The sequence below is a fragment of the Trichosurus vulpecula genome, chromosome 1 (genome assembly GCF_011100635.1).
Source record: "Trichosurus vulpecula isolate mTriVul1 chromosome 1, mTriVul1.pri, whole genome shotgun sequence".
Taxonomy (NCBI): Eukaryota; Metazoa; Chordata; class Mammalia; order Diprotodontia; family Phalangeridae; genus Trichosurus; species Trichosurus vulpecula.
In genome coordinates this window covers 66693213-66937005 of record NC_050573.1, presented here as the reverse complement: position 1 = coordinate 66937005, position 243793 = coordinate 66693213, and the positions used below count along the sequence as shown (strand labels likewise).

The 243793-nt window shown below is 38.1% G+C and overlaps 2 protein-coding genes and 1 pseudogene across 5 annotated transcripts; 1 reads left to right on the top strand and 2 right to left on the bottom strand.

Moving 5' to 3' along the window:
• The first annotated feature begins 820 nt into the window (after positions 1 to 820).
• Positions 821 to 228254, top strand: GATAD2A (GATA zinc finger domain containing 2A). Of its 4 annotated transcripts, none has more exons than XM_036738790.1 (12): positions 821 to 1330; positions 85313 to 85400; positions 145499 to 145770; positions 197792 to 197921; positions 204348 to 204479; positions 206745 to 206834; positions 207846 to 207977; positions 215080 to 215247; positions 216122 to 216401; positions 222702 to 222991; positions 224882 to 225071; positions 227138 to 228254. In XM_036738790.1, the coding sequence occupies exons 3-12, from the start codon at positions 145508 to 145510 to the stop codon at positions 227266 to 227268; spliced, it is 1806 nt and encodes a 601-aa protein (XP_036594685.1). In that variant the 5' UTR covers positions 821 to 1330; positions 85313 to 85400; positions 145499 to 145507; the 3' UTR covers positions 227269 to 228254. The 4 variants fall into 4 exon arrangements, with proteins under 4 accessions (XP_036594685.1, XP_036594692.1, XP_036594702.1 ...); XM_036738797.1 differs by lacking the exon at positions 821 to 1330 and adding an exon at positions 22765 to 22938; XM_036738807.1 differs by lacking the exon at positions 821 to 1330 and adding an exon at positions 22765 to 22943.
• On the bottom strand, positions 133177 to 133780 carry LOC118831470 (annotated as a pseudogene).
• On the bottom strand, positions 184843 to 185116 carry LOC118831463 (non-histone chromosomal protein HMG-17-like). Its single transcript, XM_036738827.1, has one exon. The coding sequence runs from the start codon at positions 185113 to 185115 to the stop codon at positions 184843 to 184845; it is 273 nt and encodes a 90-aa protein (XP_036594722.1). The 5' UTR covers position 185116.
• Positions 228255 to 243793: the final 15539 nt, after the last annotated feature.

Sequence of the window (243793 nt, the reverse complement as noted above, 5' to 3'; positions counted from 1 at the left end):
GAGGACAAGGCCCTGGGCTGGGGAGGAGGTAGTGAGGACAAGACCTTGGGCTGGAGAGGGAGCAGGAGATATGAACCAGAGGGTCAAGTGGGCACAAAACCCTGGGCAGCGCTGGACGAGTTAGGCTCAGGGACGTGCCCAAAGGGTCGGTGAAAAGTCTTGGGATCTTCTGGGCCTAAGACTGCGGAGACGCCAAGCCTCCCGGCTTCCCTACTGGCCCTCCTCAACCCCGGCAGCCTGGGCTCGGCCCAGCCGGCGCCAACCACCACCCCGCGCGCGCGCCCCGCCCCCCCCTCCGCCGGCACCGCCCGCCCCTCCCCCCACACCCACCCGCGCGGCTCCCAGTCCACACCGCTCTCGCCTCCTCCGGGTGCATTGTGGGTGGGGCGCCCCTGCTGAGCACTGTAGGGAACCCCCTTTGCCCCGGCCGACCGGCCGCCCTCAAGGGTCGAAGGGAGCTCAGCTTCGGAGATTGACGCTACATTCTTGGCTCCGCCCCTTCGGCGACTGAAATCTCTCGCATCCGCACAGCGTCGACTGGGTAGGCATTCTCTTCTGACTGACGATTGGCTCGGTTGCCCGCCCGTCACGCGTCGGGCTTGCCGGCTCTCGCCCCTTGGGCCTGCATGGCCGCTGGCGCGATCAGTCGGGCCAGTCGGGCTCGCTTCTCATTGGCCGCTGCGTACTGTCGATCTTGGGTAGGTTCCGCACTCTTTGGGCGTAGGTCTCATCAATTGGGCAAACACCTCATTCTCATTGGTGCCTTGTCTTGCCATTCAGGCAGACGTACCGAAACCCGGAAGTAAGGGAGGTGAAATCTGCCTAGCAACCGGGGAAGCCGGGCTGGGAAGCGGGTAATTTCAGTGTGAGGAGAAACCCGGAGTCCCGCGGAGGTGCCAGCCTCAAACCTCACCCCCTCCCCACCCCCCGCCCCACCTGCCTTCCGACCCTCGCCTCTACAGCTGTTTCCAGTCGCTAACGTTCCCCACTAGGGACAGTTGCTTTTACCGCGCTCCTTCGTCTCCCCCCTCAGCACCCCCGCCCTGTCCCTCAGCACCCCTCAGCCTTACTGTCCGGAGCGCGCGCCCCCGCCGCGGGAGGGGGGAGTGGTGGACGACACGGGGACGGCGGCGGCGCGCAGCGCGTGGCGTCCCCGAAGCGCGCCCCCGACTTCAGCCCCACACACCCCGCACGACACACGCTCCGTCCGCCGCCGCTGCCGCCACCTGAAGGAGCCGCTGGGACCGTCCCGCCCTCCTGGGTGTTAGCCCGAGGCCGCTGCTGCCCTTCGGAGCCGCGGCGGAGGCTCCGAGACAACTTTGGATGGTCGGTGAGTGACTTGGCTTGTCCACCCGTGGGGGGCCCGGGCGGAATTCCCTCGCTTTGAGCCTCCTGCCCGTTCTGGTCGCCCTGAGGGACTGCGCTCGGGCCGGGCCGGGCCAAGGGGAGGGGGGAGGGGATGGTTCGGGCCGGGACGGAACTGAAGGCCTCCCATCCCCCCCACACCCGCGCCCCGGGAACGTGCCCAGGCTCGCCCGCTCCCCTCCCCCCCCCCCCCCCCCGGCCATGCCCCCCACGCCCTGTCCCCCGGGGCGCCGGGCCAGTCGGGCGGGGCGGGGCTGGGCGGGTCCTCGCCCCTCCCCTGCTCTCCCTGCCGAGGGGGAGGTGGATCCCGGCAGGCTGTGGGGGCTGCGGGGCAGGTGCGCCGGGGTGGGGGGGGGTTATTAGAGGGCTGCCCCCTTCCTAAGAGGATACAGCCGCCCCCTCCCCGTAGGGTTCGGCTCCCCCTCCCCTGAGGCGCCGGCTGCCTGCCCGCTGCCAGCCTCCTGTCCCCGGGAGTTCCAGATCTCAGGCCAGGGGCGCCGCGACAACTTTTGTTTTCTCTGCCGGACTCTGAGGCTATTTCCAGGATGGAGTTTTAAAGCCCTCCCGGGAAGGTAGGAAAAGGGTTCTCTCTTCTGAAGAGAAACTCTATTCCCTTTGCAGCCACCTTAGTGTGGGGCATCTACTAGCAAAAGGACTGCGTGGCTAATCCTGTTTCAAAACCCTCAGTTGGCTGCGCTAGACCATTGTCTCTTCATTATCACATTGTTAAGCCACCAGATCGGCTGACCTCTAGAGTCCCTGTCTATTACGAGGCGGCACCCCCCCCCTTTTGCATATTGGAAGCCCCTTCATACTCTTTTGAAGTGACACTCCTGGTCGTGCTTTGCCAGTTCCACTCACTCTGCCCTTCTCGGAGACAATTCACTCCCTAGTCCCCATCTCATTGACAGCTCTCTCTTTGGGTAATGGGGGAAGGGGAGGGGATTCTTAATATTTACAGGCCGGACCCGAACTATTGGCTCCCCTAGGCTAGAAAGCCAGAGGATACTATTGATTAGCAGTATCACTTTTTTGTAAGAACTTAACTTTGAGAGGCTCCTTAAAGGGAGGTCTTTAAGTTGGTTTTACAAATTTGTATGTACTTTTATAAAAAGTGCCCACCGAGGATTCCAAGTTCAATCCAGGTGCCAATTTTATCTGGTTTGTTAAATGCAAAGTTCTACTGAACACAAGTGGATGAATGCCGGCTTTGAGAGATGGTCCAAAGGACAGGAATGAAGTCAATTTGAAACCCGAGTAACTTGTAACCTTTTCCTGTCCACATGCAAATGTGTCTGCCACAACCTGTAGGAAAAAGTTTTCCTTAAGAAAGAGTCTAACTTACATAGATTGAACTTTGTTTTAGTTGTGCTTTTAATAACTTCTGACTCTAAACCTGTGAGAATATCAATTCACTTTACTGTTTGAAGGCCACATGCCTCCTGTTAGTTTCCATATAGGTTTTGCTTAATTTAAGTTCTTTGTGAGGGTTCTCAGCAGACTATAATTTGAGTTCTAAATCTGTCAGTAAGCTGTATGGACACAAGTTTCAACTCGAGCTATTTTCTCCTATGTAAAAGTACCCTAAGAGTTACCTAGGATCTCTTGGTCTTGGTTTAGTCAAGTTCAGGCAGGATGCTGCATGCTAACTGCTTGCACCTCTACTGCCTCTTAATGGCCAATCTCAAGCTGGTACTACCTTGGAGGAAGAAGGTTTTCTGATATCAGGAAATATCGGGGGAAACCTTAGAACCAACAGTGGTCAGGTTGATGAACAGAAGTTTCCCAAGAGGAGAAAAAAAAAAACGGACAACAAAGGAGATCAGGGTTCAGGCCTAGGCTTGAAATTTTGCCAGGTCTTAGTGTGCCTAAAGGGGGAAAAGCTTTTTGGTATGTCTCTTGCAAAACCCGCTGCCCTTCTGAATATTGAAGCAGTGCTCTTCTGTGTTCTGATGCCAGATATGAGGCAGATCTAGTAGGTGGCCTTGCATTTGCACTTGTGTGTCCTTTGTTTTTTCTACCTATAAAGTGGGAATAATGTGTTTTGTAAAGTATCTGTAATATTGAAAAGTGTGAGGGCAGCTATTTTAATATAGCACAACTATGGCTAGCTCTGGGCAGAAGGGACAGCCATATTGATGAATATGAGGAGTGGTGGGAGGAAAACAGATCCTACCTAATGTTAAAGTCACATGCTTATTTTGGGACTGCTTGAGTAACTTTTTGGGAGCAGCTGCAATAGTGGTCCACTCTCACACACTTTAGAATATAGAATGAGAAGTTTTTCATGGTAATGAATTAGCTTTTAGGACCAAGTATTGTGAGAGTAATGTACAAAAACATTTGATGCAATACAATAATGGTACTTTGAGAGGTTGATCATGGCTTAATACCACATGGGAGATTAGAATTCATATTGAACTCTCTAGTTTGGGAAGGCTGGAGAAAGCAAACTCCTCTCCTTAGGGGCCTAGGAAAGGAGTGAGATACCACGATTTTTCATTTGAGTGCCTTGTCTGATGATTAGTATAAAACAAAATCCCAGGGGAGCCCAAATCAAGGCCCTCAACTGTGGCTTTGGGTTGAGGGCAGAAATGGTGCTGTTGTTGATGACAAAGGAACTTTTCAAAAGGAGAGAATCTTGTAGATGGTCCTAGTATGCACCTCCCCTGATTTCCAATGTTATTCTCTTTCCTCCCTCCCCTTTATAAAGTTTGGAGATGAATTCTGTTTGGATATTGTAAATTTTTAAAATGACGTTAGGTGTTTAGATTAGGGTGGTAAATATGAACTTTTTGGAAATTCCTATCAGTCTTTTTAGAGACAAAGTTACTTCTTTACGTAGGAATAGGAGTATTTCAATTCTTAGAACATAAAAGCTAAAGTAAACTATCTTAAAAGGAGTGTTGCACTTTGAGATTGGCATTGGTAGTACGTGCCTCAGAGTTCACTCTGAGATGTGGTGCCAATACAAAGTTGTTGTATCCAACAGGAAGTTTAAAATTTTTTCTATTTTAATTGAAGCAGTAAAGAGTCTTGGATTGTTGGAAATGATATTGATCTGTATATTTAGGTATATTTATTAGATGATAATGATGCATGGCTACCAAGGGGTGGGCAGCCCTAAAAGGCATATGAGACCAAACACTTCCCAGTACCTAACCGTGGACTGATAAAACTGTTGATTTATATTACCAAAATAGTTAGGGAAGTGGAAGAGTTCCTTCCTGTTGGATACAACATTGGTGATGTTAAAATCCCTCAGGATCTAGATGATAAGAAATGAGCTGATCTTGTATAGAACTGTGAAATAGCTACTGTTCATAATTTGGACAAACAGCACCAAAATGATTAGATGTTTTCTTCCACTATGTTTCAGCTTTAAATGTTGGTTTTCTTCATGGCAGCAGGGTATAGTGGATAGAATTCTGGACATTGAATCAGAAAGACTTATGTTCAAATCCTACCTCTGAGCATCTGTAGAACTTTGGGCAAGTTATTTAAACTCCTTGAATCTCAGTTTTCCCATCTGTAAAATGGAAATAATAATACCTCTACCTACTTCATAGGATTGTTGTGAGGTTATTAATAAAATGCTGTGTGTAAAATGCAGTGCAAACTTTAAAACTTCATACACATATGGGTTAATATTATCAAGTAACGCCTTTGACTTTTTTTTTTTTGGCCTGCTAAATCTGGCCTTTTTGGGGTTCACTAATTCATCAGGCTTTTGTAAGTGCCCACTGTGTGACAGACACTGTGCTAGGTGCTGAATCCTTGGCACGAAGAAAAAAATTAAAAAACCCCTGTCCTTCAAGAGCTTAAATTCTGCTAGGGGAGAAACAACATGTACAAAGAAAATTAAATACAAAATGTGCACCAAGTATTTTCCAGGAATGAATACTCTTGATTAGGAGAAATCAGAATAAACTTCTTTTAGAATTTCACTTGAGTTGATCTTTGAAGAAAGTTAAGAATTCTGTAAGGTAAAGGTGAGGAGGCCATATTCAGGTATGGGTGACAGCTTGAGCAAAGGCAAGAGAGTAAAAATTAGCAGAACAATAAGCAGGAGATTTTGACTGGAATATAGAGTGTAAAAGGGATAGATTTAAAGTTTGGAAAAGTTAGCCTGGAGTCAAGATGTGAAAATCTTTAAAAGCCAAGCGGCAAGAGGGAGCTACTGGAGCTTATTGAACAGGCAACTGACATAGTTAGATCTATGCTTTAGGAATATCACTTAGGCAGCTGTGTGGGGAGTGGATGGGAGCGACAAGTTAGGAAGGACAATTAGAAGGTTAATTGAGTAGTCCCCGTGAGTGGAAATCAGGGCATAAAGTAGGGTGGTGGTCATATAATTATTAATTCGTCAAGTATTTTTTAAACACTTGATCTTTGTAAGGGCACTGTACTCAGGAAGGGCACTGTACATTGGAGACAGATACAACAATTAAATAAATATCCATCCCTGCCTTTATGGAGTTTATCCACAGATAACTATAGTAGTTAACCTACTGCGTGCCATATAGTTCCAAATGGGAAAGACTGTTACTGGCAAACCTTTTCTATTTGTTATCTCCTATTAAAAGCTGAGATTCTTGAGAGCAAGGGACTGTTTAGTTGCTTATTTGATTTTTTGGGTATCCCCTGGACTTAACATAGTGATTTGTATACAGTAAGCCCTTAATAAATGTTTTTTCGTTCATTTATTTACTACAGGTATTCAGTTCAGATGCATTTTAGTCTAAAATTCCTTCTTAAAGATAGTAATATATTTAAAAATCTCTGGCATTTCTTCAGTGCTTCTTAGGTTGAGCAAAAAGATATATAAAAAGCTTTTCAACTTTCTGTTTGTAAATTTGGCAAATACGATATTAAATCCAGGAACCTTGCTGGTCATCATCCTGAAGGAAGTAGCAACAAGTAAGCTGTAGTTGGTTTAATAGCTTATATTGGCAAATTGTCACTAATATGGGAAGGTATATTAAGGCTCAACTCTACAGTTGTAGAACCATCTTTGCAGGATTTCCTCTGTGTGTGTGTGTGTGTCTGTCTGTCTGTCTGTCTGTCTGTCTTCATCTTAACTTTTAATAGTAAAAGTTGTTGTACATAGTTGTTGGGGGAACTGTATACAAGTTGTATACTTGTACTGTATACAAGGCTGACTAAAAGTCTTTAGTTTGACCAATAATCAAATACAGTCTTTTAGTTTGCTATACATATAAGGGTAAATTGGTGAAGAAGCTGGGAATGGTGGGGGGGTGGGAGGGAGGATATTGTAGAAATTACTCTTGAAATCTGCATAACTCCCCTTCTGCTCCCTTACTTTTTTGCTGATAATTGAGGGATGTAGAAAGAGGAAGTTTTCCATTGTTGTACCAAACCTGTACCATTAATTATTCTCATTTTTTGATGGCTTTGTTATTCTTGCTATGTTGCTGCTGAACACTGAAGGACAATAGTCACAAAGTCATGCTGATGGGGTCCACTAAAAATTTGTGTTATACATTCTCAATTGGTCCCTCACTGACACATGCTTGTGGTTTTATTCTTCCTTGAGATAAATTCTCTTTTAAAAATGAAACTTTTTTTTTCAATCAAGAAGTTATTTTTTTCACTGTCCCATCTTTCCTCTCTCTCATTGGAGAAAAAAAGAGAAAAACAAAACCCTTGTAACATACTCATTGTCAAGCAAAACAAATTTGACCATGTTTAAAAATGTTTCATCTTGAGTCCATCACCTTTCTGTCAGGAGATATGGGAGGTACTATGCTTCATCATCTGTCCTTTGAAATCGTGGTTGATAACTGCATTGTTCAAAGTTCCTAAGTCTTTCAAAGTTATCTGCCTTTACTTATTGTTGTATAAATTGTTTTCTGGTTTTGATCACTTAAATCAGTTCATACAAATCTTTGTGCGATTCTCTGAACCCATCCCTTTGTTATTTCTTTGTTATTGTGTTCATGTATCATATATAATTGGTTTAGTCATTCCCTAATTGATGGATACCCTCAGTGTCCAGTTTTTTGCCACTATACAAATAACTGCTATAAATATTTTATCCCTTATTTTTGATCACATTCTGCACATTGGCTTTCTTAAACATTTTCTCAAGTCACTTATGTTACCACTTCCCTCTCCCTTCTCCACGGAAGACCTTATCTTATACTTAAATTAAAAAAAAAATTGAGGCTATCTGTCCTGAGGGCACCCTCATTTCCAAACATAACTATGCTTACCATCATTCCCCATCATCTTCTCCTTTGTTCTAGTCTTAAAGGATGAGGTAAGCACTTCTCATCAACATTAATTCCTCGGTGCCTTTGCCTTTATTTGTACTATTTGATTGCATCCCTTCCTTTCTCTTTAAGAAGCTTGCTTCTTTGTCATCCTCCTTCTTTACCTAATTTCCAGTTGCCTTCAAATGTGCCTAGATCCCTTCAGCCTTCAACTGACCCTGCCATATTGTCCTTTATTTCTCTTCTTCTTTTGTAGCCAGATTCCTAGAAATAGATGCTTGCACTTACTTTCTCCACTTTGTGTTTTCACTCATTTTTCAATCCTTCATATCTGACTTTTGGTATTATCACTCAACTGAAATTGCTGTATCCAAAGTTGCAAATCTTCTCTCTTCAAATCTGTTGTCCTCTTCCTTCTTGATTGCTCTGCAGTGTTTGATACTACTGACCACCTCTTTCTGAGTATTCTTTATTTCCTGGGTTTTTGTAATGCTACTACCTGTCTGGTCAGTTCTTTTCAATATCTGTTGCAGGATTGTCCATGCCTCATTCCCTGTAAATGGATATACTCCAAGTCTGTGTCCTGGCTCCCCCCCTTTTTTCTTTTTTCTACACTTTCAGTGATCTCTAATTTAGTTTCCATTAGTTCAGCTGTCATTTTCCAACTGTTCGACAGCAGATGACTCCTTAATCTACACATCTCACCTTTATCTCTCCTGAGCTTCAGTCCCACTTCTCTCACTACTTCCTGGATGTCCCATGCATTTCAAACTCACCATGCCCAAAACAGAATTCATCTTTCCCTTAAACTAACCCCTTTTCCAAACTTCTCTGTTTTTGAAGGGCATCACCATTCTTCTAGTTACCTTAGATTTTTAGCCTAGGAGTCATTCTAAACTTTTCACTTTGACTCACCATTCATTCTAATCAGTTGCCAAATATAGATGAGTTCTCTTTAGTATTTCTCACATAGGTTCCCTTTTGTCCACTTAGACTAAGTTCAGGCCCTCATCTCTTCTTGCCTGGACTATTGTAGAAGACTCCTAATTTGTTTCCCCACATCTGACTTTTCTTTTTAAAAATTTATCTTTCACACAGCTTCCAAATTGGTATTTCCAAAGCAAAATGTAGTTTTGACCATGTCACCCCTCCTGCTCGAGAATCTTCTTTGATGCCTTTAAGATAAAATGTAGGTTCCTCTCTTTGGCATTTAAAGACCTTCACATTCAGCCTCCAGACTATCTTTTCAGGCTGATTACATGTTACTCCCACTCACATACTCTACACTCTCCCCAAACTAGCCTGCTTGTTGTTTCTAATATGTGACATTCTATTGCCCACCTCCCTGCCATCATGTCTGGAATATTCTTCTTTCTACCTTTCGCATCTCAACACCTGCCTTCCTTCAGGGTGCCCAGCCAAGATCACCTCCTTAAGAAACTTTTTCTGATTCCCCCAGTTGTTTTGTCTCTCACCATCCCCTTTCACTTGTATTGCCATCACTGAGTATATCTTTTCTGTGCCTTCTTTATTTGTCTGTGAGCATGTTGTATTTCCCTAGTAGAATAGAAGTCTCTGAGAGCAGAGACTGTCTTACTATTGTATTTGTAGAACCCAGCATAATGCCATATACATGTTAGGTGCTTAATTAATGCTTTTTGATTGACTGAAGGGGCTGTGTGTATGTGATGTGTCTTTGTACTTGCCAACACTATTACTTCATTTGCTCTGTTTGATACTTGCATGGATTGCTGCTATTTCATTGCTGTATCAACTGGGAACAGCTCTATCTAGTGTTTTTCCCATGCCCTATGATTGACAATTTTGGTGGCATCAGTTAATAGTACTCACAGAATTCATTGCTTTCTGACTGTCTGCAACTCAGGCACTTGCATAATAACTGTACACACAAATATTGGTACTAAACGCAGAGGTTTCCTACTCTGAAGGGTTATATGAAGTTATCATAAAGATCCTTTTGAGGTCTTGATGTTCCAGGAACTTCACAGTGTTGAAAACTGTGCTTTGAAAAGATATACTTAAGAAGATTATGTAATAGATAATGTACTGAAGTGAACTAATCTGAGGAAGACTGCCCTAGGAGAATCCTACAGATTGCTGATGAAAACATTGAGAAGTCTTACTTAGAGGAAATATTGTCAGTATATATTATTGGAATCATAGAGATCTTCCAGTCTAACACTTTCATTTATAGATGAGGAAATTTGAGGCTCACAGACTTGCCCAGGTACATATCTAGAAGTCATTAAGCCAAGACTAAAACACTAGTCTTCTGACTGGTTATTTGCAGCCAAATCAAAGTTAGAGGGTGTCATAAAAATTAGCAAAGTCAGCTTTCCTGAACATTTTCAAGTAAGATTGGCTGTTATTAAGAGGGAATAGTAAAAAAGTGAACCCTGTTGATAGATAGTTTGCCATGTGAGAAAGTGTAGTGGCTATGTTCTATGATGGTTTATTCTCCAAACATAAGATCAGTGACATCTGCTAATCTACAGGTTGGCACATTAGTTGGCATTACCCCAAATTATTTATTATTAAATAAGGCAGATACCCAATACCAATAATGATAATTGATCTTTGGTGCTTTAAAGTTTGATATATAGAGCTTTTATACATTACTTAATTGCACCTCACAACAACCCTGTGAAGTAGATACTAAGGGTATTATTATTCCCATTTTACAAACTAGGATACCAAGGCTCAGAAGTTAAATGATTTGCTCATGGTCACACAGCTAGTTGAATGTATAGATGTGATTTAGGCCCAAGTAGGTTTTTCTGACACCGTAGCCACTATGTTATGTTGCCTCTTACAAGACCCTCAAATGGAGTTAGGTACCATCAATGAAGTAATGCCTGAAATGAGCTCTGAACTTGGAAGCAGGAAGACCTGAATTTGAAACTCACTTCAGACACTTACTAGCTGTGTGACTCTGAATAAGTTACCTAATGTCTCTATCTCTGGTTTTGCATTTTTAAATGGGTTGGAAGAATCGAATGAAATAAAATATAATACCTTACAAATCTTAAAATGCCATATCAATATTAGCTATCACTATTGTATTTGAGTAGAGAAGAATTGTGGATGAAAGACACATAACTTAAGACTAACCATTAAAACACCTCCTATGTGCTTGTAGTTTGTGTTAGGTGATAAGGACACAAAGATGAAAAAAATGACACTCCGTTGTTCTTGTTGTGTACCCTGTGGAGGGACAAAGGTAAGTATAAAGCAAGGAAGATTTTGATCAAGGCAAAGGAGAGATACAAAGTGCTCTTTAGCTGGGGGTAAGGGGAGAAAGCAAAGGAGGGGGGTGGTGATGGAATATCAGGGAAGGTTTCACAGAGGAGAATTGAGCCCGAGGAAAGAAAGTTTTGACCAGCAGAGCTAAGGAAGGGTGTGTATTCTAGGCATGGGAAGCGGGAGGTGGGAGACAGTATGTCAAGTTAGGGGAACAGCAAAGAGTAATCCAGTTTGATGGTAATACAGCGTATGTGAGAGTGGAGTGATATGAAGTAAGACTAGAAAGGTACACGGGAACCAGACTACCAGGTTGCAGTAGAGAGGTCAGACATATATGTGTGTGTGTATATATATATATGTATATATAGGGGTGATTACTTTGGTAACAGGGTAAAGGATGAACTGGAGAAAGGGAGAGACTGAAGTCAGAGAAATCAGTTAGCAGGCTGTTATAAAAGTCTAAGTGATTGATGATGAGGGTCTGTAGTGTTTTGGCAGTGATGACAGAGAGAATAATCAGGGATGTGTCTGAGGTTTCTCGTTTGTGTAATTAGAAAGATGATGGGCTCCCCAAGAGAAATAGGGAAGTTTGCTAGAGGTGCTGGTTTAGGGGAATGATAAGTTCAGTTTTGGATATTCTGAGTTTAAGGTTCCAGGAGATGGGACAGCAGGCATTTGGTGAAGTGGGACTAGAATTAAAAAGAGAAATGAGGCTCGGATAGACAGATTTAGGAGTTACCTGCACAGAGATAATAATTGAACCCATGGGTACTAATGAGGTCATGAAGGAGTGAATACTTATGGTGAAAAGGGCAATTGGGGATACCTCCTTTTTGAGGATGGGAAACAGAACATGATCCAGCAAAGAAGATATGAAAAAGGGACTGGTCAAACAGGAGAGAGCAGTGTCACAGAACCTGGGAGAGTGTACAAGAGGAGGGAGGTAGTCAGCAGTGACAAAATTTGTGAAACAGTTAAATAAGATTCAGTACTGAGAAAAGGCCATTTGGACAGAGTCAGTAGTCAGATCGCAAAGAGTTGAGAATTGCATGAGAAAGAAGTGAAGGAGTGGACTTAGCCAGTAGGATGATTTTTTTTTTTCCTAGAGGTCTGGCTCTGGAAAGGGAGAGGAAATACAAGGTAAAAACTTGGGGTCTAAAGGGTGAAGTGAAGGTTTTTTAAGAGTTGAAAAGATCTGGGCATAAACTAATAGATTTAGAGCTGGAAAAGACCTCAGGGGCTGTCTAGTTCAACTCTGTTAGGGGGGCTTAGGGAGGTAAAGTGATTTGCTTCACTTCTAACAAAGTCGGTGGCAGAGTTTGGATATGGACCTCCATGCATTTCTTTGGACTATACCATGTTGCTTCTCAAGCCCAGGAAGCTACCAATAGGAGACGAAAGATTAAAGAGGGCAGGAAGGAGAAAATGACTGGGCAAGATTCCACAGGAAGTGGTTTGGAGAATACAAACAAGGGGACTAGTTAGAGGAGTTGCATTTGGCAAGGAGATAGGCCACCACCTTCCTCAAAAACTGAAGCAAAGGGGGCAGCTAGGTGGCGCAGTAGAGTAGAGCATTGACCCTGAAGTCAAGAGGACCTGAGTTCAAATGTGACCTCAGACACTACACATGTACTAGCTATGTGACCTTGGGCAAGTCACTTAACCTCAATTGCCCTGCCTTCCCCCCTCTTAAAAAAAAAAAACTGAAGCAAAGGAGTAGAGAATAGGAGATGATGGTAGAAATATTTTGAGCTGTGGCAGAGAGAGAGCTCAAAAAAGATGGTCAAATTTCCCCAGAGAAGTAGGTAGTGAGGTTTCCTGCTGACTGGAGTGGAAAAGGAGTTGATATAAGGTGCTTGAGATGTTGAGAATTCAGTCTCAAGATGCAGTATCTCAGGTAGAGAATCTAAGCTGAGTGCTATGTCCCGTGAAGAGTTGTAATCATACATTTGTAGTGGGCCCAGTCTGCACAGTTAAGTGATTTATTCCAGTTTGGGTTCAGCCCCACAACACTTAGGTCTAAGGAAGGTAGATGGTGGAGATAACCCAGGGTTTGGGTTTAGCCAGGCATGAATGGTGATATACAAGGGTAGCAGACAAGTACATAGTTGAACTGAATAATTATAGGGTTGCCTCTCTTTGTATATTTTCAGTCCTCCTACCCTGAGCTCCAGCCTAGAGTCTCCAACTGTCTATAGAATATTCCACTTGGTTATCCCATAGTCATCCTAAACTTACTTGTCCAAAACCAAACTTGTCTTTTCCCCAAACCCTCCTCTCTTCTTAACGTCCCTTTCTCTGTCAAGGGCACCACTATCCTTCCAGTCACCCTGATTCACAACTTAGGAGTTACCCTTGACATTCTCACTCATACTTCATATCAGATCAGTTCTCAAGTGTAACTGATTTTACCTCCACACAATCTTTTTGCATCTTCCTCTTCTTTCTGCTCAAATAGCCACCATCCTGGTTCAGTCAATCAGTAAGCACTTACCATGTGGCAAACACTGTGCTAAGCACTGGAGCTGCAAAGAAAAGTAGAAAACTGTCCATGCCCTCATTACCTCTTCCTAGGCTATTGCAGTAATCTTAAGAGATTATTGGTCTCCATTCATCCATCCTCTCCCTTTTCCAATTCCATCTTCCACACAGCTGCCAACACAATATTCCTAAAGCACATTTCTGACCATGTCACTCCCCTACTTAAGGAGCTTCAGTGGCTTCCTATTGCCTTTAGGATAAAATACACAAACTCCTCTGGCATTTAAAGGCCATCATAGTCGAGTTTCTGCTTATATTTCCAGGCTGATTACAGGTTATTCCCCCTGAGGCATAATATATTCTAGCCAAACTGGCCTACTTGCTGTTCCTGCATATAACATTCCATCTCCTTCCTCCATGCCTTCTGTCATTGATATCTGGAGAGAGTATTAAACTTGGAATAAGGAATATCTGGGTACAAGTTCTTATTCAAGCACTTATTAATTAGCAGTGTGATCCTTGGCAAGTCACTTAACCTCTCCATGCCTCAGTGTTCTCATTTGCAAAATGATAGGGATTGGATTTGACTGCTTTCAAAGTTACTTCCAGCTCTAAATCTATGATCCTTTGATCCTATGATCTCTGTATCTTGAAACTCCAGACTCCTTTCCCAGCTTAGTTTAGGCACTATCTTTGTAAGTAGGCCTTTGCTAACTTTTCCCTACCCCCTTTCCAATTGCTGTGTATTTACTTTATAAGTCCTTTGTATTTACTTACTTCTGAAATATTGTATCTTTTTAGTAAGATGTAAACTCTTTGAGGGCTGGGACTGTGTTTCTTTTATGTTGATAATCTTAAGTGCTTATTGATCTGTTGAATTGCAAGGGAATATACAGCATTGAAATAGCTACCCATAGGTTCACAGGATCATAGATTTACAGTTGGAACAGGACCTCAAAGGTCATTAAGTCCAACTCCCTTATTTTATAGCTGAAGAAACTGAGACCCAGAGAGGTTAAATGACTTGCTCAGCACCCCACAGCTAAACTATTAAGTGTATGGGTCAGGATTTGAACTAGAGTATCCCTTACTCCCAAGTTCATCAATTTGTCCATTACACTATGCTGCTGCAGCACTACAAAGGTAAAGAAGTTATGCCAGAATTTAGGGGATGGATTCTGAAAACAGGGAAGAGATTGAGGGATTAGAGATCATGTTGAGGGCAAAATAAAAGTACAGGCTTTGGGAAAGTAGAAGCATAGGTTCTGGTGGTGGTAGTAGGGGAGGATTTCAGAATTAGAGGGCTTCTAGGAGAAGCAGTATCAGTTGATGGTGAGTTCTAAGGTGTGACCAATCCTGTTATTAATGTCAGTATTGAGGATTCAGGGAATGGGATGGAACAAGCCATGTTCAGAGTAATTGAGGAAGGAGGGGAAAGTACCTTGGATCTGTGTATAACAGTGACAAGTGTGATATTTGATGGCATAAAGTTTATAGAAGTGGAGGTTGTTGAGTAGTGGCAGAGCAAAGATCTTCTGGACATAGCATAGGGGAGCAAGAAGTATGTTAGTTCCTGGCTTTGAGAGTCAGGCCCTTGAGAGAAAGAAAGCTGGAAGGAGTACAAATGATACATAAATACTGGCAGTTCCTCTGAACTGAGTTCTGTCTGAAGGGTTCTTCATTTGAACAGAATTCGCTAAGACTATTATACTTCAAAACTTCCTTATTTCTTAATTGCATTTTTTTTAAGCTCCAGGCTTTTTTAAGATACCTTATGGAAAGAGGACTTTTGACCTAAATTTGCAATAGAGTAAGATTTCAAACTCCTCCCAAAGCAGTTTTTCTTCAGTAGGACATGGATCTTATTAATTAATCCATCCAAATGAAAGAAAGTATTGCTATAGATTTGGGTTTTAGGTCCATATGTGCCATTAATTTGCATTGTGATGTTGGGCAAATCATAACCTGTGTAGGGTCTCAGTTTATTTCTGTAAAATGAGGACATTAAATTAGATGTTTTCTACGAAGTCTAAGATCATATGTAACTTACTCCCCAGTTGATTTTTAAAGTTCCTTATGACTTCTGTTGAGGCAGGTATAGAAAGAACACTGTATTTTGAATCAAAAGATCCCAGTTTAGGTATTGGTTTCGCCATCTATTATTTGTGTGACTTTGGACATATTTAATCTCTCTGAGACTCAATTTCTGTTCCTTTAAAATGGGAATAATTACTTACCTCAAAGGCTACGCTATTGGAAGGATCAAATAAAATTATAAATAAATCTTTGTGTGTGTGTTTATGTGTAGATACACCTATACACACACACACATAAACTTTTCACTGCTTCTAAAGAATTATATAAATGTCAGCTAGGTGTGGTGCCATTGCTCTAATAATGCCTCAATCAGTTATTTGATCACATCATAGAGGTGATTTTGGGCCCTGGATATATCTGGTGGTAGAACGCATAGTTTGGCAGGTCTTACCAAGCTGGAAAAGCTTCTAGTGTGGACTTTATGACAGACTGTAGATCTGTCATCTGAGGATCAGCTTAGCTAAATTCAGAGCAGCTCATCACTACTAGAAGGTAGGTCAATAGGTAATTCAATTTTCTTAGTCACAGAACCTATGAAAAACCCTCCATTAAGATGTGGAGGGATTGTGATCAGTACCTATAGCAAGATGCTGAATATGGATCCTAAATTTGAAAGCAAGATATTTTTTAAAAATGAAGTAAGGAAATCCAGGGAAGAAAGAGAATAAGATGCTATCTGGAAGCCTTTCCCCTTCTTTCCTGCGCCCGTTTCTTTCAGCTGCTGTATAGGTGAAGAAATTGCCATTTGCTTCATCCACATTTGTAGCTAAAAAAGTTCAGGGAGTCCGGGAAAGGGAAGGTTGTATGTCATCAGTCTTTAAAAACAGGAACTTTTGTTTATGTCTATTAGCACACTTTTAAAGATGGAGCTCACATTGCTTCTGGTAAAGTTTAAATATCTTTCTGATTTTATGCAAGAGGACTAAAGATCAAATATACTAAGAAAGGTATTTTCCTTGGCAAAATTTTTGGGTTTTATTTTTAAATTCCTTAGTACCTAGAAAACATGGCTCAAGGACTAAATTTTCAGAGACTTAATATGATCTGAATGTAGGTAGGTGGTTTTGCCACAGATGTAGACACAAAGGAGATGTTCTTTGCCAAATAATGACACATGCAGATGAAGACAGTGGGAGATATACTTCCTGTTCACTACAATGGTTTTAAGCAGTTTCTATTTAACTCTTTTGGTATACTATTTGTATTTACAGGAGGGTATCATAAAGGAGGGTCCTTCTAGCCTGTTCTTAAATCCAAAGTGAGTCTTAGCTGGAAGATTTCTTCAAATATTAAGTATATAGAAGACCTGCATTTGAAAACAGAATTATATATTCAGAACAGTATAGTTAAAGATATTACTGTTGGAATGGTGAACTGTGTCCAGAAAAGACACTCTTGTGGAGTGTAGTTAAATGTCATTAGCACTACAAAGAAACAGACAGATATTTGCTGTTTTTTGAAATTCAGTTTTCTCTCTCCCTTCCCACCAGAACCTCCATATTCCTTCCTTTGTGTAAGAATGGCATAGTTTTTAGTGACATTAACTTGGCTTGTTGTAACATAGTGGAAGAATTTTATTTCCTTCTAGTACTATGCTAGTACTTAAATAATTTTTAGACCATGGTCACTGGAAAAAAAGGTAAAAGTTATACTTAAGTAATTTCATTTGTTTTTTCTCTTTCTCATCCACTCGGCCTTCTAATTCTATTTTTCTTTCGCTAGATGTATATATAAAACAGTCTTCTCCTTGGATTATAGTGGTAGTACTCCTCTGTACCTAGATATAACTACTATGCAGTACTCCTTAGACTTCAGTAAAGAGTGGTCAAATTTGCCCAAGCTGCAGCAAAACTCCTGTGTGTTGCAGGAACCAGATTAAAATGTAATTGGGAAATGTTCAGCAAAATTTTTAAAAATACAGTACAGCATAGATAATGTTAATTTGTGGTTTTCTAAGTCAATATGTGGGCCACAGGGATTTGTTTCTATTTGAGTTTGACATCACTGCTTTAGAAGATTAATATATAGTATGGAAAATGTTAAGGGCTGTTTGTTAATGATAATTTGATGTGGTGGTTTTTTAAAAAATCATAGGTTTGCCAATAGGTCAGTAGAATTGGGAAAAAACAAGAACAACAACAAAAACCCAACAAAGGTTTTTTGCTTGTCTTAGGAGGCTAACAGAATGAATGATAGGGTCATGAGATCATAAAGTTTAGAACTAAAAGAGATGATAAAAGTCCTTGTTTTAAGTCCATCATTTTAGAGATGTGGAAACTGAGTCCCAGAGAGGTTTTCTGAGATTACACAAACAGTAAGCAGTAGATCTAGGGCTTCTGACTCCAAATTAAGTTCTCCTTCAGTTATATAGTGCACTACCTTCTTTAGATCATTCCTGGCCAGTTATTCATGAATATTATGACTTACTTCTCAGAATATCAGTTAGAAAGCCTCCTTTTAAACATCGATAATCTGAGGATTTAATCCGATATTTAGGGTTGATGGAGACCTACCATAGCTTGAGCTCAGTGGAAAGAGACTTAAAAGAATTCATTTCAACAAACATTTTTTCAGTTATTACCTATGTGTTAACCTCTGAGGATGCAAAGACAAAAGCAAGTCTAGTCTGGTGCCTTCAAGCTTACATTTTATTTGAGTAAGAGTCTTAACATTGAGGGTTTCCTCTGTATCATATGTATCAGAATTAGGTCATAAGTGGTAGAACAATTTTAAATATTTGTAAAATAGATCAACTAGTGTGTTGTTATCAATACAAATATTAAGAGGGCTCCCAAATATTAATTGAGTAATTTGTTCTTTGGAATTAGGGAAAGGTCTCAATTCAGGAAGCATTTGAAAAAAACATGGCACTAGCTATAGTAGTCACTTTGATTAGAAAATCTTCACCTTCAGAATCTGGTTGCATCATATTTCATAATCATCAGAATTGGAAGTATTTGCTGTTTAAGTCTAAGTCAGTTAAAAACAGGGACTCAGTAGTGAAACCACTCCCTGCCAGATACTAAGTAACTATTTTACCTGAACATTAGGAATCTTAAACATTTCTGATCTTTTTATCAGCTTCACATCTGCTTATTATTGGTTTGCCTAGCTTTCCCTCTGCCCCGCCCCGCCCCCCCCCCCCCCCCCCCCCCCCCCCCCCCCCCCCCCCGTTACAAAAAAACAAGCCTTAAAACAACTGTCTCATCTCCCAAACTGGATTGTGTGCATGCTTGTGTGTGTGTGTGTGTGTGTGTGTGTGTGTGTGTGTGTGTGTGTGTGGCAGTTCCCTCTGGAGTAGCCCATCTATTGCCAATCCATGCACCAGTCCATAGGGGTGTGTTGTTAATATAGTGCAGCTGCTGCCTTTCTCTGTAGAACATTGTCACCTTAGTGACACTCCTAAGGTTTGCCAGCTTAGACTCAGGAATCCTTACATCTATCTCAAGTTCAGGGTTTCCCATCTGACCACATTTTGCTCTGTTTGTATTTAATTAAGTTGGCATTAATCAAGGCCCAGGTGAGGAACAGTGAGGTAATATTTTGCTTGCATTGCTGTAACATACATCATCTGATTAACAATTTGGAGTGTTAAACAGATTTGGAAACAAACACAGTGTTAAGGATTCAAAAAGCAGAGAATTATAGTGACAACTGCAAGATACTTTCTTTTAACTTAAGTTTCTAAGTTTTTAAGTTAAAAGAACTCCTTGTATTTTTTTTTCTCAAACCACATGTGTTTGAGAAAGTAAGAATTTTTTGTGACCTGCTTGTAGTATCAATTGAAATGGACAAATCTAGGTTGGGAGGATGGGAGTGTGGATGGTGGGGGTGGTGTCACTGCTGTATTTTGTATCATCTTTTAGCTTGTGGAATGCCTCTTTTTCCCCACAGAGCTCAGTTTGTTACTGTATTAAGTATTTGTTGGGGGGCAATTATGAGATTATTATAAACTGCTGATTGTTCACAGAGCCCAAAACTTTATCAAAATTGACTTTCTTGAACTTCCTGATGAAGGAGCTGTATTGTAGAAAAGTGATCTTATTTATGAATGAAGCTGTCTGTGGATCCTAGTGCATTAGATCTTAAGGAGAATTATGTATTTTAATGTTGGCAAGCATGGGAAAAATTACTATCTTTCTGATAAGCCAGAACATGATTTGATTTGGCCTTGGCTTTGGGTACCTCCTTGAAATATTGTTGCTACAAACCATGTTGGATATTCTTTCCTGTCCCTTTATCCTCTTTCCCCTTCCAGAAAGGCTTTCAGAAGACCCTGTTCATACTATTAAAAATATCTTTCACTCAAAACTGTACTCAGAAAAGAAAACCCTTTTTTACAATAGGGGGGGAGGGGTGAAGGGTGAAGGACAGACATATTGGCTCTTGTCAATTATAGTTTAAACTTCCTTCTTTCTAGAGAGGCAATGTGGTATAGAGTACTAAAGTTAGAATCGGAGGATATGCTTTTGAATCCCAACTCTTACACATAGAACAATAATTCGTATTTTTAACAACGATGTGTGCAAGTAGATAGTGCACATATTTCCATTTGGCATGTGAGAACCCTGAGGCATAGCAAAGCTAAGTGATTTGTTTAGGGTCATTCAGCTTTTAGCTGAAATTTGAATTTAGGTCTCCTAACTCCAATAGTAGTGCTTTTTCTGCTATGTAGTATGCTGTACTCCCACCTCCTAGTTCAATGACCTTGAGCAAATCATTGAATTTCTCTGTTTCTCAATTATTTCCTCTATAAAATGTGCATAATACTTTAACTTTTAATCTACCTCATAGAATATTATAGGAAAAGCATAGCATAAAACTTAAAATGCTATAGAAGTGGAAATTGTCATTGTTGTTGGACCATACAGACAAAAATGTATGTAGGTTGCTTGCTTGGGATTAGTGTTGTGTTGAGTTTTTTTTTTCCTCTTTTCTTCCAAGATGCCATGTTGCTCACCCCAGGGCCGATTGAGAGGTAACTGGAGAGGGAGGGCAGGAATTCCCCAAGGTATTTGGAGGGTGGGCCTTAGGATTTCTTTTCTTAGGTTTCTCATCTTTGTTCTAAAAATCCTTATTTTAGTTGATTTTTACCCCCTAGCTCTGTATTTTCTTTAAATGGGGGAAGGGAGAGGTATTGCACTTATGGCACAGCATATCAGACTAGCAGGAAGCTCCTGAGAGTTTGGGGATCTATATTGAAGAGGGTGGCTAGGATAATGGAGGAGACCATGGAGACCATGTTCTGTGTAGATCAAGTGACTGATGATCTAGCTTGGATAAGAATGGGGGGGGGGGACGGAAAGAAGACTCTATAGCTATCTTCATGTAGTTGGAAAGGGTTGTCTAGGAGCAAGGGATTAGATTTTTTTTTTCCGAGGCCTGAAGACACAGCTAAGAGGCAGTGGATGGAAGCTGTAAATTTCAACAACCTCTCAACATTCAGAGTTATCTAAAAGTGGAATGGTTTGACCTGTACAGGCAGTGGGCTGGCTCCCTTTCACTAGAGATCTTCTAGTAGAGGTTGGTAATAACCTGATTGACATTGTAGAGGTCATTCGTTTTTATAGGATTAGATAAAACTTTGAGGACCCCTCCAAATCTTGAGATGCTATAATTTCTAATATGGATAAACTTCAAACCACAGAATTTGAGACCTGGAAGGTATTTTAGAAATAATCTAGTTCAACCTCCCCCTCACCCCAATTTTATAATGAAGAAACGGATGTGAAATGACATATATACCTAAGATCACAACAAATGGGAGAGGTGGAACTCCAGCTGAGGATGCTAGGGCAGAATTTGTCAAGCCTGGGGTTCTTTCCTTGATACTGCTCTATCTTAAACTTTCTTTTAGTAAGCTTTGTTTTCTGTGATTTCATCACAACTCAGGAATATCATAGAATATTAGATGTAGAAGGGACCCCAGAGGCCTTGCAAATAAAGTACTTATTAAGTATTATTATTATTGAAGTATTAAGCTCTTAGTGCCTTCCAGGCACTGCAGTTTATTGCAGAAAATTAATCTTATCTTTTGAAAAAGGTTTTATTTCTATATTGTGCACTTGTGCAAAAGAGTTGGATCTCACCAGTATGCTGGGGAAAGCTGGCTGCTTAGATAAGCCCTAGGAAAGTTGCCCTAGGCAATATAAGTTAAGTGACTTGGGGAGTGGGACAGAGGAGAGGTCACATACTATCCACTACTTCGAGTTGACTTGTTGTTTGTCCTTCCTGTGACATCAGGAAGGTGATGCCATGACTTGCAAGTGAATTGGATTTAAGTGAGACAGAGCTGTACAAAGTCACCAGCCTCACTTTCTCCTCCAGAGCCATCTGGGTCCAGTGGCCAGATATAGATCAGGACGACTGGAGATGGCCCCCTGTTGACTTTTATTTCAGTATTGTAAATGATAATTCTATTTCTTAGTAAGTAGGTTGTTCTTTTAAAAATGAAGAACTATATTCTGTAAATGTGAAATAGGTATTTCAGGATGCTTCAGTTTGCAGGAAAACCATTTATTAAGCAAATATTTATTAAACTACCTCTATATAGTGAGCTCTGGAGGTGGGATGGGGAGAGAGAGAAATAATTGACCTGGCCTTGCTCACATGTAGCTTACAATATTTTGCCCCATGGGAGCAGGGACCATATTTTATGTAAGCTTTGAATTCCCTGTGTCCATCTCAACACATCTAAGCTTATTAAATGTTTGCTGCTGCTATCAATATGTCTAAAAATGTATTCTAGTTCTGTGGAATTAGTTAAAACCGCAAGTAATAGTAACGTTGCCATCATTCATCAATGCTATTTCTCACACATTTGGGGCAGAGATTTTACTTTAAAACATTTCCCCTCAAAAACACAACAGCAACAAAAAAATAAAAGTACCGTGCAGCGTGGCGCCATAGCGTGAATTCTGGGTGCCCCCAATGAAGGGGATCTAAAGAGATCTCATAAAGTTCCTTCTCCATCTTGCTATGGGCTTTCTAATTCCTTGTGTCTTACCTACTGGTAATTTCTTTGAACTCACCTCTTGGAGTCGGGAGCGAGGATAGCTCCTTGGTATCCTGCAGAGACACGTTAAAGGGTGGGGGGGGATTGTGGGAGGTAGAGTGAGGTGGGGGTGGAAGAGCCGCCCACTGCTGGAAGCTGCTTGTCCTGACCGCATGCTCCTAGGCGCAGCGCTTTTCCTGGTCTGGCCTTGGTGTTTTGCCTTTAAGAGCTCCCCTGTGTTTTGGGGGTAGTAATGGACTGTGTGTGCTGACCCTGGTGCGCATGTTCAGGGTAGTGACGCCGCGGCTCCATGTGTAAGAAGCGCATTATTTGGCAACCCGAGGAGCGGCGGAGAAGAGGATTAGAGGGATCCCCGCCTGAGGGAAAGTTGGGGGTGGTAGTGGTGGCTGGGGGAAAGCCGAAGAACGTACCCGTTAAGAAAAAAAAAAGAATCCAAACCGCCCAAACCTGTCTTGAGGTGCATTTTAGTGTCTTCGTAGGGTAAGGTCCGAATTAAAACTTACAATTCTTTTTTGGGGGTGGTGGTGGTGAGAGGGGCGTGGTGGTGGGGTACAGTGAGTTGTGGGGGGGGGGAGAAGTGTAGAAGTTACTAGAGAAATGTATTGGAATTGATGTATTCTGCCCCCTCCCCCTCCCATGTAGGAAACTGAAAGTACCTATAATAAACCGGTTAACCGGGGCTATCTCTAGACTGAGAAAAGTCTTGAATTAAGCTTGCAACACAACAATATTAGTTGGGGATGGTGTTTTTTCTTTCTTTCTTCCTCTTCTGGAAAATAACTTGTTTCCAAGTTTTGCTGGGGTAGTAGGGGTGGGCGGAGGTAGGGTCGTAAAAAAAAAAAAAAGAATCAAGGAGTTAATTTCTGTGAGCTTCTTCCGCTTTACGTGAAGTCTCCCCCCCCCCCCCTCCCGCTTCCCCCCATGTTTAACAGCAGATTCACCCTGGAAGGGACGAAAGTTTTGGGGGAAATTGTATCTTGTGTAGGGTGGATGCAAACGGGAAAAGCAGGATGGGGAACAACTATTAATTGTTTCTGAAAGTTATTAAGGGCTTTTAATCTTTCCTGTTGCCTGCTTCCTCCTTTTCCTCCATCACACGCGTTTCACTCTTCCTCCTAGGCTAGGGAGGAGATAGTGCTTGAGTTGGATGTAGGGAAAAGCCGATAGTATTACGTTGAAAGGCGCGACTTTAAAATGGTCAAATTGAGCTCTGGCGCTTTGAAAAAGAGGTGCCCTTTAGGGGATCTTGTTTGGGAGTGTGGTGGCCGGTCTTGTTGGATACTTTTCAGGTCTCGTATTTTGGGGAATAGCCATTCTCTGCTTTCTCTCAGTTTGTGGGTGTGGAGCACAGCAGCAGGAGCCCAGGGTTTCTGGTGGCTTTACTCAGGGGTGGGGGTGGGGGTGGGGTTGGGGGTAATGGACATATTTGTGTGTGTGTCTCTTTTGGTTGAGCCCCAGTCGTGGCACTTAACCCGGCTGTGGCAGCCAGACCGAATCTCCTGTCAGAATAAGAGTCCCCCCTCAAAGACATTCGTCTATTTTCCTATATATTCTCTCTCTCTCTCTCTCTCTCTCTCTCTCTCTCTCTCCCCCTCCCCTCCCCCACTCTTTCTCACTCTTCCTCCTTCCCTCTTCCTCCCCCCTCCCCCTCTTTCTCTTTTTACCTCCTCTCCTTTTTTTTCTCTCTTCTCTTTTATCCTCCTTTCTCTCCCTTCTTCTCTTCCTTCTCCCTTTCTCTCCCTCCCTCTCTTCCACTCTCTTCCTTCTCCCCTTATCGCCCTCATTTCTCCCCCCGCTCCCTGCTGTGTCTCTCTCTTCCGTCTCTCCCTTCCCTTCTCTCCTTCCCCCTTCTCTCCCTCTCCCTTAAACTTCCTTACGTTTTCTATGCCAGTTTTCGGGGTTCTCCCCCTTCATTCTGATCTTCATTGATTTTTCCCTTTACCTGTAATGGGTCAGCAGCTGTGACTAGACCATTCTCACCCAGCAGCAGCTTGGCTTTTTAAGGGATTATTTTTGAGAATTTTGAGTTAGTCATTTCATCCCTTAAAGGAAGGGAAAGGACCTTAGTATTGACACTTTTGAAAATGCCGAGGTTTGGTAAATGGTTTTCTTTAAGTAATTTTTTGAGGTGTTATTTTACATTAGCACCATGGAAAGTTTTTCTGAAGGATTTTAGGAATCTTGGATTTTGTTAAAGCTTGTGGTCCAGTACAAAATAGGATAAGGACGATCTCTTATCCTATGAGCCAAATTTGGCCTTTTTAGATCAAAGTGTGAGTTACTTGAGGATTTTAGATTTTATTTTATTTTTTCCTCAGCTCCCTAAGGTCCCCCCACCTCCACCCCCCAGGATTTTATTTCCATTCCCTTGCTGAGTGCTGATTCATACAGTGACACCTTCTGGTAGTGATAGGCATGAGGAGACTGATATATCCTATATATGACTTTTGATCTTAGAATATCATAGCTGGAGGAGGAACCTTAAAACAGTATGAGAGCTTTTTTTTTTAATTCTCTCAGTTTAAAGATCAAGTAGATATGGAGAAGTGAAATGAATTGGCCAAGGATACATAGTGTCGGGGTCTGAAGTAGAACTGCTGTGACCAGTGGACTATTTATTAGAGCTTTTTAATTGCTGATTCTACAGTCTTCCAGACTAGTCTCTTTCCAGTCCAGAGGACTTTTTTTTTTTAGTTGTTACCTTTAAAAAACAAAACAAAACTTAGCTACAAAGCAATATATTTATTGTCACTTACCAATTGGGATCATTTGTAGGTTAAGAAGAGAACGAGTTGTTAGACTTTGTAACAGGTTTATTGAGAGATTGTAGAACATCCTTCAGAGATGCACGAAATTGAACAAACATAAATGAGCGCTTCCTATGTAGAGGCACCTTTTCTTCCAAAATCAAGGTTTTAGTTATTGTTTTGTCGCTGATTCACAAAGGGATAATATTGCTGTTGGTTTTTTTTTTTTTTTTTGTAATAAGCAGCATGTGATAATTGAAAATGCTGCTCGATTTATTATTGTTATTATTGGCTGACATAGTGTTTAAAGGCTTTCAGAATGCTTTTATATACGTTGTGATTTGCTCCTTTTAACATCCCTTTGAATACCTATAGGTATTATCTCCATTTTGCAGATTAAAAAACTGAATTTCAGAAAAGTTAAATGAATTGTCCATAGCTGGTGTTGGAGGTTTTTTGTCCTCAGATTTTCTGACTTCAAGTTTAGCACTATAATGAGGTGCTTGTATCCTCCCAAATTTATCTAGCACAAATATCTCCTATTTGTTGTATATCTACAGTACCTTCTTTCTTTTCTTTAAAGAAATATTTAACTTTTATTTCTGTCTTTGGTTTTATGTCATTTTTAAGTAGACCCTTAAGAGACCTTATTTTAATAGACCCTTCCCTTTCTACTTATGGAATAATCACTTGTTTAAAAAAAAAAGCCATTCAGTAAAGCTAACCAACACATAAACCAAGTCTAACAGTATTAGCAATGTTTCATATCCTTGGGCATCCAACTTTGCCAAAAAGGAAGGTACAACTTCTCATCTCTCTTCTGGAGCCAAATTTGGTCATTATAAGTACATAAAATTCAGTTTAGTATCTTTCAAAGATGTAGTGTGTACTGATGGACTAACTGTCCAGGTGCATATTATAATATGGGCAATAATCCATTCTTCACTTTGTTTTTCAAGTGTGGATGTCTAAGCCTGTTTCTTGAAAGACCCCGGGGTTTGATGTTCTCAGGCTGACTGCAGAAGAATCAAAACTGCGGGTGACCCAAAGGGCAATGGAAAGACAATTTGGTGGGTATAAGATTGCAGCATATTAGCAGGATGATTTTGCTAGAGAAATGTCATGAGACATCATAAAGAATATATGTGATCAGAAAATGAGGTAGCTGTGTTGCCTCTTGAGAGATCGAGATTGAATATATATGGATCTGCTTCACAGACATATGTGGAATTAAAACAAAATACTAAAAACCCAGACAGTAGCCTCTAATCTATTGGTAAGATCCTTTGTAGAAAGACTTAAACAAGAATATGATAGCCTGGGAAAACATGGATGGGTGGTGGCTCATGGGTTCACTAAAATATTAAAGTATGTTGCAAGGAATTACGCAAAAGATGGAAAATGATGGACATTCTGTTATAGGTGATATGGCTGGGATGGGATAATTTAAGGGAATAAGATGTACACAAAAGTGTAGTGTAGGATAGAGTGTGATTAAAGATCCAGACAAAATGATATAAAAACTTTTTTAAAGAAAGAGATCTCTTATAGCTATAATCATGAAAGCTTTATGGAGGTAGTGGCCCCTTAAGGCCGTGAAGGAAGTGAGGGAACTTGAATATGCCAAGTTATGAAATATGAGTATTTTAGGTATGGAAAATGGTTTGTCTAGATACTCATAGGAAAATCTAGTATAATAATAGTAATAGTAATACTTAAAATAGTAGATTTAGAGCTGGAATGAAATCACATTAATAACTGGTTGATCAGTTTGTTTGGAATATAGAACATGTGAAGAAGAAGAATAGTGTTGAAATAATGCTGGAAAGGTAGATAGAAAAGTGGAAGTTGAGAGCCTTCAGGGGCTTGCCTAAGGGAGATGGGACATCAACTAGGAAGCTACTGAAATGGTTAAGGAGAATAACAATTGAGAAAGAGCCATTGGATTTGGAAATTAGAACAGATTATTGGTGACTTTGGAGAGACTAGTTTCAGTGAAGAGATAGGTACGGATGCCGGATTGCAGAGGTTTGAATAAATGAGTGGTAGGTAAGGGGATACAGTGAATCAGTAGGAATGTACACCACTATTTTTAAAATTTAGATCATGAAGAGATATAGGCAGATAGCTTGAAGGGGATGAGAGGGATGAGGAGAGCATTTTTTTTAGAGGTGGAGGCAGGAAGACATGTCTTTGTAAATAGAAGGAATGGAAATAGGAGAGATGGGGAGAATGAAGATATCAAAGAATTAGAAGGAAGAAATGAGTAATGAAGCAAAATTCGTAAAGAGCTGGGAGGGGATGGGATCCAAGTGTATATAAAAGGAGGAGTTAACCTTGGCAAAGGTAGAGGACCCTCCTTGCTTTAAAGACCTAAGGGAGTTCAGGAAGAAAGTGGTTCACGACTTAGAGGTTTTAAGTGTGGGGGAGAGGAAGAGAGATTTCAGGGAGCTCATATCTCAGCAAAGTAGGTGAGATCATCAGCAGAAGGGAGGTGGAGCTGGGGAAAGAAGATAAGGTTAGAAAGGACTGAGCCTTAAAAATAGACTCTAAGCCCATCTCTTTGGGGAAAGCTTTGCTGCATTTCTGCCCAGAGGCAGGGGGATGTACTAAATGACAAGTAATGTTCCATTTCAGCCTTGTGAGTCTATAATTTTTATAATGGCACAAGATTACTCAACTGGCTCTTCATGAGATAATTTTTCAGAAAAGCAGTACTTGGGAACTTTATAATCTGTCTGTAGGCAGTGTGGTGTGGCATGTGATCTATAATAATAATAGCTAATATTTATATGGCTCTTTAAGATTTGCAAAGCACTTTTTTACATATGTTAACTCATTTGAGTTAACTCATTTTACAAGCAACCTCTGAGGTAGGTGGTATTATTATTACAATTTTATGGAGGAGACTAAGGCAGACAGAGGTTAAGCGACTTGCCAGGGTCACCACTAGTAAGTGTTTGATATGGAATGTGGACTTGGGTCTTCTTGGCTCTGTGTCTAGGACTCTATCCATTTCGACACCTAGTACATAGAATGCAGGACTTGGAGACAGAAAAGATATTGGTGGTAAGACTCACTGATTTCACTTAGTGAATTCAGTGGGATGCTTTCGTAGCTTTATACAACCGTGGAGCAGTCATTTATCCTGTCTGATCTTCCATTTTCTCCTCTACAAAATGGGATTAAGATCTGTAGCATCTTGATGGCCTGGAAAGAACTGAGAACTTGGAATTAGACGTAAGGACAAAGAAACAACAGTTGGCCTTGTAGCCAGAAAGAGAGTTGAAATGACATCAGAGAATAGTCAGATAAAGGAATTTTAGAGTTCATGAACATAAAGATGGAACACTTTTGGGTGATGGCAAGATCCTCTGTGTGTAGTTGAAGTGTGGTGGAAGAGGAGGTAAATGAGTAATTCAGGAACTGGGAAATTTGAGTATTTTAGAGATTATCAATATGTATAATAAAGCCCCTTGTATGAGGGTAAGAGATGGGAAGAGAAAGAGAGCCAGGTACTCAACTAATTGAGGAAAGATAGAAGCGTCCTAGAGGGCAGTAGATAACAGTGACCAGAATTTTGTTTGGTTGGTAGATCTAGATTGTGTGAATGAATCTCAAAGAGAAGATTTTAGTGAGTGATGGTAGTAGAGTAAGCTTGGGGAGCAAGGAGTATTCCACTTCCCCCACCATGACCAGGGCGTAGGAGTGAAGTATGATGGGTGCTGAAACAGGCTAGATAAGTTGTTTAATCAGGAGAGAGCCAGATCTCAGTGAATACAAGAAGATGGAGGCATCAAAAAAGGAAAAGGTGTAAAAATGAAAGCTAGTTTGTTACCTCTTGGAGCAAACATTACTCTGAAGGAGTGGAGAGCTTTAGAGTGAGACCCTGGTGGGGATAGGTTGAAGTGGATGGGAATAAGAGAGTAATCAATGGGAGACCCAGAACAGTATTTGAAAGTGGCAACCAGAGGTTCAGAATCATGGGAATTGGGGACGTATACTAGAGTAGTAGTATGTTAATCATTGAGGAGTGAGTTCAGATAGGTTATCATTGTTCAAAAGGGTTCAGCCTCAAAGTGGAGTTGTCCCACTGTATCAGGCAACTCTGTGTAGCTGGAAACATGGGAGTGGAGGTAAGGTGGAGTTGTATGAGGTCAGAGAGGGTTCCGGGAACACAATGGAATTGATGCTTAGGGAAGTTCTTTTGAGCATGTTCAGGTAAGACAACTGTTGTTCAATGGCCTTCCCAGGATCATAAAGCCAGTATGTGTCAGAGGCTACATTTGAACCCAGCTGTCCTGCTTCGAGGCCAGCTTTCTGTATACTATGCCTCTCTCATATATGTATGCATGTGTATATGTGTGTTTACATATGTTCATATATACATATGTTTATGTGTATTTGTTAAAGCAATAGAGAAAATAACAATGCAGATTAAATTTAAAAGTGTGGCTTGGGGGAAAAAACCCATAACATCATCTTTGTAAGGTGGTTGTGAGGCTCAAATGTGATGATGTATATAAAGTGCTTTGTAAATAAATCTTAGTGATATATCAAGAACAAATAGTTCTCCATTGTGAAAATTGCAATTATTGCCTTTCCTCCTCCCTGAAGTTGAAAGATTTGCTGCAATTTTACCAGTATACTATCCTCCACCTCTATACTCCACTCCCAAACCCAATAACAAATTCAGATAACATGAAAAAACTCAAACTGCTGATTGAACTGGAATTCCCTTTTATCTTGAAAGTGGAATGCACAAGTGAAGAATTCTTGAGTTACACATTCCTGATTTGTTCAGCTGGTTACTTATTCTATTCTGTCCCTTGTACTTATAAAAAGGGATCACAATGCCTTTAAAAAAAAGTCATAATTTATATTCGGTATCACTTAGCCAATCTTAAAATATTTATCATGATATAAGAAGCCTGAAAGAATTTTATCTCTATTATATACTAAAATGTTTTTTCACCTATTAAATATTGGTACTGGATTGAGAATCAGAAGGCTTTGATAAGGATTCTGGTTCCAGCACTAACTTGCATTGTGACCTTGATGGTAGTTTCCTTGTTTATAAAAGCATCTGCTCTATAACAGGCATAGTATATATTCCTTATTATATCCTGATGCTTTTGGACAATGTGCAGTGTTCACTGCAGCTCACATAAGTACACGATGAATGTTTGTTGAATGAGTAAGTCAAGGTGGTCCAGACTCTTCCAGAGCTAGCATTCTATTATATATATAAATATTGTGTGCCATTTGTTTAGTTAGGTTTTTAACTATCATTGTAATATTTATTAGAGTTGTTTCAGATTGATAACTCTTATGGTAATTAGGCCTTTAAAACAGTTGTCTCAATGCCCTTACCCAATTAATTGTTAGTGAATTCTCATTTAGAACTTCTTATTCTGTAGCAATGTCGTGGTCCTTGTTTGACTAAAGACATTACTCTCAGAAATTGAAGCTGTACATACTACTTGAGTCATTATAAAACTTCTTGCCTTTTATCTTGGAGTAAAATTCACTCAGCAGTATTTATTAAGCACTGTGCTGTGTTCTGGGGGTGATAGTGAGTATACACAAAAACAACAACTAAAAATACTATTAAGAAATTCATTCTGATTGAGAAAGGGGAAAAAACATTCACACAAATGAAAATTGTGATAAGTTCCTAAGAGAACTCCAAAATCTTTTTGGGCTGAGAATCAAGGCTTAGAGGGGTAGGAATCAGGAAAAGCTTGACTTCTTGGAGAGCTGACATTTGAACTGAACCTTGAAGGATTAGTAAGATCTTAACAGTTTTACAATGGATAAGGTGAGAAGGGCATTCTAGGAGTAGGGCAGCATATGAGAGAGAAACAGAATCAGTTCTGGGGATTGTGAGTAGGTAATTTGTCTTCAGCATACAGTGTAAGGTATGAAGGGCCTTGAACTATTTATTTGGTAGGGAGGGGGAAGCTGTTGGAGGTGTCTGAGCAATAGAGTAGTGGATTATTTTTGACAAAAAGTAAATTTTAGTCCCCCTTTTCACCCTAACTTCAGTTTAAAACCATCAACCAACATAGAAGTTTCATTCTAAAATTCACAAGCAAAGGCGATTGAAATTTTTTATTAAAATATTGCCTTTGACAAAGTTAAAGGTTGTACTTAATTCTATTTCAAGAAGCTGTTAAAAAAGAGGAAGAAGTTTGAATTAATTTGAATATTTGAAAGTACTCCATTTGAGCTTTATGCCTGACTTCCTTTTATAAAAGAGTGCCATTCTTGTGTCATCAGATGGAATATAGGCAAGGTTTTAATAAGCAAAAAAAAATTTTTTCTGTTGGAAAAACAATCCGGTATCATGTTTTTTCTCCTTGCTTCTGCTTGTAACAGTTAGGGGAGAAATATTGTGGAACAAGGAGCTAGTACCATATTTTTAGTATAATCAGCCTATATGCTCTTTTACTAATTCGCTATTTGTTGTAACAGGAAAGGGTGTCTTGAATTGTCTTAGGAGTAGGCTTAAGTACAGTCTTGTATTAATGTCTCTGTCAGCTGCCTAAATGCTTTCTCTTGTTTTATTTGTTAATCATATAATATTTAATCTATGATGAACTTAAAGGTAGAACAGCAATATATTCAGAGTAGCTAGATTAAAAATGATCCAGTGTGTACTGAAATGGTGGTATGGAAGAAGAAATATGATGCACTTTCTACAAAAATTATTGTTGGGCATTATATCACTGCTTTAGTGGACCCAATCCATAGTTCTCACCAGCTGTGGTGATAGAAGACTACTAAAAAGAAGGGTGGACTGGTTTCTTATAAATTTTTCAAACCATGTTTATATGACCTATTCCTTTTGAAGATGTAGGTTGGTGATTTCCCTACCTTACCACTTCATCCCTCTACTGTGGAAGAAATTAGAAATAACTAGAAAGAAATGTGGATTTCAGTACGTTTTTTTTTCCTAAGGTGCTTCCATTTTCAGGGTACTGTGCCTAAGGTGCTGGGGTAAAAAAAGAAAAAAATAATCTAGGTCCTCAGTAAGCCTATGTTCTACTGGAATTCATGAACCACATTAAACTCATTGCAGATGTGTGCAGTGGAAGAAAAATCCAGTTGTTGATTTAGCTATTATTTTACTGTCTATTATAAATATATCTAGCATGCCTATTTCTAGGCTCACATAGCTTACGTCACTTGCTCAGGGTCACATAACTTATGGGAAGACTGAATTAGAAGCTAGGTCTAGGACCTAGGCTTTCTAGGTCCTTGGGTGTGGTCTTTTGACTGAGTCCAAGTTTTACAGAACAAATCTTTTTATTAAGGCAGTTTGTTCTCTGAAGTTTGGACTCAGTCAAAGGGCCTTGAGGCCTTAGGTTCCCCACCCTTGGTCTAGGCTGATTCCTAAATCAGTGCTTTCTGTTACAAGGGAGGATGTCCAACATGGAGGTAGGAGGTAAGTCCCTTAATATCTTAGTGAGCTTCAGCTTCTTCATCCATAAAGTGGGGTGTTAAAATACTTGTCCTACCTACTTTACCCTCTTGACCTCTCCATGGACTAAACCACTCAGAACTCATCCAACCTGCTTTGACTGCTCACATGGCTTGGGTGAGATAGGAGTCACCAACTTGATTTCTTCCCAGTGAGATAGAGGGGCCATCAAACCTTAACATCTGCCCTGTATCCTAAGATCCTTCATCTTTACCATCTGCCTTGCCTCCAGGACCTGATGATGATGATGATGATGATAACGTTTATGTAGTTCTCAAAGTTTAAAAAGTACTTCACAAAAATTATCTCACAACAACGCTGGGAGGTAGATGTTGTTATCATCTTCATTCCTGCCCACCTCCATGCCCCTACCCTTTTCCCTATCATATAACCCAGGGCTTCTTAAACTTTTTTCCACTTGAGACCCCTTCAGCACCTCTTAAACTGTGTGTTGCGACCCCATATGGGGTCAGGACACCTTATGTGGCCTGAGGACCCCTGAGCCTCGATACCGTCCTGCATTTTTAAGGGCTTCTGGGACCTTTCTGTATCCTTTGTAGTTTATTTTATGTGTTGTTTCCCCAAATTAGATTGTGAAGTTTCTTGAGAGCAGAAACTAGCTTGATTTTTTTCTTTGTATCCCAGTGCTTAAAGGACTTAATAAATGCTTTTTCATTCATTCACTGGATGGCTGTGAGGAAAGAGCTTTGTGAACCTTAAAGAGATAGAACAATGTGATCTGCTAATTACTATGTGAATAGCAGCAGTTACAGTATTAAATTCAAAGAGCTTACAATCAAACCAAGACATTAACATACCTGAAATAGTGAAGTTGTGAAGTTTTATGATTTTGTGATTAAATGCCAAAGTGACTGTTTCCGTAATCAGGACATTTATCATCCTAAGGATGATAGAGGCCTAGAGATCCTGACCTCTATGTGAGAAAAAGGAAGATGAGAAGTCAGCAAATATCCTCAAGACAGCTTCATATACCCTTGGCTCTCAGACTGCCTACCCTCTATGGTTGCAGCAGGCATCTTTTGGAGAGTAGGCTATGTACCTAGAGTGAGTAGTGAATAAGAACAGCATCTCATTTTAACATTATGGGTGGGACAGAGTAAGTCACACAGAATGAACAAGCATGGGTGGGTTATAATTTGTATCCCAAGTATTCTATTTTTCTCTCCAAACTTCCCCGTTGTTGTCAAGGGTACTATCATCTTTCTAATCACCCAAGTTTTTGCAGCTTCTTTGACTCCTCATTTTCTCTCACCTACATCCACATAACCAGTCATTGTCAAATCTTGTTGATTCTGCTTCCACATCTTACAGAATAACAGTATGAGAGTTGGAAGCGTCCATCTAGCCTTTTTTTTTTTTATTTGGAGGGGGAAAGGCAGCACAATTGGGATTAAGTGACTTGCCCAAGGTCACTCAGCTAGCAAGTGTGTCAAGTGTCTGAGGCCAGATTTGAACTCAGGTCCTCCTGATTCCAGGGCTGGTCCTCTACTCACTGTGCCACCTAGCTGCCTCTCCATCTAGTCTTAACCTCTTCACCAAAATAATCTCTATTTTAACATACGGAAAAAGTAGTTATCCATGTGTCTCACATGTCTTCTATCTGTATTCACACAGGTAACCCCTAGGTGGTATGCCCTGGTTCAGGCTCTGATCATTTTTTACCTGGCCTGATTGATAATTTATTTTTTTGCTTCAAGTCTCTAGAATTCCGTTCTATCTTCCACACAGCTGCCAGAGTGATTTTTGCCGAGAATGGAGTGATTTTTGCAAAGAACAGTTTTCCACCATCGCGCTCACCTACTCATTGTCTCCTTTTTGACTCCAGCATCAAGTACTATTTCATCTTTATCTCATCCTTTTAAATTTGTTTTTTTGCCCAAACTTTGTAATGAACATAATCATTAGTGGTGGTGTTCAGTTGTTTCAGTCATGTCCAAATCTTTGTGACCCCATTTTTGGGGTTTTCTTTGCAGAGATACTGGGGTGGCTTGCTGCAGATGAGGAACTGAGACAAATAGGATTAAGAGACTTGCCCAGGGTTGTGCAGCTAGTAAGTGTCTGAGGGTCAGATTTGGACTCAGGAAGATGGGTTTTTCTGACTTCAGGCCTGGCACTCTATCCACTTTGCCACCTAGCTTCCCTTAGTGGAGTCATGTATGATCATTTATAAATAATACAGGGTGTTCTAAAACTTAGTGCAGTTTTAAGCTTCTAAAGCTTAAAATTGCATTAAGACTACACATTTTGAAGGTGCATGATTTTCAAAAAAACTTAGAAACCACTGTTAGAGACTGTCAGGGCTGGAGAGGTGGGGAGATCAATGTGGACTGAATATTTGGCGAAAGTGGAATTTGACATGCACTGTGAAAGACAAATAAGTGGAAAAGAGGAGGGCATTTTTCCAGGTGGAGAGTTCAAACCCAGCTTTATATAGTTATTAGTTGACCCTTGGCAAGTCACTTAGCTTCTGTTTGCCTCAGTTTCTTCATCTGGTTGTTGAGAGGATCAAATGAAATAATTGTAAAGTGATTAACACAGTGCCTGGCACATAGTAAGAACTATATACATATTAACTATTATTAAGGTGGAGGAGGTAGGAATGAGTATGTAGTGTTTCTTTGGGATAATGAGGAAATATGCCCTTCTGTGAAGACTTTAAGTGTATTTGTTTTGAGGAATATTGGGGGCAGATGGTATAAGGCAGTGTAATGGCAAGTAAAGTGGGACTTTTTGTCCTCTTTTGTTTTGGAGAGCTTCTCAACACTAAGACAATCAAGTGCCTTTGAGTCTTGCCTTTGATTGAATCAAGTCTTGGACCACCTGCTTGAGTCACAAGAAAGCCTAAGTCACGTGAGTTTGAGTCACGTGGTTGTGACGGCCTCTGACCCTGAAGAAATGTGTATATATACTCTGAGGTTAGCATTTTGCTTGGGGCTCACTCATTGGAACAGCGTTCCTGTGATTTGGCCAGAGGAGACTCTGGGTAGCCATTAAGGAGCCCCTGGCTTTGAAAAGTCAGATGTTGGTGCTTCTCTCTCTGGTAACTATGTATTATTGCTGTGGACAGATGGTTAGAAGCCCTGTCTGCTGATTTGTGTTATTTCCTCTGTTTATATAATTTCTGCTTGCAATTTCTGTTTGTGTTTTCTCTGAAGTTCAGGGTGCTAACTTTTTCCCCTGAACTAAGTGAATGATATATGTATTTTTAATTAAAGTGAGATTGTAAACCCCTTAAAGTTGCTGTCCTTAGAAAAGCAGATCAAAGAACCTGTCTGTGCTGGTAGCCCTCCTGTGTCCTGGTGTTGCTGGTCTTACACAGCCACAGTAGTGGGAAGTAGCATTGTTGTTACAGGCAAAACTGTGGAGAGCCTTAGATGCTGAAGAGTTTGGATTTTATCTTGTAGAACTTTGAAAATTTTTAAGCAGGGCAAGTGATGGCCAAGTAGTATTTTAGGAACATTAATGTGGAGGTAGGATAGACTAGAGAGAAGGAGGAGAGTCAAGTCACTAAGTTTATTAAGCACCATTCGAAAGGCACAGAGTTAAGCTCTGGGGCTACAAAAAAGGCAAAAAACAGTTCCTGCTCTCAAGGAGAGCTTAATGAGTCTTAAATGATTGAGAGACCATGCAAACAGCTCTGGTACAAACAAGGTATACAGGAAAAATTGGAGAAAATCAATAAAAGGAAGTATTAATTTAGTTGGCAAATCCAGTGGCCTTTAGTCAATTCTCATTCTGTTCAACTTCTTTGCAGCTTTACACTGTTGATCATTGATACTGTCCTCCTTGATACTCTTCTTTTTTCTAGTTTTTCTATACACCACTCTCTTCTGGTGTATACTTTTCCTTTTTTTCCAGTCTTTGCTTCCTCTAAATGTAGATGTCCTTCAGAATCCTGTTGTGGTCCCTTTTCTCTTCTCCATAATCAGCTCCCTTCAATTCAGTTACCATCTCTGTGCTGAAGATTCTCAAATCTGCCTGTTCTGCTTCACCCTTTCTGCTGACCTCCAGCCTCACCTCTCCAGTTGCCTTTTAGACATCTTAAACTAAATGTCTAATTGACATCTTACACTCAACTTTTCCAAAGCAGAACTCATTGTTCTGTCACTATCCCTGTGGCTGCAGAAGTCAGCACCATTTTCCTAGTCCCTCTCTCAGGCTTGAAACCTAGGAGTCATCTTGGACTTCTCACTATCTCTAACCCACCCCCCCCATGTCCAAGATTGTTGCCAAATCCTGCCCATTCCACCTCAACATATATGCCCCTTTTCCACTGCCACCTGCATGGTCTAGTGCAGGCCCTCATCACCTCATGCCAGGATTATTGTAATAGCTTGCAAGTGAATCTGCCTTCCCTCAAGTCTCTTCTCTACTCCAAAGTGATTTTCCTAAAGTGCAGGTCAGACTGGCTCACTCCTCTACTCTATAAACTCTAGTGGTTTCCTGTCACCTCCAGGATCAAACACAAAATGTTGTGTTCGGCATTCAAAGCCCTTCATACTTCATAACTTAGCGCCCTTTTGTCTTTCCAGTCTTTATAACGTTTCACCTCCATCTCTCCACTCCTGGCACTCTCTGGCTGTCCCTTATCCCCTGGAACACTCACCCCGCCTCCTCCATTCTATCTACTGTTCTCCCTGGATTCTTTTAAGTCCCAACTAAGATCCCATCATTTTACTGGAAACCTTTTCCAATCCCTCTTAGTTTACTCTTCTGTTAGTTATTTCCTGTTTATCCTGTATATGGGTTTCTTTGTATAGATTTATTTACATATTGCCTCTCCCATTTGGTTGTGAGCTCTGTCTTGTGGGAAACTATCTTTTGCCTCTTTTTGTACCCCCATCTTATACTAGCCCTTATCTTATATTCATTCTACTTCCTCTTATTAAATGAAACCTGACTTTTCCCTAGAGATTCCACTTTTCTATCATCTCTAATGCTGGTTTGTTCTTTTTTCCATTCTTTACTTCTTTGTGCCTCTAGGTGAATTCTCTGTGATTGCTCTTCACTGTTACTTCCAAACTCTTTGTTTCACCACTTCAACCACTCAGCAACCTCTTGAAGTTTATGCCATCTCAGCTATGCCACCCTTCCCTCATTCTTTGTCTCTGTCACCTGCCCTTTCCTGATGGAATACTCCTACCTTTTTACCTGAATCATGTACTTCTGTGTTACCACTTCTGTATTCAGAGACTTCAGTATTTAAATTCATGCCTCTTGTAACACCCTGTCTTCACAATTTCTTCAACTTTCAATCTCTTGGATGGAAGTTACATAAAATAGTAGTTACCTTGATGTTAGGAAAACTTGTTAGAGCTGTCCACCAGTGGAAGTTTTTGAGATAAAGTTGGTTGACCACTAGGTATTGACTATAGAAGTAATTCTTGACCAGGTGCCTGTTAGACTAATGGCTTCTGATGTCAGGAACACTAATCTTTCTTCCTCTGAAATGCTTTAATTTTGTTTTGATATATACTCCTATTCTACTTCTTCCCTGGTGCTGCTAGCCCCTGCACCCTCCCTTTACTCCCTAGAGTTTTTAAAAAAATTTTTTTTTTCCAATTACTTGTAAAAACAGTTTTAACATTTTTTTTTTAATTTTTGAGATCCAAATTCTCTCTCAACCTTCCTTCCCTACTTCATCATTGAGAAGGCAAGCAATTTGATGTAGGTTACATATGTGCAGTAATGCAAAACATTTTCATATTAGTCATGCTGTGAAAGAAAATGCAGGTTCCCATCCCCCCCCCCCAAAAAAAAACCCTAAAGAAACAAACCAAAAAACAACCCAAGAAAAAAAGAAAGTAAAAAAGTGCTACACTCAGACTCCATTAGTTCTTTCTCTGGAGGTGGATAGTATTTTTTATCACAAGTTCTTCAGAATTGTCTTGGGTCATTGTATTGCTGAGAATAACTAAGTCTTTCACAGTTGATCATCATACAGTATTGCCATTTATGTGTACAATGCTCTCCTGGTTCTGCTCACGTCACTTCTCATCATCAGTTCATGTAAGTCTTCCCAGGTTTTTCTGAAAGCATCTTGCTCATATTTTTTTTTTGTTTTTGTTTTTTGGCAGGGCAGTTGGGGTTAAGTGACTTGCCTAAGGTCACACAGCTAGTACATGTGTCAAGTATCTGAAGCTGGATTTTAACTCTGGTCCTCCTGACTCCAGGACTGGTGCTCTAGTCACTGCGCCACCTAGCTGCTTCCTCTGCTCATAATTTCTTACAGAACAATAGTATTCCATCACAGTCATATACCACAACTTGGTCAGCCATTCCCCAGTTCATGGACATGCCCTCAATTTCCAATTCTTTGCTGCCATAAAAAGAGCTGCTATAAATATTTTTGAACATATAATTCCTTTTTTTATAATCTCTTTGGGCTGCAGACCTAGTAGTGATATTGCTTAGGCAAAGGGAATACGCAGCTTTATAGTCCTTTGGGCATAGTTCCAAGTTGCTTTCCAGAATGGTTGGATCAGATTACAACTCTACCAGCCATCCTTTAGTGTCCCTGTTTTTCCACATCCTCTCTGACATTTGCCAATTTCCTTTTCTGTCATATTAGCCAATCTGATAGGTATGAGATGTTATCTCAGAATTATTTAAATTTGCATTTCTCTAATCAATAGTGATTTAGTTTTTTTTCAAATGACTATAGATAGCTTTGATTTCTTTGTCTGAAATGGACTGTTCATATTCTTTGACCATTTATCAATTGGGAAATGACTTGTATTCTTATGAATTTTACTCAGTTCTTTATATAGTTGAGAAATGAGACCTTTATCAGAGAAACTTGCTATGAAATTTTCCCTCCATTTTTCTGTTTTCCTTCTAATCTTGGCTGCATTGATTTTGTTTGCACAAACCCTTTTTGATTTAATGTAGTCAAAATAATCCATTTTATATCACATAATGGTCTTGGTTTCTTACTTAGCTATAAATTCTGTCCTTATTCATAGATCCGACAGTTAAAACATTTCATGCTCCCCTAATTTGCTTATGGTATAACTTTTTATGTCTAAATCATATACCTTTTTTGATCTTATCTTGGTATGCGGTGTGAGATGTTGTTGGTCTATACCTAGTTTCCAGTTTTTCCAGCAATTTTTGTCAGATAGTGAGTTCTTGTTCCAAAAGCTTGGATTTTTGTGTTTATCAAACGTTAGATTATCGTGGTCTTTACTACTGTGTTTTGTTTATGCAGTCTATTCTACCGATCTACCACTCTGTTTCTTGGCCAGTACCAGATTGTTTTGATGATTACTGCTTTGTAATATAGTTTGAGATCTGGTATGGCAAAAGTACCTTCCTCTGCATTTTTTTTTTCATTAATTCCCTTGATAGTCTTACAGATGAATTTTGTTATTTTTTTTTCTAGCTCTATAAAATAGTATTTTCGTAGTTCGGTATGGCATTGAATAAGTAAATTTAGGTATAATTGTAGTTTTTATTATATTGGCTGAGCTTACCCATAAACAATTGACATTTTTCCAGTTCAGATCTGACTTTATGTGAAAAGATTTGATCTAGGTTTTTCTGAAGTCATCCGATTTATCTCTTTTAATCAGGTCTGTTTTTGCTTTTTCTTTATCTGAGATCATGATTGTTTTTGTTATTGTTTTGTTGATCAGTCTCATGTGATTCTTGGTAACCCCATGGACCATAGCATTTGAGGCCTTTCTATCCTCCACTACTTGAAAGCCATGATCAAAAGAAGAGCCTAGACATCATCTTTCATTGTCAGGGAGAACCACCCTGATATCCTAGAACCAGAGAGCAAAAGAGAACTTGAAAGAATCCACTGATCACCTATTGAAAGAAATTCCAAAATGAAAACTCCTTATTTTCTTCAGTGAACTTTTGTACCTCCTTTTCCGTTTGACTAATTCTGCTTTTTAAGAAGTTCTTTTCTTCAGTGAATTTTTGTACATCTTTTACCATTTGGCCTATTCTGTTTTTTAAGGTGGTGTTTTTTTCAGTAATTTTTTTTGTACCTCTTTTACCAAGCTATTGACTCTTTTTTCATGGGTTGCTTGTGTCACTCTCATTTCTTCTCCCATTTTTTCCTTCTACCCGTCTTTATTAAAATTTTTTTTGAACTCTTCCAGAAGTTCTTTTTAATCCTGAGACATAGTCATATTTTCCTTTGAGATTTTTCATGTAGGTGCTTTGGTTTCATTGGCTTCTGAGTTTGTGTTTTAATCTTCCCTGTCACCATAATAATTTTCTATGGTCAGGTTCTTTTCTGTTGTTGTTTGTTCATTTTCCAAGCCTATTTCTTGACTTTTAACTTTATGTTAAAATTGGTCTCTGGTCTTTTGGTGGAAAGGACATTATCCCAAGCTTCAGATTTCTCTTGCTGCTGCTCTCAGAACTAGTTGATGTGGGGGGATGGTGAGGGTACGGGAGGGTGTCTCTAAGGTTTCAGTTCTTCCAAAGTGGTATGATATAAGGAGAGGTGCTCTCTTTCCCTATGCTCTGGTCTGTGAGACAGCACAAGCACTCTTCTCCACCTTGGAATTATGATCAGGGTCCCTGCCCTTGCTAGTGCTTTTTCTTTCCCTGGACCACGTATGTGCAGTGCAACAAAGTCCTGCACACAGTGCCAGCAAAGGGTCCCCTGTAATCGTTTTCTTACCAGTTGTCCAACCCCCTTACTATCTGTGGGTTGACAGTTTCCACTGTTCCTGATTCATTCTTTCCTTAGGCCTGCTGCTGCCTTTCCTTGGCCTGCTGCACTGAACTATGGTTAACTCACTCCACTGAGACAGACCTTTCCTGTTAACCTCTTTTGTCTTGGGCTGGAAAATTGTTTCACCCTGACCTTTTGTTGGTTCTCCTGCTCCTAAATTTGTTTTGAGGTGTTATTTTCAAATTATTTGGAGGGGAATTTGGGAGACTGCAGGTGGGTCCCTGCTTTTACTCTGCCATTTTCCCTAGACATTTTGTTTGAAATTGTATCACCTACAAAATCCTGACTTCAGATTCTCCTCCTCTACAGGCAAAATTTCCTTTCTTTCATCTTTCACATTCCATTAGTTCTTCCGTATCTGCTCTCATCTTCAGTCTTTTGAGGCTTTCCTATTCCTCCAGTCATTCCTCCCCATTCTGTTCTTGTATTGCTTTCTATAAAACCTTGACCACTGCCCATAGCCACTTCAGTAATACTGCTTCCTTCACGTTTGAATCCCTTGGTTCTTTGATTCTTCTCTAAGTTTTCTAATCATGGTGTTAGTTGTTGTTCCACTACTATTTCTAAGCTGAATGAAATCGTGAATTCATATTGATTTGAAATTTTTTGATATGTACCCTCATTTGGACCCTCAGTCTTACTCTCTAATCTTTTAAATCATCTTTACATGACTTGAACATTCTCTGCGTTTCTTTTGTTCATGAGTCCTCAACACCACAACAATCCAGTAACATTTATTAAGTACCTACTTTGTGCTAGACACAAGTCAAAATCATAAATAAAATGGTCCCTATCCTCAAGGAGCTTATAGCCTGTCTGGGGAGACATACTTATATAACACATATATAAAATTAATTAAAGGTAACCTTGTATGGGAAGGCAGTAATATATACCTGAGCTGAGTCTTGAAAGAAGCACTTTTAACTCATACTCCCAACTCACTGATCAGTGCTGGGTGTTGTAATACTCCTTGCTCCCCATTGTCACTTCCAGGATCATCTTCTGCCACCACTCAGTAACCTTTTTCCTGGGAGATTCACTCAGTTCATACCTATCACTCTGGTAGCTTTTATTTACTAACCTCCAGGTCATTCTTCTTCTTTCTTCAATGAGTTCAGTGGCTGGCTCTCTTTACTCTCTAATTACTGCCCTCACTCTCAGTACTGCACTCTGCTTTTTTGATTGGAGTGTCGAGTCATCAACTCCAAACCTCCATTCAAACAGAGAGCTTAGCTCAGATACCTCATTTCTTAGTGGACTCCACTGCTTTGAGACTTCTCTGACTGACTTCTCTACCATACTTTTAAAGTGGGAACCTTCTCCTGCTCCTTCCACCTTTGCTTTTCAGTTTACCTTTGTGTGTTGTCTTCCTCCATTAGATTATGAGCTCCTTGAGGACAGTGACTCTCTGTGCTTTTTGTATCCTCAGTGCTTAGCACAGTGCCTGGCACATACTAGATGTTTATTGACTGCCAGACTTCATTCTAAGAGATTTCAACACATAACATTAATACTTCCTCACATGTGCAAAACTCCCAGTTCTTCAACTTATTAATTTCCCATGATCCACTTCTTCAATCCAACTTAGCTGTACACAGGTAGTCATTATAAACTCTGAAATTCCTTTGTCTGATCACAGTCCCTTGTAACCTCAAACTCTCTTCTTGGTCAGTTCCAATCCCTTCACCTCTCAGTTTTTTCCCAGGACTTTATACCTGTACTCATTATTCTTGCCTCCCTTTTCTATTTTGAACTACTGTTGAACCAGTTTAACTTTACTCTCAAATTCTTTGTCCATTTATTCTGTCATCAGTCTTCCCCTAACAAACCCTCAGCCATGGATTATTCCCACCATCTATTGTCTTCTGTCTTACTCAAGTGCTATTGAATGAAGCCGGAGAAAAATCACAAAACCGTCCTGACTAGATCCATCACAAATTGATCCTCTATAATTTCAACTGGGCCTTCGCTGCTGCAATGCAAGGCAGTCTTTCTACACCTCATTAGTAGACTCATTATCCCACTCAACAAAATGGCTTTTCCAAATCTTTTCATCCCTCCTCAAACCTTCCATTGCTTCTCTCCCCCCTCCCCACAACTGAAAACCTTGTCTTATATTTCACCAAATGTCTTTCATCTCCAGCCGTCTATTGGATATTGACCTGTTCGGTCTCATAAACATCTTAAAACTCAGCATGTCCAAAAACAGAACTTGTTATTTTTCCCTCTAGGTCCTCCCTGTTTTTCCTAACTCTACCATTACTGTAGAAGGCACTACCATCCTCCCAGTCACGAGGAGTCACCTGGGTGTCCTCCTTGGCTCTTCACTCTTAACCCACCTTTCCAATACATTGTCAAGTCCTGTCAATTCATCCTTCATAAAGCATTCTCATAAGTTCCCTATTCTCTTATCTGATGCTGCCACTGACATGGTATAGGCCCTCATCAGTTCTCATCCTTGCAATAGACTTCTAATTGTTCTCCCTGTTTAGTCTCTCCCTACTACAGTCCATCCTTGACTCAGTTGCTGAATTGATTTTTTTCCACTCATGTGCGCACAACCACCCTCCCCCCCATGCTCAGTAAACTCCAGTAGCTCTCTATAACTTCCAAGATCAAATATGAAATGCTCTGTTTGGCAAAACTCTTTTTATCTTTGTCCCCCACTGTTCCAGTTTTCTGACACCTGGCTGCCCTGCCATCTCCTAGGTATTCTGTGATCCAATGACTCTGGCCTTTTTGTTCTTCCTTGCAAAAGAAACTTCATTTCCTAACTTGAGGCATTTTCATTTGCCGTCCCATGCCTATAATAATCTCTCTCCTCATTTCTACTCCCTGGTTTTCTTGGCTTCCTTCAAATCCCAGTTAAAATCTGACCTTTTGCAATAAGCCTTTCCTGATCCATCTTCTTTTTTTTTTTTTTTAAGATTTTTTATTTTTAATTTACAACACTTAGTTCCACATGTTTTTGAGTTCCAAATTTTCTTCCTTCCCTCCCCTCCCCCGTCCCCCCCAAGACGACATGGAATCCGATACATGTTGTACGTATACCTTCTCATTAAACTTATTTACACAATAGTCAAGTTGTAAAGAGGAATTACGACCAATAGAATGAATCATGAGAAAGAAGAAACAAAACCAAAAAATAAGAGGGAAAAAAAAGAGTGCAAATAGTTTGCCTCAGTCTGCATCCAGACTCCATAGTTCTTTCTCTGGATGTAGATAGCTCTTTCCATTATGAGTCCTTTGGAGCTGTCTTTGAACCTTGTATTGCTGAGAAGAGCCAAGTCTATCGAAGTTAGTCATCACAGAAGCAATATGTCTGTGGTTGTGTAAAATGGTCTCCTGGTTGTGTTCCCCTCAGTCAGCATCATATCATGTAGGTCTTTCCAGGTTATTATGAAGTCCGTATCTTCCCTATTTCCTGTAGCACAATAGTATTTTATTACATTCATATATCACAACTTGTTTAGCCATTCCCCAATTGATGGGCATCCCCTTGATTTCCAATCTGAGCTATTAAAGAAAGAGCTGTTAAAAGGTATTTTTGTACATATGATCATTTTTGTCTTTCTTTGATTTTTTTTGGAGGGGGGTTTATGGACCTAGTACTGGAATAGCTGAATCAAAGGTATGTTCTGTTTAGTTAACTCTACAGATGTAAGTCCAAATTGCTTTCCAGAATTGCTGGACCTAATTCACAACTACCCCAGTGGCTATTTTCCCACAGACCTACCAACATTTTTTTTTCCCTCTTTTGTTATCTTTGCCAGTCTTCTGTTTTCTGGACCAGCTACTGTCTTCTTTCATTTCATGGATGAATGTGTCCCATTTATATTTACAGTTGTCATCATTAATTGTGTATTTTCCTCCATCTGTTTCTCATACTTGACTTTCATGTTTGTATTTCAAAGTTTCTGCTTAACTTTGGTCTTTTCATCAGGAATGCTCGGAAGTTGTCTCATTTCATTAAATGTCCATTTATTCTCCTGTAGGATTATACTTAGTTTTACTGGATAAATTATTCTTGATTGTAAGCCTGTATCCTTTTGCCTCATGGAATATTGTATTTGAAACTCTCTACTCCTTTTTGGTGATGGCCACTAAATTTATGTGATCTTGACTCTAGCACCTTGGTACTTGAATTGATTTTTTCTGGTTGCTTGCAGTATTTTTTTTCTTTTGCTTAGAACCTCTGGTAATGTTCCATTGGCTATAAATATTCCCGGGAGTTTTCATTTTAGAGTTTTAGAAGGTGACCAGTGGATTCCCTCTGCATCTACTTTACTTTCTAGTTCTAAGACATCTGAGCATTTTCATAATTTCTTGAAATATAATGTCTAGGCTTTTTTGGAGGGGGTGGCGGGAGGAGAGTATGACCTTCACATAGTCCAGCAAGTTTAAAATTATTTTTATTTGAGTTACACAAGTTACAGGAGAGAGCTTTGTCATGGAAAGAGAGAAGTATCAAGCAGAAGAAGGTGAACAACAGTGTTAAAGACTTTCTTACAACAATTGGGCTAGCAGCTGTTGTGGGGGTGAAAGACCAACAGAAGCCTAACGAGCACTCCCAGCACAAGTTCTTTTGATCTGCTTTACTAAGGAAAGCAATGTTAAGGGGTTAACAATCTCACTTTAATCCAACATATACATATACAATCCTGAACTCACTTAGTTCAGGAGGAAAAGCCAGCAACCTGAACTTCAGAGTAAATACAAACAAGTTACAAACATACACAATACAAACAGACCAGAACACAATTCATAGTTACCAAGAAACCATCAACACCTGAGTTGATGAGCCGGGAGGCTCTTAGAGAGGCTGCCCAGAGTCCCATTCCAACACTCCTCCAGGAGTGAAAGCCTCAACCAAGTAGCTCTGTTCTCTCCTTTTATACAGTCTTTGGACTTCATCTGAGCTACCAGAACTTAGATTCCTACTATTGACTCTGGTCTTAGGAACTCCCCTTAGGGCCCTGCAGGCTTCACACCCACATAGGCTAAGCCAGTAGTAAATATGAGTTTGGGCCTGGGGTTTTGCACCTAGTAAGGCTCAATCAAAGACACTTTAATTAATTTAGCATTATAAAACTGTGAAAAGTCCCAACTTAATTAATATTACAGACTTGCAGAGAGGTCTAGATGTATGAGGATTGGAAAAAGGCCATTCAATTTAGCAATTAAGAGGAATAGTAGTAGATGCTTTATACATGCTTATTTATTATCAATCAGGAGGAAGTAAGGTAGAGAACATTCAGGAAGAAGCAACAAAAGAAGCCAGAGGTGAGACTTGACTGGAACATGGCTTGTCATAAAGAATCTTTAGAATAGCAAGAGAACTTAGTAGTTTATATAGCCTAAACTATAACTGCACAAGAATCTGTTCTACAGTATACCCAACAAAGGGTCATCCAGGCTTCTGTTGAATAGTTTCACTGACAGAAAATTCGCTATCTCCTAAGGAAGGTTTTTTTACTTTGAAATTTTTCATTTTATATAAAGCCTAATTTTTCTTCTTTGTAGTTTGTTTCTTGTTCTTACCTCTGATGCCACCTAAGCAGGACAGGTCTAATATTTCTTCCATTTGACTGCCCTTAAATACTTGAAGATAGATCAGGTCATCTCAGGCTCAACATGCATAAAACTCATTGTCTTTCCCCCAAAGTCATGTCCCTCTTTTGAGCTTCTCTATGACTGTCAAGGCTGTAACTATACTCTCATCATTCTGGGTTCTCAGCATCAGTTTAACCCTTGAATCCTCTCTCCAATTCACCCCAGTTATTGCCAGATGTCTAGTCACTTGCCAAATCTTGTCCTTTCTATCTTTGCAATATCACCTCTCACATAGACACCCCTCTAATTCAAGCCTTTATTACCTCTCACTTGGACTATTGTAGCAATGCCTTATTTGATATTCCTTAACTCAAACCTTTTCATTCCAATCCATCCTTCATACAACTGCTGAAGAACTGATTTTTTTTTTTATAGCACTTGTCCATGTTCCTCTAGAGTTCGATAAATTTTAGTGGCTCCTTATTACTATTATTACTTAACAACCTTGTCCCCTTCCTACCATTCCAGACTTTTTATATATTAACCCCCCCCCCCCCCCGACCCCATGCACACTTTGATTTAGCTATACTGCACTGTTTGCTATTCATATATATGGTGCTTGATGCTTTTGTACTCCTTGCCAGCCAGGCACGCCTTTCTTATCTTTGCCTTTCAGAATCCCTGAAGAACCTGGATCTTTTTAACATGAAATGCTACTTGACCATCTTGTACATTTGAAGTTGATATTTTTTTAACCATTCAATTTTAATTTAATTTTTCATTTTTTATTTTCATGAAGCATAGATTTTTAACATTTGGTTTAAAAAAATTTTTGATTTCATGTTCTTTCCTTCCCCTCTCTCTCTCTCTCCCCTCTTCATCCTCATTGAGAAGGCAAACAATTTGATACAGATAAAATATATACATGCAAAACATTTCCACATTAGCCTTGTTACAAAAGAAAATGTGGGCCAAAAAAGCCAAGAATAATAAAGTAAAAAAGTATGCTTCAATTTGTATTCAGATTCTTATCATTTCTTTCTCTGGAGATGGATAGCATTTTTGTATGTCTTTCAAAATTGTCTTGGATCATTGTATTGCTGAGAATAGCTAAGTCATTCACAGTTGATCATCATATAATATTGCTATTACTATGTACAATGCTCTCCTGGTTCTGCTCACTTCACTTTGCATCATCAGTTCATGTAAGTCTTCCCAGGTTTTTCTGAAAGCATCCTGCTCATAATTTCTTACAGCACAGTAGATATCGCAATCATATACCACAACTTGATCAGCCATTCCCCAGTTCATGGACATGCCTTCAATTTCCACCATAAAAAGAGCTGCTATAAATATTTTTGAACATATAATTCCTTTTTTTTTTTTAAATCTCTTTGGGCTGCAGACCTAGCAGTGATATTGCTTGGCTAAAAGGAATACACAACTTTATAGCCCTTTGGGCATAGTTCCAAATTGCTCTCCAGAATGGCTTGATGAGTTCACAACTCCACCAGCAATGTAACAGTCTTTCAATTTTCCAACATCCTCTCCAGCATTTATCTTTTTCCTGTTTTGTCATTTTAGCCAATCTCACAGGATAGAAGTGATACCTAAGAGTTGTTTTGATTTGCATTTCTCTAATCAGTAGTGATTTCGAGCATTTTTTCATATGCCTATAGATATCTTTAATTTCCTCTTCTAAAAACTGCCTGTTAATATCCACAAATTCTCCTTATCCATAAATCTGAGAGTTAAGACATTCCATGCTCCTCTAATTTGCTTATGGTATCAACCTTTATGTTTAAATTGTGTACCCATTTTGACATTATCTTGGTATACAGTGTGAGATGTTGGTCTGTACCTAATTTCTGCCAAACTGCTTTCCAGTTTTTCCAGCAATTTTTGCCAGATAGTGAGTTCTTGTCCCCAAATTTTGGATCTTTTGGGCTTGCCAAACACTAGGTTACTGTGGTCATTTGCTCCTGGGTATTGTGTCCCTAATCCACCACCCTATTTCTTAGCCAGTATCAGATTGCTTTGTTAAGTTGATTTTTTTGAACCTACATTGTATCCCTGTCATCTTATTACATTTGGCCCAATATTCTATTCTGTCATGGTTTTAATTCAACAAATATTTATTAAGACCCTATTATGTCTGAGGCAGTGTGCTAGGTTCACTTTGTTTCTTGGCTCTATTTTCTACTGTATTAGTTAATCTCAGTTTTGTCATCTTCCAGTTGCTGACTAGACCCTTATCCAAGTCATGGATAAAAATGTTAAACAGTATTGTATGCTAGTGTGTACACCATTGATGTCTTCACAATATACCAGTTGAGCATCCCTGGAAGATGTGGCTAGAATTATGTGTATATATATATATATATACTCAGAGAAGTGAGCATTAAGATTGGCTTTGTTTTTTACTTAGGCCAACTGCCAGCTACAAAAGTAATTCAAGTTCTTTTTCATTAAACCCCATTACTTGACTGTTAGGGGTTCACAAATGTCAGTCAGCAGTCTAGTAGGTTGATATTCACCCTGGTGGAAACAACTGAGCATTTTATGTATGTTTACATAATGTTGAGCTATATGGATTAGATAATTGCATATATATTCAGTGGAATGTTTCCTAAGAAACTACAGTTATTCATGTAGGAAATGTTAGCCTTTTAAATACTTTTTAGCTTCAGGAAAACATTGAAACTTAGGGCCTTCCTGTATGACTGACATTGTTTCATGGCCTTGGATGTCTTCTGGAGTGTGTGTATGTGTGTGTGTGTGGGGGGGGGGGGTGCAACTAGGTCAGAGCACCGGCCCTGGAATCAGGAGGACCTGAGTTCAAATCCAGCCTCAGACACTTGATACACTTACTGGCTGTGTGACCTTGGGCAAGTCGCTTAACCCCAATTGCCCTGCCTTCCTCTTTCAAAAAAAAAAAAAGAGTGAGGGAATATGTGTATGCGTGTGTGTGTGTGTGTGTGTGTGTGTGTGTGTGTGTGTGAGAGAGAGAGAGAGAGAGAGAGAGAATATGACATCATAAAATCTTTTTGGGATTTAAAGAAATCAAATCTCCTTGGGTTGGGAATGAAACAGATTTGGTTTTACACGTGGAGTCCTTGCTTACAAATAGATTCATTTGTAAATGGATTGTTTGAAGCTTTGCAGTTGAAAACAATAGAGAAGTTAGGAAGATTTGGAAAAGAGGTAATTCATTCAGTTTTAGACATGTTGAGTTTAATTGTTGTAAGATATCTATGGGATATCCAGTTTGAGACAGGTCAGAAGAGAGGTTAGGGCTTGATATGTATCTGGAAATCATTAATATAGGGAGGATAATTGGATCCTTGGGAGCTAATGAGCTCACCAATTGAGATAGTAAAGGGGGAGCAGAGAAGAGGGCTCAGGACAGTATGGATAAGATATCTACATTACTCTAGCCTCTCAATTCTAAATGGACTCATTTAGACTATGTTCAAGTATACTCGGATGAAAGTATGTTTCTATTGGAACTATTTACTAAAATCAGTCTTGACAAAACACAAATAATGAAAAGATTGTTTTTTGAGCTTTAAGGAAAGGAAAGCATTATGTGATCATCAAGAAAAAGGCAATCCACAGTATGCTTATGTCCTTTTTTGACAAGTTAATAGTTTGGTAGATCATAGATGCATTGGAACAATTACTTGGATTTCAATAAGTCATTAAAAAAAGTGTCTCAAGATATCCTTTTGGATGATATAGATATATGGGCTGGATAGACAGTTACTTATCTTTTCCAGTTTTAAAAACTTAATTTGAAAATAAATGTTTTTTCAGACTCTCCCAAGATAATATTTGAATTTATCGATTTGAGAAATTGTATGCTAAAAGACTGAATTCAATAACACTTTTAAATTAATTGGTATTTTATTAATCACAAATGTCTCCTAAAATTGAAAAACAGTAAAAATTACCACTTATATTTTTGTCTCATCCAAATTAAGTAATATATATTTGTGAGAAATATTACTTATGTGGAAGCTGTATTTGTTTCTTTATGGATTCCAGGACCCTCTGTAAAAATTCCCATTTTTGTGGATCTGTGGTCCATAGGTTGGGAGCCATTTGGGATAGTGTAGATTGAGAACTGAAAGGGCAGTTGAATCCAAGGGTGGTGAGTAATGAGTTGATCTCAGTCCGGAGAGAAATTTCTTCTTGAGTGCTACACATCTGTACTTCAGGCCTGTTCTGTTTAACATGCTGTATAGTTACTTGGATAAAAGTCTATATGGCATGCTTGTCATTTGCAGGCTGGGAAGGATGGTTTCTATGTTTGCTATTATTCAGTATCAGAAAGGTCCTGAGCAGGCTAGAATATTGCGATCAATCTAATAAGATGGTCAATGGCTATGTTAAACTTCTGCTCTCACTAGGCTTCAGTGTCCCTGTGATAGTAGTATAGTACATTCCTTTTTCTGTCTCCTGTGATGTTATGGTTGTCTTTGTGTTAACTAAAATTACTGCTTGACTGTCAGTAAGTGAAAGCATCATTAGCTAAGAGTATTGTTGTGCTAACTGCACAAGCATTCTTTATCTCCCCAGAGCCCACAAGTTGCTAGGCTAGTCATTTGTTCTAGATCTTACGTTGCCACCCTTGGTGGATCATCTTTAGGGTCAAATATAGTTAGATGGTGGAGGCTGCCCGGGGGCACTACACAATTTTAGCTGGGTGTGACTGGTAATCAGCGTTTTTTCAGAATTCAGAAATCAAGAAATGTGGGCAGGGAGAAACCCTGTCATTTATTTCCATTTAACTACAGCCTCTCACAGCACGAGACAACACGGAATAGGATGAACAGAAATCTTTTCTAGGAATTCTGCATATGTACTAGATGATAAAGAAAGCCTTAGACATTTCACCAGGTATAACATGAGTCTGCCCATCTTTTTTTTTCTTGTGAGATGTTACCATTTACATTTTTTCTAATCCGAGTTAAGGAAACAAAATGGATGTCAAGATGATACAAAGACACTAAGTTTATGTTGCTGCAATTGTTTATAATTTAAAGTTGTTGAAGTTCTTTTACTCTACATTTGGACGTATTTGTATACAACAAGAACTGAAGGGAAGCTCTTTATTTCTTATTTCCTTTTTGCTTTCCTTTAAAAAACAAAAAAAGCTTTCCACTTTTCCCCTCTACCATCAAGGAAAAATTATTGTTGAAAATAGTTTTAAAATGGCAACATAGTTAATGATTAGTTAAATAATCCTGCCATGTCAATTTAAAGGTGGCTGCCCTTGGTTAGTTGACTGGAGAAAATGTAAATTCTCCTGTTTCATGGAATTGTGAAATATTTTAGTTTCTTAGAGCTATTTTTTGGCTAAATTAATCTGCCAGTTAGTCTGATTTCTCTATGTAGTAATGGAGGTAGACATTTATTTGCCTTTTTGTAGTCTTTGTTATATAGTAGTAAACATCTAGGTTTATTTTATGCTAATGTCAGCATTTTACTTTGAGGACATGGTTGGTTCATTAGTTTATCCCCCATTAGTTTTCCTTTGTTCACTTTAATAGAAACTGCTCACGTCTAATAGGGCTTTAAGGTATTTACAACATGTTAAGTGTTGGAATCTAGATTTGAATTTAGGTCTTTTGACTGCAAGTGTAATATTCTTTTAACTATGTTAGCTGATTTTAGTCTTTTTGTTTTGATGGTGATTTAATGATTTGCTTTCCTCACCTTATGAGATAAATAATACTTGTGTGATTGCCTGACCAAAATCTAAAATGGAAAGGATCCTTTATTAGGGCTTAATCCTTCAAAAGTAAGTTGTAAAGTTTTTTCCAATTTCCATTTACCCCAGACACTTAGTTCATTTTTTTGAGTAGATGATTTGTGGTTTTTCAGAGAATTTTCTCCCATTTTTAAATGTAAACCTGTACCTATATTCCAGAACGAAGAATTTGGGAGATACATCAGTATTTTGATTTGCTTCCCCCCAGGCAAGAAAAACAACTTTGCTAAACAGAAAAAGCTGTAAGACCATTTCCTAACTGATTATAAGACTCTGTTATTAAGGAAATGACTTTTATATAAGAAAAGTGTAAAAATAGTTTGTTTCCTGTTCTAGGAAAGTATAATAATTTCCGCACTGTGCTATTTTCTTATGGTAGAAGTGAAGTCTTTTATACACATGCTTTAATATTTTTTTCAGGTTTTTATAATTAGAATGGTGGATGGCAACTCCTGTTTGGCTAAGTATTATTAGAAGTGCCTGTTTCTAATTTTGAAGTCACAATCCATATACATACTGACATAGCACATGTATGTTTGAAGATGATGCAATCTTAGTACTTGGGGCCTGGCACTAACTCTATGTAGGCAAAATCCTAGACAATAAGGTTTTTTTCCTTTTTTTTTTTTTTTCTATTCAAGAGTAGCCAACCAAATGTTGATTTGGGTGCTTTGAGCATGCTTGATCTTCTGAATTGACCTGCAAAGAAACACACTCCATTTTGTGCTGAGTTAGTGCTCAGTCTGGGTTTACTCAGTGTTCATTTTCCATGCAGCATCTGTGGGATCTATTGTCATATTTGCTCTGGTCTCTTCAGCTTTTCAAATTGTTGATCAATGCAGTCAGACCATGTTACATCCCTGGCTTTATGTCATCAGTAACAGATTATTACGTAAAATGTCAAATAAAGAACTTTGTCAGAAATTCAAGTGTTGATTACAAGTATTTATTTGGGCAATATTGGTTGTACAAGAGTTCTTAATGTGGGTTCCGTGAATTTGTTTTTTAAAAAGTATTTTGACAACTATATTTCTATGTAATTGGTTTCCTAGATTTCTTTATCATTGGTTTCCTTTGTAATCCTCTTTTATTTTATATATTTAAAAACATTTTTCTGATTCAGGAGTCCATAGGTTTTCAGACTGCCAAAGCATTTCAAACACAAAAAAGGTTAAGAACCATTAAATATAGAATAATAGGATTATCATTATTATTAATATTATTTTTAATCTTTGAATCTTTAAAAAATAGCTTTATTAATTATCTTTTTCTTTCATAATCAAAATTATTCCCTTCCCCTCCCAGAGAGTCATCCTATATAACAAAGAGTGGTTTTTTAAGGAAGAAAAAAAATTCATCACAACTAAACATTGCATTGAAAAACCTGAAAACACATACAATGTGGAATAGCTGGGGACCTGCCATCTCCAGGAAGGGGTGGGTTGGGGGTGTCGTCTCATATCTCTTCATTGGGAGCCTGTTTGATCTTTATAATTTTGTTACATTTACAATTGGTATGTAGTTCTTTCCATTTCCATTGTTGTAGTTAGAATTCATATTTGTTTTCTTATCTCTGCTTCCTTCATTCTGTCAGTTCATGTAGATTTTCTGTGCTTCTCTATATTCATCACATACATAATTTATTTTTTTAATTAATTTATTTTTAGTTTACAACATTCAGTTCCACAAGCTTTTCAGTTCCAACCCCCCCCCCCCCCCGCCCTGATGGCATGCAATCTGATATAGGCTCTACATATACCTTCACATTAAACATATTTTCACATTAGTCTGTTGTAAAGAAGAATTATAACCAATGGAATGAACCATGAGAAAGAAGAAACAAAACAAAAAAAGAGCACAGATATTTTGCTTCAGTCTGCATTCAGACTCTGTAATTCTTTATCAGGATTCGGATAGTTTTTTCCAACATGAGTCTTTTGGAATTTTCTTAGAACCTTGCATTGCTGAAAGGAGCCAAGTCTATCAAGTCATCACAGATACAGTGTGTCTGTAATTGTGCACAATGTTCTTCTGGTTCTGTTCCCCTTACTCAGCATCAGTTCCTGTAAGTCTTTCCAGGTTATTCTGAAGTCCATCTGCTCATTTTTTTTGTTATTAATTTTTTTTTAGTTTACAACACTCAGTTCCACAAGTTATTGAGTTCCAGATCTTCTCCCCTTTCCCTCCCCCAAGATGGCATGTAATCTGATATAGGTTTTACATATACCTTCATATTAAACTTCTTTTCCCAATAATCAAATTGTAAAGAAGAATTATAACCAATGAAATGAACCATGAGAAAGATGTAACGAAACCAAAAATTGAAGCAAACTATTCTCTTTTTTTTTTTTCAATCTGCATTCAGATTACATAATCCTTTCTCTGGATGTGGATATCCTTTTTCATCATGAGTCTTTGGGAGCTGTCTTATAACGTTGCATTATTGAGAAGAGCCAAATCTATCAAAGTTAGTCATCACAGAAGTAATGTGTCTGTGGTTGTGTACCATGTTCTCCTGGTTCTGCTCCCTTAACTCATCATCAGATCATATAAGACTCTCCAGGTTCTTATGAAGTCCATCTGCTCCTCATTTCTTGTAGCACAGTAGTATTCCATTACATTCATATATCACAATTTGTTTAGCCTTTCCCCATTTGATGGGCATCTCTTTGATTTCCAATTCTTTGCCACCACAAAAAGGGCTGCTATAAATATTTTTGTACATACGGGTCCTTTTCCCCCTTGTATGATCTCTTTGGGTTGCAGCCCTGGAAGTGGTATTGCTGGGTCAAAGGGTATGCACATTTTTATAGCCCTTTGGGCATAGTTCCAAATTTCTCTCTGGAATGGTTGGATCAGTTCTCAGTTCTGCCAACAATGCAGTAGTATTGCATTTTTCCCATATCTGCTCTAGCTTTTATCATTTTCCTGTTTTGACATGTTAGCCAATCTGACAGGAGAGATGTGGTACCTGAGAGTTGTTTTGATTTCCATTTCTCTAATCAGTAGTGATTTAGAGCATTTTTTCATATGCCTTTAGATATCTTTAATTTCTTCCTCTGAAAACTGCCTGTTCATATCCTTTGACCAATTCTCAATTGGGGAATGACTTGTATTCTTACAAATTTGACTCAGTTCTCTGTATTTTAGAAATGGGGCCTTTATCAGAGACACTAATTGTAAAAATTCTTTCCCAGTTTTTTGCTTTGCTCCTAATCTTGGTTGCATTGGCTTTGTTTGTACAAAAACTTTTTAACTTAATGTAATCAAAATTAACCATTTTGCATTTCGTAATGCTCTCTATCTCTTGTTTGGTCATAAATTCTTCCTTTCTCCATAAAGCTGACAGGCAAACTATTCCTCACTCTCCCAGACTGCTTATAGTATCTGCCTTTTCCAGTTTTCCCAGCAGTTTTTGTCAAATAGTGAGTTCTTATCGAAGAAGCTGGTGTCTTTGGGCTTATCAAACAGTAGATTACAATAGTCATTGACTACTGTGTCTTGTGTACCTAACCTATTCCACTGATCCCACCACTCTATTTCTAAGTAGTTTTGATGATTGCTGCTTTATAATACAGTTTAAGCTCTGGTATGGCTTGGCCACCTTCCCTAGCATTTTTTTTCATTAATTCTCTTGATGTTCTGGACCTTTTGTTCTTCCAGATGAATTTTGTTAATATTTTTTCTAGCTCTACAAAATAATTTTTTGGTAGTTTGACACACAATGTCTTTCAGAACAGCAATATTCCATTCATGTACTTGAAATTTTTTTTAGCTATTCTCCAGTTCATGGGTGCTTATTTTGTTTCTCAGCTATCACAAGAAAGTGCTGCTGTGATTATTTCGGTGTATTTGAGGTATTTTTATGGATGGCTTTCTTGGGATATGAGCCCAGTAATGGAGTCTCTGGTTCAAGGAGTTTGGACATTTTGTCACCTTATTTGCATAATACTAAGTTGCTTTCTAGAGTGGTTGTACTGTTTCACAGCTTCATCAACAATGTATTCCTGTGCTTATCTTTTCATAATCTCTCCAACATGGACTATTGCCAATTTTTGTTGTTTTTGAGAATTTGTGGAAGGGGAGTGTGAAACCTCAGGGTTGCTTTGATTTTTAGTTCTCTTATTAGTGATTCGGAGTATTCTTTCATATGGGTTTTTATACTTTACAATTCTTTGGAGAACTGCTTGCTTGTATCTTAACCAATTATCTACTGAGGAATGGCTATTAGTAATATACATATATGATGTGTGTATGTTTATGTGTGCGCGCGTGTGTGTGTGTGTGTGTGTGTGTGTAGGTGTGTAGAGAGAGAGTTGATATATCTTGGATAACAAACCCTTATCAGAGAAATTTGATATAAAGACCCTTATTCCCATTCAACCACTTCCCTTCTTATCTAAATGCATTAATGTTGCCTGCAGAAACTTTTCAGTTTGAAGTAATCAAAATTATCTATTTTATCTTTTGTAATTACTCCATCTCTTATTTGATTAAAAATACATATCCTACCCATAGCTGTGAGAGGTATGCAGTCTGTTTATCTTATAATTTTTCTATGCCATGATCTTTAATATTTAGATTGTGGATCCATTTAGAATGTATTGTAGATATAGTGGAAGGTGTTGATCTAGTTTTTCCCAAAGTTTTTTCTTTTAAATCAAATAAGGAATTTTTTCCTAGGTGATTTGTTTTACACTTTATCAAACATTATTGTTTCAAATTCTTCCTTGTGCTTATTTGCTATTTTATTGATTTGGCTTTCTACCCTCTTCTTTTTAATCAGTTTAGCTAAAAGTTTAACAATTTTATTAATCTTTCAAAGAAAGAAGATTTGACCCATTCCTTACCTAGAATTTACAAGTCTCCTTTTGGATCTATTGCTTTTATTTGTGATCCCTGAACCGATTACTACTTTTATTGCATTTTATTTTGTTGTCGTAAAAGGATATATTACATTTGTTTGCAATATCTATTTGCTTTTAGTACGTGGTCAGTTTTTGTAAAAGTGGCTGTGCTGAGGAATATATACATTCTCTTGTAGTCCCATTTAGAATATACCATAAGTCTTTTTAATTTCTAGTTTCTTCAAGAATTTGTTCAGTTCCATATTTTCCCTTTTGTTTATCTTTTTGTTAGACATATACAGAACTGAGATAGACTGTTGACACCTCCTGTCACTCTCTGTGTCCTATAGCCAAGATAATGTTTCCTTTATGAATTTGGATGCTATGGAACTTGGAGTGTTCAGTTTGTTACTGATAGTGATCTGTTGTCTATGGTTCCTTTCAGCAAAATGTTTCCTTGCTTTTGTTTTTTTTTAATATGTTTCTTGTAAACAATAGATTATAGAGTTTTGTTTTCTTACTCAATCTTACCATTCTTCTTTGTTTTACATTTACATTTACATTCACATTTAAAGTTATGAGAAGTATATTTATATATTCCTCAAATCTGTCTTTAATGTTCATGGTTTTTTCAAGTTAGGATTTTTTTTTTTGCCCTCTTCTGTAAACACAATACTGTATTGTTCACACAGTCCTTTAGTTATTTTACCTTAATCTTTTTTAATGTGATCCTGTTCCCACTGGTTCTTCTCTTCATCTCTGTTACCCTCCTTGTTTGTTACGCCTTTCCTTTTGAGGTTTTGCTTATTAGTTCCCTTTTCTTTACAGCTTTTATCTAGTTATATACTTTCCCTCCCTTTTTTCCTCTGTCAAGTAGATTCCCCTATCCTCTCCTCTTAAACTAACACAACAGTATTAGTTTTTAAAATTCCATTTTCTGTGCGTCCCTTTCCAAAAAAAGATTTCTTTCACTATCTTCATTATCCGTCCTCTCTTTCTTTGTACTCTAGACCCTTTTTTTCTTATTCATGATCCCTATAATCATCTAGTCTCTCTCTGTTCTCTGTATTCTTCATGCAGTCAAAACTTTCAAGGTATTCATTCTAGGTTCTCCAGCTTTTGCCACTGCCTTGTAGAGCTTGCCTCACTCCCAGAACAATGCCATTTATTTTGTTGCTTTCTTGAGGACACTACCCTGTGGTCTCCCCTCCTCCACCATGTCCTCAATTATGAAACCCACCAATGAGGTATGCCGGTGGTTCCCTAACTTATTTGGCCTACCACCCCCTTTTCAAAAAAAATTACTCAGTGCCCCCCTGGAAATCTACTTTCTGGTTTTTTTTTATTTTTGAAATTTGCATCATTTAAAAATATATAAAATCTTCTTTTTTTAAAAAAAAAGATTCATCTTAAATTTAATAATTTATTGTGAATTTGTGTTTTTTTCCTGCATTGAAATTTTGATTACCCAATATTGCATCATGTAACCTTAAAGTATCCTTTTGTAAACAAGTCATTACATGCACATATTCCTGCTGATGCACACTGGCTCACCTGCCAACACTGGCTTGTTAAGACCTTTTGGTGGACTTGACCACTGATAGTTATAACTTGCATTTTGTATGTTTATTATGAAAATAATGTAATTACTATCACTTTAATTCTGTTACACAACAGATGAAACATGTATGAATGGTTTTTCAAAATTTTCTTCTCTTATGCTTCTATTGGTTCCTTATTGTTATTCAGTGCCCCCCGATTGCACTTGAAGCTACTACCCCCCCCATCCCATTCATTCAAGCACCCCCTGGGGATGGTATTGCCCACTTTGGGAACCCCTGAATACCCTCTCCTATACTCTTCCCCCATTTGTCTCAAATTCTCTTCCTAGGTCTGTACTCTCAGGAGTGCCAACTGCCTGACCCTGCGGATCTGAGAGGAGTAGATTTTTCAGGCACTAAATTCCTCAGATCACCCTGAGCACAGGGTCTCCATTTTTCTTCATACAACATTTCTCTTTACCCATACATAGGAGCATTCATCAGTGGAACCCTCTCCCACCACCAAAGCAAAGCCTCCTTCCTTTCCGTCACTTTTTAATCATTGCCTCTCCTTTCCTTTTCTCCCCCCTTCCCCTTTTAGGCACTTCTTTTTCTGAGACTATAGGGGTCACCTTCCCCTCATTAGTGTCGCTTGATATGATCCTGGCTCATTCCATTCCTCTGCTTCATATCTCCACCCCCTGTGCCTGTCCCACCCCCTTCATGTATTCTCCCTTGCTGTAATGTATTGATTTACCTGGTTTCTCCAGGTTATGTCTGTAATGCCCCAGTCTGACTTCTTCATTGTTTTTTCTACTGAACTTTTCTGTGCATCAGTTCATGTAAATCTTTACAGGCTATCTTGCTTTTCATTTCTTACACCACATTAATATTCCATTACAATCATACACCACAGCTTGTTTAGCCATTCTGCAATTAATGGGCATTCTTTTGATTTCCAATTCCTAGCCACCACAAAAAGAGCTACTGTAGATATTTTTGTACAGATAAGCCCTTTTCCCTTTTTTTGTATGTCTTTGGCATGTAGACCTAACAATGATATTGCTGGATCAGAGGATATACACAATGCATAGTTCCAAATTGCCCTCCAGAATGGTTGGATAAGTTCACAACTCCAACCAGTAGTGCATTAGTATCCCAGTTTTCCCATATCTCCTCTAACATCCAACATTTTCTGTATTAGCTACTCTGATAGGTGTGAGGTGTTACCTCAGAGTTGTTTATAATTTGTATTTCTCTGATCTGTAGTGATTTAGAGCATTTTTTCATATGACTATAGATGGCTTTGATTTATTTACTGGAAAACTTCCTGTTCATATCCTTTAACCATTTATCAATTGGGGAATGACTTGTATTTTTATAAATTTGACTCAGTTCTCTATATATTTGAGAAATGAGGTCCTGAATGCTATTTATGAGCCAAAGTCCTATTACTCAGTGCTGGCAGAGCCACATTGATTAATGATAAGGACCTGGAGAGATGGACTGAACATTTCCACAGCATTCTCAGCCAGACCATCATCAACCAATGCTGAAGCTACTGACTATTTACCTCAGGTTGAAATCAGTCCCTCTCTAGCTAAACTCCCAACTGAAGGAGAGGTTTGAATGCCATTAGGCTCCTTTCCTGTGGCAAAGCACCTGGTGCTGATTCTGTTCCAGCTGAGATTTACAAAGCAGGGTGTCCAGTGCTCGTACAAGAGCTGACTGAAATTTTCCAGGTTATAAGGCAAGAGGAGGTTATGGAGTTCAATGATGCCTCCATTGTTCATCTCTAGAAAAGAAAGAGAAATTGGTTGTCCTGATGATAATCATATGGGTCTTTCTCTCTCTCTCTGTCTCTCTCTCTTTCAATCGTTGCTGGCAAGATTCTTACTAGAGTCCTCTTTAATAGGCTAATCCTTCACCTGGAAGATGGTCATCTACCTGAGAGCCAGTGTGGCTTCAGAAAGGGCCAAGGAATGGTTGATAATGGTTTTTGCTGCTGACAAATCTAGGTGAAATGCCAGGAACAGGAGTCTGTACACGATATACATCGATCTGACCAAAACTTTTGATACTGTCAGTTGTCAGGGCCTGTCAAAAGTCATGGCAGAATTTGGTTGCCAGAGTTCATCAGTATTGTATATCAGTTCCACAATGGCATCCTTCCATGGGTTCTAGATAGTGGACAATACTCTCACACTTTCCCAGTCACCAGTGGCATGAAGCAGGGTTGTGTGCTTGCTCCCATGCTTTTTAACATGATGTTTAATGAGGATGAAAATGTCATCAAGCTCAGCTACCGCACTGACAGTAAATTATTTAACTTGAAAAAGGATACAAGCCAAAACTAACATGGAGAGAGAGTTTGTGTTCTACTTCTTGTTCTCAGATGATTGTGCGCTCATTGCGGCCTCTGAGGGCGAGATGCAAGAGTATGGATTCATTCTCTGCTGCTTCTGCTAATTTTGACCTGACAATACCAAGAAAACAGATGTTCTCCATCAGCCACCACCACACCATCCATACGTGGAACTATCAGTTACAGCAAATGGAGAGATTTTGAATTCTGTGGCTAAATTCACTTACCTTGGCAGTATGCTTTGCGGGGATGTACACATCGAGTATGAGGTTGATACATGCATTGCCAGAGCTAGCTCACTGTTTGGGAGGCTCTGAAGCAAAGTGTGTGAGAAAGAGGTATTAGACTAACTACCAAACTGAAGTCTACCGAACTGTTGTGCTGCCCTCTTTGTTGTATGCCTCTGAAACCTGGACAATATACCAGAACCCATGCTCGGAACCTCAGTCGCTTCCATTTGAGTTGTCAGAGGAAGATTCTGAAGATCACCTGGTAAGATAAAGTGAGGTCCTTTCTTGAGTTAAACTGCCAAGCATTCAACCTCTACTTCACATTACAGCTCTGATGGGTTGGTCATGTTGTTTGAATGCCAAATGTACATTTGCCTAAAAGCCTATTTTTTGGAGAATTCAGCCAAAGCAAGCACTCAGAAATGATAGGACACTCTCAGGATCTCTCTGAAGAACTTTGGTATCATTTGTGAGACATGGGAGACACTGATACAGGACCCTCCCAGCATGGCATGCCCATTTCAAGGAAGGCACTTTGCTCTGAACAAAGCAGAGTTGTAGTAGCTCAAAAGGAACAGGAGATGTGAAAATTTAGAAACATCTCCACTCCAAATGTTACTATGGATTATTTGTGCCTGACCTGTGGTAGATCCTTCTGAGCTTGTATTGGTCTGATCAGCCACAATTGGACACACTGTACCTTGACCCCAGTGTAGTGATGTCATTTTGGTCCTCTTTGATCACAACAAAGGACAACAGCTATTATCTAGCCCTCATTTCTTTGTCCCCTCCATCCGTAATAATAATCATAATCATAATCATAATAGTAGCTTTGCTAAAATTTAGGTCAACTATATCTTAGGTCTCCTCTGATCTACCAGTGTGAGAAACTTTAAAAAATGTCATTGCATGGCTTGTTGTTCTTCATGAAACCATGCAATTCCTTTGTAGATTGTTTTATAAATAGACATCACAGAATTTTTCCAGAAGTCAAAGTCACTGGTATAGTCTTCAACCTTTCCTTTTTAAAAATTAAAACAATTTCTCTTCTTCAATCTAGGAGTATGTTCCTTTTCTCTATGATCTTTGTTTTTCTTTATTAACAAGATTTCAAATTTACTAATTTTGACTTCCCTACACTAGCTAAACTTTTTTTTAAAAAAGCTTTTTTTCTTCTGAACTTGACAAATACCAAGAAGCATGAGCCATCTTCATACAGAAAGAACAAAAAGGGAATTGTACACACTGTCAAATCTCTACTTGTATACTTTTTTTCCAGCTATATTTTAAATGTACTGTGGTAGTTCCAACAATGAGTGTTTCTCTGTGCCATCTTCTGAACTTCCTTTTGCTTTCTCTTGTATATTTTAAAATATTTCATTGACATTTTTTCTGGCATCATTATCATTACTCTGCCATCCTCTGTGTAACTTTCTCCCCAACTCCTCCCCCTCTGTTTCTTTTTTTTAAATTTATTTATTTAACATATTTAGTTTTCAGCATTGATTTTCACAAGAGTTTGAATTACAAATTTTCTCCCCATTTCTACCCTCTCCCCCACTCCAAGATGGTGTATATTCTGGTTTCCCTGTTCCCCAGTCAGCCCTCCCTTCTGTCATCCCACTCCCCTCCCATCCCCTTTTCCCTTCCTTTTCTTGTAGGGCAAGATAAATTTCTACGCCCCATTGCCTGTGTATCTTATTTTCTAGTTGCATGCAAAAACTTTTTTTTTTGTTGATTTTGAACATCTGTTTTTAAAACTTTGAGTTCCAAATTCTCTCCCCTCTTCCCTTCCCACCCACCCTCCCTAAGAAGTCAAGAAATTCAACATAGGCCACATGTGTATCATTATGTATAACCCTTCCACAATACTCATGTTGTGTAAGACTAACTATATTTTGCTCCTTCCCAACCCATCTCCCTTTATTGAATTTTCTTCCTTGACCCTGTCCCCTTTCGAAAGTGTTTGTTTTTGATTACCTCCACCCCCATCAGCCCTCCCCTCAATCATCCCCCCCCCCTTTTTTTATCTTCTTCCCCCTTTTTTTCCTGTGGGGTAAGATACCCAATTGAGTATGCATGGTATTCCCTCCTCAAACCAAATTTGATGAGAGCAAGATTCACTCATTCGCCCCTCACCTGCCCTCTCCCCTCCTCCCACAGAACTGCTTCCTCTTGCCACCTTTATGCAAGATAATTTACCCCATTCTCTCCCTCCCTATCTCCCTCTCTCAATATATTCCTCTCTCATCCCTTAATTTGATTTTATTTCTTTTAGATATCTTCCCTTCATCTTCAACTCACCCTGTGTCTGCTCTCTGTCTCTCTTTCTCTTTATATATATATACACACATACATATATACATACATACACATTCACTTATATATATGTATATATTTATATATACACAAACATATATATATGCTTATTCCCTTCAGCTACCCTAATACTGAGGTCTCATGAATCATACATGTCATCTTTCCATGTAGGAATGTAAATAAAACAGTTCAACTTTAGTAAGTCCCTTGCAATTTCTTTTTCTTGTTCTTTTTCTTGATTACCTTTTCATGCTTCTCTTGATTCTTGTGTTTGAAAGTCAAATTTTCTATTCAGCTCTGATCTTTTCACTGAGAAAGCTTGAAAGTCCTCTATTTTATTGAAAATCCTTATTTTGCCTTGGAGCATGATACTCAGTTTTGCTGGGTAGGTGATTCTTGGTTTTAATCCTAGCTCCATTGACCTCCAGAATATCGTATTCCAAGCCCTTCAATCTCTTAATGTAGAAGCTGCCAGATCTTGTGTTATTCTGATTGTGTTTCCACAATACTCAAATTGTTTCTTTCTGGCTGCTTGCACTATTTTCTCCTTGATCTGGGAGCTCTGGAATTTGGCGACAATATTCCTAGGAGATTTCTTCTTGGGATCTCTTTGAGGAGGCGATCGATGGATTCTTTCAATTTCTATTTTGCCCTGTGGCTCTAGAATATCAGGGCAGTTCTCCTTGATAATTTCTTGAAAGATGATATCTAGGCTCTTTTTTTGATCATGGCTTTCAGGTAGTCCAATAATTTTTAAATTATCTCTCCTGGATCTGTTTTCCAGGTCAGTGGTTTTTCCAGTGAGATATTTCACATTGTCTTCCACTTTTTCATTCCTTTGGTTCTGTTTTGTAATATCTTGATTTCTCATCAAGTCACTAGCTTCCACTTGCTCCAATCTAATTTTTAAGGTAGTATTTTCTTTGGTGGTCTTTTAGACCTCCTTTTCCATTTGGCTAATTCTGCGTTTCAAGGCATTCTCCTCATTGGCTTTTTGGAGCTCTTTTGCCATTTGAGTTAATCTATTTTTTAAGGTGTTGTTTTCTTCAGTGTATTTTCCAGTTTTTTGGGGGTCTCCTTTAGCAAGTCATTGACTTGTTTTTCATGGTTTTCTCGCATCCTTCTCATTTCTCTTCCCAATTTTTCCTCTACTTCTCTAACTTGCTTTTCCAAATCTTTTTTGAGCTCTTCCATGGCCTGGGACCAGTTCATGTTGTTCTTGGAGGCTTTTGGTGTAGGCTCTTGCACTTTGTTGACTTCTTTAGGCTGTATGTTCTGGTCTTCTTTGTCAGCAAAGAAAGAATCCAAAGTCTGAGACTGAATCGGGGTGCGTTTTCGCTGCCTGGCCATATTCCCAACCAACTAACTCGACCCTTGAGTTTTTCAGCGGGGTATGACTGCTTGTAGACTAAAGAATTCTATGTTCCACGTTTAGGGATGTGCCAGCTCTGCCACACCAGCACTCCTCCTTCTCCAAGAACCCCCAGCTTGGACTGGGCTTAGATCTTCAGCAGGCTGTGCACTCCTGCTCTGATCTGCCACTTAATTCCTCCCACCAGGTGATCCTGGGGCCCTAAGCAACTTCAGCTGTAGCTGCCCCATCTCCACTGCCCCGGGGACGGTGGCCGAACTCCGAACTTCCATTCTCACAGCTTTTCCCACTAACCTTCTCCGCTGTCTTTGGTGTTTGTGGGTTGAGAAGTCTGGTAACTGCTGCAGCTCACTGATTCAGGGCGCTAGGGCCCGCTCTGCCTGGCTCCTGGTCTGGTTGGTCCGGGCCGCTCACACTGGGCTCTGCTCCACTCCACTCCCAGCTCCGTGTGGGATGGACCTCACCCAGAGACTATCCAGGCTGTCCTGGGCTGGAGCCCTGCTTCCCTCTGCTGTTTTGTGGGTTCTGCAGTTGTAGAATTGGTTCAGAGCCATTTTTTATAGGTTTTTGGAGGGACTCGGTGGGGAGCTCACGCTAGTCCGTGCTTTCCAGCTGCCATCTTGGCTTGACTCCTCCCCCTCTGTTTCAACAATCCGGCTAGCAGCTGTTGTGGGAGGTGAAAGACCAACACAAGCCCAACAACAACAGTGCTAGCAGAACGCTGCAAAAGCATAGGTTCTTTTGATCTGCTTTAGTAAGGAAAGCAATGTTAAGGGGTTGACAAGCTTGCTTTAATTCAGCATACAAATATCATTCACTTAGTTCAGGGGAAAAAACCAGCACCATGAACTTCAGAGCAAAATCCGAAGTGCAAACATCAACAGACAGACCTTGTCTGATTCAAATCCCAATACATAGTTACCAGAGTTTAACAGAGTCTCAGCATCTGGGTTTAGAAGCTGGAGGGCTCTTAGCTACAGCTGCCTGGAATCTCCACACGCCACCAAGAGTGAGAGCCCTGCGCAAATGGCTCTGTCTTCTCTTCTTAAAACATTTCAGACGTGATCAAACGTCATCTGAATGAGCAGAACTTAGGCTCCTGTGATTGACTCTGGAGTTAGCACTTCCTCTCGGTTAGCCCCACCTTGGGCGCCTGTCTTAGTTACCAATCCACATCCACATAGGTTTTACACCTAATGGGGGTTTGGGCCTGGGGCTTAGCACCTAGTAAGACTCAATGAAATACACTGAATTACTCAAAAGAAACAAAAGCCAAACTCTTCAAGGGCACTTGGTTGAACTAAGTGCTAAGAGCCCATTTTGCTTCCCAACACACCCACCCCCAAAGCTCTTGGATATTAGGAAAACGTTATACAGATTTATAGTAACCTATGTACTTAATATATGCATTTTCCCAAGCTAACCACATAATTTTTTAACATATCTCAGAGCCAGTGGGAATTATTATCATTTTATAGCTATTATATTTTTAAGTTGAGCATTTTGAAGAAGAATAGATAACGGAACATTTCAAATGAGGATTGAGCCAAAATGTTGAGATTTGATTTTGAGAAATGTTTTGCTGGCATTAGATTTTGTTTCAGTAGCAAGAATAATTTTAGTCATTAAAATGAGTTCAACATTGGAATTCTGAAGTAAGAGAAGATGGCTTGAATATAAAGAAAAATGAAAGGAGAATGATGGTAACAGAAGAAATCAGAATCAAGGGAAGATTCTTGAAGAATAGGAGAGAGTCTTCAGCACCCCAAAATCAGTTTGAAGTGTTAGAGTATAAGATGGAATTCAAATGTAACAAAAAAAAATAAATATGAAAAGAGCATAAGATGAAATGTGAAACTTAGAAATAGCAGGAAAGGCCAAAATGTAAATGGAGAAATAAAGTGATTTTATATGAGGTGTTGCCATTCCCTTTGTTAAACAAGATTCATAGTATTAAGTAGTGATCATTGCAGATTTTATGTAGAAAACTAATAATGATATCTGAGACTTAGCTTTTTTTTAAAGTTGGTAGAGAAGGGATGATAATTTTTGTTTGGCAAGGGGAAAGAAAAGGAAAAGCATTGACAAGAAATTCTCATTCTTTCAAGAAGTATGACTTGATTCATGATCTGGACATCATAAGTTAAAAGTTAAGATGAAAATATCTGAAGTGGTAACAAAAAACATGTGAATGGAGTATAGGCAACATTTATGTGGCTACAGTTGCATTACGTGAGAATGTTTGAGGTCTTGTTATAAGCTGGAATTCAGGACATTATTTTGTTAGGTAATACTGTTGACACATGTCTATCTTCAGATCTGTTTCTGTATCACTTAGGACAATTTCATAATGCTCCGGTTTTCTCTGCTCCATAGTGTTATAAAGACTTAATTGGATTAATCCTGCCTTTGACACTGATAGCTGTGTGACTATTGACAAGTTACTTAATTAAACTTATTTTGGCCATAGTTTTCTAATTTGTTGAATTCTCCCTTTCAGCTCTAAATCTATGATGCTTTATTTTTCATCTCCTTAGAGATTAAATGAATAACATAGTTTAAGATGACATGAAAACTTGGAAAATATGTATTTAGCCTGTCTCCAACTTGGTGATCAAGTTATATGAAAGCATGTGACTTTAGTGAGTTCAGCTAAATATTTTGAGACAGTACCTAGAAGTAGAAAAATATCTTTAAGCTAGAATTAGTACTTTTAAGATCTGTTTAGCTATAAGGGAGAGGAAATAAAATGCTTGTTGTTTGGTTTCATCTTAGAATATCTTATCTCGCCTCTCCTTAGCAATTCCAGTCTTGAAAAGGTAGAGTAGGCCTGCACAACATATGGCCTGAGGGCTGCTTACAGCCTGCCAAAGGATTTTGGGTGGCCCACCAAAAAATAGAGAGAATGTAAAAGAAAGTAAAGATGTAATGACTATTTTGTTCATGCTTGGCTTAACCTGAGTTCCACTGTGCACTCTCTCCTGTTTGTCACGTGACCCACAGCAACCATAGTCTCTCTCTAGTCTGAGGGTAATGAGAATCTTATCTTTTCATTGTGTTTTGGGTTGTTACTAAATGTAGATAGTAAGAAAACTTGAAAAACATATTAAATCTTGTACTGCTGAGCAAAGTAATTTCTTTAATATTAAAGTTATATCATGATAAAAATCTTAAGTAATAAGTGTAATTAGTTGATATTGATTGAAATTTCCTTTTTTTAAAAAAATGGTTTATTTGCAGAATAGTTTAATCATTAATTACACCTTTATTTGGAAAGTGAGCTACTGAAAACCTATTCCTCTGTCATCCCCCCCCCCCCTTTAAAAAATAGTACTATTCCGTTCACAAAGTACTTTCATTAATTTGTTTGCTTGTAACAGTCATCTAGGGCAGCTAGGTAGATCAGTAGATAAGAGTGCTGGGCCTGGACTCAGGAAGCCCTGTGTTCAAATTTGGCCTCAGACATTTATTTAGCTGAGTGACCCCAGGCAAGTCCACTTAACCTTTGTTTGCCTTAATCCACTGGAGAAGGAAATGGCAAACAACTCCAGTTTCTTTGCCAAGAAAACTCCACGGATAGTATGGTCCATAGGATCACAGAGAATTGGACATGGCTGAAGGACTGAACAAAAATAACCTTCTTAAGTACATAGAGTAGGGATTATTATCTCTATTTTACAGATGAGGAAGCAAAGTAGAAAGGTAAAGCAATTTTGTGAAGGTGTAAGAGCATGGGATTTGGACATAAGTGTTATTATCAACTTGATGGTGTTTTCCCCTCTGCTATCCCCTGTGGTTTAAAAAAAAAAAGTACATATATATATATATATATGTATGTAGACAAGTAAGTAGCAAAAGGCATTTCACTTTGTAGACTAATCGTTTTTTTTCTACTGTCCAGATTGAGAATTCATGCTTTCCCTTCAGTAATATGTTACTTCCGTAACTAAAATGTCCATTTTACCAAAAGATTCCACTGCTGGCATGTGTGTGAAATAGCAGGCAGAAAGATCTCATATGTTTCAACATATTAAGAATATCACTTTTTATAATATTAAAGAATTAGAAAAAGAATAATTGCCCATTGATTTGGGAACATTTAAATAAGTTGTGGTATATATTGAAATATTACTGGGCTGTAAGAAACAGCAAAGCATAGGAATACTTGCATAAACTCATGCAGAGTGAAGTAAGCAGAACCAGGAAAACAGTATTAATAATGATTACAGCAAAGTAGATGGCAAGAACAGAAAAATGAAACAGAATGACATGTAATTAGAATGACTAAGTTTAGCCCTAGCAAGAGATGAGAAAATGAACCTTCTTTATTTTCAGATTTGGGCAATGGCAGGTGCAGAACAATACTATCCCGAACTTGATTATTGTCTTGGTTAGTTTTACTGAAAATTTTTTTCCTTTTTATCGTTTCATACAAGGATTTGCTTATTGGTTAGAGGAGGTAGAGATATAATCAGAAATGAAGATGTTATAAAAACTGAAGCTATCACTAAAAACTAAAAATGTTTAAAGAGTGATTACTTCTGGTCTTTTGAAAGCCTTTGTAACAACATAAAATGCAGGTAGTGCAACATGAGTATCCTCTAAGGTATTGGAGTTCTTTGAGACAGTGTCAGCACTCTTATTTTTTCTATAATCAGTTAAAAGGAGAGCTGAGCCTCACAGAAGAGCAGATTGGGAAAAGTGGGTGGGTGCCTTTTTTTGGGGGGGGGGGTGAGCAAGCCAACAAAGGGATTTCATCTGCCCAAATCAAAGTGGCTAGATTTTCATGGTGTACTATGGTGATTGACTGTATGTTTGTTATACTCATAAGATAGCCACTGGCATCTTTTTCTGATACCTTATTGTGATGGGAAAGTGATCCTGGCCTCTCAAAAACCATGCAAGTAAGAATGTAAACTGGCAGGCCAGGCCCTTCCAAGCTGGAAAGGTTTTGAATATGGACTTGGCAATGGACTGTTGTAGAAGACTAGCCAAACTAATTGGGAGGAAGTTTCTAAAAATACAGGCTATTGTGATCAGAAATTTCACCATCATATGATAATTTTTTTGAACATGGCAATTCATGATGGTAGTTCTCTCTTTTTGTTTTCCTTTTCTCCTTTCTTCTCTTTCTTCTTCCCCTTCCTTCCTCTTCTCCCACTTTCTCCTTTCACTCCCTCCTTCCATCCCTTCCTAAAACAAACTGGAGTGGCTTTGGAGGGACATTTAATGGAGCTCTATTGTATTGTAATAATATGTTTTTAGAGGATCAGCCGCTAAGTTATTATTTATAGATGGTCTGAAAATTCTAATTTTTACTTAGTACCTACTCTCTGCCCTATATACCATTTTGTCTCCTTCGTCGAACATAAATGATGGCCATTTTACTTTATTTTATGAATTGTAGTCAAAATTCATCCGTAAGTGCTGGTGATGAGGTCAGTATTTAATTGTGTTGGTCCTTAGAAAGTAGGCATAGCCTGTTTCTGTGATTGTACTTTGCAGCATAAAAAAACCTTTGAGAACATATGCAGCGCTGGCTTAGCCTTTGAGAATACCACTCATGATGAAGTATTAGATGTTTTAAACTCAACATGTACATCTTCCAAATACTCAATTTTTCCTAACTTCGCAATTATTGTTGAGATCCAAGCAACCTTGTCATCCACAACTCCTTAATCTCTTGCGCGCCCCCCCCCCCCCCCCAATATCCAATCATTTCCCAAGTTCTATGGATTCTACCTTCCCAGCATCTCTAGAAGACACATCCTTTTCTTCTGACAACCCACTGGTGCAGTTCCTCCTCACCTTGCACCTGTCTATATATTGCAGTAGTCTGCTAGTGGTTCTGTCTGCCTCAAGTCTCTCCTCAGTTCAGTCCATCCTCTCAGCTGTTACATTGATCTTCCTAAAGTACAAGTCTGACAGGTCTCACTTCTCTACTCTTTGATTTACTCATCTCTTTGGTTTTTGTTGATCTACTCTTCTCTTTTTTTAAAGCAAGTATTCAAATAGTTTTGCTGATTGTTGCTTTGTAATATAGTTTAAGGGCAGTAAATATTATTCTCCTTTTCCTTTTTTTATTTCCCTCGATAGTTATAGATAATTTTTTTTCCTTCAAATACATTTTGTTATTTTTATCTCTGTAAAGATATTGGTAGTTTAATTGATATAGCCCTAAATCTATAATTTAGTTCTTTCAAATAACATCTCATTTTTCAGAAAGCAGAGCATTGTTTCTTTTTTTTTTTTTGAGGTGGGAAGGCAGGGCAATTGGAGTTAAGTGACTTGCCCAATGTCACACAGCTAGTGTGTCAGGTGTCTGAGGCCAAATTTGAACTCAGGTCTTCCTGACTCCAGGGCCAGCACTCTACTCACTTTGCTACCTAGCTGCCCCTAGAGTATTTCTTAAGCCCTTTAAACTTCTCCAGCCGGGAGAGCATGTTATATTTTATATGCATGTAGTGATTACTTAACTTTGAAAGGAACATAAATGCAGCATAATCTTCTCCAAATTCCTGAAATGTTGCCCTGTCCATCATACTGTAAAAAAAAAAAAAAAAGTTTTTATTGATGCCGTTTGCTTTAGCATTGCTGTGTCAGAAACTGTGCTAAAAGTATTTTTTAAAAATAGGTTCAGCAAAACCAACTAATACATTGATCCTATCTGACAGCACATGAAACATTATATATTCCTACCTCCCCTACTTCTATAAAAAGGGGAGAAATGGATTAAAAAAATCTTTTCTGTGAGCCTGCTCATTATAATTTCACAATGTTCAGTTTTATTTTGTTATTTTTAACTTTCATATTACTGTGGTCCTTATTTATATTTTCCTGGTTCTGCTAATGTACTTCTCCATCAGTTCATATCACAGATCTTCAAGGAAATGGTTGGTGAACTTCTAGAAAAGGAAATGGTAAAAATGCTCGGGGATCACTTATTAGGAACTGGTCATTTCAGACTAATCTCATTTTCTTTTTTGACAGGATTACAAAACTAGCAGATTAAGGGGACAATGTGAATATAGTATACCTAGATTTTTTTGAACAACAGAAAAAGAGGTTTATATGTGAATATGTAAGTTTCTATTATATACAGTTGGTTTTTGAAAAATGTTTTAAATTCACTGTATTCCCCAAACTGCTTTACTTACCCCTTTCCTTTTGAACTTTCATCTCTTTTTACAAAAATAAAATTAAATTTTATTTTCAGATCGGCATTCTCTTCCTCCCTCCTCCCCATCCCTCATTTGAGAAAATAAGAAAAATAGACCTTTGTTACAAACACGTGTAGTTTAAGCAACACATACTCCCACATCGTCCCTGTTAAAAAAAAAATCTCAATCTGTACTCTTAGTTCATCACCTCTCTTTTAGTTTGGTAGCATGTTTCATCTTGAGTGCTAAGAGTTTCTAAATCTTTCAAAGTTGTGTGTATTTATAGTATTAGTGTTATTGTATAAATTTTTCTGGTTCTGTTCACTTCGGTCTTCGTCAGTTCATGCAAGTCTACTCAGTTTTTTCCAAAACTATACCCTTCATTATTTCTTGCAGCACAATAGTATTCCATCACATTCTTATAACAGAACTTGTTCACTTCTCCTTGAATGAGCACTCTCCCTCAGTTTCCAATTTGCCACCATGAAAAGAGTGACTGTAGATATTTTTGTACATATGGATTCTTTTCCTCTTCCTTTTTCTCTCTGGTGTATAGACCTAGGAATGATACTGCTGTTTGTCTAGATTTTTAGCAAAACTTTTAGTAAAATATCTTCTCCAATTCTTGTGGAGAGGATTGAGAGAGATGGAATAAATGATAATAAAGTTAGATGGATTCAGAACTAGTTGATGATAAAATGTCAGTATCTCAGGGGGTCTCTAGTGGGATATCCTAGAGATCTGTGATTGGATCTGTGCTTTAATGTGACTTGGAGAAAGGTCTAGATAACATACTTATCAGATTTTCATGACACTAAGCTGAGAGTAGTTGCTAATATAATGAATGACAGAATCAGGATCCAAAAGAATTTTGACAGGCAAGAATATTTGACCAAATCTAATAAGACAAAATTCATTAGGGATGATGGGTTCAAAAAAATCTTCTTCATAGTTACAAGATAGTAAAGCATGATTAGACAGCAGTTTGTCTGAAAATGTTCTGAGGGTTTACTATAGTAGACTGCAGGGTTAATGTGAGTATGCAGTATAGTATGGCAGCCACTCCTTAGCATAGTGCCTGGCACATTGTAAGTGCTTCATAAACATTTGACTGACTGATTGACTTTATCAGATTTCCTCTGCTATACTATGTTTAGTTCTGGATGCCACGGTTTAGGAAGAACATTGATAATAAGCTGAAGATACTCTGAGGAGGACAACTGCGGTAGTGAAGCCTGGGAGTCCATGTCAGATGATGGTCTCTTGAAAGAACTAGACATATTTAGCCTAGAGAAGATTAAAGAGAAGGGGCCATGATAGCTGTCTTCAAGCATATGGAAAGCTGTCGTGGAGATGGTAAGACTTTTTCTGCTTTCCGATAGGGAAGAACCAGGAGCAGTGACTTAGGCTTTGAATGAGGAAACACCTCTAACAATTAGAGTTGTCTAAAAAGTGGAGTTGGTTGCCTCAAGAAATAGTCCTTGAAGGTTAATAGAGACTGGATGTTCAATTGTTGAATATGTTGTAGTTGGAATTCCTTTTATGTATGGATTAGCCTAGGTAGCTGCTGAAGTCCTTTTAAAATATCAGTTCGTGGTTTATTTAGTATTTGGATTAGTATGACACTTGGAGAATTAACCGCATTGTAAATATGTAGGGACAGCTAGGTGGCACAGTAGATAAGAGTGCCTGCCCTGGTGTTGGAAAGACTCATCTTCCTGAGTTTAAATCTGGCCTCAGACACTTAATAGCTGTGTGATCCTGGGCAAGTCACTTAACCTGTTTACTTCGGTTTCCTTATCTGTCAAATGAGCTGGAGAAGAAAATGGCAAACCACTGGAGTTATCCTTTCCAGGAAAACCCTAAATGAGATCATGGAGAGTTGAACACAACTGAAATAAGACTGAACCTGTTAATAGATCTTTTTACATCATATAGAAATTTAGAACTACTGATATGTGTATGTGTTTGTATGTAGATATACATATGTGCATGTCTTACATATATATTTATATATATACATATATATACACACATATTCACATAGAAAAGTCTCTGGGAACATTATATATGCTTAGAGATGTGATATTGTGCTTATGTCATATCCAGTGCTAATGCAGAAAGCACAAATGTCCATTAGAAAAGAGTTATTGTATGGTGTTTTTTATTGTATGGAGCCAGAAATTTTTTAATTAAAATAAGCAGAGAGATTCCTTTGAACAGAAGGGCAACTGGAAGACAGGCAATGATCCCTAAGGTACTGAATCTTTTTAACACCAACCAGTTAATGACCACCATATAAGACAAGTAACATCCAGCATCAGTATGCATAAAAAAATGTTTAATAAACGGAAGGAACCACTTTACCAGATTGCTAATTCCTAACTTTAGGAAGAGATTTGAATATGTTCATAGATTTTATATCTCAACTTTATAGTAGCTATTGAATCACTATTCAGATAAGGAATTTGACTTTCTTGAAAAGTGCTTCATATATAATCCCTTAACTATGGTCATATTTTCTGGCTAAAAATGTGGCAGACTATTAAAAGGCTTTAATATTACAGTTCCCTTTGGATTCCCCAAATTGTATGTACACACTCTTCTTAAAACAAGTTTCCTCTGCAGGAGCCAGGTTTATCTTCCTGACTTCTGAAATGCCATTTTGTCCTAAGACAGAAGTGATACTGAGGAACATTTCATCCTTTATTCCATGTAGACCCTTAGTGATGGTAGAAATTTGGTGTGTCCTCTTAAGATTTTTCATTATAAATTTGTCATCTTTGCCACACATATAAGCCTAGCAAGTTAGAGGCCTTTAGCTTGATCTGAGCAACTAGCTGATCAAGCACTTTCAACCACCTATTCATGAACATCTTTCTCATAATATGAATTTGCATTAGTCCCTGAGTCAGGCTGAATTCAGAGAGGCACCTCTATCAGTCATTCACTCAATAAGCATTTATTAAGTGTTCACTATGTACCAGGCACTGTGCTAAACACTAGGAATACAAAGAGAGGCACAAGACAGTCTCTGTCCTTGAGAATCTCTCAGTCTCATGGAATGAAGATTTTGACACTTTTCCACATAGCCACACTATAATTTCTATGTTCCTCAAGGACTTAACTATGATAGTTTGAACGGTAGATACCATGTCTTTCCATTGTTATGTAATCAAATTGAGCAGAAACCATATTATGCAACTACTTTCAATAACGTCGTTTTTGGGAACATCAACTTCCAAGCCATGTATGTCAAAATATCCATTAGTTATAAAATGGTAAGCATCTTGCAATTAGTGCTGTATTTGAGAATATTGGGAAGGATTAATTTGTTGATAATCCCATCATAGTGGTCCAAAATAAGATTACTTTCTCCTGATCTCTCCCATCATTCCTATTGTGACAAAAATCAATTTCAGGTTTGTTTTTTTTTTTGACATGTTATAGCCTTTTCCTAGAGGTGATATTTGCTGTTCAAAAGAAGGGGTAGGGGTAGGGGTAGGGAAGAGACACCGATATCTTCCCAGTCACCTGGCCCAGAAACCTCAGTGTTAACTGCACATATTCAGTCTATTGCCAAATTTTGATGTTTCTGCCATCACACATCTCTTGTGTATTTCTATTACCCCACTTCGGACCATCATCATGACTGACCTGGCCTATTACAATAGCCTTCAAATTCAGCTTCTTACATCAAGTCTCTCCTGGTTCCAGTCCATCCTCCACTCAGTTGCCAAAGTAATTTTTTTTTTCTAAAGGATAGGATTCACCATGTCACCCTCTTACTCAGGAAACTTCAGTGGTTCTCTGTTATCTCCTGTATCTTATTGGTCCAGTCTCCTTACACTTTACTCTTGTTCGCAAACACTGCCATCCAGCTATACTTGCCTGTTAAACCTGCATACTTGATTTTTACATTGTTCCTGTCTTTCTTTCATTCCTGGAACACTCTCTCTAATCTTCTATGTCTCTTAGCTTCCCTGGCTAGTTTTCTGTACTCAATTCAAATCCTGCTTTTTGCAGGGGGCTTTTCCAGCTTAGGTATCTTCTCTTTAATGTGCTCCTTGAGGGCAAGGACTTACTAATTTTTTTTTCTTGTATTTCCATAGTTTAGCAGTATACTTGGCTCTTAGTAAGAGTTTAATAAATGCTTGCTGATGGATAATTGGCTGTTTCGTCCCCCATTCTTTGAATGCATTCTTTTACCTCTGCCTTTCTTCTGGGCTCACTTCAGGTTGCATTCTCTTCTGCCTGCTTGAATCCATTTTCACAGTACCTTCCTTGTATTTGCTTATCTTATATTTCTCCTGTAGAATGTAGCTCCTGGCTTGTTTGGGTTAATTTTATTTTTTGTTTTTTGTATCCCACATGGGGCCTTTCAGCTAGTATGTACTTAATGTATATTGACTGGAGTTTCTTTGTTCATTAATTTAATTCACTTAATTATAATACAAAATAATGTAGAATATCTTTGTGTCTTGTCTTCCTGCTAGTATGTTAGTTCCTTCAGGATTACTACCTGTGTCTTTAACTTGGTATCTCTGATACTCTGAGGGCACTTAAGATACTACATAAGTATTATAATAAAAATATAAATAAAAAGCACTTAGCACATTAGGTGCTATATAAATGCTTATCCCCTTCCCTTCCCTGATACCTAGCACAGTGCTCTGGACTCAGTGCTTAATAAATCTTTGTTGAATTTCTTTTGGGTTGGAAGTCCCCTATAGAAAAGAAATCAGACTTCATGTCTTTGGCCTGGGGAGACTCAACAGATTGAAATTATGTGGGAAACATTTCAGTGATCATGTCTTAGGAAGATTTTTCTGACAGTTTGAGTCGTCCACCAGTAGGAAGCTCACTATGACACTAAAGATTTATTACTTCTCAGAGAGGGACAAAACGGAATTGATGGCCTTTCAGTCCCCCTTTCAGTTCTGTTTTATGATCTTGTATTTTACAGGGGTTTGTTTCATCTATTGTGTAGAGAGGGTTGCAGTTTAATATTTGGCTCTTTAGCATTCTTGGAAGGAACTTACACTCAGTGACAAGATAGGTCAACAAGTTTTTATTTGCTGCTAGTTGTCTTACATTGTGCATTATAATGTTAGACATACCAAAAAAAATTAAACTGATTCCTGCCCTCTTATACTATTATAATAGTGATAGATCTGCCTATTCCAAGTTATTGTTATCATTTGGGTGGGGTCTATAGAGTTATTTATTGTGAACAATGGCTTTTTTACACAACTGTCCACAATTTTTGCTTCATCTCTCACTTTGCAAGTTATTTTGCTAAAAAGTATTTCTCACCATCCACAAACCGTGAATTGCATGTGAATCTGTTTAAAAATAAAATCTTCCTATCAGAACAAACTTCTGACAGTCATGGGTGAAGAAATGAGAACATAAGTGATACTGGAACTAATGTAAATTCCAGGTAAATATCATGAATCCAGGTGGATTTCTTTGCCTGAATGCATATCCAACTCATTCCGTATTCCCTGAATGTTTTTCAGACCATCACTTTCTTAGTTTGTTTATATTAAAATATTTATTTAAAGCCACAGGTTCTTAACTTGGTATGCATAAGTCAAAGGGTCCATGAACTTGGATGGGGGAAAAATGACCTTTATTCAAATGTAATTGGTTTCCTTTGTAATTCTTTATATTTTACTTTCTACATTTAAAAACAGTATTCTGAGGAGTCCATAGGCTTCACCAGACTATTGAAGAGGGCCATGATACAAGGACAGTTAAGAATTCCTGATATTGGCGAATTGCTAGACTTATGTATTCTGTGCTGTATACGAATCAGAAGACCTAGGTTTTGTTTCTACTTCTGTCACTTTTTAGCAATGTGGATTTAGAAATTCACACTGAACATTGGTTTCCTTAGAGAATATGATGTACGCCTGTGAACCAGAGTTCTCTGATTAAATAGAATTATAGAATTTCAGATTATGTGGTCCATACTTGAGGATGGTTTACTTATCTCCTCAAATACCCTAGTCTCTCATTTCATCAGCATTCTCAACATCTTTATCTACTTCAACTGCTAGCAGAGATACTTATACCCTTGATCTCGTAATTACCCATAAATAAGTTTCAAAAGCCCTTCACAACCTGATTCCAAACAACCGTTCCAAGTTTATTATGCACTGCTCCTCTTTATACATTCTAAAGTGCAGCTAAACGGACTTTCTTGTTGTACCTCATGCATAACATACTTCTCTATCCTGTGTTTTTGCCTGGGCTTTCCCCTGCATCTAGAATGTACTCTCATTGCTATCGCTTAGTATTCCTGTTTTCCTTCAGAGAACAGCCTAAGCATCACCACATCCTATACAAGGCTTTTCCAGCACCTTGTCTTCCCTTGTATTTTATTTTGCATATTCTTTGTATGTGTACATGTTATCTCCCTTTGTAGAATAAGTCCCCGGAAGACAGGTTTTCATTTTTTTTTCCTTTCTACCCTTTGAGTACTAAATGATAATTGAAAGCATGGGAGTAGATTATCTAGAGAAAACAAAGTAGTGGAAAAAAGGTGGCTAGGACAGAGCCAGAGAAGAAAGCCACTTGTTAATTATAGTAGTATTCAGTAAAAAATTGATAAGACCCAGTAGTATGAAATTTTTTGTTCATCACAAAATCCTGTCCTGCTCCCTCTCAGCTTCTTTCCTTTTAAATCTATTTCCTTTTCTAATTCAATTTTATTTTCATTTTTGAATTCTCTCCTTCCCTCTTCATTCACCCCCTGCCCATTGAGAAAGCAAGAAAAACAAAACCCTTTTCAAACCTATATTTCATTCTCATTTAGACCTCCATTGTTGCTACCTTCTCTGTTTTCCCAGGCTATCAAATCTACTCAGGTCTCCTTTTCTTCCCCTTGTGGTGTTTCCTTATCATATTACCATTCATGCCTCAATAAACCCCACCCTGATTTACCCCTATTATGTGCCTTTTCTGCCGTTACATTTGTATTCCCTATATTGAGTCCACTACAAATATATATTATCTGACCTAAGATGGGCCCTCAATGTTGCTTGACTCTTGTGTTCTTCTATATAATTGGTTATCACATTCCTAGATTGGGCTGTACTTAATCTTTCCTTTTCACCTTGACTCCTCTATATGTCCTCTCTCTCCTTTCTGCCAGCAAAGGAACTCTTTTTCATACTCTCCTGCCTTCAAAAAACAACCCAAACAAACCCCAAATCATTGGCTGGTAGCTTCCCCCCTTTCTTGTTCTCCACCTCAAAACCCTTCCACAGCGTAACCGTTCCTTTCTCATTTGCTCTGGTATTTGATGAAGAGGTGACTCTTTTTGCCTATGCCAACTATGCTTGTCTTGGCTGTCCCTGTTTCCTCCAGAAGCTTGCCCTTTCAGTCATCTCCTTTATCATCTTGAATATCTCGTTATCTGCTTTTTATTTCCCTGTTAGCATAAACAAACTTAGGTCTTCCTCATTCTTTAAAAACAAACCAAAAAAAGCCCTTAATTGACCCTATCATATATCTTTCCCTTCTTTCATAGCCATATTCCTCGAAGGGAATACCTAGACTTAACTTCCTCACCTCCTATACACTATTCAGTTTCCTGTTGGACCACTGCACCACTCCCCTTTTTTCTTCAGGGTTACCAGCCATCTCCTAATTGCTAAAACCTGATAGTCCCTGTGCGCCGCCCCCCCCCCCACCCCCATCTCACCCTTCTTAACTTCTCCATGGCTTTTTACAAATGTCAGTGATCCTAACCCTGATACAACTCTGTCCTTCAAATGCTACTTTGGATTACTATTGTTTCTTAATTTACTTTGTTGAACCATGATTCATATCATGCCCACTTAACTGTTGGTTTGGAACTCCATGCCTCTGTCCTGGGCCACTGTTTCCCTTTACCTGCTTTCTCTGGGTGATCACCTTTAATGCTTTAAATTATCATTTAGTACTCAAATCTAAATATTTAGCCCTGGTATATCTCCCAGACTCTGCTTGAGGTGGTGTAGTGGTTAGAGTGTCAGTCCTGGAATCAGTAAAACCTGAGTTCAAGTCTGGCCTCATACCCTTTCTAGCTATGTTACCCTGCGAAAGTCATTTAATTTCTCTTTGCCTCAGTTTCCTTATCTGTAAAATGAAGATAATGATAGTACCTATCTCCTGGGGCTGTTGTAAGGATCAAATGAGAGATAATAATTCTTAACATAGTGTCTGACACATAATAAGTGCTGTATAAATATTTTCTATTATTATGTCGCCTACTGCCTGCTGGACGTTGTTCTCTAAATGTTCCATAGGCACCTCAAATTTGTTGTTTCCAAAAACAGAACTTTTCATCTTTTCCCTGCGTCTACCCCTTCACTGAATTTGCCTGTTACTGTTTAGGGTTTCACCATTTTTTAGTCATCCAGGCATATCGATATACTGGCATCCTCAATTCTTTACTCATCCTTTCCATAATGTTTTAGTAGTTGCTAAGTTTTGTTGACACTCCTTGTTATGCATAAGTTACTACCTCTCTATTCACACAGCTCTCTCTGAGTCTTTCCAACTTCTAGAGTCTTCCCCTCTGAGATGACCTGTATGTTTGTCACATATGTATCTCGTATGTATGTAAGTGATTTACCTGTTGTCTCCTTTCTTAAAATATGAATTCCTTCCTAGCAGGGGCTGTTTTGGGCTTCATTTGGATACAAAATACTTAAAACATTCTTGTTGATTTGATTTGACATTGCTGAGAGAGAGAGAGAGGGACAGAGACAGAGAGAGACACAGAGACGAGAGAGAGAGAGAGAACGAAAATGAGAATGAATCCCAGTAAGATGAGGCAAAAAGAAAAAGCTTATCTATCAGAGTCCTGTGTGGTTCCAGGGGTGGAGCCCAGGTTTATCTTCCTGAGGACCTCTCTCCTAGACCAGGAGTGGGGAACCTGCAGCCTGGAGGCCACATGTAGCCCTCTCAGTGTGGCCCTTTGACTTAATCCAGGCTTCACAGAACAAATTCCCTTAATAAAAGTATTTGTTCTGTAAAATTTGGACTCAGTCAAAAGGCTGCACCCAAGAACCTAGAAGACAACAGGTTCCCTGTCCTAGACTATTGCAGTGATCTTCTTGGTCTCTCCCCTCTCCAATTTATCATCAACACTACTGCCAAAATAATCCTCCTGAAGTAGAGTTCTATCCATGTCATTTCCTTGATCAAGGATCAGTAGCTCTCTATTGCTTGTAGGATAAAACAATATCAATAAACGTTTACTTTTTACTGTGTTAAAATTTCTTCTCTTTGATTCAATATTATCATCTCCCACTACCATCAGTCAGCAAGCATTTATTAAGCAATTATGTACTTGCTAGGTTGTGAAGTGGGCTCAGCACTGGACTCTGCTGTAGACGCTCTTCTGCTGAGTGCTGTGGTCTGCTTCAGTTTTCTCATGTAAATGGGGTAATAGTAACACCAGGTTGTTGTGGGGATAACATTTGAAAAGCACTTTGTAAAACTTAAAGCATTATATAAATGCTAGCTACTATTATTACTATCATCATCATCATTATTATGTCACTTTGCTAAAATTTGAGGATATGAACAAAAAGCAAAACTATTCTAAATAGAGTTCACGTTCTAATAGAGAACACCAACAACGAGGTGTATATAAGAGAAATATAGAGTAGAAACAGAGTAATCTTAGAAGGGAAGGAACTAGCAACTAGGAGATGGTGAAGGAGGAAAAGCCTTGTGGAATTTGAGCTGAGTCTTGAAGAAAGCCAAGGTTCTCGAGGGCTGGTGACGAAGAGCATCCCAGGCATGGTAGATGGAGTGCCCTCTGTGAGAAACAGTGTAAGTAGGTCAGTCAGTATGGCAGAATTGTAGAGTTCAGGATAGATGGAGAAGGCTGAAAGATAGGAAGAAATACAGATCTTTAAGTATCAAATAGGAGTTTATATTTGATTGTGAAGGTAATAGGTATCTAGCTAATGGAATTTATTGAGTAGGTTGGTGACATGGTCACCCCTGCTCTCTGGAAAACCATTTTGGTGGTTTTGTGGAGGATGAATTAGAATAGGGAGAGATTGTGAGGCATGAAGATTAGTTAGAAATCCAAGTGAGAGGTGCTGAGGACCTGAACTAGGGAGATGAATGTGAGTAGAAATAAGGGGATTCATTCAAGAATTGTTGTGTAGATGGAAGTTAAAGGATTTGGCCATTGATGATAGGATATGTGAGATGAGTGAGTGTGAGGAGCTGTGGACTGCACCTGGGTTTGATTTTGAGTGACCTGGAGAGTAATAATAGGGAAGGGATGAGTTTTAGGGAAAAGACGATGAGATTTGTTTTAGACAAGCTGGGTTTGACATGCCAGTAGGTCATCAAGGTTGACATTTCCAATAGATAGTTGATGATGTGGGATTGGAACTTAAGAGGGGGACTAAAGCTAGAGAGAGAGAGAGAGAGAGAGAGAGAGTGTGTGTGTGTGTGTGTGTGTTTGTATGTATCTGGGAGTCATTTGCATGGAGATGGTAATTAAACTTATGGGGAGCTGATGAGGTCACCAAAAGAGAGTCTATATGTGAAGAGAAAACAGCAGAGTCCAGTGACATGTATAGTTTATGGGAGTAAAGTAGTAAAGTGGATGAAAATTCAGCACAGGCAACTTGAGAAAGAGGAGTCAGGTAGGAATAGAAACAAAATCAAGAGTGAGCAATGTCAGGAAAACTTAAGAGGACAAAATATCCAAGAGGAGAAGGTGGTTAACAGTGTCATGCTTCATAGAGTTGAAGAAGGATTGAGGGTGGTGGAAAGGCTATTAGATTTGGCTTTTTAGAAATCATTGCTAACTTTGCAAAGAGCAGTATCAGATGAATGAGACTGGCAGCTATATTGTAGATGGTTTAGAAGAGAATGACAGGAGAGGAATGGAGTATAGTACTTAAGGGAAGGAAAGATAGAGAAGGATAGCTAACAGGGATGGTGGGTTCTACTGAAGAATATTCAAATTTGAGAGAGACTTTGATATGCTTGCAAATAGTGAGGGAGGAAACATAAAGTATTGAAGGATGAATGGTTGGAGGTTCTTGGGGTGATTATGAAGTATAAGTTTCAGATTAATGAGGTTTAGAGAGAGGTGGGAAGGGTAAGATTATTTTCAGATAAAGGAATTTCCAAGTACTTGAAGGGCAAATTGGAACATTTGTGGGTGATGGTGGCAAGATGAATGCTTCTTTTCTCACTTCTGCCTTAGAACCCTTAGCTCTTTAAGGCTTAAACTTTAAGTCTTAAGCCTGTTAAGGCTTAACTCAGGTACCATCTCCTATGGGAAGATTTTCCTGACAATACCCCACTTGATTTGTTAGTACCTTTTTTTCTCCTCGTGTTGTATTTATGTATGTATTTGTTTTCCCAACCCATAGCACTGTGTGTTGCAGAGTATAAGGGGTTCATAGTAAACCTTTTCATTTATTTATCTTTTTAAATGTTCTTAATGTTTTAACTGATCCCTAAAAGAATATAAGCTCCTTGAGGGTAGGAGCTGGCACCCCCCTCCCCTCCACTGCCCTACCCCCCTCCCCCCAGTCTGTTTTTCTAGGGTCTGTCACAGAGCTTTATACATATTAGAAATGTAATAAATACTTATTGAGTAGAATTAAATCAACCCAAGTTTGACCTTTAAATAATAATTCACATGAAAACACTGTAAGAAGTCAAAGTAAATTTTGTCTTTAAATGTCTTTAAAAGATGATACTTTTAGATTCATTTAATTTCTAAAGTTATTGGTGAAGATTATTCCCCTTTATGACTGTATTTCAAAGCCAGTATTCATAAAATTATATTGTTTTTAATGTGAGAGGAAAAAAAATGATTTTTTCCTGGTTTCTGCTTGTTAGGCTGCCCTGAAGCTTTCGTGAAATTTTAACTGAATTTTTGGTGTTTGTCCTAATCATTTATTTTTCCTAAGTGAGTATATAGAATAGTGGTCTGAGAATATCACATTTGGATAGAACCTTAGAGAATATTGAGACAGAGTAGTATAATGAGTATTATTGTTATTATTATTATTGAATACAAGTCCCCTGCTTCAAGTCCTCTGCTTAATAGATCTGGAAACCCAGGCCCAGAGAGGATAAGTGACTTGCCTCAGATCACATCTGAAGTTAATTCAGAAACAGGGACCAGTAGCGTTTTCTACCAAACTGTACTTCTGAACCTCATTATAGTCTCCCACCAACTCTGAAATTTGTAGCTGTTTATAGTCCCCTTCTGCCCCTGCAGTCTTCTGTTGGAGAGAGTGCAGGGTAGGTGTGGGAGAGTTCCTCTTAGGTCTTCCATTTTAAGGAGGAGTCCAAGGCAGCCATTTCATCATTTCCCAGATGGTCACTCTTGGTTTAAATCATGTTGCTCCCTTCCCCTTCCCCCAGTTTTCTTTTATATTGTGAGCTCCTTGAGGGCGAGTGCTGTCTTTTATTTGCCCTTTTTTGGTATCCCCAGCACTTAGAACACTGTTTGGCACATAGTAGGTACTTAATAAATGTTTATTGACTATTGACTATTGACTAGACTTCTAGTCTGCTCTTTCTAAGCAGTAGAATTTCATTGTCTACTATGTATTTATAATAGATATAAGCAAAGGATTGTTCAAATTTATGTATAAGGTCAGCAAATGACAGATTGTGATTAGGATTTAAAATTACCAATGATCTTTGCATTAAATTCAGTGATTCTCCTTTTTTTCTTTCACTTTAGGTTCCAGGACAGACCAAAGTTACCTTCTTATTTACATTTCATCTATGGCCAACTGATGTAGCCAAGGGTTACTGCACACAGAAGTCAGGTAACTGCTTGAAATCAGCCTGGTAGTAGTTCCTTAATTTTTAGTTATGACTATTTGTAATTTTACCATCTATTATTGTCCTGAAAAACAGGAGACTTAGTATCACAGAAGGGCATTGGTCACACTTAGTGATTTGATTGTGTTATTTTTATTGTATTGTTAAGTAATAAATTTTCTTGTGCATAGTATGTATTGTTCTACTTTGTGAGAATTAATAATTTTTTGTTATAGTTTGTTAGGTTGACCTGAAGATAGTGGAAAGATCATTAACATAAAGGTCAAAACATTTAGGTTCTAGTCACACTCTACCTTATAGTAATATATTTATTCAAGAAAGGAAAAAAAAATATCCAAGAAGAAAAGGTAGTTAATAGTGTCATACTTCATAGAATTGAAGGATTGAAGATGTATTAATATAAAAGTGGAATGGCCTGCCTTAGGACATAGAGAGTTCATCCCAACCCCCTTGTTTGCAGTCTTTAAGAAAAGCTTAGGTGACCACTATGTTACAGTGGACTTCTTGTTCAGATTGGATTTAGATTGGGGATTCACAGATGTGTGATTTGTGAACTTAGGAAAAAAAAAGTTGGTAATTATTTTAATATAATGGGTTTCTTTTGTAATCCTTTATATTTTATTTTATGCATTTAAAAACATTGTATGAAGTGATCCATGTTACAAAAAAAATTAAGAATTTCTAATTGTGTGGTGTCTAAAGTCACTTCCAACTTGGTGATTCTGTTATTTACTAGTCATATGTTTTGGGGATATTTTTAACATTCTCTTCAAAATTTTTTTTATTATGAATTTGACAGACATCAACAATTATGCCCATTTCTATGGACAAAGAAGAATAGAAAAAAAAGAGTGTATATGATGCCATGAATTTCTTTTTGCTATTTTTAAATGTTTCATTGATTTTTCTTTTCTTTTTAAAAAATGTTACTCTCATAACTCCTTTATTTGCCCCTGAATAAATCCCCTCTTTCTTTATGGAAAAAAAAAAAGAAAACTCTCTTGTGAAAAATAAGTATGGTCAAGCAAAAGCAATCTGCACGTTAGCTATATCTGAAAATGTACGTTTCATTCTATACATTTAGTCTGTCACTTCTCTGCCAAGAAATGAGGAACATGAATTATTGTTTTGTCTTCTGGAGTGATGGTTAGTGTGCATCCTCTTAATTCTGGTCTTTCACTGTTACTGTTGTTTACAATGCTATAATCATTGTATAAATTGGTTCTGCTTACTTCACATCACATCAGAAACCTTCCAAGGTTTCTATAAAATTCATCCTATCCTTTTTATCATTTCTTATGGGGTGATAACATTCCATTATATTCAGCTAAGGGGTGCAGTGGATAGAGCACTGGACCGAGAAGCAAGAAGACCTGAGTTCAAAAATGACCTCACACACTTACTGGCTGGACAAGTTACTTAAGCTCTGTTTGCCCCAGCTTCCTTAGCCAGAGAATGGGGATAATAATAGCACCTACCTTTCAGGATTGTCATGAAGATAAAATGAGATAATATTCCTAAGGGCCTTGCAAACTCAAAAGTGCCATGTAAGTGCAGTTATTTTTGTTGTTTTTAATATATGCCATAGTTTGCTTTTCCATGCCTCACTTCATAGGGTCACCTTTTTGTTTCTATTTCTTTGCTAATATGATAAAGTGCTGCTACACATATTTTTGTACTTACAAGTACTTTTCCTCTTTCTTGGATCTTGTTGGGATATATGTTTAGTATTGTTCTGTCAAAGGTTATAAGCAGTTTAGTGACTTTTGAATTATAATCTCAAATTTCTTTTCAGAATAGTTGGACTAGTTAAGACTAATCCTTTCCTTAATACACTCTATCTCATTGTCCTTTCTCCCCTTTTTCTCCTGTTCACCTGTTGAATGACATATTTCTGTATGTGTGTGCACATGCATGAGCTTTTGACCAGTTCAGGTGACAGTGAAATTCAATTGTTGTCTGTGTGACGAGGCAGCTAAATGGATCCGTGGATAGAGTGTTGGACCTGGAGTCAGGAAGACCTGAGTTCAAATCTAGCCCCAGTCATTTACTAGCTGTGTAACCATGGGCAAGTCACTTAACTTCTGTTTGCCTTAACCCGCTTTAGAAGTAAATGGCAAACTACTCTAGTTTCTTTACCAAGAAAACTCCATGGACAGTATTGGTGTCCTGTGGTCCCACAGGGTCATGAAGAATAGGACATAACTGAGCAACCAAACAACAGAATTTTCCTCAACCCTTACTCCTTGTCTGTATAGATTTTTACTTATATATTGTATGAATGTATGAGATTATTTCCACCCATCCTTTCTCTCCTGCTGCGCCCTTCCCCAGCCCAAGTGTATTCTTTTTACCTTCCCTTTCCATTCTTCTTTCAGAATCGTCTCAGAGCCTTTCTCACCTTCTGTGACTCTTGATGATGATTAAATTTAGACTGCTAAGTCATGTGCTATCCTGACTTTGGTTCTTGAATTTTTTCTTTCTGGCTGCTTTCAGTACACTATTTTCTTTGACCTAGGAAGTTCAGAATTTTGGCTTATAATATTTCTGGGAGTTTCTGTTTTGGGATGTCATTGGATTTTTTTTCTATTTCTTCTTTACCCTCTGGTTCCAAGAGATCTAGACAGTTTTCATTTATCTTTCTTAAAACATGATGTCTATGACTTTCAGGTAGTCAGTGATTCTTAAATTTTTTTCTGCTTGATCTTTTTTCAGGTCAGTTTTTGTTATGAGATATCATACACTTTCTTTTTTTTTGTCTTGATTTTGTTTTAATATTTCTTGCTGTATAATAGAGTCATTAGCGATTCTGTTTTAATTTTTAGTGATTTTTTTTCCCTTGGTAAGGTTTTGTACCTTTTCTGCTAAGCTGTGTTGTTATTGTTCTGTTTAATTTTGATAGTCCCAGCAAGCACATTTTGTTAGCATGAATAGATTGAAATAGACATGCCAATTTACACTCCCAGAGACACTTGAAAATTTAAGTGTAAGAATGAAAGAACATTTCATTGAAATGATGCTTGCCATACTTTATGTATTGTCTGCTCACAACATCATTCAACTTCCTTTACTCCTCAGGAAGTGTCTCTTTAACTTCAGCCTACACCCCTTTGATAGTCTTAAGTCCACTGAGATCTTCTCAGCCATTTCTACTAAGTTCATTTTGAAAATCAGTTTATTGTTTCTCTTATCATTTTTTGAAACTGTGACCCGATTTTTCTTTCAGTGATAGCCTAGTTTCTCGAAAGTTTGTTTTGGACAATGACGGGACTTGTCAGCATCCAATTTGGTAAAGAACTGTGTCATTCTCTTAAGTAAGTGCTGCTGAGGCTTCTGTGAAGAACCTGGGGTTCCAAGTAACTGTTCTACGGCATGTGGTTGGGACACCCAGCTTGGAAGAAGCTGATCCCATTAGTGGCTCACAAAGAAAGACCAATCTGTGGATCTGGGGGGGGGCCCTGAAGTGTCAATTAATCAATCACTATTTATTAAGAGCTTACTTTGTGCCAGGCACTATGCTAAGCACTAGAGATATAAAAAGAGTCAAAGACAGTCCTTGCTTTCAAGAAACTCACAATCTAACAGGGGAGATGACACACAAACAAATATATACAAAACAAGCTATGTTTTAATAAGTAGGAATTTTAATATTTAATAGGAATTTATTAAAATAGAGAAAGCACTGGAATTAAGAAAAGTTAGGGAAGGCTTTTTGTAGAAAGTGGAATTTTAGTTGGGACTTAAAGAAACCAAGGAAGTGTCATGTAGGATAGCCAGAGAAAATGCCCAAAAGTTAAGAGATGGGATGTCTTTGTGGGAAGACCAGGAGATCATAGTCCCTGGATGGAAGAGTATGTTTTGAGGAGTAAGGCGCAAGAACAGTGGAAAGGCAGGAGGGGGCTACATTATGAAAGACTCTGAATGCCAAACAAAGCATTTCATTTCATATTTGGTCCTGGAGGCAATAGGTAGTCATTGGAGTTTACCGACAAGGTTGGGGCAGGGGACAACATGATCGGCTTTGCATTTTAGGAGAATCATTTTAGTGGCTGTATTGAAGATGGATTGGAGTGGAGATGGACTTGAGGCAGACAGACATACTAGCAGACTATTTCAATAGTCCAGGTGTGTGGTGGTGAGGGCCTGTAGTAGAGTGATGGCAGTGTCAGAGGAGAGAAGGGGTCTCTATCAGATGTTGCAGAGGTGAAATAACACAAGCCTTGGCAATAGATTGAATATGCAGTATGAGAGGATATCAAGGAGTGTAAGATTACTCCTAGGTTTTAAGCCTGAGGAGGATGGCATTGCCCTCTACCCTAATAAGAAAGGTAAAAGGAAGGGAAGATTTATGGCTAAAGATTCCGAGTTCCATTTCGGACATATTGAGTTTAAGATATCTACTGGACAGTCCATTATGTCTGAAAGGCAGTGGAGATATGAGATTAGAAGTCAGCAGAAACTTTGGGGCTGTTTGAGATTTGAGAATCACTGCATAGAGATGATAATTAAATCCACGGGAGCTTATGCCTTCACTAAATGAAGCCATATAGAAGGTGAAGAGATGAACGATATTAACTGGTAAGAAGTCCAGATTTGCTTGAAGGAGCTTAGAAAATCCACCTGGGAAATCTGATTAAAATAGACATACCAATTTACGCTCCCAGAGAGACATTTGAAAATTTAAGTGTAAGAATGAAAGAACATTTCATTGAATGATGCTTGCCATACTTTATATATTGGCTGCTCACAACATCATTCAGCTTCCTTTACTCTTCAGAATTGTCTCTTCAACTTCAGCCTATACCCCTTTGATAATTTTAAGTCCACTGAGATCTTCTTATCCATTTTTACTAAGTTCTGAAGAAGCTTGAAGCTTCTTTGTACCTTTCTTAAATATCTTAGCGTACCATCTATCTTTTTTTTTCTGGTGTTATAATTCTTGATACTGGATTCTTGATTGGAATTTTATGCAGCAGGAATAAAGAAGCAAAATCAATTTTCTTACGAAGTGTGAAGTATGCTTTTTCTTTCTAGTTATAATATTCCTTGCACATGTCACTGGGTTGGTTTCATGACAATTATTTAGCCACCATTTCAGTATTTACTATTCCCTATCAAACATCAACTGGTTCTGCATGGATTTCTTTCCTTATAAGTAGTCCATATATGATGGAGTGCTACCTATCTTGTTTAATAATAAACACTCACAATTATTATGCCAGAATACTGTTGCTAAGACAAATTAGAGATTTTGAGATTATTTTCAATCTAGTGAGCGATTTTTTTTTTTTTGGCAAAGTATCCCTTAGGATTTCTTCAATACTATGAAAGTACATGATCCCTGCAATAAGCTGATGGAAGAACTTATGAGCATCTTATCTTATTCAGGTATACCTACATCAGGCTCTGTTTGGTCAAAGAGTTTTACTCTACTACAGTACTCTAAATACTGATACTGAATATTACCTTTTATCTGATGACATAGCTTAACATTTTATTGATGTAAATGTCTTTGTGAATGTTTTCTGGACAATCTATGGCACACTTCACGTCTGTGGTATTCATTGCAACTGCTTCTTTCAGCCTCTTCACAGAAAATTGATTTTTTCTGCCAAAATCCACCTCACAAATGCCAATAACCAAACTAGCTACTTCATGGGGCTTTCAGGGTAGCTGATGGGCTTGGGCCTCTCTCGGTTGGCTTTATCCCACTGTAGCGAGAGATGGCCTTGCTGAGCTCCTGCCAATCTTCTATGAATCTTTTAATTCTTCCGTAGCTCTTACCCTCCCTTCCACCCACCCAATTTTTTTTTTTTTAGTGTTCTCATTTGGTTTTTAAAATAATTTTTTCGTTTTTCAGTTTTGCTTGTCCCCAAACTAGGTTTTATTTTGAAGCTTTGCTTATGGATGCTTTCTAGTCATTCTTTCTGGTTTTCATCTTGAGTGCATCATCACTGTGATAGCTTTTTCTGCTGGGATTCTTTTTTTTTTTTTTTTTTTTTTTATTGCTCATTCTTCAAGCCTATATCCTGAATTTGGAATTTATGTTAGGCCCAGGCTCTGTACACTTCTGTGGAAAAAGTTTGGGCTAGTTTCTTGGGGTATTTAGTGTTGTATTATTCCAGGATCTCAAAGACATGTTAGGCTAGGGACCTGCAATTTTTCAGTTGTCCTAAAGTGGTTTGATCCTGGGCAACTAATTGCTGCCCCTTTGATGTGAGTTCTGTAAGTTCCTAATCTAGATTTGGGTCTGAGCAAACAGACCTGTGGACTTGCGAAGTTTGGGCTTTCAATAGATTACTGCTGGTCTTAGCCCTTATCAGCCTGCTGGAAAACTGCTGGTTTAGTGACAGAACTATAGGTTTTTCTTTGGTCCGGGATTCTTGCCCTGGTTATTTTTCTGCAGGCTTTAGACTGTGCTGGAAGCTGGGGCTGAAACCCTGCTCTGCCCCTAGGATCAGAGCCACATAGCTGCTACTTGCTTTTGAACTTCGCTCTTGCTTGGTACACAGCCTAGGGCCGGGCCCATAGACCTTTCTCATTGTCAAACACCACTCTCCACCCCCCACCATCCCATCCTCAGTCTCCTTGGATCCATGACTTGGAACTGAGTAGTGAGCAACAGTTTTGCCATTTGGCACTGATTTTTGCATCTTGTCTAAGTTTAGGCCCCTCTCTCCTGGTTTTGGGACTTCTTCTTGACCTGGTATATAGCTTCTCCCTGTGTTGGAATGCTCTATAGAATCCCTCTCTCTCCAGACATTTTTGTTTCTTTGTGCCCACCTGAGCTAGAAAATGACTCACTTGTGATTTTTTTCTTGGAATTCCTGATCAAGTTTCAGTCTGGTGTATTTTTTTGAGTTTTGTTTGTAAAGGGTAAAGCTCAGCTGTACTTCTTCCTGCTACTCTGCAGTTTTGCTTCTAAGGCCAAAGACTTTTTATACCTCAGTTTTGAGTTTGTTTAGAGCATTGTGTCATGTGATGTGAGATGCTTGTCAAAACCGAATATCTGCCATACTGTATGCCAATTTTCCCAACCGATTTTACTGAAGAGGGGGTCCTTACCATGGTGTTTGGATTTATCGAAAACTGTGCTATTATGTTCAGTTGCCTCTGGTTCTTGTGTACCTACTCTTTTACACTTACCAGTTTATGCTTTTTTTTAATCCATTTATTATTATTTTTATCCAGCATCAGTTGTTACGATGAGTATTGCTTTCTAGTAAAGTTTGAGATTTGGTATTGTTAGACCCCCCTTCTTCTCACTCTCTTTTCACTATTTGTTTTTTTAATCTTGACTTTTCCCTCCAGATTAATTTTATTTTTTTCTAATTTTATGAAGTAATAACTCTTGCGTAGTTTAGCATAGCATTAAATCTGTAAATTAGTATTATTGTCATTTTTATTATATTGACATAGCTCAACCATGAAAAATTGCTATATTTCTAATTGTTTAAGCCTGACTTTTTCTGTAAAGAATGTTTTGTAGCTGTATTTAATATTTTTTGGTATGTCTTGGTATTTGGACTCTCAGACCTGTTCTTTAATATTTTTAAAATTAATTTCTATTCTGCTCTTAAAAATAAGCAAATAAAATGTATATTTTCAAGCACATGAGTTAAACTGTAGCTTTCAAAGCTTCCCCACTTGCTTATGTTTCTTTCCTTGCTTCTAAACTTTTTTGTTATTTTTTTCTCTGTACTTAAAAAAAAGATTCCTCAATAACCCTTTTTTCTATATGATTTCTCCTTCCCCATTAACTCCCACATAAAGAATAAGAAAGCGCTTGTTATAAATATGCACAGCCAAGAGGGGAAAAAATTCATGTTGGTTGTGTCCAAAAATGTAGTATGTCTTATTATGCATTTTGAGGCATACATCACTTTTCTGTCAAGAGATGTGTGGTATGTAGTCTTGTAGTTATGGTTCATTATTGCATTAATGAGAGTTTTCAAGGCTTTCAAAGTTATTTTTCTTTATTATGTAATTGCTTTTGTATAAATTGTTCTACTATTTGTGTTCACTTATTTCTGCATCAGTTCACACAAGTCTTCCTAGGTTTCTCTGAAACTCTGCATGTCATTTCTTATGGTGCAGTAATATTCCATTATAAACACATACCACAATTTTTTTAGCCATTCCCCAATTGTTGGTCACCCCATTAATTTCCAGTTAGTCAACCTTTATTAAGTGCCTACTATGTGCTATACACTTCTAAGTTCTGGGGATACAAGGAAATATAAAAACAGTTCCTGCAAGCAAGGACTTCACAATCTACAACAAGAACTTATAAACAAATGAAACCTTCTCTCTTTCTTTAATCTCCTTGGGGTATAAGCTAGCTAGTTAGCAAAAACATTTATCATATTAAAGTACTTACAAAGCACAGGTACTGTGCTAAACACAGTACACAAATTCATAGTCACACGTCCAAGAAAATAAACCCAACAGTCTAAGCCCTCAAAGATCTTATATTCTAATGGTGGAAGAAAAAACATAAAATGGAGCTGAAAAGAGAGGTGGAAAGGGGAGTGAGAACCTGTACAAGCCTAAGGTAGAAAAGAAATCTGGAAAATTAGGAACTGTGCCAAGTTAAAAATGTGCACAACTGTCATAAGTACTTCGGAAGAACTCATCAATTAGGGGAAGATGCCGCAAAGATGGAGATATTTCCAACATGAGAAGTTCCCTCAGTTGAGGTGGAAAAGTATTTTAACAAGTCAGAAGCTGAGCCTGGATCAAAGGTTATACACAATTTAGTGACTTTTGAAGCATTGTTTCAAGTTGTTGTCCAGAATGACTGGACCAGTGGTCAGTTCCACCAATAATATATTAGAATGCCTGTTTTCCCTCAGCTGGCCAACTATTGTTATTTTCTTTATCATGTGATGTTTTCTAATCTAATAGTTTGAGATGAAATATCAGTCTCTTTAGTTAATGATTTGGAGCATTTTTTCGTGTTTATTGATAGTTTGGATTTCTTCCTTTGAAAGCTACCAATGTAGACGTTTGAACAATTTATCTGTTGAGGAATGGTTCTTAATCTTGTATATCTAAATGAATTTCTGACATTTTGGATAGAAACTTGAGAAACTTGCTGCAAAGATTTTTTTTTCCTAGTTAACCATTTATGCCTTCAAATATTGACTCCATTGGTTTTGTGTAAAATATTTTAAATTTTATATCATCAAAATAGTCTATTTTGTCTTACACAACTTATCACTTCTTTCATCCACAAACTCTTCTTTTAATAGATCTAAAAGGGAATTTCTTCCTTGTTCTTCTAATTTATTTATGATATCCTCCTTTATGTGTGAAAGTTTTTTCTTCACTTGCAGCTTGCCTTGGCATATGATACAGAATGTTGGACTATATTAATTCGCTTTCTGTTTTTCCTTTCAGTTTTTGAATCATGTGAATTCTTACCCCAGTAGCTGGCATCTTTAGGTTTGTCTGATTGTAACCTGTTGTAATTCCAGTTCTGTCTATGCCTTGGAACACCTGAAGCTGTTTTTCATGCTTACTATCACTTTTAGTCCCTCAATAGGGTAGACCCTCGGTTCTTTCCCCGACCATTAGTCTTAAACTGGTTACACTCTCTTTTCTTCCCCATTTTAACTCCTTGGTGAACTAGTTCACCTCTATTCTGCCCTCTTTTCTCAAGTTCCTTAACTCTTTATATCCTCTCAACTATTCTTCCCATGAGAAAATCCTCATTCTTGGATTACTCCCACTTCTGCTGCTGAGATATATTGTATGTATGTTACTTTACAAATCTTAAAGCTATCTAAATGTTAGTTGCTTCTACCTGCTGTTGAATGGAGTTGGAGAATATAATGAACTGTGCAGACTAGGCTTATTACGAATTTATGCTACATTGTTTCATCTGGGCCTTCATTGCTGCAAAGCTATGTTTTTATATTTATAAAAAGTATGCTTTTTATACTTTTATGTATACTTACATATTTATAGCGAATATAGATTCACTTTACCACTCGCCACAGCCTTTTCCATTCCTTTTCTTCATCCTCAAATCTTCCATGGCTCTTCTTCCCATTACCCTGTCAGTTGGTTTTAGTTTTGCTTTGTAATTCAGTAGAACAAATAAGGCCATTTGCTAAGAGTAACTTCTCTCCTAATCTCACATAGATGCAATGCCCAATATTTTCTCTTTTACTCTGTCTAATTGAAGCAGACATAGTTCTTGTCCGGGCAAAGCCCTCCAGTGCACAAGTGTATCCTGTTTTTCCTTTTCCAGTGTATTGCTTCTTCTGTCATCCCTCTTCTCTCACTAATCCTTAATCTCTTTTTGTCTTCTGGTTATTTTCCCCACTGTCTACAAACACGCTCATGTCTCTCTCACCTTCAAAAAAAAACCTATTCATTCTGTTTGTCCTTATTAGCCATTGCCCCAAACTCTCCTCCCTAAGTGTTTCATTATTATAGAAGCTGCTTGCTTTTGGTTTAAGTTAGATATTATTTACCATATTAAGGAACATTGATTTGTACCTGTGCTTTTTAACAAATATTTGTATTTTATTTTGAATTTAATAAACATCCAGAAAAGGACATTTTTACATATACAGAGTAGATTATATGTGAAATCTATTGCATATATGATTTGCATTTTAAAATACCACATAATAATTATGCATGTTTCTGTATGCAGAGTCTGGTGTGGGTGGCTGTGGTAACGTTCTTTCTTATTATCTGTTGACTTTTGGCTAGCACACTCCTGAGGTAGAAGGATATGGTAGTTTCTCATTGTTTTTTTCTGTCGTTTTTTGGATTTGTGTGTTTTTTTCAGGTTTTTCCTGGAGTTATGAGGGACCTAGGTTGTCTCTGCCTCTATTCAGGCATCCATCTAAGGTGGAACTCTGTACTGTTTTTGTTCCTTAACCACTTCTTTTATCATTTCCTACGGCACAATAGTATTCTTGTTCAGCCAGTACTGCTTTTTTCATTGTTCTTAACATGAAGTCAGAAGTTCTGTTTTTGGTCAGTCTTGTTCTGCATTTGTGTAATTAATACGGTCTATCATTTTTGTAGTTTTTTTAAATATTGAACTAACTTGGTATGGTTCCAATCTGGTCTTAATATCTTGTTAATTGTTATTTGCTAATTTTTACTTAATTATTTCACATAATACTGCTTTATGGTTTTGTTTTCCTTTCTCATGTTTTGTGTCTTGTGGCCTTTCTCTCTGGGCTCACAGTCTTCATGTCCATTTTTTTTTGGAGGGGGGAAGGCAAGGCAATTGGAGTTAAGTGACTTGCTCAAGGTCACACAGCTAGTAAGTGTGTCAAGTGTCTGAGGCAGGATTTGAACTCAGGTTCTCCTGACTCCAAGGCCAGTGCTCTACTTACTGTGCTACCTAGCTGCCCCTACTTCTTCATGTTCATTTACTTGGGATTGGGCTGGCTTTTCTCATGTAATCCATTTAACTATTGTTGATTTTTGTCATTTTGTAGTTCTGGATTTACTAGAGATGCTTACTTCTGACTTGTTATTAGTATTTCATCTAGAGGTTTTTTTTTTTTTCTTTTCTTTATACGAGGGTATTTTTGGAGAGCTGGGTTTCTCTACAATTTTTTACCTTGTCATCAGATTATCTTGACACCTGTGGGTCCAGATAGTGGTTGATCAGGGATAGCCATATATTCTTCACTAAGTCACTTAACATGTTAAACTTCAGTTTTCTCATCTGTAAAATGAGGGCATTGGATTAGTTGATTTTCAAGATAGACGTATATGGGATAGATCATAATGCACTTAGATGGATTCACACCTATTTGAATGACTAGATCTAAAGTCAAAAGCATTCAGGCTATGTCATCTTGTAGGGATTGCCCAAGGGATTTGTCCTTTCCCTGTTGCTTATTATTTGTATCATGAGGTGTAGTTGCCATGCTTTGCAGACAAGATCCAGAAAAGGAGTGTTAAGACTGATTTCTGCATCAGGATTCAAAAAATCTTGACTTGTTAGATTTGATGGCCTAAATCTAGTAAGATGAAATTTAATTTAGTTAAATGGAAAATCCTAATGTGGGTTCAAAAAATAAGTCTTGTAAGTAAGTGTATGTTGGAAGGAGGCATAGCCGGATGGCAATAGTGGAGGTTTTCTAGAAGAAATTATTTTTCTCATGTCTGTTGTGGAGGTGATTCTTAATGTCCCTAGCTGTCATAATCCTTAAATTAATATATTTCCATTTCTGTATTCTTTTACTTTTTCGTAATTACCTGATAGCCACTTTTTACTCTCTAAACCATATGGCTAGCAATTTTAGTTTGTAAGAATTGGTTTCTGTTCATTATATCTGCTCTCTTTAATAAAGGTGGATTTTTCAACTGTTCACTAGATGGGAAAGTACCAGTCTATGTAGGATGAGTGTTTAATTAGTGGAGCTATCCTTTACATTAGTATGAGGGGAAAAAAAACCATGTCTATGTCTGTCTTTTGATCCCATTTCCATGACTTCACAGTTTTTATTTACATTGTTGAAAAGCTTTCAGTGCCCTTTTTTACTTAAACATTCCTCATTGTCTCTGAATTGACAGTTGTTGGTACTTAATGATAGCTAGTAGTTATTGCCTTAAAATAACCATATAGAAGTATGCTTGCCCCTTTCTCCCATACAGTTTTTTGTTACTTTTACAGAAGCATTGTGGCATAATGGCTAGAGCTGCCCTTGAAACCATGAAGACCTGGGTTTAAATCCTGCCTCTGACATCTACTGGGCAAGTCACTTAATCTCTCAGAGACTATATCAAGTGTCAAAGAAGATGTGGACCTGCATTGGTAGAGGCAGTTTCGTCATCCAATAACAGTTTCCTCTTTCTACCAATGTCCAAGTAACTATTCCTATCGTACAGCCATAAATAGAGGTTATTTTGGGAATCCACTTTTTTAAAGCCTCCTCAGGGGTCTTGGCCAAATCCCTAGTTTGGGTCACCACTGTCATATTTCATTGGAACCAGGCAGCCTTACCAAGAAGATACTGGCTGTGCTGATTTCCCCCACTTATTTTAGAATGAGAATTTTATAACATAGTTTGACTTAAGCTCTTAGAATTTTTTTAACTGAAAGAAACTTTTAACCACCTAATCCACTACACCTCATTTTCAGATGAAGAAATTGACCTGTAGTATACCTGTTATTAGGGTAGGCTAGAGACTGAAACACCTGATTGCTTAACAGTTCATCTCATAGGATAGGAGAATTAGAGAGATCATGGAATCCAGCCCTACTTCATTTTGCAAATTTCTCACCTGGCTATTCTTCTGGATTTTATCTTATCTCTGTCACCTTTTTATGTTGTCACTCCTTGAGAATAGGGAGTTTATTTTGCCTTTTTTGGTATCCCCAGCACTTACAACAGTGTCTACACTTAGTCGGTATTTAATAAGTGCTTATTGTCTTTAAGGAATACAAGAATTGGGGAAAGAACCTTCCCTTAAAAGTTGATTGTCAGTGTGAGAATAAATCAACATAGATCAAGGAATATAGTGGAAAGAATACTGGTTTTAGAAGAACTATAGGGCCATATATCTAGAACTGGAACAGATTTCAGAGGCCACTGAGCCCAGCTCTATCATTGTTACAAAGGAAGAAACTGAGACTTAATTTGTGACTTGCTTAAGACCACTCAGTAAAGTGTCGGAGATGGCTTTTGAACCCAGGCCCTCTTACTTCAGTGCCAGAGTTCTTTCTGCTGTACTAGGCTGCCTGATTGTGCACTAGCTCTATGACTATGAGCCATATCATATTTCTGTGATACCAATTTTTAAATTTTATTTAATTATTTAGTGGTGTCAGGTAGGTTATATTTGTGTGGTAAATGTTAATATCAGCAGTTTGGAGTTCATGTAACTGCTTGTGTTTTGTAGTTTGAGAAAAATATCTACAGATTTTTTTTTTAACATACTATATAAAAGCAGCAGAAAAGAATCTCTGAGAATCTCTGTAATGCCAGAAATTGAAGTGCTAGGTATGAGTGCTGGATGTCTGACCCTGGGCAAGTTACCTAATCTCTGTCTTCTAAAGTTCCTTCATTTTGGGAATAATACTAGTACCTCCAATTCAAAGATGGTTGTGAGGAAAAAAATGAGATAAAATTTGTATAGTATTTTGCAAACTATATAAATGCTTACTCTAATTATTATTTTTGTTAGTGGGTTTTTCCTTGTTTAGCAGGAGTACAGGGTAACTGTGTTCATCTAGTTATATCCAGCAGAGTCATTCCCTCCACTTTTTGTGTGCCTTGTAGATGCCTTTTGTTTTAAAATAGCACTCTTATTTTAATATTATATTATATAATGTTAATATATTAATATATTCTCCAGCCCCCCCCTCCCCATTTTTCCCTTTGAATGAAAGTGTTCAAAAAGCGAAAAAAGTATTCAGAGATGATCAGTTGACATGTTTGTTAATAGCGTATGCAACATTCCACTTAAGTGGTCCTTCTCTATTAAAGGAAAGAAGTAAATTTTTTCAACTTTACTTCAGGGCTAAACTTGGTTATTATAATTATACAGTGTTTAGTTTGTTTTTATTCTTTATATTTATAGCAGTAATGATACTGTTTTCGTGGATCTGCTTACTTAATTCAGCATCAATTCATATGTCTTCCCATGTTTCTTAGAATTCTTTCTATTCATCATTTCCTACAGCACCGTAATGTACCATTGCATAGGCTCACCATAACTTGTTTAGTCATTCCCCAGTTGATACTGAGCCCCCTTTGTAGCTAGAGTTAATGGCAGCTGATCTTTTTCCATAACTTTGGTCTTCAGGTAGTCCAAGAGCCCAGAATCAAAATAAAAGAGAAAGAAAAGGTGGCAGAGTAGATTCTTCTCCACCCTACCCCCTTTATCCCCTGCATGGTTTATGTCTTCCCCATAGCTCCAAACTCATACTTTTATGCACAGTCCTAATTTCTGTGCCACATTAAATCATATTGTATACCATAGGTTGTTGACTTGAGTGATGCTATTTCAGCTTCAAGTTTCAAAGCTTAAGGGAAAATATATCAACTTTCCTAAACTTTATAGGACATTGGACTTGGAAGGTACCCTTAAAACAAAACGTTGAATCGGTAACATTTTCTCTTTCCTTATTCTTGACCTCTGCAGCATTTTGGACTTTGCCAGTCAGTTAACATTCGTTTTGTACTATGTGCCAGGCATTGGGGATGTTGGGGATACAAAGAAAAGTACTGTACTAAGTACAGGGTAGGGCACTGGCTTATAGACAAACCAAACAAGTCTCTTTCCTCAAAGTACTCATTTCTAATATGTGAAACAACATGCAAATGACTATAAGATATATACATGGAGGATGGGGGAAACAACATGAAAAAAATATGTACCCATACAGGATAAGTTGGAGATAATCAGTGGAGAGGAAGGGACTAGGGAAGGGACTTATTTAAGAGGACCAGGAAAGGTTTCTCTTAAAAAGTAAAATTTTAGCTGGGACTTGACAGAAGCCACCAGGAAGTGGAAATGAGGAGTGAGATAATTTTACTCATTGGTGGGGGAGAGAGGGGTTTAGTCTATGAAATGCCCAGGGTTGGGAGGCTGATACTTCTCAACCATATTCTCCTTCTTATTCTCCTTCACAGTTTTAACATCTATTTTCTTTTTTCTTAGCAACTACCCTTTTTAATCCCACCTCCCCTTGTCTTTAGTTTTATTCCTTCCTCTGAATACTTTTTGTTTACTTATTTGTAAATGCCTCATTCCCCCAGTACATTGTAAATTCCTTGACAGTTGTTAGTTTTTGTCTACTCTCATTGCCCATATTGTACTTAAGTAGACCCAAAAGTGAAAATGTCACTAGGATCTTAGGACATAGTGTCAGAACTAGAAGGGACCTTAGAACCTAGAGTATCTTAGCTCAAATGTCAGTCAGTAAACATTACCACGTGGTCTGGTCCAGGCACTGTGCTAAGCACTGGGGATACAAAGAAAGGCAAAAGGCAGTCCTTTTCTCTCAAGGAGCTCACAGTCTAATGGGGGAGATGATATGCAAACAACCATGTACAGACAAGTTACATATAGGATAAATTGGAAATAATCAACAGAGGGAAGTCTCTAGCACTAAGGGGGATTGTGAAAGGCTTCCTATAATTTTAGATTACAAAACTTAAAATGTCAGAATGAGAGAAACCTTAGGGCATAGATGTACAGGTAAATACCTTGTCCCACATTTTGTAGAAAAGGAAACTGAACCTAGAGAAATTAAGCAACATGTCCAAGGTATCACATATGGCAGAAGCATGACCTGAATAGAACCAGTGAGTCTTCTCAGCCAAATCCATCTACTTATATACCTACAGAACAGACACATAACTCTCACTTTCTTCCTCATCTGTCTTCTTAAAATATTAATATGGAATTTGGCAACAAGTTGATGCCCTGACAAGTAGTTTGGGTTTTGTGGTTTCTTCTCAAGTCCCAACTTTTATTGGTTACCATCTTTTTAGAGGCCAAAATTTAGGGAAAATAAATGATAATATTATGCTAAAATGAGCAGTCAGCCTCAGGGCTTTCATCTGTGAAATAAAAGGGTTAAGTTACAGGATAATTGTGAGAAAATCTAAGGGGTGGGGTGGGGTGGTGGTGGTGTAAAGAGATCTGTGTTATTGGTATCAATACTTTGTATTGGCTGGTGGACTAAACTAGGAAGTGAGTCATAGCATGAGAACAGGCATCATTTCCTAGGCAAGGAACTGAAGGTCACAGGTGGTTGGTTTTTATCATTTTCAGAGTTAAGGGATTCCAGAAGACAGGCTGATTTGGCAAATGAACAATTGATTAATGAGAATGGTGTCTTCTTACTCTAAATCTAGTGCAGAAAGAGACCTGTTTTTTTTCCCCCAACACAGTCAGTGTAGTATTTTGTTTGTTTGACTTTGCTAATTGGTTCAAGGAAGGGATTCTATTGGGGGATGGGGAAGGGATTGGTTGGTAGTTATAATGAAAAAAAGGAAGAAAGAAAAAAGCATCAAGAAAATATTTGAAAATAAACAATATAGAAGAAAATTCAGAAGGGGCCATTTTACTTATTGGGGTAAAAAACTCTGCATAACGAAATTTCAGTTTCATATAGTGACATCTTATGTAGAGTTTGGACTACATGGCCTCTTAGGTTCATTCATCTCTGAGATTGTGTCATTTTGCATTGTCCAAAAAGCACTAGACTTAGAATATGGAAGATAGACTATTTAGAACTATCTGTGACCTTGGACTAATTAATCCCTGCTAAGTTAACTCATTTGTAAAGTGGATGTACTTACTATTTCAAGTAGGTATTATTTGGGTCAAATGAGACAATGCAGGTAAGCCTGTGCAAATGTGGGCTATCATATTATCCTTGGTTGCACCTGTTTGACTTTCAGATTATCACTTCTAACGAATTGGGTTTTGAGGGCCATTTGGTAATTTCTTCTGTTGTTGCTTGAGGTCCTTAGGCTTCACTCTGGCCCAAGCTCTGTCCTGGGATCTTTCTTTTGGATATTCTCTGGTTGTCCCAAGAGGACCACTGTTCTGCCTCGGTTCTTGTTTATTTTTGCTTCTCTTTGTTGACCCTGAAGTGCTATTTTGTTTTGTTTGGGGAGGAAATCTGCAGAACTTAGAATTTTCTGACCTACTCTGCCATCTTCTCAGAATCCACTCCTAATCTTTTTAATTGACTAGGTAAAAGAGGCTATTCTCTGCCTCATTTCTTATCTAGCTTTAATCATTGAATGGGTGTTGCCTCAGTCAAATAGACCTGTTAGAGACCTTAGCTTAAGAAGTCCAATGTCTCCTGCTGCATGCAGTTGTCCTCATCCCAATCTTGCTACTGGCCCCAGATCTCTCTAGAGGAGAGAGTGAGGCTGGTCACTTTGCACAGCCCTCCCTCACTTAAATCTAATCTAGTTGCCTGTCATGACATCACCTCCCTGATGTCATGGTCCTCTTGGAGAATAAAGGACAAACAAATACAACATGTTGTTGCATTAAAAAAAAAAACTTGCTGTCTTTTCAGATTAAATATTGTATCGTTCAGACTTTTAAGGGGTCATTTTACAAAGCAAGTTTAGGAGGAATAGAATTTCCAAATCTCAAATTATATTATTTAAAAAATAAAATTTTTATTGATATCTTTTGCTTTTGCATTGCTTATGCTTACCATTGGATCTTTCCCTCTCCCCTCTCTCAGAGAGCCATTCCCTTACAACCAAAAATTAAAAGGAGGAAGAAAAACAATTAAAATACCAAAAATTGACATGCATTTTTTCACACCTATATATGTCCCCTTACCTCTGTAAGGAAGGGGACAGAGACACCTTCTCATACCTCTTCTGTTGGGTCAAAAGTGGTTATTAATAGTTTTTCATGGATGAACTTTATAGCTGCTGTGGGAGGACTAGAAAGCATTCTGGCAGAAATTAGGGTTAGATCAGCATCTTATACCAAATGTCACAGTAAACTTAAAACAAATGCGTGACCTTAATATTAAAAGGTCATACCACAAGCAATTTAGAAGACAACCTATCAGTTACCTTAAATACTTGTGTCCAGGTAGAAGATTCTAATCAAAGAGAAGGTAGTGGTGGTCATAGAAGATTAAATAGATAATTTTGATTGCATGAAACTTAAAAGATTTTTCACAGACAAGATAGTGCAGTTTGAGTAAGAAGAATGTCAAGTGGAAAAAAACAAATCTTGGCATCAAATAGCTCCAAGGGTCTGCTGTCTAAGAAATATAGGGAATTAACACAAATATACAAAATTAACACAATTAACACAAATATTCAAGGTAAAGAGCCATTCCCCAGTGAGTAAGTGGTGAAAGGATTGAACAAAACAGCCACCAAAAGAATTGCAAACTGTCAAAACTACAAGAGAGAATGTTGCATATCACTAATAATAGAATTACAACTCAGAGCAATTCTGAGGCTTTGCATCACGTCCAAGAAATAGTTGGTGTTGGAGGGGTTTTAGAAAACAGACACTCTAATCAGGAGCTGTGAATTAATCCCGAAATGTTCACACCCTTTGATTCAGAAATCTGCATTGCCAGGGATGTGTCACAAGGAGAGGTCATAGTGCCCTGTATACAATGTTGTTGGTTTTTCTTTTTACTTAATTTTTATTGATATCTTTTGTTAACAGCTCCTACATGTCTTAATATATCCCTCTCTCCTCTAACCAACAAGCATACTTTCCTAATACATACAAATATATATATATATATTTGTTCTTGTTTAGTTGTTTTCAGTTGTATCCAACTCTTCATAACCCCCTTTGGAGTTTTCATGGCAAAGATACTGGAGTGGTTTGCTGTTTCCTTCTCTAGCTCATTTGACAAATAAAGAAACAGAGGCAGGCTGGGTTAAGTTACTTGCCTAAGGCCACACAGCTACTAAGTGTCTGAGGCTGGAATTGAATTTTGAAGCAGGAGTCTTCCTGACTTCAGGCCCAACACTCTATCCACTATGCCCAAAATATACATAGCATTTATTTAAAAAACAATAGTAACAACAAACATTTTATTTTGATTTTATTTTCAGCTCTCAATTTTCTCCCTTCTACCTACTTCCTCTCTACCACAACACCTCCCCTCCCAGCCCCCCCCCCTTTTTTTTTTAGAAAATAAGAAAAAGAAAACCTGTTGAAACCTGTGTAGTCAAGCAGAATAAATTCCCTCATCGGCCAATTTGTGGTACCCCTCCCCACCTTCCACAGTCTGGGTCTGTACTCTTAGTTCATCACATTGTATTGATCAGAGTTTCTCAGTCTTTTCAAGTTGTTTGTGTTTATGGTATTGCAGTTATCATGTAAATTACTATTATGCTCACCTTATCCTGCATAATCCATAAAAGTCTCCCTAGATTTCTCTGAAATTGTCCCGTTTATCTCTTCTTACAACATGGTATTCTCTCACAAATATATCATAGCTTGTTCAGTCATTCCTCGGTTGATGGACATCTCAATTCCCAATTCTTTGGCACCATGAGAGAACTACCTTAAATATTTCTGTACATAAGGGTCTTTTCCCTCCTTCTCTGATCTCTTTGGTATATAGATAGACCTAGTAGGGGTATCCCTGGATCAAAGAATATGCACAGTTTAATAGCTTTTTGGGCATAGTTCCAAATTGCTTTCCAGAATGGCTGGACAACTTCACAGTTCCACCAAGAATATATTAATGTTCTTGTTTTCCCACAATCTCTTCAGCATTTGTCATTTTCTTTTTTTTTTTACAGTCAACTTAGCTAGTCTGATAGATGTGATGGTACCTTGGAGTTGCTTTAATTTTCATTTCTGTAATTATTAGTGATTTAGAACATTTTTTTCTTAGGGCTATTGACTGCTTGAATTTCTTTGAAAAAACTTTTCATATCCTTTAATCATTTATCAATTGGAGGATAGCTCTTAACTCTTACAAACTTGAATCAGTTTCCAGTATGTATTAAAAATAAAACCCTTCATCAGAGAAACTTGCTGCAAAGATCCCCCTCGCCCATTTTCTTCTTCCCTTACAATTCTAGCTGCATTCATTTTGTGCAAAAACTTAAGTTTATGTAATCAAAATTGTCCATTTTATCTTGTATGGCGATAGATCCAACAGTTAATTTCTTCCATGTTTCTCTTCTTTGTTTGTGATATCACCCTTTATGTCACAGAACAATGTTTGTAGTAGCAAAAAAACTGCAAATGAAATATATAGCTATTGTTTGGGGTTAAGGACTTAAACTAGTAGCGACACAAAAATGTAATAACAGTGTTACTGTTTGTAAGAAACTATCACAATGAAGATTTAACAAAAACATGGGAACACAAATTGACTGCACATTGAAGTGAGCACAAAGAAGGAAATAATGTACACAATAACTACAATAAAAATAGAAAAAAATGAAACTAAGTGGTTTGCCTTTATAATGACCAAGCTTGTCCCCAGAGAAATATTAATTAATTGAACCTTCTATCTTCTTTGCAGAGGTTGGGAACCATGGATGTATAATACTGCATATACTCTCAGACTCATTTGAAATACTCATTAGTTTTTCTGTGTTTGTCTTCGTTCCTTCCTTCCTTCCATCTGTCTTTCCTTCTGTCCTTCTTTCCTTCCCGTCAGTCAAAGTGTCTACTGTGTTCAGGCACTTATGAGAGTTTGCTAGTTGGGTAGGGAAGGGAGGTATATTTTGGGAAATGCAGTGATGTAAGTCTGAGCTGGTTCTGGTATTGATCAGAGTTCTGATATCTTTTAATGTTGTTTTCCTTTACATTATGGTCATTGTGTAAATTGTTCTCTTCATTTTGCTCAGTTTTCCTGCATCAATTCTCATCAGTCAACAAGTGTTTATTGAGGGCCTATTAGGTGCCAGGCATTTTTAGGTAGCTCTTAATTGATTTTGCTGCAACTTCCACTCATTGTAGTGAAAGAGTTAAAGAAACTGTGAGTATAGATAGTTTAAGAGCCATCAGTTTTGATCTAGAAGTCTCTAAAGGTGATAGCAGAGAAAGGAATAATGAAGATAGTCACATACCAAGAGAGACATAAAGAGTATGTGTCAGGCAGCAGGTAGGGGAGTGGCCAGAATATTAGTGGATGACAGGGCGAAGAATGTGAGAGGGGAAAATAGTCAGAAGGCGTGAACTATAACCAAGAGTTGTTGGGTAGTTCAAGTGGCAGAACCTTTTTTTTCCAGAGAGGCAAAGATCTTTTTGAAGATCTTTGAAGATCATTTCAGCTATCTAAGATGAGTAATAGATAAATACAAAGTGTACCTTTTTAATCTGAATGCTCCTTAGTGCTAACCTTCTCTTTCTAAAGATTTGCATCTCCGCTATTATTAAGAACAAGAGATCTTGACACTTAATCACTCATTCATTTATTATGTATTGACAAATCACTTGCTTTCACATCATTTATCCAAAGACCTTAGTATTTTCTGAATATTTTTGGAAGCTTTTCTTTCAGTTTAATTAACCAAGTATTAAGTGCTAGCTGTATTCAGAACATCTTGTTGGGCACTAGGGGAAACACAAAAGTGTTAGATAAGAGCTTGTTCTGTCCTAGTGGGCTTTACCTTCTTATAGGAGAGTAAGGCAAGATTAATAGATAATTGCAATGCAAGATGACAATAAGACATTAGAGAGGTACAAAACAAAGTTTTTTAAAACTTTCACATATTCCCCTTTTAGACATTGTTTAGATATTGCCCTCATTTTCTGAATTTAGTGTTATAGGTTACAGTGGAAGAAAGTACAGCAGTAGTGCAAAGTTAGCCTGTTTATTTCATTACATATAATTTTAGTGTTAACTCCTTGGGCTGCTATTGGTGGTTAAACAGCCCTGACATCTTAATTAAATCAAATTAGAGATACCTTTATTAGTTCTCCTCTCCCCCAACACCCTTCAAGATGCATTGTAAACTACAGTGTTTGCAGTCAACAAAACATGCCAAATGCTGTTATTTTTTCATGAAGATAATGTTGCCCATTTCCAAAGGTTTTATGAATTTAATTCCTGATCCTCAATCTCATAGCTAGCCATGTGGAACCAAGATCCCCATGATCACTTCTTGTGCTTTCTATTTGAGCAGCAAAACGTGAGATTCTTTGGGCAAATACTATTGAACTGAATTGTAAATTAAGAATCCTCCCCCAAAATCATATTTCTTAACCCGAAATCTAGATTTTTAAAAATTGGAGGAAAAGTGTGATTTGGGTGTAATAACCACTGACCTCTTTTCTTAAGATTATAGAGTGTTGACTTGTAAGCTCCAGGAGGGCTTCTCAGTCCCCCTTAGGTTATTCAAAACTTTCTTTTCTTCCTCAAGCTTCCTACACACCATCCTATACCTCAATTAGCTGAACCTCATCTCACCTCTTACTTTGCTGAGAAAATTGAGATCTTCCTTGAGCTCTAGCTTCCTTTCTTCCATTCATGATATCATCTCCCACATTCTATTCTTTTACTCTACTCTCTGCATTTCTTGCTATGGCCAACTTGTTATTTGTCCTTGATCCCATCTGCTCCCAGCTTCTACTCAAGATTGTCCTATCCATAATTTTTCTACCCGTCTCCTTTTTTTAAAAAAAAAAATTGTTTTCAGTTAGCAAGCATTTATTTTCCCCTCCCCCAGTTTAAAAGGGGAAAAACATTGTAACAAGTATTCATAGTCGAGCAAGAACATACCATGTATATTTCATTCTCTATAAAGGTGAATAGCATAGCTCTAAATCACTGCTTTGGAATCATGATTGATTGGTTATTGCCTTGGTAAGAGTTCTTAAGTATCATTATTGTTTGTCTTTACAATGCTGTTTATATATAAATTGTTTTGGTTCTACCTGCTTAACTCTTCAGTTCGTATAAATTTTCCCTGGTTTCTCTGAACCCATCCTGTTTGTCAATTGTCATGGCAAAATAATATTGCATTATATTCACATACTTTATTTAGCTATTCCCCAATTGATAGGTGCTTTCTCACGTAACATATCTCATTATTCCCCACTTCCACTGACACTCCTCAATCTCCTCAGTCCCCTTTTTTTCGGAGCTTCTTTTTTACTCTTTAGGACAGTGGTGTCAGACTTGAATAGAAACAGTTCTTTACAGGCTGCATATTGACTTAGAATTAACATTATCTGTGTTTTACTGTATTTTTATTTACTTAAACATTTTCCAGTTATAGTTTATTCTGGTTCAGGCTACACTCAAGAGTTTTGCTACGGCAAGTTTGACCTTGCTTCTCTGGTATGCCACCATTCTTGTCAGTAAGGTCTGTCAAGGAATCAAGGTGGCATCCTTGACTTGTCACTCTCACCCCACATATCCATTTTATCGTAAAATTTTGTCATTTCTCTTTTCACAAGATCTCTCATATGCATCCCTTTCTCTCCACTCATAAAACCGCAACCCTACTTCATCATTCGTTAAATATTTATTAAGTGCTTTCTGTGTGCTAGGCATTGTGACAAATTCTGGTGTTACAAAGAAAGACAGAAACATTCTCTGCTCTCAAGGAGCTCACATTGTAATGGGAGAGATATCATATAAACAACAAGGTATATATAAGATATATACATTGTAAATGGAAAGGTGATTTCAGAGGGCAGGTACCAGTATTAGGGAGGGACCAGTAAAGATCTCTTTTAGAAGGTGGAATTTAAACTGAATATTCAAGGAAGATAGGAGGGTAGAGGTAAGGAGAGAGTGAATTCCAGATATGAGGGGTGGCTAGTGCAAAGGCACTCCAACTGGAAATGGAGTGTTATACATATGAAAGAAAGGCCTGTTTGGCTGGACAAAGAACATGAGGGGGAAGTAATGTGCGGAAAGACAGTTTGGGGCCAGGTTGGATGGAACTTTAAAAAGCTAAACAGAGTAGTTTATATTTTACTCTAGGGGCAGAAGGAAGCTACTGGAGTTGGTTGAGTAAGGGAGTCACATGATCATAAGTGTAGACACTTAAGGAAAATTACTTTTACAGTAAGTGTAGGATAAACTGGAGTAGACAGAGACTTGAAGGAAAGAGACCAATTTAGGAGTTTGTTGCATTAGCCTAGGGGAGAAGTGAAAAGGGCCTGAACTGAGGGGATAGGCTATGTAAGCAGGATATGTACTGGATAAATTGGAGAAAATATCAGGGAAAAGGAACTAAGATTGAGGAGGATTGGGAAATGCTTCTTGCAAAAGGTGGGATTTTAACTGATATTTGAAGGAAGCCAGGGATGTTGAGATGAGGGGGTAAAGAGTTTAAGATACGAGACCAGTCAGTAAAGAGTTGGGGAAATGAAATAATGTATGTGGATGACAAGGAGACCAGTGTCATTGGATCTTAGAATCAGATGGTGAATGTAGTGTCAGAAGATTGAAAAAGGTAGGAAGGGGCCAAGTTATGAAGGTTTTTAAAATCTGAAGAGGAGATTTTGTATTTGATGCTGGAAGTGATAGGGAGCCATCTAAGTTTATCAAATAGAGTGATGACATGGTCATACCTGTGCTTAAGGAAGATCAGTGTAACAGCTGAATAGAAGGTGGATTGAAAAGGGGAGAGACTTGAAGTAGGGAGACTAAAGAGAAGGTTATTGTAATAGTCAGACTTGAGGTAACGAAGGATTGTTCTAGGGTAGTGTCAGTGTCAGAGGAGAAAAGGGGGGCATATACAAGAGATGTTGCAAAGGTACAAATGATAGTACTTGGCAGTTGATTGGATATGGGGTTGAGAACAAAGAGTTGAGAGCCTGGTGACTGTGAGGATGATGGTGCTCTTGATAGTAATAGGGAAGTTAGAAAGAGGGGAAGGTTTTGGTGGAAAAATGAGTTTCGTTTTGGACATGATGATTTTTTCTTTAGTATTTTTATTTTTCCCCAGTTACATGTAAAAACAATTTTTAACATCTGTTTTTAAAACTTTGAGTTCCAAATTACCTCCCTTTCTCCCTCCCCACCCCTCCTCATTGAGAAGGCAAGCAGTTCGATGTAAGTTATACGTGTGTAGTAATATAAAAAAGACAAAAATAAAAAAACTCAAGAGAAATAGTTTTTTTTTTTTAAAGTATGCTTCAATCTGTATTCAGACACCATCAGTTCTTTCTCTGGGGATGCGGGTAGCATTTTTCATTATAAGTCCTTCAGAGTTGTCTTGGATTTTTCTATTGCTGAGAAGAGCTAAGTCATTCACAGCTGATCATCTGACAATATTGCTGTTACTTTGTACACAATACATTTCGCTTTGCATCAACCTATGCAAGTCTTTTCAGGTTTTTTTGAGAGTATCCTGCTCATCATTTCTTATAGTACGATAGTATTCCATCGTAATCACAGACCACAACTTGTTAAGCCATTTCCCAATTGATGGGCATCCCCCCCAAGTTCTAATTCTTTGCCCCCAGAAAAGGGCTGCTAGAAATGTTTTTATATAGGTCCTTTTCCTTTTTGTTTTTAATGTCTTTTGGGATACAGACGTAGTAGTGGTATTGGTAGGTCAAAGGATATGCATGAGTTTATAGCCCTTTGGGCATAGCTCCAAATTGCTATTACAGAATGGTTGAATCGGTTCACAACTCCATCAATAGTACATTAATGTCTCATTTTTCCCACATCCCCTCTAACATTTGTCATAAATCTTTTCTGTCCTATTAGCCAATCTAAAAGATATAAGGTAGTTGATTTGTATTTCTCCAGTCAATAGTGAGTTAATTTTTTATATGGCTGTATATAACTTTGACTACTTCATCATATCTTTTGATCATTAATCAATTGGGGAATGGCTCTAATTTTTTTAAAAATTTGACTCAGTTCTCTATATGTTTAAGAAATGACGCCTTTATCAGAGAACCTTGCTTCAAATTTTTTTTTTCCACACTATGGCTAACTATTGCCATCCTATCTCCTCCCCATTTATTCTATCCTCTTTCCTTTCACCCTGTCACTTTTAATGTTTTGCTTCTGACTACCCTTTCCCCCAGTCAGCCCTTTCTTCTATCACAACACTCCCCCTCTCCCCCATCATCACCTACCTCTCCTGTAGTGTAAGATAGATTTCTATGCCCAATTGAATGTGTATGTTATTCCCTCTTCAAACCAATTGTAATATCAATTAAGTTGGAACTTTCTTACTGTTTTAAAATGATTAAGTGTCTTTGAGTCTTACTAGGTGCTAAGCCCCAGGCCCAGACCCCAATTAGGTGCTAAACCTGTGTGGGTGTGAATTGGTAACCAAGGTGGGGCCCCAGGTGGGGCCAGCTAAGGGAGGCCTGATTAGATCTTTGATCCTGAGTTTGCCCCAAACCCCTAATTACTAGGTGCTAAGCCTATGTGGGTGTGAAGCGTCCTAAGGGGAGGTGCTTACTCCAGAGCCAATCATAGGAGCCTAAGTTCTGGTCACTCAGGTGACATTTGATGACATCTGAAACTGTATAAAAAAAGGAAGACAGAGCCATTTGCTCAGGGCTCTCACTCTTGGTGGTGCACTGATGTGGAGACTCCGGGCAGCTGTAGTTAAGAGCCCCCCAGCTTGCCAGATGTCCGGACTTGGTTTTCTTGGTAACTATGAATTGTATTTGGTCTTTTTGTAATTTGTATTTGCTGTGAAGTTCAGGGTGCTGGCTTTTTCCCCTGAACTAAGTGAATGATATTTGTATGCTGGATTAAAATAAGCTTGTTAACCCCTTAACGTTGCTTTCCTTAGTAAAGCAGATCAAAAGAACCTATGCTGGTAGCGTTCTTGTTGTTGGGCTTGTGTTGCTTTCTCACCCCCAGAACAGCTGCTAGCCGGATTGTTGAAATACCAGTTCTGATAAGAGTAAGGTTCACTTACTCCCTCTCACCTCCACACTCTTCCCCTCCACTATAAAAGTTTTTCTTGCCTCTTTTATGTGAGATAATTTATCCCATTCTACATCTCCCTTTCTCTTTCTCCCAATACATTCCTCTCACACCCCTTAATTTTATTTTTTAAATATAATCCCTTCATATTAATATATGACTTAATATAACTGAAGAAATAACTGAAGAAAATTCCCTTTCTGATTTACCTTTTTATGCTTCTCCAGTCTTATATTTGAAAATCACATTTTCTTTTCATCAAGAATGCTTGAAAGTCCTTTATCTCATTGAACATTTATTTTTCCCCCTGAAGGATTATACTTGCTGGGTAGGTGATTCTTGGTTGTAATCCTAGCTTCTTTGCCATCTAGAATATCATATTCCAAGCCCTGTGATACTTTAATGTAGAAGCTGCTAAATCTTGTGTTATCCTGATCGTGTTTCCACAGTACTTGAATTATTTCTTTCTGGCTGTTTGCAATATTTCCTCCTTGACCTGGTGACTCTGGAATTTGGCTATGATATTCCTGGGAGTTTTCATTTTGAGATCTTTTTGAGGAGGTGATCAGTGGATTCTTTCAATTTCTATTTTGCCCTCTGACCCTAGAATATTGGGGCCCTTTTACATCATAATTTCTTGAAAGGTGATGTCTAGGCTCTTTTTTTGGTTATGACTTTCAAGTAGTATGATTATTTTAAAATTATCTCTCTTGGATCTATTTTCCAGGTCAGTTGTTTTTCCAATGAGATATTTCGCATTGTCTTCTATTTTTTCATTCTTTTGGTTTTGTTTTATTGTTTCTTGATTTCTCATAAAGTCATTGGCTCCATTCGCTCCATTCTGTTTTTTTTTTCAAATCGGAAGAAAATGTTCAAAAATTTAAGAACACAGTTTACTTGGTCAAGAATTCTATTTGACAAGAAATACAGGTAAAACTGAAAACCATTTTGACAAAAAGTTAAATCCAAATATTGCACATTATACCAAAAAAATTACAAATTGATATTTGAATTAAGTATAAACAATTACATCTGAAAAAAATGAAGGAAATAGTGAAAGTGTACTCATAACTATATATCTGAGAAAAAGTCTTAACCAAACCAGGGATAGAAAAGAATGCAAAAGATAAAATATATCATTTTAAAATTGAAAAGCATTTATGTGAACAAAATATGCAACCAAAATAATGAAGGCAATTTTTTTGTTTGGGGAAAAATAATTTGCATCAAATATCTCTGTTATGGTCCTGATAATAAATAGTAGGAATTATTAGAATACATGACTAAGATCTATCCAGCAATGAATAAACGATAAAGGGATAGAATTTATTTTCAAAATAGTTTCAAATTATTAACAACATAGAAAAGATTACTCAAAATCACTCTTAATAAAGGAAATTCAAATTAAAAAAAAAAAACAATCAGGTTTCACCTCCTATCCAGAAGGCTGGCAAAGAGGAAAACTAATAGAACTAGTCAATATTGGAATGACTGTGGAAAAGAAAGGCATATCAACACATTATTAGTGGAACTTTGAATTGACCACATTCTGCATAGCAGTTTGGAATTAAGCAAAATATATTTTGAAAAATTAAGAGTTAACCAAAATGTCCATAACTTCCTTTGGTTAAAAGATCCCAGTACTAGGCATATACTCCAAGGAGGATAAAGACAGAAATAAAAGACTCATGTATAGCAAATATTTGTAACTGTGTGCGCGCGCGCAAGTATTATCAAGGATACAGAAAGAAAGCATTAATTGAGGAATGACTAAATAAATTTTTATACAGTTAGGTAATGTAATATTACTACACAATATCAAATGACTAATAGAAATCAAAGAAATCTGGTAAAACTTAAATGAATTAATTAAAAAGAGAAAAATGAACCTAGAAAAAAATATACACATACATATTACAATTAAAGTAGAAAGAAAAAATAGTAAAACAAAATGGCCATTTGGCTTAAATAATATTACATTCAAAAGGGATAAATGTAAAGCCTTGAGCTAAGAGGAAAAAATGAATTTTACAAGTATGTGATGGGGGAAGCCCAGTTAGGAGTTATTCTGAAAAAATTCTGAAGGTTTTAACAGGCTGCAAGCTCCATATGAGTCAACAGCATAATGTTGTAATGAAAAAAGCTAATGTCTCAATTACATATCCCAGCAGCCCTCTGCCACACAAAATCAGCAGAGTTCTAGTGTTCCATCATGTCTATTTCCTGGCTAGATACCATTTCTCTAACTGTTCCTTCTATGATATGATCTTATTACCTTTCACCAGTTTGATTTTCCTTTAATTAGAATACTTTCCATGTAATCAATGTCTTTACTAAACATGTAGTGTCCAGAACTGACAGAACATGGTAAATGGGGTCTGTCCATGGCAGGGCATAGCAGGACTAACACCTCCTTTTTTTTAGGTATCGTGCCAGTTTTGCTTTTTAAGGCATCTTTCTCCTTATTGGCTTTTTGGACCCCTTTTACCATTTGGCATAGTCTGTTTTTTAAGATGTTACTTTCTTCATTATTTTTTGTTTCCTTTACCAGACTGTTGACTCTGTTTTTTCATTATTTTCTTGCATCACTCTCACTTCTGCTTAGTTTTTCCCCTTCCTCTCTTACTTGATTTTCAAAATCCTTTTTGAGCTCTCCTATGGCCTGAGACCAATTTATATTTTTCTTGATGGCTTTGGATGTAGGAATTTTGACTTTATTGTCTCCTTATGAGTGTGTGTTTTGATCTTCCTTGTCACCATATTTTTTTTCCTATTGTTTGCTCATTTTCCCAGCCTATTACTTGACTTTTAACTTTCTGTTAAGGTAGGCTCTGCTTCCAGATGGAGGTGTACTGTCCCAAGCTTCAGGGGTTTTGTGCAGCTGTTTTCAGAGATACTTTTAGGGATCTGTAAGTTTTCAGTTCTTCCAAGGTGGTATGATCTAAGGACAGGTGTGTTTACTACTCTCCTGACCTGTGCTCTGGTCTGTGAGCAACCACAAGCACACTTTTCTGCCCTGGAACTGTGAGGAGGGTTCCTCCTTCACTGTGGCCACAAACTCTGCTGTGCTAGTGTTCCTCCTCACTCTGGGACTGTGACCTGCATCCAACAATGGGCAAAGCAACAGAGAGTCCTCCCTCAGTGCTAGTAAAAAGACCCTAGTAATTACCTTCTGACCAGTTGTTCGAACCCCTTACGGTCTGTGGGTTGAGAGCTCTGGAACCAACTGTTGCTACTACTGTTTCAGTGTCTCCCAAGGCCTGCTCCTGGTTTGCTGGGGCTGGGGCTGTGCTGGCTTGGCCTGTACTGGATTCTCCTCCACTCCCAGCCAAGTGTGACAAACCCTTCCTGCAGACCTTCCAAGTTGTCTTTGGTGTTTGAGAAGTCTGGAAACTGCCTCTGCTGCCACTCATTCAGTCGCCCTGAGGCCTGCTTTGAGTTTGCTAGGGCTTGGGCTGTGCTTGGACTGCACTCAGACTGTGTTCCTCTCTCATCTTGGTGAAGCAGACCTTTCCTTCTAACCTTCCAAGTTGTCTTGGGCTGTGAAAATTTGTTTTACTTCATCGTTTTGTGGGTTCTGCTGCTCTAGAATTTTTTAAGGGTCGTTTTTTAAAGGTATTTGAAGGGGTTTTGGGGAGAGCTCAGGAAGGTCTCTGCCTTTACTCTGCCATCTTGGCTGCTCCCCTTTTAAGTATGGACATGTTGATTTTGGAGATATCCATTAGGCAATTGGAAATGCAAAATTAAGGTCTGGAAAGAGACACTATTTGAATACATGGAAATTGATGAGATGTCCAAGTAAAGTTGTATAGAGGGAGAAGAGGATGGGGCCTAAGACAAAGCTTTGGGGAATATCTATAGTTGGCATGCATCAACCTGAATAAAAATACAGCAAAGGAGACTAAAAAGGAGTGGTCAGAGAACCAAAGTAGTAGGCGAGCCAAGAGTTGAACTTTGTCAAAACCTAGAAGGAGAGATTATCAAGGAAAAGGAGGTGATTGACAGTGTCAGAGGCTTACAGAGAGGTCAAAAAGGATGAGAATTGAAAAAAGGCCATTAGAAGTGGCAAATAAGAAATTATTGGTAGCTCTGGAGAGAGAGAGCAGTTTTGATTGAATAATGAATCAGGGAACCAGGCTACAGGAAGTAAATTAAAGAAGAGAGTGAGAAAAAAGGAAGTGAAGACACCAGTTGTAGATAGCCGCCTTAAGGCATATGACCATGGCATCCGAGGAAGTAACAGCAAATATATAGAGAGTGTAGAAGATAGCCTAAGATCGAACCTTGGGGGAGCAATCGGAGTGGGGGATGTAATTTGGACAATGAGGCAGCAAAAGACACTGATAAGGAAGCAATAGTTTTTTAAGTAGAAATCTGAATGTATCACTCCGCTACTTAAAAAATTCCATTGGCTTCCCATTGCCTCTTGAGTTAAATGCTGACAATTCTGTAAAGTTTTTACAATACTTCGAAACTTTGCTCCCAACATATTTTTGAATCCTCCATTCTCCTCCTTTCCTCCCCTGTGCCATATACCCAAACTTGCCTCATATAAAACACTCCATCTCCCTTTTCTCCCTTTTCACTGGCCATCCCCCATACTTAGAACAAGCTTCCTCCTTTCCTTCCCCTTGTGGAATCCCTCTCTTCCTTGAAAACACAGCTCAAGAAAACCTATAGGAAGCTTTTCCTGATCCCACTAGGTGCTAGGTACATGTTCTGACTCTCTCTAACGATTTTATATTTAACTACTAACTTGGATGTATTTATATTTATTCTGTGTGTATGCACATGTTTACCCATTAACGTGTAAGTTCCTTGTGAGTAATGATTGTTTGATCTTTGCTGTTTGTATGCCTATTGCCTAGCATATTGTAGATGTTGACTAAATACTTGTTAAACTCTAAGGGAGTTTAGAGACTAGAGAGCATCTAGTTCAACCCTTTCACTCTACAGAGAAGGAAACTAAGGCCAAGAATTTAAATGTGTATTTTAATACAAAGAGCTCTGTATTAGAAGACCTTGATCTCAATTTCAGCCCAGCCTGCTATTGACTCTTTATGTGAGTTCTTGCAAATTATTTCACCTGCCCTGACACTCAGTTATTTTTTTTGTTAGGTTTCATTGATGCTTCTTTGGTTACAATTAATCAAAATTTATTAATTACCAACTGTGATTTTTAGCTAGGTGGCACAGTGGGTAGAGTGCTAGGTTCGAAGTCAGGAAGACATAAGTTTAAATGTAACATCAAACCTTTCCTACCTGTGTAAGTAACCTGGACGAGTCACTTAACCTTCATCTCTAGTTTCCTCATTTGTAAAATGGGGGTGATAATGGTACCTAACTCTCTGGGTTGTTCTCAGGATAAAATGAGATACTTGTAAAGCATTCTGCAAACCTTAAGGCACTGAATAAATGCTGCCTGTTATTTTTATTAGCTATTATTGTGTACCAGGCTCTGGGGATACAAAGCAAAAACATTCTGTGCCCTCCAGGGTGTTTTCCCAATATTCACTCTCCTAACCACCTCCCCCTTATAACAAAGCAAAATAGGTGAAAACAACTGACAGAGACCCAATTATAAATGTATGAAACATTGGACGTCCATAAGTACCATTAATCCTCCCTCATCCAGTGAAGGGAGGAGGTATGTTTTATCATCTGTTCTCTAGGACCGTTATAGGACTTAGTTTTCTCATGTGTAAAGTGAAGGGTTGGAGTGGGGTGGGGGTTGGTTTAGATAGACCTATTCTTTACAGATAATAGCTAATTCCTTTCAGTTATCACAGTTCCTGTGATAAAGTGAATTGCCAGAGACTACTCAGCTAGAAAATAGGAGTTGAAATTCAAAAGTAGTTTGAAACCAAATCCTTTGCTATTTTCACTGTATCACACTGCCTTTCAGGGGTACTGCAAAGTCTAGTGTCATTAATATAAATGACCAGAAGTCTGTGATTGTATATTCTCACTTCTTACTCACTTTTCCCCCTTGCTATCAGGAAAGCCCATGGAAGGCAGAAAAAAATGTAAAGTTTTCATTAACATTTAATGTGGAAATAGTACATGATCTAATTAAAGGACTTTACCCCTTTTCAGCACTTGTAATTAGTAGTATGAAGTATTTAAATACTACGGAGCCTAACCGAGGTTGTGATTTCTTCTTTGTAGACTGATCAGACTGTCTGGGAAGTGTTGATTCCCCCAGCAGACTGGTGAACAGATTTCTGACTGAGGAAGTACAGAACACAAAGTGTTAAAGGCTGCCATTTTGTTATGTAACACTCTTAATGGACATATCACTGAATGGCATCAAAATGGCAGTTCTTAACCCTTTATAAGACACCTTACCTAAGAGTCAAGGAAACACAGCTTGGAAGAGTGCTCTTAAGAAGATGACAGACAGACCAGCAGTGTGCTAGTTAACATTTTACTCAAGCAGCCCTGCTGTCTGCTAGCCATTCTTCCATTTCACTTTTCCTAAGAGAAAAAAGTTGAGCCAGTTTTTCCTAAACTAATTTAAATTTTCTCCTGCTAATTTTTCTGATAAAGTCAGCTTAATTTTTGTGACACAGGGCATCTTTTTTGGGGGGTGGGGAGGAATTACCTTTATTATGGCAAGGCTGCAATGTAGCCAAAATGGGCTGCTTTTAAAGGTATCCAGAAGAGGTTTGCATGTTATTTTCTAAATCTTCCTAGATAGATCCTTTGGAAAGATTCAGTTTTTTGTCCCAGAATGTGCTTTGTGTGCAGAAGTTGGTAGTTCCCAAATTTCTTTTTAGGAAACAAAACAAAAACCAGATGGAAAAATAAATATGTGGTCAGTTTGGGTGCTGAGAACATTAGCCAGAAATGACAGCACAACATCTGGGTATTCTGTTACTTTTAGCCTAATATAATTAGGACCCAGCAGTTACAGTACTCACTGCAACATAAGAAACTCTAACCTAGTTGGAATATTACATCCTTACTTGCACTTGCAGAATGGTATATTTTTTTGCTTTTTAAGATATGTAAGCTTTGAAGAGAGACCATGTTAGAGAGAAAATTAAACTGCTAGTTCAGAGTTCTGTTGTATGCTTCCAGTTTGGCAGTTTAAAAATTGTTTTAAATAATCTTAAATTTTTCCCTTGTAAATTTTCTTGCATTTATATAGGACAAGGGTAATGTAGTAATTTTTTCTGCTATTGTCACCCACATGCTAGGATAAATGACTGGAACCCATTTTGACATACTAGTTACGATAATTGAGGCACACTGTGTTGCTACAGATCTCAGTTTCCTCATCAGTAAAATGGGGATTACAGGATTTAGACCTGGAAATATAGAACTTTAGAGATCATAGTCTAATCCCTTTATTTTACATTATAGTAAATTAAGCCCCCAAATTAGTTGTAATTTGGCCAAGGTTGTTGTCCTTCAATAAACATTTAGTAAGCACCGTCCATTTCTTAGCTCTGGTTATTTTTCTGGTTCTTAGCTCTGGTTATTTTTCTGGTTATCTCCCATTCTTGAAATACTCTTCCTCATCTCTGCTTCCTGGCTTCCCTGGTGTCCTTTAAGTCCCAACTAAAATCGTGTCTTCTACAGAATGCCTTTTCCACCCCTCTTAAAGTATCTACTATTTTACTACAGTATCTTCCTTCTGTTAATTATTTCATGTTTATTCTTTATGTAGTTTGCTTTGTATGTATTTGTTTACATGTTGTTTACCCCATTAGGGGGTTGTAAGCTCCTTAAGGGCAAGGACTGTCTTTTGTCTCTTTTTTGTTTCCAAAGCATTTAGCACAGTGCCTGGCACATAGTAGGACATAATAGATGTTGATTGATTGATCATTAAGAGGTTCTGTATTAAATTTCTTTTTGTTAGATTTGTTCCAATGATCTAGCCTGACAAGGCTATACTTTTTTGAAATCTATCATCTAGCGTTTTAGATATTCCTCTCAATTTTGTGTCACTGCTAAATTTGATAAGTATATTATGTAAGAAACCTTTATCCAAGTCATTAAAAAAACCTGTTAGAGGACAGGGTTATGCAGAAATCTTGGGGCAATTCACTGAAAATCTAGGTTTAAGGGGATGTTGAACCACTAATGACTATTTGGCTTTGGCTCTTGCCATTGAAACAGTACTTATCTACTTATCTATACAATTGAATGACTCATGTTATCTAGCAGAAAATTACTAAAACATTTGATAATCAGTATCCGTTTATTAACTGTCTACTCTCTATTAGGTATTGTGCTAGACACCAGGGATACAAAGACAAAAATGAAACAGCCCTTGCCTTTAAGGAGCTTCTCATTTTATGGGAAATGTACACATAATTATACTCATGAAACTGTGATCTCATTGTTCATAGATGAAATTTTATTCTGGACCTTATTTTTCTCTCAGAGAAGAAACTGGTTGTTGAGGTGATAAAGGAGAAGAAAATTGGGCATGCAATCTAGATTTTGGGACCATAGATTTTGGTAGGTTTGGAGGAAACATGCAGAATCCCATGGACTAAAATCCTTTAGGAGAGTTAACGTAGGAGGAATGGGAGATGCTCCAGAATGAACTTCTGAAGATACAAAGGGAAACATTTCCAACAAGGAGGAAAAATGGGATCTGTTTAAAGAGACTGATGTGAATGCACAGGGAACTCACCAACCAACTCAAATTTTGAAAAGGAAATATATAAAAGATGAAGGTAAAAAGTGTAAAACAGTCTTTTAAAAAAATTACGTAATATCAGGGATGCTAAAGCTTGGGATTAGTTGAGTCTGACAAGATAATGTAAGGACTGGAACAGCTAGATGGCACAGTGAGTAGAGCATTGGCCCTGGAGTCAGAAGGACCTGAGTTCAAATTTGGCCTCAGGCACTTGACACACTTGCTGTGTGACCTTGGGCAAGTCACTTAACCCCAATTGCCCTGCCTCCCCCCCTCCAAAAAAAAAAAAGAAGAAGAAACGCTAAGGACCAAAAAAAAAGTTGTTTTTTTTTTTTTTTAATTAAGATTATATTAAGAGGAAAGGGAGGGCCAAAGAAAGGATTAGAATCCTTACTTGGAGTGGTGTAATGATGCTGTCTGACAACAGAAGTGAAGGCAGAACTGATCAATTTTTATTTTGTTTGTGTTTTCTCTGCAAGGGAGAATGACCTTAATACTGGCAATGAAATAATAAAACCGCGTTATAGGGAGTTAGTTGGTAACCCAAAATAAGAGAGCACTTAGCTGACCTTGATGAGTTCAAGTTACCTGACCCAGATAACTACATCCTCCATTCCAAAAAGAATTCGCAAATGTGTTTGCAGAGCTCCTGTTCATGATATTTAAAAGATGATGGAAAATGGGAAAGGTATTACAAAATTGGAGAAGAGGAAATGTCCAAATTTTTAAAAAAGGCAACAGGACAGAATCTGCAAACTATAGGCCAGTGAACTTGATTTTAATTCTTGGGAAAATTGCTGATAGGCTTATTAAAGAAGGGCTGGCAAATACCTAGCAAAGGAAGCATAAACATTAGCATGGCCTGATTAAGAACAAGTCATGCTAGACTAACCTCATTTTTCCTTGCTTGATAGGGTTACTAAACTAGTAGATGAAGGCAGTGGTATGGATATAGTTTCCTCAGATTTTAGCAAAACTTTTGGTAAAGTGTCTCATACTACTCGTGTGGATAAGATAGAAATGGATTAGATAAAAATACAATTGGCTGGGTGGCCTGACTCAGAATTAGCTGTTAATGGTTGGATGTGAACCAGGCAAGTGGCTTCCAGTATATTACCCCAGGATCTGTGCTTGTTTCTGGTGATTTCCCTTTGGATTTTCCTTCAGAATTTCGTGCTTCAGATTTTCCCATTCTTTTTTGGCTGACTTTTCCCCAAAGAAATTTAGTCCATGGGATCTCATCTGTCTTTCTTCTTTTCCTTTTGAAAATCTGCTCTCCTGACCTTTAGGGTTTGTGTCAAACTATTCCTGTTTTCTTATCACAAAATCTGAGGTGGAGTGATCACTGTTTGTTAGAATTCATATCTTTTCTATCTAGCAAGCAATTGCTCCTAGTTAGAATTAGAGGGTAGGATTTTTCATTTCCCCCTCCCCCATGATTCTTCTGCATTTTGAAGGATAAAATTATCATTAAGGCAACCCAAAATATACTCCAGAAAATGTTGAGATAATTGATATTTTTCAGCACTTCTGTAATGGTGTGCAGATTACTTAGATAAAGCAAAATTACATTTTTGACATAGATAATAAACGCTAAAACTTTTTGCATCTTTCTACATTTTAATATGTTCTATAGTATTCCTGAAATCTTTTCACCATCATCCCCAGTTTTCTCTTTCTCTTGCTCTGTCCTCTTTTCCTGCATCTTGCCCTTTTAGTCGTATCCTCCCAATTTATATTTTTAATCTTTTTTTTATACATTCCCTACTTTCCCACTACTGACAGACATGTCCATTAGGAATGCATATACTTTTTGAGGAAGCCCATTGTTCCCATTTTTTAACAGTTCTGGTTGTCCTTAGAAGTAGGGTGGTATAGTGGAAAGAACACTAGACTTGGATTCAGGAGACTCCAATACAAAATCTGGCTACTGTACTTAATTAACTAAAATTGAGACATTACATGGCACTGTGTAGAGAGAATGCATAATAAACTATAAGGCTCTTTCTGAATGTGAGTTGGTGGTTATTATTATTATTTATGTTGAACCTAAATCTGTTTTATAATTCTGTCTTTTCTCTTAATTCTGTCCTGAACTATAGGACAGCTCAATTACACAGAATAAGGCTAATGCTTCTTCTCTATGATGACCCTTCAAATATTGGAATAAAAGGATCATGTCCTTTTGTCCCAAAGCCCATGTCATCAAATCTTTCAGAGTTCTCATCTGTAAACTTTATTCGTCTTTTCTTTAAGGGGACTGGGAAATGTTACCAACACTAAGATTCTAATGTTCTAATGAAGTTCAGACATTAATATAAAATGTAGCTCTGACATTCTCTGATTCCAAATATTTCTTTGAGGGAACCTATGTCAGAAAAAGAAGTGAAAGAACCTTTTCTGTATCACCTAGTCAATTAATGAAGAAATGATAGGCCCAAGGAATCCTATATAGATCATGCTACCATGATCTATATATAGCACCTTTGCCCGCACCCCCCCCCAAGCTATCTCTCTCTCTCTCTCTATAGAATTATATATAGCACATAGCTGCATATAGCGGAAACATGAGAATTAACTGAAGAAAACAAAATTCAAAACCAGGTTGCCTGGAAAATTCATTGGATTACCAAAAGTGTAGTGCCTCTAGACTTGTTCTCTCTTGCAAATTTAAGCTGTTAAGGCTTACTAGTATCATCCTTATCTGTTGATATTTTACAGTATAATTCCATTTTCTTGGGTCACTATCCCTCCTAAGCCCCGTTAGTCAAAGGAAGGCTCAGAGGTATGAAATTTGCCCATTTTCTGTCCCTGTTTTATTCACTCATGTTCATTTTTAATCCCTTTTCTTTCAGTCACACTTTATATTCATTCATCACTTTCATGCTGACATTTCCTATTCCATGTATTCATTCAGCAGATACTTGAGTGCATGCTATGTACCAGGTAGTTTACAATCTAGAGATGAGACATGTATCTATGTACCTATATTGTGAATCAATATAACTTCGTTAGATTTCTTGATTATTGATACCAAATTAGGCACAAAACTGAGAAATATGCAATCAACAGGCATTTTATTATGTACTTATTATTTGTTATTGTACTAGGCTCTGGGAATACAAGGGAAGCAATCCTTGACCTTAAGTAGTTTAGTTCTGATGGGAGAGACAGCATTTACATACATAAGTATATTGAAAAACATAAGGAAATGCAAGGGGTTACCTTGGTTTGAAGTAGGGGTTTGGGAAAAGGATATTAGCTGAGAGGACAAGCAAAGGCCTCATAGACTCTGGTTTGTAAGCTGAATTTTAAAAGAGAGCAGAGATTCCAAGATTCAGGAGGTAGAAGGGGGAAAACATTGTAGGCTTCCCAGACCAAGGCATGGAGAGAGGAGGTGAAGTGTCATATGTGAGAAAGGCCAAACTAGTTGAAATACTGAGTGCAGGAAACAGGTTGGGATGGGGAGATAGTACCATATTAAAAGACCAGAAAGATAGATTAGGGCCAGGTTATGAAAGGCTTTAAATGCCCAGCAGAGGACCTTATATTTGATCTTAAAGGTTTTTTGTTATTTCTGTGGAGAGTGTTCAGCATCAAGTTTAAATATAAGAGACAGGTCCTATTTGCAGGTGACATTATGTTGACTGTGTGAAGCCCTGGGGCATTACCGACTCTCCTGAAAGAAATTAGCAATGAATAAATGAATACAAACCACTGTTTACCAAAGTCTTTAAAAGAATCAAACTTGGAGAACCCCAAGCGACTAGTGGAGAGATGTATGGTAGTATAAAAATATTGTCTGAGAGACAGATGACAAAACAAGAGGACAGATCAACATGCAAGAAGATTGATAGCAAGTAGACAGGCTTTGTGCCACTTTGGTACCTATGCATTATTAAGAGACTTATACATGAAGACACTCCCCCTCTCCCCATTAGAGGATGTTAACAGGATTTCTCCAAGATGAAAAGGAGTGGATGGAGTCTACTTCTTGCAAGTTTTCTGTTTTGTATTTAAAACCCTTCGTAGTCTGGCTCCAGCCTATCTTTCCGGTTTGTTGTGCATTTCCCTTCATATATTCTATGTTCTAGCTAGCTGGTCAGCTGAGTTGCTTCTCAAAAAACAGCCCTCTATCTCCTTGACTTGAGCCTTTGTTGTAAGCTGACAGCCCTGCCTTCTTTCTCACTGTATACCTCTTGGAGTGCCTACCTTCCTTCAGGGCTCTGCTTCAGTGCAGTGTCCTGTATTTCTCTCCCCTGCCCCCAGTCACTTTGTATTTATTTATCTTTGAACCTCCTGTGTTTCCCTAAGATTCAAGCTCCTTTAGGGGCAAGGATAGTCCTGAATTTGTTTTTGTGTTTCCACCACTTAGCGTAGTGCCTAATACATGAGTAGTGCTCAATGCATTCTTGACTACACTGATGGTTGAAGTAGCCACATCAATGAGATTAGAAAGCCAATGAATATTGAAGTAAGAACCAGTGCAAAATAAGTGTTTCATGAGAGGTACAAAAAGTGTTAGGTTAAAGGGAGGTGAGAAGATCCTGAAAGTCTTCAGGCAGTAGGCAAGAGACATTAGAGCTGTAAGAATTTAATATGATAGCATTCTCAGGATCCCTGTTATATCCTTTTAGATTAAACTAGTCTACTTTTTGCTCACCCCTGTGATCTTGGGCAAGGGTACTTTATTTAAAAAAAAAAATTAAAGTTGGAAGGCACTTCAGAAGTCAAGTCTAACATTTCTAAAAAGCAGTTTCCTCTATAATATGTATCCCTGACAAGTAGCTTCTTTTCTCATCAGCTATACTGCTTTTGGAATTCTCCATCATACCTTTCTTCCTCAGGAAACTCATCACTGGGAAATCTTATTATCCTGCAAGATTCAATCTACCTGGTACTTACATCTCATCAGTACCCTCCGCCCTTCCAATTTTGACCTTCTGGCTAGTAGGCAGGGCCTTGAGATTCATGGCCTCTATTTAAGAAAGGGACTTGACACGATCTTCTCTCCATTTTCCATCAAATACAATACTTTAGGATTTCTCTATCCTTTCGCTGTTGTAACCCCAAGTTGGATACATCTCCTACTCCTTCCTGACTCCCGTACCCCCACTTTTCAACTTCCCTTTTGTGTGTTGTCTTCTTCCTTAGATTGTAGGCTCCTTGAGGGCCTTTTTTGGGCGATAGGGTTAAACTTGTATTTTCATCACTAGAGTCTGCACAGTGTCTGGCAGGGTGGTAAGCATTTAATTCATGTTTGTGGACTGACTGATTATTGATTGAAGTAAAAGTTCAGCAGCTTGTAATTTGCCACTTATTCCCCTCCACCTTTTTTTTTTATTTTTATTTATTTATTTATTTGCAAAATTTGACATTTTTCCTTTAGTTTTGCAACACCTATCAGCCTTTTCACAGTCTTTCAAGTATGCTATCATACAATATCCTCCAGATATTCCCAGTCACTGGATGTAATCCTTCCAGGCTTGGTAATTTAAATTAACTGATAGCAGTTAGGATCTTACCTTTTTCTTATTTATCCTGGGATTCAATTTGTTGAACACTGTTTTTCTGAGTCTTTGAAGGTTAGTGACCTTAGAACAGAAAATAGAAGTGAATTGAAGGTTGAATATTTCCATCTAATCTGAGCATCTGCTTTCTATGCCTTCTTTTGATTTTCCTCTTATCTTCAACATAGGTTTTTTTTTTTTAATGCTCTTTGTTTTGTCATCTTTTGACATCATTAGCTTCCATCCAACTTTACTGTGTAGGGACATGTAGCCTTCGAGGTCCTTGGGTGTGGCCTTTTGACTGAGTCTAAGTTTTTTCTGTGAAGTTTGGATTCAGCCAAAGGACTGAACTTGATGACCTAGAGGGCTACATGTGGCCTTGAGGTCGCAGGGTTCCCACCCCTGGTATAGGTATATGCCCTCTTTTATCCATTATCCTTCATTTTCCTTTGTTTCCATAAGATTCTAGGTTTAGAATTGGGATTTTCTCCATAAAGATACTGGAGCAGTTTGCTATTTCCCTCTCCAGCTCATTTGAAACTGAGGTAAACAGGGTTGTATGCCCAAGGTCACATAGCTAGCCAGATTTGAGCTCAGGAAGATGAGTCTTCCTGACTCCAAGCCAAGTGCTTTACCCACTATACCACTTAGCTACCCAAATTACAGATAATCTTGTCTAACCCTTCCAACTACAAAGGAGGACTAGAGAGGTAAAATGACTTGCTCAGGATTAACTCCACTGTCTTATCTCTGTTGATTATCTCCTATTTAACTGCATATGCCTTGCTTTGGATATATTTGCTTGCATGTTGTCTCCCCCATTAGACTGTAAGCTCCTTGAGGTCAGGGACTGTCTTTTTCTTCTTTATGTATTCTCAATGCTTAGCACAGTGACTGGCACATAACAATCACTTAATAAATGTTTATTGAATTGGATGTCAAATAAATAGTAAGTAGCCAAACTAGAGACTAGAACCAACCTTCTGACTTAAAATCCTATGCTCTTTCCCTTATAACAGCAGTTCTCAAACTTTTTGGTCTTAGGACCTTTTTACATTCTTCAGAAATTATTGAGCTTTTAATTATGAGTTATAGCTATTTATTTTTACTGATAAAAAACAGCATTACATGATAACAGTTTTTATGGAAAATAACTTCCAAAACAAAAAATTTGTTGGAAGAATTGTATTGTTTACTTTTTTTTACAAAATCTCTTTAATATTTGATTTCAGCTAGATTTTCATCTGCTTCTGCATTCAATCTGCAGCAGTCTCTTACTCTGGCTGAAATATATGAAGAAAATCCATCCTCACACACATGTAGATGGAAAAGGGTAGAGATATTTTAATAAACCAATAATCCCTTAGTATTATGAAAATGCCTTGTGGGCCCTTTGAACCTGGGGCTGCCCAGGGCTCACAAACTTTGAGAGAACTGCTGTACTACACCATGCTATTTTTATGTATGTCTTTTCTCCCTCATGTTTTAATTCATCAGTGAATTTCCTATGTCTCTCTATACCCAATTTGGTCTGTTTTCTTCCTTAAGAGAATCATTTGCATTTTTGTTGTTGGATTTCTTTTTTAAAGCTTCTGTCTCTTGATTTCCCTCATTGAGTTTTTTAGGTTCGTAATATTGTACCTCTTAGAGGTTCCATTTCCTCATCAGAAAAATGAGATTCAATTCAGTAAGCATTTGTGGCCTGTTCTGTGAAGGTTTTGTTCTAAGTTGGAAATACAAAAGCAAATATTAAATGGTCATGGCTTTCTAATAGTGTATTGAGGGTGAGAAGGATGTAATTATAAATAAGGTAAGTAAATACAAAGTAGATACAAAGTAATTTGCAAAGGGGAGAACACAATACTCACTGTGGGGAGGAAGAGGAATCTTGAAAGTTCTGTAGGAATTGCTTGAGCTGATCTTTAAAGTGAGGTAGGGATTCTGAGAGGCAGGGCTGAGGAGGGAGAACATCTGGTACAACCTGTGCAAAGATATTCACAATAAGACCTCGTTGACTGGAACAGAGTGTATAAGAAGTGGCAATGTAAAATAAATCTAGAAAGATAGGTTATAGAGTATAAAAGATGATCCCAAAGGCCTCTTCCTAGCTCTAAATTCTGTGATCACATCCATCTTCTCAAATACCATAGTACTTCTACTATATCAACCCTACCCATTGAGAAAAATGGTAAAATCATGAGTGTGGATAACATCATAATTGAAGTTGTTCAACAAATACTAGAATACTAAAAGTAGCAATTTCTACTTGAACTACAGCAATTTATTTTGAGTTGAACTCAGTTATGTATCCTAAAAATAAATGGAATTTTTACTTTGGAGAATAATGAACTTAAAGAACTTGTTACACCAAAGATAGTTTAGGCTGAAAATATAAATACATAAAAAAAACTTTAGATAAAGCATTTAGACAACAATAAGAAATTAGTACGGGATTTTGGTTTACATTTTACAGTGCTTGAGTTACTGTCATGAAGTACTTTCTGAAAGAAGCATACTCACTTCGTAAATTTGATAGTTAGTAGTTTTAAATAAAAGTGTATGGAATGTATATTTTGAAACTTAATATTTAAGTATTTCAACCTGTTGGTTTTAGTACCTTCAGATCTCAAAATCAGAAGCAAGAATGAATGCTAAGGATAGGAAGCCAAAATTCAACATTTTTCTATTTATTTACATTATATGTAGATATATACTGGGTCTCCCTGTCTTGCCTAGGCTGGAAGTACAGAGGCCACTCGTGGTTCAACCCCACTGAAATACTGATCTATGGCAGAGAAACTTTGTCCTGCTCAATTTCTGACTTGAGTCTTTTTGCCCGCCTTTTAGGAAACCTGGTACATTGCCCTGCATACTTATTCCCCATCTCCCCTAACTATATTTGTGCCATACATAAGGCTTCAGTCCTATTGCAGCTCAGAACTAATGAACTCACATGATCTACTAATCTCAGCCTCCTTAGTAGCAGGCACTATAGGTGTTTGCACAACACCCTGTAAGCACTCTTTATGTTGCTGATTACTGAGGATATACTAATATATTGAAAATTTTTCTTTATACTTACAGCTTTGCTATTATCTGAAGTAAGAGGAAAGAGGTGGAAAAGAATACTCAGTGAGCAGCTAAATACCTCTTTTTCAACAGGCGACTACCAAGCATAACTGCTTTCCCTTTGAAGTGCTAAGGGAAGTCAAAATCTGGGCAGGTCCTTGTTGATTTTGTTCTTACTCTTTAGTGGTGAACAGTATAATTATGACAAGAAAAGTGACAGTGAGCACATGGGCTTGGGGGACAGGAGAAAATGACTAGTCTATGTAGAGCAGAAGGTAATATTAATATTGGGTAGTCATGAGACATGTTAGGACCTCATTTGAGGGCCAAGAGTTTGGGTTCAAACTGATACCTTTTCTTAATTTAAAAAAAATACATGCTTTTAATATTTTAATATTGATATTTCTTTTCATATCTAATAATGTTAATGACTCATTTCTATAGTCCTTCAGCTTTGCAGTTAACAAAACTTTCTTGACAACAGCCTTGTGAAGTAGATAAGGTAGTGTATGTCTTTTTCTCACTTTACAGTTGAAGAATGTGAACCTCAAAGAAGTGATTCCTTGAGCTTCTACTCCTTAAACTAACTTGTATTTGGTGTGTCTGTGTCTGTTATTTTCTTCAATGTAATTCACCAAAGGTGTAAAGGCTGTTTGTTTCACTTTTTTCTTTGCCTCAGCCCCTAGCAGTATATGTGACATATAATAAGCACTTAATAAAATGGTTGTTGATCTGTGGATTTGCCCAAGAACAAGTATCTAGTAAATGTTAGAGCCAGGTTTTGAATCAAGGGTGTTCAGGCTTTGGACCTAGTGTTTTTTCCATTGTGACATTTTGTTAACTCCTTACTGAATTTTTTTTTTTAAACAAGGTTCATCATAGTCCTTTAGCTCTAAGATTTGGTACCTACAATATAAGACCCAGATAGATACCTTTCTTAGCTTTTTTTTTTTGCAGGGGGGAGAGAGGAAAGGCAGCATGTTGCCATAAGGCACTAGTTGTCATACTCCTGTTGATACTTAAATCAGATCACTGGGTATCTACAAAGGATTTTCAAAAGATCCTCTTTTGAAGACAGTCTTAAGCCTGTCTGACTAGGCCAGAGCAAAGTTCACTTCAAATCAACAAATATTCATTAAGCACCTAAGTGGGAAACACTTGTGCCTAGACACTAAATGATGCAAAGACAAAACAGCAAAAACAGGTTCTGCTTTCAAAAGCAAACATGTTCTCTTGGTAAGCTTATACTGAAGTAAATATATACCAAATATGAGAGAGAGACAGATATAGGCAGAGAGAAATTGAAGGTATCAGAAAAGGCTTTATGTAGGAGCTGGTACCTGAGTTGGGATTGGATCAATCCAAAAGATATCATGCATTGAAGGTAAAGGGGAGAGTACATTCTAGACATGTCAAGTCAACTTGCATAAGAATGAAATACAGCCACGAAAGTCATCATAAACTATCTAGTTCTATAAGGTAAAGTCTTCCTTCAGTTGTCCTTATTGTCTAGTCATTATTTTGCTATCTTTAATTTAAAAACAAATTCCCTCAATTATGGAGCATCTCCCCCCCCCTTCTATGGGGGATGGGGGTGGGGTGGGGATAGGTTGTGACTTGATGAGAAGGGCCGTTGTATTGTAAACATAGTAAAACAAAACATTTTTAAAAAATTTAAATTTTATTTTTACTTTGATATCTTTAGATACATGGGTTATGGACAGAGTCAGTAAGAGTCCAACTCTGTCAGCAGAGTTCAAAACACATAATAAATTGCTTATATATAGGGGCTATGATTTCTTGAATTTCTGTAATACTTTAAAATGCAAATATTTATAGCAGCAACACTGATAGTAAACTCCTTTAATATGGATTTTAAAGTCGTCTCTAAAGTTGACCAGGCAACATTATCTGTATCTTTTTTCTTGCTACCTGGGGAGACAAGAAATGGAAAGTAAACTTATTCCAGAATTCCATCCAGGGTTGGGTCTTTCTGTTCCTTGATTTCATGAAATTGTGTTTAACTCTGCATTCTACCTCTATCAGTGATGAAGTGGAAACATTTTAATGTCAGTTTAAATTGAAACATGTATACTCATTGCCTTCTGTAAATACTAAATAGTAACTGTTTCTCTTTTGGCCAGGAACTGAGTCTTCCCCTCCCAGGTGGATTTCTTCCTTCTCCTCCCCTCCCCACACATGCTGAATGGGTCTCCTGAATGTTTGCTTCTTAGACAGCTGTTAATTGGATATCTATTTAGTGAAATGCATACTTAATAGGAGCCTGCTTTCTTAATTTACATCCTTATTATGTATTACTTTCAAGATCTTAATTACAAAAAGGCCAGTACATTCAGGATTTCAATTTGCATGGGAAAAAAAAGTACAATCAGCATTTTTTTTATGGGTGCTAAATTTAATAGCAACCCTAAAAGACAACTTCTTTTTTTTTTTTATTCTAGTTTGCAATGCGTGGCTTAGGGCCTTTATAAAAATAGTATAAATTTGTTTGAATTTACCACTAATGGTTTCCTATTGGGGGGAAAAAGTTATTGCAAATGCTCTTTCCCAGACTGATGATTTTGATTTAAGTATAAACAGTTTTGTGACAATCGTAGTCTTACTTTATTTGTAGACCTTGTGAAGAATTTTCAACCTCAGTCAAAATGAGCATCTTAATAAATGTATGAAATAGATTTCTCTTGGTAATCAAATAGTAAAGTCCACAACAAACCTACAAGCTGCCTTCTGCCCAACAGAAGGCTAACAACACTACAGACTTAAGGGAGGAGCAAAGAGCCTGGCTTTGGTAGCAATATATCCAAATTCTTTTTAAAAATTGTACAGTAAATTAAAATAGCAACAGATAAACTAAAATGTTCCCAACAAAAAGTTGACTGTGCTGAGAAAAAAAGGGTCAGTACCATATATATGACCAAATTTTTTTATTTAACTAAATTTTTATTTCATGCATAAGCATGATGGATTTCCCCAGTTTATTTGACTTTGGCAATTTAAAAAATAAAACAAAAGGAAAAAAAAACACAAGCAGCCTTGTATAGAACAATGAAATGCCAAGGATAAGAGTAGTCTACAGTTTTACTGTAGGATTAAATATATATTTAAAGGCCTCCCACCTTTTGGCTACATCAATCATAACTTCAGGATTAAATACAAACACATTTTTAAAATCACTCCTTTACTTTTCCAAGATCCTCGATGCTGTCATCATCCACCTCTGGCCACTTCTCCTGAATACATCAATAATGTCATCTGTAAAGTCTCCCTGAATGATGATTTCTTTTTCCCCTGTAACTGAGGCTCCACAAGAGAATTTCTGAGCAAAAAACCTTTGTGCTTCTTTAATTAATGTCAGTCTTGAAAGTTGCAAGGCCACACACTCTCATCACATATATCTTGTTTGCTCTAGGAATTTTGGCTATCATAACCTTTTGTGGAACTGTCTTCTTTTTTTTTGTTTTATCTGACCTCTTCCACCTTTTTTTGCTTTTTCTTCTCCTCCTCTTCTCTTACTGTTCCTGGGCCTCCCCTAATTCCAGGTTCTTGTTTAGGTGAATTTTCTACAATGAGTTTTGCAGACTCATTTGGAAAATTCTTCTCTAACCACTGTCTTTGTTTAGCAACATCAGGCATATATTCACAGTACTCTGTTGGTAATGCACAGACTCCACAGTAAAGGAGCCAAAATGGGCAATCTGTGTCTAGCTTGGTGTTGCTCTTCAAGTCTCCATTGCATCCAGGGGCAGTGGACTCAGGAAAGTCTGTAGCCATCTCACAAACCCGTGCCCTCAAACAGCCCTTGCTGCCTCAGGCCACATAAGCAACACATGCGGCTCCTGCTCCCAGCCCCGAAGCACTATCTATCCTGTGATTCCGGCCCCTACAACCCTTACTCATAAAAGAAAGTCTTTCTACCTCAAGTCCTGTGTAATTCTGAGCCTATCCATGAGGAATATTCATCTGTCATCTTCTTAAAGACCTCACTACTTCCTGGTGTATCCTATTCCATTGTTGAGTAGTCTTTATCATGAAGTCTTATCCTTTTCTCCTTTCTATTCTTCAGAGAGTCATTAAACAAGAATTTATTAAGTACTTGCTTTGTATTAGATACTCTGATGAGTACTGAGGAAACAACTAAAGTAAAAATTAGTCTCTCTCTTCAAGAAACTCATGTTCTAATGGGAAAGACAACATGTAGATAATTAAATAGATACAAGATAGAGATAGATAGGAGCATCTAGGTGGATCCAGAATTCTGGCCTGGAAGCAAGAAGACTCTTCTTCCTTAGTTCAAATCTGGCCTTAGACACTTACTAGCTATGTGACCCGTGGCAAGTCACTTAGCCCTGTTTGCCTCAGTTTCCTCATCTGTAAAATGAACTAGAGAAGGAAATGGCAAACCACTCCAGTATGTTTGCCAAAAGAAAACCCCAAAAATGGAGTCATGAAGAGTCAGCCACAACTCTAACAATGAAAACGATATAAGAAGAGAAGGTTCTCATGGGAAGTTGGTAGGGTACAGAAAACTCCTCCTGTAAAAGGTGGAAATTGAACTGAGTGACAAAGGAAACCAGGAGGTAGAGGTCAGGATGGAGGGCATTTAGGACATTCCAAGAATGGAATAAAGCTAGTAAAAAGTAATGAATTGGGGAGAAAAGAGTGTCATGTTTGAGAAATAGCAAGTGAGCTTCTGTAGTTAGATTACAGAACATATGAAGAAGAGTTAAATATAAAAAGATGAGAAAGGTAGGAAGGGACCAGATTATGAAAAGCTTAGAAGACTTTATGTTTGATCCTGGAAGCAATAGGAAACCATTGAATTTTGAGTGTATAATGGGGGTGGGGGAGACACAGTCAGATGTACCTTTTTAGTTTTGGAAGCTGAGTGAAAGATAGGGTAGAATGGGGAGAAATTTGAGGCAAGGGAATGATTTAGAAAATTCTTGCAACACCACATAAATCCTTGGCATTCCTATACACTACTAACAAAGCCCAACAGCAAGAGATAGAGAAATTCCATTTAAAGTTACTGTAGACACTATAAAATATTTGGGAGTCTATCTGCCAAGACAAACCCAGGGCTTATATGAACATAATTACGAAACACTTTTCACACAAATAAAGTCAGATCTAAATAAATGGAAAAACATCAGTTGCTCGTGATTAGGCCTAGGTAATATAATAAAAATGGCAATTTTACCTAAATTAATTTACTTATTTAGTGCCATACCAATCGAAGTACCAAAAAAATATTTTACAGAGCTGGATAAAATAATAACAGAATTCATCTGGAAGAATAAGAAGTCCTGAATATCAAGGGGATTAATGAAAAGAAATGCTGGGGGAAGGTGACCTAGCCATACTGCATATTAAACTGTACTATAAAGCAGCAGTTATCAAAACTACTTGGTACTGGCTAAGAAACAGACTGGTAAATCAGTGGAATAGGTTAGGTATGCAAGATGCAGTAGTCAATGACTATAGCAATCTACTCTTTGATAAACCCAAAGAATCCAGCTTCTGGGCTAGAATTCACTATTTCACAAAAACTGCTGGAAAAATTAAAAAATGGTAAGGCAGAAACTGGGCATAGACCAATATCTTACACTATATACCAAAATAAAGTCAAATTGGGTTCATGATTTAGGAATAAAGGCTGATACTATAAGCAGTATGGGAGAGCAAGGAATAGTTTACCTATCAGATTTATGGGAAAGAAAAGAATTCATGACACAAGAGATAGAGAGCATTACAAAATGCAAAATGGTTAATTTTGATTATGTTAAATCGAAAAGTTTTTGTATAAACAAAGCCAATGCAACAAAGATTAGGAGGGAAGCAGAAAATTGGGAGAAAATCTTTACAACCAGTGTCTCTGATAAAGGCCTCATTTCTAAAATATACAAGGAACTGAGCCAAATTTATAGGAATACAAATCATTCCCCAATTGAGAATTGGACAAAGGTTATAAACAGGCAGTTTTCAGAGGAAGAAATTAAAGATATCTACAGGCATATGAAAAAAATGCTCTAAATCACTACTGATTAGAGAAATGCAAATCAAAACAACTCTTAGATACTACATCTCTCTTGTCAGATTGGCTAACATGACAAAGCAGGAAAATGATAAATGCTGGAGAGGATGTGGAAAAGTTGCAACACTATTACATTGTTGGTGGAGTTGTAAACTGATCCAGCCATTCTGGAGAGCAATTTGGAATTATGCCCAAAGGGATATAAAAATGTGCATATCCTTTGACCCAGCAATACCACTTCTAGGGCTATTTCTGAGTGACTACATAAAAGAGGAGTGAAATGGATGACTCATTCAAGGCCACTGTTAGGACATCCTCATTTTGAAATCATGTGTAAGCTTTGGAATTTCTTTTGACAAGAATTAAAATATACTCTTACATATATATAAAATGGGGGGAAAAGATCATTGGTAACTTTGGATAGAACAGTTTTGGTTGAATGATGAGGTGAGAAGTTGGATTGTGTGGGGTTTAGAGAATAGAGTATATTGATAAGAATCTTCTTAATGAGTTTTAGACATAAAAGAGGAGGATAGATATAGGAAAATAGCTAGCAGAGATTGTTGGATCAAATGAGGGTTTTTTTTAAGGAACAGACAAATCTTTGTAGGCATCAGGGAAGGAGCCAATGGAAAGGAAGAGATTGAAAGTATGAGAGAAAGGGGAATGATAGTGGAAAAGATGGGAGGAGATGGAAATCAAAGGTGCCTATTCAGTTGTTTTTTCTTGACAAGAAGGGCCAATCCAATAGCTCTTCTTCTGAGACCCAAGTGAAAAATGAAATAGTAGAGGAAACTGTCTTAAGTGATATGAGGTGAAAGGTTGGAAGGAGGAGTTCATAATGAACATCATTGATTTTTTTATGATATAAAGAAGGTAGCAGAAGAAGGGTATAATGGGAGACTTTAGGAAAAGGTGAGGTGGTTTGGAATAGTTGAAGGTACCATCATGTTAACTTCCTCTAAATCTTCTGCAGGCCAAATATCATCTGTTCTTTCTGGTGATTTTTCAGGTCTGAACATACTCTAGCTTGTTAACATCCTTCTAAAAACATGGTGCCCAGAAATGAATAAGGAACAGTATGTTATAACTAAAGCAGATGTCTGTGAAACTATCCCTTCCCTTATGCTGGATGCCATGCTTCTAATAATGTACTTAAGATAAAATCAGGGTATGTGTTTGGGCTTTTTTTGGCTGTTAGTTTACATTGTTAACTCTTTTTTAAAAATAGTATTTTTTTTCAATTACATGTTAAAGATAATTTTTAACATTCACTTAAAAAAATCTTGAGTTCCAATTTTTTCTCCCTCTCTTTCTCCTCTCCTCCTCCCCAAAACTGTAAGCAGTTTTATAGAGGTTATATATGTACAGTCATATAAAAACATATTTCCATATTAGTCATGTTACGAAAGAAGAAATAGACCAAAAGGAAAGAACCATGAACAAAACAAAGAAGTGAAAATAAAATGCTTCGATCTACCTTGAGACTCCATTAGTTCTTTCTCTGGATGTGGATGACATTTTTATTCTTAAGTCCTTTGAAATTGTCTTGGATCATTGTATTGCTGAGAAGATCTAAGTCATTCATAGTTGATCATTCCACAGTGTTGCTTTTACTGTGTACAGTGTTCTCATTCTGCTCATTTCACTTTGCATCAGTTCATGTAAGTATTTCCAGGTTTTTCTGAAATCTGCTGCCTCATCATTTCTTATACAACAATAGTATTTCATTACATTCATATACCACAACATGTTCAGCCATTCCCCAATTGATGGGCATCCCTTCAATTTCTAATTTTTTGCCACCACCACAAGAGCTGCTATGAATATTTTTGTATATGTAGGTCCTTTTCCCTTTTTTTGAGCTCTCTGGGATACATACCTGATAGTGGTATTGCTGGATCAAAGGGTATGCACAGTTTGATTGCCCTTTGAACTTAGTTCCAAATTGCTGTCTAGAATGGTTGATTCAGTTTACAACTCTACCAACAGTGCATTAGTATCCCAATTTTCCCCACATTCTCTCCAGTATTTATCATATTCCTTTTCTGTCATATTAGCCAATCTGATAGGTGTAAGGTATTTTAATTTGCGTTTCTCTAATCAATACACTGTTAACTCTTAGTGAGTTTGTAGACCACTAAACCCCAGCCCTCTTTTTTCATGTGAATAAACTTTAATATGAGAGCATGTTTATTTTATGAACCATAGAATCATAGCCTATGAGAGGTAGAAAGGAATATAGCATGTCAGAACTAAAAATGGTTTCAGATTAGAAAACATCAAGCCTGAAAAGTACCTCAGTACGTACATAAAATATTACATCTGAAAGAGTCATGTGAATATAGAGTGTAAGAACTGTGAGGAACCTTGGAATACAGAATATGAGAAGGACCTTAGATAGATGAAACATTTATTAAGAGCTTACTGTTTGCCAGACATTTTGCCAGATCCTGGGGATACTAGTAGTTGTTGTTATTCAGTTGTTTTTGAGTTGTGTCTGACTCTTTGTGACCCCATCTTGGGTTTTGGGTTTTTTTGTTTTTTTGTTTTTTTTTTGGGCAAAGATACTGGAGTGGTTTGCCATTTCCGTATCCAGCTCATTTTACAGATGAGGAAACTGAGGCAGACAGGATTAAGTGACTTGTCTAGGTTCACACAGCTAGTGATATCTGAGGCTGGATTTGAAGTCAGGTTTTCCTGATCCCAGACTTGGGCTTTATACACCAGCCAACATGGAATTACTAGTACATGAGCAACACACATTGTAGTTCCCTCCCTTAAGGGGCTTAAATTCTCACGGGGTGAAGATGACAAAGGGAAACTGAAAGGGAAGAGGAGATAGAGCAAGGTGGAGCAGAGGCAAGGCTGCTATTGAGGATGCAAAGTCCAGAATTGATTGAGCAGGAATGGAAGCAGGTTCCTTCTCAAATTGTCAGTGGTAGTAAGGAAGTTACCAGTCAGGAGAGAACAGGCCTCTGGGTAGGGGTGGGAGTAGTTGTGTTACATAGGAATTGAGTACTAGACCTAGAGTTGGGAAAACCTAGGTTCAAACCCAAAATTCCAGCACTTACTAGCTTTGTGACCAGGGCAAATTACTTAATCTTTTTGAACTCCAGTTTCTTCATCTCTTACATGAAGATAATAATATTTATAGTAGCTATCTTAGTGGGTTCTTCTGAAACTCAAATAAGATAATCCATGTAAGATGCTTTATAGATTTGAAAAGCACCATTTAATAGTACTTTTAAAATTGAACCCCAGTTTGGTGGAAATGTTTTCCCTAAGCACCTCTTTCTTATACCAAGAGTTTTGAAACAATTGACCTATACACATCTATTTAATTCTTATGTTTCAGCCCTGAAGAATCTATTATTATTGTGCCAGGAAGCTTAGTTCTTTAGTGGTGAAAAAAGGGCAATATTCCTAGTGTAATATTACTAATACCATACTTTTTCATAGGATTTTTTTTTTCAGATTTCATTCCCTAAATGGCTTTTCTCCCTTAAGGATCTGACTTTTTCAAATCTCTCTGGATTAATGCCAGTAGTCGCCATAGATGCCAAATGCTAGCTTGGTGGTAGGCATCCAGGTGTGTCTGGTTACTCCCCACCCTGCTTTTGGATTCATTTCATTTGGGCTCTAACACTTGTATTGCCTTGGGGGAGAGGAAAAGACCAGTGGAAAATTTATGTCAGGTTCTAACCAACTTAAACACTAAGGCAACGAACGTATTGCCATGGAAGAGAGTCGAACTTAGCAGTGACCTTGGGGGATCTTGAACCAATGGGAGGTAGAAACAGTCACAGAAGTAGTGCAGTTTCCAGAGGGACACTGGAGCTCCCTGTACTCCACTAAGTTGTGTAGCGTGGCTGGGCTGTGAGCAGCTTTGTGGCTTCAGAGGTCATCATCTCTCTTTTGTTCTCATGCTCAAAATGGTGCCAATTTATGAAAATATTTATAATTATGGTGTATAGAGGACAATGTCTATGTATGGGTTGTGCTAGAGAGTGATTTATCTGGGGAGGTATTTTGGTGGCAGGTGAGAGGCTCTAGCTCAGTTCCTCTCTACTTGAATTGGCAGAGTTCCAGTTCCTTCTGCTTCATAATAAACTCTCTTGGCATTGTCTTTATTAAAGGGTTTAGTTCTTTCACCTCTGCTGGAAAAACTGGAAAGAAAAATCATAGCTCAAATAACTGAAATAGAAATTGTCAAGTCTTTAATGATGGTGTAGTGACAGGAGCACTTTTAAATACCAGCTCCATGACTTACTAGCTTTGTGACCTTTGGGAAATCATTTTTCCATTCTGAATCTCAGTTTCCTAGTTTACAGAATGGGAATCATAATAATTGATCATAGTTATTGTGAAGAAATTGCTATATAAATGTGAATTATTATGCCATTGCTATGTGCCCAGCACTGAGCTAGATTCTGGATAGTGGTGAATAGACAAACAATTAAGTAAATGTAAGACCATGACCTTAATTTGCCATATGGTTTAGTTAAGGGGGTAAAAGCAAGATATACAAAATAGATTGTATACATGAAGACACAATCCTAAAAAGAAGCCTACAACATAAATTGGAACTTTTGCAAGGGACCTTAGAGTTTCTCTTCTAAAGCCTTCATTTTCATGAGTACTACTGTGCCAAATGCTGGGAATATTGAAAAAGGTAAAAACACAGTATCTACCCTCTAGAGCTTATATTCTAATTTGGGAGACATGTAAACCACCTGTGATATGTACAGTGTAAATGGGAGGTAATCTCAGACAGAAATAATTTATGTGGGAGTGGAGGAAAGAGCCAGAAGTAGGCAGAGGCGGGGTGGAGGCGGGGTGTGGCCTGAGAAAAGACATGGAATTCGGAGATGCAAGGACCATCCAGAAGGCCAGTATTTTTGCATCTTAGAGTACATGCAGGGGAGAAGACTGGAAATGTGGGAAATGGGACAGGTTGTTAAGGGTTATAAATCCCAAAATAAAAAATATTTTTATTTAATCCTAGAAGTAATAGGCAGCCATTAAGGAGAGGGGTAACAGATTTGTGATTTAGGAAAATCGATTTAGCAGCTGTGTGGAGGATGGAATGGAATGAGGAAACACTTGAGTGAGGAATACCAACTTAGTAGGTTAGTGCAACAGTCCAGGTATGAAGGGATGAGGACCTTTTTTTTTTTTTTGAATGTCTTTGAGATATAGACCTAGCAGTGGTATTGCTGAATCAAAGGGTATACAGAGTTTTATGTAGCCCTTTGGGCATAGTTCCAAATTGCTTTCCAGAATTGTTGGATCAGTTCACAATTCTACCAACCGTGTATTAGTGAGTGACCCTTTTTTAATTCCTTCTCTCCCCCTACATTTTCCTCTCCTCCTTTTATTTTTCTTTTTTTCTCCCTTATCCTCTTCACCCTCCCAAATCTCCAAATCTCCTTTAAAAGAAAGAGAAAAATGAAAAGAAAAAAACATTTATTGTAATAACTATTCATAGACAAAAGAAATTTTTACATTGGCTATTTCCAAAAACATCTACCTCATTCTGCATCTTGAGTCCATTTTTTTTTTGTCATAAGGTAAGTGTCAGGCTTCATGTAGTCCTTTGGAATCATGGTTGGTCATTGCATTGATCAAAATTCTCAAGCATTTCAAAGTTATTTTTCTTTATCATGTTGTTATTGTATAAATTCTGCTCCTAGATATGATCACTCATATAGGTTTTCCCAGATTTCTCTGAATTTGAGAAGTGATCGTATATGAAGAAAGCCAAGAGTAAGCACTGTGACAAAAACTCAGAAGACAAAATTATGTAGAAGTTGGCCACCAGTTTCAAATTCTGCCAAAGGTCAAGAAGTTGAGAACTGAGAAGAGGCTATCAGATATGGCAGTCAAGAAATTATTGGTAACTTTGGAAGAAGGAATCTCAGTTGAATGATAACTTAAGAAGCCACATTACAGAGGGTTTTGAAGACAGTGAGGGAAGTGGAAATAGCAAAGAAAATATATATAGCTTTTTAAAAAATGGATGAGAAAGGGACAGGGACAGTGTCTAAATATATTCATAGATTCACGGACTATTAGAGATGGATAGAACCTTAGAGATGCCTGTAATCTGACTATCTTTGGAGCTAAAACTGGAGTTGGGGAAGAGAGGTGAGAGGAAGAGCAACACAGAGCTGGTAAATGAAGGTAGTACCCTTGAAAGGAGCTAGAGTTGTCCAAAATTCCTGGTTTACTAGAGCCTAACGCTACGATTTTGATTAAACACCATTAGTAGTGTAAGCAACCTAAAGTCCAAGAAACAGGAAATCTGCATTTTGATCTGGACTCTGATGCCAATTAGCTTTGTCATGTTGGAGAAGTCACAGCCATAGAATTTCAGAAATGAAAGGGGCTTTAGAGGTCACTTAGTTCAAAAACCTTAATTTTTTACAGATGAGGAAACTGAGACCCAAAGAGGGAGAATGCTTCAACAGAGATCACATATCTGTCATCACTGAGGCAATACTGGAGCCCAGGTCTCCTGGCTTCCTTCCTATGGTGTTTCCACTATGCCATGCTACCTCTTGAGTATACCATGGTAACTTACTCTCTGGGTATCACTTTTCCCATAAGTAGAATATAGGGGTCTAATGAATTAAACTGTTGCTCAAATATCCATTAAAAACCCCATTGGATGTGTGAATTTTTGTGAGAATTTCAATTCTAGTGATATTTTGCCCTCAGTATATTAAAAATAAAATTATGTGGGTATCAACAAATGTATTTTGTGCTGTACTTTTTCATCTTGAAAATTGGCTTGATTTCTCAATTTTGCATCATTTTCATAAAACCTGTTTTATCTCAGAGGTATTCTTTATACAGATTTCTAAGTCTTTATGGATTCAGTTAATGTATTTAAGATGGTCTCAAATTTCTTCTAGCTCTACTGTTCTGTGGTGCTATGAACTAAGTTGCCTTTTAATCTGAAGAATCACTTTCTCTTCTTAAGTTTGAATGATACAGTAAATTGTGTTTTTAGCTTGAGTTTATTTTTTTAAAAAGGTTATGTCCATGCTGTTTTTTTTTATATTATTGTCACTCCCCATTGACTGGTGTCCAGTGATAGAGCCCTTCCTAGTAACAAAGTACAGTTAAGCAAATTTATCTGACTACATATGCCTCATTTCATGCCAAAAATCTCTTGCCTCTACAGAGAAAAGGAGACATAGTTCACCATTAGTTCTCTGAAGTCATGACTCATCATTATAATGATCAGGCCACAATAATTTCACTTCTGAATTTATTTTTCCAAATGATAGGTAGTATGTTCATATAGTCAGTGATAATAATTGATGGAAATAGACATCTCCACATATCAATCCAGCCTTCTCTCTCCCATTTTGTCTTTCTAATTCTATTTGGGATCAGTCTTGCTTAAGTGGGTTATCTCCCAAAGTAGAACCTGATTCGCATGTAGTTCCTTGTAAAATGAGGTTCTGTTTGACTTTAGGCGAAGTCATACAGTCCTTGAATTGGAGCTAGAGGGAATGTCCCCTTAGAGGCTATTGATTGCTCATTGTTGATCCCTACCATTCCCCATTTTATAGGTGAGCAAGCTGAGACACAGGCAAAGTCAAATTTTCAGGACTGTTGTTTTCTGATCTGTAAAATGAGCATAGTGGACAAGCTAACTCTATAAATGAGATTCAGAAGTGAACCAGTTTGGCTAGTAACTTTATGGTCATTTATATTGTCATGTCATCATACAGCTCCTGAATATAAGTCCACTGTCTATGAAGAAAGGTGGTAGTGGTGGTGGTGGTCAGGACTGTTTTAGTAAAGCTTTGCTGGAGGCTCAGGAGTGGTATTGGGAAGGTAGGTGGGGCTTATGGCAAATGTTAAAGGTAGGACAGGAAACAGAAACGGAATTGGAGCAAGGTTTGTTTTTGTTTGTTTTGGGCTTAACTTCCCATGTTATTTTCTCCCTTTGAGCAAGCATCATATTTGGCCTTTATTTTAATTCACATATATCCCCTTTTAAATTAATAAGGGAGCCTTGTATGCTGTATAATTGACTGATCTTTTCCTAAATAAGAAAAAGCAAACTCAGAAAAGCTAAGAAATTATGACTGTCTGGGTTTTGGATTACTGAAGTAATGTCATAGAGATATCTCGAGATATCCCTTTTCTTTTTCTTCAAGTCGTTCAGATGACTGATAGGTTTTGTAGTTCTACTTTGAGAAGTTAGACTTTCAGTCCTTAATTGTCTGTATCTTCACTTTCTTAAATATCTATTCTAAATAAAACAAAAACAACCCTTTTTGCCAAGAAAAGTCCAAAAGACCAAAATAGTTAAAGTAGTCTAACTTTGGAAATTTTAGTCAACTGCCCCTTTAAGAGCAGTGATGCTACCCTGCCAGACTTGTGTTTTGGAATGCCAACAACAGTCTTGCAGATATACATTGCTGCTACTGCTGCTGCTACTACTGCTAATGCTGCTGCTGCTGCTGCTAGTGCTACTGCTACTGTTGCTACTGTGCAGTCGTGTCTCTGTGAGGGTTAACAACACTTCAGCTTGTTGTCTGGAACCGGTTCAGACTGGTTTTCTGGAAAGTGCTTTGTCTCTCAGACTGAATCCTGGGAAGGGTCATGTGGAGCCCAGTGATGTCATGGGATCAAAAACTGACTCAGCTTTTTTCATCTAGATATGTGTGTGATGCAGGTACAGGAAAGTGGCAGAGTGAAAAGCCTAAACCTATCCAGCCTAAAAGTTTCAATGACTGGAATTGCAGGGGTTAAATATGATCCCAGAGGAGTTGAGCATTTCCTGTGCTCCGAATGGGCAAACGGGCCTCATTCATTAAAAGGGAGTGGAAAGTATCAACTTGAATATTATCACAATGGTAATAGCTTAGTTTCTTGTGGAATAGACTGGATAGAAATTCAGAAAGAGCTCTTTTCCTGCAAGACAAGGTAGTTCTTTTCCCCTTCACTTAAGATTCCTGATAACTGACAGCAAATGTAGATGCTGCAGACCCCACAGTCAGAAATTGCAGAGAAATTCAGGTCTAGTTTTCTTGTACTTTATTTGACTTTGAGACTGGCATGCAGAGGGAAGCTCTTTTCTTTTTGGTAAGCAGCCAACTTTCATTTTTCATCTTTGAAGATTTCTAGTTGTGCATTAGGTGCTTTATAGTTGTGCTCCCATACTTACTATTGCTTATCAATTTCTCTTTGCCATAATGATATGGGTGACTAGGAGCCATAGACAAAGTTTAGAAGAAAAACCTTTTTGAAGAAAGTGAGGGAATTGTATGATATTCTTTAGTCTTCTTGTTTGGCTATAACAACCCTTGTCATCATTATGGCTGGAGGAAACATTCAAAAAGACAACTTCAAAGAAACAAAAAATAAGTAAGATACACACTTTCTTTCAGAAAATTTTGAACTTGTCTTTTTCTCCCCCCTTCTCTTACTAGAATTTCAGAATGACCGAGGAAGCATGCAGAACACGGAGTCAAAAGCGAGCACTTGAACGTGAAACAACTCTAAATGATGTGGACAGTAAAAAAATAAAGATGGAGAAAGGATTACTGGGATCAGACCACAAGACTGAAGGTGATTTGAAAATGAAGTCTGAGCCAGGAGCAGCCAAGGTCCAAGGATTACTAAAAGGAGGGGAAGTTAAGGCAACTATTAAGGTGGAAGTACAGACAAGTGATGAGCCAGTGGATATGAGTACCTCAAAAAGGTAGGTAGAAACTTGGTCATAGTGTGCCAGCTGAAATTTTGAATCTTAAGAGCTGAGCTAACAAGGTCTAATATTTCCTATAGCTTTTTACCTTGCTGTTTAATATCTTTTTTTTACATTACCTACATATTCCAATTTCTCTGTCTCTACTTTCCAGAAAGCCATCTGTTATAATAACTAAAAAGAGGAAGAAAAGCAGTTTAGCATAATTAAATGACAATGAAAATTTCTGGAATTCCATGTTTCATACCTCCTCATAGTTTGGGGAGGGGGTGTGTGGAACATCCTTATTGTATCTCTTCTTTGGTGCCAGGCATGATCATTGTAACTTTACAGTATTCAGATTCATTTGTCTTGTTCTTTCCATTTACCTTTCTGTAGTCATTGTGTATATTGTTTTCTTGGTTCTGCTTATTCTACTTCGCATCAGTTTATATATCTCTTCCCATGCTTCTCTATATTAATCATTGTTTCTTAAGTATAGTAATATCCTATTACATTCATATACCACAATTTGTTGAGCCATTCCCTTATCAGCAGGCATGTACTTTTTTTCCCCAATTCTTTGCTATTACCCCAGAACCATTCTGCTATAAGTATTTTTATGTATGCCCCCTTTCTTTTTCTCATTGGAATCTTTTTAGGTACATGCCTGGCAATGGAATCCCTTAAGTTCAAAGATTTGGCTATTTAACTTTCTTCCAGTAATTCTTACTTTCCAGATTAGTTGGGTCAATCCACAGCTCTACCAACAGTATAATAATATGCTTGTCCTTTCTATAATCTCTCTGACATTTACTATCTCTCTTCTTCCCCCCACCCTTTTTCATCTTTGTCATCTTTTCTGGTTTTGACTTGAAACGTCTGAACTGTTTTGATTTTTGTTCCTCTTAATAGTTTGTTATTGTTCTTTGAGAATTATTCATGTACTTTGACCTCTTATCTATTGATACTGGCCTTTGGTCTTATTTCTTTTACTTGCCTGTATATCTTTTAGAGATATTTAATACAGATTCTTCTCCCAAATGAATATGGTATAAGAGCAAAAGACATGGATTAAAGTTGTTTTTAAAGTGTGATGGCAGTAATTTGCAGAGATTTTTTTTGCCATGTTTGTCTTCCTTCAAAAGTGAAGTGATAGCTGCTTGTATATAAAATGTAACTTGGTCTCCTGGCTGGTAAAGAATGTGAAAGGGTTTGAGCAACACCACTCTTCCAGCTCTCAGAAAAAAAAGAAGTGTTATTTGAAGGAACTTAACTAAAATAAAATGGCCATACCACTTCAATAATTTACAGGTTTAGCACTATGCCAATGGGATACTTTATGGAGTCAGAAAAAAATAATGGCAAATTTTATTTTGAGAAACAAAAAATCTAGAATATCAAGGGAAGCAGTGATAAAAGTAGTAATGAAGAGAGAATTATATTTCTAGACCTCTGCCTCAAAACTGTTTTTTTAAGGTAGTAATTATTAAAATTATTTAATACTGGGGAAAAAGTAGAAAAATAGATCAACGGAACAATCCAGTAAAAATATATGAAGTACCCATTATGTGTCAGGAACTGTGCTAAGCACCAAGTACAAATGTGAAAAAAGATAGTCGTCATTGTTACCCCTACCCCCAATTTCCCATTACTGTCAAAGGCGATACCACCATCTAGGTATAATCCTCAACTTCTCACTTTCTCTTATTCCACATATCCAATCTGATGCCAAGGCTTACCAGTTTCACCTTTGCAGCATCTCTTAGCTGTTCTATCTCCAGTTGGTCTTGATCTATATTTGACCACTGGACCCAAATGGCTCCATAGGAGAAAATGAGGCTGGTGACTTTTCACAGGGCCCCCCACTTAAATCCATTTCACTTGCAAGTCATGGCATCATCTTTTTGATGTCTTGGTTCTCTTCAAGAATGAAGGACAAACTATACAACCTGTAGCATCTTTCAATTGTACTTCTTCTCTCTTCTGATACTGCCACCACTGTGGTGTAGGCCTTCATCACTTCATGCCTGGACCATTGCAGTACCTTTCTGTTAAATCTGCCTGCCTTAAGTTTCTCTGCACTCCAGTTCATCCCCCATTCAGCCACCAAAGTAATTTTCCTAAAGTGCAGGTCCAGCCTATACTACTGTCAACCGCTATCCCCCATCCCCCATTCCCACTTACTCAATAAACTGGCTCCGTCTCACCTCCATGATAAAACATAATATTCTCTGTTTGGTATTCGAAGTTCTTTATAACCTAGTCTCCCCCATCTCCCCCCACCTTTCCAAGTCTTACACTTCACTCCTTACCATAGACTCTTTGATCCATTGACACTGGCCTCCTTGCTGTTCCTTGAACAAGACATTCCATCTCCTGGCCCTGGACATCTTCTCTGGCTGCCCCTCATACCTGGAATACTCTCTTTCCTCATCTTCACCTTCTAGCTTCCTTGGTTCCTTTCAAGTCCCAAATAAAATCTGATCTTCTATAGAACTTTCACCTCTTCTAATTCTAGTGTCTTTCCTCCCAACTATTTTTTATTTTTCCTGTATAGCTTCTTTGTACATATTTGTTACTACATTAGATTGTGAGCTCCTTGAGGACAAGGACTGTTTTTGTTTGTTTTTGATATCCCTTGTATAGCTGCTTTAACACAGTGTTTGGCACATAAATAGATACTTAATATATGTTTATTTATTGATTGACATGGTAATTTGAGGAGAGAAGGTGCTTTATCAACTGGTGAATTAAGGAAGTCAGTGGGAGAGATGGTACCTTGAGCTGAATCTTGAAGGCATTAATTCTAAAAGACCGAAATGAGATGAGAGTGCATTCTATGCTTGCAGAACAATATACAGCAAATAGAGTTCACAATGTGGCAGGAATGTGTAGTGTGTAAAAATAAGTCTGGAAAGGTAGATTGGCTTCGAATGTGGAAATGCTTAAAATCCAGGTTGAGTTTATATTCTATTTCAGAGGCACTAGGAAACTGAAACAGAAGAATAATATGCTTGCTTCTGTGCATTAAGATCTTTTTGCCACCTGTGAGTGACGAATTAAAGATGGCCAAGACTAAAGGGAGTTTTATTAAATTAGTTTTTATATTAGTTGAGGTAAGAGGTGTGATCAGAGCTTGAACTAAGATGGTGGGCATGTGAATATAGAAAAGGAAACAGTCATTAGAAATACTGTGGAGGGTAGAACCAACAAAATGACAATGAGTTGATATGTGGTTGACTGGAGAGGGGGAACATTCAGTGACTCTAGGTTCTGAATCTGGGTAAATAGGAATATGCTATAGTGAACTCATCAGAATAAGAAAGTTTTGTAGTGGGGCTGTTTTAGGGGAAAAGAGGATGAGTTACAATTGGGACATGTTGAGCTTAAGATGGGAATGACACGTCCTGATGGAAATGTCCAGCAGGCAGTTGGTGATGCAAGAACTGCACCTGATTTTAGACTCCTTTAGCAGAGTTCATAATTAAACCCATGGCAGTTGATGAGATAGCAGGGGACAGAATATGTATAAGGAAAAGAGGATCTGGAGAAATCCAGGTTTGAGATGGGCAGTGAACCAAAAAAGGCTTTTAAAAAAAACGATCAGATATGTAGCCAGGAGTGTATAGTGTCATGAAAGTCAAAGATTTAGAGTGCCTTTCAGTAGGGAGTGGTAAGCAGTACCATGTCTTCTCAACACTGCCTACTGACCCCAGCTTGGGGCCTTGCTCCTACATAATGAGAAATCTTCATAACTCTATCCCTGTGTTTTTCTTGCTTTGAAGGTAACTAAGAACACTCTTTTTATTCTCAGTATTCATTTTAAGCCTCAGTTCATTCTAGGCCAGGGGTGGGGAACTTGTGGCTCTCTAGGTCCTCAAGTGTAGACCTTTGACTCAATTCAAACTTCACAGAACAAATGCCCTTAATAAGAGAATTTGTTCTGTAAAACTTCGACTCAGTCAAAAAGCCACATGGAGCCTTGAGGCCACAGGTTCCTCACCCTTGTTCTAGCCTTTAAGCTTCAGATACCATTCTTGTCAAACCTTGCTAGTTACCTACCCTTGTTTCTGTCTTCTGTGCATGTCTTTTAAAAATCTGACTTGTTAAATAACTTTCCATTTTCCTTTGTAGCCTCATCTATCTCTTTAGAACACTTTTCCTTTTCCTTCATGGTTGAAGTCATTTGTATATTAGAATCATGTTCTTGAGAACATAACGTCTTTGAGCAAACTTTCCCTGTAGACTCATAGGTCATGGAAGTCTGGCTATCTCTTTTCTTAACTCTTTGAAATCTTCCCTCCCAAACTACCTTGCCCAAATTCTGTTCCTCGTATTTCAGTATCTGATTTTGCTTACTTTCTCCTCCCACTTAAATAATTTCTACTTTACTAGTTTTATTGATCAGAATCAGGTTACTTTCTCTGCCTTTTAAAAATTTATTTTGTTTTCAGTTAACAAATATCTGCCCCCTCTCCCACCACGATATTTTCCTTCCCTTACCCTGAGAAAAGAAAAAGAAAAAGAAAACCTTTGCAACAAATACATAGTCAAAGTGTTTCTACATTGACCACGTCCATAAACATGTCTCACTCTGCATGTCTCTTCTGGCACCATCATCCCTCTGTCAGGAGGTAGGCAGCATTTTAAATTCTTCTGGAATCAGAGTTGAAATTCTGGAATCAGAATTCTTAAGTCTTTCTAAATTGTTCATTTTTACAATGTTGTTGTAGCCTAAATTGTTCTGGTTCTGCTTACTTCACTCTGCATGAGTTCAAAGTGAGGTTCAAGTGATGCTTTCCCCTTCCTCATTTATATATAGTGTTCTACTTGTACTCCCTGATTATGTGGGATGATAAGTAATCCCTTGCCCACTCTTCTCCTTTTCTTCCTTCTTTCTTCTGTCATCTTCCTCTCCCCCCTTTCTTTTCTCCTTATGATAAAACAACAAAAATCACCCCCACCACCTCCCCATCTTATTTGACTTTCTCCCTGTCCCCTGCTAACATCATAATTCTTCAGGGATGTTTATGTCATTTCCCCACCTTTACTCCCTATTCCCCCATTAGAATGCAGATACACTTTAGCCTTATAAAGTCTTTACTGATTACTTTCCTATATTTACCATTTTATACTTCTATTGACTCTGGTATTTGTATTTCAGAGTTTTTACTCAGTTCTTTTGTTTTGTTTGTTTGTTTTTTGTTTTTGGGGGTATTGGTTTTTTGTTTTGTTTTGTCCTGTAGGATTATACTTAGTCTCGCTGGGTAAGTTATTCTTGGTTATAAGTCTTTATCTTTTGGAATATTGTATTCCATGTTATCAGGTCCTTTGTAGTGGTAGCTGCTAAATCTTGTATGATTCTAATGTGATTCTTTGGTATTTCTTTCTGGAAGCTTGCATCATTTCTTTCTTTTATCTAGAAGATTTGGATTTTGGCTGTGACATTGCTAGGAGTCTTCATTTGGGTTGGGTTTTTTTTTTTCCAGGAAGTAAGTGGATTCTTTCTATTTTCACTTTGCTCTGTGGTTCTAAGAGATCTGGGCAGTTTTTGTAATCTTTTGAAATTGGAAATGTAGGCTCTTTTGGGGGGTTATGGTTTTTATGTAATTCTGTGATTATTAAATTATCTGTTTTCCAGGTCAGTTGTTTTTGATCTATGTCCTAATATTTTCTTCTATTTTTTTTTTCCAGTTTTTGACTTTGTTTTAATAGCCTTGTTGTTTCATGGCATCAGTTTTGTACTCCTAATTTTCAGGCAGTCTTTTACTTGTGTAAGCTTTTGTACCTGTTGTTCCAAGTTGTTAATACTCTCATTTCTTTTCCAGTTCTTTCTGCTATCACTCTCATTTGCAATACTATTTTTAAACTCTTTAACTCTTGCATCATTTCTTCTACAAATTCTAACTGATCTTTTCCCCAAATTGAGTTTTTCTTTGAGGCTTTACCTTTAGGAGTTTGGGACTTATTATCTTCTAGGTTTTTTCTTGGGTATTCTGGTCTCATGATAGCTCTTTATTGTTTTTGTTTGTTTATTATTTATTTGTGTCATCATTTTTCTAGAAATCTGCTCTGAGCAATCTAGAATTCTTAGCTTAGGTAGGAGTTCTTTCAGGACTAAATCTGTGATCCTGTCCCTTCCCAGAGAAACCCTCTATGCTGCTTTCCTGGACCAGAGATACAGTCCTCTGTCTGCTTTGGGTGACTATGGGTTCATGTTCCAGCCCCTAAGCTGCTGGCCTGGACCAAGTGCTGAGTCTGTGATCAGCTCTAGGAATTTGCATCCTAGCTCCTGGTACTTCTGAGAGATCCCTAGGCTTTGGCCTAGGACTGAGTGATCAACTATAAGCAGTCTCCCTGCTGCCTGCATCCAGATTCTGGGTGCTACTTCTCTTACACGGTTTCTGACCTGATTACTTGCTTATAAGTAGAATCTATGGTTTTGTGCTAAAAAGATGATCCACTATAGTTTTCCCCTCGATTTCTTATTCACTACTCAGTCTAGCATTTTTCTTAGATCACTGTTAAAATAGTTGTGTCTCTGCCTTCTAAAGGATGAATTTAAGAGTTAGACAATTAAAAAAAATTCTCAGCTTCTTTGAGACCACAATATATCAGTCAACAAGCATTTATTAAGCATCTACTTTCTATTAGACCAGCACTTCTTAAACTGTGGATTGCGACCCCACATGGGTCTGAAAGGGGTCATGAATGGAAAAAGTTTAAGAAGCCCTGTACTAGACACTATGCTAGGTGCTGAGGATACCAAGCCAGAAATGAAAGAGTCCTTGCCTTCAAGGAGCGGAGCCTACATTCTACTGAGAGGAGGGAAGCAGGATGGGACGGGACTACATATTGGTGTATATTTTGACCAAAAACATACAAGGTAGTTTTAAAAGAAACTAATATTTGAGAAAATCAGCAAAGACTTCATGTTTTATTAACCAATAAGAGATACTCATATGGATCTGTGACCTCATCGTTTTGTTGGACACCCCTCCCCCCCCCTTTAAAAAAAAAAAACCTCCCAAACCTCCCAGGGGTTTAGATTGATACCTATCCATGCCTACTCATCCATTGTGACTCTTGTCTATGACTTTCTTCCTTTAAGTTTTGGGAAGGGGGCAAGGGGGGGATCTATACTTATACTATGTGCATGAGACTATCCTTATTTTTTCTGATATTGAGACAATACTAAGGACACTGGCTCTCTGCTTGTCATCCCCTACCCTTGCTAAATAACTAGCCAATCTTTTCTTCTTATCATACATTTTACTGATGACATTTTTTACTTGAAGTAAAAGCAGGTTCTTAAAGTTCCTCATTGGTTATATGTTACAGCCTGCTTACACCCAACATGTATCTTCTTGGTGCCATCTGTGTGATATTTGCAGTTTTTGGAGACTTGTATTCCATGACTTGCTACATAAAGCAATTCCTCTATTAAAACCCTATTCCTTTATTTCTATGAGACATTTGGGATCATTAAACAAGTTCTTCAATTTATTAAAAGTAATCCAGTTCTTTTATCCTTCCCCCTGTTCAGCCTTGGGCCCATTTCATTGTCTGTCTTCACTGTCTGTCCCAGATATGTAGTATATACTATTAATGACTTTATTAGCTCCCTGTTTCAATTATCTTTACCCTGTTTTCCTAGATTTATAAATTCAACCCTATATTCTCTCCTGAGCTGCAGTCCAACATCACCAACTGCTTATTTTGAATTTTATGGGCCACAGGAGCCCCAAACTCAGCATGTCCCAAACACATCTCATTATCTTTCCCCTTATATTGATTCTTCTTCCAAATTTCCTATTTCTGTCAAGAGTGCCACCATTCTTCCATTCACCCAGGTTCACTACATCTATATCATCCCTGGCTCCCCACTCCCCTCATGCCATATATCTGATCACACATTGTTACAGCATCTCTGAAATACAACCCTTTCCCTTTACTCATGGAGCTACCGCCTCCCAAGGGTGGATACTTATTACCTCTGACTGGCACTATTGTATTAACCTCCAAATTTGTCTCCCTGCCTTAAGTTTCTCCCTATTTTAATCTATCCTCTATATAACTCCCTTTTACTTTTTGCATTTATTTTTAAAATTTTATTTTTGCATTTATTTTTAAAAATTTATTTCCAAATTCTCTCCCTCCATCTTGCCCTCCCCCATCCATTGAGAAGGCAAGCAGTTATACATGTGAAGTCATGTAAAACATTTCCACATTAATGTTACAAAAGATAAAAAGCAAGAAATAGAAAGAAAATGGAAAAAAGTATGCTTCAGTCTGCACTCTCTCTCTGAAGATGGCTAGCTTTTTTTATGGGCCATTTGGAATAGTCATATCATATTGGTCAAGAGTAGCTAAGTCTTTCACATTTTTGATCATTGTTAACAATTTTGCTGTTACCGTGTACTGTGTTCTCCTGGTTCTGCTCTCTTCACTTTGCGTCAGTTCATATACATGTTCCCAGGTTTTTCTAAAACCCCTTGTTATTTCTTATAGCACAACTTGTTCAGCCAAATTTGTTCTCCAGAATGCACGCAGTTCACAACTCTGCCAACAGTGTCCCTGTTTTTCCACATCCCTTTCAGCACCTGTCATTTTTCTCTTCTGTCACATTAGCCAATCTGGTAGAGGTGAGGTAGTACTTCAGAGCTGTTTGAATTTGCATTTCTCCACATAACTCCCAAAGTAATATTCCTAAAATACAGGTCTGTCCATGTCATTTGATTTCTCCAGAAGTTCCAGTGGCTTTCTTGTTGCTGTTGTTTACTTGTTTCAGTTGTATGACACTTTCTGACCCTATCTGAGGTTTTCTTGGCAAAGATACTGGAGTGGTTTGCCATTTCCTTCTCTAGCCCATTTTACAGATGAGAAAACTGAGCTAAACAACATTAAGTGACTTGCACAGGTTCATATAATAAGTGTTTGAGGCCAGATTTGAACTAAGAAAGATGAGTCTTCCTGATTCCAGACCCAGCACTCTGTCCATTTCACCATCTAGCTGCCCAGGGGTTCTGTGTGTCTGTCTGTCTCTGTGTATTTTATAGCTATGGAGAAATAAGGCATTTTAAAGCCCTTTACAAAGTGATTCCAAAGTATCTCTCTATTCTTATTGTGCATTATTCCCCTTCATGCTCTCTGTAGTCCAGCCAAACTGTCTCATGCTTCATGTTTTTCCCATTCAGTCCCTGCCTGGAGTGTACTCTCCTGTCTATCTCTTAAAACAAATTTATCTCAGATTCCATCTTCCGTATGCTCTTCCTAGTGCCCCCTGTTGTTCAGGACCTCTTTCCAAAACTACTTTGTATATATAGTGTATATATTTAACTTTGTTCGTATTTCTCACAGTAATAATTATAGATTGCTTTTATATAGCATTTTGAGGTTTGCTGAGCACTTTAAAAATATTAAGTCATTTTATCTTCATGACTTCCAGGGGGAGGTAGGTGTTCCTATCACCCCCAGTTTACAAATGAGGAAACTGAGACTGAAGGAGGTTAAATGATTTGCTCAAAGTCACACAGCTAGTATGTATCAGATCTTCCCAGTAGCTTCCCAACAGCTAGTATGTATCACGTCTTCCCAACTCCAAGATCAGTGCTCTATCCTGACATTCTATGCAGAATGCTAGAATGCACACTCCTTGAAAGCAGAGATGGTTGTCTTTAGTGTTTGGATTCTCAGCCCTAGCATATTGCCTGACATACATTTTCCTAATGTTGGTGCCTAATACATGCTTACTTGCTTGACTCCTGGCTTTTTTCTTCTGTGAATTACTGGGCATATTAATCAGGGATCGCAAATGTTGGGCCCACCATGTGCCAGACATTGTGTTAAGTAGTGAAGATACAAAGACAAAAGCATCCGTCTCTGCCTTTTAGGAGTTTACATTGCTTCTTAAACCTTTGTGATTAAATCCATGGGAGTTAATGAGATCAGGGAAAGATTGAAGAGGAAATAATTTAAACTGAGTATTAGACGGTGGGGGGGCCAAAGTTGAATTATACGACATTTCAAGGGTTAGGTGTGAATAAAGTAGAAGGACTGGACATGTAAGGTGGACAGTAGTCCAGCTTTTTTGAAACTTAGCATAACCAAACCCAAGGCAAGTAACACACTTGAAACTGGATTCTTAATTTGGCTCGTATTTACTCTTTGAATTTGCAAACTTGGGTACAGCACAGAAAAATTAAGCACATCAAGCTGTCTAACGACAAGTGGTCAGAAACTCCTCTGAAAGAGGCTTGAATGCTGTTGGATTAGAGTGGCCCCTTCTTACTTTTTACCTTTGGTTAACTTGAACTTTGTGCATTTGTTTAGAATTTTGCTTTTCATTGTGCTTTGCATTCTAAGGGCTTAATTTATAAGAATTTTCAACAGTTTTTAATAATGTCAGCTAGTTAGCTTTCATCTTTTTGTTTGTTTAACTTCATTACTTGAAGAATCTATGATTTGACTTCAGTAAGAAGTATTCATGAGATGGTTATGGCCAAGAGAATTTACCAACCTTATGACAGTGAACCCCTCTGAATATAACTGGCCTTTTCCTTCCACGATCCTGGTAACAGCCCAGTGCCAGTCCAATATTCAAAATCCTTCCACCTTGTTAGAATTATAGTTTGTGATCGATTGACATAGACTTCAAAATCCCAAGATCACCTCTGCAACATAAGGAAACAGAAGAGTTGGGTTTTAGCGAAGGAGCATTAGTTGGGAACAGTGGACAATTAAAATATTTGTAATGAGAAAGCTTTTGTGAACCCTTCTCTATGTATTAATAACTCGCTTTTAGTGAAAAAGCACAGAAGATCTAAAAGTGCTTTACATTGATTATCTTATATGTCGTAGGAGGTAGATCATATAGTTCAAAGCCTTCTTTTTTTACAACAGTGGAAACAAAAGCCCAGAAAATTTAGATGTATTAAATAAGAGCACACAGCTATAGTCAGTGTAAGATTTGAAATGCAAACTCAGGTCTCCTTTATTCCTTTTCTAGAGTTCTTTGACTTTCACCACATTTTTTCTCAGCTAGACTTAGTGTCTCATTTGGTCTTCAAAACTCTATGAGGTACACATGTCAGAGATTACTAGTCCCATTGTACAAATGGGAAAAGGACAGCTAGGTGGTGCAGTGGATAGAGGTTCAGGCCTGGCATCAGGAAGTCCTAACTTCAAATCACTTTTCAGACACATACCAGCTATGTGATCCTGGGCAAGTCACATAACTCTTGTTTGCCTCAGTTTCCTTATCTGAAAAATGAGCTGGAGAAGGAAATGGCAAACCACTTCATTATCTTTACCAGCAAAACCCCAGATGGGGTCAGGAAGAGTCAGACACAACTGAAATGACGGAACAACAAGAACACGTAGGAAAACTGAAACTCAAGAGTGACTGGCTCCAGGTCACAGGACTCATTCTTTCTCTACTACACTACATTTCACTCTTAGGTCCAAAGAAAGAATGCAATTCTTTAAGTCACCTAGTTTACCTTTGTTAGATGTTGTATATCTATAGTTAGCCAGTACCTTTCCTATACTCACAACTACACATATACATGCAATATTTGCCTCTTGTGTATGTGTTAGAGTGTATGTATTGTATGTATTGGCATCATTGCTGGGTAAGATCAGGTCTTTAATACAGTCTAAAACTGTAAATACTTTCTGGGGATGGTGCTGCTTTTTTCTGTTAAAAATAAGTAGTCTTTGGCATCTAATGTAGAGTTCTGGCTTAGGACCCCTTTTGGGGAAGAGGGTTCTGTCAAATGTCTGATATTGTTGCTTTATCAATTTATAGATGTAAGTCCTCAGTCTCTATAAGGCAATGTGTAATTTTTGTGGGCAGATTAAACTGAATTATATTTTACCACAATTTAGCTTAACTTAAACCAGTTTAATTGCCATTTGGAATGATCCTGTACAGTGTTTACTGTTTCTTCCAAAGTTGCTGATCAATTACTATAAATGGAAATGAAGGACTTACTAATTACCTGCTTAATTTTTTTTTTTAAAGTTCATTGCATAGATTTGGATTATTTTCTGACTCAAAGCCAGAGAGAAGGATCTTCATTTTTTTCCACCTAAGTTATTGGTAATTTTTCTGATTTAATCTCTAGTGTTTTATTTTATTTTAAAAAATAAATTAGGTTTAAAATAGTTTAGTTTCCTTCTGGCATCAGTACTGTAATCGAGGGAAAGAAATTTCATGGTTTTTAGCTATGACTAGAGTTTATTTGAAGCAAAACCATAGCTTATCATTCACATATCCTCCCCACTATTTAAACTTTTAGGTAATTGGATAGTGTTTGAAGAACCATAGTGGATAAGGTGAAATTTCCCAGATCTTCTACCTAAGATTTTTGTTCGGTGAGTTGTAATAATAAAGTCATGTTGAATTGAATAAACAGATTTCATATTCAACAAAAAATAAAAATTGTGAACTTCTTTCCTATGGAATTAATTGAATAGAGATCTAGTGTTCTGTAGGTGAAAAACTTTGTCTGAAGACTCAGACTCTAGTCCAGGTGACCAATTAAGTAGCTGAGGCAAATTGCTTAATTTGTCTTGATCTTTCTTAGTTTTCCTATTTTTGTGGAATTAATGAATGAACCTACAATGGAGATAAAAGTTCTTGTGCTTACTTCAAAGGATTGTTGTAAAGATTAAATGAGATAACATATACAAAGCATCTTGTACATTGTAAAATGGTGTTATAAAAAGGGCCTCATGCTAATAAGTAAAAAACTCTTCTCAGACCCATTCTCCTCCAACTCCCCAATAGATATACACACACACGCGCGCACTGTTTAGCTCTGTTGCTTTTTAAAAGGAAGAATGTAGAGGTCAGTCTTTATTCATACAACGTATATAATAATCGATATGCCTATCTTAATGCTTATAAATAAAAAGATACTTCCAGCCCCTCCCTCTCCCCCACATTTTAAAAAAGAATTTCTACTTATAATTGACAGGCTGAGAAACCTTATGAATCAAGAATATGTTAGAATCATGTCCAAATTAGGAGTCAATAGTCTGTCATTGGATGATAAGGGTAATGTCCCTGGGGCCTGGAGTCTGGAAGATCTGAGTTCAGATCCCCCTCAAACATTTAATAGCTACGTGACCTGGGCAAATCTCTTTAACCTGTTTGTCTCAGTTTCCTCATTTATGAAATGGGGATAATAATAGCACCTACCTCCCAGGGTTGTTGAGGATCAAAACTTTACCCCCTCTCTAGTTCTGGAAGGTAAATGTTATTCTAGCTATTATATCTCTTTGACCTTCTGTCTATATTGTCGTATACCTTCTGATCTATAAACAGCTTTTTAAAAGTACTAAGAATGTTTCCTATTTAAAAGGACCCCTGAGGGCATTGCTTTTGGAATGTGAATACTTACCACTTAACTGTTTTTTTAGGAAGTTTCCCTGAAGGGGTCAAAGAACCTCCATTTATGAGGAAAACCTTAAACTTTCTACTACTAGAGACAGAACTAGCCCCCTATTTAGGATGGTAGGAGATGGAAATTGTAGACTGATCTCTTGATTTGATGATACAAATCTTTTTTTTCCCTCTTTTTTTAGAATTATTGAATGTCAGAGTAGGGACAGGAGATTGTATAGTTTAACTCCTGCCGTACCCTTATTTTACAGAGGAGGAAATTGGGGCCAACAACGAAGTGATTTGCCCCGGGTCACACAGAATGTTGTTCTTCTTTTCATAAGTACTTGTGTAGTTGATTACTTTCCCTAAAGTAAGACCAGTTTGTAAATGGCCCCTCCATATGGCAGCATGCTGTGTATTTGCTCTTTAGGGATTTGTGTTTCTAAGATGCAGTGTAATATAGTGCATAGGACCCTGGACTTGCAGTCAGGAAAACTTGGATTCAAATACTACTTCAAATGCTTTCTAGCTGAATTAGCCAAGATACCCGCTTAACCTCTCTGTACTTTACTTTCCTCATCTATAAAATCAGGGAATTAGTCTTGGTTTTCAAGTTTCCTTCCAGCTCCAAATCTGTGATCAATGCCTTTAAACCTCTCTTGCAGGTGATAAGAAATTGGCCTCATGCTATAGTTGACAAATCTAAAATCTAATAATTTACACCTTTGTTTTATGGAATATACCTCATCGTAATGTCATAATAAATGATATGTTAAATCAATAAACATATATATTTATGTGCTAGGTACCACTAAGCTCTGGGAGTACACATTTGAAAAAAGCAAGACAATCCCTAACCTCAAGGATTCTTATCGCCCATCTTACGGGGCGAAGACAACACAAAAAAAGAAGCTGAAAAGTTGGGGTGGGAAGGAGAGGAGAAGGTGGAAGAGTCTGAGAAGTCCCATGGTAGTGCAACAAGGTGAGACATGAGGAAATGTCTCAGCTGGGCCCCCTCCTTAAATCATGATTTTGGAGCTATTGGCACTACCCTCCAATCAGCAAGGCATAGTGTAGTGATGAGTTCAAGTGCCAATGCAGATGACATCTAATAGGATGAAGAGGTTATCCCAATAATGAGCTTCTTGGAGCATGGTAAAGAAGTCATTCCAGGAATAGGCGACAGGCAGTGAAATAGAGTGAGTACCTTGTACAAGGAACAGCAAGGAGACCAGAGTCACTGGATTGTAGAATATTTGAATTATGTGCCATGCATTATGCTAAGCATTGAGACTTTACAAAGAAAGGCAAATAGGAAGACATTGCTTTAGTGTTTATTCTGCCTTTATGATCTTTGACCTGTGTGTTGCATTCTGTATTCTGTTGTACTTTTGTGTTGCTGCCATTCCACAATACAAGTCTGGGGCGTCAGTTTTATTGCCTCTGAAGGGATGATGTTTTAGCTAAGGAGAAAATGAGACATAATGAACAAGATGAACTCTTAATGCCTTTCTCAGTTTTAAGATTGTAATGTTCTAAGATTCCTTGTAGTTCTAATATTTTATTCTATAAAATCTTACAGTGTTTAACTAACACCCCCATTGGATTTAATATCAAAGGAGGCTTCCACAACCTCTTATTTTCTGATTTCCCTGTTCTTTCCTTATATCTTCTTTTGACTTTAGCCACTAGAGGGTGATGTAATTCCACAGTCTTGAAACAAATTTACTGTTAGAAAGAAGTGCAGAGAGAAATAGCAGTTTTATGTATTTTAATTGGAAAATCGTCATAATTAAATATATTAAGAGGAAGATGTTGCTCAAATTTTGTAAATGCTTAAATATTAGAGATATTGCAACATAGCTATTGATGCTTCAATGAGTGATTGCTCCTGATTTGTACGTCTATCTACTATAGATTTTGTAGGTCTTTAGTGAAAAGCAAATATTTCCACAGTTCTGTCTTGTCATTTCTGTTCTTTTTGGTTATGGTGAGGAAAAGATTCAGGTTATGATTAGAGTTAAGAGACCATGGAACATAAAACTTAGAAAGTCAGAGCTGGAAGGGATCTAAAGAACTTTCAGTCCAAACTCCTTGCCCTGTTACCAAAGACCTTCTGTAATCTAGTCATAACCTATTGTACTTAACTCCCATAATTCTAGCTGCTGCTGGTTTAAGTCAACTCAGCTTCCAGTTTCTCATAGGAACTTTCCCTGAACTGTCCCAAATCTCATTCTTTCTTTAACTCCTTTAGTATTATTCACTAATTGGACATTTAGCACTGGCTCCCTTATTTTGCCTTTTATATTTGTGCATCTACCTTATCTTAGTTTGGTGTCAGTATAGTGAGAAAAATGACCTCATGCTCTCCCTGTTTGTAAACCTTCCTTGGTACGTGCTTGATATTGGAATAACATCAAATGCAAAAGCAAAAGACAAATTTCATTGCATATACCTGGCATTTGGTGGCAGAAGTATGTTCTGGTAGCCTTGACTGACAAGGTAAATAAGGACTAACTCCCACAGACCAGTGCTATATTTATTCACTCACCTTACTTAATATCTTTTGGAAAGATTGTGTCACTAAGTACTAGGGTGTTGGAATTGAAGTCAAGAGGGCCTAGGTGTGACATTTACCTCTGACACTTAATAGATGAGGAACTTTTGGCAAATCACTTAATCTCTCTCAAGTGTTGATTTTAATATATTTTAACTGTGTATTTAAAGTGTTTAATATGGAAAATAGGAATAGTTATAGTCAACAGTCAACAAGCATTATTAATTTACAACAAATCAACAAGAATTTTTTAAGCACCTAATATGTTGCTGGCACTGTATGAAGCTCTGGAATACAAAGAAACAAAAAGACAGTACTTACCTCAAGAAGCTTACCATATAGTAGGGAAATAATAGGCAAAAAATGTGTAAACAAGAAATGAACAGGATAAATTGGACATAATATCAAAAGGAAGGCACTAGTATTAAGAGGAAATCAGCAAAGGATTCTTGCTAAAGGTGGGCTTTCCATAGAGACTTGAAGGAAACCAGGAGATAGGTAGAGATGAGGAAGGAAAGCATGCCAGGTATGGGAGAAAGGCAGTGAAAATGCACCCTCTGGAGATAGAATGTCTTGTTTAAGGAACAGCAAGGAGACCAGAGTCACTGCATTGTAGACTATGTGGATTAAGCTTTTGCTATGAGCCAAGCATGATGTTAAGCACTGGGAATACAAGAGAGGCAAGAACACAATCCTGCCTTCAAGGAGCTCACATTCTCATGTGATATTAAGTAGCTATTGTGTTCCAGGCACTGTGCTAAGCATTTAACAGATATATTATTTGATCCTCACAGCAGTTCTGGGAGGTAGGTGCTATTATGATCCTCATTTTACAGTTGAGGGAACTGAAGGGAACAGGTTAAGTGACTCGCCCAGTCTTGACCCAGATCACACAGCTTGTAAATGTCTGAGGCCAGATTTGAACTCAGGTATTCCTGACAAGATAAATGAAATAGAAGGTAATTTCAGAGGATAGGGAGGGAGTGGGAAAGGCCTCCTGTAAAAGGAGGAATTTGATCAGAACCTTGAAGCCAGGGAAGGCCAGAGGTAGAGATGAAGAAGGATAGATGTCCAGGAGTGAGGGACGTAATGCAAAGCCATGGAGTCATGAGATAAGAGTTTCATATGTGAGGAACAGCAAGCAGGAATGGGCCAGGTGGTTAAAGGCTTTAAGTGTTCAATAAAAGATCTTATATTTGTTACTGGTAGTAATAAGGAGCAACTGGGATTTATAAAATAGAAAGACGAGATCCATCAGACCCCTTTAGGAAGGTCACTTTGGCAGCTGAGTAGAGAACTGATTGGAGTGAGGAGAATGTTGAGGCTGGGAGAATAATCAGCTAGTTGTTGTAATAGTCCACAGATGAGGTGATGGATCTGCACCAGGGTGACAGCTGTATGAATGAAGAGAAGGAAATGTATAAGAGAGAGGTTTTGAAGGTAGAATCTTTAGGACTCGACAATAGATTGGATATGTGAGGTTAGTGTTAGTAAGGACATGAGTATGACACCAGATTTTGAGAGGCTGAATGACTGGAAGGATAGCAGTCTCCTGGACAGTAATAGAGGAGTTAGGAAGAGGGAAGAGTTTGGGGTAAATAATCTGTTCTCTTTTGGATATGTTGAATTCTAGATGTCCCAGAGGTAGTTAATGATATAAGACTGGAGTTTAGGAGAGAGATTGGGGCTAGATATTTAGATCTAGGAATCTGCCTGAGATAATGATTGAACTGATAGCAGTGATGAGATCACTGAGTGATACTATAGATGGAGAAGAGAGTCCTGGATAGACCCTTGGGGGGACACCCGTGGTGATGGGGCATGACTTGGAGGAAGGTCAGTGAAAGAGTCAAAGATGGTGGTGGTTATATGTTTAAGAGAAGAACTAGAAGATAGCAGTGTCGTGAAAACCTAGACAGGAGAGAATATCAGAAGGGGATGATCATCAATGTCAAAGGCTGCAGAAAGTTCAAAAAGGATTTAGGTTGAGAAAAGGACCATTGAATTTGTTAACATGAGAGTTCAGTTGAATAAGGTCAGAAGTTAGATTATAGAGGGTTTAAAAGAGAGTGAGAGGGGAGGAAATAGTTACTGAACATAGATGATTCTCTCAAGCAGCTTAACCACAAAGGAGAAGAGAGATATAATAGCTAGCAGGGATGGTGGAATCATGTATGGATTTTTTTTCCAGAGGATGATAGAGCCAGAACCATCATGACTAGTTTGTAGGCAGTAGAGAAATAACTAGTAGAGAGGGAAAGAGTGAAGATTAGTGAGAGAATAGTGATGGTAGAGGGGGTAAACTGCTGGGAGAATGGATGGAATAGAATCACTTGTGCATGTAGAGAGGTTTGCCTTGGGAAGGAAAAGGACTACCTCTTCATATGAGTTGGGAGAGAAGGTAAAGATACTGGTAGAATGTATCTTGGTGACAATGAGGTAAGGAGGAGGGGGAGAAGGAGGAACTTTCAACATATGGCTTCAGTTTTTCCAGTGAATTATGAGTCAAAATGGTTAGCTAAGGTGGAGAGTGGGGAGAAAGGAGGTAAGCATTTATATAATACTCACTATCTGGGCTGAACACTTTCGTAGTGTTCTCAACAGATTGTCATCAATGCTGAAACCATTGACCATTTACCTCAGGTTGAAATCAATTCCTCTCTAGCCAAATTTCCAACTGAAGAAGAGGTTTTGAATGCCATTAGGCCCTTTTCCTATGACAAAACACCTACTACTGATTCTATTCCAGCTGGGATTTACAAAAGTGGTGGTGGGGTGTCAATCATGAATATAAAAGCTGAGTGAAATTTTCTGGGTTATATGGCAAGAAGAGATTATCCCCTGGGAGTTTAAGGGTGCCTCCACTGTCCATCTCTATAAAGGTAAGGGAAATATATTGTCCTATGACAGTCATTGGGGGGTCTCTCTCTCTCTCTCTCTCTCTCTCTCTCAGTCATTGCTGTCGAGATTCTTGCCAGAGTTCTAAATAGGCTAATCTTTCGCTTGGGAAATGATCATCTACTTGAGAGCCAGTGTGGCTTCAGAAAGGACCAAGGAATAGTTGATATGGTTTTTGTTGCCTGACAAATCCAGAAGAAGTACCAGGATCAGGACACATGTCTGTATACAACATTGGTCATTCTGACCAATGCCTTTGATAATGTCAGTTGTGAGGGCTTATGGAAAATTGTGTCAAAATTTGGTTGCCCAGAGAAATTCATCAGTATTGTATGTCAATTTCATTGTGTCATGCTTGCCTGGGTGCTGCCTAGTGGACGGTGCTCTTGCACTTTCCCAGCCTCCAATGAAGTGAAACAAGGCTGTGTGCTCACTCTCATGTTTTTTAGCACGATGTTTACATGATAACATCAATATGGTCAGATGCCTTAATTGAGGATGAAATCGGCATCAAGATCAGCTACCACACTAACAGTATGGCACTGTGCTAAGTGGTTTTATAAACCATTTGATCATAGCAAGAACCCTGTAAGGTAAATGCCATTATCCCAGTTGTACTTGAGGAAACTGAGACTGTCAATTGGTAAATATTTATTAAGCACCTACTATATGCCAGGCACTGTGCTAAGCACACAAAAAGAGTTCACTATCTAATGGGAGAAACAATAAACAAACAATTATGTAAAAATAAATGAAGTACAGAATAAATGGAAAGTAATTAGCGGGGGAGGGCAGCAGAATTAAGAGGGGTTGGGAAGGGCTTCCTATAAAATGATGGAGTCTTGATTTCCACTTGAAGCCAGGAGGCAGAAATGAGGAAAAAGAGCATTACAGGCATGGTGGACAGCCAGAGAAAATACCCAGAGCCAAGAGCTAGAATGTCTTCTTACAGCAACAGTCAGGCGACCAGTGTCACTGGATCAAATAGTTGTGGCACAGGGGTAAGGTATAAGAAGACTGGAAAGGGTAGGGGAGAGGTTATGAAAGACTTTGAATGACAGAGATTTGTATTTGAGCATGGAAGCAGTAGGGAGCCACTGGAGTTTACTGAGTGTGGAGGTGACATAGTGACATAGTGGCTAAATGGAGGATGGATTGGAGTGGGCTTGAGGCAGGGAAACACACAAAAAATACCTGCTGATAACAGTAGGCTATTGCAGTTCTCCAAGTATGAGATGAGGAGGACCTGCACCTGGCTGATGGCAATATCAGAGGAGAGCAACATCTGAAAGATGTTGAAGAAGTGAAATCAACAGGCCTTGGTAACAGATTGAATATGGGGACTGAGGCATGAGGCATGAGCCTGAGGGACTAGAACGATAGTGTTTACCCTTAACATAATAATAAAAATAAGTGGTATTTATATAGCACCCACTAATATGCCAGTCACTTGTGCTAAAAAGCACTTTATAAATATTATTTCATTTGATCCTAACAACAACCTTGGAAGATAGGTGCCCCTGTTATCCCCATTTTACAGATAAGGAAAGTGAAGCAAGCAGAGGCTCATTGACTTGCCCAGAGTCACACAGTAGTGTCTGAGGGCAATTTGACCTCAGGTCTTCCTGACTCCAAGCCCAGTGCTCCTTCAGTTGCACCACTTAGCTGCCCCAGTAGGGAAATTTGAAAATGGGGAGGATTTAAGGAGAAAGAAAATAAATTCAGTTTTAGACATGTTGAAAATAAGGTATCTACTGCTCATCTAGTTCAAGATGTCTGATAGGCAGCTAGAGATTCAAGATGGGAGGTTAGAAGAGAGGTTAAGGCAAGCTAGGTGGATTTGAGGATCATTAACATGGAAATGGTAATTAAATACTTTGGCACTGTTGAGATCATCAAATGAAGCAGTATGTAGAGAGAAGAAGACAAAACCCTGGGGACACATGGTTAGAGGGTACAGTCTGAAGGAGGATTCAGCAAGAGACAGAAAAAGAGCAGTCAGGTAGAAGAAAGGAGAGAGCGTTGTTCCAAAAAACCTGGAGAGTATAGTACAATACAAGCATGATGGCTAGAAAAGAAGTAGTATTTGAAGAACCTAATGCCTAGGGTTGTGAAGCTTAAGTGAGAATGTATATGAAGCATTCACAAGCCTTTAAGCATCATATTAATATCAGTTCTTAATTATGTGCTGCTGAACATCACTGTCCAATTTTTGGCTGCTTCCTAGGGAAAACAAAAAAGCTTAATAATGCACAGGACTATTTGTGGATTTTTTTAAAAACAGATTTAACCTGTAGTTGTGATTTTTTTTTAAAGTAGACTAGGGACTAGACCTATGATTTCATTGATAGGAGAAACTCCCAGGTGAGGAGATTGCTAGTAATTCAGGTTGACCCCTTCCGTATGATTTATTGTCTAGTGCCCTGAGAGTTAATTTACTTGCCCAAGATCACACAGCCAGTCTATGTCAAGAAGCAGTGAACCCATGGCTCAGAAGCTGGCTCTCTATCCACTAGAATGTATATTGTGTAAAACATCTTAAAATTGTCACTTAGTTGTACTTTTTGGTTTGTGCAAATTGAAATCAAGTCACTAAGCATTTATTAATACCTGCTATCTGTATTCTGCTAAGCAATGGGAAAGTAAAGAAAGGCAACGACTCTCCTACCTCTCTAGGAGCTCACAATGTAATGGGAATGACATCATATATGTATGCATGTATACACATATGTGTATATGCTGTAGATAATCTTAACATTAAGGGCGATTGAGAAAGGCTTCGTGTAGAAAATAATATTTTAGCTGGGGGGACTTGGAAGGAAGCCAGGGAAGCTAAGAGGCAGAGGTCAGGGGGGAGAGAATTCCAGGCATGGGGAACAGCCAGCAAAAAATGCATGGAGTTTGGAGATGAAGTACCCTATTCTTGCTGATCAATTTTTTTTTAATGAAGTACCTTACTCTTGTAAGGTGTGTGAAAGAAACTCCTGCAAGCCAAAGTCTTTAATACTGAGTTGATCCAGTTAACCTGAAAAGGAACTTTTGCGCCTCAGTGGCCAAAAAAGTGTCCTTTTATTTGAAGACATTGTCAGTGGTTTCTGTCCAGAAATACTTCTTACAGCCTTCTGTGACCATTCTATTGAAATTGCTCTCTTAAATGTCATAGATGACCTCTTTGTTGACATATTTAGTGGCTTTTTCCTGGCTCTCCTTAAGTTCCCAAATTATCTTTGCTTATCTCCTTTGCTGATTTCTTTTTCTTTCTGCAAGGTTTAAGTTTCACCAGTTTTCCTTTTCTCTCTTTACCCTATTATTGAGAGAGCTTATAAATTCTTGTAGCTTTTACTTTTATTCCTCTGACTTTGAAATCATGCCTTTAGTGCCATCTTAATACCTCAGCTCCATTCATCCTTGGATTGGACTTGGAGTTAGAAACTGAGTTCAAGCACCCAAACACTGACTTGCTTTGGGACTCTGGTCAAATCAATTAACCTCTCTCAGTTTCCTCAGTTGTAAAGTAGAGATAATAACAGTACCTACCTCCAGGGTTTTTGTGAGGATTAAATGACATAATATTTGTAAAGCACTTAGCGCAGTGCCTAGCATGTAGTAAGCAGGCGCTATATAATTTCTTATCTTCTCCCACCCCTTTACATATATTGTCCCTATCTTATTTTGATCACAACTGTGTGCAGGAGGTCCTATTATTATCTCAACTATGTAGATGAGGAAACTGAGTCTGAGAGGTTAAGTGACTTGCCCAAGATCACACAGCATGTCTTCCTGATTACAAGTCCCGAATACTGTCTCCTATATTCACTGTCTTTCTAGATGGGCCAAATGCAACTAGACTATAGTTGATCTGAAAAAGATTGGGAGGTTTTAGTGGGTATGAGTTAACAATGTGATGAGGTAGCCTAAAAAGATTTAAGTGTAGTTCTAGGTTGCATTAAGAAAAGCATAACTATCCAGAGGGAAGAAAGTTCCAATGTACTCTGTTGCAGTCAGATCACACATGAAGAATTTTGTTAAATCCTGGCCACCACATTTTGAAAGACATTGTAAGCTCGATATTATCCGGGGGAGAAAAGCAACCAGGATAACAAAGGCCTTAGAACAAGGAAGCCTTAGAAAGAAACCAATAGCAATCCACAAGTATTTGAAGGGCTATCATGATATAGAAGTATTAAGACTTCTGTAAACTTCTTTTCTTTTGGATGTCAAAACTACGATTATTGGGTGAAAGTTGCAGAAAGGCACATTTAGGCTTGATGTAAGGAAAAACATGCTAATGATTAGAGCTACTCCAAAATGGAGTGAATTGGCTGCCATGGAACATTGTGATTTTCCTCTTAGGGGAGGTCTTCAAAGGCTGTATGGCCATTTGTGAAATACATTGTAGAAAGGATTCTTTTTCGGCATTAGTTGCACCAGTTAGTCAGCAAGCATTTTTAAGGGCCTCCTATGTTCCAGGTATTAGACACCAGAGATACAAGTACAGAGAACAATCCTTATTTATAAGGAACTTGCATTCTAATGGAAGAGACAAGTACAAGCAAAAATATATACAGCATAAACATAAAGTCAGTCAATAAAAATATATACATAATAGTTAAATACCAAAGTGGTTTAGGAGGGAAGAGAGGAAACTAGCAGTTGAAGAAATTAGGAAAAGTTTCATGTAGAAGATGATGCATGAACTAAATCTTAAAAGAAGGAAGGAACTCTTTGAGGTAGAGGTGAGGAGGTGAGTGCACTCCAGATATTGAGTTGAGAATGGCAAGTGCAAAAGTATAGAGACAAGAGGTGGAGTGCAGCAACAGAGAGAAAAAAGCCAGTTTGACTGAATTGAGGGTGTGGTAGGGAGGGGAGAGTGGAAAGATTGGGTTGGGACCAAGATTTGTAGGGCTTTAAAAGCGAAGCAGAACATTTTATATTTTTATCTGAGGCAAGAGGAAGTCCCAGGAGTTGATTTGAGTAGAGGAGTAACCTGATCAGATCAGTGTTTAAGTAAAATTACTTTGACAGCAGTGTGTAGGCAAGTGGCAAGAAACTTGGGGCAGAGAGACCAATTAGGAGGTTATTGCAATAATTTAGGAGAGGGGTAATGAAGGCCTAAACTCATGTGGTGGCTGTGTAGAGAGAAGGGGTCAGAATATGAAAGATGTGACACACACAGGCCTAGGAGCCTGGGGGAATTACAGTAGTGGGGTATAATGTGGACGATGGAGAGAGAGAGAGGGTAAGAATGGTCAGTAGTATCAAATGCAGCAGAAAGTTTGCGAAATTTTAGGACTGAGAAAGGAGCTTTGGCATTTAAGAAATCATTGGTAACTTTGGAAAGAACATTTTTCAGCTGAGTGATGAGTTTGGAAACCAAGTGATAAAATGGGTTGAGTAAAGAAAGTGGAGACAGTGTAATACTGATAGACTCCTTTTTCTGTGAGTTTGGCTGAGAAAGAGAAGAGAACATGGCAACTTGAGGATGTGGTAGAGTCTAGGGCTTTTTGAAGGATGGGAAAAGAGACTGTCTCCTGAATCTGAGCATTTTCACTCGCTTTCCTTCATGCCTGGAATTCTCTTCTGCTTCATCTTTGTCTCCTGGTTTCCCTAGTTTCCTTCAAGTCCCAGCTAAAATCTTACTTCCTGGAAGTCTTTCGTGATCCCACTTAACACTTGTACCTTTTCTCTCTTGATTATTGCCAATTTATCTTTTACATATCTTGTTTTGTACATAATTGTTTGCATGTTGAGGCTTCCATTAGATTATGAGCTCCTTGAGAGCAGGAACTGGTTTTTGTGTTTGCTTTGTTTTATTGTTCCTTTGTGGGGTTTTTCCTTTTTCCTTTCATTGTTTCCCCAGTGCTTAGCACAATGCCTGGAAAATAGTAGATGCTTAATAAATGCTTATCGATTGACTGAGTGATTTGGGCCTGTTTGAAGGCAGTAGGGAAGGATCCAGTTGATAATGGGGGGGTCAAAAATTCTAGAAAAAGGGAGCTAATTAAGCATGCAGTCTACTGGAGCAGAGGGGAGGGATTAAGTACACATGTGCAGGAATTATCTTGGGAAAGAGAGAAACTACCTCTGTCAGAGCTTGGAGGAAAGGGAGAAAAAATATGAAATGGTGTCAGAGGCTTTGAGATTAAGAGAAGGAGAGAAGGGAAACTAACATTAAATGGCCTCAGTTTTCTCAGTAAAGTCATAGAAAACATTCTCAGCTAGGAATGGGGAAAGGTATGTGGGTGTTTAGGGAGGTTAGAAAAGGTTTAGAATAGTTTGTATGGGGATTCTGTGGTATTCAGCTTGATGATATAACGTAAGCAAGAAACAGAGAAACAGAACAGAAATACTGACCTACACGTAGACTTAGAGAAAGGCCTGTCAGTCATACAGAATTTGAGATTTGGAAGAGACTTTAACAGCCATCTATTCCAATCCATACACTAAAGGAATCCCCAACCAATGAGTAGGTATTCAGCCTTTAAGATTTCCAAGAAAGAGGACTCTAGCACCTCTCAAGGCAGCCTATTCTACTCTCTAATTGTTAAACAGTCTTTTCTGACATAGAACATAAATTCTTTTTACAGCATCCACCTATTGCTCCCAGCTCTATCTTCTGAGGCCAGATAGAACATTTAAAGCTGTAGTACCTAGCACTGAACACAGTATTCAGTGTAGTCTGACTGAGGCAGAATACATTGATGCTATCACTTCTATTAACCAAAGTCACAACTCCACAGGTCCCCTTCATACTTTATTATTCCTGGAAGCTACTCCTCTCTCTCTCTCTCTCTCTCTCTCTCTCTCTCTCTCTCTCTCTCTCTTTACAGGGGGGAAGGCAGGGCAATTGGGGTTAAGTGACTTGCCCAAGGTCACACAGCTAGTAAGTGTGTCGAGTGTCTGAGGCCGGATTTGAACTCAGGTACTCCTGACTCTAGGGCCAGGTGCTCTACTCACTGTGCCACCTAGCTGCCCCTGCTACTCCTCTTTTAATGCAGCCCAAGGTCACATTAGTTTTTCTGGTTGCTACATCACACTGTTGATTCATATTGTCTTTATATTCTACTAAAACTCTTAGGTCTTTTTCAGATAAATTGATCTCTAACCATGCCTCTCCTATCTTGTACTTATAAAATTGATTTTTTATATACAAATGTAAGATTTTTACATTTATCCTTGTTGAATTCCAGTTTATTAGATTCAAACCCAACACTATCCTGTCAAGATCTTTTTTGGTTTCTGACATCCAGTGTATTGATTGTCCCTCTCAGCTTTGTATTATAAGCAAAATTGATGTCAGCAAAAATAATCATAACAGCATAGGGCCAAGGTCAAATCCTTGGAGGTACTTCACTGAAGACCTCCTGCCATATTGACATTATACCACTACTCTGAGTCGTCATCAATGTGGCCTCTGTGGGGGAACCCTTACATGAGGAAAAGGGAGGGGGAGAGCAACATTAGTCAGAGGAGAGGTGGAACTTCCAGGAGAGAGAAAGGAAGGGATATGGAAAGGGCACAGAGAATTGGAAAGATTTTGAACTTTCATTAAAAAAGATTGGAGAAGAGAAAGATACCCATAGCCTCACTCAGATCAGGAGAGAGTCTAAAAGGCCATACCATCTTTATGGCCTCAAAGGGGAAAAAGAAAGGATCAGAAAAGAGCATCACATGCACTAAAGAGTATCCCAGACTTTCTTCTGTATTTTTCAAATACTGTCTTAACATATTTTTTGTTGTTGATTAATAACCTTTCTCCACCCCACTCACTTCCATCAATTACTAAAGATCTATTAAGTGCCTACTATGTACCAGGTACAATGCTAAGAGCTGGGGATACAAAGAGAGACAAAAGACACTCCCTGCCCATATATACGGGATAAATAGGAAACAATTAACAGAGGGAAGGCACTAGAATTCAGAAGAGTAGGGGAAGACTTCCTGTAGAAGATTGGATTTTAGCTGGGACTTAAAGGAGGCCAAGAAGACCAGTAATCAGGTAGAAGAGGAAGAATGTTCTAGGCAGTGGGGACAGCCAAAGAGAATGCCAGGAGTGGAGAGATGGAGTGTTGTTCATCAAACTCTTTGGAGGTCAGTGTCACTGGATTGAAGAATACGTGTTGAAAAGTAAGGTGTAAGAAGACTGGAAAGGTAGGAGGGAGCTAGGTTATGAAGGGCTTTTGAGTGCCAAACGGAGCATTTTGTATTTGCTCCTTGAGGCAACAGGAAGTCAATGGAGTTTACTGAGTAGGACAAGTGAAATGATCAGACCTGCATTTTAGAAAAATCAATATATAGTGGCTGAGTAGAGGAGAGACTTGAGGCAGGCAGACTCACCAGCAGGCTTTTGCAGTAGTCCAGGTGTGAGGCAATGAGGGCCTGCCCTAGATGGGTGGCATTGTTAGAGGAAAGGGGGGGCCATATTTGAGAGATGTTGCAGAGGCGAAATCAGTAGCCCTTGGCAACAGCTTAGATATGTGAGGGGAGGGGGATAATACAGGTGAGGAATCCAGGCTGACTCTTAGGTTGGAAGACTGAGGGAGGTTGGTATGGCCCTCTACAGTGATAGGGTAAGTAGGAGATGAAGAAGGTTTGAGGAGAAAGATAATGAGTCCTGGTTTTGGACATATTGAGTTTAAGATGTCTATTGGACATCTGTTTTGAGATGTCTGAAAGGCAAGATTGGAGGTTAGCAGAGAAATCGGGACAGGAAAGGTAGATTTGAGAATCATCAGTATAAAGATGATAATTAAATCCATGAGAGCTGATGAGATCACCGAGTGAAGTAGTAGAGTTCCACTCTTGGTAAAAAGAAAAAACATTGAGCAAAAGTATCTGATACAGAAGCCTTATCTGACAGTGCATACAAGACCTAGCTTTTTGATGGTATTTTGCATCAGAAATGTGGTAGTTTGGACCCACCAAAGAGATGCTTAATGCTCTGCATGAAAAGAGAGGATCAGTTTTCTTGTCTTTTGAGAAACTCAGATACAAGCCCATTCTGTTTTTGTGTTCTGTTAGGTTAAATAAAACCTATCCTTTATCCATTGTTTTGTTAGCCTTGGTGCTTGCAGGGTATTAAGAGAGGTACAAACCAAGTTAACATAAAAGTCAACAGAGCAAAGTGAGCCAAAGATTATTCTTCAAAAACCCTGGGGCACCATGTGCCATGCCCCCGCCCCCCTTCCTTCCCCAGTGAAAAATTTAGTGCCTGGGGCCAATTTCATACATGAGTTACAGAAATCATAGGAAATTTTAAAGAATGGGGGAAAGAAAAACTAAAAGAAGGCTTCAGCTCCTTGGTTTGGGCCCTGGACAGTTCTTTGTTCTTGTTGGGAAGTTTTTTGTCTTGTTTTTTCTAAAAATCTAGAATTGGCTCCGTTTGGCTTACTAGTTAGATGTTGGAATGAATCCCTGAGGACAGGAATCTGTGTCTCCTGACTCCCATGATACTGTTCTTTCTCTTATATCATTCTTCCTCTCTTAACCTAAATAGAAATTGCAAAACTTAAATTGAGGTAATACAGAATTACTTTAGGGAACAGATAGTCTGGAATCAGGGCCTGTTTTGTGTATAGTGTACATGTGAATGCAGACAAATCTTCTTAAATCTCTGGTCTCTCTGACTTTGTTAGAAACTAAACTGTCGTCTTGTTTTAGATGTGAAATACTCAGTTCACCTTTTGATTTAATTTTAAAAGGATGCTATTACAGAGTAGCTACATTTTTATATGTATTTTATCATAAATTGGAGGGTAGTAGATAGAAATAAATTCTTCCCTTTTTTGGTTAGGGAAGGAAGCATACATCTGAAGAGTTTCAGCTTAACATTTATTCATCTTTGTTTAACAAAATATTTTCTTGTAAAGCAATAGCTCCTGCCTTGTGGGTTTAATTAATCTTTTGTTTCAACCAGCAGTGATTATGTTTTCCTATTTATACTCCTTTTTCTTTTGTGTTCTCTGCTGTTGACCCTTTGAGCAAAGCAGAAAATGAACGTAGTCTCCAAATTTGCTAAATTTTTGGATTCCTGAATGTCATGTTCTTTCTTCAGATTTCTTGGAGAGGAGGTAGTGACTTGTTTACTTCCAAGTGTCAACAGCTGTTACAATTTTGACTCTTCTATGAACCTACCCTCTGATTCTATCCAGGTTCTTCTTTCCAAAGGTTATTGAGAGATAGCATGTTGAAGTGGGAAGAGTGCTATTTGGGATCAGCAGAGATGTAAGCTCATATCCTCTCTCTGACACTCATGAGGCAAGTCACTTAGCTGCTCTGAGCTTACATTTCCTCTTCTGTAAATTGAGAATAGTAACAACCACCTTACAGTATTGTACTGTCTTTTTTCAGAAGATAAGCTGGTTGTCATTATGGGAAATCCAGGGCTATAGATATTCTGGTTGTTTTACCAAGGGGCCCAAGAACTTCCCCATCTGGGTGTTCAGCCATCCTCAGAGATGTTCCAGGTGTAGTGGGGATGATATCTTTATCTCTCAGTGTGAAAGAGAGGAAAATATTGGCATTTTTAACAACAAAGCACACTGATTTTCAGTGAATACTGCTAATGGACAATTATGGGCAACATAGGAAATACCTCTGTCATCCAGATTCGTTAGGAATAGGATGTTTTGAATTAGTGAAATGTAAAAATAAAAATGAATGCTTTAAGCCAGCAACTTTCTAATATGTTTTATATGCGTTATCCGAGGAAATTTTCTCTGTGTAACAATGAAATCACAGAACCAGTCCAATCCTTTAAGTGCTGTAGTGATATATTATCACTGTAGTTCTATAAAAAGATGACAATCTTTCTAAAGTACATTGTACTTTCCTGTCTTTTTAGAATGTACTTAGTGAAATCAATCTGTGATCTCATCATTTTGTAGGTTCTTCTCCAGTAAGTTTCTTGAGTACCTTTCTCACTTTCTCCTGACATCACAGGGATACCATTGGAAATGCTGGTCATTTGCTAACCCTTACTCTTGCCATATGACCAGTTTACCTATTTTTTTTTTATTTCGCTAAAGATAATCATTGATTTCTAGTTCTCCGGAGTACCTTTTTTGTTTTGTATAGGCGCCTACTCGTACCTACCATTTGCCACTTCCCTTGCCCTCTATGTAGTAATTATTTTAACCCTTGAGAGACTATTAGATAATATCATTTAACAACAGAAATAACGTTCTACAAGTCCCAGTTGAAAAGGGAACTCTACAGATGATGAGGTACTCCAGATGATCCTTTTTGCAGTGGACAATGCCCTGGTTGCTTCAAGCCTGGAATATTATCTCCTGAAAGAGATTCATAACCACAGAAAAGAGTTTGACTTAACCACATACCATAGGATGAAGAATTGATACTGTTCATCTATGCCATGAATTAGATGGCTAATCTAAACAATCATCTGCATGCATACACACTCACTCATAGACACATACCTTTTGAACATAGACTGCAAATGAAAAACAAGTTGGGTCCAGAATTAAACAAAGGAGAGAAAGTGGGCTGAACTTCTTTTCAGGAAGTTGTAAGAATCAGTTATTATTCTGTGATATGATGATGACTTTTTTTTTTCTATATGGGTATATCCCCATGTATTCGTATAGAAAGCTTGGGGAAACCTTGGAGTTCATTAAGTCTTTTATAGATGAAGAAGTTTGAGGTTCCAGCAAGAAAAGTACTTGGCCGGGGGGTGGGGTGCGTAGGGGGGAGGACTAGGCAGGAGGAAGAGGGGAGAGAGAAAGGGGAATAGCATTTATTACATGCTATTTAATATGGCATATTATAGTGCCTGCTATATTCAAGGCTCTGTGCTAAGCACTTTACATTTTTTATTTAATTTCATCTTACAGCAGCCCGGGGCGGGGAGGTGCTATTATTATCCCCATTTTATAGATGAGGAACTGAACTCAGGCCTTCCCAGCCCCAAACTTAGTGTACCACTCAGTGTTGTACATCCTCAGTTCTGTATCCTGGATTCTAAATTTGATTCCAAATCCAGGGCTCACTCTACTGGAGCATGCTTCTCTTTAATGCCCCTAGACTGTTTCTAGACTTTTTCTTCTCTGTTGTCTGTCCTACTTTCCTGAAGAGTTTGACATTCATTATCCTATTTAATGCTGTTCTCTTGGCTCCTTCTTATGCTCCTATGCCTTTACTCTCCAGTATTATCTTTATTCTTCCACGTGATATTTCTTTTTCCCTGTCCTTACTTGCTTGTTGCTCCCCCCTACAAGCCTTTTGTTCTGGCTCACATAGAACATGAATCTCAGAGACTTTCTAATTCATCCCCTTCGTTTTCAGTGACTTACACAAAATTACATAAATAACAAGTGTCTGCAGAAAGATTTGAATCCAATTTCTTTGACTCCAGATTCATTGATCTTTCCATTGTCCCACTTCGCCCCTGCCAGAGTTGTCTACTCAGTGCCCCTTCAGCATATTTCTTGGACCTTGAGACTCTGCAAACCTTGGTCTAGTAGCACTGTGTCTAGAGTTATATTATATTAAGTTCTGGGTGCAATATTTTAAGGACAGGCCTAGATCATGTCCATAAGATGATAACCAGGATAATGAGAGGGTTGGAGATCATTCCAAAAAAAAATTGGTTAAAGGGCTCTAGTGTTATTTAGCTTGGAGAAGACAGAACTTGAGGGAGATTGTGAATGTTCTTTTGGTTACTTGAAGCATGGTCGATGATGTGGAAGTGTTTAGGTTTGTTTTGATCATGGATTTCTCATAGTCCAGTGATCCTTAGATTATCTCTCCATGTTATCCAGGTCAATTATGTCTTTTGAATTTATGCTAATATTGTCTTATGGAGTCATTGATTTCTGTTTGATCTCTCTGATGTTCCTGAAGTCTGTATCTTGGATATGGTTTACCACTTTCTCTTTCTCTTCTAAGCTGTTTGTTCTTTTAATTCTTCCATTGCTTTCATTTCATTTATAATCTTGTTTCATTTCTTCCAGATATTCTTGTAGTTCTTACTACCAAACCATCTTATTTTCTTCTTTGAGGCTCGTGCTTGTAGATACTGTAGTGTTAATCTCTTCTAGGTTTTACTCTGAGATGATTCTTGACCCATAATACTTTTTCAGAGTGTTTAGTGTCTTCCTCTGTTAACTCTGCTCTTTAGCCCTCAGATCTTGATTTGAGCCTTAGTTGTTTTTTTTTTTAAGGAACCATGTTTTATTTGTTATATGCTTCTCTCCCCTCCCCTTCTCCTCCCCCCCACCCAATCTCCCTTATTCTTTGCTGTAAGCTGCATATAATAAGTATTCCCCATCTCATCCAGCTTTTTGCTGGTAGTCAGCAGAAGTCTCCTGGTAGTCAGTGGAAGCCACCACAAGGGATCCACAGCCAAATATTGCAGGAAATCTTGCAAATAACTCTGCAGAACATAGAAGCTGCTGTCATTGAGGGGAGTACAGACCAGCATGGAGCCTATCTGCAGGAAGAGGCGCAGCAGGTGGATCCTATTGTAGGTCTGGGACATCAGCATAGTGGAATAGCTGGCTAGGATCTCGGAGTGCTAGGAGCTTTCAGAATCATAGAGGAGCTGGATACCCAGCACCACATCAAAGTTCTCTTGGAGGCCAGCCATCAGTTCATTGACAGCATGCCTCTTTGTGGCAGTCCCATAATTCTGTTGGAAGGCTGCATACTCAACCAAAATGGCATCTATGGTCTTTTTGGCAGGAAGGGTGAGGAGCTTTTTCCTGAGGGTTACCAGCTCCCCAGTCTTCCATGTGGAGAGGTTTCAGGGCCTTGAGGACCAGACTTTACCCCCTTCCACAACCTTGTATGTAGTGATCAGGCTTTATTTAACCATGACTTAATTTTCCTGAGTTCTTGCTGCTGTCTTCCATTTGCCCTTCTCTTGGGTCTGTTTTTGTGAGCTTCAGTGTTCCCAGGCAGAGCTCAGTACTCCATACCCTGATCAGGGACAGCCAACCACAGAGCTTTGACTGAAAACACTGAAGGTCACCAATCAAAAATTCAGAAAAATCAAGTCATGTTAAACAAAGCCTGATCACCATATTTGAGACTTCTTTGATCTGGTAATCTCTATCTCTCTCATAGCTTCTTTGGTCAAGGTTTTGGTTGGTTTCTCTTTCTTGACATTTTCTTGGTCAGGGAGCTATTATTAACATTCTCTTTTTAGGATTCTGGATGGTCCCCGTATTTCTTGGGGCTCCTATGTTCCAAGTTATGCCTTAGCCTCCCTTTTTCATGATGTTTCCACAGGTTTCTGGTCTGTTTACCTGCAGCTGGTGTTCACTTCTCTAGGAGGTCTCATCTTCCCATGTCAAGGATCATGCCTTAAACCCAAAATCACTCTGACTCTCACTGATTGGCCAACAATAAGTCCCAGCCCAAGCCTTACTTGGTCAACATTGTTTTGGTATTGATGACTCAGAGTGAGTGTAAATAGCAGTTGTTTCTGTTTTGGCCCGAAGGTCTTCCCCTCCCGGCTTGATTTTTTTTTTTTTTGATTAGGTAAAAGAGTTCACCCACCCTTTGCCTCATTTCTTACCTAGCCTTCACTGAATGGGCATTGCCTCAGTCAAGCTGAAAATTGAGAAAGACCTTAGCTTCTTAAAAAGGCCAGGGTCTCCTACTGCATCCAGGACCATCTCCAGTCATGCTGATCTATATCTTGCCACTGGACCCAGATGGCTCTGAAGGAAGAGAGTGAAGCTGGTGACTTGGCACAGCCCTGCCTCACTTAAATTCACTTGCAAGTCATGATATTACCTTCCTAAAGTCAGTGGTCTTCTTTGAGAATGAAGGACAAACAACAATCCCATGTGCACAGCTTCTTGCAAAGGTTTTGTACATTTGTCAGTTGGATAAAGTTTACTATTGTTTCTCTTTGGATTTCTTGATCTCTTTCGCTAGAGCGAAAGTAAGAGAGTTGGCCAGAAGTCCTGAATTCAGCTTGACCCGAGAGGACAGAATTAGGACCAGTGTATGAAAATTTCAGGGAAGCAGATTTCACTTCTGAAAAAGAAAAACATCCTGATAATTAAAGGTACCACAAAATGAAATGGAATGCCATATATGAGAGTAAGTTCCTTTTCTCTGGAGATCTTTAGGTAGATCCTTAGTGACTGCTTATTGGAGGAATTGTAGAGAAGATTCTTCCATTAGGTACATCAGACTTGGATGGCCTTTATGTTCCTTCAGTTCTGAGATTCTTTGATTCTTTTCCCCATTTTCTAGAGTGCCCTCATATTAGAAGACTTCAGTTTACATATTAACTCTCTCAAATACCCTAACCAAAAGTGATTCCTCAAACTATTCACTTCCTGTGACCTATTCCCCCACCCTATCTCAGCCACACACAAAGATGGTTATTTCCTTGATCTTGTCATCTCCTACAAATGTACCATTCTGTGTTCAAGATTCTTAAATCTTCTCATTCAACCATTATCTGTTGACTTTCCCCCTCTTCCTCTGCCTTCCCTTACCAAAACCTACTCTCATCTACACTATAACCTCTAATCCCATGACAGGGTTGGGGAGCCCTTGGCTTACAGGCCACATGTGGCCTTCTAGGTCCTCGGATGAGGCCTTTTGACTGAGTCCAAGTTTTACAGAACAAATCCTTTTATTAAGGGGATTTGTTCTGTGAACCTGGATTTACTCAGAGGGCTGCACTTGAGAACCTAGAGAGCTGCGTGTCATGGCTGAAGGTTCTCCACCCCTGCGAGCGCTCTCAGTTCTCTCCCAGGCCATCTCACCTATGCTAGTCATTGTCTTCTCTCCATCTTGACCCCTTAGTGAACTGGTTAAGCTCTTGCTTTCTTCAGTCCCTGGTCTGTCTTTCCCTCCGTTACCCCTCTTTATCATTTTGCTGCTTGCCAAGTCTCAGCCTTGGATGACTCCCACCATCTACCGCCTTAGCTCCTAGATACACACTAGCTTAAGTAGGTGGAGAAGATCATACAGCCATTCTGATTGGGTCCTTTACACATTTGTTAGACAGCCTTAACTGGGTCCTCAGGGGTACAAGGCAATCCTGTTATATCTCTCTCATTGGATGTTCTGCTCTCCGTTGTGTCTCATCAATATTTTCGTCTTTACTCAAATTTTCCATGACTCCCTCTCTCCCCTCACTCACTTAGCTGAGAAGCTTGCTTCATATTTTGCTTAAAAACTTGAAGGTACTCACCATGAGCTCCTTCTTTTCCCTTCCCCGTCTTATATCACTGACACTATCTCCTCCTTTACCCCTGTCTCAACAGACTCTATCGTTTCCATTCTCACTTATCTTTAATCTCTCCTGTCTACTCCCAATCTCTCCCTTCCATGCTGCCTAAAACATTCCCATGTCTTTCCCATCCTGAAAAAACCCTTACCTGGCCCTTCCAATCGTGCTGACTATTCCTTCTGTATCTTTTCTGCCTTTTGTGGCTAAACTCCTCAAAACCTGGAAAGACTTACATGAACTGATGCAGAATGAAGTGAGCAGAACCAGAAGAACATTGTACACAGTTCTCACACTTATTTGTCCATGGCATACTTTGGGGCTTGAAGGATATTGTTAACTCCCTCAGTACTGAGCTGGAGAGAGAGAGGGATAGAATTCCCCCAAAATAAAAGAAATTTCATTGTAATTGTGGAACAAAATTGAGTAATCTTTTGTTGTTTGTACTGAAAAGTACTGCATATAACACATATATTTTAAATACCAACATAATAATATCATAAAATGCTATTACGTGGGGGAAAATAATCATGATGACAGCAAGCACCTTGGAAAATAAATCTCCTTGGTTTTTTGCCTTTCTAGATGTTAGTAAGCCAGAGGGTCATGGTACAAAATTGTCTCTATTGTTAAATTTTTCAAGTAACCTTTTTTTTTTCCTGATACGAGCATAAGAGAGAGCCTTTAAGGTGATAGTTTGCCAAATCAAATGCAGTCCTTGCATTGAAGTTGTTGGCAACCCAAAGAGTACTAGAAGAAGTTCATTGTGGATAATCTTTGTTCAAAAGGGCATTGTGGGTTCCCCTTTCTTTGGTGCCATCTTACAGTTTTCTACTTTGGTGTGAAATGAGAGATGAAAAAAAAAGACATCTGGCAAATCCTTTTCCTCTATCTTCTGAACGTAGTAAAGTCTTTATCAAGGCATGGATTCACCTTTCTGAATTCCACTGAGTGTAGTGAGCCAACTACATTAGCTTTTATATTGCTCCTTCTTGCCATTTTATTACATACTTCTGCTCTTCCTGATACCAAATATAGAGATCCTATAACCTAGTTCTCTAGAACATATATCTAAATGGCTCTTTGGAAAAGCATTGGTAATTCATTGCTTTGTAGTTTATTTTAAACATTTGTGCTAGAAGTATAGTAACCTCCGACCCAACTAAATGGAAAAAATTCTCCAAGGGAAAGACAGATCCCTGAGGCCTGTCTAAATGGATTGAACCCAACCTCCCTTATCGATTTTTTTTATTATTACTAGTAGTATTTAAAATACATTGGTCCCATATAGGGTTTTCTGTTTCATCTATAAAGGAAGAATCCCCTAAGAGCAAAAAGAATTGAGTACTTGCTGCTGTTGAAGAGAAGAAAAACTAACACGCTTGTGAAGTAAATGGTATTTTTATATTATAATTTACTGCTGATAAACTTTTCTACTTAGATTAATTCATTTGTGACTGTTTGTCATCTGAAAGTGCTTAGTACACCTGAATTTTTACTACCAAAACTCCTAAGATAATAAATGTTTCTTGATTAAAACTTGCCAGAACAATTTATAGTTGATTGTGTGAGATGTAATCAGTATTTTAAGTTAACAGATCTCTTGACAGTTATAGACGTACTAGACTTAGAAGAGGCCTCAGAACTTTAAAAATGTCAGAGCTAGAAGGGGCATTAAAGGTCTTCAAATTCAGATCTGTCATTTTACGGTTCAAGAAGTGGATAGAGAGTCTAAGTGGGGAAGTGATTTTTCCCAGAGTCCTAGACACTGGGTTCATCGAAGTGCCATTGATAGGACGCTATATCTCCTTACTTCTTCATCCAATGCCCCTTTTTTTGGTACTGTCTTTTACATTTTCTGCTCTGGTGTGAGATGAAAGAAGACAGAAAAGAAATCTGTCAAGTGCCTTTCCTCTCTGTCTTTTGATCATGATAAAGTGTTCTCAAGTCATGAATTTACTGATAACAATCATTTGTTCCTGCATTGATATGGTGAAATATATAGTTAAGAAGTTACAACAGTGAGGTTCACTGAGTTATAAAACTTCCATAAATTGTTTTGTATTCATCATAGAATGAATGAATGACAAAAGGCCAAAGAAATAAAAAGCATTAAGTACTAAGTGTGTGCCAGGGACTTTACTAATTATTGGAGTTAGAGATACAAAGAAATAGTTCTTGTTTACAAGGAACTTTCATTCTCATATGTATAGGAAACTTGGTGGTGTTCATGCACTTGAACTAGCCAATCTACAAGCCTTTGAAAAGAGACACAAGTAATTAATCATGAATACAGAGAGATGGGGGTGGGAGGAGGGGGAAAAGAAAAAAATAACTGAGGAACAGACACAAACCTACCCACTAGGACTTAAAGCAGAGGCCTAGGACCGGGTTTCCTGGACATAGATCTATATATAGGAGCCATCCAGATTTTAAGGAGTTAGGATCTTCAGGAGAGACAGGAATGGTTTTATTTAATTACATCATACTAATAAAACCTTGAAGTCTAAGTGTTTACTTGTACTTAAAGAATCTGTGTTGCGTGTATATGTATATATGCACATAAATACATGTACACACATACACACATACGCAAACTTACACAGATTTACTCTGATCCAAGGTCATAAATTTTGGACTGAAAGGAACCCTAAAGGCCATCTAGTCCCACCCGCTCATTTTACAGATAAGAAAAATGAGGCCCAGGGAGGTTTATAACTTGCTAAAATTCACACAACAACTAATCCCAATTCTCTTTCTCATTTGAAGCACATCTCAAATGTTATTTCTTCTGAGAGCCTTCTATGATACTGCCAGTTAGTCACTACATTTATCTGCATATGTGTCACATCTCTCCCTACTATTTTCCCTACACCATAGTCCTGAACTTAAGGGAAATAACAAATTGTCCTTTACCAGCTGAACCAGTGTATAGTTATCACTAAGTTGTATGTAAAATTGAATTTAGTCAAATTTCTCCCCAAGAAACATTTCATCATCCGTTAGATTATCCTCAAAAGAATAAGGGAGTACGTGACCATGTTTTAGACTTCTTCCAAATTATGTAGCATGAAACAGAAATCAACAAATAAACTGACAAGCACTACCCCTCAAAACATTTTTTTGTCTAGCTGTCTACTTTCTGAATGAGGTGAGAAAGGGTACTTTCTTCATGGAGCACATTTATTTGTTTGTTTGTTTGTTTATTTATTTTCGGGCTGTATCCAGCTTTATTAAAGATACTTTACATAAACGATCATGGTCATTCAGGCAAGACATGGGCCACGACCAGCAACAACAACTTTCAAACTCCCCTCCTCCATGGACTACCAAAAATATAAAGTCACTATACACCCAGTGAAGAGTCTTTATTTTATACTTTAAACAGGGAAAGTTTAGAGTGAGGGTGGACACTTTCTTATTGAGCGTATGTTGTTTAACAACTCTTCATGAGCCTACCCTGACTTTGAAGAAATGAAATGAAAACTGCAGAATTCTTAATTGGAACTTAATTGGAAATTATGAAAAGAACTTCGGCTCTTTTGTGGAGGCCTCCTCAGGGCCATAATTCAAGTCCAGATCACCTGAAAGACTCGTAGACAACACAGTTGATTTGGGGGTGGCGGAAAGAGGGAAATAGGGGCAGGTCCTGATAGGCCCCTCGTTTTGGAGGAGTCAAGTTGATGCTTATGGCAGACAGGGAAGAAGTACAAATTTTTGAAGTTATCCACCCCTACCCTCACCGGACAGGCTGAGGGTATCAGTGTTCATAGCTATGTATCTTTTGTGGGGGGGAGGGGGTCCAAAAATTAGGAGGGGAAGAAATCCCCACCCATTTCAACCCAGCTTTTGAGACATCCTATCTGCCTCATCCCCCCAAAACAACAAAGCATTTTGTGTGCTAACAACGTAGCTTAAAAAAAAAGTAAAACAAAATTCTCCATTTTTATAAAACTCTATAAAAAATAGTGTTTTAAACTGTACAGTCACTAGAAGTACACAGTTATCAAAAATTTACACAATTCACTTGGCATCTCCTGCACCTTCAGCTTTCTGTGCCTGGTGTGTTTTGGCATCTCCATTCTCTGCAGGGTTGTACCCATCCTTACCGGAGTTAGCCTTTCCTTTTTTCCCTTTGGGTAATTTCTCTCCCTTCTTTGCAGGTGCCTTTTTGGGTTTGGGTTCTGGCTTCGGAGGAGCAGGTTTAGCAGATAACCTTGCCAATCTCCTCTGTGGTTCGTCCTTAACCTTGGTCTTGTCTCCCTTAGCATCTCCTTCAGCCTTTCTCTTGGGCATGGTGGTGATGGTGGAGCGTCGGAAGCACAACAGCAGCGGAGTCTGGGTGGGGGTTGCAGCGGCAGCAGCAGCCGATCCAGGGGTCGCTCCCATCTCCTCTTCTTCACACTGCTTCCATGGAGCACGTTTAAAATCATTAAGTGGGACTTAGTTTAATTTTGTTATATTCTAAAAAATAATTTGCTGGCACTTTCCACATTTGTCTAGGTTGTTTTTTGTGTTTAAAATACTTCATTCTTACCCTTCTGAATTCTTATCCATTCTTTAAAGCCCAGTGCCATCTCTTCAAGGAAGTTTCTCTTGATTTCCACCCACTTCCAAAGCCTCACTTTCCATAATGACCATTCATTCCATTTCCAAACTCATAAAGCACTATGGTTATACCTCTGTGAAGACAGTTGTGTTTTACTTTATACTATAGTTTTTTGTATTTTTGTTATATCCCTCCTACTAGATGGCATAAGCTCCATAAAAAAGCAGGATTATCACTTAACTGAACTTTGCAGATGCCACAAAGCTCAACACAAGTCAGTGGCTCTGCAAACAGTATTATTAGTGTTGGATCAAATTTCACTTCACTGTTTCACTGAGTCTAAGTGTTCAGAATACTTTATATTAATACACAAATTCTTACAATTATAAATATTTTTATTGCCCTTGTCTTGTGAGATAGGTAGTTCAAGTACTATTATTCAGGAATCATTTTCCACAGAGTGGAAGTGATTTGCTCAATCTTGTCTCAACATTGAGTTTTCTTCTTGCTATACTATGTTAAAGCATGGACAAATTTAGATCAAAATACCTGAAGAAACATAAACAAAAGACTTGACATCATAATGAATAGTTGTATTAAACATAGATTGACTAATTCATTAATTAGTTGATTAATAGGTGCATTGGGCTTCCATTTACTTATATGTCTTGGCCTTCCTCCAAGACTCACCCAAATCCCATGCAGCTATTAAATGTTAATTAATGTTATCCAGCAGGTTATTTGGTCAAATTTCACCTCCCTCCCAGTAAAGACTGAAGTTTAAGATAATATTGTCATTTTTGTTGTTTTTTAATCTCACATTGATAAAACAGCAGATCTTTGAAGTACAAGCAACTATAGCTCTATACATTGGAACTCATAAGGGTCTTCTTCAGTCTCTTGTTTTGTGGTATCCTGTCTAGGAATGCCAGAATTTGATTCTTACTTAGGTGTGGTCTTCTAAAAACCAAAGTAAGGGTTGTCAGGAACCATGGAAGCACTAAGGCTAATGGTAAAATACATGACAGGTTTTCTTTCACCAGTGAAAACACAACGTTTACATACATAAGCCTGTCAAAGTTGATGACATTTGTCTTCCAATAGGTACTTTCTCCTTCCCCAGGAAAAGTTCACTTAATTCATGGAACTGGCAAAGAAGTTGAGCCATTTGACAATGCCAAGGACTTTGGTGATGAAAAACTTCTTTCAGGGGTCTTTCAGTGGGTCTGGCTGCCACTGAGTGGGCTACGTTATGGAGGTAGGAGCTGTAGCACAAGCTGAGGCAATTTGCCAGGTTGTATTTTTTATATTTGTTCCTCTTTTAGTTGATGGCTAGGTGGAATTGGGCTGGAAAAAAAAAAGGCCGATCTAGGAAGACACTGCTGTTCCTAGGATTCTTGAGCTTTCTTATTTGCCCATTTGTTTGGTAGTTAGTCTGTGAGATAGTATTACTAATGGCAGAGAGGGATGGTTCCTTTTCCACAAGGGTTGCCCTACTTTTATAATGGCTTTGGTAGTCAGGCTGGAAACAAAAGGACCATTGGTCATAGTAGCCAGTTTCTAAGTGTTTTGCTTTAATTGAACCAAGTAGTTTAACTTGGTTACATGATGAGCAGCTGTGATACAGTAAAAGCACTAGTTCTGGTTTTGACCCCGAAGGTTGCTGATGGTTTGACCACGAGGAACTTAGTTCTGTAGGCCTGACCTGCCTCATCTTTGCCATCATCCTAGTGGTCTCTGAGGTTCCTTCAAGCTCCACATTCTGTGATCTGAGTTCTGAAATCCCATCCAACGTGGGATCCTATGTTACAAGGTTCGTTCCAACTTTGAACAGATTAGGTTCTAAAGCCCCTTCCAGTTCTGACAGTCTGTGTCCTTTAACTTCTAACTTTCACATGCTGTTTTCTATAGGTCTCTGGATTTTCCCTGATCACATTTTTAATTTTTTTTAACAAGTACTCACATCTTGACATTATATTTGGCTTAAATCATGCCATTATACCACATGGCTTTCATAGACTCTGTTACCCAGAGAACATATAGCTTGTAGTGGAAATTATTTTTTAATGATATATATGTGCTAAAGAAACAGTTTTTTATTCTTTAGGTCTGTGGTCAACCAAAGTATTTCCTTACCACATTCTTACCATTTTTGTAAACGTAGGCTTTTTTTTAAAGTGACTGCATGCCAGAGGAAGAGTTTTATTAATCAATAAAAATAGCACTGCTCTTTGAATTTCAGTGTCATTGGGATGCTCTAGAATTTTGAAGCACCTCCTCTAAAATCAGTGGCTGCTTCTTCCTCCTCTTTTTTCCCTGCTGAATTTCAAATCAGTATGTATTTTGATTGAACAATTCATTTCCCTTTTTTATAAATAAGTTATAAAGGTTCAGTTAATTGAGGAAGTTACTACTGTTCTAGGGCTACTCTTTTTACTTAGGCTTTCTCCGTTTTCTTACACTACCTGAACCCTACCTCATTTCACAAAATGAAGGCTATGTGTCACAGGCTGGTTATAACTGGTTGTTGCCATGGTTTTCAAATTAGAAGGAACAGTTAAAGAAGGTTCATGTGACCAGAGAGGGAAAATACTTTGTCATGTGACTTTGGATGGCTCAATTAACAGAAAGGAAGGTAGCTCCTTTGTAGCTCTTAGGTTGTGTGATAATTGATGAGAAGGTAATGTCATTCCTGCTAGACATATTTATTGACATTTATAGACATATTCTTATATAGAGTTGTGTTCTGAGATTCCTGTGCTTAAAACATTCATTGAAGTGTAGTAGTCTTCCCCACTTGTCCATGCCTTGAACTTGTTTGGCAGTTGTGATTTCTGTAATGGAAATGTCGTACCCTTTTGAGTGTGACCCTTGATGCATGTCTTCTGGTACCAAACCTTATAGATCATCCTTCAGTCTGGGCATAGAGCTTTTCAGCGCAGAATTGTGGTTTCTATTCATTTGGCATGTCATATTTAAAATGCTCATGGAAAAAAGATAGTACTAATGGCAATAGAATAATGATTATGTGTTTAATTATTTGATGTTTACACCTAGTATGAAAAGGCTGTAGGCCTTCTAAAAGAGGACTGGACTGGGAAGAAGGAAATGGGTTCAGGTCTCAACTGTACCATTTGCTATTACCTTAGACAATTTAAATCCTCTCTGAGCTACCACTTCCTTATCTGTAAAATGATGGGAGTTAGACTAGATGATTTGAAAGTTACCTTTGAGCTATAGGACATTCCATGTTCCAAGTCCTTTCCAACCCTGACCATCTCTGATTCCATGAATAAGGTGATTTTTTTTCCAACTTTGAAATGAGACTTTACCAGAGCCTACCCACAAGCTCCAGAGAAGTCTGTATGCCAGAGCATTATGCTAAGCGCCTGTGAACTCTATGTAAATCAATAACCCAGACACTGAATTTGTAGTTTATAACCTGTACTGAATTCTGTCAACAAAACATGACAGCCTCATCCACATTCATATCAATAAATGGAGTTTTGCCCCTTGAAAATTTTATTTGTAAATATATAAGATATCTATATTAAAAAAATGAAGTTCTAATTGTTCATTTTCTTGAAAATCAACTGAAGTAATACCACAAGCTCCCGTTCGAAATCTTAGCCAAGTCAGTAAAAATTCTTGTGATGGTGCAGAGGACACTTCTTTGTCTTCTAAATTACTGTCAGCTGCTGTGAGGGGAAAACCCTTTTCAGAAATTTATTTTTGTTGAAGTCAGACTCAAGATTAGGATTTTAGTCAGTTTTGCTTTTTGTTACTGTTTAATGTGAGAGTCTCAAGATCAAAGACCAAAAGTTCTACTAAGAAGGTATTCCATGAGTCAAGACTCTGGTTATGGCTGTACGGACCAGCCATAGATTCAGCATGTTCAGAAGACCAGTGCCACTTCTGCCAGCAACAGAATGTATGAACTCAATCCAGTCGTTTCTGCCTACTGGGCCTTTGTTTTTTTATCTGTAAAATGAAACTGTTGGACCAGATGTTTGAGTTCTCTGAGCTTGATCATTCTTTGTTCTAAAGCCCCTTCCATCCCTATTGTTCTATAAACAGAGGGCACTAGGACAAAAGAATGGTGTTTCAGAGTGTGACATATTTTAATGTAAAGGTTAAAAGAATTTTATTTGGAGAGGAGAAAAGAGTTTACTCCTTCGGTAGTTTGAAGGGTTTATTTTGTTGTCTCACTGCGCCATCTAGAGGAATCCATAACGTAACTATCTGTAGTCTGTCTTGGAATTCATGTAAAATTAGTGACCCCTGTTAACCAAATGGTTAGCCTCTACATATATATATATATATATATATATATATATATATATATATATATATATATATATATATATATATATATATATATACTCTTTTTCATTGAAATATAATAAAACATGTATCTTGTTCAAATAAAAACTAAGAACATAATTATTCCTCCTGATCCCATGTTTTTAGTGTATTTTGGATGTTAACAAAGTAACAAGTCATAAAGCTTTGCCGCATTGTTCTGAGCATATTCTTCATGAGAAATGGAATTGTTAATGATTACGTGATGAATGGTCCCACCTTCAACAGTTTCTTTCTAAATTTTTTGTATTTCTTTTTTAAAATAAGTTTTTGGTGATATTTTCTGTTTCTTAATCGGTGCAGTTATCCCAAGTATTCCTCCTCCTCCCTGTACCACAGAATTATCCCTTATGATGAATAGCATTTTTTTAGAGGAAAATAAAATCAGCACAAATGTGTCACATCTGTGGACCTCTCACCTCTGTGAAGGGGTTGGTTGCAGTGTCTTCCCATCTCTCTTCATTCAAGTTCCACTTGATTTTTATAATTTTGTTACATTTACTTGGGATTTTTTGGTCATTTTTTCCACTTACATTGTTGTTACTTTGTCACTGTGTGTATTGTTTTCTTGGTCCTTCATACTTCGCTCTGCATTAGTTCATATAGCTGTTTCCAAGCTTCTCTTTATTCATCACACACATCATTTCTTATAGCACAATAATATCTCATTACATCCATGTACCATAATTTGTTTAGCCATTCCCCAGTTGATGGGCATCTACTTTGTTTCTAATTCTTAGCCATGAGAAAAAGTAATGCTATAAATGTTTTGGAGTGTATGGGGCCTTTTCTCCTTATCAAGAGCTTCCTTACTCTGTAAACCCAACAGTGGAGTTTCTGGCTCAGAGTATGGACATTTTAGTCACTTTATTTGTATAATTCCAGGTTGATTTCTAAAATGGTTGTGCCATTTCACAGCTTCACCAACAATGTATTAGTGTGCCTATCTTTCTACAACTCCTTCAGCATTGACTGTTGCCATGTTTTGTCATTTTTGCCGATTTGCAAGATGTAGATTAATTTGCATTTCTCTTACTATTGGTGATTTGGAGCATTTTTTGATGGGATTGTGAATAATACTTTGCAGTTCTTTTGAGAACTGTTTATTTATATTCTTTGACCATTTACCTGTTGAAGAATGGCTAGATGCGCGCACGGGCGTGTGTGTGTGTGTGTGTGTTTTAGAGGCAGCTAGGTGTCACAGTGGCCTAGAGCATCTCACCTAGAGTCAAGAAGACCTGAGTTCAGGTCATAAGACACTTACTAGCTGTGTGACCCTGGGCAAGCTACCTAGCTCTTCTGCTTTGGTTTCTTCATCTGTTAAATGAGTCAGAGAAGGAAGTGGCAAACTATTCCAGTATCTTTGCCAAGAAAACCCCAAATGGGATCATGAAGAGTGAGACACGACTAAAACAACTGAACAATTCCGATTATGTGTATAGATTGTTTATATATCTTAGATGCCAAACCCTTATCAGAAAATTTTGATAGATTTTTTTCCCAAAGAAAAAAGACTACTTACTTTCTTTTATCCTAGACATACTAATGTTGTCTGTGCAGAAGCTTTTTAGTTTCCAGTAACTTATCTATTTTATATTTTATAATTCCCTCTGTCCTCTTGTTTAGTTAAAAATATATCCTGCTTATAACTAAAAGAAGCATATGATCTGTTTCTCTTCTAGTTTTTCTATAGTATTATCATTAATTTTAAGGTCAAGTATCCATTTAGGATGTATTCTGCAGTACAGTGTTTGGTTTTGGTCTTAGACTGATTTCTGCCAGACTACTTTCTAGTTTTCCCAGCAGTGTTTTTCAGATAGAGTTTTTCCCTAAGTAATTTATGATTGCCACTTTATCAAACACTGGATTATTGAGATCTTGTTTCTGATACTCTGTGTTTCACACTATGCATGGTGCTATGAGGAATATAGTAGAAAGATAGGAAATAGTGTTTAAAAGTTTGTAAGGAGCTTTATCTCTTTTCATCATCACAACAACCATAGATGCTGTTTATTATTCCCATATCCCAGATGAGAAAACTTAAGACTAAGAGAGGTTAAGTGTCTTGCCTCAGGTCATACAACTGATAAAGGAAAGGAATTGAATTTAGGTCTTCCTGACTCCAAGTAGGTACCTCTTAGCCGTAAACATACTTATTCCCTAGTGATCTCTGTATGAGCTCTTATGTTCATGTATTCTATATTATTTTCTTATATTTATATATTGTGCATTATAATTAATGTATAATGTTAAATATTTGTTATATAGTTATTGCAAATTATATATATATGTAGTATGGAGGGAGTGGTGGTTCAGTGGATAGCATGCTGCACCTGGAGTCAGGAAGACCTGAGTTCAAAATTGACTTCAGATGCTTAGTATCTGTGTGACCCTGTGCACTTAACCTCTGTTTGACTTAATAAACTGGAGAAGGAAATGGCAAACCGCTCCACAGTTTTTGCCAAGAAAACCTAACCCTTTGGATAGTCGTGACCTGCTGTGTTCCATGTGGTCATGAGGAGTCAGACACGACTAAGTGACTGAATAAAAACAAGTAATATGTAGTATAGTTCTACCTTGTTAAATTGTAAGATTCTTGAGGGCAAAGAAAGCATGTTACAGACTCTCAGAAGTTGAAGAACCATCAGAGGTCCTCTAGTTCAATGTATATTTAAACAGGAATACTCTCTATAATATGGTACTTTACATATTAAGGGCTCTTAATACTTGTTGATTAATTGAACATTCCCAAAAAGTAGTTATCTGGGTTGTGCTTGAATACCCACAAAAGCTTGGAATTCAGTTAACTACCGAGATGTTTCATTCTACTTTGGGATATCTGTAATTCTTAGGTTTTTCCTTACACCTAGCTGAAATTTGCTTCTGCACAATGATTATTTTTTGAGGCCAAATAAAACAATGGTAAATGGCAGCTCTTATTTTATTTTAAAATCACTCTCCTGTTCTCTGCCCCCAACCTCCTCCCTCAGCTTTCTACAGGCCAAGCATCTTCAGTCCTCTCATTTGGTCTTATATCATGGGTTCTAGTCTTCTAATCATCCTTATCACCTTTTTAATGTTCATCTTAAATATGGAACCCAGAACTGAACATAATACTTCTGTGGTATGACCGAAAATGTTCCTAGTTCTTGAGTTTTGCCTTAGCCCAAGGATTCTAGGATAAAATTAGTTTTTTTGATTGCCATGTAACACTGTTGGGCTTTTAATACATCAGAACCCTCAACTCTTTTTCGTAGAGATTGTTTAGTCATGTCACCCCCATTTTGTATATCTGAACACAATATGCTTTTACATATGGCAAACTATTAATAGATGTTTGAGTGATACTTTACACATTTTAAAGAAATGTCATATTTGACATATATTTTATTTGTGTTCATGTCTTATCACCCCAGTAGATAATATTGATGAAGATAAACACAAAATTTTAATTATATTTTATTTTTATTGCCCCCATTGCCTCACACAGGACTTTCAAAGAGGCAGAGAAGATACTTAATAAATGTTTGTTAAATGATTCATAGAAATAGATTTAAGCAGGACCAGACCTAGCACCAACACTGCTTATGACCCTTGTCCCTTTCCAAGAAAAAACATATATTTGAGACTGTGTACTTTATTTTTCATCTGCTACTCATTCCAACCCCCATAGCTAACAATTTTCCTCCACCCTATATTAATTGATTACTAGCCACATAGGAGAAAACTATCTCTAGCTCCAAACTCCTATTCTCTCATTTTCCTCCTCAACCCTACCCCATTAAACCCATCTATTGTCTTCTGGAATTTCCGTTTTTCTAGACCTCTTTCTCTCACTTTCCTTCCATCCACCAGCCTCCATTAATACCTGACACTTTTCTGCAGCACTGACTTTGCCCAGACCTCTTAATACACTTGTCATTGAGGAGGTATTAGAATACTCCTTGCCCCTATTGCCACTTCCAGACTCTCCATTTAGCACCATCATTCAGCAACCTCTCCTTATTTGAAGGTCATAGCATAAAAAATTTCTATCCAGTCCAGATGACTGTTGTATACCGTCCCCCAAGTTATTTTCCCTCCTTTCTCAAGAAGTGCATTACCTAGCTCACTATCTTTCCCTTGTCAACTGCTGCCCTTACAGTAGGGAATTTCAGCATCCATACTGATTCTCCTTCAAAGTCCATACCTTTTATTGTCTAATACCACGACCTATTCCTTTATTCCACCTCAGCCACACATACAGATTGTCACATATTGGATCTCACCATTACCCACAAGTGTTCCACTTCCCTAATTAAAAACCCAGGCATTCCTCTATCCAACCGTAGCCTGCTGTCATTTTATCTCTCCCTATGCCTTGTCCTTTATAAACACATTCTTTGCCCCAAAGGAGAACTCCAGTCTCTATTACTCTTCGTACTTATTCAGGCTAGTACCCGTGGTTTGACTTCACTTTGTTCCTTCTTGAATCTTAATCTAGTAGTTAGCCAGTCAACTCTTCACTGTCTTCCATTCTCACTTCCCTTTCTTGCCTTGCCCTGTTGATGTGCCTTGCCAAACCTTAGCCTTTGCTTATTCCAAATTCTTCATCTCAACTGCTTCTATTCAACAGTACAGAACTGAAGGAAGTCGTGTGTACATTATAAATTCATTTTATCCAACTTCAAGTGAGCCTTCACTGTACCAAGGTAATCTTTTATTCGTCCCTAAGTGCCAGGCATTGTGTTAGGCACAAGTGATACAAGTCCAAAAAATGAAACAGCCCCTATTTATTAGGAATTTGCATCCCAATGGAGGACAAGTACAAACAAAAATATATACGGCACTAACATAAAGTCAGTCAATAAAATATGTGTGTGGGGGTGTATGTAATCATTAAATACCATAGTGATTTGGGAGGAAAGAAATGGCACTAGTTGAGGGATTAGGAAAAGCTTCATGTAGAAGATGGTGCCTGATTAATCTTAAAAGAAGAGAAGGACTCTTTGAGGCAGAGGTGAGGAGGTTACTGTACTCTAGGCATTGAGTTGAGAATGGCAAGTGCAAAAGTGTAGAGATGAGAGGTGAAGTGTAGTTTCTCAGCAACAGACAGAAGAAAGCCTGTTTCACTGAATTGGGAGTGGGGGAGGAACAAAAGATTAGGTTAGAACCAAAATGTGTAGGACTTTGAAAGCAAAGCAGAAGATTTTATATTTTTGTCTGAGGCAAGAGGAAGCCACAAGAGTTGATTGAGTAGAAGAGTAACCTGATCAGATCTGTGTTTAAGTAAAGTTACTTTGATAACAATGTGTGGGATGCTTTGGAGTGGCAAGACACTTGGGGCAGAGAGACCAATTAGGAGGTTATTGCAATAATCTAGGAGAGGGGTAATGAAGGCCTAAACTCATGTGGTGGCTGTGTAAGTAGAGAGAAGGGGGGGGGGGGGTCAGAATGTGAGAGATGTTGTGAGGGTAGAAATAACAAGATTTGGCAACTTGTTTGGATGTGTGGCATGAAAATGGACAACGAGAAGCCCAGGATTACCAAGCTGGAAGACTGGAACGATGGTGGTGCTTTTGACAGAAGTAGGGAAGTTAAGAAGAGGAGAAAGTTTAGGGTAAGGATAATAATTTAATATATAGATAAGTTGAGTTTAAGATGTCTCCTGGACATCCATTCTGAAATGCCATTAGGCAGTTGTTCATGTGGACCTGAAGATTGGGGTAAAGAGTAGGACTGGTTATTGATCGGGGAGTTAACCTGCACAATGAAAATAGTTAAACCAATGGGAGTAGGGAGAGAAAGAGATTTATTAAGTCTCCACTATGTGCCAGACACTGTGCTAAGTACTAGGAATATAAAGCTTTGTGGTTTTTTTTTTTAAAGTCCTTGTTCTGAAGTAACTTGCAGTCTAATGGAGACAACACACCATCTATATACAAAGGAAATATGCAGGATAAATTAGAGAAAGGAGAGAGTTCAAGTTGAATGCTTTCACTTTTCTCAATAAGGAAATGATATGCCCTAGTTGAAGCAGAGGAAGAATTATGGAGGACTTGAAGAGGGAAGGGTTTTGGAATAGCTTCTGTGGGGAAGGATATAGAGAATTAATAAGAAATAAAGCAAGTGCCTTACTGAAGTGAGGACCCAGTTGAAGCTGGTCCACATATATTTGTAACACGATCAGTCGTCATGCTGACTTGCTATGTTCAGCTGCTTCTAAGTAAAAAAGGTTAGGGAGGTGAATGGTGGGAATAATTCAGGGCTGAGCTCGGGCAAGAGAAGGACAGTGATAGTATGATAAGAGAAGGGGATACAGATTCAAGCTAGGTACTAAATTTGAGAAAATTTATGATGATGCATATAATATAGTTACCATGATTTGAGTTGGGTGGAATGTCCTGGGCAGTCTCCTTGCCTGGACCTTACACCTGATAGATGACTTCCTCTCCCAAAGCACTCTTTCAGGAAAACTCACCCAAGCTCCCCTTCACTCCTTTACCTACTTCACAATCTCCTTTCCAACTGCCTTGTCCACTTGTATACCCTTTCCCTGATATTCTTTGGCCTCTGGGGTGGTTATGCCCAAGTTTCTGAACTTTGAACCATGGTCAAATCAACTCTGCTGTGATCTCCTGGATGAGATGTGTGGATACCATGTGCCTCTGGAGACTCAGGTCTTTCTGGACCAAAGGGACCCTCCCTCGCCACTACTCTCTTCTGTGTATAGTTTTCCCCAGTAGAATATAAGCTCCTTGAGGGATGGGACTATGTTTGTGTTGTTTGTGTTTGTATCCCTAGAGTTTAGCCCAGTGCTTGGCTCATAGGAAGCACTTAATAAGCATTTCTTCATTTTTAATTCATTCACTAAAGCTCAGATTCCTCTCTTAGCCAGCCATGTAAGACCCTTCACAGGCTGGTAGTTCCATCTTACTTACTTTCTTTTTTTTCCCTCTTTTAAAATTTTTCTTTTGCATTATGAGACTAAAAATTATCAACAAATCTTAGCTTCTGCAGGATGCCTTTCCAGGTTCCTACTAAACAAAATCCTCGTAAAAAATATTAGTAGTTGTCTCAGTCTGCAAAAGGTGACATCAGAAGATCTTGGGGGGCTCTGTCACAGCCTGCATTATTTCCACCCCACCCCAACAGATTTTCTGACCTTATCTCACATGTCTCCTTCTCAGGTACTCTACTACAAAACCAAACTTTTCTATCACCCTGGCCTGTTTCCCACTTTGCTACCTCTATGGCCCTGGAATACCTTACCTCTCCTCCATCTCTTCTGTTGACATTCTGTCCTTCTTGTCTAGCTCAAATATTGCCCCTTCCATGTTGCCCTCTGATTTTTTTCCCATGTTCTGTCTCTTTGATACTCTTCTTCTGCACTTAACACAGCAATGTGCTGGTAAATCTTTAACATCCAGCTCTCTGGGGAGGAAATACATGCTCAAGATAGATTTTTAAATTTAGTCTGCATCATTAACATTTTCTTCATTATTTAAATCTAGATAGTAAGCAAAACAATACATCAAGCCCTGCCCTTTATCATTTGTCAATTTCCAAGGTGTAAATGCTCACACTAAAATTTAACAATGGGGAGCCAATTCAAGTGGACCCTAGCACACTTCTGACCTAAACACATAATACCACTGAGTTACCTCTTGAACCACTAATATATTTTAAAAGTATCTAGGCCTGATCATCTCTACTGGAGTAAAGCTCCTAGCTGGTAGAAACTAGGAAGAAAGTGGAAGTCGTAGGATCCCTAGGGCTGGAAGGTACCTTCGAAATCATCTAGTTTGGCTCTCTCATTTTACAGATGAAGAACATAAGGCCTGGAAAGGGGAAGTAACTTGCCATGGTCTCATAGATTTGAACCCAGATCTTCTGACTCCAATCCAGTGTTCTTTCCAGTATACCATGCTACCTGACTAGTGTCCCTGCTTTATTTTTATTTCTGGTTTTCACATGAGGTTAACAATAAGTTGATCTTGAGAGATTGAAAGAAAATTATTTTAGGAAAGTTTTAGAGCAGAATGACCCATCTGAATGACTTATTTTCTCTTTACTTTTCAGTGATATGAAGCCAGAGAAGAGAGTCCCTTCGCCTGATATTATAGTGTTATCAGACAACGAGCCTTCAAGTCCTAGAATGAATGGCTTAACAAAAATACCACTAAAGGAGACCAACACCGAAGCCCTCATGGTGAGTTTGGCCTGCTAATGTCTTCTTTAGTTCTAGCTGTTGAAAAGCATCAAACACAAAGCCTAATTATTTTGATGACATTAAGGTGGAACTTAGAACCACATAGCTCAAGAACTGTTTCCAAAACTGATCTCACTTGATCATGAATATATCACATCTGACAATTTGGAGTGCCTTTGGTGCCAGGGTTAAGGTTCTCTTGAATTGTGTGTAAGAGTCCATTTTCCTCTAAAGAGAGATGCACGCAGCTCAGGTTCATAGGGAACAACTAGATGTAATCTATTAATGTTAAAATAAAAGGTATATTAAGAACATATGAAAGTCTTTGACTTAACCATTCTGATTCTTTTTGTCCTTCTTTGTAATAGGTAATAATCAACATTTATATAGCATTGTAAGGTTTGTGAAACATTTAACAAATATTATCTCCTTTAATCCTCCCAACAACCCTGTAAAGTTAAGTGTTGTTATCACCATTTTACAGTTGAGGAAACTGAGGCTGGGAGAGGTTTAGTGATGTGCACAGGGTCACGTAGCTCTTGGATGAAGCAGAATTTGCATCCAGCATTCTAACCACTATTTCAATTACACAATTGAGATCAACCTAGAAGCCTAGTCACCTCTTCAAAGACTACACACTCATGTGAGTGGCTTGAGAATGTTGGGGGACCCTAGGTTCCTTTGAATACACTAATCATGGATAAACTAGATTAAGATTGCACATAAGGACTGGTAAAAATTCCTTTGGTGCTCATTTATTGTACTTATGGAGTTATCTATTGTTATGTATATGGCGTTGTTATCTGTTTACATTTTTTGTTAGTTCACCTCACCTCAGGAAAGTTCCTAATCTGACTGCACTGCTTGAAGTCGACAACCATTTATTAAGGATTTACTATGTTCTAGACACCATGCTAAGCACTAAGTATATAACGAAAGGCAAAAAGCAGTCTCTGCCCTTAAGGAGCTCACAGTCTGATTTGGAGAGACACCATGCAAATAATTATGTATAAGTTATGTAAGGATATACTTGTGAGAATTCCAGGTATGGGGGACAGCCAATGAGAATATAGAATATGGAGTATCATATTCAAGCAACAGCAGGGAGGCCAGAGATACTATAAAGAGATGATGAGAGAAATAAGAAGACCGGAAAGGTAGGAAGGGGCTTTTAAAAAATCAGAAAGAGGATTTTACATTTTCACCCTGAAAGTATAGGGATCTGCTGGAGTTTATTGAATAGTAAGTGACTTGGTCAGATCTGTGCTTTAGGAATATCGCTTTGATAGCTGAATGGAGGATGGACTGGAGTAAGGCTATTGCAATAATCCAAGTGTGAGATGATGAGAGCCTGTATGGTGGCAGTGTCAGAGGAGAGAAAGGGATATAGGTAAGAGATGTTATAAAGGTAGATTCAGTGGGACTTGGCAACAAACAGACTATGGAGTTGGAAGGGCTTGGGAGAGGACAGAGAAGAGTCAAGAATGATGTCTAGGTTATGAACATTTAGCACAGTGCCCGGCACATAATAGATGCTTAACAAGTGTTTATTGATTGATTCATGACTCAGATGTTAGTGGTGCCCTCAACAGAAATAAGAAAATTAGGAAGAAGGGAGGACTTGGGAGGAAAGATGAGTTTCGTTTTGGGCATATTGAGTTCAAGCTGTCTATGGGACATTCAATTCAAAATGTCTAGTAGGTAGTTGGAAGATGTAAGACTGGAGGTCCCAGAGAAGTTAGGGCTGGATATGACAATCATCTGCATAGATATGATAATTGAATCCATGGAAACTGAGGAGATCTCCAAGGGAAATACTCTGGAGGGAAAAGAGGACCTGGGACAGAACCTTGAAGAATTTCCATAGGTGAAGATTCAGCAAAAGAAATGGAAACGGCATGATCAGACAAATAAGAGAAGAACCAAGAAAGGGCAGTGTCAGGAAAACCTAAAGAGTAGAGAAGTTCAAGGAGAAAGGGGCATTTAACAGTATCAAAGGCCACCAAGAGATCAAGAAGGATGAGACTTAAAGAAAGGCCATTGACTTTGGCTACTAAGTGATCATTGGTAACTTTGGAGAGTATTACAGTTCCAGTTGAATGATGAGACTAGAAGCTAGATTTCAAAGGGTTAAAAAGAGAGTGAGAGGAAATGAAGTAGAGGCACCAATTATAGATGACTTTCTCAAGGATTTTAGCCGCAAAAAGAAGGAGAGAGAGAGTATAATAGTTGTTAGGGATGGATGGAATTAAGTGACAGTTTTTTGAAGATGGGGAGACATGGACATGTTTATAAGCAGGAGGAAAGCGTAAGTAGGCAGAGATTCAAGATTAGTGAGAATGGCTATGATAGAGAGGGGCAAATTATTAGAGAAGATGAGACAGAATGGGATTACTTGTACATATAGAGAGGGTTTTCCTTGACAAGGAGAAGGGTCTCCTCTTCGTGGGAAATGGGGGAAGAAGATACATTAGAGGAAGGAATTGGAGTTAGATGTGATGGGGAAGAGGGAAGAGAAGAGAGCTCTCTCAGGCTATCCTGGATAGTAGAGAATGTGGAGGGGTTGTATTTGTTTGAAGAGGACCATGACATCAGGGAAATGATGTCATGACTTGCAGTTGAACTTTGATTTGAGTGAGGGAGGGCTGTGCAAGGTCACACCCTTACTTTCTCCTCCAGAGCCATCTGGAGGAGAGTAGTAATGTGAAAGAAAGATAGGAAGGAACCCAATTAAGAAGAACTTTAAAAGTCAAACACATGACTTCATTTTTTGTTTCTGGAGGTAATAGGGAGCTACTAGAGTTTACTGAATAGGGGAAGGGAAGTGACAGGGTCAAACTTGTACTTTAGGCAGATCACTTTGATGGCTGAGAGATGTGAGGAAGGGAGACAACCAGCAGGCTCCTGCATTTGTCTGTTGCTATCTTTTCAACATTACTGCTTTGAAAAATATAAGATGTATTCACATCGTTATCATCAGTCATCTATACCTCCTTTTTCTATTATTAAGAATCATTTGTGCCTTAAGGCTTTCATTCTTGAGATTTCCCCCCATCTTTCTTGGGTCATCTTCAGTGAAAAATTATAAGCCACATGATATCATCCACTCTGTCTTTTCTCAATACTCTGAAATTTGTTCACCTGAATCCTAGGTTATGTGTCAGATTATGCCCTGCCTTCCTTTCCACTTCTTTTACAAACTCCCAAATGCAACTGCCACTTCTCTTTTAGTTCTGTAACTGGTTTCTGCTCATTGATCAGAGAAATAGTTCTCCTCATCACTTCCTCTACCATTTAAAAACATGAAATTATGAATAGGGTAAGTCAAGAACTTATTAGGTGCTCTTCTCTTCAGATATCTGGATAATTAAAGTTTCCTTCATCACTACTACTTCTACTGTTACATACCACATATATTACTTCCCACTAGATTTTTTATGTTTATAAAATTCTTTTCCCCCTTTTTTTTCCTTGTGGCTGGATTACTTGTAGTATACTATCAGGACAGTATCACTTCAGTTCTTATCTCCATTGATTCTCATTCAAATACTTTCTTTTGTGCTTTTGTCTTCTAATTCATGGATTTTCCCACATAAGTACATCTTTTTTTTTTTAAGTATCTATTTTTGTAGATTATCCAATAAAACCAAATTGTATTCTTGGGGAATATGACTACAGACACACCCACACACACACCCTACATCCACAGCCCCCATCTCTGCAAAAAGAAAAGTGCAGCATTTATATTTGTATATTATATAATATATAATTGTATATTTGTATGAATTTTTATGTTTAATTTATATAATTAAATAAAATATTGGAATATTCCAGACTTCACAAACACCAGCAAACATAACGATTTCACACACATAGAAGACAAAAACTGAATCTCTACCATATCTAGTTTGGCCCTTTCTTCTGTAAAGTATACAGTAAATTTGGCACCAAAGCCATCCCACTTACTTATGGTTTTTTTCTGAACCTTCTCTTTTCCTCTGTGCTTTTTTAAAAAAAAATGTTTCATTAACACTTTTATCGCTTCCCACTTCTTAATAGAGAGGTGATAGGTTAGAGGTATGGAATAAGACATATTTTTCAGACAAAACCACTGAATGTATTTATTTTTCTTGACTGTGTTTATTGATTACAAAGGAGATATTTTGTTTTGCTTTTGTTTTCATTTTTAAATTTTAGGAGTTAAGGGAGAAATGGGGACAGGGAATGTAGTGGTAGGGATGATAAGAAAATAAAAGGATAAGAGAATGGGGTAAGCATGGATCTTCTGGAATTAAGATGGGTAATAATATTAATCAGAGTCAAGTCCTTCAAATTTGTTTTTCTTTACTTTTTAAAAAAATAAAAACCCCTACACAGCTGTATTTTAATTAATTATGAGACCCATCTCATTGAGCCTTAGTGATATCATATGATATTAGATTTATATTCTTGCAGTAAGAGTTCCAGTTCATCTTTTTTCTTACCCATACTTTGTACATTTGGATATAGATGTTTATTCACTGTTGAAGTCTAAGATTCTGGATTTTTATCATTCTTTTTACTTGGATATTATTTCCAATGATCTGATATTTTTCCTATGCTATATTTTTCAGATCTGGTTTGGGAGATAAATGTGAGCATTTTTTCTTCTTGACTTTAGTTTAGACTCATGAAACTTGATCAAATTCACAAGACTTCAGGCAAATATATTTTTCTTTTTTTCTTTATTTTTTTATTCATTTTTAAACTTCAAAGAAAAAACCATTTCCATGTACACAGCACAACATAAAGGATTCAATATAAAACCATTAATTTCCATTTCAGACTGTTTTCTTAAAACAACTTTATAACAAATATTACATTGTTTTTAAAGCTACCCTGCTTTTCTGTGCTGCTTTGTAAGTTTTCTTTTGTTCTCTGCTATGTACTTTTAATTTTTTCTCTCTCTCCTCTTCTCCCCTCCCCCCCATAATTAAACACAAATACATACAGCCATACTATACATGCTTCTATTTATCAGTTCAACCCCTTTCCAGAACCTGTCTGGGACTATTGAGCTGTGAAAGATCCATGCCACCCTTGCTTCACAACTATATATATACTGCTTGAATGAGAAGGCAATCTGTAGCTCTATTTCTTGTGGTGATACAGAAGATCCTAGACCTTATCATCTGACCTACCAGTCCTACAGGCCTTACCATCTACCCTGCTTCTATGTCCTGAAGGCACCTGCTACTGTCATCTTACCTATGAACTACTGGGCCTTGACATCCACTCCGTTGCCTCTTGAGAGCAGACACTGTCTCTCTCTATTTCTATTTATATCCCCAGAGCTTAGTATGGTACTTGGCATACATAGTAAGCACTTAATAAGTGGTTTGGGTTTTTTTTTTTTCATTCTTTCATTCACTTTCTACTGCTTTCTTTTTGTTTTTAGCCAGCATTCTTCCTACCCTATGTACATGCTTAAACCAATAAAGTAGAAGCCAACCAAGTAGTCTTAAAACAACTGGTTTCTTTTGAAAACCATTCCCAAAACAGAAAGCCAGCAATGTCTAAGAAAAATGATAAGTGGGATTTAGGCTCAGTAGAGAAAGCCAAAGCAAAGAAAAGGATGAGGGAGGTGGGAATTTTACCCAGTTAATTTCTCAGCATCATAGTCAGCCACTAATATTTTGTATTGGCTTCATAGTCTTTTTCTTATTGGCCAGGCAGGACAGCAGCACCAGTGTCCACAACAATAGTAGTGGCGCTAAGCACCTGCCCGGTGAGCTGACCAACCTCTTTTTCCATTGGCACACCAAATCTACTCTTTCTCTCCTCTCTCGTAGCACTGAATGAGAGAGGGACCTTTTCATAGGTCATGGTCTTATGACTTACAGGGGTTTGTGTAGGGGGAACCAGAAGCTTCTCTGCCAGTGAATGCTGTCTGCTTGTTTTATAACAATCTGTGTTGGTAGTTTTTCACTGCTTTATGAAGAAGGGCAACCATGTCTTACTTGTATGTTGTATTTTCCCCAGTGTTGCACATGGTGTTCTCTACACAGTTGATGTTTAATAAATGTTTGTTGAATGAATTAGTGAATAAAGAATGAAATGAGGAAGAACCCTATATACTTAAAGCTAGAGGACCTAGCATTGAGTCCTACTCCAGTATTTATTACTCACGCGATGTTAGGTAAGTCACTCTCAGAGCCTCAGTTCCCTTCTTTGTAAAATGGAAATAGTAGTATTTGCACTAACTGACAGCTTTTTGTTCTAAGGGGAAGGAGTCTTTGTAAATTGTAAATCATAACAGAAATATGAGCTACTATCATTATTTTTCAAACCCTACAAAGCAGAGCCTTCACAGACTATCCCTGTTTAAACTTTTGTTTTCTCAAATTGTCTCCTTTTATTCACTTATTCTGTCATTTATTCTTGCAGAAAAGCAGCCCAGAAGAACGAGAAAGAATGATCAAACAACTTAAAGAAGAGTTACGATTAGAAGAAGCAAAACTTGTTTTGTTGAAAAAGCTAAGACAGAGTCAAATACAAAAAGAAGCCACTACCCAGAAGGTGTGTACTTTTTCTGGAGTATCTGAGATGAGTTGTTCCTAATTTAGGATGAATCTCTTTGAGGTTGGTGATTCCAAGTATCTCATTTTGCCCACTACATTAGGATACTTACCTATGTACAGAATCCCAATTAAAAAAAAAAAAAGCTGATATGCCTTTTTTGTTGTTTTAAGGAGAAAGGAGATTTTTCTGGTATAATAGAAGGAAGGGGAATTAATTTAATGAAAGATATGTATAGGTCTCATAATGGCTTGTATATAAGCAGGACAATCTCTAATTGGTATTGTTTTTCATTATATATTTAAGTTTTTCTTTCAGAGACATCTCATTTTAGGGATTTGCCTTGTATTCATACCAGTATAATATGAAGTATGGTAAATGTTCTGAATTTAGCTAAAAATGCATTTCAGTATGTAGGATTTCCTTTAGAGTGGGGTATTTAAAATGGGACTTTTGTGGTACTGAAAACTTGACAATATTCTTTCAAATTAAAAAGAAATTTGATGCCTTTTAAAGCTTAAAATTGCGCTAAGACTTTTGGAGACAGTGTATACAAAGTCCATTGCTGCCTAGGTACTCTACTACTCATATTTCAATAAAGGCTTCCTTTTTCCTGTCTTATAATAGATTTACAATAATAGTTTGACAGACCACTCCAAATTCTGTAACTTAGACATGTATGCCTTTAAACATTTTTTCATTTTCTTATTGTTGGATTTCTCTTTCCAGTCTTATCTGGGTCTTGTCTGAACCTAGGCATGTTCAACATGATAATAGTATGTGTATGAAGTATATACTTTCACATTCCTAAATCTTTAACAAATACCTTTTTTAGAAAGATAATCGATCAGTCTATTTGTTAGATACATCCATCAGTGTATAAATCACTCTTGCTAAAACTACAACATCTACTTTTCTCATTTTGCCTTTTCACAAGGGTAGATAATTTTTAGAATTGAAAGATACTATGAAAGTATGCATTCTTCATTGCAAATGCAGCCCCTCTATATTCCTTAGTAGAGGGTTTTCGTGAGTTTGCCACAGTTTAAAAAGGTCATAAGGTAGTGACTAGCACTGTTGATGAGGCTCTCTAGCTTCATCCTTGGGCTTATACTGTGAGTCCTTCCAGCTGGATAGGACCCACCAAAGCTTGTCACTAGCATAATCAAGAATTTCCACAACATGATGAAGCACCTGAGAAAGATTTCAGTGGAGATCATCAGAGAAAAGTGTTTGGAAAATGACATGGATATATCCACTTCAAAGGCATTGTTGGACTTTTAAAGTGCTTTGAGGTTTGTGGGTTTTTTCCCCCTTTGAGAAAATGCCCATTTTGTGAAATCTCTCAGTTGCCTTTTGTTTTATTTTAATAGGTATCTTTATAAACTAGAGAGTGAAATAATGCTAGAAAATGGTTATTGATACAGTATGTAAATGCTTATTTCTTTAAGGTGGGGGGACAGGAAAAAACATTTTACTTAATTGAATAGTGATTTTGTTTTGACGCTTTCTACTTAGCATCCCTTCCATCTGGTCTTCTAAAACTACTTAGCAATATTATCACCCACTAAACAAATACGAGAACCTTAAATGCTAATCTTGGCCATATAGCAGCAAGACCAATTTTCCTAGCTCTCTTAAGGGAATGAGTTCCCATTAACATTTTTATTTTTAGTCTCTTTGTCCCATCTGTAGAATCCCTGCACTGGGTTGTTTGTGGTGGTGGTTTGTATATTAAAACTTGTAGGCTTGGAGATTATCTTGCCTAGTTGTCAGGTGGCAAGCTATGAATATTATTGAGAGGTAAAATGCTAAAACAGGGACTAGCCTGTTCCAGTATACCAGCCCATTTTGCTCCCTTTCCCCAACCACGACCTCCAGCCATTCTGACTACCTGAGAAAAAAACATTCAGCCTCCATTTAGCTATCTGGGGAATGCAGTGAATGAGTTTAAAAGCTCAACACCACTGAGGATCTGTGGTCAATAGAAAATTGTTTCGTGCTCTGTTTTTCCCCTCCCATTCACACATGCCCAACAGTTTGCCTTTGTTCCAATTATTGACACAGACAGAGACATTTTCTTAGTTTGAAAGTATGGTTCTGGGAGCATGGGCAAAAAAATCAATATCTTCTTAGCAAAATCTTATTCCATGAAGATTACTTATTCATGTGGATTTTAGGGGGAGGGAATGTTTTTGTTCCTCTTAATTGCTTGTCACTGTGCTCCCACCCTCTCACATGTATCATTTTGATGTTCTCTTGCAGCCTGCTGGCTCCTCTGGGAATGCTGTGGCCACCCCTCCCCCCTTGGTACGGGGAACACAAAACATTCCTGCTGGCAAGCCATCTCTTCAGGTCAGTTTGATCCTTGGAAACACTGCCAGGTTGGAGGGAAGAGAAATGAGAAGGGCATAAAAAGAGGGAAAGGAAAACATGGTATTTGTTTCTAATATCAGTGCTGCCTTCCTAATTTGAAACAAGAAAAAGTAATTCATTGTTGGCATGTGTGTTATGTATTTATTGATAGGAAATAGCTCAACAAAAATCCATATGGTGGAGGATGATGAGTGTTTAACATTGCAGCTTCAGTGTAAGTCAAATCTGTGACTTATGATTAATAGGAACAGATCCTGGTAGTCATGGCAAACTGGAACAAATACTTTAGTCAACTATTATTAAACCGTAAAGTCTCCAAACTTTGGCCACCAGATAGAGGCTTCAAGGATAAGAAAAACAGACTTTCCAAGCCAAGACCCAAATGGCCTGAGCTTCTTTCCTGCTTGGCTCTCTCTAACGAAATTCTAAATTCCTTCAACCAAAATGAATATTTGAAATGCAGAAGCAGAGCTGTAACCCTCTAGCCAATAGGATTCATTTTTGGATCTGCATTAGGCTATCCCACAGGCATAAATAGGCTTGAGGTTACTGAAATAATAGTGCTTCCTCCCCTTTGAGGGAGAACAGCTCAAAGAATACTTTCTGATTTCAAGCTAGATTTCCTGAGAGCACCTAAACAGTGTAAGTGTGACACTTACACTTCATCCCCAGACCAGCCTCATAACTGAATTGTCCCTTACTCATCTTTGAAGGCACCCGAGCCTAGATCTTTGCTGTATGCATGTGCTAAATGGAACCAGCTTTAACTTCTTAGCTACTGAATTAACCCAGATCCAGAATTTAGTTTTCAAGTGTGGTGTCTTAGACCTTGAACAGAGCACACCACCCAATTTGAATTACAGTAGACCACTTTAAGTGACTGTGACTGTCATCTGTCTACCATTTTACACACTTTGGATTCTTTGTGATGTGCCTTTGGGTTTCCCCATTTATAAAGTCATTAACTTTTGGTCATTTTGTGATTTACAGGCCTCATCTTCAAGAATACCAGGCAATGTTATTCCCCCTCCTCTGGTCCGTGGAGGTCAACAGACATCTTCAAAGCTGGGGTCTCAACAGAACACACAAATAGTGATGCCCCCTCTTGTTAGAGGAGCACAGGTAAGAGGAAGGGTTTTAGCTGAATATTTTGTGTGTGTGTGTGTGTGTGTGTGTGTGTGTGTGTGTGTTGGATTGTTGAATCTCTTATTTCCCATACCTCTGCTTTAAGACCTTACAAGTTTACCTTTCATTTGAGTCTAATAATATTGATTAGGATCATGTTATCTTTTCTCACAGTAATATTTGACTGGCTGAACTCACCTTTACTGCCTTGGTTAAATGTTTGGCATTGGTGTGTTGTGGTTGTCCTTTGTTAGCCTGCAGTTATGCTCGGGTTTAAGCTCCAAACTAATGAATTGGCTTGCAATGTGAGGGGATCCGACATTGTTTCAGTAATCTTAACAGAAGAATCTCAGTGTTACTGTCCTCGTTAGTATTCTTTGCCCATTCACCATCCATTATCTACCCATTACGTTCCCCAGGAGAGATCCACAAAGGTCGATGTTCAAACATGTATCTGCTATGGTTTTCCTTTATAATTACCTATAGCACAACTAGTGAACAACTGTTAGGGTGATATTACCAAGTGATACACAGTTGTTAGGCAGTTAGGGTAAGGTGGGCTGTCTGTCAGCTATCCTTTGCTCTTGCTATATGGCCAGAACATCTTTTTTAGTTTTTTGATGTCATCTAGTACTCTGGTTATTTTTCACAGTTCTTATCTGTCATATGATGTTTCCAGTAAATGTTTATCCATTGTCTTCTGAGTGATACTCATTTTTAATTCTTCAGAGATTCTGCGTAGTGTTCCATGACTTTTAGCCAATCAATCAACAACATTGTGCATATTAAAAAGCTGTGCCTGTACTTCTGGGAGAAATTTGGAGTTATTAAATAAATTTTATAGTTTCTCAAAGACTGTCAGTCTAGCGCACTATCCTTCTGTTTAATTCTCTGTCCCAATCATTATTCATTTGCAATGTCTATCAAAAATATATACAATGATGTATCAGCTCTGTAAGTTGTGAGTCAATCTAGACAGTAGACAATCTTTATTAACTTGGTTTTTCCCCAGTGGTGAGTTAGGCCAAATTATAGTACCCATTATACGTATGAAGTCATGCAAAACTAATCTCTGCATTAGCCATCTTGCTTTTTCCCCCCAAAATGGCAAGAAAAATAAAATGAAAAGACATGTTACAATCTTCACTCTTGATAATCTTTGAATGGAAGACACATCTTGTTGAAAGGTAGCTGTCAAGATGATGTTATGCTCAACTAAGCCAGTGCTTTTTAATAATCACGTAACAGCATAGTAGGATCTTGTAGTTTCTCCGTCCTTCAGTCACTTGTGTAATGGTAAACATGAGAATCTGTGCTGCACTGTTGCTTAGAAAAGCTTACTCTTGTTCCTACAAATAACCTCATTGAGGATGTCCTTGATGTTTATGTGAGTTATTCTCAAAAAAATTTGTGTAGATTGAAAAGTAACCATGTGATCAATAGTTGTGACTGTTCATTCTATTGCCTTTTTTTAATATTAATAAGATTTTTCTCTCAAATCTTTGACATCTTTCCTCCTCTGCACATACTTTGTGAATTAATTTCTCAATGTCATCATAGTCCCACAATATCCCTTAATTCCTGATTATACTCTTTGTCTATTCCAGCTGTTTTGTCTTCTCTTTAAGGCCATTTCTACCTTTTCTATAAGTATATCTGAGACTTTGTCATTAAAGTTCAAATATGGTAACTTGACTTTTCTGAATAATAAAAAAAAAGTTTGTTATAAAAATCTTTTGCTATCTCTTCTGTTTTTCTTTTTTTTAAATTTATTTATTTAATATATTTAGTTTTCAGCATTGATTTTCACAAGAGTTTGAATTACAAATTTTCTCCCCATTTCTACCCTCCCTCCCCACTCCAAGATGGTGTATATTCTGGTTGCCCTGTTCCCCAGTCAGCTCTCCCTTCTATCACCCCACTCCCCTCCCACCCCCTTTTCCCTTCTTTTCTTGTAGGGCAACATAAATTTCTGCTCCCCATTGCCTGTGTATTTTATTTTCTAGTTGCATGCAAAAACTTTTTTTTTGTTGTTTTTGAACATCTGTTTTTAAAACTTTGAGTTCCAAATTCTCTCCCCTCTTCCCTTCCCACCCACCCTCCCTAAGAAGTCAAGCAATTCCACATAGGCCACATGTGTATCATTATATATAACCCTTCCACAATACTCATGTTGTAAAAGACTATGTTTTGCTCCTTCCCAACCCATCCCCCCTTATTGAATTTTCTCCGTTGACACTGTCCCTTTTCAAAAGTGTTTGTTTTTCATTACCTCCACCCCCATCTGCCGTCCCCTCCATCATCCCCCCCCCCTTTTTTTTGTCTTCTTCCCTCTTCTTTCCTGTGGGGTAAGATACCCAATTGAGTATGTATGGTATTCCCTCCTCAGGCCAAATCTGATGAGAGCAAGATTCACTCATTCCCCCCTCACCTGCCCTCCCCTCTCCCCTCCCACAGAACTGCTTCCTCTTGCCACCTTTATGGGAGATAATCCACCCCATTCTATCTCTCCCTATCTCCCTCTCTCAGTATGTTGCTCTCTCATCCCTTAATTTGATTTTATTTGTTTTAGATATCTTCCCTTCATCTTCAACTCACCCTGTGCCCTCTTTCTCTCTCTCTCTCTCTCTCTCTCTCTCTCTCTCTCTCTCTCTCTCTCTCTCTCTCTCTCTCTTTTTATTTTTATACACACACACACACACATATATATATGCATATTCCCTTCAGCTACCCTAATACTGAGGTCTCATGAATCATACATGTCATCTTTCCATGTAGGAATGTAAACAAAACAGTTCAACTTTAGTAAGTCCTTTGCAATTTCTTTTTCTTATTCTTTTTCTTCATTACCTTTTCATGCTTCTCTTGATTCTTGTGTTTGAAAGTCAAATTTTCTATTCAGCTCTGATCTTTTCACTGAGAAAGCTTGAAAATCCATATTTTGCCTTGGAGCATGATACTCAGTTTTGCTGGGTAGGTGATTCTTGGTTTTAATCCTAGCTCCGTTGACCTCTGGAATATCGTATTTCAAGCCCTTCGATCTCTTAATGTGGAAGTTGCCAGATCTTGGGTTATTCTGATTGTGTTTCCACAATACTCAAATTGTTTCTTTCTGGCTGCTTGCACTATTTTCTCCTTGATCTGGGCGCTCTGGAATTTGGCAACAATATTCCTAGGAGATTTCTTTTTGGGATCTCTTTGAGGAGGCGATCGATGGATTCTTTCAATTTCTATTTTGCCCTGTGGCTCTAGAATATCAGGGCAGTTTTCCTTGATAATTTCTTGAAAGATGATATCTAAGCTCTTTTTTTGATCATGGCTTTCAGGTGTAGTCCAATAATTTTTAAATTATCTCTCCTGGATCTGTTTTCCAGGTCAGTGGTTTTTCCAATGAGATATTTCACATTGTCTTCCATTTTTTCATTCTTTTGGTTCTGTTTTATAATATCTTGATTTCTCATCAAGTCACTAGCTTCCACTTACTCCAATCTAATTTTTAAGGTAGTATTTTCTTCGGTGGTCTTTTGGACCTCCTTTTCCATTTGGCTGATTCTGCCTTTCAAGGCATTCTTCATAGGCTTTTTGGAGCTCTTTTGCCATTTGAGTTAATCTATTTTTTAAGGTGTTGTTTTCTTCAGTATATTTTTCAGTATTTTTTTGGGTCTCCTTTAGCAAGTCATTGACTTGTTTTTCATGGTTTTCTCACATCCTTCTCATTTCTCTTCCCAGTTTTTCCTCTACTTCTCTAACTTGCTTTTCCAAATCCTTTTTGAGCTCTTCCATGGCCTGGGACCAGTTCATGTTTTTCTTGGAGGCTTTTGTTGTAGGCTCTTTGACTTTGTTAACTTATCCTGTCTGTATGTTTTGGTCTTCTCTGTCACCAAAGAAAGAATCCAAAGTCTGAGACTGAATCTGGGTGCGTTTTTGCTGCCCGGCCATGTTCCCAGCCAACTAACTTGACCCTTGAGTTTTTCAGTGGGGTATGACTGCTTGTAGAGTTTAGAGAAATATGCTCCACACCTGGGGGGATGCGCCAGCTCTGCCACACCAGCAGTCCTCCTTCCCCAAGAACCCCCAACCTGGACTGGACTTAGCAGGCTGTGCACTCCTGCTGTAATCCACCACTTAATTCCTCCCACCAGGTGGGCCTGGGGCCGGAAACAACTGCAGCTGTAGCTGCCCCACCTCCGCTACCCCGGGGGCCGTGGCCAAACAGTGAACTTGTTCCACTCCCGCAGCTTTTCCCACTAACCTTCTCCGCTGTCTTTGGTGTTTGTGGGTTGAGAAGTCTGGTAACTGCTGCAGCTCACTGATTCAGGGCGCTAGGGCACACTCTGCGCAGCTCCTGGTCTGGTTGGTCCGTGCTGCTCACACTGGGCTCTGCTCCGCTCTGCTCCCAGCTCCGTACTGTATAGACCTCACCCAGAGACCATCCAGGCTGTCCTGGGCTGGGGACCTGCTTCCCTCTGCTGTTTTGTGGATTCTGCAGTTCTAGAATTGGTTCAGAGCCATTTTTTATAGGTTTTTGGAGGGACTCGGCAGGAAGCTCATGCTAGTCCCTGCTTTCTAGCTGCCATCTTGGCTCCGCCCTCCTCTTCTGTTTTTCTTATCTTTGTAGTCCTCATTCTATTTTTTTCCTTTAAAATATCTTTGTTTTGTTGGGTCTCTTGTCAAGTTTCTTTCAGCTAGTTTTACTTTCCTTTACCCCTCTTTGTTTTATGAGAGCACCCCATATCTCTGAATGCTGTGTAAGAGCTTTCTGATAAAAACATGTTGCTTGAAAGCAATAACTTATTTTTGTCTTTGTATCCCCAGTAGCCAGCCTAGTGCCTGACATGTTACAGGCACTCAGTAAATGCCTATTGAATTGAAATAAGACTTTTTAAAGCCCCTTTCATTTTCTTATCATGACATTTGATCTATATATATTATATATAAACTTGTGTTAGGAAATTATTTTAACCCATATCTATGACTTTCTGTCCCATTTATTTATTTATTTGTTTATTTATGCATCAGTGACTTGTTTAGATAGGTAAGAATGGAATTGTTTTAGTTATCAGATCTTTAGATCTTGGCTTTAACAGGTCAGTGGTTTTGACCATACACAGACTTGTGGTTTAGGAATCCCCTCCTTACCCATAATGAAATGAAATCTACCTCGCTGTAACTTTGCCATTAATTCTAGTTTCGTCCCTATCCCTTCTCCCCCTCCGCAGTGCCAAGCAGAAGAGGGACAATCCATCTTCCATATGCCATCACTGTTTTTTTGTTTTGCTTTGTTTTGTTTTTTGATTGGCTATTGTATTTTTATGCTTTTAAGCAGACAAAACTATAAAAAATACCATTTTTGAAAATTATTTTAAATTCATTTGTATCGTCTAAATTTCTTTCAAATTATTCGGATTTTGGGACTATTTAGGATCAATTAGCTTCTAATTTTTTTAAGAGTATTTTTTATTTTCATTTCCAAATTTTCTCCTGCACTCTACCCCCTCTCCTACAAATTGGAGTTACGAAGTCTTTCAGAATTGATTATCTTTATAATATGTCTGTTTATTATGTACATTGTTCTGGTTCTCTTCACTTCATTTTACATCCTTTCACACAACTCTTTTTCTGAAACTCCCCTTCATCATTTCTTAAAATACAAGTTTTCCATCCCTATCATATAACATAACTATTTCGGCCGTTTCCCAATCGATGGGCATCCCCTCAATTTCCCATTATTTGCTACTGCAAAAAGAGCTGCTATAAATATTTTTGTGCATATAGGTCCTTTTCTTTTGTTCCTTTTGATCTCTTTGCTGTATAGACTTTGAGTATTGTTAGGTCAAACTGGTATATATGCAGTCTTGTACCCCTGTAGTCCCAAATTGTTCTCCAGAGTGGTTGAACTAGTTTACAACTCCACCCACAGTGCATTAGTGTACCTATATTACTCCATTCCTACCAGCGTTTGTCATTTTCCTCTTCTGTCATCTTAGCCAATCTGATTGGGCGTGAATTTGTACCTCAGAGTTGTTTTAATTTACATTTCTCTAATTACTAGTGATTTAGAGCATTTTAAAAATATGGCTTATTGATAGCTTTGACTTTTTCTGAAAAGTGCTTGTTTTGTATCCTTTGACCATTTATCATTTGGGGAATGGCTCTTATTTTTATAAATTTGGTTCAGTTCCATATGTTAGAGAAAAGAGACCTTTATCAGAAACTTGCTGTAAAATTTTTCTGCCAGTTTCCTACATTTCTTCTAATTTTGCCTGCATTAGCTTTCTTTTCACAAAACTTGTTTAATGTATTTAATTATCCATTTTACATTCTGTGAATCCTTCTTATCCCTTATTTGGTCACGAACTCTTCCCCTATATATAGAATTGATAGGTAATCTTTTTTCCTAATTTTTTTATGATATTGCCATTTATTTCTAAATCATATGCCCATTTTGAGCTTTTCTTGGTGTTGATGTGAGATATTAGTCTATGATTAGTTTCTGGCAGACTGCTTTCCAGCTTTTTCCAACAATTTTTGTCAAAAATATGACTGCTTGCCCCAATGGTTGGGATCTTTGGTTTTTCAAAGAACTAGGATAACTGTGCTGATGTTTTCCATTGATCAGCCACTTTCTTTCTTATTCAGTACTGAATTGCTTTGATGATTACTGCTGTCACATTTTTTTTTCATTTATTCACTTGATATTATTGACCTTTTTTTTCCTTCAGATATTATATTATTTTTTTCAATAAAGTCAACATCCATGTTAGCATTTTTCAGTGTGAGGAAATCTCCACAAATGATACTGTATGAATATATGGCATTGGGCTTACTAATAGGATATAGTAAATAGTGAAACGTGAGACTTTTCTGGGCAAGTCTCACGTGAGGCTTTTCCATTATCACTGTAACTAAAACATCATCAGTGCATTAAAGATCTTTTCTTGAGCTTTGGGTCCTACAATTATAATTAATAACATGTGAATATATTGACTGTGATAATAGTAATACTGTTGCTTTTTTATCCTTGTCTGATGTCATCTCCATTGCATCATTCCTTTGCTTCGTGAAACCATTGCATCAGCCAATCTCTGTCTCTCCCCAGCAAATCCATAACATCAGGCAGCATTCCAGCACGGGCCCACCTCCTCTACTTTTGGCACCACGGGCATCTGTTCCCAGTGTGCAGATTCAGGGTCAGAGAATTATACAACAGGGTCTCATCCGTGTTACCAATGTCCCCAACACTAGTCTGCTGGTAAATATCCCACAGGTGAGTTCTGAGTTATCTTTATGAAAAATATAATGCTTGATTTAAAGAAACCAGGGTAGAGAGCTGTAACTAGAGTGGGACCCTAGTAGGGCAAAGGGTCCATAAATACATCCAAATTTCATGGATTTAGTTCCTCACTTGGGAGCTAGTGGTTATATTAGGCTCTACTTAGAATAAACTACTTCTGTCTCCTCCCACTTCACCTGTGCAGCCTTTGAATGTTGACTCAAATAACACAATTTCAGCAAAGTTACAGGATATAAAATAACCTCACGTAAATCCTTAGCCTTTCTGCATGTTACCAAAAAATTTAGCAATAAGATTCCCAATACCATGATTCCCAAAATAGTCTTCCCTTGGGGAAAATCACCTATCAAAAGCAAAGATAAGACAATTTAAGCTTCTATTAAGGGACAAACTGGCAAGAAATAACTCTTATTTGTCTACATATTGAAATTAGAAGGTTTTGAATGACTCTATGGCTTGGTATTTTACCTTTTTCACCGGCTTACTCTTGCCAAGGTTACTTGAAATCCATTTTCTTCTTTCCCATCTTCTGTTGGTATAAGTAAGCTGTGCAGTGCTTTTTGTGTAAACACAAAAAGTGAAACGTGATGTGTCATCTAAATAGGGAAATTGAAGATAGAAAACAATGAGTATGCACCTTATTGTACTCCAGAACAGGCAGGTATTAAAATGTTAAAAGCAAGTGGTAAAAAGGTTGGAGGGAAACAGCTGGGCTAGGCGATGATTAAATTATTCCTCTCCATTTTGGACTCTGACTACATTTTAGACAGGACCCCCTTTTCTGTTTAATGTATGAGATCTGAAAGAGGTTTGTGCTTTTTTCTTTGGCTTTTGTTTTATTTTTAAGGCCTCACCAACTTCAATTAAAGGTACAACAGTCACGTCTGCTCAGGGTAATGCAACTACCACCGGTGTTGCATCCATAGTGAATGCCAATGATTCACCAGCCAGCCGGCAAGCTGCTGCAAAACTTGCCCTACGCAAACAGCTGGAAAAGACGCTGTTAGAGATTCCCCCTCCTAAACCACCTGCTCCGGAGATGAATTTTCTACCCAGCGCAGCCAACAATGAATTTATATACCTAGTTGGATTAGAGGAAGTGGTACAGAATCTCTTAGAAACTCAAGGTGAGCTAACAGTTGTGCATGTATGTACTCTTGTTTTCTTGCCCCTGAAATTGCTGTTAAACAAAATGTTTTTGGTGTAGTAGTATTTGGAATGTCATAACTAAGAAACATTCTATAGTCTTTATTGTTGCTATTTACTAGAGAAAACTGATGTCTTAGGATCATAGTCAATACTATAGAAAGAAATACTTGATTTTTTTTTTTTAGAGTAGCTTAGTGCCTCATAATTTTCAGCCTAAGGCAATAAATAATAATGTTTTGGGGGATATCAGAATTCTTTTTCCTGAATCTGTAGAGGATGTGTACATATTATTGTAGGAAAGTATGAAAAACACAGCTAAGAATAAGGATACCTGAGTTCTACCATTAATTTGCTATATCATCTTAAGCAAATCATTGAATCTCACAGCATGCCTAAATTTCCATATCTGCCTTCTGACTTTTATGTTGGTTTTATAAGACTAAAATGAGACTGTAGAAATGGCAGAGCTGAAAAACAACTGAGAACTCATCTAGCCCTTTTCAGTTCATTTTATAAATAAGGAAACAAAAGGCCAGGGAGAAGGAAAGTGGCTTGTCTTCCTAACCTCACATCAAGAAAGCAAGAATAACAAAAACTATAAAACAAACATGTTTAATCAAGCAAAACAAATTCCCACGTTGACCATGTCCAAAAAAGTTTTTTTTTTCCCCTAAGTGTATCCTCTCTCTCTCTCTGGGGATGTATAACATGTTTCTTTGGAATTGTGTTTGGCCATTGCCTTGATCAGAGATCCTACATCTTTTAAGGTTGTTTGTCTTTACATGATTGTTAAAGGTATGAATTGTTCTCCCTATTTTACTCTATTGGTTCATCTAAGTCTTCCCAGATTTCTCTAAAATTATCCTCAGTATCATTCTTATAGCACAAAAGTATTCCATCATATTCCTGTAATGTAACTTGTTCAGCCATTCCCTAATTGATGGGCATCTCCCTCATTTTCTAATTCTTTGCCACCACAAAAAGATCTATTACATATATTTTTGAACATGTTAATCCTGTTTCTCTTTCTCTTAACTATAGGTTTGACAAGTAATTTCTTCCCTTGCTCTTCTGATTTATGATGACCACCCTTTATGTCCAAATCTTATACCCATTTGGAACTTATCTTGGTATACAATATTTATTCAGCATATATTCAGCATAGTTTTTGCCAGATTGCTTTCTTGTTTTTCAGTTTTTGTCAAATGGTGAGCTGTAGTTTGAGATCTGATAGTGGTAGGCCTTTTTCTTTCTCACTTTTTTTCATTTATTTCCTTCATATTCTTGACCTTGTTTTTCCAGATGAATTTTATTATTTTAATTCTATAAAACATTCCTTCAATGGCTTGATTGGTAGGACTCTGAATAAGTACATTATTTTAGTTTTTTTTTTATCATATTAGGTCAGACTACCTGTGAGCAATTAAATTTCTCCAGTTATTTAGATCTGTCTTTATTTGTGTAAGAAGTTTTGTAATTTTATTCATATAGATCTCAGCAGGTAGATTCCCAAGGATTTTTTACTTTATGTAGTTATTTTAATTGTAATGTCTCTTTCTCCATGCTAATTTTTGTTGGTAATGTGCAGAAAGGCTTAGGATTTACATGGATTTATTTTATATCCAGTAGCTTGCTGAAATTGTTCATTGTTTCAATTAGTTTTTTAGTTGACTCTCTAGGATTCTCTAAATAATCATATCATCTGCAAAAAGTTATTTTTTTCTGCCTCTCTTTATTCAGTCAGTTTCTTTTTCTTGACATATTGCTGTAGCTAGCATTTCTAGCACAATATTGAACAGTAATGGTGATAGTAGACAGCCTTGCTTTGCCTTTGATCTAATCAGAAAAGCCTCTAATTTCTGTCCATTACAAATAATGCTGGTTGTAGGTAGATAACTAATCATATTGAAGAAAGCTCCATCTTTTTAACAAGAAAACATGTTATATCTTGTCAAAAAGCTTTTCCTATATCTAATGATAAAATAATGATTTTTGTTGTCCTGGTTACTAATATGATCAATTATATTCATTTTCCCTAAAATCGAACCAGCCTACGCATTCCTGGTATATATCCAGTCTGGTTACAGTGCATATTCTTTATAATCATGGGTTGCTATGGTTGCCTTGCTACTAATATTTTATTATAAAATTTTTATTACATTCATTAGGGATGTTGATCATAGTGTTGTCTGTTTTGACTCTCCCTCGTTTAAGTATCAAGATCATATTTGTGTCATAGAAGTACTTTGGTTTGGTAGGACACCTTCTTTTCATATTTTTCTAACAGTTTATGTGCTATTTGTTGTTCAGTTGATTCAGTTGTGTCTGACTCTGTGTGACCTAATTTAGGGTTTTCTTGGCAAAGATACTGGAGTGGTTTGACATTTCCTTTTCCAGCTCATTTTACAGAAGAAGAACTGAGGCAGACTAGGTTGAATGACTTGCCTAGGGTGACATAGCTAGTAAGTGTCTAAGACTAGATTTGAACTCAGGTCCTCCTGACTCCAAGGCGAGCTGTCTGTCTACTATACCACCTAGATGTCCTTATATGTAGTATTAGGATTGATTTTTCTTTAAATTTATAAATCATCTGGTCTGCATTTTTTTAATGTCTTTTTTTCCTGTGCGAGTTTATTTATGGCTTGTTCAATTTCTTTTTCTAAGACTCAGTGATTTAAATTTTTTTTGAAGGGGGAAGGCAGGGCAATTGGGATTAAATGACTTGCCCAAAGTCACACAGCTAGTAAGTATCTGAGGTCAAATTTGAACTCAGGTCCTCCTGACTCCAGGGCCGGTGCTTATTTAAATTTTATGGTTCTGTTGATCTGGACAGTTTCTATTTTTACAAACATCCATTTCATTTTGAGTGTTAGTTTCATTGGCATTGGTAATTGGGCGAAATAATTCCTAACAGTTTGTTTTATTTCTTCACTTGTTATGGATTCACTTTTTTCATTTTTAGTACTGGTAATTGGTTTTCTTTTTAAAAATCAAGTTAGCTAATGGTTTGTCTTTTTTTTTCTAAAAGCAAGTTATTTGCTTTGTTTTATTAATCTCTTTGATTTTTAGAATTTCTGTTTCAGTGTTTTAATGGGGGGGTTAATTTCTTCATTTTCTAGATTGTTGGTTTGGTTTTTTTTGTTTTTTTTTTTTTGACGCATACCCAATTCATTGAGCATTTCTTTCTTTCCTTTATTGATAAAAATGTTTAGAAATATAAATTCTCTCCTGAGGACTGCTTTGGCTGCATCCCAAAAATATTGGCATATCATTTCATTTTTGTTCCCTAATATATTATTAATTTTTATGAAGGTGCCATGACAAGCTTAAAAATATGCATGGTTTCTTCTTTTTTCATTCATTCTTTAAGAATTTATTCTACTTGTTCCCTCCTCCCATTGCCCACCTTCCTTTTACTCACCTCTTTCACATCTTCCCTTTTCCTCTTTTTTCTGCCATGTATTTTGTGTGTGTGTGTGTACTATTCCCTTTTTTGACCAGTTCACATAAAATTGAGGTTCAGATGTTGCCTACTCCCAACTCTTCCTCCTGGTTTGTATAGACCTCTACTTGAACACTCCAATTATGTGAAATAATTTTCTCTGTCCTTCCTCTTCTATTCCCCACACCGCAGTGTATTCTTTTTTCCCCCTCTCTTTTTAAAAATATAACAGAACCAATCCCACCCTCCCCCCAGGCCTTCTAATTAAACTTCTTCTGTGACCCCCTGATGATGATAGAGTTTCCAAGTGATAGATGTATCATATCCTCATATTAAAATGTAAGCTGTTTGTCCTGTTAGTTTCATATGAGCTCACTCACATTTATTTTTTTTTTGTATTTCTGTTGATTTCTGTGTTTGCATTTCAAAGTTAATACTTCTAGGTCACAGAAGTGGTAAGAAATAAAGAAGGAAAGAATGCTAGTCTTTTGGTACTAAATCTAGTGCTCTTTCTTCTGCAGCGCATAGACTCCTGCCTCCAAATCTAATTCACAATGGCTGAGTCCAGCACCAATCTGCTAGAACTTCTAAGTAGTGGCAAACACAAAGGAAGGTTGAACAGACCCAAACACAGTTCTGAAACTTGTAGAGCTCAGACAAGGAGGGAAATGCTCAGACTTTGCATTGAATCAGATAATTTGGGTGCACTGCCAGCAAGCAGATGCCCAGTCTAAGCTGTCCCTGAGATCATGGAATAATGCCACATTCAGTACCCCTGGAAAGCAGAAGGACTCAAGAAAACAAAAGCCCAGTTCAGATATTGTCTTTAGAATTACATAGACCCCAGTCCTAACAGAAGTAGACTGGAAGAATGAGCAAACACTATAATCCTTTTTTCACAACACTGTATCAGGAAGTGCAAGAGGAATTTTTGTTAGACTCAAACAGATATACTGTTTGAACTGTTTGCTTCCCAAGAGGAGGAAGGAATGTCTTTCAAGCCATACTTTCATACTTCTGGGATCCATGGTTTCATCTGTGTAGGTGTTTTGTTGGATCAAGTTCCCTCTATTTAGCTGACAATCTTTCCAAATTACTATGGCTAAAAAAAATTACCTGGTGGCCAGTCTTGTTGTGATGCCTCTGAAAACATAAGCCTGTCGTTGGACAACAGGCACTCAATTCATTCATCACCTGTCCTCTACGTGTGAACCCTTTCCAGGTTGGTAGGATGTACCAGAGCTCACACTCCAAATTGCTGCTGGGCTTGGCCATCGTCAATCAACTACAAAGTTCTGCATATTGAGAATGAAAGAAACTGTACATTTCCCCTTTGGTTTAAGATTCCTCCCCTGGTTATTCTGCCAGAGGCTTCAGAATGGGCTGGAGGCTGGAACTGAGGCCTTGCTCATCACCTAGGATTAGAGTCACAGAGTTGACTGTTTGCTCCTAAACTTGTGCTTAGTGGAATACACAGCTTAGGGACCCTGGGACACCACCCTAAGCATAGATCCCATTCTCGGTTTTCCCTTTATCTCTGACCCAGAATTGGGTAATGAACAAAAGAATGGGCAGTTGGCATCTATTCCCACGTTCTGCACAAGATTGGAACACTCCATGGATCTGGTACATCTTTTTGTCTGGGTGTACATCCTTAGTCCTCTTTCATTTCCTACATACTGGAATACTCCATGACTGCGCACCCCTGGCCAGATCCTATCCCCATTTCTAAAGACCTTTCTGTCACCTTATTTTACTGTAGGTTGAAACTGTGACTTTTTTCTTAGATTTCCAATTAGTTCTCAATGTAATGTGTTCCCTAGATTTTTGTGGAGAGTTGTATCAAAGTGCTAAGCTGTACTCTGCCATCTTGAATGTACTTCTCTAACATCCTTTCTGGTTCTAACAGTCTTTGAAGCCTGTAAGTCCTTTGAGCAGGACTCTTGGAGATAACCTAAGTAGAATATATGGCATATAAAAGAGTTTCAAAATGAATGCTCATCATAATAATAACTCGTATTTCCATAGTACATAGATGTAAGAAACCTTTTCCTTATAACAGACTTGCGATATGGGTAGTAAGAACATTTTCTGCATTTTATAAAGGAGAAAACAGCCTCGTGGCAGTGAAGTGGTTTGCCCAGAGTTGCCCTACTAGTAAGTGTGGCAGCAGAATTGGAATCCCTACTGGGATTCCAATCTCAGGAACAGCTTAGACTGGGCACCTGCTTGCTGTCAGTGCACCCAAATTATCTGATTCAGTGCAAAGTTTGAGCATTGCCCTTGTCGTCTGAACTCTACAAGTTTTAGAACTGTGTTTGGTCTGTTCAACCTTCCTTTGGTTTTGCCCCTGTTTAGAAAATACTAGACATCTTCATCAAGCTGCCACTCCAAGAACACTGAAAAGAGGGTATTTTTCCAAGGCCAGGGGCATCTTAAATGCTAAATTTGGAGGTAATCAGTAATTCAAACTGTTCCCCATGAATAACCATTTTTTATAAAATAAGAATTTCAGTTTTTAGTCTCATGTCAAGTCAGGAAGGCAATAGATCTAGTGGGAAAAGCACTGGATTTGCCATTGAGACCTGGGTTCAAATTCTGACTCTGATACTACTTATTTATGTGATCCTGAACAAATCACTTCACCTCTTTGGGCATCTGTTTCCTTATCTGAAAAATTGTGGTGACTATACTTTTTACATGATCTAACTCAGTTGTTAAAAAGAGAGTGCTTTATAAACCTTAAAGTGCTACAGAAATTTTTAGACAGATACTTTTTTTTCTTAAGGAAATGTTCTTTGTTGACCTAAGCTTCAAACTAATCTGATTTCCTCAGGCAAAACTTCACCTGCATCTTTATCACATGAGCCCTACATGTGTGCTCAATGTAAGACTGATTTCACCTGCCGATGGCGAGAGGAAAAAAATGGAACCATTATGTGTGAAACTTGTATGACATCAAATCAGAAAAAGGCATTGAAGGCTGAACATACCAATCGTCTAAAGGCTGCTTTTGTGAAGGCTTTGCAGCAAGAGCAAGAGATTGAACAGCGGATATTACAACAGACGTCTTCTCCAGTGCAGACCAAGCCAGAGCCAATGACCCAACATCATTCATTGAAACAGGTACTTCACAACTACCACCAGAGAAACATTGCTTTCTGGACCCTCAATAAGATTTGACTCAATTGTAGGTAACATCAATTGGCACCAGAATGTACCTTGATCCTTCCAGGTATTCTTTTCTGGTCCTTATAGACTAAGATGAGTTCTTCTGTTGTACTCCAGGCTGAGCTTGGAGCAAATTCTCAAGAGTAGTGGAAAGTTTTCAGCCAATTTTGTTGTAGCCAAGTCCAGTACTACTGAACTGGCTTCATTCAGGACATCCCAAGATTGAATTCAAGGGTTATCTTTCATGTGCTGTAAATTGGTCTGAAGGCACCCAGCACTTGATGGATTTTATGTCCACCTAATTTCTATAATGAATTGTTTCAAACCTGGCTTAACCATTGGAAGAGCTTGTTCTGCCTCTCACTGAGTGATATTGCTTTATGTGATATTGAATGTTTGCATTTTTCTCTTTGAAAATACTAATTTGGAATTCAAATGTTGAACTTCAGATTTTCACAATATAGAGGACAAAAGGTGCTACTTCAAAAAATAAAATCTTTTTTGTGAGGGTAAAGTTGAAATACAAAATAAGTACTTATAAGATTTGCTGTAGTGGCCAGTCTAAAGGGTATTGTCTTGAAAGATGTAAAAATAGATATTAAGATGAAACAGTTGATTTCATTATATTTTTGTGGCATATCTCTACCAGGGAATTTGAAGGTCTTTCCCAAATTACACTAATTCTTTGGTTGATAATAATGGTATCCTAAAACCCTTTCTCCTGTCAGGGGAGCAGTGAGACACTGTGATTCAGTTTCTTTATATCTCCATTCTTTCCAGGAATTTTTTCAAAGACCTAAGATTGAACTGTTTACTCTAGGGACTTTTGAGAAAATTTACAACATTAAAATAGTTTTAAAACATTAAGATTTTTAGCACAATTCTTTTCTCTTGAAACTGCAGCATCTTGTATTTTAGGTTCATTGTATTTAGATTTCTAATTGTCCCCAAATTTAATTCATCAAACTTAACAAACACTCACTATATGCAAGGCCCTGTGCTAGGTGGTGGAAATACAAAGAGATACAGTATAGGTCTTACTCTCAAAAATGTTGTAATTTTGTGAGGAGAAGAACAAGGACACAAAAAATATGGTATTACTGTAAGTTATAAATAGAATGTCTAAGCCTAGTGCTATGAGAAATTTGAGGAGAGAGACTTGGACTTGATTAGTAGGTTGCTTTGGTGGTGGTCTAGGAAGTCTTCATGGAACAGGAGGAATTCTGAGTTGAGCCTTGAAAAGGGACTTGAAAAAAATTGAGAAGAGGCAGACAAGTCCTTTCCAGGTATGGAAGATGAACACAGGAGTGAGAGAGAGCTGGTGAGGGCCAGGAGGCAAAGAGGCATGTCATTTGGGCAGAGTATATGACAAGGACTGTGGGATAAGACTACGTCTACAAACAGGCAGAGAGCAGCATTTCTAGGAGGCTCTGTAAACGAGGGTCAGGCTTTGCCAGAGCCCTAGGTGATCTCCTTTTCAGCTACCCTTTTATGTAGGTTATGAAACTATGGCCTAAGTTGGTGTCCTGCTGAGGAGAGGCCTGTAACTGGAGTAGTGGGGCTGTGCTGCAAGCTGCTCTCAGCCCACCCATGATGGCACAAGCCCTTCCTGCCCCACATCTAGGGTGGGCTAATCACTCAAATACAATGTTCTGTCTTTTCTCTTTCCCCTTGCTTGGTATAGGTTCTGAGGTCTCCAGTTTTTAACTGATAGAATACTTTGGACCGGGTTGGGGGTGGGGCGGGGGAGGCCAGCAGAGGAAGGAAGTTCTCATAGTCAAAGTGAGCTTTATGAAGTCCCATGCTCATGCTCCTCCCTTCTGATTGTTTCTTCTCTTATACTAGACTTCTAGCCAGTTGGCCCGAGGCCCCCCTGGGGCTCCCAGAGGAGTCTTACACACATTTAGCCAGTCACCTAAACTGCAAAATACAGCAGCTGCTGCAGCACTTGTTACCAGGCCAGGTAAGCATGCCGAGAGACCTGTCAGCAAGGGCAATGCTACCACCAACTGGAAGAAGACTCCCATCAATACAGGTAGGTTTCTGACATAGTATTTTTGATATATGTTGCTAAAATTTTATTCAATGCACATACATCATCTTCCTCCCTCCCATCCCCATTCAACATATGTGGAACCTTAGACTTTTAGATCTAGAAAGGACTTGGGGATCATCTAAATGCCACCACCCCCCATTTTACAGAGAAGGAAGATGTGGCCCTAAGAAGTACAGTGACTAGCCTAAAGTTACACAGGTGGCAAAGCTAGGATTCATTCCCAGGTATTCAGGCATAAAATCCAGTGCTCTTTTAATTCCATGAGCTAGTCAATTTAGAGATAAAATACCTTGAACCTTTAATACTGAAGGAAAACATGGGTAAGAGAGACAGATGGCCACAATGAGTTAGAGTTCAGGGTAGAGAACAAGAAATCATATACAGAAGGCTAGAAGAAATAGGGCAATGATCTCAGCAGGGTCTGTGATGAGTGAGTACTGCACAGGACTTCTAAATTATCACTTCCTCTCTTAGCCATTTGAAATTTGAATTAATAGATTTATCTATTTGTGTATTTTCAATTCTTTTGAATTGAATGGATCCTTTCCTTAACCCTTTAATGGTCCACCTTGAAGAGAACAATGAGGGAAGACAATGGATTTTCAGAGCTCTGGTACTAAATCAGAGGATATCTTTTCTTTCTACCTGTGTGACCCATGCACTAACCCAACCCCCATCATACACAGTAAAGAAACTTCTTTGGGAACCTTCCCTGTTACTTGGAGATACCATAAACAGAAACTAGGTGACAATTTGTTGGGAATTCTCTAGAGGAAATTTATACTTTAAATAAGGGATCAGACTAGGCTAGATAGAAGAGCTCTGAGACCCCTTCCCAGTCTGAATTGTATAATTTTACATTTACTTTTGGAAGGTAGTAGTATTATCCATTTTATGAATGTCTTTGTGTTGTGCTCCATCAAGCATTTTTTCTACTCTGGAACCAACTAATATACACATCTTCAGTTAAATGATGATTACTATAGCTCTCACATATTTATAGCATGAATCCTTTAGTGGATACATCAATCTAATAAACCCACTCACCTTTACTGTTTACCAAGTAGCATAGTGTTACAACAGGTTTCAAGACCTATTTTCTCACTTTAAAGGGTTTATAGTCCGGCCAGGAAGACAACTTGCAAATAAGAAATCTTGTCATTCTCAAAGAAATGCTTTGGTGCCTGGAGAGCTTGGATTTTGCCATTCGAAATGATGTCTTTTGTAAGAAATTAAAGGATAGAATAAACGCTGAAAAGGATCTTTCTAAGCTGTGTTTATTCTTCTGTGATACATTATTCTTACTAAATTCCAGTTACAAAGAAGGATGAGAGTAGATGAGAACACTTCTGTGGCACTTTAAGGTTTACAAAGCACCTGCATCTCCATAACCCTGGGATGGGGGCAGTGCAGCTGTTAATGTCACCATCTTATATATGAAGAAATGAAATAAATGGAATCCCAGACAAGTGAAATGACTTGTTCATGGTCATACGACTGGTCAATGTCAGAACCAGAATTGGAAACCGGGTCAACTGACTGTGGATATGAGGCTTTTTCCGCTAAATCTCTCCCTAGAAATCTTCAGGGAGAGATTCAGTGACTGCTCAGAGGGACCTGAATCAGGAGTTCCTAACCTCTGAGGGTCTTTCAACTTTTATGCTTTAAATATTCTGATAATTGTTATTTCAACATGATTTATTTCCTTTGTATCCTATGTATTTTTATTTTATGCATTTGAAAACATTGTTTTCATAAGGGATAAGTTTAATCAGACTGCCTTAAGAGCCCATGACTTAAACAAAAATGGTTAAGATTCTCAGCTCTAAGGAGGTCCTTCAAACTCTGATTCTGTTTTTAAGCACTTCCAGTGATATGGTTAACTGCTTACCTTTGCATTCAGCATGGGTGAGATGGATTTTAAACTGTTTGACAGTATCACATTTGGGGAGAGTTTGCCAGGAGCTCATGAAAGGTATGTAATCTACTCTCTGTGGGGTCCTTTTTAAGGAATTGCCTAATGATTTTCTTTTTTTCTGTTTCAGGTGGCACTCTTACTTTTGTTAATCCTAGTTTAGCAGTACATAAAAGTTCTTCAGCATTAGACCGTCAGCGTGAATATCTGTTAGACATGATTCCACCACGATCCATCCCTCAGTCTGCCACATGGAAATAATGCAAAAGCAAAGCCCAAGTGGAAGATTTCCCTCTTTCTGCCATCCCTTTTTTATGCCACAGTACAGTGTGGGACCTGCTTTAGCCCAACAGCTGGATATGTCCTCTCCCCTTTTTTGAAGGAAGCAAGATGACCAATTCTCAACTTCACAGTGCTCCTGCTCTCATGATACGAGAATAACAGCTGGGTTGTGGAAACAGAACTTTTTGATACTTCGGCTAGGAAATTCTCAAGATTGGCTGGTGGTGAAGGGCAGAGGGGGTGGAATCAACATTACTTTGGCTGGGGGGGAAGGTTACATGGGGGTTTTTTGGTTTTGTTTTTTGTCTTTAGTTTCACATCACCAGCACAAAATTGGGACTAAGTGGACTTGTTCTGCCTTTGGTTTCTTTCACGTTAGTACCTTGCCAGTCACAAGAACATGTGAGATGCACTGGAGACCAAGAATGCCCTTGTGTGAATAGTGAAATCGGAACCCAGTGATTACAGATGTGTTTAGTGGGTTGGATTTTATTTTATTTTTTTGTCTCCCCCCATCCTCCCACCCATTTCTGACTGCCTCCCCTCACGGCAATCTTACAGATTGAAATATTTTTTAATCAGCTCGTAATAATGGAGTTAGTGATGAAGAAGTACAAACTCAAGTATTCCAGTTGGTCATGATTCCTCCTGGACCGGTTTGTGCTTGGGAAGGCACCATTAATAGGAACTCATGACATAGACGTCTTATTTTCAGCAGATTTTGTTGGACAGACTTCATGAGGAGCTCGAAGGTCTAGCCCTGAAATTATTGAACGTTGAGCAGCCGCTGCCTCAGCCACATTCCTCCAGCAGAGAGCATGTTGCTTACTTCTAAGTTTCCAGAAACTAGGACATTTATCAAAGAACAAAACAAGAAAAAAACTGAAAAATAAAACAAAACTAGAAACTCAGGAAAGCTGCATGCTATTGAAAAGAGTGAGGAGATAGATTGTGGCAAAGCCAAGAAGGTGGGTTGGGGTGGGGGGAGGGGGGTGGGGGGGTGGGGGATTTTTATTTTGTTTTTCTTTTCCTACTGTTTGTTATTGATGGACAGAACTGTGAGCTATCCTAGTGTGTGCTTTTGTCAGATGTCAGCCGCAAAAGCACCGGATGGGTGTGCTTTAGGTAGTATATGAAAGACTGCCTAGTCCTGAATTTTTTTTTTCTTCCTGCCCACCCATCTCCTTTGGTCCATACATACCAAGCATGTTTCTCTCATCACATCACTTCAGTGTTTCATTTTGGGTAGAGCTGTAGATACCCCACCCTTAAAGTCAGGGTTGCCTACATTGTTAGTTTTGGGTTCTTCCTTTTAGTCCACAGAAACATTGAGAAGGATCTAATCTACTTTTCTTATTTTCTTTCAGATTGTTCTAAAGTGGCAGAAGTTACCTTTTTTTTGTTTTTATTGGTGCCAGAATTAGTTCTGCTATGAATGCATCACAATATATATAAATATGTGTGTGCATGTATATGAATATATGTACACACATATGTACATATGACATATATACAGGTGTATATACAGATATACAAATGTATATATGTACAAACACACAAGTGTGTGAGGGGATTACTGACAGATTTCCACTAGTCTGATTTTCCTGTTGGCCACAGTTAGGTATTTAATTTAAGAACATTCTGTAGGGCATCCCTCTTGAAATCCCAACTATTGCATTCTAATAAAAAGCTCATTTTAACCCCCCCTTCTGTTGTGTGAATAATATCACTGTTTAGATAACTATTTGATATATGCAGTAGAATAGAAAACCTAGTTTTGCAAAATGGTTGGTTTTTTTGTTGTTGTTGTATAAAACCCTAGAATTCACATTTGACCTTTTTTTGAGTGTATGATGAGTTTAGGATGAGCGAGATGGGGGGAAGTGGGGGGGGGTGTGTGTGCCGCAGTTGTTTTCCATTCCAAGTTAGGATGAGGTCTGGGATTTAAGGGATGGAGAAAATACACTTTCAGGAAAACAAAGGTGCATTTTGGCATCATAATATCAAAGTATGCAAGTATTTCTATTCGGGGGGAGGTGAGGGGGGCATTGTGCCTGGCAAATAAATATCTGTCTTATACCCTCTTTGAGCTAACTAGCCATTTCTGTCTTACGATATGAGCCAAATTGTGTGTCTAAGATAGGGGATGTTTTAAAAAAAAAATCCCCAAGCCTCCTGGACTCTAAATGAAGAAAATGTTATTGATTGTGTCTTTTGGTTTTGAATTGCTGTGCCTATGTAATGAAACACCTTTGTGCAGGAAGGCAAGATTAGTGTCTCCGTGGGGGAGAATAAAAACTGAATTATAGGGGAAAGAGCCACCGTATAGAAAAATCATAATTGAAAGTGACAACGTTACTCTCTAAAGGGCCTTCAGTGGTTCAGAGGGAAAATATTTAATAAAACATCAGTTTAGCAATTTAAAAGAAAATACCAGGGCAAAAAGCTTATACTTGGGATGGGGTCCATACTTTGGTTCAGAAATGGAGTTTGCTGCCTTCATTTTCCTTTATTCAGTATGTGTGCTGTGGTATAATTAGATCACATATACAAACTATCAGAAACTTAATAGTACAAAGTTGTTCCAACTTCAGAACCACTAGACAATTTGAATGTTGTTTTATCTAAGGGTCCTGGAAGTTGTGCAGACCATCTGAGTAATAATAACAAAAATAGCTAACTTTTATATAGCACTTTAAGATTTGCAAAGTGCCTTACTTATGTACTGTCCCATGTGAATTACTTGGGACAAAGTAAAAATAATTAAATTTATTGACTTTCATTGAGTTTATAAAATATTGACACATTCTTTAATTCTTCATAATGAAACCACACTTTTATAACATTGGATGTTATGCATAACTTTGATGAACAGTCCATTTTCCCAAGACTTAACCTTTAGCTCATAGATTTTCAGCAGAGTTTAAATTGGGAAAATTTGTAGGCCATTATAGTATGTTTACCTCCACCTCTTGTGCTCAACTTTTTGTGACATGTGGCATGGTGCAGAGCCATGTCACAATATTCCTTCTCTATTTGGGAAATTTTCAGATTCTGGAGCAATTCTGCTTTCTTGGAATAACAATAGTTATCAGCATTCATCGTTCCCTCAGTGAGAACAAGACTTTTAGGCTCACTGGAAGTAAAAATAAAAATCCCCAAAACATTTTTGGGTGGCTATTTTACAGTCTAGTGAAGATGTTCAAATCTTATAGACTCTGGAACTTCTGACAACAATTTCAGCATGACCTGGAGTGAACAAGTTCATTTCATAAGTAAAAATTACCTTTTTCCAGTCTTCTATTCTTTGGTCCTTGTCTTGTCCATGACAAGCACTTTTTCATCATTGCAAAGGCACTATATAGCAGCTGGTGGGGTGTGGGGGCGTGGGGGTGGCATTTTTTGTTTGTTTTACACTGGTCATATCATTGTTCTTCCAACTTCAAAAATCCTGTTTCACATTGTAGAGGAATCAATAACCACTCTTCCAGCTGCCAGGGACCTCGTGAAGGCCATTGCTTGTTTTCTGAGGATTATTAGGCTGCTTTGCAGCAAGGTTTTGTCAGTTCTTGGCATTGTTCTCATTTCTACCATACCTCCCTTTACACTTCAGGGCATCTGATCCTGTTTCATTAGTGATCCTTGAAATGCTTTACTTCTCCACATTACTAGTTGTTATATCTCTAACGATCCTTGAAGTATGTCTTTAAAAGCTACAATTTTTGCATATTTCCTTATCCATTTTTAAAAACCAAAAAATTAAAAACACAAGAAAGCAGTGAAATGTATACATCACAAAATCCAGCCCTCAGCTAGCAGACAAATAACTATAGGTTTGACAGCCTGTTCAGTCTGGTTTCATTTGGTCAACGTCAAATCAGCCTACGCATAAACCCAAGACTTGTTTATCCCAAGTAATTTGTACCACTCTACATTATCTCATTTACATCTCACCTAATTTGAATCAGACCTGTGAGATAGGTATATTTATGCCCATTTTACAAATGAGGAAACAGGCTGAGTCATTAGATGGCTTGCTTGTGGTCAATCATCTATTAAATGTCAGAGGTAGGATTTCAATTTGATCTGTGACTTCAGTTCCAGTGCTTGTTTGACTATGCCATGCTGATTTTCATATATTACAAAACATGATTTCTTAAAAGTTGTATTAATTGGAACATAAGATCAAAGTTGGAGGGTTGTGGGGTTATGCTTCATTGCCTGTGTTCTGAATAGGACTGATTGAGGAGGTGTTTTATACTTTAAGATGAGCACTATCTCTTTATTATTACAAGATTCTTGGTATAGCTGCAGCAGAATCAACTCCTCTAGCCCTAATTTGAGTCATTTTCAATAAAGCTTTAATATGAGAGACTCCTTGTCACCATATGTACACCCACATCCTTTAGGAAAAATAAATTAATGATTATATATGTGTATATAATGCATATATATGTGTATAATCTTTCATTTATTTTTTTCTGAAATTTTTTCCACCACTGAAATGTAGTTTCCTTCTCTAGTCTCTTTGTAGTAGAGTTCCTGTCCCAGTTACACTGCTCACTAACCATGCAATCTTGAGAAACTTCTCCCTGGGGCAGTTTCCTTATTGGTAAAATGGAGATGTTGAACTAATTGATCTCTGAAGACTGTTCCAGATCTAGAAGTCTGTGATTCTGTGACATAAAACCATGAAAAATTTGAGTGCCCTGCTCACACATATACCTGGAATAGGTTATTTCTTTTAGAAGCCATAGCAGCTTTTCAAATCCCTTAGGTCCAGCATCACTTTTGCTGAGTAAGCCACAAACTGTTAGACATCTCCCCACAACTTTTTGTTCCCCAAGAAGAGAGAGGAATATCTTTCAAGCCATACTTTAATACTTCTGGGATCCATGGTTTCGTCTGTGTAGGTGCTTCCTCTATCAAAGCTAATCAAGTTCTCTCTACTTAGTTGACAGTCTTTCTGAGTTACTGTGGCTAAAAAAAATTACCTAATGGCCAGTCTTTTGGTGACATGCCTCTGAGAACATAAGCCTGTCCTTGGATAACAGGCACTCCATTCATCACCAGTCACCAGTCCTATCCATGAAGCCTTCCAGTTTGCACTCCAGTTGCACAGCCTTCAAGAACCCAGGGTCACTTCCACACCATGAAGAGACATTAGACAAAGACTTCAGACATAGATAATCTCCCATTTACTTGGCTTGAAGGTTGCAGGATTTAAGTGATAATGGCAATGATTAACTTGTGTAATGGACTTATGGATGGAATGTATGAAATAAAGCCCTGACTTCTATTTGAACTGCTGTTAAAATTTGGGAGCATTGTGTATTGTGGTCTGTTTGGGGTTAAATATAATAATACCATTAACCATGTTTGAATTTAGATCTTAGAACTCAGTAATAATTGAAGTTCTGAGCAGGGTACAGAAAAACTGACATTTTTATAATATTGAAACTTTTATGGTTTTCTAGAACTGACCTTTTCTCAACTGTGTCAGAAGCATTCTCGTAATATTTTAACTCTACTAGTCAGAAAAATTATTTTTGGCAGCTCACTAGTTTTATACTTAATTGGGGAGGGGAGTAGGATTGGTAGGTAGGAGTCGTCATTTTATTTGACCTTCATCTGACTTTTGGGAAGAACTGTGTTACGGAAAGAGCCCTAGCAAAGACAAGGGAATTGTGTGCTGCTTGATATTGCCACTAAGTGGCTTTGTGACCTTGGGCAAGTTCCTTCCTCATTCTGGAACTTGGTTTCCTCATATGTAAATACAGAAGCCCTTACAGCTTTGATATTATCAGATTCTACAAATGTCTCAGGTTCCATGGTATTTTATGAAAAATGAAAGCCTCTACAAAATAGAACAGAATGATTTCACTGTATAGAATTTAAGTAATGCACTTCACCCACATTCTTGTGTAACTTTTGTATAAAATATAATAGAGTTAAACCAGTACAGCATATGTTTTTGTTGTTACTGTTAAATTTATCAAACCTTTACAAAGGTTCTCTTTTGGCTTGCTATGAGGCAAAATTGCTAATGGCCTTTTAGCATAGTTCTAATAATGTGCAAGGACTATTCTAGCTGAGTGCAGAAAGACTCATCACCAGATTACGTCTTTTGGCCATGGCAATTCATGAATTAGGAAAATATTGATGGACATGGTTATGGATGTCTTGTGCAGGATGGCATGAAAGGGTTGTAATCTGCACTGGTAGAAGGGACTGCCCATCCTCAGGAGATCACAGATCCATCCAAGTAAGTAAATGTACTTATTGAAACTCTAAATCTTTAATAAAATAAATGGGGAAAGGTTACCATCTTCATTAACACTAATGGAAAGTCACAGTTAAGGAGAAGGTATATTTTTAAATATTTTTTTTATTTATGTTTTTGTTACATTTTGAGTTTCGGGTTATCTGTCTCCCTCCTTCCCAACCCCGCGTTAGAGAAGACCAACATTTGGTACATCTATATGGAACCATACAATACATACTACTATTTTGGAGGTAGATAGCATTTTCCTTCATAAGCCCTTTTTAGTTGATTTGAATGTTCATCTTACTCAGAATAGCTACATGTTTTTATAAAAATCAGCCTCCTCATTTCTTACAGCACAGTAGTAGTCCATTAGAATCATATGCCCTAACTTATTCAGTCATTCTCCAATTGATGGTCATCCTTTCAGTGTGTGGTTTTTTGATACCACAAAGAGAGCTGCTATAAATATTTTAGGACATTCGTGTTTTTTTTCTTTTCCCCGATCACCTTGGGAAACACACTAGTGGTGTTGCTAGGTCAAAGGATATACACAAGTTTTGTAACTCTTTGAATATAATTTCTAAATTGCTCTCCAAAATGGTTGGATCAGTTAATAATTGCACCAACAGTTTATTAGTGTTTTGATTTTTCCATATCCCCTTCAACATTTGTCATTTTCTTCTGCCATTTTAGTCAGTCTGATAGATGTGATCTGGTACCTCAGAATTGTTTTAAATTTGACATGCTTATATATTTGAGATAGCAGGCCTTTATCTGAGAAACTCGATAAAAAAATTTTTTTTCTCCAGTTTTCTGCATCTAGTCTTGGCTACATTGGTTTTATTTGTACAAAACTTTTTTAACTTATTGTTAAAATCACCCTTTTTACATCCCACAATACTCTTGTTTATTCATAAATTCTTCTCCTGTCCATAAATCTGATAGGTAATATGCTCTTCTAGCTAGCTTATGCCATCTCCTTATCTCAGGTATCCATTTGGACCTTATCTTGGTAAATGGTGTACGATATTAGTCTATACTTAGTTTCTGAAGCCAGGCTGCTTTTCTGTTATCCTGGCAAGGAAACTACATTATATTGAGGGGGTTTTTGTTAATTGTGTATTAAAAAATGTGCAGTGTTGATGGTTAGCCCCACACCTTTCATATTTCACAAAGGTTTTTAAGTCCTACAAGAGTATTTTTCTTCAAACTCCCAGCAGCTTGAAATAGAAAGTAGTTGTGAAGGATGCTGGTATATTGTAATTATGACATCTATCAGTATTTCATAGGACTCAGCTTCTTTGGGGATTTTTGTGTTTTGCCTTTTGGTAAACTCCAGGAAAATTAGTTCTCTGGCCCTTGTAAGCAGAGTGCTAGAGTCCAGTTTTAAGAAGGACAGTGACAAACTAGCACGTGTCTAGAAACAGACAACCAGGATAGGACAGGGGTCTAGAAACTTCAAGGAATTGGGAATATTTGACTTGGAGAAGAAAAGACTTAGGGAAACAGCAGAGCTATGGTCAAATAAATGAAAGATTTTTCATGGTTGAAGAGATAAACATTCTTTGTGATTCAGTAGTGTAGAACTGCGACCATTTGGGTCACTGGGAGGCATATGGCAGCTTGCTAACTTATTAACAGTTAAAGCTAACTGATAGTGGAATGGGTTACTTCCTAGATGTGAATCCCAAACTCTACCTGCCAAAACTTGATAATGAGGAAAATTTTGGTTCCTGATTAGTAGTAAGTCTTAAGTAGAACATGCAAATTGAGAAGTATGACGTGTATAAGCCATGAACAGAACTTGATTGCAGAGCTCTGGACTGATTTCTCCAAATGGCAAAAAAAATCATCAACCTGGATATTCCATAAGCACCTCAAGTAGTTTCTCACATACAAAATCTTATACTTCCCACACTTAGCACTAATTCCTATTGATTCTGCCTCCAAAATCTCATACTCAATCTTACTTTGATGTTTACCACTTTATGATAGACTCTACCACCAACTTGGACTATGACAATAATGTAATAGGCCTTCCCATATCCAGTCTCTTGACTCAAATATGTCCTTCATATTTCTTACAGGTTGAGCTTCCTTAAATCTGTTTGTGGCATTCTCCACTCAAAACTCTTCATTGACTATTGACTACCAAATAAAATTCAATTTTTTGGCCTGCTATTAAAGGCCCTCCATAGTCTTGTTCCACTCTACCTTTGCAGATACTTTTTTCCCCCATACTATGTTAGCTTACCAGGCTAGGAAGCCTTTCAGTATAGGCATATTGCTGTCTGGAACATTCTGGCCAAGTATAGAAAATATCTCACCTTGAGGCATCAAAGTAGAATTTTAATGGCCTTTAGTTTTGTTGGCACTTTCTAACATGTAATCAGGTTACTAATAGTGTCCCACATTTCCCTCATTGTGTACCTTTGCTCATACAGTTACCTCTGTCCTCCAACTCCAAAGTTCTACCCATCCATTGAAACCTAGTTTAGTGCAACTTTCTGCACTTTAATCTCAGCCCCTTCCCTGATCTTCAGTTAGAAATACTACTACACTTAACCAGCTCATCTAGTACTTCTCAGTTCTATATGTTCCTTTTTGTACTATGGATATTTATGTATATCATTTTCCATTAGAATGTATGGTCCTTTAGGGCAGGGATCATGCTTTAATCTTTAGTATCTAGCAGAGTACACTTTACTTTTATACTTCAAAAGATTGAGATTTCATAAACGTGAGTACTATCACCACTGTCACAGATTTTAATTCTTCCAAGCCTTATTAGAAGCTCTGGACACCTGTCCTCAATGCACCCATTGATCAACGGGATTTTTTAGACTTAGCTTGGTTGGGCCAGTGTTTAATACCTTTGCCAGTCTGTAAAACCTAGATTAGAAAGCATACTTTTTGCTAACACAGCATATAGAGATGAAGTACCAACAGGTCCAAATTAGAAAACTCTTTCACCATCCTAGCACTGGTCAAGGCCCAATTTGTCTAAGCTCAAAGAAGACCATATTATTTATATGAGGCATCAGAGTTTGAACTTAGGGGACTTCAGCTTTGCTGTGAACCTAATAATTTCTTAATATATATTTTCAAATAATAAAAATCTCCCTCTTACCTCCAGACCGTCTTTAAGAAAGAAAACAAAACTATTCTGAACATGTATAGGTAAGAAATTCTTGCATTGGACTTGGTCAAATATATCTTGACCTTATGTAGGTTCCTTAATTCATGCCATCCAAAAATTTGTTTAAAAAACTAGGGATATTTAGCCTGGAGAAGACTGACTTGAGACTTACTTGCTCTCTTCAAGTACCTAAAAGAGCATACATGTTATAACAAAGATTAGATCTATTCTCCTTGGTCCCAGATTTTGACTTGGTGTAAATGAAAAACTTGTAAGGGTTAAGTAAGAGCTGCCCAAAAGTAGACTGGGCTGCCTCTTTAGGATGACCAGGGCAGTAGAACTGTTAAAGGGTTGGATGACCACTGGTCAATAACATGGAGAAGAGGTTTTGATTCGTTTGTTTGACTTCTAAGGTTCTATGCGCCAAGAATAGTGCATGAAATTTCAAAATAGATGTGCTTTTCATAGAATCATAGATTTATAGCTAGAACCGTAAAAGTCATTGGGTTCAACCCTTTCATTTACAGATGAGGAAACTGAGGCCCAGAGAAGTAAAATGCCTTCCCAAGGTCACCACAGATGGTCAGAAGTAAAGCAGGAAAGAACACTGGCCTTCTGGTTCTAAATCTAGTGCTCTCTGCTCTGCAGCACATTGACTCTTGCCTCCAAATCTGATTTTTTTTTTCCCAACACTGTATCAGGAAGTTTACGAATTTTTATTTAGCCTTTGTTTTCCAGGCCTAAGGATAGAAAGATACGGAATAGATGCTGTTCTTGAAGAGTTTACAATCTAAAAATGCAAAAACAAAAACCATGTTACAAGGGAAGGTGAGGTGAATGCAAAGGTCTGGTCTAGGCTAAACAGGAATTACTCAGCTATTTTAGAAATTCAAGGGGGAATGTAGGCCCTGAGTTGGGCCTTAAAGACGAGGATGGGATTTCAACAAATGGAGATGGGGAGAGGCTGGACAGTGGTCCATTAAAGTTCTGTTGTAAGCACAATCAGCAAGAGGTGAGACTGCAGGGCAAGAATGGAAACTGAATAATTCAGTTGGGCTAGAATATAGAGACTGTGAAGGAGATTGTGAGTGAGAGAATGTTGGAAAGACAGATTGGAGCTATGTAAAGAGAATATTGAGTGAAGGATCAGAAGTGGCTTTGTCCCCTAAGCAATGGGAAAGTGATAGCTTTGTATAAAAGTGACACACGATAATTCCCCAGGAAGATTACCCGGGCTTCGGTATGAAGAATGAGTTAGGAAATGGATGGACTAGAGTAATACTTAAGCATAATTTTGACCTACATTAGAAAGCATTGGAGAGAACAGAGGTTTACAGAGCTACTTGCCAGCTATGTGATCTTGGACAAATCATATCACCTCTGGGCCTTGGTTCCCTCATCTAGAAAAGATGGACTAGATGTTCTTAAGGTCCTTCCAAACTGTAAATTTACCATCAGTGATTAGTGGGCTGAGTCGTTATCTGTGGCAGGTTTCTTAACTTCTCAGTCTGTGAACTTGTTTTAAGAAAATATTTTTTATTCTATTTCAATTTAATCCTTTCCTGTGTTAATATTACATATTTATGCATTCAAACACATGATTCTAAGAAGGGATCCATAGTACCATAAAGGTTTAGTCTTCCTTTTTAGGAAGACTTCATAATGAAACATGGACAAGAGTCTATCAGAAAGCTATGGAGGGATTGCAGTTTATTAGTGAAGGGGGTAATAACTCAGATTTATATACTGTGGTTGCATAGCCATAGTCATAAGGGTCAGAGCATGGGGTTTCTAGATTCATAGGACTTAAAAGCTGGCAGGGACCTTAAAGGTCACTTAATATGGAAATTCTTAACCTTTTTTGCATCATGGACCCCTTTGACAGTCTAGCAACATCTGTGGACCCGTTTTCAGAATAATATTTTTAAATCCGCAAAATAAAATATATTGGATTACAAAGGAAACCAATTATGTTGAAATATAGTTATTAAAATATCAAGCTCACAGATCCCTGAATAATCCAGTAATATAATTTTATAGATGAGGAAACCAAAGCCCAGAAAAGTGAAGTAGTGACCAAAGCCACACAGCCAGAGCCGCCCTTTGAACAAAGCTTTCAAATCCAAGGCTCAGACCCCTGCATTACTGGTTTTCTGACACACAAGTCCTGAACCCATACTATATTGAGATTTCATTTAGGACTCTAACCCTGAAATGCCTTTGTAGACCCTGAGAAAACCCAATCTACCAATAAGCCCACGGTAAGCCATATCCCACTCAACAGCCAAAAAAGGGAATCTCTGAACTATGAATTACCTGATTCAGCCAATGAAAATTACACCTGTGCTATAGCACTCCCGGCCTTCAACCGAAATTAGGCCATGCTTAAGACAAGTACCCCCAGCAAAAAGTATGAGGAAGGACAGAGAATTTTCTCTGCTCTCAGTGACAAAACAAAAGCCTGAAGTCTGTATTTTCATATGGTTTCTGAGGCAGGGAAAAGAGCATGTTGGATTTTAAAAAGCATACATAGGACTTGTAGTCAATAGATTTAGGTTGGATTAGCTGCTTATACTCTCACTTCCTTCTGGTAATACTTCTCTCAAAGAGTTGTGAGGAAATTTCAGTTTACACTTAAGATACTTTGTTAAGGAGTCAGCTATCAAGCAAGCATTTAAGTACCTACCACTGTGCATGCTAGATAGCATACTAGGCATTGGGTCTACAAATACAAAAGTCTAGGAGTTTGTAGTCTGGTAGGGAAGGCAGGGAAACATGCATGATAGATACACAGTAATTTGGGAGGGAAGGAGGAGAGAAGGCTTCACATAGAAGGTGGCCCTTGAGCTTTACCTTGAGGGAAACCAGGGATTTTTAAGAGATGGCAAGGAGGGAGTACCTTCCTTGTCTACCTGGCCCAAAGGTCTGGAGAAGGCCAGTTTGAGGGGATTGTAGTATTCATGAAGAGTCATTTGTAGCAAATGAGAAAGCTAGGTTGGAGCCAGGTCATGAAAGATTATAAAGGCCAAACAGAGGAGTTAATATTTAATTCTTGAGGTGATAGATAACTAGTATTTATTCATCAGGGAAGTAATATGATTAGACTTAGCTTTAGGAAAATCACTTTGGCAAGTATATAGAAGATGCCTTCAAGTAGAGAGGCTGATACTAGGGAGGCCAATTAGGAGGCTATTCCAATAGTCTGGATGAGAGGTAATAAGGCCTTGAACTTGAGTGGTGGCTCTGGAAGTAAAGGCGAAGAATTTGAAAGATGTGGACATAGAAAGTATAAGAAGTGGCAACTGAAGGTGTATGTGGGATGAAGGGAGTGGAGGATCTGGGTGATTGAGAATACGGTAGTTACCTCCTCAAAATAGCAAAGTTTGAAGAAGGGTCAGTTTGGTGAGTTCTGTTTCAAACATGTTGAATTTGAGATTCCTATGGGACACCAAGTTTAAATTTCCAGTCAGTTGGACTTTGACATGTGGGCCTGGAAGTCAAAAGAAAGGCTTGGGCTGGAGCCCTAGATTTGTGAATCATCTGCATTGAGATGATCATTAAACTCACAGGAGCTGAGAAACCAGAGAAAAGGGTCTGGGACCAGAGTTTTGGAATAAACCCACAGGTAGGGTCATTATCTGGATAGTAATGGAGGTGGGGGTGGAGGAGAATGAGAAGGAATGGTTGGAGGAGAAGCAAGATAGAACAGAGTCACAAAATTCCAGAGAAGAGTCTTTATCAGGAAAGGGTAATCCATAATATGGAATGATGAAGAGAGGTCAGGAAAGATGAGGCTTAAGAAAAGACTTGACCTCAAGTCCTGGCTTAGTCAATTACTACCTCTTTGACTTTGAGCATGTCAATCCCTCCAAGGTCTTCATCAACTAAGCAAGGAAGTTGGTCCTACCTAGCTCCCATTGTTGCGAAGATCAAATGAGAAAATGGATGTAAAGCACTTAAGTCTCCAAGTATAAATGTCAGCTAGAGACGTAGAGGTAGAAGCAAAAAGATTTAATATGTGAGGTGAGTAGGAATGAATAGTTGAGGAAGACTCCCAAGTTCTTGAGCCCAGCCAGCAGGAAGGATAGTGGTACCTTTAACAGTGAGGGTGTAGTTTTAGGTGGGGAATATTTGGAAGAAGAGATAATGAGTTCTGTTTTGAACATGTTGAGTTTGAGATGTCTGTGGGACAGCAACAAATTAGAGATGTCCAAAAGGCCTAGAGCTCAGGAGGATAAGGTGGATGTGTAGATTTGAGAATCATCTGTATAGAGATGATAATTAAATCTATAGGACCTCAGGAGATAAATGCCATGAAGATCTAGAAGGAAGAGTATCCAAAGGAGATGGTTATCAACAGTGTCTAAGGTTGCAGACCAGATTAATAAATGATAAGGACTAGAAAAAGACCACTAGAGTGCAGCTGGTACAGGGCCTGGGAAAGAAGAGGGAAAGAGATAAATTGCAGGAAGTTGAGTTCACGATAAGGATAAAGAACAGGTTTAAGGGTAATAAGGCATAGGGAATGGTGGAAAAATAAAGTATTATGATCTGATAAAGGAATTTCAGATTTCATGAACATGGAAGTAAAATTAGTTGTGAATGTTGGAAAGATCAAGGAGGATATAAACTGTCACCAAACATCTTAAGGCACTGAATTCAAATTTAGATGAATGAAGTTTCAGGTCTCACCACCTTAAAGCAGCACTAAGGACTAACCTCTTTACCATTCATGCTTTGCCATTTACAAATACCTTACTTGATCCTCCAAATAACTGAGAGAGAAGTGATGTAGCTCGCTCCTCTACATGTTCCAAATGTGAAAACTAGAAGACAGATTCAATGACTTGTCAGGGGTCCCACAGCCAGGAAGGATCAGGCTAGGATTTGAATCTAAATCTTCTAACTCAGATATAGTGCTCTTTCCATAGTATCCCTCAGTCAGCTGGGAGCAGCCTGAACTAGCTTCCTCACCTTAAACCAGAAGTGCCCAGGCTCATCCCAGGGAAATGTCATTGCTCCTGATGTAAGAATTCCTGCCGTCTTGTGATGGAGACTGACGGATTTATCATTCTAGTCATATCACACCCATCTCCAGATTTTGGCAATAGCAGTATATTTATCTTGTTTGTATATAGTGGTTTTCATGTTATTTCCCCTATTAAACTATAAGCTCCTTGAAAAAGGGAGTTGCTTTTTTTTCTTTCCTTGTATCCCCAGTATTTGACATGGTTCCTGGCACATAGTATGTGCTTAATAAATGCTTAATGACTTGACAGAAATTTGTATGATCTCTGTTAGAGTCCCAGCTATGTTAGTCATGTGCTGTGAGACCTTGGGCAAGTAATTTTCTTTCAGTCTCAGTATTTTTTCATCAATTAATTAACAAGGTATAGGAGATACAAAAGCCTCATATCCTATGGGGGACACAATATGTGCTCATATATATTTTACAAAATATGTATATACCAATAAGTACAAGGTAATTTTGATGTAGACACACAAGCACATGAGGATCAAGAAAGATCTCATGAATATGACCTAGTGCTTGAGAAGAACTTTGAAGAAAAGTAGGGATTTTTAAAGGCAGTGCTGAGGATGGAGATACGGCCAGGCCTGAGGGGAAATCTGTACAGGGGAAATGAAACAGGTAACCGTTGTGAATGAGGAATAATAGTAGAAAGGCCAATTTCACTACCCTTGGAGTGTGGGAAGGGGAGTAATATATAATAAGACTAGAAAGGTTGAGGCCAGGTGTTGTGGGCCTTAAATGCCCAGAGGAATTCATGGTTGATCCTGGTACAATAAGGTGATTGGACTAAGTCATGTCCAAGGTCCTTTCCGGCACCAGGATCAGATGATTGTAGGTTTTATTGAGGAAATTGTAGAAAGAAAACCCCGCATTAGTGGGTCTGGTGCTGAGCCTGTGGCATTTGAACCAAACACCTCATCTCTGACCTGTATTCTTGCTTCCATCACTCAAACCATCCAGAAAGATAAGGTTCCCTTCAGGGTTCTGTCCTTCCTCTTTCACGTCCCCCAGTGAGGCAGGACCATTGCCATGTTCCTCCTCCCCTTTCCTGCGCTGTGAACTTCCTAGGTTTCCCTTCCTAAGTGTAACATCAAAGAATTTAGAACCCTTTGTACACTTTTTCTTTCTGTGTGTTTGTTTTGTTGTTGTTGTTTGGCCTGTGGAAGACAAGAGGAAAGTGTGTATGTGTGTAGAGAAGGTTCAGGTCCTGGCATGTCCTTGTCCATGCTTCAAGTTTCTCATCTGTAAGAGAACTGAGCTGAATCAGCCTCTTAAGTTCTCTCTTAGCCTAAAGGATTAAATGATGGCTTCTTAGGCAGAAGCCTCATGTTAGAAACAAAACAATAAATTTCATTATTGATTTTTTTTAAAGGAAGGAAACAAAGCCTGTTTTGTTTTTTTAAAAAAAAAGTCAGAGTGGTGCTACCAAAGCAGTATAAGATAGGAGTCTAGTTAATAATAATACTTTGCACTTGATAGTCCTTTAAAGATTGCAAAGCTTTCTTTAGGTTATCTCATTTGATCCTCACAAAAACCCTGGGTGCTATTGTCTCCAATTTACAGATGAGAAAATTGAGACTGAGAGAGGTCGGGGGATTTGCCTGGGGTCACATAGCAAATAAGTGTTTGAGGCTGGATTTGAACCTCCTGACTCCAAATACAGTACCACCCAATATGGACATCACATTTTATCCTCATTTTGCAGGTGAGCAAACTGAGGCATGGAGAAGTTAGTGAATTGCCCAGGGTCACTTAGCTACTAAGTATCTGAAGCAGAATTTGAACTTGGATCTTCCCAACCCCAAGTCCAGCATTCTAATTCTCGAATAGCTTACATCCTTAACTGGGAAAACAGCCTGCATGCATCTAGAAGGATATGGGGATATGTAGTCGTAGAATGATTATTGGGGAAAAAAAACAAAAAATATTGAGGTCCTCTAGTCCAAGAGGACTAGACAGAATAGTTTAGTGGAAAGACTTCTTGATAGTCAGGAGACACCTGGATTTGAATCTCATCTCTGAAACTTAGCAGCTATAGGACCACGGAAAAGTGCTTTGTTGGGAT

Coding starts and splice junctions, on each gene's coding strand:
- GATAD2A (XM_036738790.1), top strand. CDS start 145,508: ATGACCGAGGAAGCATGCAGAACACGGAGTCAAAAGCGAGCACTTGAA. Junction 145,771..197,791: donor GATATGAGTACCTCAAAAAG/GTAGGTAGAAAC, acceptor TTTACTTTTCAG/TGATATGAAGCCAGAGAAGA. Junction 197,922..204,347: donor CCAACACCGAAGCCCTCATG/GTGAGTTTGGCC, acceptor TTATTCTTGCAG/AAAAGCAGCCCAGAAGAACG.
- LOC118831463 (XM_036738827.1), bottom strand. CDS start 185,115: ATGCCCAAGAGAAAGGCTGAAGGAGATGCTAAGGGAGACAAGACCAAG.